The sequence below is a fragment of the Diceros bicornis genome, chromosome 12 (genome assembly GCF_020826845.1).
Source record: "Diceros bicornis minor isolate mBicDic1 chromosome 12, mDicBic1.mat.cur, whole genome shotgun sequence".
NCBI classification, from domain to species: Eukaryota; Metazoa; Chordata; class Mammalia; order Perissodactyla; family Rhinocerotidae; genus Diceros; species Diceros bicornis.
The window spans coordinates 63,641,154-63,902,765 of record NC_080751.1 but is presented as its reverse complement, the minus strand read 5'-3'; the positions used below and the strand labels follow the sequence as shown (position 1 = coordinate 63,902,765).

Here is a 261,612-nt window from a genome sequence, read left to right as displayed (position 1 = left end):
GTATTATTTTGGAATTCATGCAGCTGCAAACAATACCTCTTTTAAAAAATAATTGTGAATTCTTTTCAATTAACCTTTCACAAGATTTTGAGATAGTGAAATGTCTATCATTTTTTCATCACACAAACATAATTACTTAGATTGCTTTCTCCTTTTGTGCAGTTTCTGCTGAGATTAGTCACTTTGTTTTGGTTGGTTGCACAATAAATATTTAGCTGGACATTGCAAATTCATAGAACTACCATTTATTTCAAATTTTTAAGGAATTACATAATTTACATTAAATACAAAATACATTTAACATGAAAACTATGCTGAACATAATTTAATGTTTTTTAATCTTGAAAGCAATATAGAATAGGATTTGGGTGCATAGGCTCTGGAGTCAGATTGTCTATGTTTGAATCTATGGCCCACTTCTTTCTAGCTATGTAATGTGAGCAAATTACTTAACTCTTCTGAGTTACAGATTCCTGTAAGTGGGAATTATAAAGTAGAAACTACCTCATAGGTTGTTTTGTGAATTAAATGAAATACATGATGCAAAGCACTTAAAGAGCGTTAGGCATGAAAGTAGGTGTTCATTAAATTTTTTTTATTATGATCGTTATTATTAACATAAAACTAGCAATGTGCTGGGCTGGCTACTACAGGTTCAGATGAACCAATTGCCAGCATCTCTTCGAACCATGTGTTTCAATAATTTCATGTGAGTAGCTTGGAGTGGGCCATGATGGAAGTATTTACATCACTGAAATCAGCAAACTCTACAAATTAGGGTTTTTCTTTTTTTTTTTCCAGAAAGCCAGTTGTTACACAGTTACCAGCACAGGACTGAATCAAACTCTATCTTACAATACTTCAGATATATTACTATGTAAGTCAATTTTCACTACAGAATTGTAGTTGTAGCAAGCCAGGGAGTTTTTTATATCTGTCTGGCTAAGGTCAAAAATAGGCAATTCGACAGACTCTATGTTGATACCAGGACATATTGTGAAAATTTTATTTAAAAAAAAAACTATGTTAGTTTGTTTTAATCTCATTTAATACTTTTTTTATGAGTGGAGAATCCAAAATTTACCACATACAAGTAACTATTTCAATATTTTAAATTTGCTGATAGTTCTATGATTTCAGAATGGAAATAGGTTCAGTTCAGGGGAAAATAATGGACCAAAAGAATGCTTCTCTCATTGTCTAGGACAGAATGTAGTCACTTCTTACTATCAATCAATAATCATTGACAACCAAATAATAACATAGTTTTCAAAGTACTTTAAGTGGATGCTCTCATCTGGTGATTTGATTTAACTTTCCTTTGATTTGCTGAACATCTGTTACGTGCAAGGAACTATGCCTGATACTGAAGTAAATACTATGACGTATAAGATATAATCCTTGTCTCTAAAGAATGCATTCTAGCGAGAAATATGCATATAAAGGGATAACTAACAATACATGGCCCATTATATAGCCTAGTTAATCAGGCCATTCACAGCTCTGTCCTAGACTATTTTGTAGCCTGATCTCCAGCCACTTCATTCCCCTCTCCTAGGCCTCTCACACTGTGCCTCACAAACTTCTTGAAATTCCCCACTCATGTTTTCTTGTTGTTGTTGTTCAGTTCAGAAGACATATATTGAGTATCTATTATGCACCAGGCACAGTCTTTTTTTCAAGGAATTTACAGTATAGTAGGGAAGACAGACATATAGAGTTTATTACAATATAATAGGATAAGTGCTACAGTAGAGGAATATCCAGGCACTGAAGAGAGGACCAAACCTAATCTGGAAGCTTAGGGAAGATGCCTAGGAAGAAATGGTGCCCAAAAGCTGATTCTAGAAGGATGTGCTCATTCATTCCATTCCTATGAGGCTACAATTTTCTGTAAAACTCCCTTTCCTCTCCATACTAATCAATTTCTCATCCATGTTCCTGTAGCATTTCAGACATCTATTGTAATACTTATAACATTATATAATGGTTAGTTGTATATATACTATCTCCTCCACTAAATTATTAGCTCTTTGAGACTTTGAACAGTTACCTTGTTTACCTTTGTATTGCCAATGTGTGGCATGAGACTTCCATACAATAGACAATGATTTTTTTTAATTGTTGGGTTGAAAACATACCAAGTGAGTAATATATGAAATAAGTACTATTAAGAATAAATACTCTGAGGAATTCAGAGAAGGATGAAGTCAGTTCTAGACAGGGATAGGCTTCATAGAGAGAATTGAACTGGGTCTTGAAAAAACAGGATCCAGGCAGCCTCAGGAGAGTGGTTTCAACTAAAAAATAAAAACTGACCTGAGATCCAGCAGAATAGAGCTCTGCTTTCTCAGAGACAAAGGAAGTGGAGAAATAGCTCTAGCATTAGACTGAGAGGTAGAAGTAAAGATGAAATAATCAGGAAAGTCATTGACCCAAGGGATCTGGCTACAAGAAGAGCAGCCAGTAAAGATGATAATCAACTAGAGTCTAGGAGAAATTGAGCAGTATTTTTAAAAACTAAATCTAAATAGAGACTATAATACGGTAACGTACCTAGCCTTAATTTAATATATGCCCCAGAATTTTTCTGATTGTAATGAATGGGTTTGGCACATTCTTCATAACTGAATTCAGCATGTTCTACACATCAGTGGATCTTATAAGAGGAGAGTTAATGATAGAAAAATGTGACCAAGGCCATGACTCCCTTGAGCAGTTTTTTGAAGGAGTTTTGCAGAAAGAGACCCAAGAATCATAGAAAGTGGGGAGGTTATGTAACACTGGGGCATGGGGAGAGGCAGTTAAGTGCCCATCACAGTGTGATGTCACACAATTCTATTAAAGAATAATCTTTTTCCTAGTTTTTACAAGTTTCTCACAGATAACTATGCCCCATGAGAAAAAAAGTAGGCCGAGCATACATGTTTAGTTTTGTAATGTTATCTGACACATCTTCATTATATATGTAATATATGTTGTTTCACATGGTACTTAATCGTGAATATAAAGGAAGGAGTTTCAAAATGTCACTTGCTTTGCAACTTTGCCTGAGGCCAGTCATGCTAATCATCCACTTACTACAATTTCATATCAGCTTCTAAAAACTAAACCCACAATCTCTGGAGACCATCAGAGGGACTTAGAGGTGACTTTCTTAAAAGTTATCTAGTCTAGATTGTGGACAATAACTTGGAAAAACACAGATACAGAATATGAGCTACTTGGCTACAGTGACAATGCCATCCTTAAGAAAATATTGAAACAAGGCAGGGCCTGTGCTTGGAATATAATGTACAGCTAAGCACTTTTACCCTCAAAACTCCTCTATGGTAGAATAATTAAAAACAAACAAGACAAGTATTTCAATTTCTGCATGCCATTGAATAAAAGATCTCTTCCGTTGGTTTTGATTTATAAACTAATTGCCTCAAATCGTAATTACCCATCCTTGAAGTACTGTTACAAGGTCAAACTGTGAGGAACTTCAATATGAAAACAAAATATGTCAGTTTCAACTCCAAAAGAAATAGTTCATTTATATGCAGGATAGTTTGGTACTGGGGCTGACAAATAAAATTGTGGCATCATTCATCATTAACCCTTTCTGCAGCCCTTGTCCTCTCAAGTACAGAGCTACAACAAGAGCATACAGGTTCGCACGTAGTCAAAACTGCATGAACTACATTGCTCAGAAATGTGCCTTCATTGAATTGGCCAGAGGCTCCGTAGAATTACAAAACTATTTTTGTCTTTTTAAATTAAAAAAGTATTCAAACACTGGCAAGCAAATAACCTCAAATTTCAGGCTTTTTTTGCTTTTGTTTTTTTCTATTACTTTTTAGGAATAAATACTATAAATTTGAATCAATTTAAACTGAATTGATAGTAAGAATTTTAAGGTGGAGAGTAATGTCTAGAAATCTATTGAGAGGCAATATAAAGAGTAAAGAATTTAAGATTATGGACTCTGTACTCTAGAAAATTTCCTCATGCTACAGTCCTTTACTTCACCTGGCTGGTGTGTTCATTTTGTGATAATTTATTGTGTTGTGCATTTATGAAAGGTATATTTTTCTGTATGTATGTCTTATTTCCATTTAAAAAAAGAAAGAAAAAAGCATGGATTCTGGAACTAAACTGCCTGGATTTAAATCCTAGTTCCACTACTTATTCTCTGTGTGATTTTGCATACATTCCTTAACCCTCTGTGCCTCGATTCCTTCAAATGTGAATTCCTTCGAATGAGAATTACAGTAGTAGTATCTGCCTCATGTGGTGGCTATAGGATTTTATGAGTTAATATAAGTAAAACACGTAGAACAGTGCCTTACACACAGCGAGCTCTATATAAGTATTACAGCTGTTAAAGTAACCCATTCTCTTCTTTAACCATTCTAGAATGAGAATCCTTAGACAATCCTTAAAGAAAATCATTGAAGGAGATTTCCCAACTTCTTCCAAACGTTTCATTGATTTGTCAAATTAGTCATTTTTTCCATTTGTTTTATGGAGAGCCCCACAGGAAATAATTCTTTATCATTTTTCTCTCTAGATTTAACACAAAAGAAAAAGAGATTAAAATATATACCATTACGTATTTCCAAATATACTAAATATCTGTACTGATATATAGCTATCACTCTGCTTTTCAAATACATTGTCTGCTTCTTAAAAGTGTGTATTATACATATTTATTCATTAATTCTCATTTAAGAATAATTAACTGAGCCATTTTTTGACTGTATATCCTGATGTTTTTCTGCATCACTTGTCATCATTTATAGTTTTTTTAATGGCTTTACTAAATATAGTCAAAGAAGTCCCTCATTGCTGAGGACTCAAAGGCATTTACTCTGGAAACCAGTTTTACTCAATGAAACAGTCATTAAGTACTGATTATTATATATTCAATATTGTGCCAAATGCCATACAAAGAAGTTATGATACAGATACAAGGCATTAACAATATAAAACATTTACTAACAATATAAAAGATTAAAAAAAACCTTGTATGTAATTTTAAATAAATTATACAAACACTATATACTTGTGGTTCAAAACGATTGACTTATTAAGGATTGGAGTAGGCTTAGAGGCATCATAGAGAATATTTATGATTTGAATATAAGCGGAATAGAACATGTTCCAGATAAGAACAAGAGCACGAACAAAAGCATAGACGAAAGTGTAAGATCTATTTGGGCAATAGTGAGTAGATGAGAGTGTTTGAAAGAGAATGATTTTGTAAGGGGGTAAAAGAAAATAGGCAGGAAAGAGACTGAGGTCAGAGTGTTCAGAACCTTGAATGCCAGGCTAAAAAAACTGTGAACTTTATGCTACAAGAAAGACTATATTTAGAGTTTGCTTCAGGAGTAAGATGTACGTATTTAAAATATATTTTAGGAAAATTCACCTAGTGGCCACATTTAAGATGACTTGGAAACAAGTGGGAGAGAATGCCATCCCTAGCATAAAATAGTTGAGGCCATTGCCAAACAACAAAAAATGTTAAGGACCTGCATTTGCACATCAACCATAGGAATGGAAAGGAGAAAACAAATGGGAATCATATTTTTAAGAAATTATCATTAGAATTTGATTACTGCTGTGCTGCTGTAGGGGTAAGGAATCAGCAATGATTTCAAGGTGTCAAGCCTAGGTGATTAGGAAAATAGAGATACCATTAAGAGAAGAGGGGAGTGGAGAGTTTGTGCTTGTTTGACAGTATATCATGAGGATAAAGTGAGGAGTGTGGATTTAGGTATATTGCACTGAAGAAATTTCTAGACTTTTATTGCACTAGACTTCTAGTTGGAAAAGCAGAAATTGAGCTCAACATGGTGGGAAAAGGCTATAAATGCAGAAGATTTTGTGTTAGTGTGCATATTAAAATGCATCAGCATGTTTGTGAAGGGCAGAAATATCAGAACTGCATACTCCCAGTAAGTTTTTGTTGCTGTTATTATGTTCTAACTATACACAGTAATGAGCAAAACAATATAATTTATACTCTGTGCTACCTATATATACTATCATATGACACCTATAAATTCTGCGTGGGTGTAGAAACCTCTTAATCTCTATGGAAATTAAACCTCATATCTTTTTACTAGCATGGGTGGCTTGGTTTTAAAACATGCTTTCAAATATGACCCCTGCTTTAATGTAGTCTGATTTTAACTGTATGGTAAGTTGGCAGATTTTTGACTGGGGTATGTCATCATCAAAATGCTTTTAAGCAGTAATTCCTTAAAGATATTTTATTTATTGTTTAATGTGGTAAGTTTTAATGTTCCAATTTTGGAATTAATTTCATAAAAATTAGTTTGAGTGAGTGGCAAAGAATCTTTAAATCAATTGCATGTGGATTTCAGTATTACTGCATATAGACAATCACTCTCAAAATATAAAAATATATGACATTGCCCTTAGAAAGTATAAAAGGGAAGACTAAACATTTACAAAGGCCTTGAAAAGCTATGATCAGGTTCAAGGAAGCTACTAAATGAAGAGTTAAAGAAAAAAATGAAGTCTAGCACAACCTTCATTTGTCAGTAGCAAAGAAAAAAGGAAGAAGACAACTACATAAAGAAGAATATAAACACATTTCTTGGCTTGAAAATGATTGCACTGGTTGCCAAAGATGGATCAGTTCCAGTGTCTAACGCCAATCATAAAAACTATTGCCCAAACAAACCTGGAAACTCCCCTCTGTTAAGTCTAATTTCCTCTTCTTTCCATAAATCTAATCACATGGTGTTCACAGAAATTAACTCAAACACTAAGTCACTTCTTGTTTAAATACTTTTATATTTCACCATATCTGGTACAAACCTATATTGAACAATAAATATAATTGCCTCTAGGAGATGTCGAATTTTCTCCATAAAAACAGTAAAAGAACAACTGCTTTTCATGGTTTGGGATCTGTAAACAGAGAATTATGTGTTACATCTACTATACGAATTATGAAACAGAATCATTATTGTTATAGAAATAATCTTCCCAATTATCAGAATTCCTAGTGAATTTTAATTCTTCTAGATAGTAAAATCATAGAAAAATAACCCACAGTGAACAAAAACTAAAGAGAAAGAGAAAATTAATCAACCAAATAATTGCTGAACTCTCCTTATGAATCAGGAACTTGGCGTTTTGAATGATACAAAGTAGAAGTCAAGACAAAGCTTTTGCACTAAGTAGCTTACAATATAGTTGGATATTAAAATCTAAAAGGAGAACTATATGTCATGGTTATATTTAATTGATTATTCCATGTATCTTAAGTCTACCGGAAATCAAAAAGAAGGAAATATCACTCTGGGATAGATAATCAGGGAAGTCTTCATAGTATTTGAACAAGACCTTGAAGAGTAAGTAGGAAACGTTACAGCAATGCACTGTAATCTGACTCTTTGGTGGAAATTTGCTAATCCATTGTAAAATTCCTCTTTGGGGGAGCAAATTAGTGAGTCAGGAGATCTTTCTTTGAGAAGATCTTGCCTTGCTCAGACTCATTTATAGGATTCTATTCTACTCTAACTTCAGACCTATGATCTGATCAGAAATCACTGCCACAGCCCATTACTTGCCCTAGCCCCAGTTCACTCCACAGAAGAAGAGCATCACTGTAACCACCAGAGTACACTTTTCCTCTCTCTGAAGGAAAAAGATTTTTTCATAAGTCTGAGGAGATTCTTCTTTGGTGTATATCCACTCATTTATACTATTTGAATAAAATGCACCACCAAGAAACAATGTGATCCTTCCTATGGGAGGCATGGGAAAGAAATATTCAGAGAAGGAAACAAAAAGCACTCTCACCTGACATTAGTAGGGACATTGTGTCTTAACTGCCTTAATGTTCCTGGATAAGTCTTTCTTAATTAGTTTTAAAGTGACCCTACAAGTTATTTTAACAGTTGCTCGAGAGATACAGACTCCTCAGATGAACACTGGTGGTTTCTAAAGACATAAATAGAGTAGGGTTACTGTGTTCTTTCCTCTAGACCAAAGCGGCAAATCGTTCACACAGCTTTTAGGCTAGAAAGAGTACAAACATAAATAATATCATTAATGGTCTGTTCTCTCAGATTAAAAGATTTATTAGCTCCTAAGGAGAAAGAGCTTCAATTTATTTAGAAGTATTTAGAAACACTTATTTTTAAAAATGCATGTTGAATTCATAAAGACCAAAGAGTAATTTTTAGCTTTTTCAAAACTGACCTTCATCCATTGGATTCAAATTGCTTTCAAAATGGCCATGAACTCAAGTTTCAATTACTTATTTTTCAAGTAGTACAGTGATGTATGAAAATTTTAATGTTTCCAGGTAACAGGATTTTAATAGAATGTGGCCTTGATTTAATCTTTGAGCTGTATCTCTTTGTGAATGACCTTGAAGCTTATAATGACAGTAATAGGTCATTCGCCAAAGCACAAGTGTGAATCTTATATAACTATGCAGCTAGTGCTTGTAATTGATAACTAAATTAGTAAGTCTAGTCAACTGATCACCCAGTGTCTGCAGCTCAATGTAGCTTTGTTGTTCTTATTTAATTTATTGTCTCATTTAATATTCTGTAAGTAGGCAATATTATGGCCCTTTTACCAACAAAGCAATTTTATCCTAGAGTGATATTCATATATTGGGGGGTCAGGAAGGTCTTAGGACATATCACTCATGAATATCAAGAGTCTACAATATATTTACAAAGCAATATAATTAATCTGTTATTTAGTCTTATATTTCATCCACTCCACAATCAACATGCTTGAACTTCTAATACTATACTACAATCTGCACAACCAGAATCAATAAGGTCTACAGTTAATGAATGTTTTTAAAAACATTATACGTGCGCTGAACCTAAAATTGCTCTAAAAAGTAAAATCTATTAAAAAAAAAACATTATATTGGCAACGTTTTATATAAGTCTAATTTCAAAATATTGTTTAACATTACAGTGTTATTAATAGTTAATTTTATTAGAACACCTATAAACTAGCCTGGGAAATCTTAAACAGAATTTGTATTACTTCTAGCAGTGGTACTATGATTAATGTACCTAATCTGATTTTCATGAACAACAATATGAAAGGTCTCTAAAGAAATTATTTTAAATGAACTCAAAACCAAAACCATGAATTTAATTTAGTTTTCATTTGGAAGAAACTGGCTCAATCTCTTAGATGCAAATTAGCACTACTAGCTTACTATCCAGAATTTTGTGGATGCCCAATATCTTGAATTTTTGAACTATAGATCCTTACTTTTAGGTAGAGTTTTATTCTTTCTCAGTTTATAAATGAGGAAATCAAGTCATGAAGAGAACTTAAGTGATTTGCCCAAGACCACATCTAATAAGTAGCAGAGTTGGTTCTTGAATCCTTGTCTCTTAACTCAAAGTCCAGTGATTTCCACAGAAAAAAAACAGGGGGTGGAGTGGGGAATGTCTATTTGTAGACAAGAAAAATTTAGTCTTTCTATTATCTCACTGCCAGAATATTCTTTACTGTAAACCTAACTGCCTAATGCTGTTATCTAAATGCAATTATACTCTGTATTAATTTCCTAGGGCTGCTGTAACAAGATACCACAGAACAGGTGGCTTAAAACAACAAAAATTTATTCTCTGACAGTTCTAGAGGCTAGAAGTCTGGAATCAAGGTGTCACTAGGGTTGGTTACTTCTGGGGGCTCTAAGGAAGAATCTGTTCCATGCCTCTCTTCTGGCGTCTACTGGTTGCTGGAAATCCCTGACATTCTTTGCCTTGTGCATAATTCCAATCTCTGCCTCCATAGTCACCTGGCGTTCTCCCTGTGTGTGTCTTGCTCTATCTCTGTGTCTTTCCTTCTTGTAAGGATTTTGGATTTAGGGGCCATTCTAATCCACTATGACCTCATCTTAACTTGCAAGGAATCTATTTCCAAATAAGGTCACATTCTGAGGTTCTGGATGGACGTGAATTTTGAAGGGATTCTATTTAACTCAGTACATCTTCTTACCTAAATGGTGATAGAGGACAGTAAAGAAATAATTTTTTCTGTCCTGAGTTAACTTACTCTTTTTTGGCTTATAGATTTTTAAAAAATATTTCAACATTTTATGGATCATTAAAAAGGATTTTAAATTTGAAGTTAGTTATTACTATCCTCTCAATGACTGACCAAATCTGTATAATTTCAAAATTATGACATGCTTTTCCTATGGATTCAGAGTTCATGTTAGATATGATGTACTAGTTATAAAAATTTAACTAAAAATTAAGAAATTTGAATTATATTTGCCTTTCTAAAAGAAAGTATTTTATGGTCATTAAAAGCTATTTAAGGGGGGCCAGCCTGATGGCATAGTGGTTAGGTTAGAGCACTCTGTGGCCTAGCCCATGGTTCATGGGTTCAGATCCCAGGGGTGGACCTACACACCTCACATCAAGCCATGCTGTGGTGGCATCCCACATACAAAATAGAGGAAGATTGGCACAGATGTTAGCTCAGGAACAATCTTCCTCAAGCAAAAAGAAAAAGTATTTAATTTTGCTGGTGCTTGATTTCCTCAATAGCAAAATTAAGTTATTAGTAATTGAACTACCTATCTCACACAGCTATTGTAAAGAGCAGATGGAAAATGTATGTAAAAGTGTTTGGAAGAGTATTATGCACTATAAAAATACAAGGTGTTACTATCAATCATAACAGCTCTAGTTGTGCTAAATAAGAGTAGCACAGTGCTTGGCACAGGCTATCCACTCATTAAACATTTGCAGAACTGAAGCTATAGATTTAGCTAGGTTATCATCTCCTTTGGGATCCCTCTCATAGTCTAGGTTCTTTCTCTCACCAATATTCTCTCATACCTTGTGCTTAGAACACAGTTTAGAATTTATCAAACTGTTTTGTAATTGTCTATTTACTTGCCCATCTCCTGGAACAGACTGAAAGCCTTTTATAGGCAAGGACTATGTCTTATTAACCTTTGTAACTTCACCCTCTAGCATTAGATGTTCAATAAATATTTGCTGGATAAGGACAGTAGTAATGGCTTGCTACATTGGGTATATTTTTTATGATGTTTTAAAGCAAAATTATTTATCATTAGTTTTTTTCTCAGATTAACATAGAAACTAAAGAGCAATACTTTATATTTCTCATCAAAATACTCAAGAAAATACAGAAAAAGAGAAAAAAATGTCACCAATATGGTAAACTAAAGCTAAGAGAATTTGATAGATAAATTTGATGGGAATTTCAACCTGCATTATATGAGGCTGGATTAAGAAATATGTTCTTGGAATGTATACCATACATCCTATCTTTTAAACCAGACTAGTGCAAACAGCCTCAAATTTTATTCATCTCCACTGCTGGCCCCATAGGAAACATCTAGACCAGAGTCATGTCTCTTATCACCCCCATATAAGAAAAAAAAAAAAGAAAGAAAAAATAAAAACTTTAACTCTTTAGCTTGGCCAGAGGGCTGAAATATTAAAAAAATAGGTCCAACCTTAGTTCAACAAATCAGATTAGATAAATATTTACTAGGAATTACAAACTGAACTAATAGGTAGGCACACCTACTTCCCTTTAAAGCTAGGCCTGAGAGAAATTAACAGCACCCAAGTGAACAGTGAGAGGATGTAAACGAAATATAAACTTAACTCTGTTGGAAAATACTGGACCAAATAGTGCTCTCTTCAAGTAGGGATAAACAACAAAACAACATGGTATCTATGCATTTAAAATGCAAAGCCAGGAAAGAGGGCATTGCTCTAGAAACTTGCAGGAAAAATACATTTCTAAAAACAATATTCTATAGGAAACAGAAGAAAATTTTAGAAGACAGCTATTTTGCATCTTCCAAAAAGATAAAAGAGGTAATGGACTTTATGGAATTAAAGTAGGGAGATGATAAACTGAGATGAAGACAGAAATGCTACAGCTGAAAAAGAAAACATACAAAATGTATTAGCAGAATTAATATCTGCACTAGACATAAAAGAACAGAGTTAACACTACAGAAAACCAAATCAGCGTTAAGGAAAACAAAGTTTAGACTCTCCATAGAATACAGAGGAAATGGTCAAAGCTAAACATGATGGAAAAAGTTTACACACTAAATTTACTAGCGCATGGAGAAATGGACACAACTCTCTCCATGTCAAGTCCAAATATCCAGGAGAAAAAACCCAATTGGCCTCTCTAGGTTCTGGTGTCTGATCAAACAATAAATAGCAGCCAAGGTGCTATTTCTTTAGATAGGAGGAGAGGCAAGGGAGCTGTTGGTTTGTAGGATAGGAATACTCTTCCAAAAGTATCTACTACGGACCACGAATATGAAAACAAAAAATTAGATAGATAGATGAACAGATGGATGGATGGATGGATGGATGGATGGATGGATGGATGGATAGATAGATAGATAGGTAGGCATAAGTATGTAATGCATATAGGTAAATTGATAATCATCAATTTAATTAAACATTAATATTTTCTAAAACAATTTAACCAACGTGCATATATTTGAATCATACATTACTATTTCATTTTAGCTGGGTTAGATACACACAAGAACTCTTGACAATCATTATTTTAATCCCACAAATACTTTTTTAAGGACAATATCCTCAGCGCTGCCTGAAAAATACTAAAATGAGTAAAACAGTTACTACTTTCTAGGAGTTTGCAAACAAATATGTGATGAGAATAACAAGTCACAATAAACTATTTCAAATTCCTTTTTCCAAACTTAGATGATTCCTAAAGTTCTACCATTCTTCTCCCTTTTCTCAATACCTGTCCCTTGTTAATCATATTTAATCTCATGGCTTCAGTCACTACTTGTATATGAATAACTACCAAGTCTGTATTTCTAGCGCACCAGAGTTCCAGAACTGCAAGTTCTTGATCTCTGCTGGACTTCTCCATCTGGATGTGCCAACAGCATTTCAAACGCAAGAAGTATGTCCAGAAGTCAAGGTCATCATCTTTCCCTCCTTTTCTCTAAAGTTCCACTTCTGTTTCTATTAAAATTAATACCATTATCCCAAAGACCTAGATCTAAATCTTAAGATTGTGTTTGACTTTACCTTCTCTTGCATATACAATCAAGTAACAAATTCTGGTGAATCTACCCCAACAATATCAAATTCATACTCTTTCTATTTCCACTGCTACTCTTCTGGTTCGCGTCCTTATTACTTGCGATGTGATTGTAAAAACTTTTCTTCCAATTCTCTTTACCTCCAGTTATGCCTCTTCTAGTCCCCTAGTGGTTTTTCAAAAAAAAATTTTTTAGCAGTGAAAAGTTATCTTCAAATAAAATCATATATGGAATTCTATTTATGTAAAACGTGTAAAACCAAAGCTGTCCTCATTATAAGTGATCTTTCACTGGTTTAATTTTTTTTTAATTTTATTTATTTATTTTTTCCCCCAAAGCCCCAGTAGATAGTTGTATGTCATAGCTGCACAATCTTCCAGCTGCTGCATGTGGGACTCGGCCCCAGCGTGGCCGGAGAAGCGGGGCATCGGTGCGCGCCAGGGATCTGAACCCGGGCCGCCAGCAGCGGAGCGCGCGCACTCAACTGCTAAGCCACGGGGCCGGCCCCCACTGGTTTAATTTTCATTTTGTTTCCTTCATTAAAATCCAAAATATACCACATAAGTCTAAAATAATGAACTCCATCTCAATCACCAAGTATCAGTGGATCACCTCAGAAATTCTACTATAGAGAATTAACCAACAAAAATATTTCTGTCTTTGTTATATTTCAAGCAATTTGAATAAAAATGATTCCTTGATGGCACTGAGACTGGGGGCAAAATGTAAAAATAAAAAATGCTTTAATAAGCACATAATCTGCAGTTTTAGTGTAAAAAGTTCCATGGGGGTCCGGCTGGATGGCGTAGCAGTTAAGTTCACCTGCTCTGCTTTGGCAGCCCAGGGTTTGCAAGTTCGGATCCCGGGTGCAGACCTACGCACTGATTGTGAAGCCATGCTGTGGCGGCATCCTATATAAAGTAGAGGAAGATGGGCACAGATGTTAGCCCAGGGCCAATCTTCCTCAGCAAAAAGAGGAGGATTAGCAATGGGTGTTAGCTCAGGACTAATCTTCCTCACATACACAAAAAAATTTCATGGGATTATACTATGAACTGTTAATGGATGCCCAACACCCTTTGTCTTCGTGTTTTTAATGTACTCTGGTTTCCTAATCAAGCAAAACAATGTGAGAGGAACATTTTTATTTTTTAACTCTGGTAGTCTAAGTAACAGTAACTCATACTCTTCCTCGATTATAATCTACTACTGCATGTTCTTGTCATGCCAACCAAAAATCTGAAACTGAGAAAGATGGAAACTAGTGGAGCATTTTGTCAGTATCAGAGAGTAGTTACTGAAAAAATAGTATTAGGTTACTGAGTTGCACCTAGTTCCTCCACATTATGGCCACATAACTTCTAGAAGGCATTCTAATTTGGTTTAGGAAGTTAATAATCTAATCTGTAAAATGAGGATAATGATATCTGTTTGAGGACCAAATAATATAAGGACTGTGAAATCATTTAAAAGCTATAAAATACAAGGTATTTTAATATAGTTCTATGCTTACAATTTATGCCTAATGTTCAGAAAAACAAACAAAAAAGAACAATAGAATAAACAACACTGTAAATCAATTAGTTTATGAGAGCTTTTGAATATGTTGAATGTGGATTATTTGTGTGATAGTAATTCACCTTGCATGATAGTAATTCAAGCAAGGTAGAAGACACTCATGCATAAATGTCACAGAATTTCTCTATATCAGTTACAGAATCTAAATTCAATCAAAGGCCATACATTAGACAAAACAGTTCAAGAGTTTTGTTCTTACACCAACAGATTATATTCATTTTGCCTTTTGAAATGAAAAGCAGACAACATAAAGCCTTTACTTCATAATTAATAGATGAATTGCCATTACATAGTATCTTATGTTTAAATAGAGTTTCAGAGTTTGTGAAGTATTCTCATATACACCATCTCAATTAATCTTCACAACAACCCTGTAAACTGTCTGCTATGTGCTAGGAAGTGAAAGATTCTTCTGCTAGGAGATAATATTTCAGCTGAACTTGCAGGATTAATAGAAATCTTCCCAACAAGAGGAAGAAGAGTTTCCTGAAAGAAAGAGTAGACACAAAAGTACAGAGAAGTAAAAGTACAGCTCTGCAGTATGATGGAACACAGAACACTAAAAAGAGGTGGCAGGAGATGGGGCTGGAGGAGTAGGCAAGAGCCAGAAAATAAAGGGTCTTGTATGCTGTGCTAAGGAATATTTATTTTTATTGTTTAAAGTGAGAAACCACTTAATGGTTTTATTCAAGAGAGTGATGTGATTTTGAGTTTCTGCAATAGTCATGACAATGAAAATAAATAAATAAATGAATAAAGAAATCCAGGAATAAGATGATGAAAGGCTGATCTAATACAGTGGCAGTGAGGGATGGATTTGAGAGACTTTCAGAACGTGAAATTCACAAGACTTAAGTAATGATTTGATGGGGATTGAGAGAGGTGAAGGAGCTGAAGGTGATACCCAAGATTCTGATTTAGAGGATAGTGGGCACCTTCAAAGTGCGAGGAAGCACAGGCAGGTGGAGGTGGAGGGGTAATGGAGATAATTTTGTAGATGTTGAGTTTGAAGTACCTGTAGGAAATTCACATGACAATGTTCTGTAGGCAGTTGTAAATAAGGAACTGGGGAGTAAGAGGAATGTCTGGATTTAAGATCGTCAGCGGTCATTCTTTCTCTTCTTGAACACTCCCTCTGTAGGATGGTAAAATGAACTTGAAGGAGAAATGTAGGAAGAACAGCCGAAAAAGGAGGGAGTCTTCTGTTTCTTTTCTCCTTCAGGCAATAGATGAAAATGCAGGAATTCTAGGAAAGGTAGATTTTTATCTGAGCCTGTTTCCCTCCCTCCCTCCCCCAAAATAGATGCTCTATGGTTAAGGCAGGCAAGTAGTCTGCCATGTGGTAGAAGATTCTGAATATAGACTTAGGGTTTGAAGTTTTCTCAGGAGAAAACAGGAGACTATTGAAGAGAAATGAAATGATCACAGTATTCACAGCACTTATCTTGCGTAGGTACATAAGATGGATAAAAAAGTAGTAATTTATAGAGAGAGAATCATAATATTAATTGGAATGGGGTGAAGAAGAAAGAGACATTGAGGCTGACTGAAGGAGGCATCTGGAGACATTACTAAATACATACGTTGCCTCAGATTCCTCCTCATATGTAAATGGGTTATCATAGTACCTATCTCATACATAAATAGGGATGTTGTGAAATGGAAAATTCCATATCAAGTGCTTGGTACACTGCCTGACACAACGAAGGTGCCCAAGAGGAGTCTGATAAGTGAATAATGAATGAGTTCACAAGGAATTCAACCTGCATCCACTATTAAACACCACCTTGTTACTAAACACCACCTAATTATGTGAGCATTTTTTTTCTTTTTAAAAAATCAGTACAATCTGCCCTCCTAGAGACTGTGGTACAGGTACTAAACCTACAGGCTGAAAAAAATCAAAGATCATCAATGGTCACTCTTTCTCTTCTTGAACCTCCTCAGATGGTAAAATGAACTTTAAAGGAAGAATATGATAAGAACACTAAAAAATGAGGGATCCCACTCTTTCTTTCCTCCTTCTGGCTGTAGGTGAAAATATAAACTCAGTTGTGAAAATCTTTTGGCAAAGGATGCGGGTTTTGTGTTGGTTGTCTCAGAGGGGGTATAGAATTCATTGTTTTTATTTTCCCTTAAATTTTATGCTAAGATTCTCTAAGTTTGAGAGTTTCATTAAAAATTCAAGGGAACTATATTAAGGAAAATAGAGGTTGAAGGGAGAAACAAGTCAGTAAAATCTACTTTAGGCAAGAAGGGCTTTAGAAGACCCTTCAGGATCAGATGATCTCCAGAGTAGCACAGAAGTTCCAGAACATGAGTCCATGATTATATTTATAGTAGCTATTCACACAACTAAACCAGAGTAAAGCCTAGCATAAGGGACTCCTTAAAAAGTCATTGAAGAAAAGAAATAGGGGTCATATATAGTCCAATTCTGCTATCATCATTTCTTCTGTGTTGTCACTAACAATAGTGGTGAAAATTTCCAACTTAAGAGCACTGTTATGAATCTATAGGTTAGGCCCAAATGTAGAAGAGAGAAGGGAATAAAGCATTTCCTGTTCTTGAGGCTGCAGACCACCCGCATTTGCTATGAACATTTCTGAGACTCCAAGACTTCCAGGAAATTCAAAATTTTGACAATAATTCACTCAGCAGGGACTTAAGAAACTTTTACTGTAGATTGTTCAAATTGTAAGGGAAATTGGTAACTCAGCTAAAAGTGATCTTTCAAACTGAATTTAGATCCAGTCATGGATTACAGAGATAAATCAGTAGTGGACTAGGAGAAATGATTAACTGAGTCCATTAAAACTCAGACTTTTAATCCCTCCTCTGTTTGGAGAGCCAGGGAGCTCTCCCTGTAAGTGCCCGGGAATCACTCCTTCATGGTCCTGCATTTTTCCACTTATTTTAGAAAAATATGTAGAAGGAGTATAAACATACACAACAAAATACTTTATTCATCAGAAAAACTGCTGCATGGTTTTATTCAAGGTGATAACTTTCTGTTTGACTTTAGGGAAGTTATTTTGTTTGTCTATCTACATGTTTTTTAAAATAGGATAAAAAAATCAGGATAAACATAATTATCTTACATAATGCGTCTCCTCTGTAAGGATTAATACTTAGCTTTTTGAAATAAAAGCACTTTACCCATACAAGAAAATTACTATCATTATTCTTTATGAATTTAAATGAGTATAAATCCGTTTTTCCAATTCCTGTCTCTTTTCATTTTATAATGTTGACTTTCAAACACTTAATTTTTCTTCCAATTTCCTAAATGCCCCCATGCCTTAAGTTCCACCCTTCTTGGCTCATATAATTTATACACAGCATGTCTAATAAATAATATTACCATAAGCTCACAGGACCACAAGCTTAGACCTGTTATAGTACTGGCACTTTGCATTTTACTGTCATTCTCGGTTGTCAACTTGTCCATGCCACAATTAAAGTGGATGGAGATATTAAATGAAATTGTGTACACCTAAAAGCCATTCTTGGTTTTATTTTGTTGGTTTGTTTGAATCTGGGAAGGAGTGAGGTGGAAGTAAGGAAAGAATATAATTTGCCACTGAGGAAAGGAAAATGGCTCCTCAGTTGCTTCTGGGCAACTGAGGACCCTACCAGGTACTGCAGAAAAAACAACCCCCTCCCTATAGCACCCTCCTCCCTTCCCTTCCCCACGTCCAGACTTACCGCCCCCCCCTCCACGCCCCAAAATCTCCAGGTGTGAAAGCTGACACCGCGGTCAGTGCGCAGTATTGGGGACGTGGTTTTAAGTAATGGGACAACTGCCACAGCTGATGGCATTCTTCACTCAACACGGAGCAGGGTTCCGGTCCCTCTACCCCAGGGCGCATAGCAGTGCAGCGCCGCGCGTCTCTGCTCTTCTGTGCTCACCAGTGAGACCTGCAAATGACTGAAGGAGGAAAGAAACCGAGGGCTCCCTATTTTTTAAATTGTCCCTACTACATTCTACTTCATTCTGCTATCCTAAAGAGGGAAACTGCTTTTTATAATTTAAACGATAACATTCCTTCGGTGTCTTTTAGAATTGGCTTCCCTGCTTTGACTTCGTGCTGCACATAAAACTAGACTAAAGGGTAACTCAAAAATAACTTTTTTAACAACAAAATATTAGAGCTTAAAAAGATAAAGCTACATAATAGCTGGAGATTAAAAATTAAGATATTGCATTAGGGACGCCAAATAACGCTTCAGTGCAAATACAACCAAAAAAACAAAACAAAACAAAACAAAAACAAAAACAAAAAACCTGACTGTCCAATTAGACAAAGCTGCTTTACAAAAGCGCACACACTTAAATCAAATCTCCCCTACAACAAAACATGGTTTAAAGTATCAGTGTTCCTTTTTTCCTAAACACAAGCTGAAAGTAAGTTATCTAAAACCGACTATTGACACGAAAGAGACCTCCAGGGCGCGAGAAATATGTACATCTTTTCGAAGCGGAGAAATGGCACCACGACCCCTTCGGTCGATGCAGATTGCAGTGCGGAGACTGTTCTCGAGAGAGAAACCAGAGAGCCCAGCGTAAAATGCTTTAGCAGGGGAAATCGACAAAAGAGGGGAAATTACTTTGAAAGCTTTGGAGGTTGTCTCCATGGCCAACAAAAGCGACTTATGCAGAACTGACTTTTGCCCCCACCCCATCCCGAGAAACAGAAAGAATCCATCTGGCGAGCCCCGCTGCGCAGTGCGCACTGCAGCCCGGAGCGCAGGGCTGACTCCCGCCAGACTCGAAACCTGCTCCCGCTGCCACAGCGCACCCGGGCCGCGCGCCCTGCTCCGTGCGGCTCCGCGCTCCGGGTTTCCGCGGTCACCAGCACCGGGTGAAGAAGCACACCGGGAGGGCACTTCGGTGAGCACTGTCCCGGGAGTCCCGAGAGCGTTCTCCGCCTCTATGCAACCTTTGGGAGGCGTCTGGCCCAGAAAAGCGCATTCCTGGGCTCTGGGCCGGCAGGTTTGACACTGAGCGTAAGGCCGCGGCTTAGGCGTCACCGCCCAAGGCCCTCACCTAGCACGAGCCTTCAGTCGCTGGAGACTCATCGAGCAGAGTTTCTCTTGGTCTTACCTCACATTCTTCCATGCTGGATTCCCCCACTTGCAGCCGGGAGCAGCTCCCTCCTGGGAACGGACATTTGTCAATCTAGAGCGCTTTTGCCACGGGAGATGCTCTTGGTGTCCTCAGAACAGAAAGGTGTTAACTGAAGTTTTCCTGAATGTAATAAGGTGTGTGAAAGCGCTTTGCAAATTGTAAAGCTCTCTGCTTAAGGAGAAAGACAATCTTCACTGTGCCTCCAGAACTTCCCTTCCTTGAAAATAATTCAATTCCCACCTGAATGTAAACCTCGGAAGGGGTTTTGTTCATTGCATTATCCCCAAGGCATAAAACAGTGCCTACTAGTCAGTAGGCAGGTGGTCAATGAATAATGAATGTACAAACATACACACTTGAGGAAACTGATCAGGTAGGGAACATTCGGGAAATTTCCTTTGTTTTCCTGGTAGGGAAACGTCCAACATTCACTGGGCACTACTCCTTGCCAAGTCTTCTAGGCGTTGGCAGGCCAGTGGGGAGTGGGGGAGGTGGCAAACGTATGAGTCCTTCAAGGACGCAAAAGGGGGCTTGGTGCTGCAACTGCCTAGATTCTAAGGTTGGTTCATTCTCTCCTCTCCACCCCCGCCCCCCAAAAGCATATTCAATAAACATTGATTAAGTGTATACAAAATGTGCTTATTAAACGTTTGTTGATGGTTAGCATGATCTGCCCAAGGTCACACAGGGCAAGAAGCTTAGGACTCAGTTCCCTTCAACACATATTTCTCCAACGCCACTCTGAACCAAGACTATCCCGGGCACTGGGGTACCAGGGAGCCTGGCTCTCAGGTCCTAGCATCAGGCCCTCTGATGAAACGGCGGCCCAAGGCAAAATGCCCACCATCAGTGTTCCCTCACAGTGAGCAGGGTAGTACGCTCACAGCTTGCTGGGAACGCTTCCTTCCAAGAAGGGATTTCTGCATTTTTCTCCTTCACTTTACAGCCTGACAAAGGATGGGCCGGGACCCCTCTAGGGCTGACGGCGGCGGGAAAAGCAGGCTCCACGTGTCCCATCTCTGGCCTCAGCCTTCATCACCAGACTAGGTAACCACGGAGCTTGGTGAGCCTAGCTCTCCCTTCCTTGCGCCTGTCCAGGTGCAGTCTGCTCTGGTAGCCAGGCTCCCTTTTCCTATCTACTTTTCTTTTGAGTTTCTGCTAAAATCTGGAGACGTGGAATCCACCCGCGGGAACTCCGAGCCCCTCCAACTGAGCATGCGCCAATGCCAGGCTCCTTTTGGTCACTGGCTCCAGAGCTCTCCAAGCTGGGGCTGCGGAGCTGGAGGCGGAGGGAGGAGGCGACAGGGGAGGGGGGTGCCTGGAGAGGCGGCGGCTCGCGCGCCTGCGCATCCAGCTCCAGGGTCCCTAGGTTTTGTATGGGGTTCCCAATCCGCAGCAGAGACTTACCGAAGCGTGTTGCGGCGGCGGCTGGGCTTGCAAGGCGCGATCCAAGAGGAATTTAAGCAGCCTAGAGCCCCAGAGAAAAAAAGAGCGCGAGAGAACCACACACAGAGACGGCTTAACCGTTTACCCGAATTAAATATATATATAAAGAACTGTTGAGTTTTATCATTTTCGTTAAGTGACCGTGCGCAGCGCTATAACTGTAAGTGGAAAATACAATCTTCGTTGCATTTCTGCATGTAGTACAGCCAATTGTCGGGGAGATGCTTTGGCTATTGTCACATACTTTGCATAGATGCGTCTAAATGCATGGTGACAATTGTTTTGGTTAATGCTGGTGATCTGAATGTGCTGTTAGTCCGCAGGGGACCTCTTGGAATAATGGGGTGGGGGAAGGGGGAGTGTTTATATGCGGCGTGTGTGGGAGATTGTCTTAGGCAAGATTTAAGATACGTGAAACAGAGGTGCTTTTTTAGTTTGTCTATAAATAGGCAGATTTCCTTACAAGATTTAAGTAGCTAACTGACCGATTGTGAAGTTTTCCGGTTGCTGATAAAACTATTGAGCGGTTCCAGTCAAGTACCAACCCGTCATCCGTGGGGTTGGGGCACCATTTTTCTCACTGTGGAAGAGCCGTGAAGGTGTTTGCTAAGTAAAACTGAATGGACGAGGTGGTGTGGAAATCAGGGTTGATTTCAAAGTGGGATGTTAGTGTTCGGAACCACAGAGCGAGGTGCAAAATAAGCACGTTTCTCTCTTAGTATTTAAAAATGAGTAGATAATTTTTCGGTTTTGTTTTTTCGTCACGATGGTGAATGGGCAGAAAAAAGGAAAGATGTTTAACCTCACAGTCAGCCGTCTATTTTGAACGGAGTCTGAGACTCAGAGTCGCTGAATGAAGACTGTCAGACCCGAACTAGTTCCCTGCTTTTGCATCCGGTATTCTCATTCCGGAATGCAGGGTTGAGAAATGTAAACCCAGATGTGTTACATTTGGTAATGTTTCTTTAAAGGAGAAAAGGTCCTTTTGTGTTTTGAGTTAAAATGGGTTGTTCCTTGCCGAGAAATAGAAGAAGGGACTTTGCAAGGTCAAACCCCCTCAGGGGTGCTGGTGAATTGGGGTTGGGGGGAAATGGTGATGATCCATGTGAGTGCTCAGCACTGCATGGATCAGCACCCTGGGAGATGCAAGAGTGGGAATCCATTTTTCTAGAGTTGCCCTCCTGTTCATATTCTGGAGACTAAAATGAAATGGAAATGCTAGTGGGTGTAGAAAATACAAGTGTATACTATCTGTGTGTCACATCTCACTTGAAGACAAGAGGAGCAAGGGAGTTGTATGTCTACATATTAATTTTTTTAATTTAAAGGAATTTCAGGTTGACACAAATTACAAATGAAACCCTTGTGAAAACACGTTTTATCTCCACTACCATTTAAACTGCCTACATGTGTGTGTGTTTGTGGGGGGAGGTCCTGCATCACTGAACACCTCACCCATAAGTGCACTCTCATTCAGCTTGGATATTTAATAACTCCAGAAAATGCTGCACTGAAGCAGGTTGGCAGAATGGCATGAGGCAGACAGACAAGAGAAGAGCATGGCCAGTGTGTGCTGGATTTCCATGGAAAAAGCAGCTCCAATTTCTGGGATGAATTGAAATAAACTTTCCCCAAATAGGGCAGATTATTATAGGACTCTTTGGCCCTTCAGTCAGTCCCACTATTTGGAATCTTTCAAAAGAATTTATAATTTATTTAAATAGATGGAATTTCAAATAGAAAATTCGAGACTAGCCTCTCCTTGGAAACTCAAAGTGTAAATCACACTGCCCTCTCTGTTCCTCCCTTCCTTACTCCAGGGCGGAAAGACCAATCATTTGTCGTAATTGAGCCATACTCCTTGTCATCACTGAGAGTTGGAGTCAGCTCCCTGAATGGTGCAGGTGTTGCCCTGCATTGATACATGGGTGATACATGGGAGGAAGAAGCGGGAAGCTGGTATTAAAGCTCATATCAGAGAAGTTTGCTCTGGGATACCCTGATTCATAGGCTGACAGTTACAGAGGGTCACTTCCGGCAGACACCTTCAAAAGCATCTAATCCAAACCGCTTGTTTTACAAATGAGGAAACTGAGGCCCAGAGCCATGGAGCTAGGGAAAAGTCAATTAACTTCTAGTCTATGGAATAAGCAATTAAAAAGTAATGTCGAGTGGAAATGTTCCCTTCTCTCTGCACATTTAGCACCCTCAGTGACATTGTTGAAATCTTCAAATAAATAATTGCCTGCTCCCCAGCACACCTTTCTAAGTGTCCCAAGGGTTCCTTTTCACATCGTTACACTTCCCCGCCTCTCCTGTTTTGTAAGGTTTCTTTCTTTCTCCTTGCCATTGCCCCTCACCTCTAATATACCCACCTCATTAGATGTTTAGTCTGGCCTTCCTGGCCTCCCCTGCATCTCAGTCAATTTCTTTGGGATCCTTGGAGTTTTTTTGAGAAAACAGGGAAACCAGTTGGAATCGTCAGCTCCTCTTTGAGGACTGCCCAGGCTCATCCCTATCCGCTCTCTGCTCTATTTCCCAGAATCCTTCAGGGAATCCAGCCTTCAGAGACACTGCAGGCTCCATCCTCACTCTTTTCCCTGTGTTGCCTCCTTCAAAACTGCTGCAGCTGGAGGGATTGGGACCCAGCAGAGTGAGGAAGCTGCAGTGTAAACACACAGTGGGCTCTGCCAGCTCTCCTCTGGCTCCTAGAAGGCAGAACCCAAATCCAAGATGCTTAACTGTCTGCAGCCTTCATGGAAATCCTCCAGATGAAGCCACCTGCAGGGGAAGGGGGGAGGAGGGGAGACTGAAGAAGAATGCTCCTCTGGTTCAATCTGAAGCAGGCGCTATAGAGGAGAGCAGTGCAGCTTTTTAAAACCTTGAGAGATTTTAAAGCATGTGCACAGCTCTTCTTGCTGGACAGAGACTGCAAAGCAGGCAATAATACCTGCCTAATTGCCCTTCTTCTCTTTCCTCCTTTTTTTCTCCTTTCCACTCACTTGCTTTCCCTATTTCTCCCTCATTTTCTCCCTTCCCTAAAAATTTCCCAAGTGCTTATACGATAAAGCTCTAGCCCTTTTTAAGATAATCCAGGCCCTCCTGTTCCTTCACCAAAAATGTAATCTCCCAGGCACTCAGAAAGATAACCAAGACCGCCTCAAATGTCCCCTCTGGGAAAATGCCAGGAATTCTTACCTGAAAAAGCTGGGGTACTAGGGGATGCCTGAGGAAGACAGAATCTGGGTCTCTTGCTCGTTTGAAAGATTAGCTAAATATCCTTGGAAGTTGTTGAGGAAGCTGAGGGAGCAAACTGGTGAGTTTCTGAACACATTCACCAATTAACGATTTAATTTAACCCCTCCCCTCGTGGTAAACCTTTACTGAATTGAGGTGAGCTCTGTCTTGGATAGAGTTCATCCCTAACCAATGCTCCTGGGTCAGATGTCACCTGGTCTCGCTATCCCATTCTGAAAACAAGCATGTCCAGAGTCTTCTGAACACCAGGCAGCAGCCTCTGCAAACAACCTAGGCTTGTAGCTGCTAAGTGCCCTGCTTTGATTTGCTGTGCTGTGAATCACATTCTGCAATAGGATGACAGGATTAGAAATGTTGTTTTGGGCAAGCTATAGGTTTTCTATTTGGATTGCGTAGAGGTATGGATTCCAAAGATTGCTGAGGAGCTCCCTGAGGAGTTTCATACAATGACAGCTGTAACATCAATATCAAACTCATGGTTTCCTAATTCACAAGAGCAATATATTTTAATGTTGTTCTAAATGTCTTTTTCTTTGTGTTGAGTGATGTCTATGCTCCTAACATTAGTGATTATTTAGGAAGATAGGAGGGTTCTTCTTATAGGAGGAATCACATTCAGTTGATCTAAGGTTGAAATTGACAATGTACATCTCAGTTAGTTAAGTACATACAAATATATTAATTTTCTTGAATTATCAAATGGAGTATCAAAAGGAATAAATTAATAAATGATTGATATTTCTACTATCCCAGTGGTTAATTCACATAATTAATACAGTATATAAGCTGGAGGAGGTCTATATAAATTACCTAATCCATCTCTCCAATACATTAAAAATATAGTATATTAAAGATATATCTACAATATCTTAAAGATATATCTACAATATGAAATCATGGTCCACAGAGGCAGAGATTCTAATGACTTTTTTCATATTTCCACAATATCTGTACAATGTCTTTTAAAGTAGATACTCTATAATATATGTCAATTAAATATTTGTTCTAATGAGAATCAGTTGTATGTATCTTGTAAATTATATCAAGATTGTCATTCCACTAAAAGCATGTGCACAATTAACATCGCTTTAAATGTCTTTATGTTACTAAAAGGAAAAGCTAGACTAAAGATTATTTTATAATTTATTTTCAGTAAAGATATAAAAATACTATATTAATACCTTTAAGAGTGCTTTTTAATCCACTTGCATGAGCCTCCTCCTTTTTATCTCTTAATAAGTAAAAATATAAATTATTTTTACCTATTTATAAGAATTGATATTAATAAGGCAAAGAGGAAATCTAAGCCTAAACTATGGTAGCTAGGTGGACCGCTTATTTAGATCATGGGTCTCTTGATCTATGTTATTATTTTAACATGTTCACACTGTGAAGAGACCACGACACTGCATTTCTCATTTACAGTTTGTTTCTAAAGATAACTTATGCTCTCTTAAGTGAATCAAAATAGTTTGAGTTGCTCTCAGCCCGATTCATTGAGAACTTCACAAATGGGGATTTAGGGGGTGCTTTAGAGACTATTTAATGAATGAAACAGAAATGGAATAGGAAATTACTGAAGAATCCTCAAAGAGGTTTGACACTTTAATAATAAGGTGCCTGTGAATACATTAAAGAGATGTTCTATACCCTTATCAGCTACCTTAAAGCACGCAAGTCAGGTAATTTGTCATGATTCTTATGCTTTCTCTGGATTTCTCCTCTGCCTTACTTCACTGCATTTCTAACACAGATGACCTGCTGTGTAACCACCAATTGTTTGTTTTTTTAAAAGATAATGCACTGCATTTCTAACAATTTATTGTATTATTTCCAGGTGAGCAATCTATTTCCTTTTGTTCTCAATTACAATTAAGACTTGGAGTAGCCTCGTTCACCAAGTGGCCTTCAAGCTCAATATATCTAATACAATAATTGCTGAACTTTTTATAGAAAGTAGGACTCTCTTAATTAAAAAGATTTCATTTTTATAAAATATTGCCCATAAAAGGCAAAGTGTTAACAAATCAGTTAAATTTACTTGCAATTATTATAGATCGCTAGAATGAATCCTATTTTTCTTTATTCTTGCTCATATAGAGACTTTTCTGAAAATAGAAATCTGTCACTTTAAATGTATTTTTTTCTCCTTTCTTTGGATCTTGTTTATTATCTCTTAGGCTCTGAAAGACTATGAACTTTTGAAGAGCTGAATGTAAATAGATTTTTTGCAAATCATTAACATGTTAAATGTATTTTGGAACCTAGGTGAATTTTTTTCTAATGCAAACAACTAAACCCTAATATTTCTGTTGTTTCATATTTTAGAATGTTTATTGCAGTTGAAGATTTCTTAAAATAGTGGACTCTGGTGCTGCAGAAATCTCTGGTGCACCAGAAGTCTCTGGTGTTTTATATTTTGCATTAGTTTTATTAATTTGTGATTAGTATGTTTACTTTTGATTTCCTGGAAGCTTATCTTAAATTATGAGTGAAATATTATATTGGAGGGCCCTTAAGCATTATCAATAAAGGTGACATGATTATTAATATAATACTTTATTTTGAACGTATCAAATAGTGCTGTACAAGTCTGACTTGCAATTAGCAACTTCTATTTGTTGGAATTCTTTGGCATTTGATGTTAGGAGTTAATGGAAGACTATCAGTTTTGTTTATTCCAGAAATTCAAGTGTTTTGGAAGCTTATACATAAAGTGCTCGGTGTTTACTTTCTTGCTTATATGGAAAGTTCTATGAAAAATAAAAAACGAATTGTGAAATAAGTTTAAATTCCACAAATTTACAATCTACAAAACTACAAAATTGTTAGTTTTTCTTTTAAATATTTATAAAGATATTCTTTCTTCAGAGTGAGATGAAAACTATCCATTTACTTTTTCCTCATTTTTAGTTTGTAAAGGGGAATATTCCTCAGCTCTCACCAAGGTTTCAACTGGCTCCAAAGAAATTATAAGAGGAAATGTAAACAAGAGTTTTCAAGCTAGATACACTTAGATAAAAAACCCAGTTGCACAGTTTGTTTTATCGCCTTGAATAAGTTGTTTAACCTCTCAGCTTCAGTTTTCATTTAAAATATTAATTCACAGGATTCTTGAACAGAAAATAGGAGATTATATATGTAAAGAATATAATGCCTCATTATTAAAACATGCAATAAATGATAGGTATTATTATCATTATCATTCCTTTCATCAGAACTCTATAGTTCTTAAAGCACCTTGGTCTCTGAGTTGTAGTAATCCCATTCATAGTGGAACCTCTGAATAAGGAAAGGAGATGTTGGAGAGCAGTGAACAGTTCACAGTGCTTTACCTACCTTATAAAACAAATACCTATTGAGTAAATGTGGCAAACACTGTGTAGTCGTTGTGGAATCAACAGTAAATAAGATACAATCCCAGCCTTCAAGAAATTTATGCCTAATCGGGAAGACAGATAAATGCAATTCAGTAAGTTAAGTGAAACAAAAAGGTGGTATAGATGCATAGAGGAGAGAATTTCTGGAAGTGCCTACACTGAGGCCTCAAACTTCCTATTTCTCTCATTCTTTCTTTAAATGCATTCCGTTTCCATTCTACCTTTTCTTTATCATCACCACCCTACCATATAATACCAGCGTATGATTGGGCACGACAGACTATGGAACTAACAGCACATTTTTAAGCTTGTTTCCTCATTGAATATATTTTAAGGTCATCTACTATTATTTTTCAAGTAGCTAAATAATGTGGCCCTTGTCACCCACCCAGGCCTCTAGTGGATCACTGAACTTCAATAAAAACATTTCAAGAGCCCTGCCTCTTGGTTTAAATATTGAACCTTGATACTTCTATCCTTTCATATCTTCCAAAAAAGGGATTTCTATCTGATACTCTCCCCTCACCTTCCTTATTATTCCAATTCATTTCATGATTCATCTTTCAATGCGTATCTGTGGGAGGACTCTTACGTGATCTAAGCTTTCATTTTTTCTCCCAGGGCTTTTACGATAAGGCAATATACCTCCCAAGCCCTCTTTCCTACTGAATTGAAAACTCGCTTCCAGCCCCTCTACACACACACACACACATACACGCACACACACTCAGATGAAATCCAAAATGGCCTTACTGTCTTTAGCTCTTCTCAGAGCCTTTTCACTTCCCCTTAGCTTTTTCTCCCTTCTCCAACTATTTCCCGCCCCATTTACTAGGGAATTTCAAGTACATTTATAATCTGTGGTTAAAAAGAAGCATCCTTTTCCCCCATAGAAGTCTACAAAAGTTGCACCTAAATTCTGAGGCTCTTGTGTATAGTAGGAGTCTTGGGTGATTTACGGAACTGGATAGGACTTTAGATTCAAATTAATTTTTTAGCTTATTTTCTCATTTATGAGATGGGGATGAAGTATTTACCCTATAGGGATGTTGAAGACCTAATGTAGTAATCTATACATACATAGACAATCCTCCTCCACCACAGTGATCTATGGTGCTCTTCGTAAATAATGTCAGAGGACATCTGCCCACTTTGAATTGTCTTCTGACCTTTATCCTCTCTTTTTGTACGTTTACCTCCAGGGTGCCTTGAGCACCTGGGAAACATTCCAGTGACACCCTTACTTCACTTCTTTTGTATCAGGTCTAGCACTATCACTTACATATCTTTTGTCCATGAAATAAATGTCCATCAAATAATACCAGATAAATGGCAGAGAGAGAGGCCATAGTGGTGCACACAATATATGTTGCAGAACATGTTTGAGTTAGGATCAGCATATCAGAGCCTTCACTTGCTGAGTATTTGTAAAAGTGTGCACTAATGCACGCTAGCTAAGAGCAGAGGGATGGCTCTCAAAGCAGAGGTGAGGGAGAGATGCACATACATACAGATGCATACATACATACATGATATATACACAATAAGTTCAATGTACTGTCATCGATTGTTTGACATTTTTTAAGCAAAATATTTAAGTGCAAATTGCTCTATAACAAATCAGCACTTATAAGATGGCATTAAAAGAAAGACCTATTGAAGGTTTTCTCATTCTAAATGAAGTGGCCGAGTTGAAGAGAGAGTGGTTTAAATGTGGTGGTAAGGGCATTTTAGACTTTGTTTCTATAAAGAAATATTTCCAAAATATTGATAGTTATATCCCCTCAGAGAGTTTCGTGAAAACTTTTTTTGAGGGAAAAAGTGTTTATTACATGCCACTCTTAGATATTCTGAGTGCACATTTTCATATTAATACTAAGTCTGAGTGGTCCTGTTGTAAAGACTCCAATATCTGTGTAGCTTTGTTTAACCTTATGTTTCCAAACCTGTTTGCTCAGAGAACTTATGTTAAAGTATGCTTATTACTATCTCATTGAGTTCTGAAGAACCCAGTTAGAAAAGCTGTTTTAGACAGAGAAAAGCTGAACTACGGAGTCGAAAGTACATAAAACTAGGGGTCATTAGATATATGTTTTAGGCATCACAGCTGTGCTGTAGTCATCATAAGTATGAGTCCTGGAAATGTTATTTAACTTTTAGTTTCCTCATGTAAAATAAGTATGGTATTACCTACCCTCTCTAGTTAAGAGTTATCATGAGATTGAGAGGACTTTGAACATACTCTGTAGATTATATAGTGCCATGTGATGGTAGGAAATTTATTATCATTCAACTTTAAAATTTTAGTTCATTTTTGATTTAAAAAGATAAGTTAAGAATCAAAGTGCTGATCTTGTGCAAATTATTACATCAAAGTTATATCTATTAAAATGTGTCCCCTGTCCCCTACCCTCCCCCACCTCAGCTCCTAAGGTAGAATGATAAATCTGTGATATCTGTAACCAGGTCTTCACAGTTAAATTGAAAAAATGAGTTTGAAGTAAAATAATTCCAGAGGGAAAACCTAAATTATTTGAGGTTTTAGATACACCTATATCTTCTAGATTTTTCTCAGGATTTCTCATGTTGCAGCTGTACAACTTGAACCCACAGCCATTTCTCAGTGGAGTGAGCGTGTCTCAGTTTCCAGAGAGACTCTTGTGGAAAGAAAGGCAGCTATGATCATGCCCTCGTGTTTGTTCTACCAGAGAAGCTTTGGAAATAAGATTTTCATCCTACTGAGGTTAAGAGAGACCTATGTGGGTAACTGGGCCTTCCATTCCTGGAGTCAGCACGGGCGTGTAGATCTGAACCATGTAAGGGCAGTGAAACTGCTGAGAGAAACAAAAGAGACCCACGTATTCCTGTGTCCAAAGGGAATTTGTCTTGGACAAGCTCTGTGCCTGCTCAGTGTAGGCCAACAGGGACAATGGTTTCTCCTCAGGGACAATGGAAATCATTTCTCATGAGCTCCCAGCCCTCATTATCAAAATCTGATTCTTCCCTAGGCACTCTCCCTAGTCATCCTAACCAAGAGTTATCTCTCAGTCATCTTATCGTATCTGGATTGATAGTCACTTGTGTACATGCCAGCTCTCCTAAAAAACTGGAAGTTCTTTGTAAGAAGATACCATGTTTGATGAAATTCTAGGTTCCCTTTAGAGAGGTGCACCACTGGAGGGCAGCTGAATGGGAGTAGCAGCAAGTCAACTGTACGTTGCCCATAGTCAAATGTGAAGTTTGGAAATCTGCAGTCAGGAGTTGTTAAAGAGTCCACAAATACCCCAGGATAATGAGAAGCATCATTTGGGCATCTGACTCACAGAGTGTCAATGGCCAGGTTATACCAGCACCAGTCTAGTAAGACTTTGCCCCTTTCCTATAGAACCCCCTTTACTTGCCCCCTCACTAAACACAGCAGAGCAAATAATGGAGGAGAGAATCAAGCAGGACGAAAGAAATCACTTTGCCACTGCTAAATTGTGACATCTTAGTTCAAAATTGAGCTGAGAAAGGATTGGGTTGGATATATATTTAAATTAGACAGAACTTTTTAATACCTAGAAACAATCACCTTTCTGGTACCTGAAAGTGACCTGAAAAGATGTAGATCAGCCCAATGTTATCATCCCAGGATACGAAAGGGCAACACAATAGAGCATATTTGAGGCAGGGATGAGAAAACAAAGCCATATAGCCAACCCATTCAATAAACTGATGATAAAAGGAACAATACAAAATGGCATATGATTTGTTCCTAAAACAAGAGGTCTAAGGCAGAATTGCTGGTGTAGGTATTAGAAAGAAGAAATTGGTGTGAACTGGAGTGGCAGAGGAAAGTGGTCTGGATCCAGGTCACCAATGGCACAGGAGAAACTGGAAAAGGATGACATTCTTCCAAAGAGGTGCTCTGTAGAAGACTATTTATGGCTTTCATCTTACGCTCTTAGCAAAAATCAGATTCATCTGAATATTGGAAGTTATCTCTAGGCTAAGTAACAAGAGTGAGGAAATGAAAGCAGAGATCATTTATACTTTGTAATAATATTAGCTAGCAGTGTTGTAAAGAACTTAGAGTGTGTAGGGAACTGTGTTAGATATTTACACACATTGCCTCATTGAGCCTACATTACAGCTCCGCAAGGTAAGTTTCATTTTATGACTAAGAAACTATGTCTCAGGAAGTAATTTGCTCAGGGTCACACAGCTGCTAAGTGATAAAGGTGTATTTAAACCCAGGGCTCTGTCTACCAATCTACACAGGCTTTTTGTTTGTTTGTTTAAACTTTTTATTCTGGAAAGCATATATGTTGGAAGAGAATAGTGTAATGAACTCACCTGTACCCATCACCGAGTTTTAACCATTATTAAGACCACTTTGCTTCACTTCTGTCCCCATCCTTCCTCCTCCAATGGATTAGTTTGAACAAATTAAGACATTATGTATATCACTTCATCTATAAATATTTAAATATGTATCTATAAGGACTCTTTAAAACATGTCCATAATACCGTTACACACCAAAAAAATTACTTAATATCATCAAATATCTAGTCAGTATTCAAATCTCATAAGTATTGTTATTGTTTATTTGAATCAGGATCTAAATAAGGTCTAAACATCCCGGTTGACTAACAGCAGACTGTTTTAGATAAGACATGACTGCTTTTCATCAGAGAAAAGTATGCTCTTGATAAAAGAGACGTGGCTTTAAAGATGAGCCTAATCCCTCTGAACAAGTTATCTAACTTTTGGAAAATGAAATTGATACCCCTAAGATTAATTCCGAGGGTTACTAATATAATCCTTTCCTAAAAAAGTTTACAAGGAAAAAATGGAATAATAGGCCAAGAAGCTTGAGGAAACGTTTTGGAGTGCTTTGGCTACTGATGCTTTGAGAGTACTCCCATTTTATTTCTGGATGGAAATCTGACCACGACTGTGCCAAAGTGGCTAATACCTAATGGCTCTGAATCCCCCCTACTGACATGTTTGTAGTTCTGTATGGTTTCCCATATGAAAAGGAAGGACATTTCAGAAAAATGACAATATTGTAAAATATTTTTAACTTCATGTCCATTAAAAACAATAGAAAAAATTACAATATCACGTCATGTTAGCAGAGGTTAATATAATATGCAGAGATGACAATTAAAGAAAGCAAAGAGGCGGGCTGGCCGATGGCGCAGTGGTTAAGTGCGCATGCTCCGTTTCGCGGCCCGGGGTTCACAGGTTCGGATCATGGGTGCGCACTTACGCACCGCTTGTCAAGCCATGCTGTGGCGGCATCCCATATAAAGTAGAGGAAGATGGGCATGGATGTTAGCCCAGGGCCAGTCTTCCTCAGCAAGAAGATGAGGATTGGCATCGGATGTTAGTTCAGGGCTGATCTTCCTCACCAAAAAGAAAAAAAAAAAAAGAAGCAATTAATCTGATTCAGATTTGAGTTTACTTTTCCTTCATATACTTTTCCTTCATATGAACTTGGACAGGTCACTTCATTCTTCAGGGTCTCAGTTTCTTAGAGTATAAAATAGAAGTTCTGAATAAGATAATTTAAATATTCTAAAGATCAGATATCAGCAGCATGGGAAGATGGAAAGAATATTGGACTATAAATCAGAATTTATATCAATTTGAATTCTGACTCCACCGTTTAATGACTGTGTGGCCTTAGGGAAATTATTTAATCTCTCTGTGCCTCAGTCTTCTCATTTGTTAAATGTAAATTATACCCTGTCTCACAAAATTGCTGTGAAAACTAGAAATAATCTATATTAAACGCCTAGCAGAACCCTCACGTTTGACATTTGATTTTTAGTAATAAAGTAGTATTTGCTGTCCTCAAGGAGGTTTTAATTTAAACTGAGAAACTAAATTAATTCATAATCAAGAAGTATGGAGCTGAGCACGGCTGACTCACCATCTCCTGCTTTGGGTACATCAACAACCATTTGTGAAGTTAAAGGGTACTTTATCTAAAACATGGTTGAATTCAGAACATTGTATTTATAAGGGTTCGTAGCACAGTGATAGTAACATAATGTTCTTGTACTGCCTCTTCCTGCTTATTTAGGAAATGTAAATTTGAGCAGCTTCTTCTATGTTATGTGGGAACCACTTCCTAAAATGCTAACCAGAGGTTGCTGGTAAGGAGTGCTCAGATTTTTGTAATAGGTCTGTGAGGTTACACATCTGTGAATGGAAACTCACTGGGAGATGAAACCATAGAAAGAAGGCTAAAAATCCATACAATATTCCAGCTAGCTTCTCTCAATTGTAGTTATTGGTCCCTGTGGTTGATAAGCAAGAATCACGTCATTTCTCTGAATTTGGATCTAGCTTGGACACCACTGATTGTTATCATAGCAACTGAGTTTGCCTCATTATAACAGTGAGAATATTCCAGTTTCGTGGTTGTCTAGGATTGGATATAAGTGCAGCCTTTTTCTTTTTTAGTTAAGCAAAGGAGACAGAGGTTGCTTTTTGCTTTCAGAAGATTTTCTTAAATCTAGTTTTATAGACTTACTTGACAAATACGTTAAGAATTAGAACTAAAGAGGGCTGCTGTTGGTATTCCAGGTAATTTATTGAACAAGTACTTGGTCCTTCAAGTCCCTACTCAATACAACAGCTCTTAAATGAGCTTCATTGAGAGCTGGGAATTTGCTCTTTTTAAGTGCTTAATAATACCTTTCTCTGAGTAAAAAGAATAATACTTACTCCCTGTAGAAAATTTAGAAAGCAAAACATAGAAAAAAGAATAAAAATCACCTACTATTCTTTGAACCTAGGCTTGCTGTTTAGAGGCAGAGGGCGAGATTCTAGAGAATGGTAGCCCTGAGGAGTCATAACATTTAGTACCTTGCAGAAAATTCATCTAAACTAGTTAGTAATTTTCAGGGCTTACTTATGAGCAGATGGCTGCAATCCTTTCAGGAGCTCTGAAAAACCTCTTCTGATCAAAACCTACCTGCAATTGCCTGAAATTCCATCACTTCTGTCACGTTGTTTTGGAGCAGGAAACAGGGAAGACAGCCAAATCTAGGCCAAGATCCCAGAACACTGGTTTATACAGTTTTCATGACATGCTTTGCCTTTATTATCCTTATTATTGGTACTACCACCACCTTCATCAACCACTTCATCATCATTGCTAGTAGTATTCTTCCTAACCAGTCTGTGAATTCCTAGAAGGCAGATCCAAGGCCTCATTAATCTTTGAATCTCTCATAGGTTTGTACACTAAGGAGTCCTCAGGGAACACTGTTAGATGCTTTAAAACAGAATTCATTCATTTATGTTTTAGCTTGGATAAATTTCTGCTTTTTTTCTTGAAAGCTGGTTTTGTTAGTAGAAACTAAGTTGGGCTCCCAGGAGGCAGTGAACAACAAACTGCATGCATTCAGAATTTGTTCTGTCCCATGCCAGCCCTGAGCCCCACTCTGACACTCCCAGGAGACTCTTAACAAATAGAATTTTCTCTCACTCATACAGCAAACATATCTTGTGCTTCTATCATGTGCCAGGGCTTGGCCTCAGGAATACAAAGATCCTTAAAACAGGTCTCTGCCTTCAGGAAGCTCATGGTCTAAAGCAGGAGCTGAATGAAGTGGGCCAGGTGTTAGATGAGTGTTAAAATGATGGTATTTTGACCAAGCAGAATACCTGCCTAGTATCTTTGCCTTTAAAATACAGCATCAAGTGAACTGACCAATACAAATACATCCATGGTCTTTACGTGGTTAAAGGTCCGTGAATTTGGCAATCCTGGCCTAAATAAAAAGCTCCTGGATCCTAACTTTTGCTTCCATTTCAAGGTTAGTTTTCAAAAGATTTCTGTACCAAACACAGGCAGTATCTATGTGCCAGTGAAAACCCAGGATTCATGAATGCATTTTTACATCAGTTATCATAATAACCATACTTATTAAATTGAACAGTCATATATGAGTACAGCCTAATAAAAGGAAGCAAATTCTGAAATAATGCCAGTTCATTTCTTCTTCAATCAATTAGACCATTAAAAGTGATTGGCAGACATCATGGTAGAAGGACAATCACAGCTGTAGTGTCACACAGAACTGAATTCAAACCCCAACATTACCACTCACTAGCTGCACGGCTGCTGTTTCCTTGCCCAAAAATTGAAACTGCTAAGTCTATCTTGCATAGTCCTTATAAAGATTAAATAAGATTATGCACGAGGCATGCCTGAGACAAAGCCTGGAATAGAGTAAATGTGCAATGCCAGATAGTTATCATCGGTGCTGTTTACAGTGATATGTGAATAACTAAGGCCTCTACGTCCTTCCAGGACTTATTTATGTCTAAACAAAGCTCTTAGACTTAACTCACTGGTGTATTCTCAGAGCCACGTCCAGTTCATAGCCTACCATAGATGCTCAATACATATGCATTTAATGAATCAAAGGACACCAAAAAGTCTCAAATGCTTGTCTAAGAGATGGAATAGGAAAGTGGGAATTTCTGGCCACATGGGGAAAATATTTCAGGGGCAAAAGGGTGTTACATCTGCCTGGGTTTACTCATCTGAGTTCTTTCACTTTTCCCAGATTCTTACACCTTAGGACTTGCAAGTGTTCCAAAACTCTCCACAGTTAATTCAGCAAAGAAGTGGAAAAGAGGAAGAGATGCTTTTGGAGGGTGCAATGTGTGTAAACACTCATGGGTCCTACCCTTTCTCTGTGCTAAGGACTCTGTCAGGTGCTCTGCATTACACACATATTACCTCACTCATTTTCACAATTCAATGAGATAATATTATCTCTACTTTAGATGGAGAAATTGATACTTACAGAGATAGGGTAATTTGCCTAAAGTTCTGGAGTTTGTAAGTGATAGCTGTAAGATCCAAAATGGAGCTGTGCTCTTTCCACTCAAAGTCACCTTGTTGCTTTTATATTCGTTATGTTGCTTTCATATGGGGTACTATCTCTCTGTTTCATCAATTTATTCATTCTTTCAACAAGTATTTATCGAACATCTACTATTTGCCTAGCACTAGGTATGTGGAGTGAACTAAATAGTCACAATCCCTACCCTCGTAGAGATCAGAGTCGAATTAGAGAAACAGATATTAAACAAGTAATCACAAAATAGCATAAAATTACAAGTAAGATTAAGTACCATGGAAGAAAAATACACAATGCTGTAAGAAAACACAACAGTGAGACCTATTTTGAGCTGTTTAAAGAAATAGATTCCAGGGAAATCCACTGAGGTCTAGTTTTCCAACTCCCCTCCTGGGATTGCTACTAAGACGTGTTTACAGTTGCTGGGCCTTGAGAAGGAGATGGTTGCTGCAGTTCTCTCTGAGAAGAGGAGATTGGGCCTTGAGCCCAGGTTTTAGCATCTCCCACTTTATCCATCACTCACAAGGCCCCCACTAACAAGGACAACAGAACTTTTGATGTCAGTACATCTCCAAGAGAACCACACTCTGAGGCATAGTTCACAGTTTCCAGATAAAGAAATCTGCAATCACCTGTGTGTCTGGTGCTCTTTCCAAACCCCTGGTTGCCTTCCCGTGGTATAGATGTGTGGGTCTTTAAACATGCCCAAACTATGTGCTCTGAGGATGTAGGACATTGCTCCTGCCCTCACAGAGCTCACATTCCAGTGGTAGAGACAGATAATTCATTGATAATCTGATAAGAACAACTCTAAGAGAAGCAGAATGCTGTGGGAACACTTCTGGGATATACAGAACCCAAACTTCCCTAAGAAGAGGGTTGGAGGTGGGATAATTTCAAGGATGCCAAGACTAGGAGTTAGCTAGACAATGGGCAAAGGGGAGCAGGTATCCTATTATGGCAGTAGGAACCAAAGTATATGATAATGGCCACAAAATACTTTCAAATGCATGTGTCAGACATAACGTTTTAAAGGGTTATAGAATCTTGATCAAATAAGATAAGTATGGTATCATGAAAAGAAATGTGGATTTTTGTAATCAGGCTCTGTCACAAAATATTCTGAGTTATATGAATCATTTTATCTATGAAATTTACATAATGATACCCATGTGACAGTATTATCATGGTGATTAAATAATAAATATTGCCACATAGGTATCATTTGATGCCTGGACTTTGAGGTGGTAGTAATGGTGGTTTTAATGATAAGATCCATAACTCTACATGTAGTTAAGTATATTGACTTCATTACATGCATCTATCTATCTAATGCTTGCAACAACTCATGCTAAGAATTTTTATTGTCCCCATTATAAAGACGGGGAGATGGAGACTTAGAACCACGCCCACAGTCACATAGCCAATAAGTGGCAACACCAGATAGTTTTACCTTAGACCCCATTTCTTAACTGCTTTCCACGGATTCCCTGCAGCAGTTAATACATAGCTATTATTATCATTATTATGATGACTTTTTAAATTCAAAGCTCTCAAGACCGTAACCAGAATTCTGATATTAAACATCTGTTATGCTTTCTTTTGGAGGGAGGAAGAGCTTACAGATTATCTATAAGATAGTGTATTTATACTTTTGTTGTTACACCTTATATTTACTTGGCAAACTAGTTAGAATTAGATTCAGCTTAAAATGATAGAAAACCCGAATAACAATGGCTTAAATAAGAGAGTTTCTTTCTCGCTCATACAAATAAATCTAGAAGTAGGCAGTCCAGGGCTGATAGGTGGGCTTTACAGAGTTTTCAGGGACCTCGGCTCCTTCTGCCCTTTACCTTTGCCATCCTTAGCATGTGGCTTCCACCTCACGATCCAACATGGTTGCAGCCATCACATCTGCTTTCTACCAGTAAGAAGGAAGAAGGGGAGATGAAGGGTGCACCCCTTCTCTTTTAAGGACGCTTCCATAAGTCAGACCTGGAAATTGGCATACATGCCATTGGCCAAAATTTAGTCAAATTTGGCAAAACTCCTGCTACAAATTAAGGGTTTTATTACTAAGGAAAAAGAAGGAAATGGATCTTGGAGGAAACTGGAAGCTTCTGCCATACTAGTAAAAACAAAATTTTAAAGTTATAATAAATATTTTAGGGACCGGCCCAGTGGCGCAGCGGTTAAGTGCGCGTGCTCCACTTTGGGGGCCCGGGGTTCGCAGGTTCGGATCCCGGGCGCGATCCAATGCATCCCTTGTCCAGCCATGCTGTGGCGGCGTCCCATATAAAGTAGAGGAGGATGGGCACAGATGTTAGCCCAGGGCCAATCTTCGTGGCAAAAAGAGGAGGTTTTTGGCATCAGATGTTAGCTCAGGGCTGATCTTCCTCACACACACACACACACACACACACAAAAAGTTATAATAAGTATTTAATTTAGATTGTCAAATCGTTTTTTAAAGTGACAAAAAATAATAGTGTTTTAAATTCATGTCTAAGGTTCTAACCAATTATGTCCTTTACAAAGAACATTGTCCCAGGGGTCATAAAATCTTGGTATTCTTGCCTGGGTTTTGCTTCCAGCTTTTCATCTTGGTCAAATCACTTTCTCTTGCTGGGCCTTAGTTTCATCATATGTAAAATAAGTGGAGTTAAACTAGGATGACTTGAATATTTTCCCAGCCCTACCTACTATTACTGAATGTCGTAGGTAAATCTCTTGCATTTTCTTACCAGAATTCTGAAGTATTACAAATGTTATAAAAGCAAAAATCTAGCAATGAGGCATTTTTCCCAGAAATAGATACAGATTTGTCTCTGCATATTTATACCTCACCTTGTCTCAGGAAGGATTAAGGATTTCTATCGTTCTTTATTTGTGCAAAAGCAATATAATTAGAAAATGAAATAAACAGAATAAACGTTGGAAAGGAAATTAAACTATCATTTTTTGCTGAGTATTTTTAGAGAAAATCCAAAGATTCAAGTAAAAGCAGAAATTAATAAATGTTTCATAAGGAGGCTGGATACAAGATAAATTGCGAAGACAAACAGCCTTTTCTTTTAGTCTATCAAAAAAACATTCAGAAATGAAAATTGGAAAAATATTCTATGAACAATAGCAACCACGATAATAAAATATTTAGGATTAAAAATTATAAGAAAGACAAAGTGCCTTGTAGATGATAACTATAAATCTTATTGAAGAACAGAAAATATAATAACAAATGAAAAGACAATATGAAAAAATGTTTATGTATTATAAATTACATTATTTGTAATATTATAAATATTGTTATATTACAACAATCATAATGCCACAGCATTTTTTATTTTAGGCATTAAGTCGTTTAATCTGGTATTAAAGTTTATCTGGAAGACTGCATTCTCAGATTAAATAGCCAAGAAAGGTATTAAAAAGAATAACAACAGTAGGCTTGCATTACCAGATGTTAGAACATACTAGCACTGTAATCAAATTAATATGGCATTGGCATAGGAGTAGACAAATAGACCAGTGGAACGAAATAGAGAATCCATAAAGATATCCTACTTTTTATGAGATCTTATGAATTACCAACAAAGATGGCATTTTAATTTAGTGAGACGAGTATAGTTTATTTCATAAAGGGCACTGGCACAACTGATTATTTAGAAATACATAAATTTGGATCTCTATTCACACTACATAAAATGTATTAAAGATTTCAATTTTTTAAAGGCTTAGAAGAAAATCTAGGAGGTACATTTCTAACCTAGATGTAGTGGGAAATAAGCAATCAAGAAACTATAAAAGAATAGGCATATTTGGCTAGATAAAAATTATAAACTCCCATTATGTTAAAAGATGTCATTAACATAGAGACTTTCAGTTCGTTTTAGTAAACTTTAGAAGACAAGTTTCTGTGTCCTCTGGACCATAGTGCCTGGTTCGTAGTTGAGATTCAGATTACAACATACAAAGTAGAATGGGATACAAGCCACTACAAAGACAGACTATGCACTAAGAAAGTTTGGATGTGAAAGAGCAAATTTGTTTTCAATATATTTCTTAATTTGCCTCTTCGGGCCTCAAAAGTTTCTTCTGTACGAGTATGACAGTTAATGCAGCTCAACAGGCATTAATGTATTAATCCAGTTTAACAGACTTAAATTGAGTGCTAATTATGTGCCGTGCCATGCCCTGTACGGTAAAATTTAAAAGCAATAAAGATAGACTGTCTCCTGGATCTTATGGTAGGGGAGGCACTACAAACAGATAGTTAAAAACTGATCAGCCTGCAAAAAAAGGGGAAGATTATGTTCCTGTCTAACAAAGAAACTTAGTCTAAGGAATTCAGGACAGAGACAACGTGAGATTTACACTGAGATCCTAAATAGGGGCGGGAGTTAGTCAGGTGAAGAGAAGCACAGAAAGAGTGCTCCCAACACAGGTATTAAAGTTGGATTTGATAGTGAAACTAGTGAGAAACTGGAGCTTAAAAAGGGACTTGAGAGAATAACGTTAGATGAGGCTGAAGAGTTAGGTCACAAGCAGCCAGGTTTCAGACTGATGAATCTTATAAGGAATGTTAAGTATATTTTAGTGTATCCTAGGAGCACTAAGAGACTATTGAAGGTTTTAAAAGGAAGTGACTTGATCAAACTTGCATTTTCAAAAGGTCTTTCTGGAGAATGAATTAGGGAGGAGCTTGATGGAAACAGACCAGTTTGGAGGTAATTGTAGTTGTCCAGGTGAGAGGTGGTATTGGCTTGGTCTTGATCTTAGTGGTGCAGCACGGATTCAGAGACTTGTACAAATCTGGGAGATATGTGAAAGGTAGATCATACAGGAAGGTGACTGTATTTGTGAGGAGAGAGAGAAAGAGGGAGAGAGAGACTGTGCTCATGGGCGGTTGGGTTGATGGTGGTACAATTCTTCAGATAGAGAACCTATGCCAAGTATCTATTCTTTTTTGTGACTTAACAATAAAGCTCCGAAGTTAAAGAAAATGACACTCCCTTTATATTGTTCTGCGTAAGTACACTTGTCAGAATAAAAAATGTGACTCAACACTGTCACCCAGCCAGCAGGGTCTGTAATACTCCCAGCCTACAGCCTTACTATTTGATTCTCTTGAGGTTCAATTCAAACGTATTGAGGTTTCCTCAGGTCTATAGTTTGTGTCAGGTGTTGCCAATCTTTTCCAGCACTACTTTATACTTCTAAGACTTCTTTGTAATGCCAACAACTTTTTCAAGCTCTCAAGGTTAGTAGTTGTAATTTTACTATTGGTTGACTGAAAGAATACATAGTGACAAATAGCTACCATAAATTCAGCAACGTTTAAAATTCATATTTTATTAATAGCAATAACATTGACATTTATTTAAAAAATAACACAATGATATGTGAAAGCTATACTATTCAGTTTCCAAAGCTTAGTGTTCATATATATTTACAGACCCTTTGCAATAATTTAGTGGATTCTCCTACCTCCATACCTCACCCCACCAATCCCCAGGCCAGATTTTATCTTTCAGAAGATCATAAACTCTTTTGTTGGAAAAAAGAAACAGAGCTAATGTTAACGTGATCTCTTTAAGAATTATACATTCTTTAGAAATCAAAGAACAAATTTTTGCTCCCTAATGTTGGCATTTAGACAGGGCAATGGGATTATATAAGCAGGTATTCTTTCTGCTCTGGTATAAGTTGGGCCCTAGATTTAGAACCTAGAGTCTGTCTCCAGTGAGGGCATGTATTACATTCAAGCAGTTTTATCTGCCTCTGAAACTTATGATACAAAGAAGACTTATTTTAAGGGTAAACATCAGAACCAGACCTACAGAGCCGTTGGAAACCAGCAGAACTCTAGGGATTTGCTGCTGTCTCCCTTTCTTGGTCTTGTGGGATCCAACATGTTCCTCTATCTATACATAGCATCTCAGCTTCTCTCGCCGCAATTTAGCTTTGCATTCACTATTGATGAAGGATTTAGTACCATCTGTCTTCCATTCCCAATTCCTGAAGGAACAAGTCTGATTATTTTTATGTCTATTTGCAGAGACCTTCCCATCATCCAACCTCATCAGCTGGCCTGTGCTGTGCCAACTTTGATTGGATTTTTAGGCCATCTCTGGCCATCGCTGGAGCTTAACAATACTTCCCTGAATATGAAGTATAGATAAGGCCATTTCAGCTAAAAGAAGTAATTGGTCCTATTAATAACTGATATGTTCAGTATGTTGGGCAAAGAACAACCAGGAAGATGCGATGAAGAGAGAAGGGAACTAACTATTTCATGCCAAAAACAATTCAGGCACCTCATATACATGTATTACACAAGACATTATCTTCAGAGCAAAACCCGGCAGGTTTATAATATTGTCTCCATTAACAGAAGAGGACAATGGGGCTTTGAAGGAGTGAGCAACGTGCTTGGTCATCCAGCAGATCCAGGCCTGTTTGACTCCAGAGCTTGAGCTGTTTGAAACTCTTTCTAGCCAAGAGTGTTTAGCTGTGCCTTCATCAGTCAGTTCTGTATGCTTACTACTGAGAATGAAGAAGCTTGGTTAATTAGTCAACGTGGTTAGGTTTAGTTCAGTCAAGACAGCTCTTAAGATGTTAGGTAAATAGGTAGTTGCTAAACATTTGAGAATTGTCTGTGTGCTATATAAATTTATTAAGTCCTTCCTTTAAAAATAAATAAAGTACAGTTTCATTATAAAGGTAATATCTGACAATGATAAAGAATTTGGAAAATATTAAAGTAGAAAGAAATAAAAATCATCACTCTAATATTCAAATTTCATTATTTTAATCTTTTGGCATATTTCTTTCTGGTCTTTTTCTAAATGTCTACTTTTTTACATAGTTTTGATATAGATAAAATTTACCCTTTTACTTTTAATATTCCTTTTAAAAACCAATTCTTTTAATTATATCAAGTCTTTTTCCAGAGCCATCATCTTCTCTGTTTTCTTTTATCTAGTCTTCTTCCTTCCTTTAGAAAGGATTTCAGTTTAGAAAATGTATCAAGTACAGTAAAATAAAACAGAAATAAATGAATTAGAAAAGAGATTTTGAGAAAGGAAAACAAGGACATTTTTCTGATTTGTTTTGTTAAATAGTTGTTAAATAATTTTCCTATGTGGCCTGGCAACGTCCTCTGTACCTTCCTTGAGTCCTTCTGACCCAAAATATGTTTTCAGAGCCTATAAGCTAAAAGAAACTACGTGTAGATAGTTGGCAAAGATTGTGTTCCATTTTGGCAATGAAACGCATATTTATCAAGTGCACTTTGTTACACCATCTCATGAGACTGTTCAGAGTGGCCTTTTAAGAAATTATTCCAGTACTCATGCTTAGGATTCTGGAAAAACAATGACAGCAACTACAAGCAATTACAGACTCATTTTATGTTTTAGTACAATGGCAGGAAACCAGATGACTTAAAGACTTAGTCTCATTCCAACTTTATTGATTTTCTCAGAACCTCAGAAGACCAGAATCTTTCAAGATGTCTTACAAATATTTTGTTAAACTATTGTGTCTAATATCTGCAGTCACAGATGAAAACTGAAATTTTATAAAATCATTTTTAAAAACACTTACTGAATGCCCACGTGGTATAGGCTTTGAGGAGCAAGACAGGGTCCCCATCCTCAAAGTGTTCCAAGAGTCTAGTGGAGTCAGGCAAGTAATTGCAGTGCACAGAGGCTACCTTGAAAGTATTAACTTCAGATGCAACTGTAGCACCAACAAAGCAGTCATAAGACTATGGAAACTAACTGGAATTTCCATTTTACTTTGTGATACCAAATTTGTATATCACAAAAATGAAAACACTTGAGAATTTCCAATGGAGGATCAGAGAAATGAATTTTTTCCTAAACTTAAAATGGACATGCTTTACATTAGTCAGCAAAATTCTTAGAGTTATGGCACAATTTTCTCTTCAGTATTCTGCCACATGTGTCGTTTGAAATGAACATGATTGTTCTCTACGAGAAGAGCTGGAGGAAAACATCGTTATCTAAAATCATAGATGGCACTCAAGCCATTTGATTAGTTAATCTTCAACAAAGTACCTAAGAAAAAGTCAGTTGGAATTAGAGAAATCTGAATTACAAAACGCTTTAAAAGAAAATATATTAACCTTTTTATTGTGAAACATTTCAAACATACAAAAAAGTTCAGAGAATAATATAATGAATATCCATTGACCTACTACCTAGAATTCACAAATATTAATACCTTCTCATATTTTGAAATTATCTTCATATTTCTTCTCAATTCCACTCACTTTCCTTCTTACTCAGAAAGAATCATTCTATCAAAATTGGTATGCATTTTCTTCATGAATACTTATATTTTTACTAAATAAGTGTATCTCTATAGCATCATTTTGACCTTGATATTTAAGTAGATGGCATCGTACTGTATCTATCATTCGCCGACTTGCTCCTCTCAAAAATATTTTTAGATCGCTATTTTTATTCATATAGCATTCATTTTAACTACTAAATAGTATTTCATCATATGACTATGCCTCAAATTAACTATTCATTCCCTATTTGATGCGCATTTAGGTTGTTGTCACTTTTTTTAATGTTTGCAATTATGAACTTGCAGTGTACATCTTTTTCACATGTCCCCTTGTGTATTTGTGTGAGTTTCTCTAGGGTAAATGTGTTGAAATAGAGTTGCTGGGTCGTGTTCTGTCTGCATCTTCTGCTGTGCTAGGTATTGCCAAATTGTTCTCCAAAGAAGTCGTCCTACTTAATATTCTCACCAGCAATATATTATAAAGAGTTCATATTTCCCTACATCTTTGCAACACTTAGTATTAGCATTTTTTTTTTAATGAGGAATACTGGCCCTTAGCTAACATCTGTGGCCCTTAGCTAAATCTTCCTCAGCAAAAAGAGGAAGATTGGCCCTGAGCTAACATCTGTGCCCATCTTCCTCTATTTTGTATGTGGGATGCTGCCACAGCGTGGCTTCATGAGTGGTGCGTTGGTTCGTGCCTGGGATTCCAACCTGCGAACCCTGAGCCGCCAAAGCGGAGCGTGCGAACTTGACCACTATGCCATCGGGCTGGTCCCCTGGTATCAGCATATTTTTAAAAAATATTTTTACCAAAATGATTGTCAAAAATATTCGTTTGTAATTTTCCATTTCCTTACTCTTTATTGACCATTTACATTTTCTTCTCTGTAAATTATCTGTTCATATGCTTTACCTATTTTTCGAAAGAATTGTTTATCTTTTTTTCATTCATTATTTGGAATTCTTTTTATATTCTAATTACAAATCCTGTGTTATATACATTGCAGATATCTTCTTGCCTGTCACTTACTTAACTTTATTCATGGTTGCTTTTGTGTTAAAAATAGTTTTTAATTTTGAACTAGTCATACTTATCAAACTTTTACCATGATTGTGCATATTGTGTTTAGTTTGCATTTTAATCCATCTGAAATATACTTTTTGTGATTGCTGTGAGATTGGCATCTAATTTTATTTTTCCCCTATAGACAACATTAGCCTAACACAATCTTCTTGAATATACTTTCCTTTACCTGGCATTTTATTATGCACCCACTATCACATATAAAGTCTCAATATTATTAGTTCTCTGCTCTATTGCATTGTTTTATTTTTCTTTTCTTGCACCAGTACCATACTGTCTTAAATAGTATGACTTTATAATAAGCTTAGATATATGGTGGAGCAGAACCTTCTCCTTGCTCTTTTTCAAATTGTCTTAAATATTCTTGACCTTTTCCCTTTACTTTGAATTTTAAAATAATTTTATCAAGCTTAATGAAGAACACACTTGGGATTTGTATTAGTGTTGAATTAACGTTTACATGAATAAGCAGGCAATTGATGCTGTAAGATGATTTGATTTCCAATTTACTCAGATTTTATTGCTTTTTCAATAAAGTTCTATAATTTTCTCCATAAAGTCTTGGTACACTTTTATGAGGTTTATTCCTAAGTATTTTATGTGTTTTGTTCCTAATGTAGATAGGGTCTTATTTTATTATCTGTTTGCTGTAGTTTTTTTGGTGTAAAGCCTTTATTAGGTTAAGAACATTCCTTTGAGTCTTAATTTAGTGAGAGGCTTTCCTTTTTAAACATTAATGTGTGTTGATTTTATTGAATGCTTTTCTAATGAGCATACTTTTTTCTTCTTTTCTTTATTAATGAGATCAATACCAGTAATACATTTTCTAATGTGTATCATCTTTGCATTCCAGGGATAACTCCTACTTGATAGCGATATTTTGATACATTGTTGGATTCTATTTGATAAATTTTGGGATGTTTTGCCTCTCTTTTCAAAAGTTAAATTAGCCTATACTTTTATTTAGATGATTCCTTATAAATGGTATATAGCTGGATTGTATTGTAATGACTGACATATTTAGAATTATATTTACCTTCTTATTTTATATTTACTATAAATATAAGGTTTTTAAAATTTTTAAATTTTAAAATTTAAATTTAAATTATTTTTTCCCTCCTTTTCTGTTTCCTCTTAGATTAAGGTTTATTTATTCCCTTTCTTTTCCTCTACTTATCTGGAAGTTATAAATTTTATATCTAATCTTGTAGTGGTTTTGTTACCTTTTTAATATGTGTACTTAACATAAGGTTAATCAATATCTTTAGCTGTCTCATAAACAAGTGAAGGAACTTGAATGCTTTAATTTCAAAATGTGACCTCCTATCACCCATGTCATCTAGAATATGTTTTCTAGTATGTTTGTTACACCTTGTTTTTTAATCCCAAAACATCCATTGTTGTTGTTGTTTTACGGTGAATATATATTTAGATTTACTAACTTGTTTTGTCAGTTTCTTCACTCATCATTGCTTCTTACATCCACTTCTTCATTCTGGTTCCAGTTTCCTTCTTCCTGATGTACATCTTTTAATAGTTCTTTCAGGTAGAGTCTATGACTAGTATTTTCTCTAAACTTTATGTGTCTGAAAATGTCTTTATCTCACTCTTATTTTAAATAAAGTTTAACTGGGTATAAAATTCCAAGTGGATAATTCTTTTCCCTTAGCATTTTGAAGATATTCTCTTGTTTTTTGGCATCCATGTGGCTTATGAGAAGGCTACCTTTAGACTAATTTCTAGGTTGGTCTTACTAATTGAGAGAGAACCTGAGTTTTGATATAACTTTTGAGATAACCAGAGTTTTCTTTCTGGTAGGTTTTAAGATCGATAATTTTCTTCAACTCTAATGTTCTTCACTTTTATCACCATGTGTCCAGATGTGGGTTTAGGTTCTTTTGATTTCTTCAACTCTGGAATTTGTGAAACTTTTATTCTAAATTTTTCAAATCTGAAAAACTCTATAGTTTAGTTTCTCTCCTATGCTCTGTCTTCTCTCCCTTTGGATCTCTTAATAGACGTATATTGGAGCTTCTCATTTTAGCCTTATCATCTCTTAATTTCTCTTCCGTATTTTCCATCTCTCATCTTACTGTGCTCCATTCTAGATAAATTTATTAGAACTATTTTCCTATATTTGCTATTTCTCTCTTCACCTGTGTCTCAGCTATTATTTAAATTCTCTTTAAAAATTTATTAGTTTTATATTTCTAAATTTCCCTCTTAATTGTCTTTTCTGATCTTCAGGTTTCTATTTATTCTTAATCTCTTTAACAAGAAATTACAGAAAGAGGTTTCAAAACATCTCTTTAAGACTATTGTAGTATTTGTATCTGCCAGTGTTCCATAATAGTTTGATGATATTTCGTGGCTTAGGATTCTTACATTGAGTGTGTAGTGCAAATTCAAATTGTACCCAGGTAAGTGTTCTAATTTAGGGTTTCAATTTATTGTTTTTTGACTCCTTTTTCCATGTACTACCCAGGGCTGTAGACCTGCTTCTTTGCAGTTTTCCTGGGGAAGTGGGCCAAATTATTTTAGTCCCTGTTAATCAATCAGATGGGCCAGACTTTCCAGACACCGAACATTGCGAAAGAAGGTTTTTTTCAGCTTTTTGTTCACAAAGGGCCTCAGTATCCATTCCGCAAAAGGATGTGTTGAAACTTTCTCCTTTCAAAGTGTGTTTTAGGGTCTGATATCCTGTGGGCCTCAACGGCTGAATCTAGTTTTTCAGTTTTGTATTATTTATGATACCTAAATATTTTCTTTTCCTTTCTTACTTGCTAGTTAGTTGTACATTAAAATTTTTCTTATTATAGTTCTATTTTAAGCCTCATTTCTACATGTTTGAAGTTGGAGTGGAGGAAGAAAGAAAGTGGGGGCAGTGAGAGGCTTGCAGCATCAGCTCAGTCTGCCATGTTAACCAGACGTCTGTAAATAAGTAATTTGAATTATCTTAGGAATGTCAAGTTGCTTGTGGATCTACCTTAATGGCTATAATAATGGTTTGTAATTAGCATTATATTTCTTATTTGTATAATATTCTTTAAAATACTTTGAATATATTTTTAAAATAGTAAACGTAGTCTCTCTTTTCATCCACACATATCACGTTGACCCTTGCAAGTGTTTCACTTTTATTTGCTTACAAAATGAAGGTAAATTTCAGCCCAGTGGTTTGAATTATCACAAATTCTGAGTTGGTAGAATCTGACTTACTGGGTTTTCTTTATTGTTGTTGCAGTATTTACCTTTATAAATTTTCTTTTTTCATTTCACATTATAGATTTCCCCATGTCAATTAATATTCTTTGAATACATGATTTTGAATAAGTATGTAGTTTTCCAGCTTATGGAGATACTATAATTTAATTTTGCATTAATTATCTCTTACTTTGTAATTTTTTGCTACCATAAAGAACATAACATGAACATCCTTGTGCCCAAATTTTTGAACACATAACGGATAATTTCCTGAAGTTAAATTCCTAGGTTGAAGGGTATTCACAATTAAAAGCTCTTAATACCTTTTACTAAAGATGCTATTTTTCTTTTGCTAGTAATGAATAATTAATATTCTAGGAACTTGAAATATTGAGTATAAAATTAAACTACCTTTAAACTTTTGTTTCTTTTTGCTTCCTTACTCATAGTCAAAGATAAGGTTATATCAATATGGTGACATTTAGGAGGATTTTTGAGAATTCTCATAAATAGTCTTTCTTTTGGGAATGTTTGCTGAGGGATCTTTTCTGCTCAGTCTCAGATACCTGACACAATGCAAGGGATACATCTTAAAGTCTTGGCAAATCTCTAAAGTGCGTGTCTCTCTTACATGTAATGTCCCTCACAAAATACAGTGAAGTGATTAGCCTCCTCACTTTCACTTCACTCCCATCACCGGCAGGAGCAGGTGTGTTTTTTAAGGAGACACTTTCCACAAAGGAATACAGCTTTTTAGTTTTTTCTTTGTTTTTCAATCACTTATGAGAGATCCAACATGCATGAGGAAGAGTGAATATCAACAAAACTGTACTGAGGTGTAGATGCTTGGAAGAATCACTCCTTAACTGAGAGCCTTATGCCTACACACCAGTCCTACACCAAGCGTGTCTCACATTCGTGTCCCAGGAAACTTATAAATTGCTTCGCTTAATGGGCTTACCATGGAATAGTCAAAATTTCAAATGTTAACTCTATTAACAACAAGGGTTTACTGTATCTGGCATCAGGATTTTTTTAAATGAGTATAAGTATCTACAGATTGGTATTATTATAAAACTTTTTTCCGAATGCAAATGGAATGTGCAGATCAATACAATTTGGTAAGATTGGCCATAAAAGTACATACTATTTATTGAGCATGTACTGTGTCAGGCACTGCATTAGGTGTTTTACTTATATTACCTCTAATTTTACGAAATCCTTTTGACTCATGTGGTATTATCACAGTTTTGCAGATGAGGAAGCTGAGTCTTAGAAAGATTAGTAAATAGCCTAAAATAGCAAAACTAATTTACCCAAAATAAACCAGTGATCTTTCTATTGTTCAACCTTGCTTGATAAAAACCTCTAAAAACACTCTAGACTATCAGAGAAAGAAATTGGTTTGTAATCTAAAAATATCCAGACTACCAACAACCTACATTTTAGCTATGGTTTGGGTCAGATAACTTCCCTGTTTTGTAACCCAAACCACACTTTCCTCTAGGTCCTAGGATACTGTGTGGCTCAAACCTAACACAATTTTTAAACAACTCTGTAGCCTCTAATCTGACTTAAGCCTGTTGATTTCAGTTCTTCCCTGAAGCTGGCAATAATTAAGAACTCTATCAACTATTGCATACCCCTCTTGAGCTGATGAACAGGTAGATGGGGGAATCTAAAGTTGACTATTCTTTTAAACGATTTGGCAGAGGCAACCTCTTTGCATTGACGTATGAAATGAGCACATTCAACTAGTAACTATCAACAGCTGTCACTATCAGGAAGGGGAGTTTGTGTTTAAAAAGTATAGAAAATTAAGATGTTCGTTTTATAAATATTTATTATCTGCTCAGTACCAGGGACAGTTCTAAATACAAACAGTGGTAACAAAACAGGCCAGGTTCCTGCCCTCTTAGAGCTGACATTCAGGTGAAAAAAGACAGTCAAATAACCATATAAATTAATAAATACATCAGCTAAGTTCAGATAGTCTTAAGGGCTATAAAGAATATAAAACAAGGTAAGGGGATAGTCACTAGTAGTGTGTTGGGGAGAGGCTAGTTTTAATAGTTTGAACAGAAAGACTCAAAAGGTGGCATTTGAGCAATGACTTGAAGGGTGAGAAGTCAGTCATAAAAGAGCTCGGGAGAAGAGAATTCTAAGGAGAGAGAAAAACTAATGGAAAGGTCCTAACGTGAGAATAAACTCGGTGTATTAGAGAGAAAGCCACAGAGCATGGCAGCTGCGTAGTAAATAAGGGAGAGTTGATAAGAGATGAAGTTGGAGAAGTAGGGTGACCATACACCCCAATTTGCTTAGGATAGTCCTAAATAATGCCTATTGTCCTGGAGTAAATACTAACAACTTCTTTAACTCCCAAAATATGCTGTCTGGACAATAGATTGTATGATCTCCACATTGAGAGTTAAGTAGGGGCCAGATTATTTGAATATAGATAGCAAATGAGTAAAACTTTAGAAACTAGCTAACAAATGAATTCCTTTTTGTTCCATTGGCCCTTCCTATTTCAATCTGAGTTGGAGCCAAAACGTTTTCATTTTGCGTTAGTCTGATACGGGCAGTGGGATAAGTGAGATATGTAGATAAGAGCTGGTTGCCCATGGAGAACATCCTGTGGAGAGGTTTTTAGATTTAGATCTGAAAGTGGTTTCTAGTTTTACATAGCGACTGGAGCAGCCCAAGATACTTGTGCAAAACCAAACAATTAACACTAAGAAGAGGAGGAAAAAGAAGGAAGAGGAGGAGGAGGAGAGCTCCTATTCTATGCCGTGCAATAATCAGTATCCTTTTATATTGCCTCATCTTTAATCTTCACGATTTAGTTTAAGATCAGGAAATGAAAGCTCAGGGAGGTTTAATAGCTTGATTGAGGTCATACAGATAGTGAAAATTCACTCTGGGATTTGAATCTAACTCTGTCCAACCCTTTCCATTAGATTATCCTGCCCACCTCAAGCTTTCCAGCTGTATTCTATTATTGCTTATCCTTGAACATGCCTTGTTCTTTTGCACCTCACTATGTCTGTAATTTCTACCTGACAATCCCTATTCACCCATCGCAAAGATTGTTCTCATGTGAAGCTTTCCTTAATTCCCACAAATGTGTGCCCTTCCATATCAGCCATCCAAATATTTGTTACAAAGTTTTATTCATTCACCCATCTAATCATTCATTTATCTAACTGTTAAATATTGGACATAGAACAGTGATCAGAACAGACAGTACCCATCCTCCTGGAGCTTATGGCTAGCAAGGATTAATTAGCCAAGATATCAATGTCATTAAGAAATGTCTTTATTAAATCTCCTTTATCTCATTCATTTGTCCATTCAGTAAGTGCCTACTGTGCTAACAGAGTCCTGATAAAATATTGAGACATATTTGAAATTGCAAATTCAGTGTGAGCATGAGTCTGGGAGTATGTGGTAAGGGTAGTAAGAGATAAAACTAAAGAGAAAGGCATGGGCAGGATTATGGTGGCCCCTGTGTGTCTTATGAAGGAACTTAGGCTTTCCCTTCAGGCAACAAGGAGGTATCAAAGGCCTGAAGTGGTCAGATATTTATTCTAGTAAAATCAATATGGAAACACTGTCAAGAGTAAATTTGAAAGGCAGAGACTGCAGACAGGAAACTTAAGGAGATAGCTGTTGCAAAAAAAAAAACAAATAGTGTCTGAAGTAAAGTAGAGTTGATGGGATGGAGCGCAGAAGACGAATCCACGATTAGTCATGACAGAATTTCTGGCTGATTGGGAACAAGGAACAGAGAAGCATATGCCAACTCCTAAGTTTCTGGGAACAAGGAATGGAGAAGCATATGACGACTCCTAAGTTTCTGACTTGGGCTTGCAAACTCATAACTCTTCCCTGAATTGCTGAGACAGAGATGAGACCCTGCCCACTATATCCTCCATTGCCTTACACTTAAGATAAATAAACCCATTTCTTCTGTCACCTACTTGGTATTTTTGTTGATGGACTCTGGGTGAGAGCTGCATTTAAAGAGAACATTGGACTTGTAATCGGGAGATGAGGCTCTAGAATTAGACCTTCCATAGATGTTCTCTACACTCTTAGAAAGAGCTTGTGTCTTCTCTAGGCCTCAGTTTCTCGTCTAGAAAAGGAAAGCATCGATCTAAACCAGGATCTATTTATTTACTCCCTTTGGACCTCAGCCTTCTCAACTTTATAATAGGGAAGATTAATTAGATTTTACAAAGATCTTTTCAAGTTCTTATATTTTAACATAAGTTAACATGATAACCTGTAGGAGATGTCTCACCATTTAACATTAATGTGTTATCATAGATTCTTGTACGTTCTAGGAATGTGCTTATCACTCCATGTTATAACTGTAATTAAATTTTCTACATAATATTTGTCTCTCCCATTGGGTCATTGGTTTCTACAGGAAATAAACAGCTTCTTACTTATCTCTATACCCTGATACATAGCATGGTTTCTGCACATGGTCTGCACTTTTTATTGATTTGTAAGGAAAACAAGTGACTTCATTTTTTGCAGTAAATAGTTGTAATTATAATATGTATTCAATAGTGTATGTCTGCTTTTTCCACTTAGCATATTATAAGTAATTTGCCATGTTTCAACATTGTACTCACAATTTTGTATTCCATTGGGTTAATGTGCCATAAATTACTATCTATTTCCCTAATGGGGAATGGTTATAGTTCTAGAGTTTTTACCATTATTAAATAAAGCTGCAATAAATATATCCCTGTGTATAACTTTTTTCTCTTGAATTGTTTCCTTAAGATAGTTTCTCCTAGAATCAAAGTGTTGATATTTAATACGTCTTGATTTCTAGTATTTTCTAGAGGGTTAAACCAACACACAATTTTACTGTACTTGATTATTTGTAGTGTCAATGCAAATAATCCATAATCAATCTATAAATCAAAATTGGGGTGAATTTATTATATGAGCCAGGTCTGAGGACTATAGCCTGGGGGACTTCCTTCCTTAAGGAAGGAAGCACACAAAGAAGTAGGGTGTACAGAGTGGTTATATACCATCTTGGAACAATGAGCATACATCACATATGACAAGAATGTCCCTGTTACAACAGTCATAGCATACTTTTGCTAGCACAGCATGTCTGTAGTCACAAGGTGAACAAAGCAGGTCAGTAATTAATCCTTAGTTTCTAGGAAGAGATGCCTATCCTTAAAGAAACGCTGATATGGGGGGGAAGCGACATCCCTATCTTTAAGGGCATCATTCTTGTCTTTGGGAATTGTAAATGTTTAAAGCAGATATACAATGCATGCTCAACAGGCCACATCAGCCCTTTTTGGAAAAGCAAGGTCAGGCCTTGCCTTAGTTTTAAACCAAATGGCTTCCTGATATACTCCAATATATCTTATTGCTTGTCATTTATTCATCAGTAGGATTGAACCTGACCATTAATATTCTATCTTTCATTCATATTCTGTTCATGTTTGTTGCCTAGTTTTCTATCATACCCTCTTCCCATTTATTTTCAAGTAACTTTAATGGTTAAGAGACATTTACGTTGCATATTTTTCCCATTTTGATAATTGCCTTTTTTTCTGGTGTTTCTAGACTCCCTAAACTTTGCATTTTTATGTAGTTATATCTATCAATCTTATCTTTTATAGTTTTGCCATTTCTTTTATGTTTATAAAGTCTAACTTTATAAACATAAGAACCTTAAGAAATAGTTTAAACATGTTTCTCTGGGTTTGTTTACTATTTGTGTTTACTCTGGTATGAATGATCTAGTCACACTCTGATTGTTCATTTCTTCTGATTCTAATGGTTTCCTTAATAATTGGTATTTGCTTTATATATAAAGCTATGTGTATACATACACATAGCTATTAACATTTTGTCTAACATATTTTCAGTTTCTAATAGTTTTCTTTGACTTAATTTTTATATTAAACTGTTTATTCCAAATGTTAATGATTTTTTAAAAGACGGTATATGGTGTGGTTCTGACTTACATTTTTCACCAAATTGCTATCAAGTGGTCTTGATGGCATCACTTACGAAATTTCATTTCTTTTCCCCCTTGTTCTGAAAAGCTTCCATGATCATACATTAAGTAATTATGTATATCCAGATCTATTTCTAGACTCTCCATTCTGTTATGCTGATCTTTAAGTCTATTTTTGTGCCAGTAAATCCTTCGCTTATTTGAGGAAAGCTCAAATTTCCTCTCTTGAGTCTTTGCTTCTCCAGGCTAAACATTCCCAGTTCCTTCAATTGCTGCTTTTGTATTTAGCATCCAAGCCCTTCCCCTCCCCTGGGGGCCAGAAGAAGGCAATTGTGAGATAACCTACAAAGCCTCAGAGCACCTTTAGGTTGCCTCACTTGGGGAAAGAACTGCATAGATCAGGGCAGCACCTAGACAAGGAAGGATAGTGAACCCTCACCTTGAAATAACAAGTTTTGTCCTGGAAAGTACTTTCTTGTTTCTCATGACCTTTAGTAACACAGAATAGCTAACAGTGGGTAAGAGCTTTCAGGGATTAAATCCCAACTCCACCATTTTCTTCCTGTGTGACCTTGGGCAAGTTTCTTAAATTCTCTGAGCCTTATGTTGCTCGACTGTAAAATAAAGACATAGTGGTATCTACTTCATAACATTGTTGTAGAGATGAAGTGCATAATCCATGAACACATAGTTAGTACTTAATAATATAAGCTATGATTATTACTGCTAAAATATCAGTCATATGGATTTATTTTTGCATTTAACATTTTGAGATTGTTATTAACATACACAATTTAGAGTTGAATGACCAGCTAAGAAAGGTTCAGTAACTTTCCCAAAGGCACCAGCTAATAGAAGTGCTAGAGCTGGGTATCTCATCTCATCTATGTAACTTCAAGGTCCATACTCTTTCCTGTAGATGATACTACTGCACAGATGTAACGTACTTATAACTGGTTCTTTGGGTTCTGTAATGGTTACATAGGTGAAGCTGTAAATTCCTAGGTAAAGGTAAATGTAAGGTCCAAATATGTGATTGTCTTGAGATTTCCTTTTGATTTCAACATAAAAGGGCATTAGATTGATGGGAAGGAGAGACACAGTTTTATCTTAATCTGAAAATTAGCAGATGTGGAACCATACCCCTTCAAACTAACTGTTACTCAACATACTGCTCCAAGTGCCAGTGACACAGGCCCAGAAGCATTTGTCATCTCCACAGGGTGCCAGAGGAAGCCACACTTCCTTTCCTTCAGCACATATTACCTGTGCTCTCAGAAGGCCCGCGGCTTGGAGGCAGGCGAGTGGAGGATGCCATGTTAGCAGCCTGTGCACACAACTGCCAAGTCAAACAGAACAGAAGGTCTAATTTTAGCCCTCTCAGCCTTGGCATTGTCCCTTTTAGCCAAGATATTTTTCATGCTCCACAATAAAGTGCTTTGTTCCAGCCTTGCTGGATACTTCACAAAGACCCAGCAAGGACGGGGTGAGCATAATTCAGAGCTGGAAATGCATCAAAGACAGGAACCTCACTGGAAAGGGTCAGCACTCCTCTGGCAACCTTTGGTAAATATGCCCTTTCCATCCACCTCCCAAAGCTCTCAGAAGGAGCATGTGGTTGCCTCCTCTTCTTCCAGCTTCTTCTTTATGAACCATCTGTCAGATGATCATCAACAGGTGTCTTTGCTCCTTCATGCCCAGGATTTGCAATTTACTCCCTCACTTCATTCCTGACCAATTCTTTCCATTTACCTGAGTCTTGTTTTCTTTCCTGAGATGTCCTGGAAGGTGCACTAGATTAAGAGCTAGAAACAGTTTTGTAATTTAAAAACTGCCTCTGTGGTTTGTTCCTTACAATGACTCCATGAATTAGGTGAGGCCGAAACTTTCATAGAACTTCTGGAGATGAGAAAACTGAAGCTCAAAGAGGAAGCTGACTTTTGCTAAGGTCACATGGGAAACACTGGCAGATTTGGGACTGAGACCAGCTCTGGTGCTTTAGGGAAAACCTGGGTGGCATAAACCTATCAAAGCACAGAAAACCCACACAGGCCATTTGGGAGGACCCTGGAAAACTTTCATGAGGATATCAGCTGGCTTCACGGCCAACAGTTGCACAGTGAGGTCTCAGAATGGTGGACTTTACCTTCAGGTAAATCACCATTTCCTTATTTCTGGAAAGGGGGCGGGGAAGTTTGATCCACAGACACGGCCAGAGATGCTACTGCTTTGAAAGCCTTCTTGGATATTTCGTTTGACCTTCAAGTAGATCCCTCTCTGGACTTCATTGGACAACCCTGGATCTGGCCTTAGGTACCCAGAAGTGATGATCTATGAAATAATCATCTTTTTCTATCTTCGAATTTGAATTTCAGTCATTATAACGAACGTTGGATTGTGCTTTAGCATTTACAAGCTCTTTAAATACATTACATCTCATTTAAACCTGTGATAATATGCCAAGATTGGCATTGTTATCAGCAGTCTCACAGATGGCAGGACTGAGCCTCAGAGAGGTTCCCTTTAGGGTTCAAGGACTCTGATGCAGGGATCTCCCGCAACTCTGCGTCTCCCCATCACTGTTTCTCCAGGGTGCTGAGACAGGCGAGAAGGCGACAGACTCGGGGTTCTCCTGGGCTTCTCTTTCATATTTATCTCTTCACCCAGAGCTCACCAGGATGGGTCCCAGAACTAAAGGTCTTTGGCCTTTGGCTGAAATATTGCTGTGAACTAATTGTTTGAAAAAAGAGTGGCTTTAATTGAAAGCACCACACGAGTTCTTTTGTCAGGATTCTTGAGACTGTTTTGCGAACAAAAGACATGTTGTTTGTTTATTTGTTTGTTGAAATTATTTATGTACATTTTTTGTGATTATAAATGTTATGTATGCTTGTTATAAAAAGTTCAGAAAGATATTTAGGAGTGAAATATTACCATCATACTGCCGGCGGTTATACCCACTCTTAAGATTTTGATGTAAATTCTGTCCAAACGTCTGCACTCAAGCTTGAGTGTGTGTATATATAAAGCAAAAGCAAGATGATATTACACATACTGTTTTTTGAGTTGCTTTTTTTTTACTGAGAAGTTTATTGCTATGTCCTCTTTCCTTTTCTCCTTGTTTTTTTATTGAGATATAATTGACATATAACATTATATTAGTTTCAGGTATACAACATAATGATTCAATGTTTGTGTGTATTGTGAAATGATTACCACAATAAACCTAGTTCACATCCGTCACCATACATAGTTACAAAAACTTTTTTTTCTTGTGATGAGGACTTTTAATATCTACTCTTCTAGCAACTTACAAATATGAAATACTGTATTATTAACTATAGTCGCCATGCTGTACATTGCATCCCCAGGACACATTTATTTTATAACTGGAAGTTTGTATCTTTTGACCTCCTTCACCCATTTCCCCCACCCCCCTTTTCTTTCTTTTCTTGAACCTCAAGTGCAGACTTACGTTAATCGTACTCCTCCATTCATGGTACACTATTCTCACCATTCATGGCACACTACCCTCATTGTCCAGATAAAGCCCCTCTTGTGTTTTATTATGTATTTTTTCTCTTTTGTACTCACTTCCATTCTCTTCTTCCATTCTGTTGCATTTAATACATGTCCTCAGGTAAGTGTTTATCCTTGAAAATATATAGTTGTTTTGTATATTTGTATGTTTTAATTAAAATAATTGGCATTGAGTCAATACCAATCCACGTCAATCAATGCAGATCTATATTACCACTTTTAATAGCCTTATAATTTCCATTGTGTAGTTTCATCAAAAATCTATTTAACCGGTTTCCTATGATGGACATTTAGGTTGTTTTGAAAAAATATTTTTTTTATCGTTTTAAACAATGCTGGGGTAAACATTTTGTATATATGTCTTTGCAGACTTGTGTGATTATTTCCTTGAGATAATTTTGAAGGACCACTTTGTAAAAAATTCTTCACCCAATTTTTCAGTTCCTAAAGTAGTTTTGTCATGGATTCCTTGAAATTATCTCCACTCTCCTCTTTCTCTGTTTCTCTCTCGGTGTTTTCCTCTCTCTTTCTCTCTCTCTCTCTCTCTTTCTCTGTCTCTCTTGACACACTGCTGGTCTCTCCCTAATGGCACTTAGCAGTCATCTTTAATCTCTATTCATGGGTTCTCTCTTATCACTCAGCTGATAAGCTCTAGCTTGTTGTTGACAGGGATCACATCATAATTAATTGATTCAACAACATTTCCTGGGCATCTGTTCAGTGGTAGGCTCTGAACTGGTGCTGAGGCGAACCTGACAATCACTCTGCCCTTGAGAAAGCCCGGGTCTAGTGAGACGGCAGACATGCCTTACGGTGACCACCATGGCCGGTGGTGTGGTGAGAGTGGTGTGTACAAGACAGCAGTGTGTATAATAAGAGTCAGGGTGCGAAAGAGGAAGCCAGACAATGAAGACAATGAAGATGAGATGCCTCATCTATGTCTGGAATATGGGTAGGAGTTCGCTAGAAGACCAAAGTGGAGCTAATGGAAACTGCCCTCAAAGCAAAAGGAACAGCAAGTACACAACCAGAGAGGTGTGAGACCACATAGCAAGTTGGAACACGGGATGGGAGCATGGGGTGATGAGGCTAAAGAGGTCCTGGGGGGAGGCAGTAAGGTCCAGGTGACTCTTGAAAAGCCATGCTAAGGCCTGGATTCATAGTGAGCGTAATGGGAGGCTGCTGAAGGGCTTAAGCAGGACAGTGACGTGATTGGATTGTGTGCTTTAGGAAGGTCATTCTTTTGTAGTGTAGAAGAGGGATTTCAGGAGGGCAAAACCATAGATGGGGAAGCAAGTTAGAAGGCTACTGTAATAATCAAAGTGAGAGATGATAGTGGCCTGAAATAAGGTAGTGACAACAGGGAGAAGTAGATGGAATTTGAGAGAGAGTTAGGAAGTAGAATCTACTAACTACTTAACTTGATGATTGATTAGATACAGGAACGGGAATGTAAAGGAGGGAGAAGAGTCCAGAATAGCCCCCGGGCTCTGAAGGGACCGTGGGCAGATGGTGGGGCCATTTACCCCGAGAGGAGCACAAGAAGATACGTTGGGTTTGATATGGCTGTAGGATTCAAAGGTGGAAATGTCTAGCAGACAGATGGGTATATGATCTAGTATTCAAGAAAGACTTTCCTAGGGATAGATTTGGGAACAATATTTATCTTTGTAATTATATGATAATATTGAGTAAAAGCTTGTTGAATAAGTGAATGAATGAATGAATTTTAGTATCATGCTTCCTTCAAATAGAACGTTTTACTTCTATAAAGCCACCTTTATATGAGAATTTCAAAGTTGTCTCTATTAAGACCCACTCACATGAGTTAAAGTATTTTTTTAGAATTATTGTAGAGATAATGACTTAAGAACATGATGAGTGCAAATGGCTCTCAGAGAGGAAAGACCACAGGCCTAAGAGTCGGGAGACTTGAGTGATTCTGTCACCATCAGTAGACATTTGGACGTGTCACTCTCCCCTCGGGATATCCAAGCCCTCATTCTGAGAGCAAGGAGAGGGCTTGCACCACTGATGCTCTAGGCTGCGCCCAGCCCTGTGACTGGGAATGCACAGGTGACGTCGGCAGCCCTGGTCTGCACTTCTCTCTCACAGCTCCCTGCTGCTCTGAGATAAGGACCACAGTCCTTCCCCACTGGGACTTGGCAGCACAACGGAGAACACAATCTGTTGGACAGAAGGCTGTGATTATTAATGAAAGCATTTCCTCTGTTACCTCACAGAACTAAGTGAGGTTCTGACACTGCCAGAGACGGCTTATTTCCTTTCATAGAAATTGATTCTCAGAACACATAGAATGGTCGCAGACAAGACGCACGGAGAAGTAAAAATAAGATGCAGAAAAGTGGGTGGCTGCTTGAAACACTTCCAGATGAAAGGTTACCAGCTATTAATCAGCTCACACTTCTGTTCAGTGGGGGAGCGAGGAATTGGATGGAAACTTCACTCAACAGTTGATGCTCAGTCAGAGCTGCGGGGTCCTCAGATGACTTTTCTCTGTCAGGTCAGATATGAAACACTTTTTACTTAAGGGAAGGACAGTAAACAGAGCGCAATAAAATTCCACGTCTCACAATTTCTGTACTTCTGTTTACATGCACCAGGCCTGGCGTGGGTATGGAGAGTGGAATGACTTCTAGATACCTAGGCCTGAATCTTGAAATGTCCGCCTCTCCATCTTCTGGAGCAGCCCAGTTTGCTGGGTCCAGTGATGAGGATAATAATAGCTACTGTTTGTTGAACGTGGAAGGCGCTGTTGGAAGGAATTCAATATGTTATCTCATTAATTCTCCTAACAACCCAGTGAGCCAATGTCCTCATTTCCATCTGACAAATGAGGAAACTGAGGCTCCAATGGACTAAGTAATATATCACAAGTCATGCACTTTGTATGCAGCAGGAGCATCTTTTGATCCCAGATCCAACTCCAGTACACTTTTGTTTTCCCACTGAACAAAGTCCAAGTGCAAAGTAAAAGAGATGCCATGTACTGATAGAAAGAGGAGGGAACCCACAAGATGGGGTGAAAGGGAAATTGAGTCTGAATAGAAACTTTTCCAAACTCATAGCCTAGCACCTGGGCACCAAGCGTGGTTTGGTCTAAGTTGCACTTCCCAGGTGCTCAGGATATGTTCCTTGTGCCTGGGAGAGGAGGAAGAAGACTGCAGTTGAGTCTGATCCCCAAGGGCTGATCTGGCCACTTGACCCCTTGCAGATCAGAGTCCCTAAACACCTGGCCACCAAATTACCAGGTGGATTTTAGTTTGGAACTTCCTAGTTAGATCCAAGGGCTAATGTCCATTGGCAGCTCCTGTCCCGGGGTCAGGGCTGTCCCATCCAGCCAAAAAGCCAGAGCCCCTTCAGGCTTCCAGCGTCTGAGCTGTAGCAGGACAGCTCAGGTGGGAACTTGGCTGGAAGCAGCTAGAGCAGGCCTAGGGAAGGAGGCCATTCTTCACACCCTGATCACAGGGACATGGATTGGCTCTTCCCAATCCTGCAAGGCCTAGGACCTTTGGCCCATCTCAGTGCCCAGGGATCACAGGCCTGGGCAAGGCAGCAGCCTCCGAGTCTTCTTGCTGAGGCTCCACAGCCAGGACACTGCTTGTCCCTGTTCTGACTTGCTAAGTGCCCTGGCATAAGTCTCCTTACCTCCCTGGGCCTCATCTAGAAAACAAAGAGCTTGGACCAGATGATGGATTCCTGGGGCCTACTTTTACTTTCACCTTTGTGTATTTATTATGCTTTCTGGAACGGAACTCTTGTCACTTGACTTAATGGTGCCACTGCCACTGCCATCAAAATGTTTTTCCTCGTTTATTACAGTTCAAATAAATAATAATATTATTATTATGTATTATTATGTATATAATATCTCTTACCTTGTCTTCAGTCCCCAAGGATGCAGTCTGTGCTCCCATCCTATTTCATGCATGTGGGCCAGGACCTCAGCTAATCCCACGAGGTTCAGGGTTTGAAGTAATGTCATCAGAGAACTCCAGGAGAAAGGATTTCTCCCTTTTTCTGAAGCTGCTCTGGTCTCCAGAGACAGCATGAAAACCACCCTGTGATCAACACTTTCCCTGCCCCCTGGGAAATGCAGCTGGGGGCTCGTGAGTACTTGTCTTCGAGAGGATGGGGAGAGCAGAGCAGAGCAGAAAGAGCCAGAGCGTCAGATATTTTCCTTTATTAGAAAAGAAAACTCTACATAATGTGCTGGGCAACTCTGAGGCTTGGTTTTCAGGGTTAAGGGTCTCTGGAAACTAGCAACCTAATGTCGTTTGTTTATGGGATCCAAGAGGGGCAATGACGGGGATTGTTTCAACATACTGGCGCAGAGACCGACGTGCCTCCTGACTTATAGGCTCTAAGTGTTTGGCGTGGGGACAGCATGCTGCGGGGTGGGGAGGGTGGGAACAGCCAGCCGGGTCAGGAGACTGGGGTTCTCATCATGGCTGTGCCGTCAGTTACCCATGTGATCTTGGGGAGACTCAAACTCTCCAACCTAAAACCAAAGGGCTGAAAACAGAAGGGCTCAGAAGCAAACTTTTCAAGCTTTGGTCTTCCCTAATTGTGAGGTTTTTGAAGTCTTAAAGCTAGTCCCCAATATAAGGATCTTAAACCGTATCAGGGATGCCAGATAGAGGAAGTTAAGAATCCGAGAGTAGCTGGGTTAGATCTGTGCTGCTTTGGGTATTTTCTCCTTAGATTATCTACTTTGATTTTTATTCATGTTTTTTCATCAATGCTTCCCAAATTGACTGAGGATCGTATTCACGTGAGTTGCTTGTTAAAAGTACAGATTTCCCTCTAAGGGAGGGTATCTTGAAGCTGTATTTTTAACAAGATAACCAAGGGTGATTCTTGTATTCCAGCAAGTTTGGGAAACACTGCTTAAGAGTTTTCACCTGGGGACCAGTCACAGGTAAAGTTATCTGATCTGGTGGAATTAGTCTCTCTGTCCCCTGTGCTCCATAGCTCTCTACTATGAGCCTTCATCTCACCAGGCCCCATATTCCAAGATGTGTGAATGTCTCCTCATTCAGTTCTGAGCCTTTCAACACTGGAACCATATTTTCTCTTTATATCCCACTGTGCCAAGCGCAGGGCCTTTCTCATATCCGATCTTATAAATGTCTGCCAGACTGAGTTGCCCAGAGAGTATTCTGCCTGCTTCAATTAACCAACCATGGGTCATTACTGATACAAAACCATGCTATCAAGGACAAGGAGAGGAGAATAGTGAGAGCTTGTAGAGAAACGTCACGGAGAAGAGAGCATTGGAACTGAGCCTTGCAGAAGGAGTAAGATTAAGACAGGTGGTAAGGAAAAGAAGGAGCAATCTAGGCAGGAATCTAAGCATGAGCAATGCCAGTCACTTCCAGTTATTTCCGTGTTCAGGTGAGGAACCCAGGGCCCAAAGAGAAGATCTGATGTATTCAAGGCCGGCCCAGCTAACCTGACTCTAGAACCAGCTCAACTCCATTCCAGACTCCTTCTAGTCTGGCACCATCATGTATTCCATAAGCCTCCAAAGCCCTGGGACCCTAAAGCCCTTCCTTCTGCTGCTCCAGCTCCTATTTCCAGGGCTTTGTCCCCATTGATATGCTCATCCTGCTGTGCATTTGCACATGTGGCAGTGCCACTCCATCTCAGCCCTCCAGCCTTTACATGCATCTCGTCAAGACTCAGCCAGGCTGGTGGCCAGATTACCTGGGAGAAGCTGGGTGTGCTGCTCTGTGTGCCTCATTGCACACAGCAGGCCTTGGTGTGTCCTGAGAAGCTGTACTCATGTATCAGAGTGGCTAAGGGACAAGCTCGAGGCAACACACACACACACACACACACATGTATTCTCTTTGAATCCTCTTTAAGATCAAAAGGGTTTGTGGAGGAAAGATGCTCACGGGTGCTTCTCAGCTCCCCTGGTGGGCCTTTTCCCTCCTCCAGGAAGTCTCTCAGTTCTCTCCTAAGGGCACTCTTACATACTCTGCCTCTTCTGCTCTGGAATCCTGCTATCAAGACAGGGTAGGAAATGGATGAGAGAGGGGCAAAACTCAAGGCCGGGAGACCAGTTAGAAGGTGGTTACAGAATCTAGGCCAGAGCAGATGATGGCCTGTGTGAGGAAACCAGTGGCTCCAGAGAAATCCTTCATTCCGCACTAAGCTTGGTTACTAGCTGGTTGAGCTAGAGTAAATTACTTAATCTCTCTGAGCTTCAAACTCCTCATCAGTAAAAAGGGGATGATAATTATCTCGTACAGTGTTGTTATTCGGGTAAATGTTGTTGTACAAAAGCCTTTTGTAAACTGCAGTGTATAAAAATATGGTCTTTGCTGGGTATCATTTGCAATTAAGTGATACTGCGCTTTCCTCCCCCATGGGCCGTCCCTGGCAGTGTTCCCTTGCTGTCAGAACCACTCCACCACTCCCATTTTGTGCCTAGCGCTGAGTCTCTCTCTATTGCAACTCAAGCAGTGAGAAATTATTTGTTTTGGGGCTGGGCTCATTTTTATCTTATCACCTGGAACCCTAGCTTAAAAACAATACACTCCAGGGCCGGCCCGGTGGCGCAAGCGGTTAAGTGCGCGCGCTCCGCTGCGGCGGCCCGGGGTTCGCTGGTTCGGATCCCGGGCGCGCACCGACGCACTGCTTGGTGAGCCATGCTGTGGCGGCGTCCCATGTAAAGTGGAGGAAGATAGGCACAGATGTTAGCCCAGGGCCGTCTTCCTCAGCAAAAAAAAAAAAAAAGAGGAGGATTGGCGGATGTTAGCTCAGGGCTGATCTCCTCACAAAAAAAAAAAAAAAAAAAAAAAAAAAAAAAAAAAACAATACACTCCAGTGTCTGTCCCCTCCCGCCTTAGGTAACAAATGCTCAAGTACTGACAGGTTCTCAGGTAAAGAATCCACAGAGCCAACATGTGCTGACTCTTCAGAGACAAGCCAATTTGAAGTCTGTGATTCATATTTTCATATGTACAAAACTTATGTTGCAAAGGAGTGAATGGTGGGGTTGGAAGACCCCTAAAGGTCATCTGGTCCAACTCATTTATTTTTCAAATGGGGAAACTGAGCAACAAGGAAGGAAAAGATCTTGCCCAAGATCACAGAATCAACCAAAAACAGAGCTGGGATAAGTTCCCCTCACATTATGTCATGGAATCTTTTTATTGAAAACATGGTAAGCTTTACAGTCATTTTTACCCTTTCTGTCCTTCTGGTCCCATAGTGAAAGATACTACTTCACCCAAATTACTGTAGCCTCAGAGCAAAAGGAGTATAGGTAGGTAGTGTCAACCCACCAAGGCTTTCATCATTTATCAAACATGACTAAGCACCACCTATGCCAAGTACTGAGAATACTGAGATAAAAGCCATGGGCCTCGCCTTCAAGGTGTCCAAATTTTAATGCTGAAGACAAACAAGGAAATAATCCAGGAGGGCAGCTATCTTCCATAGACTTAAATGAAACATTCCCACCATCTGCTTCCTGTGCTTTGTGTTTATACTTATGATTGCACTGACTCTCCTCACATATCATGAGACTGATTTTCCCAGAAAGAAAAATACCAAATACCGTAACTTGATACAGATCAGTGACAAGGTCCTTGATTACCTACTTCGGAGTGGCTCAGTCCCCCTCATTCATTCATTTCCTCAAGAAACATTTGTCAGCACCTAGCATGAGGTACCAGAGATATAAGGATAAATAAAAGACAGTCCTCTCTCTTAAGAAATTAATAGTCTAGTAGAGAAATAAATAATGATCATGGAAGCTTTTACAAGGGAAGGGAGACGCCTAGGAGAAAGGATGTTGAAGTCAGCCTTGGAAAGTCCATGAAGCTTTCACAAGGCAGGTGGCATGTGAGCTGAGGCCACTTAAAGAAGGAGAAGTCTTCTGAGCAGACAAAGGGGGACGTCATTCTAGGAAAAGAGAACAGCATGTGCAAAGGATGAACGTGTGGAAGCATGAAAGCCGTGGGACCTGTAATAGTTGATTATTACTGGCATATGAAGTGAAAAGACAGATTGGCAGAAAACGAGGATATGAGTAAGCAGGTCCTGTGCCATGCTAGGGAGACAGGGCTAGATCCTGTAGACAATGGAGAACTGTTGAGGGTTTTAGGGAGAGGATCAGATGGCAAGGTTTTTATTTCAGAAATTCATTCAAGCAGCCCTGCAGAAGGGGAGTTGGAGTCAGAAAGCCGAGTGAGGAGGCTGATCATTAATCCAGGCAAGACCTGATGAAGCCAGTGGCTGTACCACTCTGAGCCAGGCCAGAATTTGATTTTCTACATGATTCGTCCATTGCTAGGCATACCTGAATGATGGTGCTGACCATGGCCCATAACCAAGAAGCATGAAGTTATGCATTTGAGTCTTCCAAACTGTGATTCATGGTCCTAACAATGTTCCCCATGTGGGTAAGAGACCACCCTCTCCCTAGTCACTGGAACAGTTGAAGGCATCATAGATGATCCATGGAGAATCCAAGCTTCCTTGCCTAAGAGAGAAGCTGACACATTGTTGACCTTCTAAAGGCATTTGGGGGAGGTGGTTTTTAATAAACCTTAATCCATTTTCCCATCGTTAATACAAACTCATTTCTAAGCTTGTGGTTTTGTTAAATCTAACAGTCTTTTCCAAATAAGGCCCTGGCAAAGTGACTGATCCTTATCTCATCCCTTCTTTCAGTGCCAAGAGGCACTGATTCCGCCTCTCAAACCTTCCTGCTTTTTCTCCTCCTGTTCCTTCTTCTGAAATGCCTTCCATCCACCCATCTGTCTGGGATTGTGCATTGGAGTCTTGCAGATCCAGGTTCGAATTCTAGCTCTGCCAAGCATTAGTTGTATGGTCTTGTACAAGAGAGCTGCCCTCATCCTTTTTGCTGAGTTGTCATAGAGTTAAAGTTTGTGAAGTGATCAATGTAGCACCTACCCCACAGCCAACATGCAATATTCAGTAGCTGTTATTGTTGGGTGAGATTCTAGTTCAATAATGAAAATTTGTAATTCTCTACTAAAAATAAAAAAGTGAAGTTCTGAAAGGTTTGGTAATACATCTTTTGATTATCAGGATAACCATGAATTACAGTTTTCTTACTCAGATTAATTAAACCTGACACCTGAATACCCACTTGATTTCCATATCCAGCTGTGGAATCCCACAGTAACTGATAATTAAGAGACAGTTGCTAATAAGAGACTTGGGACTTGAAATTAGGAGCAAAAATAAGTAGAGAAGCTCTGTGATAACGGGCATAGTTGTTGATCCTTAGGTCCTTTTCTCCGACAAAAGATCTTGGAAGACAAGCGGCTGTCGTAATTGTATCTTCTCACCACGCGTGTGCTGTTGGGATGAGGCCGAGAAGAAAGCTGTCCCTGGAAGTAGCAGGAGTGGTTTGGTTTCATTACAGTGAAAGAATTGCTCAATGCTAGGGCAGGTTACTGACAATGGGTGTGGAATCTGTCTTAGAAGAAGGTAAAAAAATAACAGCAAAGTATGTGATGAGATTAGCCCTTCTGGGCTATTGCAAGTGTAGACCTGCGTAGAGCCTGGGAGAGAATTTGTCTCAAGCACATGGAAAGACTAGGTCCACTTGGGTAAATTCTTCAAAACCTCACTCAGTCTCCTCTAATAGGATTTTAAATATCTTCTGACACTTTCCTTATTCTGGTAGTCCCTTGGATTTTCAAGTCTAACTTGACTTTTTTAATCACTCTGTGGTTCATTTGTTTTGTTTTAATTCTTTTTTTAATATGAAAAAGCAACATTGAAGGGAAATTTTTTAAAAGTCATCATTAATTTTCCTTCACTAGTACACAACTATTTTAATTTTGGAGGTTTTTTTTTTAATCTTTGTTTATCTACTTATTTCTTAATTAGGCATCATGGTAAATCTGAAAGAGTTTTGTTATTATGTACACTTTATTAAGGAAGAAATTAAAGATAAAGCAGTTCATTAATATTGCCCTAAGTAACACACATAGTAAATGTCTGAGTCAGGAGTAAAAATCAGCAATGACTCCAAACCTATGCCCTGTCTGCCTACACTCTACCGTGATGTTGGCCACACAGCCTGGCACATAGTTGATAAAGGTATTATTTTATACACTATTATTTTTACTTACTAGCAGTGATAATAACAGAAAGGAATTATGTCAACTGAAATTCACCAATCAGTCTTTCGAGAAAGCCACTAAGAGTTTGTCAACTCTGAAGGCAATGTTGTAGGAAGTCTCTGAAGATGAGAAGAGAAATAGAGAATTAATGTGACTAATAAAAATGAGCTGTTTCCATGTGAAAAAAGCTGCAACTTTAGAACTAAAACAATTGAGACTCCCTACCATTGCCGATCAGATTTTCCAAGTCACTTTTTGATCTTTTGGCTACAAAGCCTTCTTGTTGTTCTTGTCAATAATCCCACTTAATATCCTTGCAAACTAAATGTAGAATTAGGCCCCTGGGCAGCAAGTGCTAATGAATTGTAATTCATAGAGGAGAATATAAACAGTTTCCATGTACTTTACATGAATGGCATAAAAAGGATGGTTGTCTTTCTATTTGGGAGTCAGTGCATGTGAAAGATGACACATAACGGAAGAGGATGAGCTCTACAGCCTTTTGAACTTGAGAAGAGTCTTTTGCACTTGTGTCTTTTCTAGAATAACAAATAGAACGAAGCAGAAGTGGGGAGACTTTGATATCAGACACACTGGAGGGAGTTCCCACCAAGGGCTGCTCAGAACTCTAGCTTGGCTCCTAATCAAGCTTGAAATAATCACAGCCATGGCGCTAATTGCATTAATTTGCTTTTCTTCAGGCAGAATGGGGAAACAGAATAGCAAACTGGCCCCTGAAGTGATGGAGGACCTGGTGAAGAGCACAGAGTTTAACGAGCATGAGCTTAAGCAGTGGTACAAAGGATTTCTCAAGGACTGTCCAAGCGGGAGGCTGAATCTCGAGGAATTTCAGCAGCTCTACGTGAAAGTAAGTTGTTTTTCAACCTCTTTTTTCCTTCAGGCCAGAAAATATTGTCTTCATGAAATGGAGCTTCGCATGGAATTATAACTCAAGGTAGCCAATTTGTTTTACTCAAAAAGAAAAATGGACAATTTTAAAAATGTGAAGGGATATGTTTTGTTCCAGAGAGCAATTTCTGAACAAGAAGAGTAATTGTTCAATCAAAACATTGAATAGAGTTCAAAGGATGAGGTTATTTGGCTTGTTAAAGGTATCTGCACCTCTCTCAGTTAAAGAGAAAGTACGTGGAGGGCTTTTTCACCAAGAAAGGTCCTCCTATTTGCAGAGGACCCAAAGAACCCAGCCTCCCACAACAGGGCATTTAGAATGGGGTGGGGAGGTCTGGCATACATCCAGGCATCAATGTCTAGAACATGGATTCTTAACTCAGCACTTTGTACTGTTTATAAGCTGATATTTCTCTGGACATTAGATAAAACTGTTCCATGGAAGGTATAATTTCTACTGCAGTGGTATTGTTTTGGTTTGGCTGAGTTTTTCAGTTGTATTGGTTCAAGTTTTGGCATGATCTAAGACATTCCATTTTGTGTATACTTACATAACGTTATGCTTGTGGAAGAAATGCATTGTTTGCTTTTAACTTTTTCTGAGTAAAATACCAAATAGAAAATATTACTTAAATCATGCAGCAAGTGTCAATTTGAGCAATGTGAACCATCTGCATACATGTATGTGTGTGGGGGATGATTGTATGAAATATTAAACATTGTCATTATCTCCTGAAGTTAAGTATTTCACACAACCCGTGCTCCAGCAATTCCGTCCTTGCACAAGTACAAGAAGGGACGTGTATAAGAATGCTCATAGCTGCACTGTTCACAATAGCAAAACTGGGAAACAACCCAAATGTCCATCAAAGGGAGAGTGGAAAATAACCTGTGGTCTATTCACACAGCAGTCAAGACAGTTGAACTGTAGTTACACGAAAACATTAAGTGCAAAAAGTAGTCTCTGGGCCGGCCGAGTGGCGCAGCAGTTAAGTGCGCGCGCTCTGCTTCGGCAGCCCGAGGTTTGCCGGTGCGGATCCCGGGCACGCACCGATGCACCGCTTGTCAAGCCATGCTGTGGCAGTGTCCCATATAAAGTAGAGGAAGACGGGCACGGTTGTTAGCCCAGGGCCAATCTTCTTCAGCAAAAGGAGGAGGATTGGCATCGGATGTTAGCTCAGGACTGGTCTTCCTCAGAAAAAAAAAAAAAAAGTAGTCTCAAAATATTCTAACAAACACAAATAACATAAAAATATATACAAATAAATGCAATTAAGCCATATAAAAAGGAAAGCGAGAGAGTGATGAACACAGGATTCAAATTGATGCTTATATCCAGTGGGGAAGAGGCAAGGGATGGGATGGGGGTACATCCATTTGGTTCAATATAGATTGTGTCAGTCTCATACCTGTGGTTTGGGTGGTGAGTTTGCAGGTGCTCATTGCATTATTAAAAGCTCACTGACCCTGCATGGACCACTGATGTATGTTAGGGACCCAGGATTATCATTAATCCAAGGCTGAGGGCCGCACATATATGCAAAACTATCTCCTTAAACATATGTGGAAAGCTAGACATATAGTAGCATGTATGCGTGTTATAAGCTCACTGTGACATTTCTAAGGAGATCTGAGTAATTTGTTTTTAGCATATAGAGATCTTTTATATAGAATTACTGAGAGATGTATTTATTATTCAATTCATATAAATTGCTGTTGCAGAGAAGTAGGATGGTACGCATTTTCCTGGATTATTATACCACTCTCCGTAGTTTTCAAAGTCACATCTTCTACCATTTTATCACCCAGGAGTTAGCCTGAGCCTCAGAATTGTCTTCACTCTCAGCCCCAAGGAAAATACAGACAAATGAGATTTGTCAAAGCCACTTTCATATCACTAAAGGTCATACAAGCTGTCACTCTGAGAGCTCTGTCTGCCGCATTCCTCAGTATTTGTTTAAAATGAGAGGGGTTTTGCCTTTGAAGAAATAGTTGAAAGGCAGGAAATGAGGTATTTCATTTATATACTGAAAGACTCAGCACTAAAAATGCGCCAGCCTCAAGTTGGGGGGGCCACGTAAACATTAAACACAGCTCAGCGTTCTGTGGTACAACTGATGTATATGTACCAACATCATCTCCCACTTCCACCTCCCTCATTCCACCCCAGAGTGGATTTTTTTTGTTCCAGTAAGAGTATATATGACTTTCTGGATGGAGTTTAGATTCTTGGCAGCCTCTTAATAGCCGTATTCAAACTTAGCCTGTGCTCTTGTATCAAATAGTCAGAAAGCAGGCCAAGTCTTCCTGCCCTTCCAGAGTTGTCCAAGGGCGTAATACAGAGCAGAATCACGGAGGAAATATGCCACATACAAGGAAAAAAAAAAAAAGACAGTCTGATAGACTAGAAAGGAAAAGCACAGAGAAAGATGTGGATTACATAATAAGGCCCAGGAGAAGAGCTGAGAAGAAAAAACTTCCTTTAATGCTGCTTAAAAGTGCAAATATTCAGGGGCCAGCCCCATGGCTTAGCGGTTAAGTGCGCGCACTCCGCTGTTGGCCGCCTGGGTTCAGATCGCCAGCGCGCACCGAGGCACCGCTTCTCCAGCCATGCTGTGGCGGCGTCCCACATAAAGTGGAGGAAGATGGGCACCGATGTTAGCTCAGGGCCAGTCTTCCTCAGCAAAAAGAGAAGGAATGGCAGATGTTAGCTCAGGGCTGATCTTCCTCACACACACACAAAAAAGTGCAAATATTCAGCAAGGAACAGTCCTTATCCTGGTGAACAGGCACTTTTCAGTAGTTCTTCCATCTCCCTGTGGGCACTGAGACATCCTGGAATCCAGCCGAGTGAGCAAAGCTGCCTGTGGCCTCTGCCTTCTTGCCTATGTGGTCAGCCTGGCGTGGCTACTGTCACTGACCTGACCTCTTTCAGGCTCCAGGAGAGTCACCTCCCTGCTGTAGAACCAATTCTGCTAAGGGTGTTAAGGGTGTGGGGAGGGGCAGGGTAACGGGAGGCTCCCCTCTGCAGGGCTAGGAGCTACAACCCTCAACTTTAGAAGACTTTGTATTCAAAATATAAAGGAACTCCTTCATTAGGTCTATGTTTAAAAACGTTTAAAACTGAGGTTCAGAAAAATGAGGCAATTTGCCCGGTTTCACAATATGAGTGAAGGCAGGATGGACATGAAAGATGGGTATGCTGGCTTGCCTTGCAGCACACAGGCCAGCCTCTCGACTAGATTCCATGGCAGCCCCTCCTCCAGCCCCCTCCAGCTCCTCCACCATAACAGCTGCTGGAGTGAGCTTTGAAAAACACAGATCTGGGCATGCTCCTTCCTAGTTTGATACGAGTTTCATTCTTTAGTCATGTAGACCATAGTCACCTCATTTCAATCAACATAAAACCCAGTGGCTAGCACAGAACCTGCCACAGAGCAAGCATCAGTAGGTGTTTGCTGAGTGAATTATATTAAATGCTGGCTACGTATCTGCTTCGCAGGAAGCCCTGTGGTGGAGGCATATAGATCTGACTAAAGGATAGTCCTGCCTGTCCTCCAGGATCTGACAGGCTAATCGGAAAGACGTAGTTAACCACAATACAAGGCAAAATGACATATACGCTTGGTGCCAGGGCAAGAGTGAAATGAAGAGAGGTTAATTTCAAAATGGAATATTAAAATAAGAAGCTAACTAATGCAGTAATGGAAGGAGGACTTATCTCTTAGCCTTTTAGAAGATAAAATGTCTTTAATTAGATAGTTTCTACCTTTTCCCAGGTTAGCACCTGTGACAGGTGGAACTGTGTTGCCCCAAAATTCATATTTGAAGTCTTACCCCCCGGTACATCAGAATGTGACTATATTTGGAGATAGGGTCTTTAAAGAGGAAATTAAGTTAAAATGAGGTCATTAGAATGGGCCCTAATCCATTATGACCGGTGTCCTTATAAGAAGAGGAGATTAGGACATAGGCGTGCACAAAGGGAAGACCAGATGAAAACATAGGCAGAAGACGGCCATCTACAACTAAGGAGAGAGGTCTCAGAAGAAACCAACCCTGCCACCATCTTGGTCTCAGATTTCTGCCCTCCAGAACTGTGAGGAAATACATTTTTATTGTTTAAGCCACCTAATCTGTGGTACTTTGTTATGGCAGCCCTAGCACACTAATACAGAACTCATTCCTTCTCTGTCACGTGCAAACCCAGAGCCCTCTGTGTCTGATATAAGGACACGTTCTGTCAGGAATGTGCTGGCACTCCCGGCACACACAGTGATGTCTGTGTCTCTCGTCACAGATGTTGGAGCAGATGTTTCATCCTCCTGACCACAGCACTGCTGTGAGAGGTTGGGAAGAGAGTTTTTGCATTTTGTCACCAAGAACCAGGTACCTGATTTTTTACCCCATGAGAATTTCCTGTTTCCAACAATCAAAGTGATTGCTAAGTCAAGATCACAAATTAAGATTGAGAGTGTACAATTTTAACTGTATTTTCAGAGAAGCGGCCACAGTTTCAAGAGAAAACCAACCCTGGGTAAAAGCAAGTAACTGCGTGAGGGAGAAGGTGTCCCTATCCCAGGTCCTCTTCCTTGGAAGGCTGATGCCATTTCTATTTTGTTTAGTCACTATGACATCAAGGCCAAAGAAATCAAGTAACAAATCTGGCAAAGTCCTGCGAAGACCTAAATGGATTTTACTATTTGTTTAGAGTTTGACTTTCAGGACCATTTGGGTGGGTTCAGGTTGAGTTGAAAAGGCAATCAGGAAGTTAGTTTAAAAAGATCATGGGATTTGGAATCTGACAGACCTGAAACTCAATCCTAGCTGTGCTACATTTGGCAGATCTCTGCCTGTCTGAATCTTTGTTTCCTTATCTATAAGATGGAAATAATAGGCCCTCTCCTGTCACCTCAATGGTGGAGTCCCAATGGAAAGAAGGGAAGTGAAAATGATCTGCAACCTATAACAAGATGTTTTTGCAATCATAATTCATGATCTACTCACTTACTCTCAGAAAGCCAAGATAGAAAATAGATTTTATTTCATATGCCAAAGACACTGGCAGCATAGAATGGTCTAAAGAAGAGAAAGTGAGGCTCTTTTGAGGTTCAATAGGAAAATAACGCTTAATCAAATAGTGATGTCTACCATGCATTCCAGGGTGGGGCAGCAACCATGGCAGGACCCACCATGAGGCTGTGCCAGCCTTGTGCCTACCGTAGATTCTTAGACACTGAGCTCTGTGTCTTTCCCCAGCTTCCTGCTGCCGTACAGGAGGAAGTGTGGCATTCAAGACCTTCTTTATTCAGTCCCACCAATCACTTGGTGTCCTGTCCCTCACATACTTCCACCTGCCCAATCCCCACTGCTTATCATTTTGCAGATGAAGAAAGAGATAAATTTGCAGAGGTAACTAAAAAGACAAAGGTTGCTCTTCTGGCCTCTAGCCCTGTTCCCCTGAGCCTCTGTTCTTCCATCAAGCAAAAACCATTGCAACCAAATGTTCTTAAGAGTGTTAGGTGTTGGTTAGGCAGCTGGGAGGGGTACCTGAGACAGGTGAGAGGGCCCAAGAGTCCAATTTGATTATCCCTGACTCAACAGTTTGAATTTTAGTAAAATTTATTTGCATTTAACAAAAGAATTCCTGCCAAGTCATTCCACATCCATCCAAGTGGTCATTTCCTGAAGAGCTTCTGTAATTTGGTCATTAGAAAATGCACTTCCAGCTTATCCATTGAAGAGTGGGTTTATTCAATCATTCATCAATCCCAGACTCATTTCCCTTGTGCTTTCTGTAGGACAGATAGTATCCTGGGCATTGCCTCCAGTAAGCTCAGAGCCAGGAAGAGCTGGAATATCATCTTATTTTTGTATAATACTTTTCACTTCACAAAACCATGTTTATTTTACAGCAAAATATATTGGTGGAGTTCCATTCAGTAAGAAAATTTCTAGGCCTAAAGCAGTGAAAATATAAATCTACTCATCAAAATTCTACTGACACAACTACCCAGAGACATGCATTAAAACAAAATAAAAATAATTGATATCATAGAATCAGGAGCACCTAAACATTTGATGATAAAGATATTTCAGTAGAATAAGAAGATTTTCTAGTTAATAAAGTATTATGAAAATATTCCATAATTCTCTGAAAAGTTTTATAATTCTGCTTTGAAATTGTGTTCTTATGCTTAAAAACCTACTAACAGGAGTAAAATGTATGTTTCCTGAAAGTTATGCAAACATATAATAAATATAGGATTTTAGACATATAATCTTTGTCTTGTAGAATATGAAATAAAACATGTGCATCTAGTTTTGCCCTATTTACTGTGTGACTTTGGACAAGTGACTTTGTCTTTCTGATTCTCAGCTTCATCATCTGTGCAAATGAAAAAATCGGTCTACATCAACGGCTCTCAAACTTAAGTGTGTATCAGAATCACTTGGGCTGATGGCTCAATCGGCAGATTGCTGGGGCCCCACCTCAGGCTTGCTGTTTTGCTGGGCCTAGGACAGAGCCCCGATATCTGGCTCCTAGCAAGACCTCACAGATAGCTCAATGGAGAAAATCCATAAATAACATTTTGAGAAACACTGGTCCAGAGCTTAGCCTGGGAGTATCCTTGGATAGGCTTCCAGACTTCTATACACACTGAAATTGTATGTAAAATTTTGTATCTGTGCTCTTTGGGGATAGCTTTCATCAGATTTATAAAGAGTTTTGTAAGTCAATGAAACGTTAAGAATCACTAAAGATACTTCTAATCACCTGCAGGCCTAACATTCTAATTTCCATGACAGCAGAGTTGTTGGGTCTTAACCTACACTAAGACAAATGGAGGAAAATCTCCTGCTAAACTACACTTTCAAATAAACTGCACGGGCAGAAAAAACAAATAAAAGTTTCTAATCCGCACTTTGTTACATTTGTTTTCAGTTTGTAGGAGATGTTTTCCTGATTCATTCAGGGCCCATTAATTAAGCTATATTTTGTCCAGAGCCCCCATGAAAATGAAAATGGGAAGGCTCCAGTGGGATAAGATGCAATTCCTGCTCACCATTCATTCTCCTAAACACTCCTGGGTGCCAGATGCTATGCAGGCCCTGGGTCTACAGAGGAGAACATCATAGTTTCCTGCATAGGTGGCTATGGTTTGGTGCCATCACAAAGCCTATAGTCAAGTGTAAGATTAATATTTTTATATATATATATATATATATATATACACACACATATATTCACACACACACACACACACACACACATACATCTGTGATACAGGGACGATTGTGATCAAGACCAAGAAAGACAAGGAAGGACATGGGGATCCAGGGCTGGCAGGGAAGGCAACATTGAAGCTGATCCTCCAAGGAAGGGTGATTTGGATGTGGAAAGTTGTCAGTCTGTCTGAAAACTCAAAAACCTCACTGACTAGAATTGCAAAAGCTAGAATAAAAAACAACTATTGTGTTTGAGAGCCCCTTTGCATGGTGTTGGCAGGAGGCCCACCAGATTGAGTATATTAGGTTGAAACAAAAGTACAACAAAATAAAATGAAACAAAAAAAAAACAAACAAAAACCTCTTGGCAGTCCTGCTGAGAGATTCTGGAAAACCACCTGCTGAAGAAAAAGCTTGTACGTACCGGGGGCTCCTACCCGTCTCTCGTTCCTCCCTCCCTCTATCGCTCTCTTCTCTCTCCTTGTTTTTGTTCCCTTCCTTTGTTATCACCCTAAAGTGCTTCAATCTGGCCATTAGCTCACTTGATTCTCACCATGGCCTATGAACTAGACTTTGGAGGCAGCGTTCCCCTCACCTCAAGCCATAGGGGTTGGAAAGTCGGGAGGTTTGACCAAGGCTGTAGAGGGGCCAGCAGAGACAAATACCTGGGCCACCTTGCAAGCAGCATTCTCTCCACCTTGCTGTGCTTCCTATGTCCTCTAGGCCACTTTCAGGAGCACACATCTGGGAATTTCTCTGGTCTATTTTGTTGTGAAGCAGAGTGCATCACATGCTCTCTTGTTGTTCCAGCCTAGCCATTCTTGCAGGACCAGCTCAAAAGCTTCTCCCTGGGACAGCCTTCCTTGTTCTCCTCATTCTCGAAGCCAGAAGCATCTCTCCCTCCTCAGTATTCCTATAACTTTGGTCCCCCCACCTCCTTTCAGAGGGACATTACAACACAATTCTGTAGGCTTTTCTTACCTTCTCACTAGTTAGAAACCTTCTCCATTCCCCAGAGCCTACCCTGGTATTTTGCCTGAATACATGTAAATATGGTATGGTTTAATCAGAAGGCTGGATACGTACTGGCTTTACCATACACTAACCATGTGAACTTGGGAAAGTCTTATGCTTAAAGGTTTGTTAAATCAACACACCACTCTGGCCCTCAGTTTCCTCGTTCCATCATCAAATAGGGAGAATACTCTGAGCCCTGCTTACTTCATGTGAGAGTCAACCAAAGTGCTTTGTAAATAGTGAATTGTCTTGGCCAGGTGAGGCTGATAAGTGGCTTGATCTTAGTCACTTGGGCATGGGAAGTCTTTCAGATGCCAAGCAGCCCAGTCTCTTGGGCTATGGCATCGAGAGCTGGCTCCTCTATCAGATATTTTATCAAAAGAAAATGTGACAGAGATGACTATTATGGCTTCTCAACATCTGATTGAAATCAATTTTGAAAATAAAATTCTTGGCTCAGAAAAGATTTTTGGATCAGTTTTCAGGGATTCAGATTCTGCTTGTTCACAAGAGGTAATGAGGAGTAGGCCTTATTAAAAATTTGTTGGGCAGAGCTATATACAGAAGCGTTTTAATTCCTTTGGGAAATAGACATTACATAAGGCACAGAATGTCATCCAGATTGGGCTGTTGAGGAGGTTGCAATTTTTGGTGAGAACCTGAGAATTCATTTCCATTTGGAATGTTTGCCAACACGGTTGAGGCTGCACTTCAGCTTGAATTAATGTGGAAAACAAGAGCTGCAGTCTGAAATCTCGAGGAAGAGATGACAATAAGGTTATAGTTTTGGAAAAACAAGGTCCCATGTGAGGCTCCAAAGGCATTTTCTTACCATGAGATTTTCTCAGGGAATAGCTAGCGACCAGCATGTCTTGCATTAGAGACCATTTATCCCAGAGGGGTGGAAGTGATAACCTTCTCCTGTCTCAAAGGGTGTGAAATTATTTTGGATGGCTTCCACACCTTGGGATTTTGCTTTCCGGTGATAGGGCAGGAGTCGGTTAGAGAGATATCAATGGTCATTGCAGCCATGATATCTAAAGGAATGCTCTTAGGTGATACCTCAGCTTCTCTGTCCTCAGGATAAGGTTGGAAAGAGCACTTTAGAAGTCTCCGTCCACCCCTGCCCCCATTTTACAAAGGAGGAAACAAGCCCTTGGGAGGGGAGGGGGTGGCCCAAGAGTGAGCTCTTTTTAAATTGCTCCAGTTAACACCCAAAAGGATGTGTCTCAACTCCAGACTGATTATGGAGGTTTAAAGCCAGGAGGACCTACTCTCCTGTTGGCTATTCCCTGCAGCTGTTCAAGGGTAATCCATTTCTAATTGGAAATAGAGCCAAAGAGGAAGAAATAGCCCATTTCTATTACAGAATTGGACTTGAAGATGCAAAACCATGTCTGGATCTCTCAATGTAAAGCTATTTTACGTTATTAGATTTTTCTGACCCTTCGAAACAGTGACATGGACTTGGATCTGGTACCATTGACCTACCTGGGTGAGAATTGTGTCTTTCCTCCCTTCCTGTGGCCCAGTGAGCACCTGCCAGAAGAAAGCCCCCTGTCTTATTGATTATTCACTCTTGTGTCTCCACTTGGAATCCTTCTTGAATCGTTGACTGTTTCTCTCTGAAGGTTGTTATAAAGCTTGGGGTCCCATCCTTGCGGCTGCCCTGATGTTGTAAATCGTGTCCTGTGCTGAGCTCTAAGTCAGCTTCTTCCCTCACAGATGAAATGCAGTCCTGCCATAACTGGGGGAGAGTTGGGGGAAGTCAGCCATCCAAAATAGGCTTAAATCCATCTATGAAACGTCCAAAGGCCTCATTAGCTGTCTCTTAGGGGAATCCATTTGTAGATAGGAATCCAGAGAAGCTATTAGTAGTCATCCACCTTCAACAAACACTACCAAGTTGTATCTATACCACGTCTGTAGCCAAGAGCTATGGGGGATGCAGAGTTTGGGTCAGACCCCCTCACTATTTTAAAAGGCTTGCAGCTTTGTAGACCAATCTACGTAGATAGCTAAAAGATAATAGAGAAAATGATATCTGTCCTAAGACTGGTGCAGATATTCTATCCTAGCGAATTTCTGTATAAACATCTTCATTGAAGATTTCAGGATACTTGAAGTATAGGTAGGATTTGCAGCTACAAGTATGACATTCCTAAGAGCAGGGCCAACCTAAGCAAGAGCGCAAGTTCAGGGAGACAGGGGATGGTGTGGGGAATAGCAAGGAGCTGCGTTGGCTGCAATGTTAGATGACCAAGGAGATATTAGGGGAAAAAGGGAGTTTGGAGATGTGAGTGGGGCCCAATCACAGAGGGCATTGAATGCCGGAAAAGCCCTGAAGTTCTGAATGTTGTAGACAAGGTGAACAGATGGTTTCCTGCCAGGGTGTGTTAGATGACCGTGGAAATGCTGGTGGCCTGGTGTCGTATCCTTCTTAAAACAACATAACTGACAGTACCAGGAAGGAGAGGTTATTTTTCCTGTCTCTGTAAACATCCCCAGTGACTCAGTGAGTGAAGCTGCGGGAGCTCGCAGTGTGTCCTCAAGCGAATGACTTACAGCCAAGGTTGACTGAGTGATTCATCAAGTACTTGTCATCTGCACCTTGTGTGTGCAGCACTAGACTCAACCCTGAGGGCATCAGCAGGTAGGACATCCATGGAAGTCCCATGCCATCTGGGGGGATAAAACCTTCCAAGCAGATAAGTGCAGAGACAACCCAGGAGCTAAGTGAGGTTATGGGTCAGTCGGAGCTATGGGAGCTCAGGGGAGGGGAAGGGACTGAGGGGGTCAGGGAGGGCCCAGCAAGATTTCCTGAGCAAAGGGGGAGGGGCCGGTGCAGGAGATGGAGGCTGAGGTCCCAGAAAGGACTTAGACAGACAGAGAGGGTAAGAACTCTCCCTCCACAGAGCTGGTGGTGAGCAAGAGTAGGCAAAGCCCTGTTCTTGGATTGATTGGGACTCTGCTCAGGAGCATTTCAGAATTTTCCTTCATGCAGCCTGTCTGCCCAGGCAGCCTTTCCACTTCGTCCCTTTAGTGGCAGAGACTGACTGCGGCTCCCAAGGCTGGTCCAGTCCTGTCATCCTGGTCCAGTTCCCAGCAGGGCTGCCTGCTCTGAGCCCTCCACTCGCTCAGGGAACAGGCCTTTCCTGGGCCTTTATTTCAGCCACTTTCCACAGAGAGGAGCTGGTGGCAACTTGCTGAGAAAGAGGTGGGCTCATTAAACCTCTCGGGGTTAAAACACTGACACCAGGTGTTCCAGGACGGCCCGCCGGGCCTGGCGGCACAGGCAGTGTTCGTGCAGTCAGACTTCCACACCCCCTCTCTTCTGTAGATGAAATCTCTTCTCTCTGAAGTAAAGAAGCGAACTCAACACATTTTGGCTTGAAATTAAAGACAAATGGGTTGTTTTATCACTGTGGTTCACAATGTTTCGAGAAGTGCAAGATGGATGTTGTCCTGTGTCTTTGTATGTATTTTTTTTTTATTACTAAATGGCACAAAGGTGTGAGGTGAGGTTATTGTGGATATTATCGTTTTGGGCTTGGATCCTTCTATCAGAGACATAGAAAGTGGCTTAGAATTTTGTTAAGTAATAGCTGGAAAGGCAGCTGCTTTTGTGGAAAGAGCAGCCCGGGGCCAGATACCTCAGTCTGAACCCAGGATCTGCCCCTGGAGAGCTGTGAGTTCTTGGGGGGGTCCTCCACTTCCCTTATCTTCAGCTGCCGCAGCCGTTAAATGATTCTTCATATCTCCCTTATAAGTGCTTGGGACTGAAGGTGCTCAATTAATGCTCAAGGTCACTCTCATTAGAGGCGATGGGAACTGGTGACGGGAACTGGTGACAGGAGCGTAGGGCTGAGGAAGCTGGCCTCACCGTGTGCTCCTGCAGCAGAGATCCTTCTGGGTCTGTTCGTCTGGGTGCAGCCCTCAAGTTACCATCTGCTCTGGGAGACTGTCCCTCCCTGGGGGAGGGCTGTCGTGTCTTTCAGTTGTGTGTACCAGCTTTCCCCAGCCTTCTCCTGCACCCCTTCCACACCGGCCTTGCCACCGCTGCTCCTGTGTGGAAAGAGGGGAAAAGGAGGAAGAGAAGAGCCTGTCCCAGAGGGTGGGGAGGTGAGCCAGCAGGGAGGCGGCTTCCCCTCCCTACGCTCCTCTGCAGCAGATGGCCACAGCCTCGAAGGTGTTACACTGTCTCCAGAGAAAGGCTCCGGGAGAAACGACTTGCCCTTGACAAGTCACCCAGATGAGTATTTGGGGCATATGCACAGCCCCCTCCAAGGGCTGACCCAGTGGGAAGGGTTCTGTCTGAGACGAAGCATCCTAATACTAGACATTGAGGTGGGTGGCAGAGAAGGCATCTATTATCCCTGTGAAATTATCAAGTTTCCTGTCTGCTCCAGGGGACTGTCACACCCTGGGGATGGGTGGGGGGTGGGAGCTGGTGGTCTTTACAACAGAAAACGTGATGGAAACCAGGCATCTTAGGTCCTTTCTAGAATAAATCAAAGGATGACTAGATGCATAGATGAATAATGGATAGATGATAATAGCCAGCATTAATTGAATGCTTATTGAGTGTCAGGCACTGTTCCAAGCACAGCCCTCTGCGTATACTAATTCATTTGGTCCTCACAAGTGTATATGAGGCAGGTATTATTATTTCCTCCATTTTACAGATGAGGAAACTGAGGCATGAAGTGGTTAATAACATTCCCAAGGTGGCACAGCATTCAAACCCAGGCAGTTGGGCTCCATTGCCAGTCTCTTTTCTAGGTAGATGGGTCCTTGATGGGACTCTCAGGGGACCCTGACCTCTACTAATAAGGCTGGTTTGTGTGGTTTACCTTCCTATAGTCTTTAATTAAAAACCTTCAAATAAACGACCATTGTGATTCCAGATGACCTCTAGATGGAGTGTAGAGAGGTGGAAGGAGCGAGGGGCCGAGTCCAAGTCCTGGCTCTGCCACTGCTCTGCTGTAGGCAAGTCCTCACTCTCCAAGTCCGAGTTTCCTCACCAGACAATGGAATGACCTGCCTTCCCTGCCTCCCAGGGTACTCGTGAGGGCCAATGAGGCAGAGGGTCCAACAGTGTGAGAGCTCCCTGTTGGCAGTGATGGAGTTGGGTCAGTGGCAAACCATGGTGAGTTAACTATGTGTATGAGGTTGGAGAAGCCCACCCACCACAAGAAATTGCACCTTCCTTCTCAAGCAGACTTAATGACCACAAATGATGAGATCATGCCACCTAATGCCTGGTACTGGCCCGAGGAGACACAGAGGAGTGGTTTGATTAAATGAAATGTCAGACAGTGTTGGATACCTACCCAATGGCCATCTCCTTCTTCTCACCCCTTCATCCCTGGCCATGGCCTACCTCCTACCGTAGAGGCTGTAAATCCAGGTATAGGCTCTCCTGGTCTACCTTGCGTCTAGGATGTGGGCATGTTACCCAATCCTGATAGAAAAGGATCTGAGAAAAGATCTCCTGGAGGCTGGGGAGGGTTCTGGAAAAGGTTTTCTTCATCCATAGAAAGCCTAGCTTTCTGGTGTTTGTGGTGTCTGCATGTAATTCCTAGAACTGCTATAGCTAACTTTCAGTGGTGAAGGGAGCTTTGCTTCCAAAGTGAACACGGAAAAGTGGAAAGACAGAAAGAGCCTGGGCCCTTGGTGATACCCCACATCTGCTGAACTAGTCCTGAAACAGTATCTGCATCATATGTTGTGTGGGATAATTAACTCTTTGTGGTTTAGGCCACCTTTACTTGGTCTTCTGTCCCTTGCGGGAGAAAGCATCCTACTTAATGCAAAGGAGAATGGGGCTGAGAGTCAGGAGACCTAGTCCTGGTCAGGTCTCTGCTGCTAACAAGCTGTGTGATTCTGGGCCAGTTAACAACCTCGATGAGTCATAGGGTCTCAATTTATTGAAGAGCCTGGTAATCCCTGCCCTACCTCCTTCTCAGAACATTTGTGAGACCACATGAAACATTTTTTGAGCTCTACCTCCTATTTGTTCTGGATATATAGAAATGAATAAAATACAGTACAAAGGCAGAGATGAGAGTGAATTCCAGGATCCATGGACAGCAGGAAATCCAGTGTAGTTGAGCAGAGGAGGTAAGGGGACGAGAGGTAGAAAGTTAGCAGTAGGAGAAGTAGCATGGCCTTAGTTTCTTCCTCTGTAAAATGAGGGAGAGAACCATATGGCCTCTTAAGTTCCCCTCCAATGCCAAGATTCTAGAAACCAAGTGGAGCTGTCAGTAGATCGCTGCTAGACGTGTATGTCCCTGTACCACAAAACACTTGACATCATGGTAGTCTTCCTGTCCATCTACCCACAGGGGTGAGGACTGTGTCTTATTCATCTCTGTATCCCCAGCAACAAATAGCAAAAATTAGTTGGTGGATAAAACAAATTACTAAATGAATGAAGGACTCTGTCTTATAGCTTAACTGAAATTCAATTTAAAGAATAAATGCAAAGAATAAAACATGTTACAGTGTATTATCTAGAATAATAGACCCACAGAGATGCATAATGAACCATTTTGATGTAGAGTGTTTAAATAAGCAGATGCAACATAACATAACATAACAGAATAACATTGCATCCCCATTCTCAGAGTCAAGCTCATTTTCTTATGAACATGTGAGGTGCTTGCCAGCAAAGAGAGTGGTCAATGAACTTCCTCAAACACTATTTTCCCAAAGAGGAAATGAAAGGCTAAAATGTAAAACTTGAGATGTCTAACACGAAAAAGCTATCTGATGACTTCAAAATGAGGCTGCTTATATTTGAGTTTGTAACGAGATTATCAGAGAGAAGTGTGAAAACTGAACCATAAAAGACATAGGTGGGGCCGGCCCCATGGCTTAGCAGTTAAGTGCTCGCGCTCCGCTACTGGCAGCCCTGGTTCGGATCCCGGGCGCACACCAACGCACTGCTTGTCCGGCCATGCTGAGGCCACATCCCACATACAGCAACTAGAAGGATGTGCAGCTATGACATACAACTATCTACTGGGGCTTTGGGGGAAAAACAAATAAATAAAATTAAAAAAAATAAAAATAAAAAAATAAAAAATAGAAGACATAGGTGGTCTCTGAAAATGGATAGCTGTGTCTGTTTTCTAAGTAAATCTCACTGCACAGTCAGGGTAGGACTTATTTTTATCCACATTCTTTTAAAAAATGTGACATGTCTACCAGGAGCATGATAAATGATGACATTGTGTTAGAGCTAATATGTTGTGGCTTTACAGCTCGGCCCCAGTCAAATCTCTTGCAGACTCAGAAGCTGGTGGCTGGAGACATCTTTCAAGACGCCACAGCTGGGTTGCCAGGGCAACTCACTAGATGAGGATCTAGCTGGCTTCGGGAGAGATTGCATAAGACAAGACCAACTGAGAAGAGTTAAAGGATGTCCTGGAGTCAAGGGATAAAAGGAGTTGGGGTCGCTGTCCGTTCAGCTTTCGGGAACATTTGGAAATGGGTAGCATTAGACACCTGGATCAGCCACCTAAATAGAAAAATCTTAGTGGCTTGACTGATGAAGAAAGTTCTAGGTAACCGAGAATTCCAGTTGCTAGAGAATTAATGTGATATGTACCAAGCAAGGATGACTGTGTTCCTAAAAATCAGTTTCACCATCTCCTTTTAAGATTTCAAATATATTGAAGATGCCCTATTATTTTGTGTTAGGCACATCTGTTAATATGTGTTTATTGTTCAAATGGGTGAATGACTTCCTTGAAGAAGCAAAACTTTATTGAATTCATAACTGTCGATGCAGGAGACATGAAGATCCTCCATGGTGTGTGTGTGTGTGTGTGTGTGTGTGTGTAAATGTTCCACTGAGTGTGACAGAGACTCACATGGTTTCAACATGACTAAAGATTATTTTTCTCTCCTGGAAAGTCCAAGGAGACTCTGGTTTCTGGCAGCTCTGGTTTCCAAGCCTTCAGAGACTCATCCCCTTCATTCCTGGTTCCCCTTCCTAGGTTGTCACTCTGATTCACATGACTCCAAGTGACTCCCCACAACATCACTTTCCAGCTAGTGGGAAGGAGAAGACAGAGGGATGGGTGAATGTGCCCTTCCCTTTAAGAGCAAGACCCAGAAAGAGCATGTTTCACCTTAGCCCAAATCCAGAGCTTAGTCTCCTGGCAACACTTAGCTGCAAGGGACACTGGGAAAATAGCCTTAGTTTTGGGTGGTCATATGCCTAGTTAAAAAGTCAATTACTGGAAGAAGAGAAAACTAGATAATGGAGGATGGCTAGCAGTCTCCCCCCAGAGAGTACATTTTTGAAGGGCTCCTTTCTGTCATTAGCCTCTCTTATAAAGGTCAGGTGCAAGATGTGCAGCTATTTGAGCTTCTCTGTGGATGAGATCTGAGGCCATTACAAGCAGAAATGGACGCACTCTGTGTGTTCTTCTGCTTTACCAAGATTGGGTGGTGCCAAGATAGCCTGTTCTGCAACCTGGGCTGGGCTTGACAACCTCCCTAGGGCTTCACTCTGACTGACACACTGGGGCCTGATGGAAATGTCATCCAAATTGAGAGAGTTAAACTACGGCCATAAAGGTCCCAATGATTGGTCACTTCATGTGCTGCAGGCAGTGGAGTTTATTTATTTAGTTATTTTTTTAAATAATTTTATTTATTTATTTTTTCCCCCCAAAGCCCCAGTAGATAGTTGTATGTCATAGTTGCACATCCTTCTAGTTGCTGTATGTAGGACACGGTCTCAGCATGGCCAGAGAAGCAGTGCGTGGGTGCGCGCCCAGGATCCGAACCCGGGCCGCCCGCAGCGGAGCATGCACACTTAACCGCTAAGCCACGGGGCCGGCCCTGGAGTTTATTCTTTAAACACAAGAATCTGTTGTCCATAATTTGCACTCATAAGAACCCCCTGTCACCTCTACCGTCTTGCTGTGCCTGCTCCCTGAATTTTCATCCCCACTGTGGTGCCTCTGCAAGGTGTGCTGCTGGACTGGTGGACCATGATTAGTGCCTGTGTTTCTCTCCTTGTGTCATTTTGGCAGCAGAGACATTTATTTGCCCACATGACTTGAATATCACATGAAGAGCAGGCCTGTGGAGGCATTAGGCAAATGCAACATCACATTAGGGACAAACGCCTAAGAACAGGTGAGAGATGCTGAGACATACAACCTGTAATCGCACTCACAGTAAGATTTACTGATGCAGAATGACTGTTTGGTCTTTGTGTTCCATCCATCCATCCATCCATTTATTCATTAAACATTATTGAGCATGTACTCTACAAAAGTCCCAAATTAAGAGCTGGGGATACTGAAATGAACCAACAACCATGGCCTCTGTCCTCCAGGAGCGCAGTCAATGGAGGAGACTGTCAAGTAAACTGGTGATGACGATACAATGCGGTGAAGGTTGTGCTAGATGCCGTGGAAAATGGGTGGTGCTGCAAAGAGGCTCTAGGGGGGCTTCCGAGAAGAAATAATACTTGAGCCACATCTTAACATAGTGAACCCGGTGGCGGAGAAAAGAAGGAGCTGCTGACAGCAGCAAGCATTTGCAATCTTTTATTTATTTATTTATTTATTTATTTATTTATTTATTTATTTTCTGCTGAGATTTCTTTCTTTCTAGTCCAGTCCACAAAATCATTTTGCAAGGCAAGATCCTAGATATTTCTCAGCCACACTAAAAATACATCCATAATCTAATGGAAACAAGCACGTTGGCAAAATGTTCCCCTTCCTGCCCATTAGTCAGCCCTTTATCAGAACTGCCCTGTCGAGGACCGAGAACAAGACGCTAGATCACAACGTGTCTGTGATACGGGACTGGAAGCATCCGGATGACAGGGCCTTGGCGCTCGTCTCCACTATGTGTTTCCAAGGAATCTTCCTCTGAACTCGAACCAGGCGAGGCCACAGCTCGAGGCCTTGAACTCTGCTCACTTTGATCCAGCAGGGCCAGTGTGGGCTCCTTTTCCCGGGGAGCATGAAAATCTTTGTTCCATAAAACAGGCAGTTGTGACATTTTTCTGGTCCTGATGGCAGTTTTCAGAAAGACAAAGGAAAGGGAAGGGAGCTAATATTTACTGAGTTCCTACTATGTGTCCAGTAGATGCTGTGAGAGAAACATAGGAGATAGGATCCCTTGGAAGCAATATTGAATAGTAACAGTAACAAGAATAAGAATAAGAATAATAGCAAACACTTATGAAGCATTTATTATGTGCCAGACACTATTCTATGTATGTTCTGTGTATTAATTCTTTTAATTCACACAACAGCCTTTTGTGCTAGGTACCATTACTATCTCCATTTTACAGGTGAGGCAACTGAGCACAAAGAGAGAAAAGTAACATGTCTAAGATCACACAACCAATGAATGACTGAGCTGAGTATAGGCTTCAACTTTGATACCTCCAGCTCTGACCTTTACTGTGTGACCTTGGACAAATTACATAAACTCTCTGAGCCTCAGTTGCTTCATCTAAGTGATGGAGATAGCAATGCCTCACACACAGCTCTACTGTGAGGATTTTAATTGTGCTGAGACCAAGCTTGTATAGAGATAAAATGAAGGGTGATCGTGTCATATAACTAAATATGCAGTGGTGCGCTCATGTACGGCTGCTTTGGGGCAGGCTTCATCCAGGCAGTAGGGCTTAAACTGGGCCAAAAAGTAGACTTTTTCCAGGCTAGGAAGAGTTTTGGAGGTTATTTTGAAGAGGACAGCATTGGCTCCAAGTGTGAAACGAGCCAACTCTGTCTCCAGCATCCCCACATCCATTTTTGTGTGCCTTGTTCTCTGCTCCATAGTTCCCCCAATCCTGTCTACCTACTCCACTCCTGCCCTCCCCTCCCCCAAATGTTTCTAATCAATTTATTTATTTATACTGACACATAATGACTGATTAGACTTAATGCATACACCCAGCTGAGGAGTTTTACAGTTTACCAAGAATGCCAAAGTAATAATAGTGAGATTTCTGGGCCTATGGAGGGGACCTACTTTATGTGCTAAAATTCACATCGCGTCATAAGAGTGGGGAATGCAAGGCAAGACTGCCAGTCATGAGTGCTGGGGATTTGACAAGCCACGTCCTTCACTCCAGGGGAGCGTGTGTGAGTGTGTTTTGGGGGTGAGAGAGGGCTGGGTATGTTTGAAAGTTTTTGCCTTTTGTGACTTTGGCCCCTTCAGCAAAAGAATCTCTTTGTAGTGTGGTCCTTTGCTAGGGCTGAAGCTCTCAACCCTGAGGAGGGAAGCAGAGGGTGGCCCCAATGGGTGCTTGACACCTGTGTGATCCCTGTGGTTTATATAGGGGACTGACAAGCAAGGAGCTCCCGTTTCAAAGTGCTCCCCGGTATAAAGGACCCCTTTCCCCTGCATGAACATCCCATCAATCTTTCATCAGAGGTTCCTGAGGGGTGGGGGTGAATGTGGGACACTGAGTAAGAGTTCCTGTGATTGGGAAAATCCAAGTAGACATTCAGCCGCACTAAACCTTACTGAATGGGTCGTCCAGATATGCCAAAGAGATGAATCTACAGCCATTGCAAGACCATCTCCAGAAGAGGGCAGGGAAGCTGGAAGGGTCTAAAAGAGTGGTTCCTAACCTCAGGACGTCCACGTGCCTGATGGGGCCCACCTCTCTCTCTTCTGATTCAGGGCAAAGGGGGTGAGATCAACATCTATACTTTGAAAAAGCTCCAAGATGACTCAGAAATGCATCCCAAGTTACCACTGGGCTTTCATATGTTGCTACGTGGGGACAGACGACTCTGGGTGGCAGCAGGGTTTCCTTTCCCAGAAGGTAGATTCGCCTATTCTATAGTTCATTCATTCATTCAACAAATGGTTCACAAAGCCCTTCTCGAAGCCTGAGGGCTCAGTCCTCAGTGATGGGGACACAGAGATGAGTAAGACACCCAATCCTGCCTTGAGTGACCACAGTCCAGTGATGCCATTTCCTCCCTCTTCTCCTTCATACCCCGCCTCCCCTGTTCCTTCCCTTTCCTCCCTAGGCCACCCCCTCCTCCTTTGTCTTAATCCCCAAATCCCCTACTCTCACTGTTTCCATCTTCCCCTCTCTTCTCTTGTTTTCGGGAGCTCAGACTGTGCACTGCAGCATCCTTCCCCCACGATCCATCACGGCCCAGCCGTGGCCAGCAAGGCCAATTAAGTGAAACAAGAAAGAACGTGACTGTGTGGAGGTACCAGCTGCAGGAGTGACCTCTCGAACCTTCAGCAGGGGGTTATTTAGTGAATGTACAGAAAATATTAACTGAGGTAGAAAGTAGGAATTGTAGAAAACAGAGAAATCGGTCGAAAAGTATAGTGAAATTCTTGGAAAACATTTGATAAATTATACATGTGTCTATATTCCTGAGATTGTCACAGACAGATGCAGGTGATGGCCACAGGATGGTAGATAGAAGCAGCCTGGACAGCTGACTGAGCTCTGGGCTGGGCATTAGCAGACAAGGGTTCTTGTTCCAGCGCTGCCCTGAGCCCCATCAAACCTCAGACCAGACACTTCTAGTCTCTTGGCCTGCAGAGGACTGAATAAACTCTAAGGACTCTTCTTCTTGGGACAGTCGCCCCGATGTTTCCTTCGTGGTGAGCACTCTCCACTCGTCGTAATGCCCTGGTTTCTCCCACACAGGTGGCAGGGCCCTCTGCAGGAGGATGCTGTTTTCCCCTAAGCTGGACAGAGCTACTGGTCCAGAGCTCATTTGCTCACCTTCTCACTTTCCACCCAATGGCCCAGAAGCAAAGGATACATCTCTCCCCCACTAGTCATTCACTCATTCATTCCACAGAAACGTAAGGAGCTCCCCATTTAAATGGCTTTTTGTAAGGCGATCAAGAACTAGAAATCAATCAGACAAGATCCTACCCCAAAAGAGCTCCCAGTTCAGGGGGCAAGAGATAAACTGTTAACTCTATAAGGTAAAATGTGCTCAGTTACCTTCCAAAGGGAAGTCAGGAAAGGTTAGGGAAGTGGGGTGGGAGCTGGGAAAGATGATGGAGAGGGGCTGTGAGAAGAGAATTCCTGGGAGAGGTCCTTTGGATCTGGGCTGGGAACTGGGATCCAGTTCCCCAGGGCTGTGGTGGGGAGGGCACTACACTGGGAGGTCCTTCTATTTGGCAAAGCCCCCTGGGGTACAGCTGAGGGCATGAAAAGACTTGGTGGCCCCTGTCACCACCTTTGCTTTTGTGGCAGCAAAGGAGGGGGCGTTGAAACCGAGCTTCCTGTCGTTGGACTTCCCAGTTGGGGGAAATATTGGCTTAACAATGTTCAGCAAATTACACATTCACAATGAATCTCATTGGCAGATCTTCCAGCCCTGAGCCCTGACAGCATAATTACCCCTCACTATGAGTTTTGCCAGTTGTCATTTTCCCAAGAACTTCGCTTAACAGTCGGCAGGGAAGCTGGCCTGATAGGCTCCACACGACACTTCCCCTGGCTTTCTCCTGTCCCCCTTTTCCTCCAAACCCGTGCCAGTTTGTCCCTGCCTCAACTACTCAGTTTGGCCAGCACCATGAGGGGCATTTATCCCTCAGGATCGGGTCCAGAGCGTTTTGCCTTCTTAGCAGACCTCACCAGGAAGAGACTCTCTGGGCGCTCACCTTGCGTTATGCCTCCCCATCGAGGCAATTCAAACGTTTGCATTTGGCAGCATGGAACACGGAGGCAGTCACGACAGGCCACCCATGGGAAAATGCAAACCCGCCTGCTGGTGAAACAGGAGCCAGTGGCTTTGAGGTCAGATGGAGCTGGGTTCCAATTCTGAGTGAGCCTTTGTTTCCTCATCTGTAAAATGAGAGTAATCGCACAGAAGAGGTGGGATTAAATGACAATGCTGAGCATAGTGCCTGCGCTTAGCAGGTTACCAGCACATCTCAGGTTCCCCTTTTTCTTCTCAGGGGTGCGGGGTGGGGGGGTGGTTGTCTAATTTTGTTTATGCCTTGTTTATAGATTACTGAATACATATCAACTTCATCTTCCTTAGTACAGCTCCCACAATGTCCTATCTCTCCTCAAAAACCTCCAAGATCCATGCTATATCATTAAATGAAAAAAGCCAGTTACAAAACACTCTATAGAGAGATGTATAGCACGATCCTACTTTTGCAAAATGCACACACCTGTCTCCCCACACCCCTCCTCCTTCATAGTGTTTACCTTCAAGAAGGTTTGGTGAGAGAGGCCCTTCATTCCTTACTTTATATACTTCCTTATTGCCTGAAAGTTTTCACAACACACAAGTATTACTTTCGTTTTAAACTAATATTAAACAACAACAATAAAAGCCCTTTGTGGGTCCCTTTGCCTACTGGAAAACGTACAAATTCCATTTCCTTGCACTGGCCCTGTCTGTTACTTGGCTACAAGTAACTGAAAATCTGACAAAAAGTGGCTTAAACAGGCAGGAGTTTATTTTTCTCACATAAAAACAAAAGTTTGGAGATAGACATTTGTTCAGTATTGGATCATAACTTCTGAACATCTCTGGGATTGTCTTGGCCTTATCCTCATGGATACAAGCTGATTGCTGCAGCTCCAGGCATCACATCACCATTCAAGTCTGCCAGAGAAAGGGAAAGGGTGCCAGCTGCATCAGTCCCTTTTTATCAGGAGTTCAAAAGATTTACAAGAAGTGCCTCCTACCCAGCCACCTTCAGCAGACTTACTCTTGTGTCTCTTTGGCCTAAACTATATCACGTGACCAAAAAAAAATTTGCAGAAGCAAGAAACAGAATTGTCATGATTAGTTTTAGTCCAATCACCCTCTGTTGCCTAGGGCTGGGAACATTGATGCCTTAAATAAAAGCCAAGTCATTTCAGTAAAGAAAACTTGGGGAAGGGATAGTAGGTAGTTGACTTAGACTATCTGCCGAAGGGTCTGGTAAGGGTCTGGTAACTGTCCTTTCTCCCTGCACTGGTCCATGCACTAGCTAACACGGGCAGCTTCTGGACACCAAATGTTCTTCATAGGTGCACCTCCAGCCCCGGGCTCAAGCTGTCCTCTTGGCCTGTGACATGCTCCCTCGGGAGGTCGTGATGCAGGGAACAAGGCAGTCACATACTGCGAACATCATCACAGGGCGAAGCCCAGCAAGCCACACGCTGTGTCCTGACTCCGGGTGGCCCTGCAGCCAGCTGTCATATTTAATTGATGGACTCCAATTTATTTATCATGAAGTGTTAGGAAACGACATAGCATAGCCTGGCCCCATCAACACTGCTAGCTCCCTGGACCCTCTCTGCAGCATTCTGGCAAGTCCCACAAAGATGGGGAAGAACAGAATGGACCTCTCCAAATGCTCCATCACTGACTGGTGGCACAGTGGCAGGCGGCATGAGCTGATGGAGTGAAGTGAATTTGCCTTCTAAACAGGCCAGCTTGGCCAGGCAAGCTCCGTGTAGAGCCCGGATTGCAGTTACTTGCGTGTATGTCTCAGCTTCCCTGCTTGACTGCAGCTCCTGGAAGTCAGGAGCTAGTTGAGCATCCTTAGAAAAGTTAACTGGTTTATCAGATTGGTTTGAGGAGTCCCTCCTGCTTTGTGTTATCTGGGCCCCAGAATCCATCCTGGCCAGTGGCAGGGCTTAGGACTGTGATATGGTCCCCGGGGAAGAGTAGAGGAAGCAAGACCCCTCAGGAGCAGGTGGTCCTTCAATGCACAGGCCTCAGGGGGTGGATTCATCGCCCATTCTCCTACCTCATTCACTGTGGAGTGGCACGCTTCTCCGAGAAAGATGCACACTGCAAATAACAGAGAGCAGCATCCTTTGACACTCCGCTGCCCCTTGGGGCTTCTCCTTCCAGTGGGGAAGGCTGGTTTTCAGGAACACAGAGAAATAGCCGTCAACCTGACCGTTCTTCAGCTCTACCCTGTTCCTCAGTCTAAGTTTATCATCTCCCATGAACTTAATCTCAATTGTTAGAAGGGCCGTCAGGGGCCATCCTGCCGACCCCCTGTTCATCGCACCAAAGAGGAAACGGGCTCAGCAGAGGGAAAGGACTTTAAGGAGGAGATTTGGAACTCAGTGCTCTGCCCACTGTAGCTTGCAGCCTCCCATCCCTGTGCTCAAACCGACTTCCTGGATTCTAGAATCCCTGCACTTAATTTAGAAAGAGGGAAAATAGCAGAAGTTCTCTGGACTCACGATATGTGGACCCTGTCACAGTGCAGATCTGCCAAGCACTGGGTGGTGACTGGATCACACAGCGGCAAAGCTGTGCTAAGGAGGCAGAGAGCAGAAGCCAAGGGATGTTGTTTCCATGGCAACTGCCGTTCATCCTCAGCTTGCCAGGTTGGGCGTTCTGGAGCTGAATTATTGCCCCATCGTGTAATATTTTTTCAGTTTTGAGATGTCTTTGTCTACACACACACACACACACACACACTCGTGCAGGCGCACACATACCACTGCATCTTTTTCCTCTACCTTTGCCCGGGGAAGAAGAGGTGTGGTTCCCAGTGGCACATTTCAGGCATGGCAGCACCTTCCCAGCCCCAGACAGCACCAGTAACCTGGGGAAGGAATGTGGCTCGTGGTGGGTGAGGGAAGTGTGAGGGGGACCAGCTATTGTCATGGTACCTAGTGACCAGAGGATTTTGGTGGTCATTGTTGCTGTCTGTGTTCAGGGATATAGACACCTGGTGTATCAGTTTCCTACTGTTGCTATAACAAATTACTACTTACTGAGTGGCTTAAAACAACAGAAATTTATAATCTTAGAATTCTGGAGGTCAGGAGTCTAAAATCGGTCTCACTGGGCTCAAATCAGGGTGTCAGCAGGGTTGCATTCCTTCTGGAGAATTTAGGGGAGAATCTATTCCCTTTCCTTTTCCACCTTCCAGGGACTGTCTGCCTTCCTTGGCTTGTGGCCCCTCCTTCATCTTGAAATCTGGCGGTGTAGCATCTTCAAATCTACGTCTGCTTTTGCTTATGTTGTTGCATCTCCTTCTCTGACTCTTTTAAGGACACTTGTGATTACACTGGGTCCATCTGGATAATACAGAAATAATTTCCTTAACTTAATTGCATCTGCAAAGTCCCTTTTGCCATGTAAAGTAACATAATCACAGATGTAGGAATTAGAATGTAGACCACTTTGGAGGGGGACCATTTTGTGGGTCGTTAATACCGCGTTATTGTAAGAGTGATAATATTTCCCACATATTGAGCACCTAATATGTGATAAGCACTCTGCTAAAAGTTTACCTGTATTAGCTCATTTAGTCCTCCCTAAAGCTCTACAGGGATATATAATTATCCTAACTTACTCATGAGGAAAGTGGATGTGAGAAGTTCAGTCAATTGGCCCAGTGAGTTTAGGTGAGAGAGGTGGAGGAAGGAATGGCCCCAGATGTATGAGAGTGCTTTCCATTATGTCACCCCAAAATTCTCCCAGCACTTTAGACCAACGACAGCCTGTAGCCATTCTCTCATGACTGAACGAGTGTATGGGAGAGGTTGGTGGAGAGAACCTGACAGTCGGTGGTGAAGGAAGGGAACCAGCACTGAACACCCGCTGTGTGACCGCACTATGCCGGGTGCACTCCCAGCCTGTTCCACTGACTCCTCACGAGACCCGGGGGCACTGACACACCCCAGTTTTACAGAGGTGACTACTGATGCACAAAGAGAGGAAGCAACTTGCTCAAAGTAACACAGCTAATAAGTCATAGAGCTGGAATTGGATCTAGGCCTCTGGCTCTGAATCAGGTTCAGTGTTCTTTCCTCTTTTTTCTCATCATATCTAATAGTGACCCACATGGTAGTGAGCCAGGCATGGGCAGAGGGGAACCATAGTCCATCTTCTCGGGATGCCAATTTTACTTGGAGATTGAAGAGTGGTTGAGTAAGTTAACTAACTGTTGGTATTATAAAGCTGTTTCTTTTTTTTTCAGCTTTATTGAGGTATAATTGATATACAAAAACCTGCATATATTAAATGTATAGAATGTATACAATTTGATGAGTTTGCGCATATACATACACCCATGATACCATCACCACAATCAAGGAAACAAACGTATCCATCACTTCTGAAGTTTTCCTTTTGTCTCTTTGCTATTTTGTGTGTGCTTGTGTGGTAAGAATACTTAACATGAGATCTACCTACCTTAAATGCTTAACTGAACAATACCATATTGTTAACTATAGGCACTATGCTGTAAGCACATCTCTAGAACTTATTTATCTTGTATAACTGTAAATTTATACTCATTGAACAACAATTCCCCATTGCCCCTCCCCCATTCCCTGGCAACCACCATTTTATTTTCTGCTTCTATAAGTCTGACTATTTTAGATACTTCTTATAAGTAGAATCATTTAGTATTTGTCCTTTTGTGACTGACTTATTTCACTTAGCGTAATGTCTACCAGGTCCATCCATGTGTCACAAGTGGTAGAATTTCCATCATTTTAAAGGCTGAAGAATATTCCATTGCATGTATATACCACATCTTCCTTATCCATTTTTCTGTCAATGGACATTTGGGTTGCATGTTTCAATTTTTGAAAGGAGACATTTTAGGAAGTATAATGCAAATTTCACATAAATGTTAAATATAATGTGAAACTTCAAACTCAGCAACCCCAGAGCCTGCTGAAGCCCTAGGTATTCTCTCCTCTTAAGGGTACATTGGTGGAAAAGTTTGGGCCTTGGACCTCTGTGTGCTCAGTCAGGTAGATTTCCTCATATTTGCCTTTTTTGGAAAGGCCTCTTCTAAGCCAGGAAGTAGAGTGAGCAGGTCACAAACAATGTTAGAATGCCCTGTCCTGACTTGCAGCCAATGCTCCTTTTACTGCATCGGCTGCCCTGCTTGTGCATTTTCCCACCTGAAAAATGAAGACAACTCATTCATTCATTGAATTAGATTTATTGGGCACCTACTATGACCAGGAACTGTACTAGACACCAGGGATTCAAAGATAAGTTAGTGTCAGTCTTGAAAAAGAAATTAAAAATAGATGCAGACCCTGCCTTCAATGAACCCAGGGATGTTACGGGGTTGTTACAATAGCACGGGTTGGTGCCATGTTGGAGTTCTGTTCAGGGAGTTAAGAGGCATGGAGGAAGGGTACTCAACCTAGCTTTGAGTTCAAGCTTCCTGTGTAAGCTGAGTGCTAGAGGATGCATAGGGAAATGCCAAGGGGTAGGAAAGCATTCAAGTGGAAGCATTCCGTGTACTGGGAAAAGCATGGAGTTAAGAAATTGCCTGTCATACATTGGGAGGTTCATTGGGAAGTACAAAAGTTCATCTTGCTGGAGCATAAAATGTTGATCAGGCAGTGAGGGCACCACTGTGTGAATGGGATAAATCCTGGAGAGGTGGACAGGGCCCCTTTTTAAGTAGTTCATTCTGGCAGCGGTGTGGACAATGGATTGGCAAAATGAGAGGAACAGGCTGGAGGCAGCAAGGCCAGTAGGCACCTGCCAGGTGATCCACGTGGCAGGTGGGAGTGGCCCTGCTTCCTTCCTCCAGAAAGATCAGCTGAGCTCCCTGTGGATCATCCTGCATGGAAGGTTTTCAAGATGGAGGACTGTCTCGCTAACTTCGGCCTAGGATCCCTCACCCACAGATCAAGCCTCTAATTAAAACCAAGGGGCCACCGAAGAATGCAGTCGTCTCTGCTTTCCTGGGAAAGTAGGTGGGTAGGTGAGCAATATGCTAGTCATGATATTATATTTTGAGAAAAAGAATTTCACATCCACCATTGTCTTTTATCTAATGACATTACAAATAGATTCCAAGCTTCAGAAATCAGAAAGGGTGTATAGTAACAAATAGCAAACATCACACAATCTTCACTTGCATATGTAAAAAAAGCACAGAGAGTAACCCCTGATAAATTCAGAAAAAAAGTAGAGTGAAAACTCTCAATTTAAACTCTGCGGAAGACTCATTTGAATTTTACATTGTTTCTAAGGAATACAATTATAATCCTCTCACATCTAAGCATAATAAAACCGTAAGAGAATATTTATGTAATCAAACACTAGTGAGTAGACTAAGGCAAGTTAATGTGAAAATTATAATAGACTTGTGTTACATAATAGTGAGTCATGGGCAGTCTGGTCGTTTTTATACAAGAATGAACCCAGTAAAGGATAGCTGTCTTAAAACAGTATCCAGCATCTCACTTAACAGGGAATCTCACTTAACAGGTAGCCCTATAAAAATCAGCAGTTTCTGGGGAGGCTACTGATTTTAGTTTGGATTCTTCTGGATAGCAGGGAAGATAGTGAAGAATCATAACACAAGAGGTTAATCTGAATAGATGAAGTTTGCCTCATGTGCTCATTCATTCTCCTCAATTCTTCTGGGTCCTTTCTTGCCTTCCCCTTCCCCCCAAACATCACAGAGGTCAAACCCAGAAACATAGCAAAGCAGTCAACCTTCTTCCAGCTCATCTCTTAATCTAGCACCAATCTTACCTTTAAACACAGATAGAAAAATCTTTGATGAATCCTAGTAATCCATATTTAAAGCATATTAAAACAGTCATTCACCACAATCAAGTAAGTTTTTTTCCCCAGGAGTTTGATAGTTTAGCATTAGAAAAACTGTGAATACTTTATAATGTAATTATACCAATTTTTTTTTAAATATATAATCATTTGAATGGATGCATTTAAAACAACAGCATCCTCTAAAAGAGAAAAAAAATCTTTAATATCTAATAATGGAGGGAAATTCTTTAATTCGAGGAAGGTTTGATATTTTAAACCTACATTGGAATCACCATTCTTAACAATAAATATCTATTAAAATCAAGAATGAGGAAGGGACACCCTTCATCTTTGACCACTGTTATTTAATTTTGTTACGGAAATTCGTCTTCATTTGGTAAGACAGGAAATCAGCACTAGTATCAGAAATTAAGGGATATATTTATCATTATTGAGGGACCATGTATCCCCCAAAAGTCCACGAGAACCAACAGAAAAAATTAAATTAATTATGATTAATTTTAAATGGCTAGATGTAAGTTAAAAATATGTCATTGCCTTTCCTATACTATCAATAATTAATTAGAAAACATTAGAAAAAGATAATACTTCTAATAGCAATAAAATGAAATTCTTAGAAGCAACCTTTAGAAAAAAAGTCTGGCACTTGTATGAAGAAAACTTTACTGAGGGACATAAAAGAAGACTTAAGTAAATGGAGAGGAATACAATGTTCCGTGATAACAAAATTACATATTTAAAAAATATAAATTATTCTGTGATTAATTTTGGATGTAATTAAATGTCAATTTTAGATTATTCTGAGGTGCACTTGGAAGAATAAATAGCTAAGAGCAGCTGACTTTTAAGTAAATGGGATACTTGTTCTATCCGATATGAAGACGTGTTCTATAACTTCAACAATTAAAACAGTATGGTACTGAGGCCACAACAGAAAAATGGCATGAACAATTAGGTCAGAAACAACCCCCAGCACATATAAGAATGTAGTGTAGATCAGATGCCCTCATGGACTAGTGACTGCTGGCACATCTGGTTGGGTTTTTGTGGAGAGAGAATGGAAAATAAATTCGGATCCTCTCCTTCCACCAGATACTAAATAAATTCCAGATAAACTAAAGAGTTGATTGTTTAAGTTACATAATAAGAAAACTCTAAGGAAAGAGAAGTGGTTGTTAATTGATTGTCTCCATGTGGGTGATTTCTAAGAGTGAAAAGTAATGAGAAATATCTATTAGACCTATAGTTTGACTCTATACAAATTAAAGACAGTATAGGTCCAAAAACACCACAAGCCAAATTAAAGTCCAAGAAACAACTGGAATTCGGCTATAGAAACAACTTGTGGTGAATTACCCCAAGAACTAAAGGAGCTGATGAGACACACTGATTTCTGCAAGGCAATTACTGGGAAAGGAAGAGCTCAAGTCTCCCAGCCTTGTTTCTGGGCTAAGGCTGGGGTTGACTTTAGCTGATAAATGTCAGACCCAGTGCTTTTACGAAGTACAGGCTGTATGTGGACAGATGCGTCCAGTGTGTGGTTATCTACTGGTCTGCAGCCCACTAACTGGGTAAACTTGGGTTAGTCACTTCACCTCTCTGTGCCTTTTGCCTCATGTGGAAAATAACAAATGTGATAGGCAGAAAAATGCCCCCCACCCAGGATATCCACATCCTAATCCCTAGAACCTGTAAGTGTGCTATGTTACATGGCAAAGGAGAATCAAGGTAGTAGATAGAACTAAGGTTATTAATCAGCTGATCTTAGAGTAGGGGGATGATCCTGAATTATCCAGGTGGGCCCAATGTAATCACAAGGCTCCTCAGAAGTAGAAGAGGGAGGCCAAAGTGGAGATCATAGAGATGTGATGTGAAAAGAATTCCACTAGCCATTGCTGGCTTTGAAGACAGAGGATGGGGCCACAAGCCAAGGATGGTGGGCGGCCTCTAGAGGAAAAAAAGACAAGGAATGGGTTCTCCCCTAGAACCTCCAGAAGGGAACATAGCGGTGCTAACACCTTGATGTTAGTCCAGGGAGACCCATGTCAGACTTCTGACCTCCAGAATGTAAGATAATTTATATTGCTTTAAGCCAACAAGTTTGAGGTAATTCATCACAGCAGCAATAGGAAATTAATACAACAAATAATACTCAAACGTATAATTAAGATTATTAAATAAGAACACCTACATGAAAGGCCTACAATAGTGGTTGGTACGCAGGTGCTCAATTAAAAGTACTCTGGTTACCATAATAGTAGCAGCTGCAATGGGACTCCATACTGGTAACCAGGTTTCCTGAAGAGGCTTGACTCCTTGACTGATAAACGTGAAGTGATTTTTTTCTCTCATAACTCCACACAGCAACCGGGCTGTAGTGAACTACCCTGTCCTGTGTAGTAGTGGCTTTGACAGCACCTTGGCAAGAGTCTCTAAGTTTGCAGTCACTTTCAATTATTAGAACAGAGTCATTTCAGGTATTTAAGACTCAGTCGCATTCCTTTTAAAAAAATTTCATCTGCAACTCAAGTCAGAGCTCTCCTTCCCTCACCCAGCATAGGCTGACTGGTCTGTGGCTGCAGCTTCTAGTGACAGAGGCAGGGGATGGAGGAGGGGAGTTTCAATGATCAGCTCTTGGCACACCACTCCGCCTTCCTCTACTACTAACTAGCTCCTCCACTCCTCCAGTGGATTGGGGCAGGGAGAAAGTAGAGAAAAGAAAGCCATCTCCTTACTGAACTAGGCAGGTTACAGTCCTCTCCTTGGCTGATCATCTAATCTAGCTCATTGCCTTGGGGCTGCTTGAGTGCTGGCCATGACTCCAATATGCTCCACCAACAAGAGAGAGGCTTATGACTATGCAGCGCCCCTAAGCATTGGCTGCCCCTTGGGAGTTGCAGGGGGATTTCATACTGCATTTCTGTGAGGACTCAGAGTGTACTCCCTTTGGCTACCCCATAGGCCAACTCTCAGGCTAGTGGGTGCATGCAAGATCCATTGTCCAACCCCCTTAGGAACCAGGAAGTGGAAAGCGTGACTGGAATGGGAGCATCCAGCCTAGACATCCTCCACCATGTCATGTCTCTCCATTTCTCTTCCCTGGTCAGAAGTACAGAGGCCTCTAAGCAGCTGCCTACACAACATCCATCCAGCAACAAAACGCCAGTCTTTCCCTTATACAGGAACCACCATTCTTTTAGTAATTCTCTTGGAGTCACTCCCTTCGGCTGTGAGGAGGGGAAGCAATCATCTGACGCCACGCACCCTGTCCCCTTCCCATATGGGAGGAAAGGGAACAGGCTCTCTCCTCTGACCTGGGAGACCACGGTTGGACGCAGGGCTGGTTCTTGAATTAGCACCTTTTATAAACCCCATCAGCATATGGCTGACGCCCACTGCCAGCAGCTCTCTGAAGTTAGAATGAGGGGTGCTTAGCACCTTTGATTCCCAATTTTCGGCATTGGCCGCAATTGCAGGACACCAGGAAAAATCTATCACGGGCTAGAAGCTTCACTAGGATTCTCAGAAGAGGCACTGGGAAGATTCATTAATTTATTCTCACAATGAAGAATTACAGCACTCCTAAGCCAGCCCCACTTCCAACCAGGTCTGACCATTGCCAGGGCCTGCTGGGGCCCACGTGCCTGCCACCAAGACTCAGGGTGGGGTAAGCACCAAGAAGGTTTTTTAGCAGCAATCCAAGTAATAAAGGACTATTTTGTTCAAGGCCTACTGTTCCTGGCCCATCCCAGCAGCTCCCTCCTCATTTCAACAACACTGCATCCAAATAGCTTCGTGGCCAGAATGCAAACACAGGTCTGTGTAACTCTGAACTTGGCCCCCTTCCACCACCAGTGTGGCTGCCCCAGGGTTGCTCATGGGTGTACCTCGAACACTCAGACATATTGACATGCAGACAGACCTGTGATTGCTTCTAGGGCTATTCAGTTATTCCTTCTTTCAGTGAGGCACCTATCTTGTGCCCTGCTCTGGGCTTTGAGAAATACAAAGATAGACAAGAGATGGCCTTTTCCCCTTGGTGGTGACCCCAACCTAGCAGAGCAAACACAGACACATAGCTAGAAAATAAGAGACAATAGAATAAGCACCCTAAGAGAAGTATAAATACAGGTTAATAAAGCACAAATCCAGGATAGAGGTTCTAGCCTGAGTAAGCACAGGTCCAACAGAGTGTGAGCTATTGAGGGCAGCAGCCACATCCTGTCTCTCTCTATTCATCTGGGTCTGGTACCGTGTCTGACACGTACCAGATACCTAATGTTTGTTAATCTAACCTAGCACGGGAGTCATATGAAGAATTTGAATAAAAACAATAACTCAGGATGTCTGTATAGCGTAGGGGGTGGGGGTGTGACCAGAGATCAGTACTACCTCTTGAAGGCCTTTGAATGCCATGCTCAAAGTCTACACCATTTCCTCTGGGCAAGACGGGCAGGAAAGATGTTAAAGAGAAAATTGAAGTGAAATTTGTGTTTAGAAAAATCGCCATCAGCGCTCTGGCTGGGGATTAAAGGCAGGAGGTGGGGGCAGTGTTTTGTTCCAGGGAGGGAGGAGAAATGTAAGGACTGCAGTCATCTGAGAGCTCGGATGTGGCTTTCAGTTTCTTGGAACCTTTCCTTTTAAATGGTGTTAGAAGAGAAATTCAAAGTCCCACAGCACCTTGCACAAGCTGCCCACCGCTGGAGTTTGAGGGGGGCCTTACCCCCTACATCCAAGGTCCTTGAGTTTAGAAGAGTCAGCCAGGGAAGGCACTTCAGTGAACGTGGAGAGGAGTGTAAATAAAAAATCTATACAATATGTATATACACATACATATATTTAAGTAGCTTTTATGCCAGCTGTCTGCCTGGAAAGGTGTCCTACTGGTGGATGCAGTTCACGGCAGCAGTGGAATTCATTAAAACTCCATGACCGAAAGTGACCAAGACCAAGGCCCAGCAAGGCAGCAGACTCTCAGGCAGGCAAACAGATCTCTAAGGAAATGTACCAGCTGCTTTGCAGGGTGAAGATGGTTTTTGTATAATACTGTACGGCACTCAGACACTTCACAGCAGACCTTCCCTGGCTGGCTGGCCCCTGACCTGGACAGGGAGCTCGGCCTCCTGCCTGCTCTGCAACCCCGCCGGTGTCTTTGAGGAGCCGGCTGCTTTCAGGTGCTGGAGGACACGGCCCCTCTCTCCCCTGCCCCTCCTGCTTTGATCCCTGCCTCCCCCACAGTCACTGAGCCTGGGCTCCTTCTCGTCTGTACTTCAAAACTCTTGGCTTTCACTAGACAAAGAGAGTGTCCGCCTTCAACACAGGGCTCAGAGACAGGCGAAGCTTTGCTGCCCGGCCCATGTCCTGTCTCTGCAGTCCCCTTGGGTATCCGCCCCACCTGGCCCCTGCCTGAGGCTCCAGAGCTCCTCCTCCCCTCAGTCTCCACCCACCCCAGGTGGGTTTTCAGGCTGTGATTAGGTCTCTTAATGCTCAGGGTGTTAGTGAAAGGCTTCGAGACAGGCGGATCTAGGATTCCATCCCAGCGCATGGCTACCAGCCTAGGGCAGGTCAGCGAACCCTCAGCTCCTTCCCTGTTACAAGGGCAACCCCACCCACCGCCAGGGTTGGTGAGGAGATGCGATGAGAAGCTTACCTAAAGCCCGAATTAGCACCCTTTCACTCTACTCTGGAAAGGACTGTAGGGCTGCCCCTACTGAGACCTAGGCTGTGGCAATTTCTCCAGAGAAAGATATATTTATCCCTGGGGCAGGATTTTCCGACCCCTTCTCTGTGTACGCCCCTTGGAGCCCAGCAGGCTTGACTGACCTGGCAGTGGGTTACGACTACCACGGGGAATTCCACCCCAGAGTCTGTCTTGGGTCGCTCAGAGCTCAGTGCCTCCACCCCAAAGCTTCAAGTCTTGCAGCTCTGTGAGAAAGGCCGACGGCTGTTCACACTCCAGAAGCCTGCTCAGTCAGGCGGACATAAATAGGCAAATGGACGCTCCTAGTTCTTGGATGGGAAGATTCAGCTTTGCAGAGATGCCAGCTCCCCCTAAATGACGTAGCAGCTCAAAGCAGTCTCTATCCGAATCTCATTGGGGTTTGCTTTGTTTGGTTGTTTTGCAACTTGACCTAATTATTTTGTAAAGTTCCTCTGGGAGAATATATTTTCAATAATAATCAAAAAAAGAGGAATTAAGGGGATGCTTGCCACATATTAAAATATATTATAAGCTTGCAGTAGTTAAGGCACTATGCTATTGACAGAGGAACAGACTGACTGACAGACTAAGAAAGAGAATGACAAGTTCAAACATAGGCCCCAGTAGATGGTGGAAATGAGGTATTTCAAACTGGAAAGGAAAAAATGGACTCTTTGTTAAATCATATAACAGTTGTCTAGCCATTAGATTCACAAAATAAATGTGAAGATTCAAAGGAAAATGAGAGAGAGAAAATCAGAAGAAAATATAGGGGAATACTTTGAATTTCAGTGTGGGAAAGGCCTTTCAAAGTATGGCACCAAAACCAGAAGCCATTTAGAAAAATACTGATGGATTTTACCTAAAAATTTAAACCTCTGTACAGAAAAAAACACTTATAATCAAGTTTACTTATAATTTCCCCAAAGGAAATACAAAAGATGTTTAACCTCACTGGAAATCGGAGACATGCAGAAATGCCTAGATAATAATGTGGTATCATTTTTCTTCTATTGGAAGAGGAGAGATTAGGGAGAGTGCTCATACCTAACGTTGTCAAGGGTGCAGGACAAATTAGCACTCTGATTAACAATTGGAGTGTCATTTGGTAATATGCATCAAAGTTAAAATTTGTGTACTCTTTCACCAGCAATCTATTTTAGGAGATAACCAGATCGATTTTATGAATAAAAAAAATTTTCACTGAGGCATTGATAACAGTGAAATTTCAAGCAATTGTCTAAGAGGTAATATTTGGTTAAATAAATTACAAAACATATGGGCCATAAGAAAGGGGGTCATACATTTAAAGCCAATGGCACGAAAAGATTTTCATGACATATCACTAAACGAATAAATCTAATTAGAAATTGTGCATATACATGCTTGTGTGTGTGTGTGTGTGTGTGTGTGTGCATGTGTGCACAGAACCATACATAGGTTACACATAAACAATGACTAAAATGAAGGAAAGGCTTTTATGGGTATGATTCTGTGCTGTATCCCCAATGCATGAAACATACTCATTGTCCACAAAAATTTGTTGAATCAATGAATGAACGTCTAGCACAATATTCACAGTTAATAATGGCTCTCTCTGAGTGCTAGGTTTTTGGATGATAATTCCTTAATTGCTATGGTTTAAATTTTTTCTTTATAAATGTGTTTCATCTTTATAGTCAGAAAAAAACATCGCTATTTTCATTCAATGAAAATAAAAGTGCTTTTTAAAAAATATCAGTCATGAATCTCTTCCAGTTATACATTGAACAGATCACTCTTTGGAGAAGAATTATGAGAGAAATGTGGAAATCAGTATATAAAATATATCTCTTGGGGGCCGGCCCCGTAGCTTAGCGGTTAAGTGCGTGCGCTCCGCTGCTGGCGGCCCCGAGTTCGGATCCCGGGCACGCACTGACGTGCCGCTTCTCCGGCCATGCTGAGGCCGTGTCCCACATACAGCAACTAGAAGGATGTGCAACTATGACATACAACTATCTACTGGGGCTTTGGGGGGAAAAATTAAATTAAATTAAAAAAAAATATATATATATATCTTGGTTAATTTAATGTTAAACTGAGAAAAGAACTGTATACGACAGATCTGGTGGGGGCTGCCTTCACCCATTACGTTAGTCAAGAACCATTTATTGAGCACCCACTGCCTTCTGGGCACTAGGCATACACAATGAGTCAGGCATGCCCCTTCTCTCGAGGACCTCCTAGCAGAGTTGGGGGCAGGTGTATAAATAGATCATTACAATGACAAGCAGTAAGTGTCCTGAATACATCAATGCAGGCCTCTGTCATCACACAGAGGGGAAGCTTAGGTGTGGGAGAGGGTGGGCTCTGGGATGGAAAAGAAAGAGCAGTCTGGGAAGATAGCTCAGAGGAGTTGACCCTTGAGCTGAGTAACAAACGCCTAATGGGAAATAACAAAAAGTGAGAGAGAAAAGAGATATTCCTGGCAGAGAGAAACGTGTGGGCAAGGCATGAAAGAGCACTTTGTAAGGATTTCCAGTGGATCTGTACAGGCATAGAGTGCCCGAGGGGTGGGCTGGGAAATGAAGCTGGCGAGAATCACAGGGCTCGGGTCCAGCAGGGCCTGGAGGGGCTGGGCTAAACAGGATGGCTTTAATCCTAGGGTTGTGGGAGCGCGTGGTGAGGAGGGCATCAAAGAGCTTTCAGTAGAGAAGTGAAAGGATTAGATTTGCATATGTACCCGCTCTTTCTAACAGTGGTGTGGAGGTAAGACTCAGGGCCTGTTTCATGGGCCTGCGACCCATGCAGCTGCTCAGAGCTCCATGCTCAGAAGGACCCTGCACTTGGTTTAATGCTCTGTTGCCATCCTGAAATTCTTAATAATTTTTGACAAGGGGCCCACAGTTTCATTTTGCACTGGGCCCCACAAATTATGTGAGGGGTCCAGGCAAGACTAGAGGCGGGCTTTGTATTGCAGTTGACCAGGGGAGAGGGCAGTCTGGGCTTTTGTCTTCTCTCTCCCAACTTTTTTATTTAGAGGTCTTCTCAACACGTTGTCCAGGGAAGGAGCAACAAATAAAACGGCAATGTGTGGCATTGCCCCGGCCAGGGAAGGTGCCCTGCAAGGCGTAAGTGGGCACAATGAGTCCAAGGCAAAGACTTCCTGGGGCCCCCTTCGCCTCCTCCACACTCTCATTTCGCCTCTGCATGGAAACTGGGATCAGCTGAGCAAGAATGAGGTTCTCAGTAGGAGCTCGGAGACGAGGAAGACGGGTGTTTTGGGTATTTGTTTTTGTTTTGCCAGGAGCACAACTACCAAAGAAGAGAAAATGGTTACCTCCCTGCTTTGAATCATTTAGCTCCATCCCACCCCTTCTGTGCTCAGTCTGCTCCGACATCGTCCTGGGTTCTCCCGCAGGAGTTCCTGCCTCAGCTTGTTCTGCCCCGAAGGGAGTGCTGGCTGGCAGCTGGGCCTGAGTGGGTGGGAAGCTCAGCGCCCAGCTCCTTTACACACACACACACACACACACACACGTGCCCGCAGCTCTGGGCACATGAGTGTTTGTTTTTGTCACCATGAGGGTTTCCTTCCACACATCTCAGCGTGCACCAGCTGCTTAGCAACAAGCTGTTGGGCGGAGCTGGAAATGAAATGCCTCTCTGGATGCTGCAACCGCGGGTGCCCCATGGGAGGGGAAGGGTCCACAGGAGGGACTTGAGCTGAAGGGCAGGGGTGTGCGGCCGCCAGAAGGACACTCCAGAGACGTACAGTCAGGGCTCTGGTGCTGTGCCAGGAATCTCAGAGGCCTGCTGGGAATGCTGCTCCAGAAAATAGAACCACAACAGAAAGCGTGGGCAGCAGGGAAGCTGCCAGGATGGCTGATAACAGGTGGCAGGCCAAATGTAAAATTCATAAGTCTCTGCTGATGGGATTTGCCTTGGCAGGATCTGGGTTCAGGTCATCATTATGGCCGCCCTAAAAGCTTCTGCGCCGGTTTTCAGTTCTTGCCTTTGGAACTTAAGGTCAAAAGTCTCCTCCCCTAGGAGTCCTGCCTCTGGTACAGCAGCGAGGCAAAAGGGATCAGCTTCAGGGCTCTGCAGGTGCGTTTCCTAGGTTCACATCTCAGCTCTGCCATTTACTGTGTGATCTTGAGAAAGTTTCTTAACCTCTCTGTGCCTCAGTTTCCTCATCCATGAGCCCTACCTCATAAGACTGTGACAATTAAGTTAAAAACAAGTAAAAGGACTTAAAACAATGTCTAGCACATGGATGTGAATCAAGGCGCAGTCAGTTACACTTCTCTGGGATAAAGGTACTTTGTCGTCAGAGATGGCACAAACTGTAGACTCTAAAACATAGACATCCACCACCCTGAGGGAGGAGGAGGAGATGTAAGCTACCTTTTGTTTTTTAGTGTCTTCTATGTACCCGGCACTGTACAAAATGCTTACACAAGCAATTATTAACCACTCGTGGGACTGGTCTTTTCACACCCGTGGAAACTGAGGCACAGAAACAAAATGCCTTGCTCAAGTCCACACGGCCACTTCAGAAGTGGACCAGGGTTTGCTCAGAGCCCTTGCTCATTCCTGTGAGCCGAGCTGTCTCCCCTACTGCTTCTCAGAGAAGGAAAAAAAGTACTGATTTCTCTCCATAATTTGCTAGAGAAAGCTCCTTCCCCAGAGTAACATTTCAGAAATATTGTGTAAAGCCATCGTGATGGTTGTGGCACTCCCTAGTGCATGGTGGCTGGGAGAGGGGAATATGAGCCAGGCTTTTCGGGAAATGGAAGATGTTACCAAGGTATGAAGCCTTAGACACCTGGATTTGGAATGGAACCGTGGATTCGTGCAATTATGCTATTCACAGATTATGTGTTCTAAGGTCCACACAAGCGGGAGGCCCAGACTGCACGGCCACGCACCTGCCTAGAAGCCTGGTGTGTCAGAGGGAGAGAAGAAAAATTGGTGTCCAGACCTGAGAGGTCACAGCCTTTTCTCAGAGGCCACAGCTTTCCTGGTTAATACACAAGCCCCTGCTTCCCTGGCCAGTGGATACGTACATATTCCTGAAGTTCACTGATGGCAATAGACTATATTTCTAGAATTTGGGTAATTAAAACACATTCTTTTGCATTGTACACATGGCCCAGGGCTGCAAGATTCCATATGGTAGCCATGAGCCACAAGCGCTTGAAATGTGGGAAATGAGACATGCCCTAAGTGTGACAAACACACCAATTTCAAAAGCTGAGTCCAAAAAAATGTAAAATATTTTATTAATAACCTTAATATTGACTACATGTTAAAATGATACATTTGATGGGTTTTGAATATAATGCATTAAATAAAACGTGTTACTAGAATTAATTTCACTTGTTTTTTTCCTTACTTTTGTTTTTTGTTGAGGAAGATTGTCCCTGAGCTAACATTTGTGCCCATCTTCCTCTATTTTGTATGCGGGACACTGCCACAGAATGGCTTGATGGGCAGTGTGTAGGTCAGTGCCCAAGATCCGAACCCACAAACCCCAGGCTACTGAAGCAAAGCACACGAACTCAACCACTATGCCACCGGGCCTGCCCCTTTCTTTACCATTTTTTAGTGCGGTTGTTAGAAAATTTCAAATGATGTATGTGGCTCGCATTTGTGGCTCACAGCATCTTTCTAGTGGACAGGGTTCCTCTTTTTTTTTTTTTTCCCCCACTTCTTTTTATTTTTTATTTATTTATTTTTTTAAATTTTTTGTTTATTGCAGTAACATTGGTTTATAACATTGTAAGAATTTCAGGTGAACATCATTATACTTCTATTTCTGCATAGATTACATCATGTTCACCACCCAAATACTAATTACAACCCATCACCACACACATGTGCCGAATTATCCCTTTCGCCCTCCTCCCTCCCCCCTGCCCCTCTGGCAACCACCAATCCAGTCTCTGTCCCTATGTGTGAGGCTCCTCATAACAGGCCTTGCATTTGGAGAGCGCTTTAGCAGTCACAGAGCATCTGCCTTTCTCCATGGTAGAATCACAGAACATCAGGCCTGAAATGAGGAGCCTTGAGCCGTTTTGTTCCGTCTTCTGATTTACAGACCGAGAAACTGAGGCATTGAGAGGAGAAATGATTCTGGTGCTCCAGGTATCATCCGTAGACCCGCCACCCCCGCCCGGCTCGCATTCCCATGCCCCCACCTAGAGCTGGCTGGCCGGTTCTTCATAAGCACCTCCTGCCCTGCATGGCCTCCCCTTGCCTCCACTGTGGGGAAGGCCTGGAGGCCTCTCCTAGGGGAGGCTCAGCATCTTTATTCATGAGCCTGGCTGAGGGGAGCCCTGGGAGCCATCCGATGGCTGCTCTGTACTTTTTCTGCAGAAAGATAAATATGGAAACGTGAGGAGAGCTTCTTTGTCAGGGTCAGGACTGCTGGCAGCATCATCTAATGCATAAACAACGAGGACTGAGGACGAGCCTCCTGGGGCTGAAACCAGCCGAGTCTCCTCAGCCCCAGCTCAGCCCCCACCGCCAGCCTCCTGTCCCCATTCCCCCTTGGCAGGATCGCCCAAGGCAGGCTCAGCAGACCTACTGGGCATCTCCCCCCGAGGTTTCTGTTTCCCACACTTCCTCCCATGGGCTGCCCCCAACACCTGGCAAACGCCCTCCAGCGGACTTATCTCCTGCTGCCTTCAGAACCCTCTCGAGCCCCACTTACTTCAGCATGCCTCCCCTGCCCCTCCAGGCCTGCCTGGGCGTCCTCCTTTAAATCCCAAGTGCCTGGAGTCTACATTCTTGCTTTTTCAAGTATGGTCTGTGAGCCAGCAGCTTCTGCATCAGGAGGGAGTGTTTTAGATATTCAGAACCTGCCGCGGCTCCATCCCAAACCAGCTGAATCAGAACCTGCATTTTCACAAGACCCGCAGGAGGTTCGCTTGCGCAGAAGCCGAGCTCCAGCTGAGGCCAGGGAGAGCAGGACGCTCTGTCAGGTTAAGACTGCCCCTGTTACAGTGCTGGCACAGCGCTGAGCTGGCGGTGGACACTAAGCACAGAAGGAATGAATGCCCTTTGTTGGGTCCTTACAGTCGACGCAGCACGTTCACAGACCAGCGCGCCGCCCTGGACGATGCTGAGCAGTCAGTCAAGTACCCTTGGCACTGGCCACAGCCCACACCCCTGGACAATCTCTGAGCAGCTCGGCCTACTGGGAGCTTCAGAAGAACGGCTGACCTCACCCGCCCAGTTTCTTTGTTGCCTCTGTCTGATGGAGGTAGATGGTCTACTGTTAGTATGTGGTGAGGGGTAGAGGCAGAATTGAGATCTTGCCCTTTTTAGAGTCTGTGTTCCTCTATTAGCTAGATCAGAGGCGTGTAGCTTGGTAGCTACGAGTATAGACTCTAGAGCCAATCAGGGTCAAATTCTGCCACTAACTAAGTGTGTGATCCTGGACAAATTATCATAATATCCCTGTGCCTCTGTTTACTCATCTATGTAATGGGGCTAGCAGTGGCGCTTACCTCAGAAGGTTGTTAGAGGATTACGTGGTGAAATACTGGCAATGTGCTTAAACCACAGCTAGTAGAAAGTCAGTGCTATAAAAGTTTAATTAAATCAGCATCTTTCGTCAAGCATAATGCTGACAGTTGTGTAGATTTAGAATCGGAGGAATTGATAGAACCAACTCCCATTGGCTCCTCATAGAGCCAACTCCCTCATTCTATACAAGAGGAAACAGGCCCAGGTTGCTAAGTCCCTCTCCCGATGTCAGACGGCCAATAAATGACACAATAGGAACTTGGACTCTGACTCCTGTCTGCCTGGGGTGTTTCTCATTACCACACCGCACAGGACATGATTAGAAAGTAGACCAGCTCTAGGTCTGGCACCAGAGCCCAAGTTGCCCAATGCTCTGAGGCTGATGCTCTTTGTCCTCCTTAGGGTGGGAGGATTCCAGCTATGGCCCCTACTGGCAAACTCTCCGGAGATTTCCCCTCTGTCCTGAGATCTAATCTCTAAATTGGTCCTTCTAGACCACTGAGTCAATGCAATCAGATCACATTAGCTGGTATTACTCCCCAGAAAGAGGAAAAATCAAAGAATCTGAGTTTGGAAGGAGAGACAGCAGAGGAGGGCTCCTCCCCAGGGAACTAAGGCTCGCTCACCTCTCTCTCTGGGGCTCTGCAGGGAGAATAAGAAATGGGGGCGTCTGGTACCCAGGCTGGACTGCCCTTTTGTGTGGGTTTTATGTTCCTAATCTTTGTGCCCATGAGTTCTCACACTTGGTGCTTCTCTTGGTCCTTCCCAAATAAACCGTTGTCCTCAGCAGGTCCTAGACTCTACGAGTGGTAAACAGGACACCCTCCCAGAACCAGGCCCCTGGAGCCCAGCAAGGTCTGCAAATAGAGAGCTGGGAATTTTCTGCGGGGATCTGCTGCTAGGTCTGGTCTGGTCTTTCCATTCTTCTGCTAAGGGACTGGTGGGGGAGGTGGACATACTGCCCCTGCTGCCCTGGAGGGGAGAGGTAGACCCCTAACGCCTCAGAATTTCTCATTTTGCAAAATTCCTTGCCTCAACTGAATTACTGGTTTTGAGCAAATTTGGACTCTGGTTGACCTGGGTTCTGTACAGGCTTGAAAGTAATGAAAGGAAGATATAGATACGCCAAGATGCATCCCACACATCCTGCAAGGCAGGACCAACGCCTCTGTCCCTGGCTGGCTGCGTGCTCTCTTGGCTGCCTTGCACTGCTGATTAACTTTGGGTGTGCCTCCGTGTCTGACTCCCTTGCCAGGCTGAGATCCTGGGCCACAGTTTACACTTTTCTGCATCCCTCTCAGCACCTGGCACATAGTGGGTGCACAGAGTAGGTGATTATTGACTGATTGCTCACCATATTTTTTTCTGTAAAAGAATGAAAGAAAATCGTTTTCCTTATATGTATTTTTTGGTGTTCCTCAGTTTTCATATTCTTGGCACATATAGAATATAGCCTTGCTGAAACACAAAATAATAATGATAATAAGAAAGCATCTTTCATTTGCCGAGCACCTACTATGAGCCAAGCACCGTGTGGAAGTCATTGCACACATGACCTTAATCCTCGCAGCATCGGGACCAGGTCCACCCAGAGAAGAAAAGCCCTCTGCCCCTAGTCACATAGCTCCTCTCTAGTGGAAGAACTGGTACCCAATTCCAGGCATCCTGACTTGATTCCAATGTCCTCCCCATTGAATCCCACAGAGCCCAGCCCAGCAGCCAATTCTTCCTCCGCCCGTTTTTCATATGAATAACCTCAGGCTTTGATAAACATTAAAAACCCTTAGCCTAAGGCCCCACATCTAGTAAACTGCAGAATTGATATTCCATTCCAGACCCCTCTAACCACAAAGCTCACCTCCCCCCATGGCACACCACCCTTCCTTCTCTACGTGATGTATTGCCTTTGTTTCTTGGTCTGCAGTCAGACCTTTCCCTTACTTCTGGAAGCAGAGATGGCACCACATGGGACTGGAATCATTTGGGTAGAAGTTATAGGTATGTCAGTAATGTGGACAGTAATAAATTTCGGGGAATATCTTAGAGTTGGTAGGAAGATTCTTCCTTTCTAGGAAATGGAGGGCATACCATCTCAGGCAGTTGCCCTGAATATGTTCGTTTCTTGCAAACGTGTTCAACTTCTGCAGACAGAACTTCCCTAGCTCAGGCTATTACTGCTGTCACTGTCACCAGCTGTGTGGTACAGCGCTCTCTCTCCAAGTTTGCAGACCTGGTGGCCTATGGCATTCTAGTAGGGTTCTAATCAAGAGGCAGCCAGTCTGAGCATTCTCATCATGGTCACCACAATGTTGTGAAATGAGTTGGGTGTAGGGAGAAATGGGAATCAATCTTGAATAGACCACTTTATTCTAGGAGTCGGGAAGATGAAACAAACAGTTTCAGAGCCAGTTGCAAAATCTGCTGTTCTACCCACTTCAGTCGGACTAATCGAAGAGAATACGGGGCGAGGAGTCTCATTCCAGTTTTCCCCACAGCAACCAGCCTTTCACCAAGCACCTTCAAAGATCCTAACCCCTTCCTTAGTGTCAAAAACGAGTTCCTTTTTAAATTGATAAAACAATCTTCTTTCTAACATTGCACGTGGAGGGCAGCTCACGTTTGGAGCTGCATCTTCCTGTGATTTGTTGCATCTGCTTGAGGGCAGGGACCAGGGCTTAGATTTTACTTGTATTCTTCATTGCTCTCCTCACCCACCCTTCTGCCCACACAGAGCTCAGCGAAGAGCCTGGCACTAGCTAGTCTTCTGTGAGTATCTGTTGAATGAACACTTTGGCAGGAAACAGTTTTTGGACTCACCATTTCTAATTAAGGGGAAATGTCTTGCTCCTCTTCCCATCCACGTGACCAAGTGCATGTACTGCTCTGGAGATGATTCATACCCTCATGAATCATCAGCTAAAGTAGTAATGGGAATGACAAGTTTTAAGGCCAAATGGTGAGCTGACTTAAGACAACCTTCAGAACACATTTCAACCCTTCGACTGGTCATTGGGTGGATTTGCCGGTGTCTCCTGAGGCTTGAAAAGGACCTGCTATGCTGAGTCACTTGTTCATTCGACACATATTTATTGAGCACTTTCTGTGTGCCTGGCCCCCTACCAGTCACCAGTGCTGGGTAAAACCAGGCCATTCTCTGCCTCCGTTTAGCTTACAGTCGCCTAGAGGAGAAAGGCATTCATCAAGCAATCCCATGAGCATTTCTTCACAATTATGCTAAATATTACCAAAGATGGGGCTGAGTGATGTGCATGTGAGTAATGACCCTAAGGGGGTTCTGACCTAAGCTCAGAGAATGCTTTCCTGAGAAAATGAAGACTGAATCAAGGTGTGAAGAATGAACAGGAGTTAATTGGGCGGGAGCAGAAAAGGAGCATTCCAGACAAAGGCAACAGCATGGCAAAGGTCCCATGACTGTGACCAGAGAGCACAGCGAGGTCCCAAGTAGAGAAAGAAGTCCAGGGAGAGAGGAGGGGACCAGAAACTGGACACAGAGGCAAGGACCAAACCCCAGGTTCGGAGGCCTGGGGATAATTTTGTTCCTTCTTCTGAGAAGAGTGAGATGCTACTGGGGGTATGGGAAGTAGATGTGACCAAACAGGCGTGCAAAGTTCCCTGTGGAGTCACGTGGAGAATGGATTGGAGAGGCCTGACGGTGGGTAGGGGAAGCAGTTAGGAGGCAAAGAGTGTGTAACATCAGTGGGGCCGGTGAAGCAGCCCAGGAAATGGATGTCCTGTTCCTGGTGAGTCCTCATGGGCATGAAGAGCCCAAAGCCAAAACCAAATACCAGGTTAGTCCTCACAGGCACCAGCTTGGCTGGCAGCCCAGGGCATATGCACTGAGACCCCACCACTAACCTCCTGCTTACTCAGGTGTGGTCTGTAAGCATCAGGGTGCAGGACACGTCATGGCAGCCTTAAAGGGTAGAGGGAGAGGGGTGGGGGTCCTCCAACACCCCGAGGCCCAGTTCCTTGCAGCCTCAGAGGTTTTCCACATCTGTCATCTCCAGTAAATCTCACAACGATTCTATGTAATATCTGTTAATTATTATTGCCTCATTTTGTGGACGAGGAAACCAAGGCTCCAGTGGGCTAACTGACTTAGCTAACATCACAGAGTCGGGCAGTCCTCGGTTCACATCCCACCTCTACCTCTCATTAGCATTGGATAGGTCCTGCTTTCTTTCTTCCTTTTTTTTTTTTTTTTTAATTTTTTGTTTATTGCAGTTTATAACATTGGTTTATAACATTGTATAAATTTCAGGTGTACATCATTATACTTCTATTCCTGCTTTCTTTCAAGGACATCACACTCTTGCAGGCCTGGGGGAAAAGGACGGAGTGTCAGTACCATGCTGGGCCAGAGCCAAGGTCCAGGAGGCTGATTGAACTCCTTGGGCTTGGTCTTGGTTGGCACATTTCCCTCCCTCCACAGCAGCACCCACCATAGAGCTAGGGGCCATGGCCCCCACCCCCTGCCCGGGCACAGCTCTGTCTGGGCCTCAGAAACTCTGCCAGGCCCTTCCTGCTGCCCGGGGAGGGGAAAGTGAGTGTGGACCTATGTGAGGGGTGGCATGCTTGCCCTTTTTGTCTCTAGTGGGTGCCCCATTCCCTATGGGCCTGCTGTGGCCTGGCCCAGCCCTGCTGATGGGGACGAAGATAGGAAGTGACCGCAGTGTGAGGCAGGAGGAGGGCTGTGTGGGGAGAAAGAAGCAAAGGGATGGGCAGAGAGAGGCAGGGCCCTTCCAGGTCCTTGTGGAGGAGATGGATGACAGCTCAGCACTGAAGGCCGGGCAGGCGTGGCAGGTGCTGGAGGGAGGCAGCATTCCGCAGACAGAGCTGAGTTTGATCCCAGCCCACCCCACCCCCTTAGTGGTGTGACCTTATGTCAGTCACTTAGCCCAGAATAATGACCCTCAAGTCCCAAACTTGTTGAAGAACGAGCTGAGGTGGCATACGAAAAGGACCTGCTTAGCACCCTGCTCCCTGACAGCCACTCATGAAACAGTAACTGCTGTATCAGCAGCAGGGCCTGAAGAGGGGGGTTCCTAGCCAGGGCATCCATAGGAGGCCTCTGGCTAATTCCAGCAGAGGTGAGGGCAGAGGACCTCAGGTAGAGTAGCCATATTTCAGAGGAACAATAAAGAAGACTCAACCACTGGGGAGGGGATTGCGTTTGTGGGTTCATAAGCCAGACAATATAGGCCTCCGACATTTGAGAACAAAGGAAAACAGAATTGACCTGAGTGAGGACGTTTTAAAAAGGACTGTGCCCTGTGAGGGGTAGGACGGCAGACCTCTCCGAGACTGTGAGCAGCGTAGCGGTCCAAGAATATGCTTCTGTTCCTTGATCCCATCATGAGCTCTATTTCAGGCAGACTAATGGGCAAAATCTATTCTGAGGTCTGAGGGCTGCGCAGCATCAGCCAGGAGCTGGGCCTTGCAGAGCCCTGGAGAGACTGTCCTCTTCAGTGGCCTTGCTGCCACCCGCTCCTGACACAGCACATCAGAGGTCACAGTGGGTCAAAGCTGTGCTTGTGTAAACCTCCCGCCCACAAAGGTCCGGCCAGGGAACTTCTAGGGGACCTGCACCCTCCATCAAACTGAGGCAGGCACCAGTGACGCAGGGAGAGGGAGAGATTCTCATGGGAAATGTTGCAGTATTTTCCCTGAACTTAGTACAACTTCTGGAAGGATGAGATATATAGGCAGCAAGATGGTGCAGAGGGCTGGAGTGGGGGATGCAGAGGAAAGACTGGGTGAGAAGAAGCCACTGTTTTGAGGCCATTTCTTAATGCAGCCGCTAAACAGCCTTCTGTGCTCCACAGGGGTGCAGAGGCCAATGACATGACATATCTTCAGCACGAGGTGTCTGGGGCTCATTCACCACCTCTTAAAGGAAACAAACCTTTCAATACTCACAACTGGACAGATTATTGAAAAGATAGAAAGGCAGGGGTTGTGGCCCACTTTCTGTAGGGAAAAACTTCTACCATGGTTTTGGAGGGAGCAGGTCAGTTTGTGCAGTCTCATGTTGTCTGCTTGGGGAGAGACAAAGACCTCAAGTATCTCCTGGGGTTTTCTTCTCCTGCACATGGGTCAGTTCAGAGTAAGGGTGTGGAGTACAGTGGGGTGAAGTCCAGGCTTCTGTCATCCCAGAAAGATTCAGACTCTGAGACCATGCCCCAGCTATGACGAAGAACAATGAATTGTCAGCAGCGTGCATATTAGAGTGGGGAGAGGAGACTGCACACAAAATTTTTCTTTAAGTTTCATACTCATAAGATTGTCTCCATCACCCTTGTTTGTGGCTCTATATGCTTGTGTATCATGGTGTAATTTTACACTTATTTATGTAGCTGTTTGATTAATAGCTACACCCCCCCAACTATCCTTAATGCTCTATGTCTTTTTTCTGTTTTATTACCAGCACCTAACACAGTGCTTGGCACATAGTAGCTGCTCAATAAATGTTTGTTGAGTTAAAGAATGAAAGAGTCAAAAAATACCCCTCAGCAGCATTTAGTAATTTCCATGCAGTACACAGGGCTGCCAGAAGGGGGCAATAAATACACACAGCCAAGCACTTCCAGCGTTAGAGGTGATGGAAGCTAAGAATTACATAACGCAACAAATTCGTTTGCCTCGTCAAAAGTGGATGTAGGTTTATTTGCTCGGCTAATAACTGGTTAAGGGAAACAGCAAGGTGTAGAAGAAATGATCGGACAGATCCGCATTCAAATCCTGCCTTTGCCACAGCCAGCCTGGAACCTCTGGCAAATGCCTTGACCTTTCCAGCTTGTTTCCCCGTCCACGACATGGAGTTTATAGTGGCGGGTTTTGTTTTAAAGATTAAATGAAATAACACACATTAGAAGTATTAGAAGTGAGCCCACTCTGATGCTGTGTGATAATCATGAAAGCATTCCAACAACTGATGAGGCAGATGAAAACCTCTTTCCCTAACTTTCTGCCATCTTCTTTTTTGTGTCTTATTCTCTGCAACGGCCAACAGTTCTTACGGCTCCTCTGCATCACATTGCGCAGATTAACACAGCAAAGAGAGTTAACTTAAGAGTTTCCTGGACCTTTCTGAGTCCGCGTCTCCATGTCCATGAAATGGAGCTGAGGATAACCGCTCGACAGGAATAATTCGAGAGCCAATGACATCACATAGATCATACTAGTAATACAGAAGCCATTAGCCCACATGTGGTTATCTAAATTGATATGTGAGTTAAGTAAAACATGCAATTTTTCAGTCACACCCCTAACATCTCAAGGGTTACTTCCCCCACTGTCTTCAATGCTTTTTTTTTCTATTTTGTTTCTAGCACCTGACACAGGTTTCTAGCACAGGTTGACACAGATGACTAGTGGCTATCATTTTGGACGGTGAGGTTTATAGAATATTTCCATCATCACAAGAAGTTCTATTGGACAGAGCTCGCCAGAATACAGTAGACGTTCCATAAGTGGTAGCTGTTTCCAGCAGCAGCGTTTGATCTCCTGGTTACCCTCCAGTTGGCGCTGCACGCTCCTTTCGTTTGGTCCCTCACAAGATCCTATTCAGCTCCTGCCATCTGCAGGACCTGGGCTCCGTGTTATGGATACAGTGGGGAGCAAAGAGACTTTGCACTCTGGGAATTTACGGTTCAGTGATAGATATTAAATAAATAACCCCCTAAATAAATATGAATGACAGATGGAGCTGACCCTCTGTCCTAAGACCTGCTTCTCTGTTACCAAGTAAAAGTTAAAGACTCAAACCATCCCCTTGGGTTGTCTTGAGGATTCTAGGAGATGCTGAATGTGTAATCGGTAATAACTAAGCGTACAGTTATTAGAAAGGACAGCCTCAAAAAGGAATTGGCTCACTCATTTATCCATTGAGTAATGACTGAGCATCCACTACGTGGCGATTAGGTGGGGAACAAAATAGCATAGCTGCCAAGGCTCTCTGCCCTCATGGAGTTTGTGTTTCTCGTGGAAGAAGAAAGACTATAGTTAAAATGTGTTGTATGGGGGCTGGCCCGGTGGCATAGTGGTTAAGTTCTCTCACTCTGCTTCTGTGGCCCAGGGGTCGCAGGTTCAGATCCTGGGTGCGGACCTATGCACAGCTTATCAAGCCATGCTGTGGCAGGCATCCCACATAAAATAGAGGAAGATGAGCACAGATGTTAGCTCAGGGCCAATCTTCCTCATCAAAAAAAAAAATGTGTTGTATGGTATGCATGTCAGTGAAGGGGGTTAGAGAATTCTGGGAATGGGAGAGTTGACATTTCAATGAGTAATTTTAACATTTTTCATTGCCATTCAGTTGTAGTGAAAACCCTTCTCTTCCCTCATGGGAGCATGAACGCGCTTAGTTAATGCAGCGTTCCCATTTCACAGATGAAAGTGAGCTGCTGAAAGAAGTGACACAATGACAAATACAAAGATGTGTAAAACAGACCCTCAGTCACCAGGAATTTATGGAGCTTCTTCTTGGGAGGCCCTAAGACAAAAGTTAGGGGGCCAAGGGGGTGCAGAGATGAGTAAACTGTCACTGCCCTCACAGAACTCAGGCCAGGAGGGACAGAGACAAGAAAAGACTTACTATAGTCTAAGGCAGTGGGTTGGGAAAGAGTCATCTAGAAATAAGTGAAGTACAAACCAAGCAGAGAGAGCGATTCAGTCCAGTCATGAAGGTTTCATGGAGGTGGAACATTTGAGCTGGCATAAAGAAAAGGTGGGATTTCTTGATTGGCCAAGATGAGATGGGGTGAGAAAGGGAAAGCATATGAAAGAGAAAGGGAAGGCACGTGTTTGGTGACACCTAGGAACACAGTCGGGGCACAAGGCATAAAGCAGAGGAGCGAGAGACATGAGGACAATTATGAAGGGCCACAAACAGCGGGGTTGGAAGTTGAGGGTTCAACCTATGCAAACGGGAGCCTCTGGAGCGCGGAGCCTGAGAGCAGAGAGAAGCAGGAGGCACATGTTGGGTCAGCATGGAAGCCTTCGAATGGCAAGCAAAGGAGTTTGAATTTGATTCCACCAGTGTTTCTGTAAAGGAAAATGACACAATCTGAGCCTTATTGCAGGAAGATCGTGTGGCTCTGGGTGTTGGACTTGGAGGAGACCAGAGGCAGGAGTGAATTAGGAGACTGTGGCCGGAGACTGATATGTGGTAATGGGGCTTGGGCTTAGGCAGAAGGGAGAGAAGGGAGTAAAATTTATGAAATGGAAAGTCCACGGGGGTTGTGGGATGTGGAGAGAAGCAGAAGATGTCTTCACCCGCTAGGTCTTTGCTGAAGGGGAAATCATTGAATGAGATGAAGGAGAAGTTCCATGGGAACTCTGAGCACCCTCTCTGCTGCAATGCCAGAGTGGGCTTCATGAGCCTTCCCGTGACCCAGCTCTGAGGCCAGATGGCCCACACTGCCAGACTGTGCCCACCTGACTGGGCTCTGCTGAGAATCTGTGGAGGGGTCCGGGAAGGCCTCCCTCTCCACCCAGGAAGAGGAGGCAGTGGATGCAGCCCTGCTTCACAACAGCTCGCCACAATCTGATGGCTGGTACAACTGGCAGCCCTCATTTCTAGACATCCTGGAGAAGGAAAGTCAACAGGATAGAAAGATGTGTGACCCAGAAAACTTATCTTAGAAACTTCCAGAAATCAGTCCAGGGAATGCCATGGGATAAATGCTCCTTCTCCTTCTTGTCAGTGAGCAGGAAGAGAGCAGGCAACTGCACCAGCTCTCTACCACTCGTACCTCCCCTGGAAAATCTGCTGTTCCCGGGACCTGTCTAGAAAGCCTGGGTCTCTTTCCTCTCTTGGAAAGGGGCAGGAGGGCTGTGCATTCCTTGTTTTCTACTGTCCTGGCCCAAGTGTGGGCCTGAGCATGGCAGAAACTGGAGGCCTCCCAGGATTGGCCTTTTCTCAACTCCTTTTCTCCTCATTTCCAAGGTTCTCGTCCTCGAGGGACTCTCCCACTGCAGGCTTTGCAGATTTCTTGAAGCAAAGGCTCCCTCATTTGGTTAACAGACTGTACAGGGAACACAGAACTGAGTGAAGCAAGGAATTTATGGTCCAGCAGAGGAAAGCCGCATGCACAAAGATAATTCAGATACAAAGAGAGAGTGGTTGACGTCAGGACGTGTTTGCAGAGACAGGGCCCTGGAGGAGGTGGCACCCAAGCTGCACTTCAGCTGATGGGGAAGAGGAAGAATGAGCCATAAGGGAGGGTCCGACAGACAAAGGAAGCCAGGTGAGCAAAGACAGAGGCAGGAAAGCACAGGGCACCCTGGATCCATGGGTAATTCCATCTGGCTTCCACAAACAGGTGATCCTGCCCCAAGTTAGAAACAGGGCAGGCCCTTGAAATTAGGCTGTAAATTGGTTTTCAGCACCACGGTGACATTTTCCTATGGACATCATGCTAGTCTTGGTAGTTGGGTCCTGGTCCCACCCCGGACCAGCAGCCTCTAGAGCCCATTTCCTCAGAGCATAACTGGGGCACAGATAGTACCTGTGGTATGACAGGGACAGATCTCTGTGTAGCCTTGAGGTCAGAGTCTCGTCAATGGGGCCAGAAGTAACCAGGGATGGAGGGCCAACCTCCTGCTACTAAGCTTCTGCCAACTTCCTGCTACTGAGCTTTGAGCCCCCAGATGTCAGAGTAAAAGGGCTGTGGATCTGCACAGGGGCAAGGACTGGACCTGAGACAGGAGGCCCGAGGGAGGCCTGAGGACACCACCTCCAATGAGCTGTCCTAACCAGCCGTCACCCTCCACCCAGGAGCCTGGGGCATGGGCCAGGTCACCTCCACCCTCAAAGATCCTTGTCCAAACTGGAACTGATGGTGCAGTTCTCACCATGAAAATTAATCTGAGGCCTCTGCTGGCCAGAACCTGGAGCAGACCCTGCTCCACCCCAAACTCTGCTCTTCAAAGGGGAGCCTTCTCTCGGGCCCCCTCAGGAGGGAAGGCTGCCCTGTGGATGCCAAACCCCACAGAATACCTCCAAGAGCCGCAGCACGCAGTTTCGGGCATCCTGAGAAGGACTCCTGGCTGCGGGGGCCTGGATTCCAGTCAGCAGGCATCGACTGACCATCTGCAGCTGTTTCCCACATGGTTTGTTTTCTTTTAATGGAAATACAAGATATACTTGATTTAAAATTTTTGACCAAAAGTGAAAAAACTAAGTGTGTGTGTATGTACTTAGGCATAAAAGAGAAACTGGAAATTTATTGAAGACTAGCTATATTAGTTCATCTAATATAGCTTCTAAAATTTTTCACAACATAATTTTTCTTCTTTCAAATAAACTGCTATGAACTGAATGTTTGTGTCCCCCCAAAATTCTTACGTTGAGACCTAAGGCTCCAGGTGATGGTATTAGGAGGTGGGGTCTTTGAGAGGCACTTAGGCCCTCTCGAATGGGGTTAGTGCCCTCATAAAAAAGAACTCCACAAGGTTCCCTTGCCCCTTCCACCTTGTGAGAACAAAGTGAGAGGTTGGCAGTCTGCTACTTGCAAGAGGGCCTTCACCAGAACCCGACCATACTGATAGCCTGATCTTGGACTTCCAGCCTCCAGAATTGTGAGAAATAAATTTCCATTGTTGATAAGCCACCCGGTCTATGGTATTTTGTTATAGCAGTTTAAACGGACTAAGACACAAGTGAAAGATGGGTATATATATATAATGTTTCAACCTCAAAGTTCTTTTTTATCTATTATATTAATAGATTTGTAGATAATTAGTGCCACCAAAAATTATTTCCACATCAACATTTAATACAGTTGTTGAAGCAAAATACACTGAATTTAATAAATAAAACACGTCAAGCAACAATATGCGAAAAATACATGCACTTCTCAGGCACTGCTGTTCTCCAAGAGACGTGAATATGCGTTCAAGATCCTGATTTCTTCCTAAAGAGATTGGAGGGAGTGTGGCCTCATTTTTCTGGGATGATCATCCAGCGTTGAATTATTTCATCAAAAGAAAGTGTATTTCTCTGATTAGAAAAACTCAAAGCACTCAGAGCATGATGGGATCAGTTTTCTAAAGGAAACAATCCCTCCAGATATGAAGGGCTCTTGAGCACACACTCAGTTCTTCTGAAGTAAACATGTTGGCTATAGAAGTCACTAAACAGAACTTCTGCAAGGCATATGTAACTTTTATAGCTCAAAATTTACAATCGATTTTTTTCCTCAAGAATTTTCAGATCTAAATTAATTTTTAATATATGGACCTAAGGTGCCCAGCTATTTTTAGGTAAAACTATCAGCTATCCCTTAGCTTAAAAGTATGCTGTGAGAAATGAGATAGTGAAATCCATTACAGTGCCAGAAACACACACGGGTGGAGAAAAGTGCCCAGTGGTCTCAGGTCACTGCATATAGAAAGGCTGGTGGAGAAACAGCGCTAAGGAGGCTTGGGAATCTGCCAAGGGGCTCGCTCTACTCTGCTCTGCTCTTAGGCCATTTCACAGGTACCAGCTCTGCCAAGACGCCTGACCACAGGCAGATAAACACATCAGTAAACCACAGGAAAGGATGAAGAATACTAGTGCACAAGGCACATGTGATATTATGATGTAATAAGAAATATATATTCGATCGTAGCCCTTGGTTCTTGACACAAGAGCTTCTAAGACCCTGGGAATCTCTGGAGTGACAACAGTGTCTTTTGTATGCTAATTAGGTGACTGATGTCTGGGAGCCCCTAGATAGCTTCAGGATGGGCACCGGTCATCAGGAACACCAAGGCCTGATTAGAAAGTTGGAACTTTCAGCCCCACCCCCTGACCTCTGAGCAGGAGAGAAGGACTGGAGATTGGATTCAGTGACCAGTGGCCAGTGATTTAATCAGTCATGCCTACGCAACGAAACCTCCATAAAAATCCTTAAACTACAGGGTGTGGGGGGCTTCCAGGTTGGTGAATACATAGGGTGCTGGAAGGGTGGCGTACCCAGGGAGGGCATGGAAGCTCCGTGCACCCTTGCCCCTGGACCTTGCCCTATACATTTATTCCCCTGGGCTGTTCCTGAGTTGTATCTTTTATAATAAACCAGTAAGAGTAAATAAAGTGTCTTCCTAAATTCTGTGAGTCGTTCTAGCAAATTTTCGAAGAAGGGGGTTGTGGGAACCCCCTGCTTTACATCTGGTTTATCAGAAGTACAGGTGGCAACCTGAGACTTGCAAGTGGCATCTGACGTGGGGGCAGTTTTGCAGGACTGAGCCCTTAACCTGTGGGGTCTGCGCTAACTCCAGGCAGTTAGTGTCAGAATTGAATTAAATTGCAGGACCCCAGTTGGTGTCCAGAGAGTTGAAGAACTGGTTGTGGTAAGGGGCCCACATATTTGCTGTCAGAAGCGTTGTGAATAAAAAACAGTTCAGAGCACATAAGGATCAAAATTATTTATAAATTTTCAAGTTCAAAATTGCTTAGTTCAAAACTCAGCACACAATATTTCCTAAATTCTCACACATTCTTCACTTTCTGATTCATCTGGTAAGTAAGAAGTTGGTCATAGACAATGTGCCTTCCCTCCCTTGTCTGACCAAAACTTGAAGCAATCACGGCCACTGCCAGTCCAGCTGCAGCCTGTCCTCACGTGCCCAAGCCCCTACGTGGCACTGGGGGGTGGAGGGGAAACATGCTGAGCAGGTGAAAGAGGAGGGAAGACTTTTCCCCCCATAACTCCCCTCCTTGAAACCCACCGCTCAGTCCTGAACCTTAGCAATACTTGACCCATTCCTCTGTTCTGGCTCTTATCAGACAACACGACTGTTGTAATTTCCTGTTGCGAGGTTCTGGAGCTCGGGGACCGTGAGATGTTGATCTCTGTGTTCCCTGCACCTAAGACGTGGCCTGACAAGAGAAAGGTCTCCATGGATTTTGATGAATGATGACAAATGGAGGATAGCAGAAGTACTGATGTGTTTGAGGAATGAGGGAACAAAGGAGAAAGTTGTCCTTCGCAACCACAGGAAGATAAGTTGTTTGATTAAAAAAGAAGTGGTTCTCAAATTTTTATTTTCTGAGATTGATAAAACAATTGTCGTTGCTTTAAGCCGCTAGGTTTGGTTTGTTACACAGCCGTAGTAACCTGACAGATCTTGGCGTCTGGAAGTGGGTGCTCCCGAAATACAAGCCTAAGCAGCAGCTTCTCCCCCTGGGATGCTGGTCTCTTCTCTGGGCCTCGTGTACTGGATCCTCACATGGAGATGCGTGTTTTGTTTCTGGAGGGAAATTTTCTACTTCCAATGTGCTTCTAGGTGGAGCAGATGTGGGCAGCCTGGCCTTCTCTCCCTGCAGGGCTCAGCAGGTCCCAGGGCAGGATGCACAGTGAGAAGGATGAACTGAGTTCTCCCAAAGGGAGACGCGCCAAGTGGGCACGAGCAGGCCATCTGTACGGAGTTGGCCAGCAGGTCCCACTAGCAAGTGGCAAAACTCACGAAGGAACAGGGATCCCAGTGACATCCTCAGTAATCTGCTTGGGACTTTGTATTTGCTGGATTTACTCATCCAGAAACACAAACACACTTCTCTGCCTTGAAACAGCGCATGGTTTATTTTGCTTTTGTTTTGGGCTTTGAGGTTCGCTTGTTTTCTACTCTCCACCCGGAGGATGTCCTTCAGCTTTGCCGGGGCAGACAGGTCGCGTATCAGAACTACCTGTGTTTGTGACGGGCCTAGACTCGTGCCCGGGGGGACGAGGCCACCTCCTCACTGCCCGCAGCCTCACCTCCTCGCGGGTCTGCACTTCCGTCTCCTCCTGTGTCCATTCTCTGTCTCCCTCGGCCTCCTTGCCAACCGTTGGCCCTGAGAAGAAACCTCTTTTTATCTCTCAAAAATAAGCCCAGTCATGTTCTATTCTTAATGGGGTTTAAATGCCTGTTCCACAAAAGAAAAGTCCCTGTAAAAAGAAGTCGGCCACTGGAACCTCACCGGGGGGGATGAGTGTGGGCTGGGGACGGGGAGCCGGTGGCAGGCGAAACCAGGTCCGGGCAATCTCGTTCTGGTCCCACAGGGCAGTGAACCTAGATTTTGACACCGAGAGGAATGGGGAAGTTCATGTAGCGCCACCCTGTGTGGGGAGAGAAGTCTGCTACCCACCTCAGTCCTTGTCCTTGTGGGAGAGTGACCAGAGAAGCCACAAATGAGGAGGCTAGCTGCCCGCATCTAAGCCCCACCAACATGAAAGCCGCATGCCACCAGCCTCACCCACAGGAAACAGCGAGGTGCCTGGGAATGAGGACACACCGAGAGACCGCCTCCTGTGCCTGCCCTTGGCCTTGAGCATTGGGCCAAATGGCTGTCCAGGCAGGCGAGCCTGTCACACCCCTTTCTAGGGCGGCATGGGACAGCATCCATGGTGCTGTCAGCAGGGGCGGTGCTGTGGCCTTTCAGGCTTTCCTGGCTAAGACCCCAGCCTAGACCAGGGCCTGGGACGCTTCCCTCCCGACACCTGAACTTGTGTGTTCTGCTTTATAGTTCTTCCCTTACGGAGACGCCTCCAAGTTTGCCCAGCATGCTTTCCGGACCTTTGACAAGAACGGGGACGGCACCATCGACTTCCGAGAGTTCATCTGTGCCCTGTCCATCACCTCCAGGGGCAGCTTCGAGCAGAAGCTGAACTGGGCCTTCAACATGTACGACCTGGATGGTGATGGCAAGATCACCCGAGTGGAGATGTTGGAGATCATCGAGGTGAGGCGGCCGGCTCTCTTGGGGGCGGTGGGCTCTCTCGGGGTGCAGGCAGGACCTGGACTGTGGGGCACAGAAGGCAGATCCCCAGCAAGAAGCTTCCTTGCACATAGGCCTATGGCGGCTTCTTTTCTTCTCTGCCACGAGCCCTACTAGTTGCGTGCCAAGCCTTGAATTCTCCCCACCCTGGTCCCCTGCTCTGGCACAGTGCTGGGAAACGTCACAGATCCAAGCTGCTGGGCCCTGACTGCCAGCTGACAGTCGGCATTTTAACCAACCACTCACGCACTGTGAGATCTTCCACAAACATAAGCCTACCGGACCCAAAGGATATCATCAGGACTCAGTTTCTCCGGCCCTTGGCTTAGCTCTGCTCTGCTGGATGTTTCCCTCTTCCTCAAACCAGCTTTCCCCCGGCGGGCAGAAGATGCTGCCTGTGGCTCCTTTAATTGGCATTTTAAAAAATTTTATTGAGTTATAATTTACAGACCATAAATTCACCCATTTTAACTGTACAATTATATGATTTTTAGTAAACTTGCCAAAGTATGCAAGCATCACCATAACCCAATTTTAGAACATTTTCATTCCCCCAATAAGATCTGTCATGCCCACCGGCCTGTTCCCACGCCCAGAATCAGGAAACCACCACTCTACTCTGTCTCTGTGGATTTGCCTTTCTGGAAATTTCATATAAATGGAATCATACAATATAAATATATGGCCTTTTGTGTCTGGCTTCTTTTTTTTTATGTTGTTATTTTTTTTTATGTCTTTTCTATGTTGTAGGAATCATCAGCATTTAATTTGTTTTATTGAAAAATAGTATTCATTTGTATAGCTATGTCATATTTTGTTTTTGTTTGCCAGTTGATGAGCATCTGTGTGTTTCCACTTTTTGGCGATTAATAATGCTGCTGTGAACATTCACCTGCAAGCCTTTGTGTAGATGGGCATTTATTTTTTTAAGGCACTTTCCTTAAGAAAGAAAATTGTTTCTACCTAGGAAATTCCCATATTGAGAATTAATTGTGTACAATTAATTGAACTAGATCATTGGAATCTTCCTACTCTATTCTTTAACTTATGAACTGAGTCCCTGATCCACAGCTTTCCCTGAACTAACTTCTTTCAGTGCTAGATTTTACTGGTCCACCTTGCTTGATTTTCTTAACAGGTTGTAAGTTCCTTATCAATTGAGACCACATTTCATCGTTCCTAAATCTCCAAAGGTTAGTGCTGTTGACTATCACCTCAAACCCGGAGTGTTTAAAACTGAACTCATCGTTTTCCTCCCTGAACTTGTTCCTAATCTGTTATTCTTGATCTCACCATGAGCTACTCTTTCTACCCACTTCCTCCAGCCAGAAATCTGGGAATCACACAAAATTCTTCTGTAACCAATTGGTCAAGAGACTCAAACATATTTGATTATATCACTCGCTTATTTAAAGCCATTTAAGGAGTCCTTTGAAGTAAATTTAAATTCTTTATCATGTCACAGGAGAACTTTATGATCTGTTTCTTGTTTTCCCAAGGCTATCTACAAAATGGTGGGCACTGTGATCATGATGAAAATGAATGAGGATGGGCTCACACCCGAGCAGCGGGTAGACAAGATTTTCAGCAAGATGGATAAGAACAAAGATGACCAGATTACACTGGATGAATTCAAAGAAGCTGCAAAGAGCGACCCTTCCATTGTGTTACTTCTGCAGTGCGACATTCAGAAATGAGCTGAGGTCAACAATATGGACTGCACAAAAGTCTCAATGTTCCATTCAGTCTGCAGCTATTCACACACACACACACACACACACACACACACACACACACACAAATATTGCTTGGACTACCTATAAATGGACTTGCTTCTTGTGTTTGAAACACTTGTGTGCATGAGAATGTCATTTGCTAACGAATTTTAAAAGCATCTATTATAAAAACAAACAACCAACCTGCCACAATGTGATATGTGTAATATCATTTCATAAAAAAACCCTCCTCCTCCAAAGCCTGGGCAAAGAGTTCTCTGATTTCTTGTTCATGTTTTGCTAATGCTTGTGTCTCCTTGATTCCCTAATGTTAGTAGCCCTGAGACCCCACGGTAATGTAACTTAAGTATAAGCTGTGTCATCATTCTCCTGTAAAATATTACTGGACAGACACACAGAGGGGTCCTTGGCTCCTCTGTGTGGTCCACACACAAGAGCTTGTATTATCAGTGAACATAAATGTGCTACATTTGCATGCCTTTTAGGTTTGCCTTCTTACCTCATTTGCAACCTATCAATCTGGAAAGAGCTGTGTTGGAATTAATGCAGTATAAAACTTAAAAATCCTGCTACTCATTAATTAAGTATATCTATCTATATATATGCATATACACAAAGATATTATTTATTGAAAGTAAAAAAAAGATGGAAGTGTATTGATTTCTGCTTGAATTTTCAAAGGCTTCCCAACAGGTGGCAATAGATGTCCCAAATAAATTTATAACATTTGCCTTTTCCCTCAATTCTTATTTCATACTTTAAAATTTGAAACAGATGTTCATAATAATCAAGGGTCAGCTAGCAACAACTCACCAAGTCTACCCTTAAACTTAGCACAACTTTGGAATTTGAAGAATTATTGACAACAAAAGGAAAAAAAGCAACTTTCCAACTCATCATCCTGGCCCTCAAAAGAGGGACAATTAATATAGCATGTAAAGTTTAAATAAAACGTAAAACTTGTTCATTCTCAAAAAAACGCTCATTTATGAAAATAAATTTTATCTCAGTGTGACTGTGGTGCTAACAATGCATTGTGTTCTACACAACGATGTGGAGGACACACTTAGCAGGCCGAGAGGCGTCCTCCAAAAGAAGACAGTAGGAAAGAAGACTTTTGTCATTCTGAATCAAAAATATACTAGTTGTTATTTTTTAATGATGGAACAAAACCCTGACCCGTTTAACCTTAAGTAATGAAGGCAGAAGAGATTCCATCAAGAACTCTGAAGGAGGTTTGCATTTTCAGAACATGTGAGAAGTTCAGTTTCTTTCTACAGTGCTGTCCCATAGAATGTTCTGTGATGATGGAAATGTCTGTACATGTGGCTGTTGAGCAATTCAAGGATGGCTAGTGTGACTCAGGAACTGAATTTTTCATTTTATCTTAATTAATTTAAATTTAATTTGCCTCTTGTAGCTAGTAGTTATAGTATCAGACAGAGCAGTGCTGCATTACTCATTCAAGCACTTTTTATGGAGTGCCTTTTTTCCTAAATACTCTTCCTCTGTCTGTCTTAGGATCATTAAATGAGACCAGAGATCAGAGCCTGATGATTCCATTCATCCATTCAACAAGAGACTGTGAGCAAGCCAACCTCACCACAAACACTCAGGACACCAGTGGTACCTGAAACACTGATAGAACCAAACTTCTGCCTCCAGAGAGAACAGTCCCAAGTGCTAACAGAATGTCCTGGTGCCCTTAACCCCTGTGCATGGTGAGTCCAAAGAGGAGGCAAGGAGAGATACGAGAGGTTCAGTGCCTCCCCATACTATCTCCCCACAACCAAGTGAGGGTGGGGTGCAGTGAGGAGCTGGGGAGGCTCCTGAGAATGGCACTTAGTTAAGTCAGGCTCTGGGAAATGCACTCATAGCAAATCACTGATCACCTGCTGTGCACCCAACACCATTCTTGTCGGGGGAGACAGACAATAACCAAACACACATACAAATATCCAATTGTGACAACTACAAAGAAAAGCACAGCCAGCTAAGATGGATGGAGAGCGATGGGATGCCACAGTGCTATTTGCTATAGAATGCTTAGGTGACACCTGAAGTAAAATCTGAATGAAGGAGGTGAGCCACGTGGGTATTTGGGGGCACTTATGGGAAACAAACCCGCCAGCACACTCATTGGTTCTTTTTATAACTTAGTGTAGAAATTGGGCCAGCAAGTGAACATCTTGTTATTTTCTTGTTTTAGTCCTCGCTGCTCTGGTGGTGCAGACTGGTGCAGTGCTCCTGGAAAGCACTCCAGCGGTACTTGGTTAGAATGAGTGTACATATGCCCTCTGACCCAGCATTCCTCTGCCTGGGTATAGTGCCCCAGGAAGCTCTCACAGAGGGCGATAAGGGGTTGTGTCCCAAGATGGTCCGTGACAGCTCTGTTTGTGGATTGGGAATTGGAGGCCATCTAGTGGTTAATTTCTAGAGGAACAGGTAAGTAAAATAAGGTGGATGCAAACTATGGCAGACTACGCATCAGCTGGAAGCAACGGCCTGATGTACACACAAGCAACATGGACATATTTTTTAAATGCTGAATGGGGGAAAAAGAAACAATAAAATATATTGCACATTATAATATATATAAATGAATGAAAAGTACATTCTCACAAAAGAACACCAAAGTCACATAAAATAAAAGGAAATATCACATTATAATGGTTTCTAGGGAGTGGCTGGTAATGGGAGTGATTCAGCTCCACAACAACTCGTCCCCAAAATGTAGTGGCTTAAAAATAGGAACAATCATTTTATTAGTTCTCATGGCTTCTGTGGGTCAGGAATTTGGCAAGGGTTCACCTGGATGATTGTAGCTTGGGAACTTGCATGCAGTTATAGTTCAGCTTGAGCTGAAACAGGTACCTGGAGCAGCTGGGAGCTGATTGGGCATCTCTCTTCTTCTAGTCCCAGGGCTTCTCCACATGGGCTAGTTTGTGCTTCCTCACAGCATGGCGGTCTCAAAGCAGTCATACTACTTACATGGTTGTTCAGATCTCCAGCACAAGTATTCCAGCAAAGAAGTTGCAAGTTTCATAGTCTTTTCTGACCTAGCCTCAGAAGTCATGAAGTATCACTTCTACTGCATTCTACTGGTTACAAAAAAGTCACAAACCTATCCATAGTCACGAACGGAATTAGACTCGGTGCCTAGATAGGGTATGGCAAAGTTCTAGAAGAACATGTGATGTGAGAGATATTGTTGCCACCATCTTTAGAAAACAATCTGTCACAGTCTGCTCTGTAGCCACAATTCATATCCCTTCCACATACAAAATGCATTCACCTCCTCCTAAGAAACAAGAAAAGTCTCATACCATTATGACTTCAGGGGCAGGCTTGAGACCCCAAATCCCCTAAATGCTCTTCAGACGTGGTTCCTCAAGTACAGCATATTGTGTATCATTCTTTTTGATACCCAAAGGCCTGTGAACCCAAGGGATAATTATTGCCCCTTTCCCCCTTACACAACATACAATGGTGGGATAGGTACAGCAGAACTGCAAGAGACATGCTTTCAAAAAAGGGGGAAATGGAAAGCTCACAGTAGTCTCTGGTACACAGCAGTTCTGAAATCCAGCCAGGTACATGTTGTAAATTCCTTGATTAGGGCTCAGTCCTAATCTCTGGGGGTTGTTCTCCATTCTTGTTTCCACCCTCTGAGCTAGCATTCCTTTTTCATAAAAAGACTATCTGTGTTTATAGTTTTCTCTGAGTAGTTTTCTCTGTCTACTGCCTGCCCATAAAAGTTTAGGAGTACAAAAGCTTCTTTTCATTTTGTACTGTCTCTTTCAGTCTAAGCTGATACAATTCTTTAAAAAACCTTATGGGTTTCTTAGGCATCAATTTATAAAATCCACTCCATTAGAAGGGGCTTATTGTGAGATTGCTGGGGAACAACACCCCTAATATTCTTAGTAGCCTGTTGTTTAATGGAGAGGTCCTGAAAGACATGCTGTAGAAAAAGGCCTTTTTTGTGTTTGAAAAGGTCTAAAAGCACTGTCTTAGATCTTTCCAAGATCTAAGATCTTTCTAACAAAGGATCTTACACCACACTGTACTTTCTGAGGTCCTAACAAAGGATCTTCACTTACACTGAAGCCACTTCATAATTTAAAAATCAGTTGCCATCTGGAAGAGAGTGTGGGAATAACAAACAGTCCCGGGGGGCCAGCCCCACGGCCTAGTGGTTAAGTTTGGCACACTCCGCTTCATTGCCCCATGTTCGGTTCCCAGGCATGGACCTACACTACTTGTTTGTCAGTGGCCATGCTGTGGCAGTGACCCAAATACAAGATAGAGGAAGATTGGCACAGATGTTAGCTCAGGGCGAATCTTCCTCAGCAAAAAACAAAACAAAAAACAAAAAACAAAAAAAACAGTCCTGGCTCCTTTATATGTAAAGGAGCTTGGTCTGCTTGCTCTTTAGTTCATCTCTTGCCGCTCATACTTCGTCATGGTCAGCAAGAAGCCAGGAGGTGCTTTTCATATTCTACCTAGAGATTGCTTTAGCAAGATCACCAGTGTATTAGGTACATTTCCTATTTTCCATGTTACCATGGCATCAATGTTGCCAGACTTGCCACCACTACATAACAAGGGTCCCCTTTTCTCCTGTTTCCAATTGCATTTTCCTTACTTTCTTTTAGCCCTCACCAGAAGCATCCTTGAGACCCTTAAAGCTTCTGTTAACACTCTCCTCAAGGCCCTTTGGATTCATGTGTTTGTGAATTTAACTCTCATCAAGATCCTTCCAGCCAGTGCCACATGGTTTAGATTTATTTTATTTTGGTACTTCTACTTTCAGATACCAAAATTTGTTTTTTACTAATGCTATGTGACAAATCACCCCAAAACTCAGTGGCTTAAAACAATTATTATATTATCTCTCATGGTTGTCGTGGGCCAGGAATTCAGGAACGACAGTTGGGCAGTTCTGGCTTGGGAACTCTCCTGCAGTTGAAGCGAAATGGAGAATATAGGGGGGTTAGAGCAGCTGAGGGATGGCTGGGCTTCTCTGTGTGGTGTCCCTACACAGGCTAGTTTAGTTTAGGCTTCCTCACTATGTGGCAGCCTCAGGGAAGTCAGATTGCTTCCATGGCGGCACAGCGATTCAGCGTGAATATTCCAGAGACCAAAGTGGGACTTCCATTTCTTTTCATTGCCTTTCCTGACTTAGCCTTGGAAGTTACAGTGTCACTTCTACTGCAGTCTATCAATTATAAGTGAGATACAAATCTGCCTAGATTAAGAAGAGAATTAGACTCTGCAAGGCAAGGTTCTGGAAGAATACGGGAGGTATCTATTGTGGTCATCTTTAGAAAATACAATCTGCCACAGAGAATGAAGAATGGAGGTAAAAGCAAGTAAGTACTGCATGGACCAGTGATGAAGGTAAGCCATGAACTGAAGGGTGTGCTTAATGCAACCCTCTGCAATTGAGTTCCATTTAAACACACATACACGTTGGCAACGGGCATCCTCACAGACCTCAATATCCCAACCAGTCACGGTGGTTCCTTTGGAAAGCACCAACTATAGGCTTCCTCTAATAATTCGACTGGGCCTGGGTTCTACTGGTTCTAGCTTATACTCAGCTGCTATTTTAATTACCATGTTAATTATGTTTAACTCCTGTTGTCATTCTGAAAGTAAAAAGGCCCCCAAATATCTTTTTTCCTAGCCTGAACTCCTTCTGCATTTAAAAGTCCTAAGTTTCCATATTTCCTCTCTTTCTTATTTCCTGAATAACTAAACTATTTTTAAAAGAGAATCATATTGCTCGAAGGCTTCATTTTTCCTGTAATTCTCTCATTCAGGATCAGTCTCCAGATGAATAATATAAAGTGCTTTCTGAAGAGGCCAGATGCTTATTTCCTCCACACAGTTGGAAACCATGTCAAGAAGTAAAACACGCTTCAACAGACATCTTCCGAGAGCCTTACAGCAAAGGATGTGTAGGGGTAGAGGTAGAGAAACTGAGAGTCAATTAGCGCTTCTAAAATGACACTCTGTTCTCTTAGGTCCTTTCTTGTAAGCAATTAGGTTTCCCAAGTATTTTGGGCATGCAATTTGGGTTTTTCCCAGCATTTTGCAGGTGAAACATGGATCTCTAGGCTTATGTGTTATTGTTTTCCAAGTTCTTAAATTTACCAATGTAAAGTTATCTATCAAACACCCGACTGATGGTCAACTCAAATGTTGCATGCTCAAATCAGCTTTTCTACTTCTCCCAACCAGCCATCCATCACTCTCCTCCACCTCTGCATCTTCCCTGTCTCTGTGAATGGCACCATCATTCACCCAGTTTTTTAAGCCCCAGGACAATTATCCTTGATTCTTCTCTCACAACTGCAGTGTTCTCATCATCAAGGCCCACTGTCTCTAGATTTCAAATCTGAATGTTTCTCTCTCCACCACTTTAGTCCAAGTCACCATGACCTCTTACCTGGACCACTATAAAAGCCCCCCGATTTCTTGCTCTTTCCATGTTTGCTCTTCTCTAATCCTAATCCATTCACACAGCAGTCAGAGGGATTCTTTGAAAATTCTTACCAGACAAGGTCTGAAAACCTGCTTAGGACCTCAAATGATCTCGCTTCTGTCTACCTCCGAACCTCACGCCCTAGTCATCCCCTTAGCTCACTAAGCTCTATCAACACCAGCCTTATGATTTCTGGACATGAAGCTCATTCTCACCTTAAGGCCTCTCCATGCATTTTGTCTGCCTGGAACTGTCACCCTGTTATCTTCCCACAGCTCATTCTCTCACTTGTTTTAGGCCTCTGCTTAAGTATTACCTCCTGCAAAGTATTCCCTTAACACTCCGTCTGAAATACCACTCCCCTCCACTCTCAACCCCTCTCTCTGCTTTATTATTATTTATAGTGATTACCTTTATCTGAAATCATATATGGTATTATGTTTCCCTAACTAGAGTTTAAGTTCCATGAGGGCAGATTTAGTATTACTTATAGTAGTATTTCCAGTGCTTAAAATAGTCCCTAGCACACGGCAGAACTTAATCCTTTTTGAATTAATTCATCTCTACATTCTTAAACTGGAGAAAAATTAGGCAGCAAAAACCCTCTTAAGCTTGCTATGATTAGTGAGTATTGCCAGGCCACTTTAGTTTCTATGGGTTCCATCCAGATGCCTTAGCCAAAATTCAACAGGCTAGGTATCAACATTATAATTAAGAGAGAAAATTTCATGCAGTGACTCAAAGAAACAGCTCATTTACATCCACATTATTACTCTGCCACTCCTTAATGAACAAAACCTGTTCCTATTAGATAATATTTTGATATATCTTCAAGTCCACTAGCATTTAATTCAAGTCACAAAATATTTAAACTTTTAGAATTGTAAGTTTCAAACAAATTGTCCTGAAAATCTAAGTTGGTCAAAGTATAGGCATCTATGTAGATGTACAAAAAGTCAAAAATCCAACCAGAAAATTATTGACTCAGGACAAAATAATTTGTACTAATTTGTACCACATCTAGTTTGTACCCAGGAAAACTCTTTAATCAGACACTCTGGATCACGTGGTTTTCACCACAGTGGGCAACAATCCTGATCCAGTTCAGGAGTCCCACCAAATAGTTTCTCACAAGAATTGAAGCATTTTGGTCTCCATTTATCAATAGCCCAGACATTCTGAAGACACGCAGAAAAGCACTAGGGGATGGGAAGAAGAAAGAAGGGAAAACTTGGAAAACATTTAAGAAGGTGGCATTGCCTGAATCTTTAGTGTTGATTATCAGTTTGAGTAACTATATTATTTATACCTTGGTTTACTAAAACTTGTCACATTTGTCATTTTGAGAACAATTTTAGTCATGTTCACCTCAAAGATTGAGAAGGCAGATTTAAGAGTCCAGGGAAGCATCTCTTCCTTGTTTCCTGGGACTTCATAACTCAGCCCAGTCACAGCTGTACTGATGATAAACTAGGAGTTGAAGACTTACCTGTGTGATGTACTGAAGTCACTATTCAGGAAGAGGCTCGATTTAGTCAGTTCATATCACCTTCCCCAATTCACAAAAGCATGACCTTAATGCATATAAAGTTTTATTTTTAGAAGTTACACATATTTTAAAAGAACAATATCTTTTCATTCTAATTAATATTACTATTAATTAGAATATTAATTGAAGATATTTTCGCTTATGATCGTTAAAACCCAAACTTTGTGAGGCCAAAGCAATGAATAATCTTCAACTCAATAAGAGACGCCTGGATACCTGAGGATTATATTTCCCATTCTGTATTAAAAACCACAACATTCAAAAACTATCACAAAAATTCAGAAACTGAAATTATTTAGCTAATATAAGTTTATACATTTGGTATATTCCACTCATTTTTTATTTGAAAAAGCACATATATGTTAAAATAGTTTTGATACAAATGAGTTATAAATGTAACAAAAAAAATCAGACTTTGTATGGTTTAGTGGGGAATGTTTATTAAATTCAGCACACATTTCCTCTTTCTGTAAATTCTTAGTGTAGAAAAGCACAAGTTTTTGGATTTCTCATCTGCCAATTAATCTCAACTTAAGACTAAATTAGACTCCCTTCCCCCAGCAAAAACAAAACCCAGTTTTTCTCAGTACCAACAGAAGTGCTGCTGCTTTTAAATACTGCCTTTTTCTTAAAATACTTCCTGTTCAATTTCATACAAATTTATTGCTAGCAATATAGGGAATACTTCATGTTAGATACCCATGTCTTTTTAAAAAGTTTAGCCCTAATCCTAGTATCAAACATAGGGAATACAGGCAGGAGTCCTATTCATGTTTTCTTACAATAAAAAAGTTCATAAGTACCACTTCTTATGATAGACTATATTTTATCATTCTAAGAAGCACACTTTTTATCAACTCTAAAATTAGGGTGTGTCTTATAACTGATGTTAGCTCACGATCAAGAGCCTGGCCTTGGCTCCGAGCTACTTGCCTGCTCCAGGGGGAGCCGCCCTCTGCCCTTCTTCTCCGGCTGATCTGCACAGTCCCTCTGCCCTGTGTCCTCTCTCAGCTGATTCAGAGTTTGAGAGCCCCTGGAACGAAAACTGAGGGATTTTAAACCAGGCAAGCACGCTGCAGGTCAGGGTGTCGAACTGCGTCGTAATCCAGTTCCGACACGGGTGAGACGCTTAGTTCGGTGGACGATGGTTAAAGGACTGAGAGAAAGGCATTGTGCCAGAGTTGGCAGTGCTTTAGTGCTCCATAAGGGTGTCTTATAAATAGACAGCATCTTAACTTTGATGAAATACATCAATTAAAAATACAGCCCAAATCTATAGTTATATCTCTAGGGTTAAAAATGACCTGTGCAGGGAATTTGATCAAAGTTTTTATAGTCCTGTGTAGGTCCCTCATAATTAATAAGCAAAAAACAGACAATAAATCCACTGTAAACTGGTCCCTGTCCACAGACCACCTGTACGCCTCATCCTCTGCAATGAGAATGTAATATTCTGGAAAAGCAAAACTAAATATAATCAGGTGCTCAAACTTTTATTTTAATTCTTACAAAATACTGTAGAAATGAATCCAAACTAAACAGGTATGTACATGTACATATGTACAAAATTTTACTTCTGAAAAAGAATCTATAAAAGTAGATGGTTTAAAAAAAAAAAAAAACTTAAAAAAATTTAAAACCAGTACTATGAAATTGATTTTCTCAAAGTAAAGTAATAGTAATTTTAAATTGCTGGTTGTAGTTGGTTTTCTAGGCTTATTTACATATCTTATTATGGTCAGATATATAAAGGAGTTTCTTTTATTTTAGAATATCTTGAGTTTCTTTTTATTTCATCAAATAGTCCTGAATTTTTTTCCTTTACAAATCTTTCAACATGAGGACACTCGGCATGTTAAGTTACAAATCAACTTCAGTCTTCTTCTTCCTGCTGAGACACAGGTCGGAAAGGCAATGTACTCTGTCCTCTTTCAGGATCAGACATTCGAAGAATTCTAATCAGTTTACTTGATGGAAGTGAGCTAGAGGAAGCAAAATTAATTACTCAAATTTCCAAGAAAATTTTTTGACATTAAAAAAAATTCTAATACTACCTCATGAATATATAAAACTAGATGGCTGTTATCTGTGAATAGGGGGATAAGACTAATACCTGGAGTTATAGGAGAAATATAATTTGCAATATGGAAATAATTTGTTTTCATTTTTTAAAATTAACTTCCTGCTAAATGCCATGGATTTTCAGTTTGGAAGAAAAAGAAAATTTATATATCAACAATTTCTAACTCTTGTTCTTCTTGTCTAGCTAGGAAGGAGTTACCTGAATATTCCCAATCATGAATTTAAATCCTCATATGATCAAGTGACCACTTTAGAGACGGAATATCAACTCTAAGCGACACAGTGCCTGACACCTTATAGGTACCCAATAAATGCTGATTGACAGCAGCATTTATTTAGAAAGACTGGTACTTGTAAGTCACCAGGAAAAGAGCCAAGACTAGGGAAATCATGAATTTTTTCTTTAGTCTAAATAGAATTACTAAAATTACTTTATATTAGTTGGTCATGATAACCACATAGGAGCAGATTCAAAATAGAAATAGTAACAAGTCAATAATCATATTCAAATCAACTTGCTTCTGTTATGGAATGGAGATAAACAAAATTTTAAATATTTAAAAAGGAAAAATTATCTTAAATCTCCGAGGAGCTAAATTTTCTTTTTATTGGTCATTTATTCATTTACATTTAAAAAATTAAGATTATAAAAGATTTCTGTCCCTTTTTTATACACTTGATATATATATTCACAGAAGAACTTTAAAAAGTTACCTCATGCTTTGAGGGGTAAGCAAGATAAATTGTCTGAAACGCTGGGAATCCGCCATCTTGAGTATCATGTCCATTGCAATTCTCCGGTTAACCATGTCCTGAAGAACAAAGGCAGAAGTCACGATTGCTGTTGTGCCAACCGTGTTCCTGCAGCAGTAGCATTCTGCTGGATATTACAAAACCTTGGATGTTTATCCAGGGGTCACCCTTTACCTTATCTATGATGCCAAGCAATTCACACAGGGAAAGATAATACTCAAAACCGTTAGGGGAAAATCATAGAATACACATATCTTCTGGGTAATTTCTACAGTCAAAGCATTTGTAAGTATAGCTCCCTCCCTCAAATATACTCAGCAATTAAAATAATCAGAAAATATTGAAAAGACACAACTAAATGTTACAGAACGTATCTAATTTGTACAGTAATAATCACTCAGAACAGTATCAAAAGTGACTAGTTGCAAACTTAAGTCTCTCAAATTTTCCCTCAGTGATTTAGGTGTTTTAAAAACTCTGCCCACATCGCCTTCTACAATTTGTACAATGTGAGCCAATTTGAATGTATAGACCAATTTCTTGATCCAATCTTTAAAAGAGGTGAAATAGCATATCAGTATATACAAAAATAATGCTTAGTTATAACAGGTTTTGAAACTAAATGAATTAAACTGTGTGCTTATATTTTCTGAGTTAATTAAGAGAAAAAGAAGAAAAATCAAAGTCCCCCCCCCACTTCCTGAAAATCTCTGCAAGTTGAAAACACAGACAAATGAATGCATGTATTTTGTGTGTGTGTGTGAGGAGATCAGCCCTGTGCTAACATCTGCCAATCCTCCTCTTTTTTTTTTTTTTTTTTTGGCTGAGGAAGACTGGCCCTGGGCTAACATCCGTGTCCATCTTCCTCCACTTTATATGGGACGCTGCCACAGCATGGCTTGCCAAGCAGTGAGGTGGTGCAGGCCCAGGATACAAACCGGCGAACCCCGGGCCGCCGCAGCGGAGCATGCGCACTTAACTGCTTCCGCCACCAGGCCGGCCCCAGAATGCATGTATTTTTAAAAGTCTATTTGAAACTCCATGTGGTGGTACAGCATGGTGCTTCAGAACACAGGACTGCAGGCAGATAGGGCACCCACATCCTGGCTATATCGCTCAATGGCCTGTATTATGTATAATCTTCCATCAGGTATATCTGTAAAAATCTAACTTAAAGTTAACAAAAATAACCAGAGCTTGCACAAATGGAATAGCGTCCTTTCAAAATACTGCCCTGGGGAGGCCTATCATTTAATAACAAAGCCGCCAATGCACCAAAAAATATTTCTTTCCTTTGGATTGGTTCTCGGAACTTGGGTACATTTTTCTGAATAATTTCAATGGGGCAAAATGTCACTCTGATTAAAAACCTCTAAGTTTCTGAAAGAGAAAAAAGTTGTTCAGAATTAAGTATGACAAATAAGATGGGTGACAAGACTGCATAATAACATTTTGGATAAAAATACTGCATGGAAAGAATAATCATTTTCTATGGTTTGTGAATTAGCTTTAAGCCAATTCTCAGAGGAATTGCTAACTAATCTTCGGCAGTGGTATCATAGGATACCTGAAGGATTATACAGCACTCACAAGTATGAATTCTGATTCATGAATAACCATTTTCTAAATGCTTATTATGGACTAGGTATTAGCTGGTAGAAATATGATTAAGATATAGTTGATAACTTCAAAAAGTTACAATTTGGTGGGAGATTCAGACACGAAAATAGGAGACTTCAATGGAATGAAAGCTATATATATATATAATAGTGAAATGTATATAAAATATATATTTTATATTATAAAATATAAAAATAACATAATAGTATGAGTTGTAAGGTGGTGCTGAGGGGGCTCTGAGAAGTTCCTGATCCTGTCTGGCAGGGTGGTGGCATGAAGGCTACATAAAGGTGACATCTGAACCAAGTTTGGAAAGATGAGCAGGAGTGTGACATACAATGAAGGAGGGCACAACAGGCAGAGGCAGAGTGTTTGGAAAATCACAAATAGCTTAGTACAGCTGAAAAAGGAGGCAGATACTATATTATGAAGGGCTTCAGTTACCCTACAGAATTAAACATTTATCCCAGGTTGAATAATTAACCACCGAAGAATTTTAAACAAGTGAGTGACCACAATCAGATTTATTTTAGAAATGTAAACCTGGCAAAACGGTAAAGGAGGGACTTGAAGTGAAGGAGGGAGATTAAAGTCTGAGAGTCTGGACAGGAGGCGATTACCATAGGCAAGAGGTGAGGAGCTAGAGATGAGTGGAAACAGGAAGAAGACGGCAGAGACTGGAGAGATATTTTAAAAGAGGAACACACAGAGGCCAGACTTAATGTGTGAGTAAAAAGGAAGGAAGAATCACAGATAAATCAAAGCCTTTGCAGTTAGGTGACTGGGTTGGTAATGGCAATTTGCCACTAATCAAGGAGGGAATTCAGGAAAAGGAAGACGCTTTGAGCGGAAGATAAATTCAGTCTCAGACATGCTGAGTCTGAGACACGGTCATTTACTAGAAAATGTATAACAGGTAGCTGGGCATACAGGTCTAGAGTGCAAGAGAGATGTTGGGATGAGATACATAGATTTGTTGGTATCCAAATGTAGGTAGTTTTGGGAACTGTGTGTGTATGTGGCAGGGGTAGGCAGGGTATGGTATCCATGAAAACGAACAACAGTAAAACAAACATACAAACACAGACGACCTCAAACATTTAAGGGCAACAGAATTAGGGGAGGCAGCTTGGCAGACTGAGAACCAAGAATAGAACAGAGCAGAACAGGAAAAGAGGAGCTGGGAACTGGCAAGAAGACATGATTGAAGAGATGGAGAATAGGTCTGTGGGGCCAAATATCTCAGAGTTAAAGTAAGACTAAAAGTTCATTTACGATCTTTGCTACACAAGCCTTGCTGGAGTATTAGGGTTTAAACCGACTACAGTGGATTTAGGAAAGAATGAGGCATGAAGAACTAAAGAGAATGATTGATAACTAGTTTGGGAAGACTTAACGATGTGCCTGCACCATCGAAAGTGCATTACATGCAAGACCTCACTGGAGCTTCACTATAAGCCTATGAGGTAGGAAAGACTAATAAGCTTATTTCACACATGAAGAAACTGAGGCCCAAAAAGGATAAATACTTTGCCAAAAAACATCTGGGTAACTGACAGCAGAGGCAGATCTCAATCCTAGGTTTTTTAACTTTGAAGTCAAATGTTCTTACTCCCTTGTTATATATACTGCTCTTTGGAAAAGTGTGGCTGTGAAGGAAGGGAGAGAACAAACAGTGGCTGGAGTTAGCCAAAGCAAGGGTGGTGAACTAGTTATAATTTTGTGTTAAAACGGAAGATGGAAATAAACTAGGGAAGAGGCTGAAGGAGTCTATCTGGTGGAGAGCAGCAGCATCCATGATGGGAGAGACAGTGATGAAATCAGGACAGGGTCTCTATAGGTTTAGTATAGAAGGAAACATTAGAATTCTTTAGCTCTTCTCTACCACTTATCATGCACTAAAGGTTCAGGGCAGGATTTTATCTATCATGGGTAAAACTAGAGAAAGAATTGCTTCTTTTAAAAAGACACATTTCTAACAACAACAACAACAAAAAATTAGAGAATTTAAAATTTAACACTACCATGTAGACATCAAACTCATCCAGGCATCTGAAAGGAGATTCAGCAATGGACCACAGAGAAAGAATGAAGCAAACTGTGGAAAAAGAGCGTTCACCTCCAGATAAGGCTCTCATGTCATTAAAGGCAGCTTTGTTTCCCTCTCCAGGCTGAACCTTGAATGAGTTAACAAAAAACAAAGTATAGAAAAAGTCAGATTAAACTGTTTACCAAAAAGGTTGGCTAGCATTAAAAAGAATGGGTTCATAGCAAAAAAAAAAAAAAAAAGATAAGAATGAAATCATTTAGCGACGTGGAAACGACATCTATTCCATTTAAAATTACAGCACAACAGTGAGCTATATAATGGTGGTTTTTGTTTTATTGCAAGAAAATCAAATTGAAAGCATTTTCTCATCGTAACTGGATCTAACATAACAGAATTCCAATTAATCATAAAAATGCCAATGTTAGGCTAATGTTAGTGATCAAAATAAATAATTTAAACTAGTCTTCTTGAAGCTGTTAGTTTCCTTTATTTCCCCTCTAGCTTTACTGAGATAAAATTGACATATAACACTGTGTAAATTTAAGGTGTACAATGTAATGATTTGATATAGGTATATATTGTGAAATGATTACCACAATAAGGTTAGTTAACACATCCATCAACTCACATACTTTGTTTTTTTTTTGTAGTGAGAATTTTTGAGATCTACCCACTGAGCAACTTTCAAGTATACAACACAGTATTGTTAACTATAGTCACCATGCTGTACTGGCATAAAAACAGACACATAGACTAATGGAGCAAAATTGAGAGCTCAGAAATAAACCCACACATATATGGTTCAATAATATTTGACAAAAGAGCTAAGAATATACAATGAGGAAAGGATAGTCTCTTCAATAAATGTTGCTGGGAAAACTGGATATCCACATGCAAAAAAAAAGAAACTGGACCCCTATCTTGTACCACTCACAAAAAACAACTTGAAATGTATTAAAGACTTAACCAGAAGACTTGAAACCGTAAAACTCCTAGAAGAAAACACAGGGAAGAACTTATTCATCTTCTATAGCTTGTACCCTTTGACCACTTTCACTCACTTCTCCCACCACGCTCCACACCTGGCAACTACCATTCTACTGTTTCCATGAATTTGGCTTTTTTAGATTCCACATGTAACTGAGATCATATGGCATCTGTCTTTCTCTGTCTGACTTATTTCACTTAGCATAATGCCCTCAAGATCCACCTATGTTTTTGCAAATGGCAAGATTTCCTTCCTTTTTATGGCTGAATAATATTCCATTGTATATATATACACAACATTTTCTTTATCTATTCATCCATCAACAGACACTTATGCTGTTTCCACGTGTTTGTTATTGTAAATAAGGAACGTAGGGGTACAGATTATCTCCTCAAGAGTGATTTCATTTCCTTCAGCTATATAGCCAGAAATGGAATTGCTGGATCATATGGTAGTCCTATTTTTAATTTCTTAAGGAACTTCCATACTGTTTTCCAGTTTACATTCCCACCAGAAGTGTACAAGGGTTCTCTTTTCTCCACATCCTCACCAGCTTTTGTTATCTCTTCTCTTTTTGATAACAGCCATTCTAACAGGCGTGATGTGTTGTCTCATCGTGGTCTTGATTTGCATTTCCCTGATGATTAGCGATGTTGAGCACTTTTTCATATATCTGTTGGCCATTTGTATGTCTTCTTTGGAAAAATGTCTATTCAGGTCCTTTGCCAATTTTTAAACTGGATTGTTTGTTTTTCTGCTATTCAGTTGTATGTGTTCCTTATATACTTTGGATATTAACCCCTTATCAGATACACAGATTTGCAAATATTTCCTCCTATTCTGTAGGTTGTCTTTTCATTTTGTTGATCATTTCTTTTGCTGTGCAGAAGCTTTTTAGTTTGATATAGTTCCATTTATTTTTGCATTAGTTGCTTGTGCTTTAGGTGTCAAATCCAAAAAGTCATTGCCATCACCAATATCAAGGAGCTTCTTCCCTATGTTTTCTTCTAGAAGTTTCATGACTTCAAGTATTCTACTTAATCTATATCAAGTTGATTTTTGTGAGTGGTATAAGATAAGGGTCCAGTTTTATTCTTTTGCATGTGGATATTCAGTTTTCCCAACACCATTTATTGAAGAGACTATCCTATTCTTTCCCCATTGTATATTCTTGGCTCCTTTGTCAAAAAATAGTTTATTATATATATGTGGGTTTCTAGGTTCTCGATTCTGTTCTATTGGCCTATGTGTTTTTTTTTTTTTTTATTTTTTGCTGAGGAAGATTCACCTTGAGCTAACATTTGTTGCCCATCTTCCTCTTTTTGCTTGAGGAAGATTCACCCTGAGCTAACATCTGTGCCAGTCTTCCTCTATTTTGTATGGGGGCTCCGCCACAGCATGGCCGCTGACGAGTGGAACTGCAGCCGGGCTGCCGAAGTGGAGCGCGCTGAACTTACTGGGCCATGGGGCCAGCCCTTATGTGTTTATTTTTATGCCAGTAGTACACTGTTTTGATTACTACAGCTTTGTAACATAGTTTGAAATCAAGAAGTGTGATGCTGTCAGCCTTGTTCTTTTTTCTCAAGATTGTTTTGGCTATTTGGGGGTCTTTTGTGGTTCCACATGCATTTTAGAACGGTTTTTTCTATTTCTGTGAACCATTGGAACCTAGATAGGAATTGTACTGAACCTATATATAGCTTTGGAAAGTATGGACGTTTTAACAATATAATTCTTCTGATACATGAACACAGGATATTTTTCCATTTATTTGCGTCTTCTTCAATTTCTTTCATCAATGTCTTATAGTTTTCAGTGTGCAGATCTTTCACCTCCTTGGTTAAATTTATTCCTAGGCATTTTATTGTTTTTGATGCCATTGTGAATGGGATTATTTTCTTTATTTCTTTTTTCAAACATTTCTAAGTGCCAAGATAATCTTTTGTTACTTGAATCACAGTGACATCTAGTGGTTAAGCTGCTTTAAAACTAATTACTGAATGTCAAAAGGACAACAGGATCAATATAAAGAGTCTCACACTGGCCAAAGAATTGAAGCAGCAATGAACTCAAATACATAAAATCTCTTTAAAAAATTCCTCTTTACTGAATAAGGGTTCATGGGAACTACAAAAAAGCAATTAACGACATTAATAACAAACTCTTGAACAATTTCCTGAGAAGATAGTACAAAGTAACATTAAAAGGAATTCTATTTCATTTTGACAGAATTCCAGATATACATATATGCCCATAAGGTGAAAAAACAGAGCACAAACCAGTTTTATATCATAAAGTTTTATCATGTGTTTTAGCAGACACATGGCTTCACATTTTCTAATACACTATTGGAAAAATTATGAAGCTCTCAAGTGAGTTCATTTATTTTTTAATCTTCTAAGGGTTATAAAAATTTCTGAATTTAAACATACACTGAAATTTTATATTTATCATCTGTAAGTCTGAATCCTCTATGAAAATCCAAATAAAAAAGCAACATTAACCTAAGTAAAAAGCCAAACCAAACCAACCACCAAACAAACAAAAATCCTGCATAAAAGGAAGAACTGAGTAACAGGATGCAATCTTTTGCTACAACATTACATTTTGTATCAATCTAATAACGAAGCCCTAAATTGTAGAATTCTAAATTTTACCCTTGATCTATTACTAACTTATCATGAGACTTTACTCTCAGTTTCCTTATTTGTAACATGAAGACTACGTAGCTTAAAGGTTCTTAAAGCAATAATATTTTTTTGAATAACAGAGATGATATCGTCAAAAAGTTTTCTTGGCTTGTCCTGTACAGTTAGCTCTGGGGATAAATTATCCCAACACTCCTAATATCTTCTTTTTTTTTTTAATTTTTATTAGAGTATAATTTATATATAGTAAAGAACACAAAGCTTAAGTGTTCAACTTAATTTTTATAAGCACACACACATATACACACACCTGGGTAGCCATTCTCAGATCAAGACATGGAACATTCCTAGGATTTCAGCAGATTCCCTGTGTTCTCTCCCAGTCACTACCAACCCCCAAAAGTAACCACTATTCTGACTTTAATCACCATAGATGAATTTTATTGGTTTTTGAAGAGTTTTGAAGAGTAGAATTGCTTTAAAAGACACTGCTAGACAGCTTTCCAAATTAGTTCTATCAAATTATACTCCCACTAACAAGGTATGAGAGTTCTAAGACCACACCTCACCAACACAAGATATTATCAGTCTTGCTCATTTTAGTCATGCTAATAGCAGTGATAGTAACTTATTATGGTATAAATTTATATTTCTCTGATGACTAATGATATTGAGCACTTTTTCATGTACTTATTCACCATTCAGATACTTTAATTTATGAAGCTCCTGTTTAAGCCTTCTGATCATTTTTAAATGCACCGTCATTCTTTTTCTTAATCATTAACATTCTTAAGAAATTTTAGATATGAGTCCTTTGTTGTATATATGTATTGTAAATTACTATTTATTCTAAGTATTAAAATGGAAGTACAAAATTTAAAGTAACTCAAAGTAGTAAGCAATTACTTGAAAGTTCTGCCCCAGTTATTAAGAGTGGGTAGTTGCTCTTGACTTCCTGACTACACGATTTTAATGCTATATGCCACACTCCCTCTTTTAATGCATGTGACTGTGGAAGAATCCACAAACATAGACTCCAGAAAATTGAATATGGTGGCTTTGTCTACCCAAAAGAGGCGAGATCTAGGGACACCTTCAGAAATTACTAAGTACAAAGACAAGTACACAGAGTAGAACATTCTTTGAGAAATTCTTTCTTGGCTCCCTATAATGTGACCAAATATATGGACTTAATATAAAATGCTTTTTGAATTTAAAAAAGAAACCCGTGGAAGGGAAAGAGAAGGTGAACATTTGTTACCGAAAATAAAATTCCTAATTATTATCATAAGAAAATACTGTGGTTGTCTGGCGGGTGGGGGGCAGGGGGGAGCTACAATAGCTGCTATAGCCAGTAAGATCAATTTAATTTTCAACACTTTGGCAAAGACTATCCTTAAATTAAAAATAAGTTCTTTTTTTTTCCAAAGGCAACAGGTTAAAAACTTATCAATGTATCATTAAAAGAAATGCAGCAGCTAATTCTCCTTATGATTAATATGCAAAGAGTTAAGATACTTACTGATATGCTAAGAGTTTCATTCTTGTGGTCAAAATTCATTTTTCCACAATAGGCCCGCTGAGATAGTAAGTTGTCAAAGTACAATTTGCATCGTAAAGTCAAACATCTTGAAATAAAGAAATTGGGCACGTTAAAAGGATAGAAAGACACAGAACTGTATATTGAGCATGATCTTTAAACCAGCACATAAGACCAGAAAGAAATATGCAAAAATGTTAACATTGTTTGCCCATTTAATAGGTGGGATTTTAGGACTTTTCCCCGTGTTTTTACATTTCATCCATGTCTCCACATTTTTACCACTTGATTTCCTTTTATAATAAAAAAGTATCTATGAAATTAATAAAGATGTCATCCCACATTTAACATACCCCATTGTGTTACAGCCAGTTCATATGAATCATTCCAGTAATTTATATAAGGCATCACTCTAATACAGAAGACGTAAATCTTATCTTTGAGAGGATTAAACTCTAGTAGCGTTAAGATAATGGATAAATGACCTATCATTTGTCTGTCTCCTCTCAACTTTATAGCAGCAAAAAGTGTAAGGGCAATCTCTTAATCATTTTATACCTATAATCCCTCACACACTGCCTAGCACAATGCAAACTCCACCATGCCATCTCTACTTATCAGATGGCACTCTACTGTAAGGAAGACCTTTCCTTCTTCCTCAGTTATTTATTTACTTATCCACTTTCTTATTTATCAGGATGGAGTCACAGATTCTTATTTTATTCATTGGTTACTATCTATTAATATCCTTATTTATTGTGGTCCTCAAATTGTCCCAAATTTCACCAATGGGAGCCCCTTCAAGCTGCCTCCTATGTCCTTTTATCATGACTCTAAATTTTTTTTTGAGCACTTCCTTACTTTCTGGCATAGTAAGAGGCTCATCTGTTACTTTCCCTGTCCAGCTTTGGGATCAGCCATTCCTCCAAGGACATTGATTTCTTTTGGTGGGGAATGGTATTTAGAAAATAAGATCTGGGTGATAGATGACTGTCTATTTTTCTTAACATCTTTGCTCCTTAATGAGCCTAAGGTTCATTTCTTAAGCATAATTATCATTTTATTCTTTTCTCTCCTAATTCCCTTCCTGAACTGCGTTAAATTTCCACACTAGAAAATATCAATAGCCTGAGTTTTCTTTTGCACCACAGCAACCACTGCTAGCTCGTTTTCAGAATTTTCTCTTAACTTTCCTTTCTTTCAATAGTGATATGTATTCTTCAATTGCTTTCATTCATGGAATACCTAAGTGAGACTGTCCTCATAAACTGACAAGGCTCTCCAGTGTAAAGAGACAAATAATTTTAAAAATGTGATCATTCTTATTCTACTCCTAAGATTGGGTAAACAATATAAAACATGTCAGTGCTGAAGAAACACAGCAAGGTAATAAACTACAAGACCAACACTTTTACAGAAAATATTTTAAAAACAAATTTTCTAGATAACAATATAAAAACAAATTCTACTGTTTCTGGAAAAGATGTAGTAATAGGCATTGGATTTATTCTTCTGCCTGAAACAACTAAAAAACTGGACAAAATATATGAACCATGACGGACATCTGACAGTGCAGGCAGTTCCAGTCAAAAGGATCTCTGAAAGACAGCAAACAAATTGAGCCCTATGGATGCCCCAAATTACTGGTTATGGAATAAAGGGGCATGGAAACCCAAGCAGAGCCCAGAGGTCACCCTGCTTGAGGAGACAGAGCTAGGAGTCTGGGGAGGCCAAGGCGCCTCTAGTTCACAAAGCAGAGTCTAGAGAAGAGAGCGCAGCACAGAAAGAACTCTAGAGAACCTACAGAGGGTGCCTCGGGAGTCTCAAGCTGAGTCCTCTACTCGTCAGGGCACGTGTGAAGAAACTACCTGAGGTCAGGGAAACAAACATCAGACAGAAAGCAGAAGCTTCCCCAAAGGTCACCCAGGAAGTGTTCACATGCCCACTGGCAAGAGGGGACAACCTGAGAACTTACAGGGTACCAGTGGAGTACTCACAGGAGCAATGCTTCACAGGTAGGAGAAAACTGGCCCTCTACTGAAGGCTGCTCTGGTGCCACTCAACAGAACTTAAAAAATACCCTCAAAAGGATAAAAATAAATCCTCTATAATTAAAGTCCTAAAAACATGCTTATATGGGGACAGCCCAGTGGTTTAGTGGTTAAGTTTGTGCACTCCGCTTCAGCGGCCCAGGATTCGCAGGCCCAGGATCCGCACTATTCATCAAAGCCATGCTGTGGTGGCGTCTCACACACAAAATAGAGGAAGATGAGCACAGATGTTAGCTCAGGACTAATCCTCCTCAGCAAAAAGAGCAAGACTGGCAACAGAAGTTAGCTCAGGGCCAATCTTCCTCACCAAAAAAATTATATAAAAAAAAAATAAAAACATGCTTATAAAACTGAAACACACATTTCAAAAACTAACCTATAGTTTAGTTAAGGAATATGGTCAAATGTGCAAAACCTGTTTTTCCTTATGGCTTTATCTGAATTTCCCCATATGTACTAGAACTAGATATATTCTTTTATTTCTACTGTCTTAACTCGAGTTTGGGGTATAAAGACAAGTAAAAAGCATGTTACTGAGGGAATGCCACTGGTGAAAATAGAGGTTAAGTAGACAGACTTGGGCTGCCTCAGATCCAAGTATATCAAGGGCTGTCCCCATCAACTATCCTCTCACTTATTTCTGTTGCTTGTGATTTTAATTGGGGCAAATCTAACCCTATGAGTCTGCATATTTCTGGGTATGTTAATACTACTCACTTTCCCTGACCCCGTATTCATTCATTCAACCCATATACATCAAGTTTCTACAATATTTCAGGCACAGGAGTAGGTACTGGAGATACAGCAGTAAATAAAACAGACTCTGCATCCATGGAGTGGCACCATTCTATCAGATCATGGTAAGTCGACTGAGATACTGCCCCCACAGATCCCATCAAAAACTCACATCCCTTAAGAACACACAATGCCCAAGAATGAAACAGGCTGTTTCGGAACCAATGGCTCCTAGTCAAAGGACCTATTTAAGCAGAGACTGAAGAGCCATCCAGGAGGCTTCTAGTAAGAGATATCTAATGGAGGAGAAAAGGTGGATAAGCTCACTATAAAGGTCCCTTCAAATCCAGAATTCTCTGATTAAATTATAGGATCCTAAGCACTGGCAGTTTCTTCTTTAATTGAATCATGTAAAGTTCTTTCAGTTTAATTTTATTATTTATAAGGGATAATGTGAAAACAAAGAAAAAACAAAATGTATAATATGTAGTAATATTTTTAAATGCACTTACCTTCTAAATTGTTGGTATGTTTTGTATCTATGGGTCATTATTTCTTCCAGTAATTTAATAAACCTCTTTAAAGTCCTTACTTTACTATCCAGATCAAGATAAGTTTCTCTTGCTTCTTGGTACTGCCTATTTTATGAACAAAATATTAAGTAAATAAATGCTATTCAAAGAAATATAAAGAAAAGTAAAATCTCAAATACATTTAATGAGGAAGCACAGGGGTTGCTGAGGGGGCCCAGCAGTAGCAGATTTCCTAAGTCTCCAGACAAAAATGCGTGACCAGAATGAGTGTGCGCTGCCCTAACTGGGAAGAGCTGTGAGCAGAGCTGGGCAGGAACAGAGTCCAAGCCCTCGAGAAGGCAGAGAAAGCACATGAGGAGAGCGCCCAGGTGGGGCCCAGAGGTGGCAGATCCTAGAGAACAACGCACCTTTGAAAAGTGAAGGGATCACACCGGGAGGCAAGAAATGTTTCCCTTAGTGAAAGACGCCAATGCGGGAACAGAGGAACACAGGGTGAGCATTAGGATCCCCACAAGCCCAGCCAAGGTCAAAGAGGCAGAGAAGGCAGAGCTACTCAGAAGTACTATCACGGAGGCGACAGCTCACTGCTGTAGCAAGGGAGAGAAAGTTCCCGACAAGGTATGAAAGGCAACCCTGGCCAAGGCTCCCACAGTGACCGGCCCCATCATCCTTCAAATGCCATCCAGGAAAATGCAACTAATTAAAAAATGAAAACAGGAAAGGCACAAGCATAGCATCCATAAAAAGATATTTATGGAAAAAAAGAAGTGGGAAAGAGCAGCAAAATTCCTTCTATGGACAAAGAAAACTTACTAGAATAATGTTGTCATAAAGAAGATGAAAACTGTAATTGAACATCACGAATTAAAACAAGACAAAACAAGAGACAAGTGCTACCAGGAAGGACTACCTCAAAGCAGAAATAAAAGAACTGAAAGAACAGATGAATCAAGGAACTCGGAGAACAGAGAGGCAAACGACAGAAGGTGATAACCAGACAAGAGGAGGAGGTGAAGCAAGAACTTGCGGAACCCACGGTGCGGGAGGTGGGGGTTAGACACACACACACACAAAGAATAAAGGCAGGAAGACAAAACGAGACGATGATGCACAGGGGCAAACAGACCACACAGAAAACACTGATAAACACGGAGATCAGAAACGAGAAAAGTAAACAAAATGAGGAAAAAACAGATAAAATAGTTAGATGAAATAACTAGAGAAAACAGAGGATGTCCAACATATGCACAACTGAAGACCTCAAAAAAGGAAACTACACAACAGAACAGAAAATATTTAAAAGTAAAATATAAGAAAACTTTTAAGAAATAAGACAAATCTACAGATAAAAAGCAGTGTATACCAGGGAAAGGATCACAGAACCTGACATTGTTGACAAGTTACAGAACTCAATAGATGAGTGTCATCATAAACAGACACTCAGGAGAAAAAAGGATTTTATATCACGCTAAGCTATCCTTCAAATTCAAAGCTAGAGACAAATGGTTTTCAACATGCGAAAACAGAACAAATATTATTCACACAGCCATTCTTAAGGAAACAATAAGAGGACAAACAACTTTCCTACATAGCTATTTGGAAAAAAGATAAAATACATTCCTCACACCAAAAATATTCACAGAAAGGTGAAAAAGTACATAAAAAAATCACAGAAAAAGAAATATAAATAAATGGTCCTTAAGACATGAAAAGATGTTCAATCATACACAATAAACGTGAAATGCAAATTAAAATTACACTGAGGTATATTCTTTCTTTTAGGAAATCTATCCATCAGGAAAAAGAATCTAAGATTATCCCACACTGTTTAGGCTATGGGGAGACAAGCACTCTAATCCATTGCTGATGGGAGTGCAAAAAAAGTACAATCCCTAAAGAAGAGAATCTGCCAAAATGGAGTTTATCTTATTAAAAAAACCATGAATATATATAAAATGACATACGTACAAAATTTATTGTGTACCACCATTTATGATAGCAAAAGGTTAGATTAAAACTCAACTATCCGTCAGTAGGAGATGGTTAAATACTAAGAAATTATAAAAATCAATGAGAGGGCCGGCCCCGTGGCTTAGCAGTTAAGTGCACGTGCTCTGCTACTGGCGGACCGGGTTCGGATCCCGGGCGCGCACCAACGCACTGCTTCTCCGGCCATGCTGAGGCGGCGTCCCACATACAGCAACTAGAAGGATGTGCAGCTATGACATACAACTATCTACTGGGGCTTTGGGGGAAAAAAAAGGAGGAGGATTGGGAATAGATGTTAGCTCAGAGCCGGTCTTCCTCAGCAAAAAGAGGAGGATTAGCATGGATGTTAGCTCAGGGCTGATCTTCCTCACAAAAAAAAAATAAAAAAATCAATGAGAAAATATCTATGTACTGATGTGGAAAGATCTCCAAAATATATCACTAAATCAAAGAAAGCAATCTGTAAAACAGTTTATATAGTGTGTTACCTTCTGTATCTGCAAGAATGAAAAAGAACACACACTCATGTTACCTTGCATTTGCACAAAGAAACACCAAAAGCATATTTAATAAATTAATTTAATAAAAGTGATGGAGATGATGAGATTAGAGAGGAAGTAAAAACTTACTGAATGTCCCTTTACATTGTATTTTTAAAACAATGCAGTATTATCTGTTTTAAAGAAAAACTTCTCTCACTATTTTTATTTTTTTCCCATTGTTTTCCAATGTTTTTGAAAAGAGAATTGAGATCACTCCTGTTCCCAGCCATTTTTAATATGAAAAGTTCTACATAAAGTGTAATTCTCTACTATAATTTAATCATTATCCTACAGTTGTGCACTATTTCTAACTTTTCAGTATTATAAAAAAATGCTGCAATAAACACATCTGAGCATAAACTGTTTTTCTCATTTTGGATTATGTTATAACAACAAAATTATTTGGCCAAACTGAAATTTTTGAAGGTGTTTGACATAAACTGCCTTAATTTTTTTCAGAGAGACTTTAATAATAGTAATATCTAACATACTCTGTATCTTACATATTCTGCTTATCATGGAACATCTCATTTAATCTTCATAACAACCCTATAAGGTAAGTACTATAATTATACCCATTTTATAGATGAGAAAACTAAGGTTCAGAGAGATTAGATAATTTCCCAAAGTCACATAAGTAGGTAGCAGAATTGCAATACAAATCGAGGTAGTCCTGTCTCAGAACCAGTGCTCTAACTATACTAGAGCTTCCATTTTTACCAATAATATAAAAATATCCATTTCACTGAAATCTCACTGACATGAAGTATAAGTGTTCTTTTCATCCTGATGTATATGCAAATAGCTTCTAATCATTTTGATTTGCATTTCTTTGATGACTTGTGAAGCTGAACATTTTCATGTCTGTATGAATCTTATAGGTATAAAAATGGCATTTACGTTAAAATGTCATTCCATAATGTTTTGTAATAATTCAGAAGAAAAAAGTTAGTTTATTATTAATAACATTAATTTAGCTATAACTATTCGCCATAGCAGCACTTCATCCAAATTTAAGATTTATATATAAACAGTTATTTTTTATGTCTTGATAATATATATAGACAAAATAATTGAGAAAAGCTACCGACCACTTACCTCATTATTTCCTCTCGATCTCCGTGACTATCATGTTCTGCCTGTATCTTTTGTCTTAACCTATTAATTTCTTTGTCTAGAATTGATGCAGATTTTTTTACTTCTATCCGCTCTGGGCAGATTTGTCTTGCTTGTGACATTTTCTCCTAAGAAAGATGTTTAATATCTTTAAAACTCTTCTTTGATATAACAATTCATTGTACTACTCATGCAAAAATATGCAAAGCAAAATTCTGAACTTATGTTTAAGAAATGTATTTCAATTACATTTAGTATCACTATTATTTCTCTAAGCTTTATATTGAGAATACAGGCCAGGGGCATTATAAATCTTCCAGAGAAAAGTGCATTACTGTGCACAACTTTAATAATCTGTAAGATCTCCATAACTTCCCAGTGAAACAAATTTTAAGTAACAGTTATGAAAAGCTTGGCATCCAGGGCACTGAGGTCAGACAGTTTTCTGTCTGTGTTCTAGGAGGGACTCTGAACACCAAATAGTATTGAAAACATCAACAAACAACCCTTGTGTTTATAAAATATTAAAAATCTCATTCCATGTGATAAGTCTTAAGCAAGTAAGGCAATGCATTACAGAGTTAACATCATTTTCCTATGAAAAGCTGTAATCCATCTCTTCTAGTCAGACCAAGGTTGCCTTCAACTTATTCTCCTCTAAAAGCAGGGCTGCTGCTCACAGTTGTCAACAAGGGAGCATAGTTAAGGAGCAGCTGAATTCCAGCCCAGCCCACACCCAAGCTACTCAGAGGAAGGGGTGCCTTTTTCTGACATAAAGCTGCTATCTACATGCCAAGCTGGGCATTTAAGGAGCTATATTAGAGGGAGTGCCATTTTCCAAATCACTCAGAGACACGATATGGGACTACTGCCATCCTGCCTAAAGTCTTCTTCCTGTCGGTCTGTGCAAGTCCCAAGCCTATTCCTCTGCTGATTCACCAAAACTGCTGTTACTCTATAAGAGACAGATACTCATCAGACCACTTGTCTATGGCTGGAAACATGACATTAAGGAAACACACTTCAATAATCATGACTAAGATTGCAACAAAACATAAAAGAAAAAATGATGGATAACCTCTAGTTCTTTTTCCTTCATATCCAGTTCTCGTCTCTTTTTATTTAAAGTATCCAAGTGTTCTTTTTGTTTCTCTTCATAATGCCGCTTCCCTCGTTTTTGGTTATCCACTTCAGAATCAGCCAGGTTTAATTCATCCTGTTTGAATAAAGCCAAAATAATCTATAAAGAAAAGATTGTTTTAAAAAAATTACATGCATAGGTATAAAATTAATTGACAACTCAATAAAGCTGATAGGAGTATGCTGCTTAAAGACGCAAGTGTTAGAGTTCATACCTATATATGCCAGAACAGGAGTGGGGACGTTTCCAAAATTAAGAAGTCACATTATTCTATTCAAATTCTTACAGGAAGTCTCCATATTTTATAGTGCTTTTGATTTTATTTTGGTAAATAAAGTAGTTTTGTGGGAAGTTACATTAGAAAACAACACAAGTGTGGGATATTTACAGAGGTCACCTGACAGGGGAAACCTAGTTTTAAAAAACCTGAGTCAGGGTGGAGGAGGAAAGGATGCAAAGAAATTTAACAATGATTTATTTAGTCATCATTGCTGGAGGTATAATCTCACAATTTTCAGCACAAAATGTAATTGTAAAGAAGCAATCCCAAGATCACTTTAAAAATAAATAGTAGTAGACTATGATAAGCTAAAGATACACATTGTAATGAACAGCAATCACTGGGGAAAAAAAAAAAGTTCTGGCTAAAAAAACTAGTAGAGGAGATTAAAAAAAGGAATACTAAAAATTACTTGGCTAAACCCAAAAGAAGGAAATAAAGAGAGGAAATAGGAACAAGAACAATTAAAACACAAATAGCAGCCAACCATTACTTTTAAGACGAAATACTGAATGCTTTCTTTTTAAGATCAAGTACAAGGCAAGGATGTCTAGTCCCACTGCTTCTCTGTAACATTGTATTGGAGGTTCTGGCTAGTTCAATTAAAATAAAAAAAGAAAAGAAAAAACATAAAGATTGAAAAGGAAGAGTAAAACTGTATTTAAAAAAGAGATGACTGTGTTTAAAGAAATTCCAGAGGAAAAGCTTTTAAACTAATGAGGTTAGAAAGGTCACTGGATACAATGCCAATACAAAAATCAGTATTTCTACATACTAGGAATAACTTAAAAATGAATTAATATCTATAACATTTACTCTAGCATTAAAAACATGAAACATATATCCAGAATACATAAAGAACACCTAAAACTCACCATAAAGACACATAATACAAATGAAAACAGGGCAAAGATTTGAACAGACATTTCTCCAAAAAGGATAGACAAATGACCAGTAAGAATGTGAAAATTTGCCCAACAGTATTAGACATAAGAAAAATACAAATCAAAACCACAATAAGATACCACATCACATCCAAGAGGATGGTTAAAATAGGACAGGCATACAATAACAAGTGTTGGCAAGGATATGGAGAATTTAGACACTCAAACATTGTTGGTGAGAATGTAAAATGGTGTAGTCACTTTGGAAAATAGTTTCCAAGTTCCTCAAAACACAGTATAAGCATGTAGTCCAGAAATTCCATTCCTAAGTATCTATCCAAGAGAAATGAAAACATGTTATCTATCCAAAAACTTGTACATGAATGTTCACAGAAGCAGTATCCAAATGACCATCAACTGAGGAATGGATAAATAAAATGCAGGGCACCAACACAATGGCATATTACTAGCGAACATGAAAGAATGAACCACTGATATATGCTGAAACATGGATAAACCTTGAAAATATTATGCTAAAGGAAAGAAGTCAGTCACAAAAGACCACATATTGTATGATTCCAATTACATGAAATGTCCAGAATAGGCAAATCTACAGAGACAGAAGTAGTGGTTGCCAGGAGACAAGTGGTTGTACAGGATACAAATTCTAAACTATTTTGTGAGATTTACATAGAAATATTTCTCTTTTCTGAGCAACTGTGAACAGCATTGCAGTTTTCATTTCAGCATCCATGTGTTCATTGCTAGTGTATAAAAATACAATTGATTTTTTATGTTTACCTTCTATTCTGTGACCTTGCTGAACTCATTTATTAGTTCTAAGAGTGTTCTAGTAGACTTCTTGGAATTTTCTACGTAGACGATCAAGTCATGTGCAATAGAGACAAATTTCTTACTTTAAAATCTGTATATGTTATTTCATTTTCTTGCCATATTGCATAGACTAGAACTTCCAACACTACATTGAGAAAAAGTGGTGAGAAAGAAAATTCTTGCTGTCTTCCTATGTTAATAGGAAGGTTGTTACGAAGGCTGTAGGTTGTTTGTTGATGTTCTTTAACGTGTTGAATAAGTTCCTCTTTATTTCTATTTTTCTGAGCCTTTTTTTTTAATCATGAATGGGTGTTGAATATTGTCAAACACTTTTTGTGCACTGATTGATACAATTATGTGATTTTTCTTCTTCAGCCTGTTAATATAGGGGAATCAGTCTTGCATCCCCAGAATAAACCCTATGTGGTCACTATGTATAATCCTTTTTATGTATTGTTCTTCTAATGTACTATTTAGTGCTATAAAGTACTCTCTCAGCACTGATTTAGTTGAGTTCCACAAATTTTGATAAGGTGTGTTTTCATTTTCATTTGGTTCAAAATATTTTAAAATTTCTCAACACTTTCTCTTTGGACCATGGGTTATTTAGAAGGATGTTAGTTTCATGTGTTTGGAGATTATCCTGCTACCTTTCTGTTAAGGATTTCTAGTTTCATTGTATGGTGATTAGAAAACACACTTTATAATTTCACTTCTTTTAAATTTGTTGGATTCTTTAATGATCCAGAAGATGGTCTATCTTGGTATATGCTCCCCAGGCCATTGAAAATAAGGTGTATTCTGCTGTAGTTGAGCATTGCTCTACAAGTATCAATTAGATCTTGTAAATTGATGGTCTGTTGAGTTTTCTAAATCCTTATTGATTTCTATATGGTCATCCTATCAATTGTTAAGAGAGTTTTACCATATTTTGTTGCTTGTGTGTTGCAGTTCTGCTGCTTGGTGCACACATTTAGGATTGTTAAGTATTCTTGGTGGATTGATCTTTTTAACCGGATTGATCTTTTTAACATTATATAATGTTCTTCTCTGTTTCTGGTAATTTTCTTTACTTTGAAGTCTACTTTAATTTTAATATAGGTGCCCGTGCTTTCACCTGATTATTATTTGCAAGATATATAATTTTCCATCCTTTTATTTTCAATCTGCCTATATGGTTACATTTGAATTGGCCTTCTTGTAGATAGCATACACTGTGGTCATATTTTTAATCTATTTTGCCTATATCTGTCTTTCAATTATTTAGACCATTCACATTTAATGTAATTATTCATACTTTAGGGCTTAAGTCTGTCATTCCATTTTTTGTTTTGTTTTTTGTTTATCCGTCGTCTTTTTCCTACCTCATATGGGTTACTTGAACATTTTCTTAGGATTCCATTTTGGTTTATCTATAATATTTTTGAGTGTATCTCTTTGTATAGCTCTTTTACTGGTTGCTCTAGGTATTAAATTTATATTATATATACTCAACCTCATAGTCTACTGGTCCTTATTTTACCAATTTGAGAAGTATGCAAATACTTCTTTTCCATCCCTTTACCTTTCCTAATTTTTAATACAACTGTCTTAAATATTTAAATATTTTAATACAACTGTCTCTACATATGTTAAAATCACCTCAGACATTATGATAATTTTTGCCTGCTTTCTAAACATAATTTAAAAAACTCAAGAGAAGGAATATCTATTGCATTTACCTATATATTTGTTTATCTTGTTTTTCTTCCTTCCTGATGTTCCAAAGTTCCTTGTTTTATTGCTTCCTCTTTGCTTAGAGAACTTCTTTTAGTCATTCTTTTAGAACAAGTCTGCTGGCAACAAATTCTCTAAGTTTTCCTTCATCTAAAAGTTTTGATTTTCCCTTTACTGCTGAAAGATATTTATCCTGAACATAGGATTATGGGTTGACTGGTCTTTCTTTCAACACTTGAAAAATGTGCTACTTCCATGTGGCCTCTATGGTTCCTGATGAGAAATCTGCCATCATTCAAATAGTTTTTTTCCATATAGGTAAAGTATCTCTCTTGCTGCTTTTAAAACTTTTTCTTTGTCCTTAGCTTTCAGAAGTTTGACTACGATGTGTCTTATGGCGGATTACATTGGGTTTATCCTGTTTGGGGTTCACACACTTTGTTTAATCTGAAGTTCAGGCTTTTCGCCAAATTTGGGAAGTGTGCAGCCATTATTTCTTAGACTACTTTTTTAGCCTTGCACTCTTTTCCCTCTCTTTCCGAGACTCCGATGACACAAATGTCAGATTTTTTGTTATAGTCTCACAGGTCTTTAAGGTGTTACTCATTTTTTTAGTCTATTTTTTTGGTTTGTTTCAATCTATTTTCCCTCTGTTGTTCAGATTTTTAAGGGACAATAAGGAAATATTATGGACAACTTCAAGTTCAATACACGTGACAAATTTAGGTGAAACAATAAAAGCCCTAAGTAGAAAACTTGAATAGCTCAGTATCAACTAAAGGAATTAAATTCATAAAGAAACTATAGGCCACAAAGAAAACTACAGGCCAAGATATAGCTTTGCTGGTGAGTTCTATTAAATATTTAAAGAAGAAATAATTCAAAATCTGCAAAAACTCTTTCAGAAAAGGGAAGAGGAAACACTTCCAAACTCATTACATGAGGCCAATATAGCCATAATAAAAGAATCAGATAAAGATATCACAAGAGAATCAAAACTAATGAATAAACATAGCATCAAAAATCCGTAATAAAATTTGGGCAAATAGAATCTAATCATTTATAAAAAGGAAAATAATTATGACTATAAGGGGTTTGCCAAGGTTACTTTAACATTTGACAAAAAGAAATCAATATTATTCTCTATATTAATAAAAAAAAAAACCCAGATGATTACGGTTTTCAACAGCAATGCCACTCCTAAGTATTTAACCAAAATAAATGAAAACTTATGCTCATACCAAAACCTATACTTGAAAGTTTATAGTAGCTTTATACATAATCACCAAAATGAGAATCATCCAATAGGTGAATGGATAAGCAAGCTGTGGTACATCCATAAATGTAATTATTACTCAGCAATAAAAAGGAATAAGCTATTGATACAGATAATAATATGGACAAATCTCAAATATACCATGCTAAATGAAAGAAGCTAGACTCAAAGGTTATATACAATATGATTCCATTTATATAATATTATGTAAAAGGCAAAACCATAGAGATGGAGAATTGATCAGTGATTGCCAAAGCTGAAGTATGGGGGAGATCTGGTTGAAAGGGGCAGCACAAGGGAATTTTGGGGTGGATGACAGAACTGTTCTATATCTTGATTATGGAGTTAGGTACGCAACTCTATGCATTTGTCAAAACATATAAGTGTACACCAAAACGAGTGAATTTTACTGTGTGTAAACTGAAAGACACATTTCTAAAAGTGCTATATTCAAAATAATACAGATAAAAGATCAAAAGCTCTAGAAAAATGTGTTACTAAACTATTCTAATTACTCAAAATACAGCTTCAGTCATGATAAAGATGCCTACGCTGAAGACACATGTGAAAGGTTACATAAAATTAATTTATGAAACGTGAATGGAAACAAAGTAGTATTTCTAAATGTTAAATATATCACTTTGTGTATGTACTTCTGAGTTCATGTATAACTAAACTAATAAACTGAGTGTCATAAGTACATATATGATTATTTTATATCATAATTTCATATATGAATGGCAGACAAAATATATTTTCCCTTGTTATTGTGAAAATGAGAATTTGCCTTATATTAGGGTGTATACAGTATACAAATTTCTTTAAAGGAAGTATAGCTTGGTGAAAAGATTTTAGAAGATGATATATGCACATAGCCATTAATTATGGCACCCTTCTCAAACAATGATCTATAGATTGACTACATTACAGTCAATTTGGATGTTTTAAAGAATATATAGATTTCCAGACTCCACCTTTGGAGATTTTATTTTAGTAGATCTGGAATTCCTGAATCTCGATTTTTAAAATGGCTCTTGATTCAGGGCCGGCCCGGTGGTGTAGTGGTTAAGTTTGCACGCTCCGCTTCTCGCGGCCTGGGGTTCGCAGGTTCAGATCTGGGGTGCGGACCTACACATCCACTCATCTACTCATCTAGCCATGCTGTGGCAGGCGTCCCACATAAAGTAGAGGAAGATGGGCACAGATGTTAGCCCAGGGGCAATCTTCCTCAGAAAAAAATAGGAGGATTGGCAACAGGTGTTAGCTCAGGGCTAATGTTCCTCACACACAAAAAAGACACATTGCTAAAATGGCTCTTTATTTAAGAAGCACCAAAAGAAGGTTTAGACTGTCAGATAGTCTGGTCATGTAGTTTGATAGACAAAGACTTGTACACTGTTCAGAGCAGCTCTATTTGTAATTGTCCCAACCTGAAAACCTATATGTCTATCAACAGGTAAAAGGATAAAAAAACTGTGGTATATCAAACACAATGGAATACTATGTGGTGTAAACAGGGAATGAATTACTGATTTAAGTAAAAATATGAATATCATAATCCAAGAGAATAACTTATTCTACTTACTCACTTTTTCTTTCAAATATAAAGAGTGCACATACTTTATGTGCTTAGACAGTGTTATGTTCTGAAAAAGGTCAAACCAAAAAAAGAGCAAGAGGATATAATGTGTGATTCCATTATATACAATTCTAGAAAATGTGCAGATTACAGTACAGAAAACAGACTGGTGGTTGCCTGGGGACAAGGGGCAGGGGTGGAGAGGGATAGATTACAAAGAGCAGGAGGAAACTTGAGCATGAAGGATACGTTCCTTTTTCTAATTGTGTGGTTCCACAGCTATACACGTTAAAACTTATCAAATTGTAAACTTATATGTGTATTTACTGTACATCAATTATATCTCAATAAAACTTTTAAAAAAGCCTCCTGATTTAAGAACCACCAAATTAAATTTCAGCCAGTTTGTCTGTTTGTTTTTTTTTTTTTTTTTTGGGAGGAAGATCAGCCCTGAGCTAACATCCATGCTAATCCTCCTCTTTTTGCTGAGGAAGACCGGCTAACATCTATTGCCAATCCTCCTCCTTTTTTTTTTTTTTCCCCAAAGCCCCAGTAGATAGCTGCATGCCATAGCTGCACATCCTTTTAGTTGCTGCATGTGGGACGTGGCCTCAGCATGGCCGGAGAAGTGGTGCGTCGGTGCGCGCCCGGGATCCGAACCCGGGCCGCCAGTAGTGGAGCACGCGCACTCAACCGCCAAGCCACAGGGCCGGCCCTGTCTGTCTGTTTTTGAGCCTAGCAATGGTCATATATGATTATCATGTTCAGCCTCATGAGTTACAGTTATAAACAAAGAAACAAACACAAACCACAACAGCAATAACAGCATCATGAAGGACAGAATATTTGGGGATATCCCAAAGAGGAAAAGAATTTATGAAGTATCTAAAAATTGAAAATATTTACCTCACATAACAGAAGATTGAGGTTATTTCCTAATCTAAGAACACAATTTATTGCATCTTGTTCATACTGCTAAAAATAACTATCACCCATGGTAGATGTCTGATAATATACAGCTTTTATAAAATAGTTCTATTAAAAATAAAAACATTGTTACATGGAGGATGGAGATCAGCTGTTCCTTTACTTCAAACAGAATGAAAGAAAATGGGTACAATTTATGTAGTAGGAGATATTGCAATTAGAAATTGGAATAGCTTACGAAATAGAATTGTTAAACACTACGTTTTGTAATCATTTTTGGTAGAAACTTTCTAAATAAATAGGCCCACATTTGCTTTAGGGAGCCCAAGGGGTAAATTATATCAGGACACATTTGTGCTCGTTAATCTTTCCTCCCAGGAACTTAGGAAAGGAAAAGACTTAACTTGTAAAATAGTATGAAAAGAACTACAGATGCTAACATCCCTTTCTCCACATTTATCATGGCCATTTGATTTGTCCTTGCGTATTTAATAAATTTATGTCCTGGGTACCATCGAATTTAAAACTAAAAGGGAAGTAAGAGAGTATTTCATTTCATTTCATTTTATTGATGGTGAAACAGAGACCTAGAGACATTAAAAGCCAGTTAATGACATTCATCTTGGTGTTGGGGTGAGGACTAGGATGGATTAGGTATAAAATTAAACTTTGATGTAGCCCTAAACCTACAGACTTTCTAACCTTTAACAAATTACAGCTTTTGAAAAATAGGCTTAGATGCTAGAAGGGATCACTACAAACAGAGTCAGTGAAAACTTGTATTCTCTTGGATGCCTAAATAACCAATTTTAATCACTCAGCAACACCGGATAAATTGCTACAGTACGTATTACTGTCACTTGTTTCACATAAACCTACATTAATTATAAGGTTTTAAAAACTATAAAACATTACATCTTGGAATTTTCAAAAGTACAGTCACCCTCAATCCAAATAAACTCTCCATCTATATCAGAAACTGAGAAGCCCTCCTACTCCAACAAGGCAGACCATCTACCTTTGTAGGTTCAATGTGGGTCACACTCCCTGCCCAACACATTTAATTTGCAACTAAAGCTAAGTTTGCAGTGTAAATCAAAGTAAACTGTTCAAAATGAGAAAAATATTCCCAATGCCAAGACTTCAATGACTATATATTTAAACAGTACCCTACTCCTCACCACCCTTGACACAAAAGGAACAAAGGTCCTAACAGCAAACAGAGTCTATCTAGAAGCTGCTAATATATCACGATGGCAGTTTCTCAGGAATTAAATTATTTTGCTAGCCATATCCTCTTGTCCCTGACGTTACTGATGGCTAGTGTGATGTGATACTTTGAAGGAAAAGCTTCTGGGCTACTGGTTGACTGCATGCAGGTTTATTGAAGGACTCATCTCCTAGCTTTCAGTTATTTGCAGCCAAGGCAAAGAGCTAAGATCAAGAACTCCTACTGCCTTCTGCCCATATTTTCTGCTCATGAACTTATTTATGGACTCCCAATTCCAGGAGTTCCTTTAGCCTAGAGGTCCCTAAAAGAACAGAATACAGCTTACTCTTCGTTGTTTCTTGTTTTTAGTTTTAAGTTGTCTGAGATAAATATTTTATTTTATTTCTTATTCTATTTTCTTTTAAAAACTAACTTTGTCTTCTTTTTCACCTTGGACTTTCTGTCTTTTTAATTCTTATTTCCTGTAGCAACTACTTTCTTATTTGTCTTTCTCAATATTATCTTTCCTAACAACTTTAATATTTAAATTTTATACTCCTATTAGTCAGTTAATTTACCAGTCTGTTTTCCCATTTATTTATTCTTATCTCAAACAGAAAACACTAAACCACCTTGGGTTCCAATGGCAGAGAGGAATCCCAGCTCTATGGACAGCAACTACAGAGAAATCCACCACAAACAGGGGAAAGTTATTTCTATGCAGCTCCTCCTCTAACTTCCTTTAAAATTCTCCCAACTCTTTAAATTATAATTTCTAAAATTTTCAATGGAGACAATTACAGTAAAATTTATATGTATGTAAATTCTTTTAAACTTTTAAAATATCTAAATGCATTTTGATTCAAAGGGGGTAATTTTCCTGCAAAAAAGGGGGTATATTAGAGTGATATCATCAACATAGCCCCCTCCTCTTAAAACATTTTATTCATTCTTCTCAGTGTCTTATAAATAAAATTTGAAGTCTGAGAATAATTGAGCTATTCATAAAAATGATAATGACAATAAGCTATTGATAACTAAGCTAATAAACAACATGGTGAAATTTACACAATTTAATTGCTGAATAATTCTATTTCCCTAAATTTGGTTTCAAAAAGCATGAGTTAAAAGAAAAATGTCAACTGAATTCAGGCTGAAATACAACTGAGACATGCCAATTAACAGGAATTGGGTAGCACTTTATTTCAAGTTGGCTTTTATATCAACTAATCCTTGAGTTATTGAAGGAAGGTGGGACTAAAGAATAGGCAAGCACAGAAACACTATAGACAGGAAAGATATCCCTGCCTCTGGCTCTAAAAAAAGAAAAAAAAATCATAAAATAAGGAGGGAACAAAAGCTGGAATCTTTTGGGGGAAACAGAAGTTTGGCAATTTATTCTCCTAAAGGGATGAGCAAAAGCGTTGAATTCTAATTGATCTAATAATGAAAATTTGGTTTACATCCCATTTTTATGTGGTTATATTTACATTTAACCATAAATTCTGTTAGGGCAATCTCCAGTGAGTACATTGTAGATATAGAACTAAAACATAAAATACATACTTAACAGAATAACAATAATATATACCTTAAGTGGATCTGCTAGCTCTGATAGCTGATTAATTTTCAGTTTAATTGCATCATACTTGTTTTCTGCTTCTACTTTCAGCCTTTTAAGATATTCCATATTTTCTTTATGTTGTTCCATATTTTTCTCAACCATTTTCATTTTGATTTTATTTTCTTGAGCTTCCTCCTCCTGGTTGCATTTACAGAGCATATAGAGTTAATTAAAATATGTAAGTTATCAAATAAAAAAATACTACAAACAATTCTGAGAGAGGAGAAGTTACAGGCTATAGGCAAATCAGATCAAAAACAAATACAAAGAGCACCAGCACATTTTCATACCCTTCATAGTAAATTAGGAAGTAGAAGAAAACAGGTTTAAAAATAAGAAGGGATGGGGGCCGGCCCCACGGCATAGTGGTTAAGTTCAGTACACTCTGCTTTGGTGGCCTGCGTTCAGTTCCCAGGTAGCGGACCTACATCACTCATCAGTCAGTGGCCATGCTGTGGCGGCAACCCACATACAAAATAGAGGAAGACTGGCACAGATGTTAGCTCAAGGCGAATCTTCCTCAAGCAAAAAAAGGAAGATTGGCAACAGATGTTAGCTCAGGGTGAATCTTCCTCAGCAAAAAATAAAAAAAAAAAAGAAGGGATGACATGTAGGAGACAAGTTAAACTATATTGTGCCTGAGGTCATAATCAAAAAGAGTAACTTTTTGGGGCCGGCCCCGTGGCTTAGTGGTTGAGTGAGCGCGCTCCACTGCTGGCGACCCGGGTTCGGATCCCGGGCTCGCACCGACGCGCTGCTTCTCTGGCCATGCTGAGGCCGCATCCCACATACAGCAACTAGAAGGATGTGCAGCTATGACACACAACTATCTACTGGGGCTTTGGGGGGAAAAAATAAATAAATAAAATCTTTAAAAAAAAAAAAAAAGAGTAACTTTTATTCTATCTACTCACTTTTTCTTTCAAAATATAGTGTACATAAATGTGTACAAAAATGTACATATCTTGTGCCAATGTGTTAGATGCTGAGTCAACAAAAATAAAGAAGACATAGTCCATATCTTTAAGAAACTTAGTCTTTCAATAAAAGGAATTAAAGCAGAAAAATCAAAAGTGAAAAAAAGATTACTAATAAAAAATGAAGACAAATTCTCATTAGAGCAAAGCTGCACTGGCACAGTGACTTTACATGTCTTGTTTATTTTTGAATCCCCTAGCACTTAATAGAGTGCCTGGTATAGAGTAGATACTTAATAAATATTTATTCATTTTAACAAGACTCTGCGATCTATGTAATCCATGGCTTACTGTAACTCAGAGAAGCTAAGCTGAATGTCATAAACAGCCTGGGAAAAAATAAAAATAGAGTAAAAAATTTGTGGTGAATGAAAATGAAAACCATTAACTTGGAAAAAAGAAAACAATGCAAAGGGACCAACTACGACTGACTAAAAGATATCCATTAATATTGATACTGATTAACTCTGAAAAATACCATGCTAGGCAGTTTGGTTTGAAAGGCCACTGTTTAAAAGCAACTAAGCTGTGATAAAGTTTTATTTCTTGTAGGAAAAGACAAAATCAATTATTACACATGCAAGCTATATATAAAACGCCAAGTAGTTGCTACCTTATTTGTGAATGGAGACAGCAATCAGAAAAAGTAGCCTCAATTAAAAGGATTCAGGGGCCGGCATGGTGGCACAAGCGGTTAAGTGCGCGCGCTCCGCTGCGGCAGCCCGGGGTTCGCCAGTTCGGATCCCGGGCACGCACCGACGAATGGCTTGGCAAGCCATGCTGTGGCAGCGTCCCATATAAACTGGAGGAAGATGGGCAGGGATGTTAGCCCAGGGCCAGTCTTCCTCAGCAAAAAGACGAGGATTGGAAGATGTTAGCTCAGGGCCAATCTTCCTCACAAAAAAATAAATAAATAAATAAAAATAAAAGGATTTAAAAAAAAAAAGTTGAGAGTAGATTCTATTAACCTAAATGACAGTTTTGTCCTTTAACATTACATTTAAATTGAGGAAAAGACTCTTACCAAAGTTGCAATATCCACAGACTGGTGTTCTTCTATATTCTCAAGTTCCCGAATTTCAGAAAAACTTTTTCTTATTTTCACCTGAAAAAAAGTATTTAGATTTTAGTAACAAAAAAATAAATAAAAGATGAAAATAAAAACCCTGGAAAGGATATATTAATCCATGAAGTTCTACGCTGCTTTATGTTACAGAAGGATTCTGTAGTTAATGAAAGAGACAGATTAGTATTAAATGAACCAAAGGAAGTTATGTATAAAGTCTGCCATAATCACCCTTACTGCTAATCCATTCCTACGCAAAAAAATTGTAAGTACTCCATCTTAGTATTTAAAATGACAACAAAGTTGAATCCACAGAGTAAATATTTTTCTGAAACAGCCAGACTCAAGTTATGGAACGATTACTCTAATCCAGTCATTCTCAAAGTACAACCCAAGTACCCTCTGGGTGCCTCTGAAACTCTTTCAGGGGGTCATAAGGTCAAAATCATCCTCATAAAAACACTAAGACATTATTCACTATTTTTACTATCATTTTCTCACAAGTGTACAAGAGGTTTCTAACTCTTTGATGTGTATGTAAAACTGCAACAGATTGATTGTAGAAGTTGATATGACAATGCAGCTGCATTTTATTAAGCCAGATATTAGAGATTTAAAAAAATAGAAAAATGTCAATCTTCTCACTAAATATCTTTGGTTTCAGAAAATATATTTTTCATAAAAACGTTATGCTAACACACGAGTTTATTATTATTTGTAAATGAACTGATAAATATTCTTAAATTTTGTTTTAATTTTTAACAATGCAAATATTGATAGATAAAACCCACATAAAGGAAAGCTCTTTTAAGACTGGAAGGGGCTTGAGGCCAAAAAGTTTGAGAACTACTCCTCTAACTAAATGAATGGTAGGATCTTAAAAATAACTTGGAAGTGATAAGTTGAGAAAAATGAAATGATATATATGTTTTTACCTTTAACTCTTTATAATGCGCTTGGCACCTTCTAAGACATCCTTCATTGCATTCAATATCCTTTTCAAGGGCAGACAAATGCTGCTGAAGATTTGATATCTGAGCCTTCTTATTTTCAACCTCTTTCTCCAAGTCACTTGATAGAGAGGGGATGATAATAAACACTTTAAATCTACGTCTGAATATTATGAATACTTTAAATCTTTACAAAGAAAAGTTATTTGTAACAACTTATTTGTAAAACCCTATCCAGTTAAACCAGTTCTTTCTTCCTACCAAGCTATTGATAACACGAGAATACAGAAATTGCAAAAAAATCTTCTAAACTGGAGTCAAATTTTACTTATTTCATTAATAAGTATTTATGATATGATTTCTGGGTGGCAGGCATTATGCCCAGTGATAGCAGAGGTAGAAACAGGATAAAGACATGAAAGAATCAAACAAAAAGGAAAAAAAATCAGGAAATAAACTATAACATTACACTGTGAACAGGACACTATACTCTATGTCTGCAGTACTATGGGAACATAAGAGTGAGTTTGGGAGAGGTGACAACTGAATTGTGTTTTCTAAAGTTTTCACCAGCTGGACTAATTGGCAGGAAGATGGAAAAAAATATACAAAGGCATAGAGTGATGAAAACAGACAAAACTGATAGTCAGCTCAACATTACTGCAGGTCAACAAATGAATGTGTGGGGAGTGAAAGGGATGGGAGGAGGCCAATGAAGAGGGATGGAGGATAAAGTAGGCAGATGCCAAAGCCACAAAGGGTCCCCGCGACAGCACAGTCAACTGTCTTCAGAAGCAACCGTCCCCTGCCTCACTGAACCAAGCACCTGTCCCCCAAAGCCATGTGCCTGTAAGACAACAACCTGTGAGTTAAGAAAAACTTCTCTCTGATTGAGTGTATGCCATATTTCACTAAGATGCATATTCTTCCACATTTTAACATCTCTGAGCTCTGAAATCATCTTCCAGTTCATGGTTCAATTAGCAGCATTTTTTCTTTTTTACTGGCATATAAAATAATAGAGCATCTTAAACTTAATGAAATAAATTTTAACTGTGCTACGTTACTAGAATTCTCAAAATTTAAAAAAGAAAAATCAATAAATGATAGGTGAATGAATGATAAATGAATGATAAAAATGAGGAAAGGAGGAGAATAATTGTGGTATTTCTGGTAAAAATGGGGCCAGATGCAAAAACTTAAGATGGCTCCTCAGGATTTAATAAGAAAAGTGTATTTTATCATACATAAATCTATACTTTTAATAACAGTTAATTGTGCTAAAAAAAAATTATCAAGTAAACAAACTTGGAAACCTAGAGCCTAAATCAAAAATAAAAACCAACAAAAGGAGCACGGACAATATTGTTAGTATATAATTTGTGAATATTTAGAATAAAATTAGGCAATCAACATAATTTACAAGAATAAAACTGCTAAATTATACAACTTCCTTTTTGCCGGGTAGGACAAATTCTGTTACACATTTTCATAGTGTTCCTCCTTAGTTTTTGATTAATTTTTACATGGAGAAAGAACATTTACTACCTAAAGAGAAAGAAATTAAAACTGAGCACATGTGCATTGTTTGTGTGGGATGAAGACACATTCCCCGGGCAGCCTGTCTAAGCAGTGCACCCCTCACTCCCCACCCCACACCCCTCACTCGCTAGACCTTCCTCTGCTCTATTTGTCTCCACAGCACTTGACTGAGTTAGTACTCGTTTATAGTCTACCTCCCCCTTCTTATTAGAAGCTCCAGGAGAGGAATTTTGTGTACTTTGTTTCCTGCTGTATCTTGTGCCTAGATCAGCGCCTGGTACTCGTTCAGTATTTCTTTGAAGGAACAAATGGAAGAATAAAATTTGAAAAACACACTTCGTAAAATTATATAAAAAATGTTACAGTGGGGCCGGCCCGGTGGCGCAAGCGGTTAAGTGCGCGCGCTCCGCTGCGGCGGCCCGGGGTTCGCTGGTTCGGATCCCGGGCGCGCACTGACGCACTGCTTGGTAGGCCATGCTGTGGCGGCGTCCCATATAAAGTGGAGGAAGATGGGCACCGATGTTAGCCCAGGGCCGTCTTCCTCAGCAAAAAAAAAAAAAAAAAAAGGAGGAGGATTGGCGGATGTTAGCTCAGGGCTGATCTCCTCACAAAAAAAAAAAAAAAAAAAAAATGTTACAGAATTTTGACAATTCAAAAATCCAGAAGTAACTTCTTTTATGATCTTGTATAAAGCAAGTAACTGCACTGGTAATTATTCTGAGAGCTTATTGACACATTTCTCTTGCACCCTATTTGTACTTTCATAATAGGAAAGCACACTGCGATAACAAAACCAACTCAGGACCTGTACATAAGACTTGAAATCCTTTGCCTATTGAGAAGCCACTCTGTTCATTATGAAATCGTGAAAAACTAATTATAATCTCCTCACTGAAAGTCCAGAGCCATTGTTCATCAACAGGAATCCATCAGCGCTGCGTTAATGAGGGTACGGAAAAGCATTCCTCATGCGGTCATAGTATGAGGGGAAACTGGGGAATCTTTCTGGAATCATTTGGCAATCACTTTTAAATAATCAATTTACATAATAAAATAATTTAAAAATCAAATAATCTATTTTAGTAAATATTAAAGTTCATTTAATATTATAAATGTTAAAAATATTAATTGTTTAATGTTACCAAATATTTAAAACTAGACCATAAATTATATATTAATAAAACAATGATAGTCATTTGGCCACAGCTGTTAAATAATTTTAAAATTCATGCATACTTTGGCTCAGCATTTTCACCATTAAGAATTTAAGCTATGCACATACTTTCAAAAGTATGCCAAGACATACAGGTGTGTTCTCACTGCAGCACTGTAATAACAGGAGAAAACAGCAAACCACCCCTACATCCATCAACAGGGAACTGGTTAAGTAGATCTGTGGTACAGCCATATCAAGAGGTAGTTCTAAATGTGCTGGTAGGGAAAGATCTCCAAGATATAATATGGAGAGAAAAAAGCAGGATATAAAAACCACATGCATATTTACACAAAGCAAAATATGGATGAACCCTGAAAACATACTAAGTGGAAGAAGCCAGACATGCAAGGTTGCATATTATATGATTCCATTTATATGAAATATCCAGACTAGACTAATCCATAAAGACAAACCCGAAAGTAGACTAATGATTGCCAGGGGGTGGGGGCAAGAGGAATGGAGAATAACTACTCACAGATATGGTTTTCCTTCTGGTGTGTTAAAAATGTTTTAGAATTAGATAATGGTAATGGTTGCAGACCTTGTGAATATAATAAAAATCTCTAAATCATACACTTTAAAATAGAGTGAATTTTAGGGTATGTGAATTGTATCTCAATTTTAAAAAACCTACGTATATGGTATAAATATGTAAACTGTTCTGGAAATATATATAAGAAACTGTTAAACTATTATCTTACTGTTGAAAAAGAAATGAGGACAAAGGGTTTCACTTTATGCCTTTCTGTTTGAATTTTCTCACCATATGCATATATTACTTTTAATTATATTTAAAACGTCAACAGAGACTATGGAGAAATGGGATTATGAGCTACTTTTGTTTTCCAATTAATATTTTTCTGTAATTAAAAAACACTATTGAATTTTTTAAACTTCCAAATATCAGACAACTATCATACTGGTTCAGGTCAAAACAGAAGACACCAAGTAAATTAAATATCATCAGAACTTAGTATATTTTCAATCAGTAAAGTTCATCAATGTGGGAAACAATTTTTTAAAAAACCACTGTTCACAGGGTTCTTAAAAGAAAAGCTTTGTCCATTACACATTAATACAAATAATTTTAGCTAAAAATGAAGCCAGATATCAACTGTAAATCTTAAGTTTTGAACCCTTATTACTAAAATGTAGAATCAGGGATCCTAATTTGCTGCTGAGATATACTTAAACAATATTTTCCAAGAGTGCCATCCTTTTTTTTTTTTTTTTAAGACTTGGGACACACATGCATGAGGCATTTTTTGTGGGAAGAAGTGAATTACATAGAGTAACACCACCATGATACTGTTTACACATCTGCACTCACGTTTGCCTGAATACCATACAATTTAGTCTTATCCAGCTAGAATTAGGAAGGCCTGATTTAAATGTCATGGCCCAATGGATAACACTTTTTCACCTTACAGGTCACTTTCATACAGGTGCATTCAAACATTTATGGACTTCCATCTATCCTCTCAGAAAGATTCAGTGTCAATTTAAAATGTTGTGCTGAGTGTAACAACACCAAGTTGCTGGTCATTTAACTTTTTTTCTGTTGCGAAGTAAGAGGTTTTACTAAGCTTTCCAACAATTATTAGGATTATTTTTCTTTACGCTGCTCTCATAATCACACAAAAATGACTAATATTACTTGACAACAAGAGATCTATTCCAACAAAACTCTTGTTTCCCCTACATACATGTCATGTAGAATACTTTCACTTTTACTCAATTTTCTTAGATATTTCTCTTACTTAAGTTGTAAGTTCTTCTACTTAAGCTCTTCTAGGTTACTAATTCAGTGCCAACCCATCAATTCAACTGAATTAGTTCAGCTGCAAAATCATGTTTTTTGTACCAAAAATTCTTTTTGTATGCTTTTGAATCTCACTAAGTACACATTACTTTTTCGTTCAACTTCTCAATTTGTCTCCTCGAGCAGCTCTATTTTCCTAGGTATGTGTTCTAATTGTGCCGACTGGTCTTTCTAAAACAGTGCAACTCAAAATACCAGCCAGAGACATAATACAGAACTTGAGCTAGAATGTAGACCAGCACACTTGTACTCTCACGGAGAAAAATCAGCAGAACTAAACAACAGGCATAGTGATGTAGCTGATTTATATTCAGAGTTAAGCTCCTTATCCCCCTGCAGACAGGTTACAGACAACATGCAGATCAGCCAGTCAAGGGAACACACTTTGTGTCCTCAGCCCAGAATACCGTTGTCAAAGTGATGAGGGAAAATAACTGGCAACCTAGAATTCTACATCCAGTTAAATATACTTTTAAGAAAAAACAGATTACTCACACTTCTTTGCTAAAATAAATACTAATAGAGTAATATGAAAGGAGATGAACCCCAAAGGAAGCAGTGGGAAAAATATGGTAGAGCTAGACTGGATACCAACCTTATTTCAGAATCTACGTCTCTGCTTAGAAACTTAGGTCTTGTATTTTCAGATGAATAATAACGTTTTGTAAAGACTTGATCCCCATCAGCAGTAAAAGCTTCCCTGCAGTTCTTGGGTGGCTTTTGGGACTGCATTACTGCACGAGCTACAGAATTATTCTAAAAAAAGGGGGGAAATAGATTGTTAAGTTATGTCAAAGCATTTCTGATGCATATAATTTCAAACGTTACCTATCATTATTTTAAGATTCAAGTATTTCTAAACATTCAAGTAAAATAATTGCATAAAGTTAAACAAAAGAATTTTAAAAACAACTTTCAAGATTCAAAGAATTAAAACTATAAAGAGTCTTTAAAACAACGTAGTAAACAATGCTTTAAGACAAACTGATATATTTTATTTTTAAATTCTAATATTGCTATCCACTTAAAATTAAAAATTATTTTAAGTACCTTTTCACCTGAAAACATTTACTTTAGACCAGTTCATACAAATCTTATTTTTTCTAACTAACTTTTACACCCCAGAAAAGATGTGAGTGAACAGCAAATTGCAGTAAAAGCTTAGTCTACTGAATTACTGAATTATCTAGGCAAAAGCTAGAAATATTTAAGCACCTGGAGGAAGTAAAAGGGGATTAGGCTAAATGGAGGCCTAGTTAACTTCTCTGGAAAGATATTTACAATATGACTTCATTATTTTCTTTCAAGTATTCTTCCAAATTATGAGAGAACCAAGCTCACAAATAATTACAATATGAACTTGCAATATATATATATGCACACATTTGGATTATTGATACCATTACCTCTCCGTTTCCATTAACGAGAAAAACAGACTCTATTATGATTATCTTGATTACAGATTTCTGTTTTGAATTTCCTTGTCCCTTTTCAGCACACTTATGTCAATAGACGAAACACAATATGATGATCTAATCCAACAAGTACATAAAAATACACACACAGATGAAAAGTAAATATCGATTTATTTTATAGGATTCAACGTTTTAAGAATAAGAATTAATAAAGTATCAAGTAAAGTACTTGTTTAAAAAGTAGAATAACAATAATACATGTATCTGTAAGGGTAAACAAAAAACGGCTTTGGCAGCCAATCAAGAAAGAATGAACAAAAAAATTTTATAGCATCATGCACAAAAAGAATAATATATATTTGCGAAATTATTTTAAAAGATTACCCAAAAGTTATAAAAGTTTCCTGGCGCAGAAAACACACAACCAGCTCTATATTATTCTACAGATTTTCCTATGAGGTAAAAAAGTACAATGGTAAAACATATCAATAACTCTATGATATAGAAGGGAGATAGGAATTTATATAACCAACTTCAGTTTTGAAAATTAAAAAATAACATACAATACAGCAAGTATCTGGTCTTACTTTGATTAGTAGCACGGTCTCTATGCCTCTCATGTCAATTAGGCTGTTCGCAACAACTGCATTATCTATTTCTAAAGCTTTCAGAACCGTTGGAAACTCTGGATGATAAGCAGCTCTAGGAAACAAAAATATATAAAGATTAACTTATCAAACTTTAATTATATAGATATATTTTTTAAGGGGTGGGTAGATTATAGATAATAATACAATGGAAAATATCTGATAACATTTGAGAACATCTGTAATAGGTTTAACTTATTTTATTTACTTAGCAAATATTTATATAATACTATGTGCTAAGTACCGTTTTAAGAAAATTATAAATATTAGCTCATTTAATCCTCATAACAACCATGAGATAGATAATATTATTCTCTCCTTTTTTAATTTCAGATGGCCAAGGTTCGGCGAGTTTAATAAGTTCCCCAATGTCATAATGCTGGCTAAGTGGTCGGGCTAGGATTTAAACCAGGCAGCTCAGCTCTGGAACCCAGATTCTTAATCATTATGCCCTGTTGCCTGTTATAATTAATAATTACAATTTCCTTAAATCTTATACTGCTATCACACATAAACATAAAAGTCAATTAATTAAAACACATTTTAATAGCTAAACAATTTTCCCACTGAGACAAGAAAAACTGAAGTTCATTAACAACAAAAAGGAAACATGAGAGAAAAGATATTCTTATTAACTGTAATTTGGATTCTCTAAAAAGACATTTAATCTTTCAACAAAACAACTTAAATATCTGATCTATTGACAGCAGTGAAGAATAGACACGCCAAGAACAGCAGGTGCAGGAGCAAGGAATGGCTAAGGGGGAAACAGTCACGGCATTATGAGTGCTGTCCTAGTCCTAGAGTTCCAAAACAAAGCCTGTATCTTTGTATATACGTTTAACACCTATTCATTCATTAATTCAACATGTATTTACCAATCATCTACTATGTGCCGGGTGCTGTTCAGAGGCTGAGACAGGAGTAAACAGAACAGATTACGTCTTCTCCCCGTGGAGCTTACATTCTATTGAAGGAAGACAGAGAATAAAGAAAAAGAAAAAGTGGCATATAGTGCTTTTTCACACAAAAAAGGTCAGGAAGCCTCACTGAGGTGACAGGCAGATACCTGAGGAAATGGGAGGCATATCAGCATCCTGAAGAACAGCATTCTGGGCCAAGGGAACGGGACTTGCAAAGGCCCTGATGGGGGTGTGGAGGAGCCAGGAGGCCAGGGTGCTGAGGTAGACAGAGCAGGGAGGCGAGTGCTTCTGGAGACAAGCATGGGAGAGATGGCGAGCGGACAGATCGTGGGGGCCCTAGAGGTTACAGTAAGGCCTATAATAAGGGAAACAGGATGGGAACCATATAGGGCACTCTGAGCAGAGAAACAACATGATCTGACTTTACTCTGTGATACTGAGAGTGGGGGTGGCAGAGAACCAGAAGCAGAAAGATCCGCCTATTGCAATACTCAAGTGAGACATGAGAATGGCTTGAACCAGGGTAGTCACTGCAGAAGTGTTTAGATCTCGGATATATTTTTTACAAGTATAGCCAACAGGATGTAGGGTGGCAGAGAGGAGTCAAGAATGACTGAGGCTTTGGCTTGAGCAACTGAAAAATGAAGATGGGGAAGATGATAGGAAGAGGCATTTTAGGATGGAAATAAGGAGTTTGGCTTTTAGACACGTTAAGTTTGAAATATCTATTGGACATTAAAGTGGGAAATATACATTGAGTATATTATATTCTGGAGTTCAGAGGAAAGAGCCCCACTAGAAACATTACTTGGTAATCATCAGTGTATGGACTGTGTTTACAGCCATGAAACTAGAGGAGTTCACTAGGGAGCAAGTGCACGACAAACAGAGGTCTGCAGCACTGACGCAGTTAGAGGTTCCCAGGGCAGGAGGCAGAACCAAAAGATACTAAAAAAGAATACCTGGAGATTTAGGAAAACCAGAGAGTGAGGTCTTAGGAACCAAGTAAAAAAGTGTTTCGGGAAGAATGAATGATCAGCTGAGTCAAAAACTGCTGGTAGGTCAAGTTCGTGCATATTAAGGATGGACCACAGACTCAAGCAAAGCAAGGCTCACTGGTGCCCTGCTGTTCTGAACTGTGGTGAAGTTATAAAAGCTTGACTGGAGCAGGGTCAAGACAGAAGGGGAAGCGAGAAATGAGACACAGACCACCTTTTGAGGAGTCTTTCCTGTAAAGGGAAGTAGACAGATGGGATAGTAACCTCAGGATAGAGCTCAAGTGGAAGTAAACACAGGATAGGAAAGAATGGGGGGTGGGTGCTCTAGAAGTCAAGCAGTGTGACTGAATCAAAGTAGATTGTGAGAGGACAAAGGAGAGGGAGCAAGATCATAAGAGGGAGGGGATGTGGTAGGAGATCCTGGTGAAATGCAGACCCTGGCCAGTCTGCGGAAAGCACAGGTTTCTGTGCTAGGAAGGAGCAACTATTTTAAAGGGGAAGGCACATGCCACTGCTGGACAAGACTGCTCCTCCCAGCTTGCTGGACAGTGCCCAGTCACAACCACCCCCTCCTCTTGCTTTCCTTCCTGGGATTTACTTCATATCGGTTTATACCACAATTAGTTGCACGCTGAGAAACGCTACCAAATCAGTCCAGGAGAACTAGAAGTAGGAAGGAATAGTAGCAGTGAAGTGTAAGTGACAAGAGACAAGGAAAGAAGGATACGACATACGTTCGCCAAACAACGTCAAGTAGAAAGCTTAAAGAGGACAGGAGAGAAGAGCAAGAATTACACACAAAATTCCAGGCAAGTATAATGAGCCCCACTGGTAAGAGGAGTCACAGGACAAAATGATTTGATGATTCTAAATAAGCTTAGAAAGAATCATTTAATAAAAACGTGATTTCTAAAGCCAAGTAAAAGAAAAAATACAACAATCAAATCAAAATATAGAAAAAAACATGTTTAAAATTTAGGGCGTTTTTAATGTCTCTAAATATAAGAAGAATATGTAATGTAAGAAGTGACAACAAACCAACAACAGAGCTGCGGGGAGCACCAAGATAAAAGGAGTAAGAGACGAAGACAAGCCACAAGGTAGGCTGAGAACATCTGAAAAGCAGGAGAACCCAGAAAATAGTGTCACGGTGACCAAAGGAGAACAGGGGTTTCAAGGAAGGTATATTTAATGGTAATGCCTGAGAGAAGGAAAATAAATACACAAAAATATATACATATACACTGGATTTGGCAACAAGGAAATAACTGGAGAATATAATGAATATTTCAGGCGCTAGATAGCAGTGGGTCAGGGAGTGAATGCAGTCACCCCTAGGAGTAGGTATTCTTATGAGGGGAAAGGCAAATCAGTGACCTGGGCTGTTACAAGAGGAGAAAAGTTAATGGAGTTGCAAAGTTCAAGGCTCAGGAGAGAGTTCAAAAATTAAAAGAAATGGTTCCTGAATCAGGCAAGAAAGTATGCAATTCGTAGAATAAGTAGAACAGCCTTAGGCAGAAAGAAGATCTCTTCTGTTGAGACAGGGGCAAGAAGTACAGATGCAGACATGGTTATTGGCGTGTACTAGCAAGCCAAGTGGGGCGGTAGCCTCTACTTCCTGGGAAAAGAGGAAAGAAGGCCATTTTTATAGGAAAGGAAATGAGATTTCCCCAATACCTCCCTGGGAGCTAGGCACTTCCCTAGGCACCTTGGTTGAGGTTATCTAACTAAGCCTAATGTATGTGATTCATTCTACATTCTTATAGTGTTTTACTGTTCTTTTCTACATTAAAATAACACACCCCATTTTTAAATTTATCATTTGAAACACAACTTATACTGATGAAGTTCTTCACAAAAAGTTTGTGAACGTAACCAAGACTTGTCAATATCAACACCCAAAAGGATTAGCATCCAACTTCCTCCACTACTCTACCCACTTGCACCTACTCTTAAAGCTAAACATGGACTTTGTTATCCCCTGGACCTGCTGCCATTAAACTCTAACTTCCCACTCTCACCACAACCTACCATCCTTCCAGGCTTATCATGCCTGTTAAACCTGCTCTCTAAGTTCATCAAGGCTGAGCTACAGATTTTCTCCCAGGCCTCCTTTTCTTCCCCATCTATCCTAAAACCCATGGCCAATCACTGAAATACTTTCCCAACAGCACTTTCTCACCTACTCTAAATAAAACGCACACACTCCGAAAAATTCTAATGTAATATTAATTCAACAATACATATTCTCCACTTAAATCTATTAAAAAACCAAACATTATTGGTAAACAATCCTGCAGCCACCACAGACATTTGAATCTTGAGTGGACTTTGGGTCAGCTTCCTCTCTCATTTTCCCAAACCTCCTACCCCACTCCCGAGGCCCTCATTCATAGCACATGAATTCACCTACTTCCAAGAAAAGTGACACCATACTGCACAAACTTAGCTCACCTTTGCACCGCTTCACAGGATACTCTAAGTCACACTTGGTATATTGCTAAGAGATTAGAAATACAAAGACTGGGAAACACAACATGCCAGCAGGGCAGTGCCAGGACTTCCTATTCATGGGAGTCTTTGCAGCAGTTCACAGAACAGTCCATACAGCTGTCCAGGACTACCGTTCTTGGTCTCCAAAGGACAGCTCAGGTGCAGGAGGACACTCCTCACAGAAGCCAATATCTCTCATAACGACCTCACAGCAATACTTTCCAAGGTCCCATATGGAAATGCCCAATTACAAGAGTCACCATACTGGCATCCCACCAGGTGTACAGAGTTCTTCCAGTGTAGGTGCAGCTAACCTGTCAGGGGTCATTTTTACCATAAGCAATGTTGTCTGGTAGCACAACTTAAATTTTACTTTTATCAGGTTTTAGAACAGGGATCAAAGCTAGAAATTAGCATAAGGTCAAGTTCTCATGCGGACAGAGAAAACACTTTACCCCTAACTTCCAAATCCTTATTTCTAGCCTAAAAGCTCAAAATCAACAATTCCACAACAGGACTTATCTACTTTTGACAAAGCCACTTTTTTCTTATACTTCTCCTAAGTCATTTGATGGCACATCTGTTAGGAAGTCACTCCAACCAGAAACCTAGCAGTCATCCTCAATTCTTCCTTCTCTTACATTCAACTAACATGTTTTAATGACTTGGTCCGAAATATCTCTTTTAATCTGTTCCTTAACATCTTCAATGCAGATGCTATTTTTTGCAGAATAATTTATGACGTCATGCCCCCGTGCATTTTGCACGTAGAATTCTATTGCCTAGGAGGTAATTAACCCTTGTCTGTCACTTGACAAACTCATCAGTTAGAAGACTGATCGTTTATCCTCTCTTCCCTGATTTCTTCCCTAACCTACCTACTAACATTTAATTACACCCTCATCTGAACTACATCTTCATCTCGTGATCCAATCTTATGAAAGCTGACAAGGAATAAATTAGAAAATATGTATATACTCAAAAGTAAAGTGACTAGCTAGCCAGCAACTAGCAAAGAGGCCAGTTTGGGTATTGCGCCCTTGAGAAGGTTTGTTAGGGTCATCAAAGGAAACAATTGCAGTTCTTTAAGGAATCTGTGGAGCACCTTGAGAGCTGGACTGTGGGTAATGAGTACCAAAGTTCTTCCTTAGTACCTCTCTCTTAATTTGGCAAGGTCTGCATCATTTCCCTCATGAGCGTAATTTCTATGACACACTACATCTGTTTCCCTGTACTGTCTCCCACAACAGATCTCCTGTAAAGACCTCAAGGGCAGGGAGTATCTCTTATTTACTTATGTATCTCCAATGCCTAGACTGAAATTAAAGAAGTGGCTTGATGAAATTTTACACATCAGTAGTGTAGGTATTTTATTTTAACATAAAAATGTTCTAATTCTTTCTAACCCCGCAGATGATTAAGCAAAACCAGAAACAGTATTTAATTACGGATGCCTTACTTGTGTCTTACATCATACATCTCATTCCGAAACTCAGACACTATTATCTGTGGTCGTGAGGTCCCTGGTAAATAAAACTTTTTCATCAGCGCCTGAAGTACTCTTTCATCAGCATGATTATGGCAACAGTAGGCTTGCAGAAGTCCTTTTAGGCAAGATTCAATAGCCAAAGCAAGCTCAGGGTCCCGAAGATGAATGCAAGCTCCTAAAAGTGAGAGAAAATTATTAAAAGGCCTATAAATATTTATTTTGAAATATTAACATAGCTATCTTTTTATAATAACTCATTAATGACTTCAAAATATTTTCATATAAAGCAGCTTAAATGAAATTACAGATCTTACTTTAACTGAATGAGAAATCCCACATATCCATTAAACACACTGGGGAGAAAACCTACCAAACTCTGGGAAAACACTGTCCCACTCAACTCTAAATTAATAGTGGTTTTTGTATATGAGTTTAAACTATTATAGTCTCTGAATGGTGTTCTGAAAATCACGCCACCAGATTAATAGATTCCTTATAATTTTCTGTAAAACTGATTAATATTGGGATTTTAGATTTAGAGAGGGAAAAAAATGCCTCACACATTGGAATGGATCCTGGTATAGAGGTACCTAATATCTGAAGGAAGAGACATTTCTACAATACTTAATACAGTGTGTTGTCTGTACTTATACAGTACAGGCATATCTCATTTTACTGCGTTTCGCTTTATTGTGCTTCGCAGATATTGTCTTTTTCACAAGACCTTCCACCAGCAAAAAGACTACAACTCGCTGAAGGCCTAAAGTATGGTTAGCGTTTTTTAGCAATAAGGTATTTTTTTTAGTATTTACGTTTTTTATTTTATTTATTTATTTTTTTTGTGAGGAAGACTAGCCCTGAGCTAACATCCGCTGCCAACCCTCCTCTTTCTGCTGAGGAAGACTGGCCCTGGGCTAACATCCATGCCCATCTTCCTCTAATTTATATGGGACGCCGCCAGAGCAAGGCTTGACAAGTGGTGCGTTGGTGCGCACCTGGGATCTGAACCTGCAAAGCCCAGGCCACCCAAGCAGAGCGCGTGAACTTAACTGCTGCGCCACCAGGACAGCCCCTAAAGTATTTTTTAATTAAGATACGTATGTTGTTTTTTAAGACATAATGCTATTGCATACTTAGTAGACTACAGTATAGTGTAAATATAACTTTTATACGCACTGGGAAACCAAAAATTTCTTGTGAATCACTTTATTGCAGTGGTCTAGAATGGAACTCTCGATATCTCCAAGGTGTGCCTGTAACACAGTACTTTACTAAGAAAATATATTTATATTTACAGCATCATTTTCACCTAATGATGTAAAAAATTAGAGAAAACTTCTCAGAAGAAGTCAATTGATTATTTTTAACCTCATGTATATATGGGGATAATTAAATAACCCCAGCTTTTACAGTTGGAAGAGGACTTAGAAACAATGTTCGTCAAATGAAAACTAAGAAAAGACAAGTCATTTTATAAAGGTTACACGAAACACTCAGGTGGTGAGTGTGCTTTTGACTATATCTTGATATAACGGGATTTTCCAACTAATCAATTACATTCAAATTAGTTCATTCATCCATTCAGGAAAAAAACCAAAATCAGATTATCCAATTCTAATTACTTTTCTTTTTCCTAAGTTCTCTTTCTTTTCACTATTTTATGATCCAAAGATACAAAAGGAAAGTTGCAAAGTTTAAAGTGATTTTTATCATTATTTTTTAAAATATATACAATTAAAATCCACATATAACAAAATAGCTCTTTGAAAATAGTTTTAATTAAAACTAGATTCAATAGACCCCATTCCTGAAAAAAAAATACTATTTCTAATGTTTACTACATCCTGAGTAAATGACGACAAATACCTAAAGGGCCCACAGGTTTACAGGTAAAATGCCCACGTCTATAAGCATCATCTATTGCTTCAAGAAGAGCTGGAACGTTAGGACCAAATCTTTTCAGTCGATCAGTTTTACTATCTTTCAATTCCTTCAGTTGCCTCTGATTATAGTTCAGTGTCTGCTTCACATCTAACTCTTCTCTCCTAAAAAATAAAAGTGGAAAAAAAGAACAAATATGTGATACAGTTACACAGAAATATTCAGCCTTTTCCCCTAACACCTGCATACCAGTGAATGACCCAGCTACCCTAAAAACTAAAAGCAGATTTCTTTATTTGAAAATAATTGTGTTACTAGAGAAAAAGAGTCAGAAGCACTCAAAACTCAGCATGAAAAAATGATGCAATAGCGATGAGGACTAGGAATCCCAGAAATTGTCCAACTCTACAAGTGTAACAAAAATCTTGAAGGCCGACCCTGTGGCTTAGCAGCTGAGTGCGTGCGCTCCGCCACTGGCGGCCCGGGTTCGGATCACGGGCGGGCACCGACGCACCACTTCTCCAGCCATGCTGAGGCCGCGTCCCACACACAGCAACTAGAAGGATGTGCAACTATGACGTACAACTATCTACTGGGGCTTTGGGGGAAAAAAAAAAGAGGAGGATTGGCAATAGATGTTAGCTCAGAGCCGGTCTTCCTCAGCAAAGAGGAGGATTAGCATGGATGTTAGCTCAGGGCTGATCTTCCTCACAAAAAAAAAAAAAAGAAAGAAAAGTCTTGGAAAAGTGATTTTAAAAGATCCCTTATTAATGCAGATGAAACAAAAAATACCACCTTTTCTCTCTTCATATAAAGAGCAAAACTATACGATTTTCAATTGAAAAAAATCATTTTAAGGATGATGAAACTTACTTAATTCTGGTATGTTCTTCTTTGTCCTTTTCTATGGCTTGCTGAAACTGTTCCATGTCTTGACTGACAGAACATTCTTGATCCTGTAAGGCCTTTACTCTTTCTTTTAACCAAGATATTTTTTTTTGCCTTTCCAATCGCTCAGGTTCCAAAGATTGATCAGTACTAACAGTAAATAATCCAAAGTGGAAAATGTTAAATGAAAAACACAACATTTAAAAAACATAAAGCAATGTGATAAAATTCCTTTAGCAATAACACAATCATCCCTGATGCCCATGGATACCTAAGTCCCTTTGTTGGCCCTCCACGTCCGTCGATGTGGAACCTGCAGATACGGAGGGCCAACAGCACTCCATTTCACCCAGATTACTTTATTACAAAATGAGGTGATCATAACAAGTGCAAAGTAACTGTCTTACCTTTTTTTCAGTTCTTCAATTCTTTTGCAAAGCTGCTCATCATCTTTCCTTAATGCTCTATGCTCGTTTAGGGAGCGGTTATATAAAACCTAACAAAAAATTAGACACATTTTAGTAAAATGAGAAAACAAATATCCCATTCAAGTCTACTTTTGCCAAATCTTCAAAACAAGAGCTAAATATATGCAGAAATATATATTTAAAATAAAGTACATAAACGGCCATATGAAACCATTACAGTTTTGAAAGTCTGAAAGCAACACAGATTTCAACTCAATTACAAAACTGTACTTTTAAAAATAAATGAACAGTATTTATATTTGATATGCAGTTTTGAATATTCAGGTTAGAAGATTTCTCTTACCTCAGCTTCATTATAGGCCCTTTTCCTAGCAGTAACATCTGCTTTCAATGCCAGACATTCTGGTGCTCGCGCATTTGTCTCTTGACTAATCTTTTCTAGTTTATCCTGAATATCCTTATATTTTTTTTCTGCTTCATTAAGTCTGACCTTTAAGAAAATAACAACATTGATGGAGTATATTTTATTTTTCTTCAATAAAGAGAGAAATTAAAAAATAACTATATATAGTTCACATCCCAATAATAAACTTAATTTCGCTCTGACTAAATAAACTCAAGACATTATGCAAGCAATTATATAAAATACTAAAATATAAATTAATTTTAATTCTACATTTAGTTATCCAACAAATGTGTTATCTTCTAGGGATACAAAGATGCAGTAATAACTGTCTTCAAGTAACATAGTTAAAGGGAGATAAACACAATTTAGCTGAGAAACAGACACACAAACTGATAATACAACTTGTATACAATAATGTTTAAGTAGGGTATGTTTATTTATAATCGTGGAAACACAGAGAAAGAACTCATAGGTCTTCCAGAAAAAGTCAGGAATGTCTTCAAAGTAGAAGTAGCATTTGGGCTGAGATGTGAAAGATTAATCAAAATGTACCAAGAGAAAACTCGGTGAAAGGTATCAGGGCAGATGGGAAAGCATGTGGAAAGGCATTAATACCTATTTTAGTAATTAAAGTACTTCTGGAGCTTAAGCTGAGAGGGTGGTGGTAGGAGATGAGATGAAGGCGGTAGAAGGGCTTTGAATTCCATAACGATCAGCTCACGACTTAACCCTCTAGACAACAGGGAGACAAGATATGATCAAATCTATACGTTAAATCACTTTGGAAGCACACGGAAGACAGGGTGGAGGAAAAAATTAAAGGTAAAGATTTCAGTAAGAAGTTAATATTGTGGAACAAAAATAATCAGGGACCAAAATGGGGCACTGACAATAGGAATGGATTAGAAAGGACAAATATAAGAACTATTTAGATCAGGGATCAGCAAACGTTTTCTAGAAACAGCTAGAGTATATATTTCATGCTTTGTTGGCTACACAGTCTCTGTCGCAACTATTCAACTAGGCATGCTAAGTGTGAAGTGTCTAGAACGTGTAGGTAAAGATGTTAAGATAGATATTTGAATCAAGTGCTCAGGATAAAAGTTTGAAGAGGAAATAAAGATTAGGGGATTGTTGGGCCAGCCCCGTGGCTTGGCGGTTGAGTGCGCGCGCTCTGCTGCTGGCGGCCTGGGTTCGGAACCCGGTCACCCACCAACGCACCGCTTCTCTGGCCGTGCTGGGGCCTCGTCCCACATGCAGCAACTAGAAGGATGTGCAGCTATGACATACAACTATCTACTGGGGCTTTGGGGGAAGAAAAATAAATAAAAAAATTATTAAAAAAAAAAAGAATCACTTCACTGATGAATATTTAAAAAAGAAAAAAGATTAGGGAATTGTCAATATGTAGGATATTTAGGAAGCACTACATACAACGGTAATGAGGTTTTATCATTAAAACATGGATTGTATAATCTGTATGTTTTTTATAAAAATTGAAGTTGGTCCACGTGTTATATAACTAGACATAATTCATATATTTTCAGTTTTAAATTAAGTTAACGTAAGTCTAAAGTCTGCAGCATGAGAGGATCCCTTTGTCTCTCCCCTTCAATCCAGAGTGAGTAAAATATCCATAACCCAGAAAAGGCTACAGTGCCCAACACGCCAGGACCCCAGAGAGAGCCACACATTGATACATACGAAGGTGGGTGGATTGGAGCACGTAGAGGAGGCAAAATGGTGGAACAGCAGAGGTGGCACCCAGGACCCAGGACCCCTGGCTACAGCACCTATGCCAGCCAACCCCAGCCCCAGAAGACCTGGTAGGCAGCAGCAGGTGGCGCGGATGTGACTCCGGCCATAGGGAACCAAGCAGCAGTGGAGGCAGAGCCCCGAGATCCCGGCCCAGCTGCAGCCCAGAGTGTGCAGCAGCGGTGGCGCACACAGGACTCCCACATCCCAACTGTAGCGGCACCTGTGGCCACAAAGTAACAGGAAACAGTAGAGGCGAACCGAACTCTCTCCCCACCCTCCCCTTCTCCCTACCACAGTGACAGAGCTTTTGACCCAGGTGATCCCAGACACAGTGGAGGCGTCAGCCATCCCGCTATGCCCAGTGGGGAAGCCAACAACTACAGCAACACCGGAAGCAACAAGACATCAGTGACCCCCAGAGGTGCAAGTGGTGACAATGAGAGTACCACTAATTTGACAAGATATATGCACTCTCATGTTCACTGAAGCATTGTTTACAATAGCAAAGACTTGGAAACAACCAAAGTGCCCATGGAGGGATGAATACAGATGTAGTATACACAATGGAATAATAGTCATAAAAAAGATGAAATCTTGCCATTTGTGACAACATGGATGGACCTTGAGAGTATTATGCTAAGCAAAATAAGTCAGACAGAGAAAGGCAAATATTGTATGATTTCATTCATATGTGGAAGATAAAAAAACAACAAACACACAGATACAGAGAACAGATTGGTGGTTACCAGAGGGGAAGGTAGTGGAGGGAAGATAAAAGGGGTAAAGAGGGACATCTGTACGGTGACAGATGGAAAGTAGACTCTTGGTGGTAAGCACGATATAATATATACAGAAGTCGAAATATAATGATGTATACCTGAAATTTATATAATGTTATAAATCAATGTTATCTCAATAAAAAAATAAATAGAATAAAATAACAAAAATAAAGTCTGCTTTAGACACTATTTTTTCAGAAACCTTCCATTCAATAGTCATTCTACAATCAATAATCAAGCATATACTATATGAAAGGTTTTATGTAAGACATGGTGAGAAGGATATAAATGTAAAATAAGATAGTCCTTACCCTCCAGAAATTTACCAGTTACTATAGAGAGTGTCCAAAAACTTAAGTGGAGCAAACACCTACAGAGCTAAGCATCACCCAGCCTCAAGATCCTCCTTTTCCCATCTGAAGAAAAAGGTAAGCATCTATTACTCAGACTGGATTCCATTTTTAGGTTGGGGAATATTTAAAAAGGAAACTAACGTAAGGTCTTCCCCTATAACAAGCTAAAAAATGAGGTTGAGAAGAATTTGGCATAAATTTCAGAATATCCTCTCAGACACGAAAATTTTGGGTGAGAGAGGTGGGTGGGGTTGAACTTCCAGGTACTACCTGAAGGGGGAGTAAGACACTCAGCCCAGTGACCACTAAGTAAATATACTATCTTCACCATTTCTGTTATTTTTACATACTCATCTATTACCTCTGACAGATTAAAGTTACAACCCTTAAAAAGAAAAAGACATATCTGCTTATCTTGGGGGCATATAGGAAAAAGCAAGGTACGGAATATGACGTCCTAGACTACAATCAAGCTTGGGAGCCAAAAATTCCTAAGGTAAGTAGAACTAAGTACTAAGAGGTAAGTCAGCCACACGGAGTACACAGGGCTCCTATAAAGAAAGGCCAGGCGTTCTACTTCTGCCACGACAGCGTGAGGAATTCCACAGTGGTGGCTGCACACCCTTGAGAACATATGAAAAAATCACTGAACTGTACATTTTAAACAAGTGGATTATATGGTATATGAATTATATCTCAATAAAGCTCTTAAAAAAAGAATGAAAAGGCAAGTACAAAGAGTGGATCTGCCATGTGGTAAAAAGGTCCACATGGAAATCTGCAAAAGGAAGTTACTACCTTCATTTACCACTCAACCAACCTCTGGCTCTAGGCTCACGTGGAATAACCTTGTGACTTTCTTGAATTTTAGATAAACAGCATAGTTTCTACCTGGGCTCTTAGATCTCAGGTTGAAATTAACCTTAACAGACCTAACAACTTATCCCACCTGCGTTCCACATATATGAAATCCTCTCATGGTTCTGGGCCCTAAAACTCTCAGCTCCCTGAATGTTCCACTAGCAATCTCTGGGCATTGTCTTCAGTTCTGAATTCTTATAGTTCATGATACTTAGCTTTAATGCTATTCTAATTGACTATTATCCTAGTACCCCTTCATTCCTCAGGCCATTTTATGTTTCTACTCCTTAATGAACCCAAGAGTAAAAGTTTTATGCTCTAGCATCTCTAGTCAGTAACAAAGTACCATTGTCCACATGCATGAATTCAGAGTTCTATATCTCTAGCCTCAGACAGGCTATCACATCGAAACACAATACTCTTTTTATTTTATTTTATTTTATTTATTTTTTGTGAGGAAGATTAGCCCTGAGCTAACATCCATGCCCATCTTCCTCTACTTTATATGGGACGCCGCCATAGCATGGCTTGACAACCGGTATGCTGGTCCATGCCCGGGATCCGAATCTGCAAACCCCTGGCCGCCGAAGCGGAGCGCGCAAACTTAACTGCTACGCCACCAGGCTGGCCCCCCATGATACTCTTTTTAAAAGAAAGCTGCCATGATAGTTCTTGAACAGAAGTTTACGTTGGCTTCACTTGAGTAATAAATTCAAATATAGATAAATATATAGGCTGAAACTGCTACTTTTGTAGGTCTTAATCTAATATCAACAGTCTCATATGATTCAACCTACTAAATCCATATAAAAAAAGTATAATTACCTGCTGTTCTTCCATTTTCCTGTCAAGTCTAGCAGCACGATCTTCTCCAATTCTGATATTATCTCTGATGGCATTCAACTGTTTTTCAATTTCATTGACCTAAAAAGAAATTATATAGCAAATCATGTATAAGACTAACTGTAACCAAATATATTCTCTATATTACAAATATATGTGAATAAGTAATTAAGTGAAAATTACCACTGCCCAAGCCATTTCATGTTTCAAGTATTCTAAATTAGTCTTCATTGTACTTAGACCAGCAATACTTTGAAAACGTTCTTCTTTCTCCAAACACTGGCGCTTTAGCTCAGTAAGTCGCTTAAAAAAAGAAAAAAGGATATATTTCTTATTAACACTGAAAAGACAAGACTTCTCGCAAATGTAGTTCTTTTGACTACATTGCCTAAACAAGTACTAAAAAATATTTTCTAGGAAATGACTTCTTTAATTAAGGTGAAATAAAAATATTCTTGGTACTTTGGTATACTTTTACTAGGTGCAATAATTTTGTTATTTTCTGCACTATACAAATGGCCAAATACTCTTCATATAAAGAAGAGCAAAGGAATAAAAGGTTCAAGACCACACAAGTATAGACAAATCCCAAAACTCAATTTCCCATTTTCTCTCGATTCCACAACTGATAGACAGACTGGTCTGTTCTGAGCAAAGTATACCCAGTAAACATTTCAAAGTTAATGGAAGGCTCAGAAGGAATTTATTTCCAAAAATAAAATATTATTTTTCTTATCTAAGTTCTCTCAATAATAAATAAAATCATCAAACAAATATTAAATATAATGACATTAGAACAGCTTCTGAAGTGGCTCCTAGACCTTTTATTCTGTACACCTGGGCAGACAGCCTCTCCTCTTCATTCATGCTTACCATATTCAATTAAGGCCTTACCCTGTAGATCTTACTCTGTTTCCCTATCCCAGTCACTTTCCCATTCTCCACAATTATTTCAATCCATTATCACTCTCTTCAAACCTCATACACCCTGCCACCCTTATCCCTCATTCATTCTCCCTGTCTCCTACTTCAGAGAATTCAGAAACCATCAGAGAGAAACTCCCTCCAACTTTCACAACCTTCTCTACAAATCTAAAGTCGTCATCTCTTCCTCCTGCTACAAAAGAAGAGGTGGCTTCATTACACTTAAGTCCAGTCCCCATCTCCTACCTATATTTTGGATCCTACCACCCCATCCTGTGTTCTCTGGAGGTCTAAATTAGTTGATTTGTCATTCTATCTTTTCATCTTTTCTTCCACTTTACCCTTTTCACTGACTCCTTTCCATTATCATGTTTAAATCTTTACTCACTTATCTTTCCCACTTACAAACAAAACTACCACCATCCATCCCCGGGTACTACCTCCTCCTCTGAAAATCTTCTTTCTTTTCCATCCAAGTTTCATGAAAATTCTCTCTCTTCCATTTTCTCACATTTTCAGCCCCACAAATCTGGCTTTTGTTTTCGCCACTACTGAAATTTGCCTTGCCATTGACATCCATGAAGAGTATGCCACTAAATACAGGGAATATCTGTCAATTCTTGTGGTATTTGCTCACTCGGTACATCTCACAGTCCTGACTACTTCCTTCTCAATTCTCTCTTCCCGTGGCTTCTATGGCTTCTGTGAGCATTATCTCATACCTCAGGCCTGGGCTTACTTTCCTCTCCTCCTCAGCAACCTAAGTCATTCCTGTGACTTAGATACTAACCTTGTACGATGACTCCTAAATTTTTACTGAGGCCAGACTTGACTTCTGTATGCCTAACTCATACACCCAACTTCTCACTTTACATTTCAACTTGGATGCTTTATAAGCACTTCAAAATTAATGTGTTCAAAACAGAATGCATCACCTTTCTTAGAAGAAAAAAAAAGGAAGAAAAGAAAAACTGGCTCCTCTTCCCAAGTTTCCCATCTTAATAAACTTACTCTACTGCTCAAGTCAGCAGATACAATTTGGAGGCCATTCAGTCACCCACGATGTTTCTTCTGTCTCAATTTTACCTTCCATGTCCCATATAAGATCTGCCCAAAGCATTTCAAAGCTTTTCTCTCCATTACTACTGCCAATACCCTAACTTATGTCATCATCATCTCTTTGGACAACGCTAATACCTTCTTTATTGATCTCTCTACATTTGTTCTTTCTTTATAGCAATTCACTCTCTTCTACAGCAGAGCAATCTATTGAAAACATACATTTAATCAAGTCATCCACTTTCACGTGTCCTACTGCCCTGAAGTTTTACAAGGTCCTCCACAAACTGGCCTCTCATCTCTCACTCTTGTGTTCTTCACTCTAGCTAATCTGAAATTCTTTCAGCTTTTTAAAAGCACCACATGCTCTCTTGGCTGAGATTCCAACCATGCTTATTTCTTGGAAAACCCTTCCTCTCACCATCCCTTGCCTGGTGTTATTCATCCTTCAGTTCTCACCTTAGATATCACTTCCTTAACAACTATATCCTTCCCACCACCCCTGCCTTGTTCCACCCCCCACTGCTAGTAACCTAGTTTTTAAACTACTTATAGTGGGAATTAGTAATACCTTACGGTGGAACCAATTAGTCACGTATCAAGGGATAAGTATGTTAGATACTGTCCTGTCCTCCAGTTTATAGTCTAAGAGAGGAAGTAATATGTGTACATAGCCATTATTACAAAACAAAAAAGTAAAGGCTAATAAATACCCTGAATATAAAAACCACACTTCATATATTTCACAGAGTGCTATAAAAATGTTCTTAGTTTTAAATATATATATATAGATATATACATATATATAATTTTATAATACCATTTACCTTATAAGTACTATAGGAATTTGACTGATTTCAAAGATATTTACATTAAGTGTTTACAAACCTCTTCTCCTTGATTTATCTGCTCCTTTGTTCTTTCTTTTGTTTCCATAATGTATGAATAATCTTCCTTCATCTGTTCAAGTTGGGTTGCTTTCATGAAGAACTATATCAACAACAAGAAAAACAGAATTAGGAGTTTGTAAACTTCCATGGAACTGTGAAAAAAAGAATTTGGTCTCCAAAAAACTTTTAGATCAATTACGTAAAGAGACATTAAAAACATCCTTAAGCAAGTACATATAAACACAAAGAACACGGCTTATTTTAAACCTAAAATTTACTTAACTCTAAAAAACTTTTGGATCAATTATGTAAAGAGACATTAAAAACATCCTTTAGCAAGTATATGTAAACACAAAAAACATGGCTTATTTTAGACCTAAAATTTACTTAACTTGCTATGCTAACATCTAGATGTTCATTTGCAAAAACTCTTAAAACCTCATGAAAGAAAACACTTTTGGTGTGATAGTAATACAATTTGAAGGCTTATTTTCACTGTTCTTCCATTCTTTAAGCAAAAATGAAAACAGAAAAAAAATTTCTATCTTTGATCTTAGCAGATCTTAAATTCTTAGAATTAGAAATTCAAAAACCCATTCAAAAGTTACACTGTAAGTTTTAGTAGTAGTCAAATATTTTGTTAGTTTTTTAAATTCTAAATAATTTAAGGATTAAAAGTTATTACGTATGTATGGCCACTTGTTTCCTGGTATTTCCTTAAAGACTAATTTTATAAAATAATAATCCATTTTCTCTCAGAATTAAAAGCCAAAAAGTTGAAGCAGGATTTATAAGAAAATTATAGTCCCATTTTACTTAACACTGCCCTAAATTAGACCTACAATATTACTTTAAATAGTGGCTTAAAAAATATTCAATATTGATTATGTGAGCGAGAGTAATGTTCGGCATATATGTTTAATCAATCGATGTATTCTTTTTTGTTAGGTTTATATTTACTTTGGTGCTTCTTACTTTGTATTTGTCTCCCTCATTTTTAGACTGTAAGAACTGCTTGCTCATCTCTTGGGTTAAAACAGAAACCGGATTATCCACCTGAAACAAACAAAAAATGATTATTCTTGAATATTTTACTTCAATGTCCCTTAAAAATAAATGAACTGAAATATACATTACAATCGATGTATGGTGCCATCAAGAAGCCTAAGTACTAGCAAAGGTTAGAGCATTAGGGTAAATATACAAAGAGAAAGGGTTAGAAATTTTTAATGCAGAGAAAATATTTCAAAATTTCATGGTACTATAATGAATACCACAGTCAAAATTAAATATTCTGCCATTACATGAGGGCACAAGCACAAGAACTCTGAAGAAGTGTTTTTATTAGAATGTTTTTTATAGATTATCACTCCTTGGCTGCTGGTTAACCATTAGACAAGAGAGTCGGAAAAGCCCTACCATGGGAGCAGCTGACTTGGGTTCTTACTTAGGCTCTGTCTCTAACCTCCTATGTAACCTTAGGCAATTTAGTTACTTTCTCCAACTGAATACAAAAAGCCCAAAGCGGTTATTTCTAATCACAGTTATGATGACAAGTATCATTTATTTTCCTTACAGCAGTTCTTCAGATTTCCCATTTGTCATTATTTCTTCATGAGGATATTGTAAAACAAATGGAAATACTGGAGTCATTTCTATCTTTTGGAGTGAGAATCATTTTAAATAAGCCAGTGCTTGAATTAAACTACCTTTGGTTAACAAGTTAAAAGTACAGTTAATGTAACAGTAAAGGACAGCAACAGTTAAAAGTACAGTTGAAAGGTTTGTTTTTTTTTTTTTTTTGGTGAGGAAGACTCGCTCTGAGCTAACATCTGTTGCCAATCTTCCTCTTTTTTTGCTTGAGGAAGATTAGCCCTGAGCTAACATCTGTGCCTATCTTCTTCTGTTTTGTATGTGGGATGCCACCACAGCATGGCTCGATGAGTGGTATAGATCCATGCCTGGGATCTGAACCTGTGAACCCACGCTCCCCAAGCAGAGCACACCAGACGCCATGGGGCTGGCCCCAAAAAAGTTTCTTTAAAAAGGACAACTTGTTTCAAAAAGATTCAGGATTGTTACTCCATTATATTTTTGCTGTTAATAACAAAGTAATTTATATGTTAAAAAATAATCCTGTTCCTAAGTTATAGAATATGTAGGATTAGTATAAATGAAAAAAATTTTAAACACCTTCATTTTACCATCTATAAAATACTGATTGTACTTTGTTAGTATGCCAATGCTTAAAACATTCCTTAAAAGGAAAAATTTTGGGTCTTTTCTTCTAAGATAAAAAACATTCATGTAGTTATAAAGAAACCTCTACATATCACATTTTTCTTTTTATATAGGTAAACCACACACTGACTGCCACATATTTTTTACAAGGCCTGCCCTATATCTTAATTTCATACTGCATCTGACTTCTTAAAAGTTGAGACCTAATGCACCAGCTTTAATACAGGCATTTTAACACCAACTTTGGATTAATAGCTTCACCAACGTTTATATTCTTTTCTCTACGTCCTTTTGAATGTTTCTGAAATGGGGTTCCTAGTTCCTACCTTACTCTAGCGATTAGTTAACAATCTTGCAGCTTTACCTGCCAAAACCCTGGGGCAAGCACAAAGAGGTTCAACTTTAGAGAAGGGATAAGAAGGGGAGGCATAGGGACAAACATAATCAGGTACTTAAAGACATTAAATACTCTCCTCCCTCCTGGTTATTCTAGACCAGCACTGTCCAATGACAGTTGTAAAATTATATGCAAGCCACACATACAGTTTTAAATCTTATGGTAGCTACATTAAAAATGTAAAAAGAAACAGGTAAAATTAATTTTAATAATATGTTTTAGTCTAATTTATCTAAAATATTATCATTTTCACATATAATAAATATAAGAAATTGAGTTATTCCTTTGCATTATATCTTCAAAATCTGATGTGTGTTTCACACTATTGTACATCTCAACTCAGATTACCCATATTTCAAGTGCTCCATATCCACTTGCGGCTAGTTGCTACGGTACAATTAAGTGCAGCTCTAGATCTGTATTTTGATCAATGAACCTGAAACTTTAGTTAACTGAATCATGCAGGAAAAGGACTTAAAGGAGCTAGGATAACAATCTTCAAATATGTCAAAAGATTATAAACATGTTTTACATTCTCCAAGGAAATGGGAGCTTAGAGAAACAGGTTTTATTCACCTTTCCACATAATAAAAACCTTCTAATAAATACACGTGTCCACAGAAGGAATCAGAGGCCTCAAGCAGAGATGATTTCTCCACCTCTATCCACTCAAGCATCCACTGAAGAAATACCTCGTGGAGATTCCACACAGGGTAAGGACGGAGGGTGGTAACTATACTAGATGCCCTTCAAGATTCTCCCAACACCTATGATTCTGTAAACTCTAACTTTTGGTTTTTCAGATTTTGCTTAACAAATTTCCCTGTGTTCTAGTCTCAAACTTATTTGTTGTATCTGCTTTTCTCCAGATTTTAATAATTCTTTTTCTAAACCTCTGTCGCCTTATATGCAAGCCACTAGCCACATGTGGCTTTTTACACTTCAGTTAAGTAAAATTAAATAAAGTAAAACATGCAATTTCTCAGTCACATGCGCCACACAAGGCTGGTGGCTACTCAAGCAGACAGCATACTACAGAATATCTCTAGCATCACAGAGAGTTTTTCTGGAGAGCTCTGTTCTAAACCAAACTGGGAAAGAGATCTAGACTCATAATTCTTTTCCCCTGGTGACTAGTCTTAGCATCCTCAATCCTGGAATAAGGCAGGGTGGTACAATGGACAGACCATTAGAATGAAACAGGGAGTCCTGGGTCCCAACCCAGGCTCTACCAGTAACCACACCTAGACAACCATAAGTACAAATTTACTTTTTCTTGCTCCCAGTTTCTCACCTGTAAAATAAAGGGTCTGGATTAGATGATCTCTAAAGACAATTCCAGTGCTAATGTTACAGGATTATACGTGCCCTATACCCAATATTCGGTCAAAATATCTTAGCAGAAAGAACGCAAGCCTTGTCTCCCACAGGTGTGATCACTAACTCCAAAATACATGAAGAAATGCTTTATCTTTCTAGAATAAATTTCCTTTCTACAAGAATTTAGCAACTGAGTTTAGGGAACTATGATGCTATTCTGATTAGGACAGCAGAAAGCAAAGAAACTTTACAGCCTTATTAACATAAATTTTAGCACATATCGGTATAAACTAGATGTTCTTAACTGAGCTATCAAATTGAAGGTATTATATACTGAAAACTCCTGGTGAATTAGTAAATTGTAAGAAATTCTCCTTATGATAATTATACATGTTCTTCCTGTGGTCAATTTACTTATCTGAGGCCATTTTAATTCTTTCTCCACCACAAGTGAAATCACAAAAAAAGTAATCAGTTGCATGAATTAATGTGAAACACAAATTTAGCAATTACCTGTATGTTAAAATGATCAAGAATTGCAATCAGCTCTTCTTTCCTAGTGGAAACCACAGTGCCTAGTTATGATAAACGTAAAATGATCAGATTGTTTCTAGGGCAATAATACAGAAAAAACATGAGCAATTATTTACAAATACAAATATTGATTACTTTTCATTATGTCATCAAGAAAGGTACCATTGAATATACACATGTCTGAATGAACTGGGGTGACACACTAATCATGACACAAGGACAGAGGAGGAAGAAGCACCAGATGCAGGGATAGTGCTACTCTTCTCACAGCTAAACGTTTTCTTTTCCTCCTCATCTAGCTCTTTAGTAACCCCTACCACTCACCTCCTCTTCCTTTATGTCCTTTCCCTTTTGCTAACCATCTCCTTCCACATGCAACAGAAACCAAAAGAGGTGAAAGAAGGTCTGCAGGTGAGAACAAAATGGCATAGCCCAAATCCTGCTAATCATGGTTTTGCTGTAAATGTCTTGTGCTAAAACAACTATGTGTAATATACACATGTACATACACATGTGTATGAATATATACATGCAACCAACCAATCATCTAACAAGAAAGAGGTGTCAAGAGACTGGGAAGAAGTGCCCTTTTAATGAATAATAGCACAATCACTTAACTCTTTTTTAATTGGATATTTACTAATATTTTATATGAAATGAAAAGAAATTCATGACAAACCTGCTTCACTTTTTAGTTTATAAGATCGACTTCCATCCATGCTGATGTGTTGTTGCACAATTATAGAGTTACCATACACATTTGCTTTATAGGCATCATCTCCTCTGTTCCTTAATGTTATTGAGATATCTGCTGAGCTAAAGCAACAAAGTTAAGTCACATGAAGGTACGGTGCAATTACAATATTAGGTTATTATAATTTTAAAAACCCCCAAGTAATTTCGCTAATTCATTTGAAAAGTAGCTTTATACCAGTAGTTGATGGTGGACCGGCTACTATAGAATAATGTTAAAGATATGAAGCTTAACAAAAAAAATAAAGTTGACAATAAGAGATGTTCTATAAAAAGTAATCGACTATTCTATCCATAATAGAAATACAACATTTGCACAAAAATGATGTAAGTTTTGGTCGTTTCAAATCATGTAGATAGGTTCTACATTCTCCTATAAGCAATGTGAAACCAACATTATACTGCCTACTCTAAATTACATAATAAAGCATCATGCTGACAGTAGGCCTTTAAGACTGATGAAGTAAGAATGATGGTGAAGTAATAACATTTTGTAAGAGGATTAGAATCAAAGGAAACAAGCTTAATTTTCAAATTACTTAGCAATAAAAAAATCAGAGTATTTGACATCAAGAAATGTGAACTAAAGCTCAAAATTTCTTAAAGTTTACTGGTATTACAAAAGAATTATTTTTAAAGTTTTAAAGAAGTTTAAAGCATTTATAGCCGAGCATATTTTAACATATTATAGAGAGGGAAAAAAAAAATCAATCAATATTTATTTTTCTACTCTAAGTGTGTTAAAATAAGATTGGGAGAAAAACAAACAAAAATGTTAATGAGTACATTAATGAATACATATTTATAATTTCCTTAAACATAAAAGCAGACAACACTTTTTCTGGTTCATATCTGCCAAAATGCCAAAGTTCTCGAAAGCAAAATTGCTTTACTTGGTAATTAAATGAAATCTTTAATAGAACAAACTTGTTGGGGCTGGCCCCATGGCTTAGCAGTTAAGTGCACGCGCTCCACTGCTGGCAGCCCGGGTTCAGATCCCGGGCGCGCACCGACGCACTGCTTCTCTGGCCATGCTGAGGCCGCGTCCCACACAGCAACTAGAAGGATGTGCAACTATGACATACAACTATGTACTGGGGCTTTGGGGAGAAAAAAGGGGGAAAAAAAGGAACAAACTTGTTTTTGTGAATTTGTAATCATACTACAAAATAGTTCCCATTGCAGGAAATGTAGGAAAAAATTACTCAAAATGAACTTCACTGTAAACTGATATTACAGGAGACACACTGAATGGTTTGCTCAGCTTTTGCTCCCCACTATCTTCTTTGCAAGTACCCTGACAGAAAGAGAGGGCTCAGCAGCCACGTCGGTCCCCATCCTGTCCTCCAGGGATTGAGCTAAATATAGAAATCTGACACTAACTGAGACAAATGCTCTTCTTTAAAAATTCAAATTAAGAAAAACTGGTAAAATCCAAATAAGGTCTGTAGTTTAATTAATAATATCATAGCAATGTTAATTGCATAGCTTTGATAAAATACCTTAGTTATTTAAGATGTCAACATTAATGGAAATTGAGTGAAGGGTGTGAAGGAAACTGTACTATCTTTGCAACACTTGTAAATCTAAAATTACTTCAAAATGAAAAGTTTTTAAAATAAACCCAAATTAAGACACAACCAGGTGGAAAAACAGTGATTCCTTGGAGCTCCAAAGTTATGAGGCCTCTGGGGCTAGGGAAACCAACTTGGGGCATTATACTCTGATAAGCAAGAAGAAAGTCTGCAGAGACTACAGAGAGAAGCAGGAGCATAGAACAGAGAAGCTCTCGGGAACCCTCTGAGACAGACTGACAGAGACACACATCCACAGATACTGGCAGTGAATCAGAGACAAAGAGAACACAAGAGCACTTCCTTACACACACAGCCCCACAGACTAAGACAGTAAGACAAACGCCTGCATACACAAAGACCTAGAGTAAAAAACACCTGGCTATGGTGGCGCAAGCGGTTAAGTGTGCGCGCTCCGCTGTGGCGGGCTGGGGTTCACCAGTTCAGATCCTGGGCATGCACCGACGCACTGCCTGGCAAGCCATGCTGTGGCGGCGTCCCATATAAAGTGGAGCAAGATGGGCACGGATATTAGCCCAGGGCAAGTCTTCCTCAGCAAAAAAAAGAGGAGGATTGGCAGATATTAGCACAGGGCTGATCTCCTCACACACACACACAAAAAACACCTGGCTAAATAATAAGCAAGAGCATGCATAACCCAGAGACAATGAGAGAGAAACACATTCACACACCCGCACACTGGTCAATAGGAGAGAGGGAGGGAGGAGCGCACAACACATAAGTACAGCCCATTATGTAAGGAGGGGCGAGAGGTGGTGTAGAGGAAGAGTTGCAGCACGGACTGAAGGAAGGAAGAGGGAGAAAGAGGCCTACACACAAAGACACACAGAGAAAGTCAGAGACGCAAAAAAGAGAGACCCAGAAACAGAAAATACTTGGTTCTGAGGTCTCTCAGTTCTGGTCGCTCATGAGACCCAAGTGTACCTCCTCCTCGCGGCTTCTGAGATATATATCCCAGCATCTTTAAGATAAATCTCCTTTTCTAAAGCCACCCTGAGGGGCTGGCCCCATGGCACAGCGGTTGAGTGCGCGCACTCCACTGCTGGTGGCCTGGGCTCGGATCCCAGGCATGCACTGATGCGCTGCTTATCAAGCCATGCTGTGGCGAGGTCCCATATAAAGTGGAGGAAGACAGGCACAGATGTTAGCCCAGGGCCAGTCTTCCTCAGCAAAAAGAGGAGGATTAGCATGGATGTTAGCTCTAGCTCAGGGCTGGTCTTCCTCACAAAAAAATAAAAAATAAAAAATAATAAAGCTACCCTGAGTGGGTTGGGGGTGTTTGTGTGTGTGTGTGTGTGTGTGTGTGTGTGTGTTTTAGTCAGAAATATCTAATTAAGACAGATATGCATCTGAAAAGTTATAATTAGTGGGATTTTTAAAAGCTCCCCGAGCTGATTGTAATTAACAGTCAAGGCTGAAAACCGTAAACTAAAGTATGATGGGGAAGGGCAGCTGGCTTACAATACGGAGCAAAAAATAATTTACTTTATTAACTAGTGTGATTACCTAGTATTAAGTGAATGTACGTCATGAAAACATTTTAAAAATAAAATGACTACAAATATTTGCTCTCTGAATTATCAAATCTCTCCCTTCATTAGCAAACATCCACTTTATTATTTTCATTCCTAGCTACTCCTTGCATTTGAAAGCTATCTTTAGTATTGTGAGAACTTTGCAGGCACCAACAGGAGGTATCCTGTTGCTATATGAATTTAATAAATATCAGAAAGGCAAGTTATTCGAAAAATTAAGCCTTAAGAAAAAAGCCTCATAATAACTACTCAAAAAACCTGTACAAGGAGACAGGGAAAAGTGAGCTGGGCACTACTGCTGTGTCCCCACCATATTGATGCGGCTGATGCTGAATTTGGGTCAAGAGCCATAGAGTCCAACATCTGTAAACACAGAAGACCCTTAAGTGAAAAGAGAGACCATCAGTGAGAGCTCTTTCAGAATGACAGCATAAACAAGCAGTGCCACAGGAACAATTTGGCTTCTTTCTCAACTCTGGAAGAACCTATCTGCACAGAGATAACTGGCAGCAGCACACACTGATAGAAACGAGAAACAAGGGAAGAGCCACGTAAAAATATGATGCACCTACTCCTTCTCTGAGTAGCCAGTTCACCTGCAGTAAGTTCTATAACCCGGACTAAATAAATCAGGAATGGACAGCAGCAGTATGAGTTTTCTTTCCTCCATTACCCACTCCCAATGCCCAGCTGATGTTAAAAACAGGACGGGCGCAAAGACCCCGACGCCACCAGGGCTAGTATTAGGAAGGCTGAGAGAGGGAACTGTGAACTGAACATGTGCAAGAAGAACCTGAATGGCTAGGGGCATGAGAACTTGCGTCACTGAGAGGTTTTCACAGGAGATCCATTAGGAGAATTCATTCACTGCCCCCGTATCAAGTAAAGTGTCTCAAGGCACAGTTCTCGGTTCCCCCTAACCATGTTAGGCAAGCATCTCTAAGGAGAGTGGAAACCCCACAAAGGCAGCCCAAAGCCCAGGTGTCACAAATGGGGAGTGTAATGTCTGACACAGGGGAAGGAGAGAGTCCTTAAGACTACCTCAAACCTGGGCCCAACTGACAGACATTCTTCAGGCAAAGTGGGATAGCCACACACACTGTAGATGCAGAAGGGACTCAGAACAGAACTGAAAACCTTAATGAACTGATTCTGTAAAAAAGTGATGACAGAAACAGACACTCTAAAGTAAGGAGAATTTTACAGATAGCAAATGTTTTAAATGAGGAAGGAGAGTACAAGAGGAATGGGTTTGGAAAAGCTGTTTTTAGCTACTTTTTCATTCAAGGTCAGTAAAAAGGAGACTGGGCTCAGGTTAAAGCTTTTCACTGTTATTAACTGTGTAAAATATATTAATGTTCCTATCTACAGGCAACTCTGTCCTTGAAAGTTGATGATTTGTGTACACTAGCCTTTTTCTTTCTTGTTTTCTTTTCTTTAATGGTATTTCGAGGACAAGTGTCAGAAAGGAGTTTCTGCTTTGGCCTAGGTACTTCCCAAATGGAAAAAATAAAAAATATTTAACTGAGACATAAAACATTTATTGGTAAAGAAAAAATAATTTCTTCCCAAAGCTTCTATTTGAAAGATCAATGTGTTATCTGGCTAGGTAGACTAGGTGATTGTTTGGACAACTAAGAAATGTATAGTTAAGTATAATGAATTGAAACAGAGTTGGGACCATTAACTTAAAAAGGTTAAATTAACTAATTTTTGACTTCAGACATAATTTTGTTTGGAGACTGTGGGGGAGAAGACCTTGCTAGGCTGAGGCCCAAATAAGATAAGTAGAGACAGAAAATATGCTGGAGAACTGTTATCAAATAGTTCTTTTTCAAGGCCGTATAGCATGGGAAATGATTTTCTGTGTATCTTTTCCTTCCTTCTCCTGAGTCAACTTGGAACCCTAGCCTAATTAGGATTAAGATTCCTAAGGTTTCTGAAAGACACACAAGGAACCTACATACCTGACTCACATCTCATCCCAGGTCTATTTTTTAGTAATAAAATGGGAGAAGTTAGGGACCGGCCTGGTGGTGTAGTGGTTAAGTTCATGTGCTCCGCTTCGGCAGCCTGGGGTTCATGGGTTCAGATCCCAGGTGCAGACCTAGGCACTGCTCATCAAGCCATGCTGTGGCAGGCGTCCCCCATACAAAAAATAGAGGAAGATGGGCACAGACGTTGGCTCTGGGCCAATCTTCCTCACCAAAAAGAGGAGGATTGGCAACAGACGTTAGCTCAGGGGTAATCTTCCTCACAAAACAAAAAGAAAAAGATTTTAAAAAATGAGAGAAGTTAAATGGATATAACACTGAGTAGAAGGAAAGTCTATTATATGATAAAAAAAAAGATATCACAGTTAATTATCCAAGCTCTGGGCATTGGGCATATGAGAGAGGAATGCACAGTGGGAGTAGCCTCACTCTGGGAGCTAGTCTGACAGAATTTGGGACATCCAGTTGTTAAGAGAAACAAGGGTCCCTTCACAGTTATCCGAGGCAGTATTAAAAAGAATAAGGAGGGGCCGGCCCGGTGGCGCAAGCAGTTAAGTGCGCGCGCTCCGCTGCGGCGGCCCGGGGTTCGCTGGTTCGGATCCCGGGCGCGCACCGAAGTACTGCTTGGTAAGCCATGCTGTGGCGGCGTCCCATATAAAGTGGAGGAAGATGGGCACCGATGTTAGCCCAGGGCCGTCTTCCTCAGCAAAAAAAGAGGAGGATTGGCGGATGTTAGCTCAGGGCTGACCTCCTCACAAAAAAAAAAAAAAAAAAAAAAAAAAAAAGAATAAGGAAATCAGCCTGAAGAGAGCTCCTAATAGTCAAAAGACCATGAGTCTACGATGATGCAAACTGGGCAATTAATATATCTTAGGTGAAGACAAGCTATGACAAAAAGAAATGTAAACATAAAGCCAAAGAGCATAGCTATATGACCATTCACCGAAGGTCAAGATGGACCACAAATAGACTTGTGATTGTGGTCCTCAAATCAAACTCAGTGACGAACCACCTAGGTAAAGGATATAAAATCACAGACAGAGAGTGGAAAACTTTTTTTGAAGTCTTAAAGGGCTGGAGGCAGAAATTTGGTGCAGGGACATCTTGGCTGGCCCCTGACTCTGCTTTCACCTGTGTCATATCAACATGGACTTGCAGAAGTTGGGTTTGGGTTACGGGCCAGGAAAGTCCAGTGTTTGTAAATATTCCTTTAAACAGAAGTACACAGATGTATCACTGCTTGTTCTTTCAGAAAGGTAATAGAAATAAGAGTGTAAGTGGACAGGCATACGGCAATAATTGACACAAGCTCTCTGTCTGGAAAGGATAACAGGCAACAGTGGTCCATGCTGGTGACAGGGGGCAAGAGAAAGGAATGAAAAGATACAATACTCTGCTCCAGTGCTGGGAAGTCAGTTCATTTCCTATAATGTCTCGCGAATTGGGAATCTAAGTAGCTGCTTCTTACTAAAGAACTGAAAAACACACGTAGAAAGCAAACACTTACTTCTGTCCATCTTTCACAAAACCTTTTAAAGAAGATCCTCTATTAGTAGCGACTGCTTTTCCACCAAGGCCAACTATGAGAGCTGTAAGTACTGCACTCTTCCCACCTAAAGAAACAGGTGTTAAAGAAATCACAATCATTAGAGAGAGAAAAGAAAAGGCTAACTCCTGTAATTTGATGTAAAAAGATTTTTGAATGAAAATGTGAATTAGTCTAACCCTGAAACAAAGTGTCATATTTCAATCATAATTTTCTTCCAGTGCCAAAGCAGCAAACTTAAAAATAAAGCTGCTATTAGAAAAAAATTAATATATTTCAGGAATCAAGTTTTGCCACTAATAAGGAAACGGAAAAAATGGTTGGTATCTTTCCAACCTAAAACTCTCATTGCATCATCTTAGCCCATCAGCTTATTAAATAAACTTATCTAATTACACATATATACTTAATTAATCTAATTTTTATTACATACTAATTTAATTACAATTTACTTTTTCCATAAATTCTCAGAAGTCAGAAACTGTTTTTAACCCTTTTTTTGTCTTTAACCCTGTTTTAACCCTTGAGTGCAAGCCCCATAGGGACGGAAGTGTTGTCTGTTTTATTCAATGCTGTGTCTCCAATATTAGCCCATAATAGGCACTCACATATTTGCTGAATAAATAAATGAACTTAAATATGAAAAAATTAGCAGTCATATAGATAGATGTTTTTACGTAACATTTTGACAATTATTATTCCTAATTTGAATATTCATTTGCTAGCTCTTTGAAAACTGTACTTCTTTTTACCCTAACAGACATAAATATCACAAGCTGAAATTCCTAAGTCTTTAACAATTACCCAGAATATGGTAACTATTTTCTGAACTCCACAATCAACCAATTCAATCAACTCTTATCAGCCCATCATCTTCCACGATATACCCCAAATTAACCAAAAAACACCACTGGTTAACGCAATTTAGTTCTTGAAATGCCTTTCAAGTCCTATCCTCTCTCCTCTTCCTTAATTTCCAAATTCCCTGCCTCTACTACTTGTATTATACCTTCTTAAGTTTTAATAATCAAATCACCATTTCAAAAGTTAAAAAAGAAAAAAGCAAAGACCCAACTGCAAAAGTCACCATTCTTTACTTCTTGTCCCGTGTGACCTCCCTGTAGCCCTGATCCCTTTGTCCACTCTCTCCTCCTGAAAACACTTTCCATTTGACTGAATATAGAGCAGGGAAAACAAAGAACAACAACTAAACAGATTGTGGAGCTCCACACACCGAGTTTCCCGTTCCAGCGCAGTCACGAGTTGTAGACTATGGCAAGCCTCCTCTCCCAGTGTACTGGCTCAGTCAAGTTGTCAGCACCTCTCTCCCGGCTCCTCCATCACAAAAGCTGCCTAATGGGTCTTTCTAACACCTGTCTTCCCCCTTTTAATCCATTCTCACTATGCTGCCAGTCCGTTTCACAAATCTCGACCATGTCATCCATTTACTCAAAAACTTTAATGGGTTCCCCTCTGACTTCTGAATAAAACCCCAAAATCTTTATCATGGCATTCAAGATCCTGAACAACATCACCCACAACATGACTCTCCAGCGTCAGCTTCTGCCCCTCCCTACCATGTACGATAAGATAAAGCCATGTAAAGTTGTTCACCACCCTCCATACACATCTACTTCTCCCCTCAAACCTCTGCTGATGAACAATCTTTGCCTGGAACATCTCAGATGCTGCTTCTCCAAGGAGACCTAAAGAATCTAAAATTTTCATTCAAGTATCACACAAATACTACTTCTTCTAAAGGCTTTCATTGGCCACAACAGTGAGAATTAGCTTCTTTCACGTTTGGATTCCCCTGACACTTTATTTTTGCTCTATTACAACATTTAATGGATGTAAGACACAGGGCTCCTCAATCACAACGCGGACAGCTTGTCCGCTCTTCTGTGGTATGAATTACACGGTAAATGGATTCAAAAGAATAAGCAAGAAATGTTTGTCCCCACTGCATAAATAATGAACCCAGAGTTAACTCATTATTTTCTTAAAGTGTAGACTGGCAGCAAATACTAAAAATATTCATGACCACAAGTTATAGATCTAAAACTTAGATTTATCAGCACTAATAGTCACCTGTTTTAAAAAGTTAATGCATTCTAATCTCAAAGTACTGCTCAAAGTCAAATAAGGAGGGCAAAAGCACTTACTTCCATTGTTGCCAACAACAAAGTTGACATTAGAACCAAATTTAAAGGGTCCAAGCATCGAATGACACATGAAATTTCTTAGCTGAATACTCTCAATTATTCCAACTTCTGCTGCAGTCTATTAATAAAAAACAATGAGAGAAAACAATCAATCTGTCTAATTCACTCACTATAATCAAGCGTTTGCTGGCAGGAGAAAAGCCAGCAGTGTTACCAATGAAAAAAGTTACAGCAAGTAAGTAACATTAACTTCAATCAATGAGTCAGATAAAATTAAATGGGAACCTTATATGGGTAACCACTGGTTCTGAAGTCCTCAAAGGATCTAATAAGTGTATCACTTACTATGGACAATACTAACATTTTGAGACAGACAATTTTTTCTTGGAGGGGGGCTGTCTTGTGCATTGTGAGATGTAAAACTAGCCTCTACCCATTAGATGCCAGTAGCACACAACCACCCCCCAGTTGTGACAACCAAAAATATACCCAGACATTGCTAAATGTCCCCTGGGAGCACGATCCCCCCTGGTACAGTGAAACTTCCTGTAAAATACAGAACCTTATTTAGAGCATCCCTGAAGGATGGTGATCCAGCCATGGTTTGAACATCGAATCTGCTATAGATAATTTAAAGAGTAGAGGACACATTCTTAAAAGATAAAACCTGCTTTTCTTGTGACTTGCTATGTCTGTGACTTGTTATGATAACTGTGTGACTTTGGCAATGTATGAAGAACATATGGTTTCTAAATCTGTAAAATAGAAACAGTGTGTTGTAAATACACATCAGGATTAAACTAGAGAAGGTTTATAAATGTTTTAATCAAGAGTCTGGCACGCAGTGGTCATACTTTGTAGTTAGAAATACTAAAATCAATCAACCATATTTTACTAAACCTCCCAATGTTTTTGAAGAACACTTAATGTCTCCAATTTTTTTAATAGCTTCCTTAAAAACTCCCTGGATCTCTTCTTCTGGACACCATCTTATTAAAAAGAAGAAAATATTTATAACCTTGTATGATTAGCATACCAGAAATCATGGTTGAAGACTTTTAAAAATAAACTTTTATTTTGATCTAATAGTAGATTCAGATGCAGTTGTAAGAAATAATACAGAGAGATCCTGCAAATCCTCTACCCAGTTTCTGCCCATGGTAACACCCTGAAAACTGTAGTACAACATCACAACCAGGATACTGACATTGATACAGTCAAGATACAGGACATTTCCACCACCACAAGTATCCCTCATGTTGCCCCTTTACAGCCACATTCACATCCTCCCAATCCATCCCCTCCTTAATCCCTGGCCCACTAATCTGTTCTCCTTTTCTACAACACTGTCATTTCAAGAATGTTATATAAATGGAATCATACAGAACGTAACCTTTTGAGATTGGCTTTTTTTCACTCAGCATAACTGGCTATTGTTGGCTGTATCAGTAGTTCACTGTATTTTATTGCTAAGTAGCATTTAATGGTATGGATGTACCACAGTATGTCTAACCATTCACTCACTGAATGACATCTGAGTCGTTTCATTTTTGGGCTATTACAAATAAAGTTGCTATAAACATTAGTGTATAGATTTTTGCATGAAGATAAATCTTCATTTCTCTGGGACAAATGCTCGGTTATATCGTAGGTAGTTGCATATTAAATTTTTTAAAGAAACTGCGAAACTATTCCCCACAGCCAGCTGTATCATTTTACATTCTCACTAGCAATGTATGAATAATCCAGTTTCTCTGCATCCTTGCCAGCATTTGGTATTGTCATTGCTTGTTTTAGCCATTCTGATGGGTGTGTAATAATATCTCATTGCGGTCTTAATTTGCATTTCCCTGATGATGGATGATGCTGAACATCACATCATGTGCTTATTTGCCATCTGTCTAAGCTCCTCTTCAGTGAGTTGTCTCCTCATGTCTTCTGCCCATTCTCAAGTTGGATTATTTGCTTTTAAGTGTTGAATCTTGAGAGTTCTTTACATATTCAAGATACTGGTACTTTGTTGGATAGTTTGTAAATATTTTCTCCTAGTCTGTAGTTAAGACTTTTCATCCTCTTAACAAGGTCTTTTGCAGAAGAAAAGTTTTTAATTTTGAGGAGGTCCAATTTATCAATTTTTCATTTTATCTTTTGTGTGTTTGGTGTCAAGTCTAAGAATTCTTTGCATAATACTAGATCCCAAAGATTTCTCTCATGTTTGTTTCTAAAAGCTTTATAGTCTTACGTTTTACAGTTAAATCTGTTACCCAATTTTGAGCTAAGTTTTATATGAGACTTAGGCGGAGGTTCATTCTCCTGCCTAGAGATGTCTAATTCCTCCAGTACCATTTGTTAAAAAGGCTCCCCCGCCCCTCATTAAATTGTCTTTGCACCACTGCCAAAAATAAGTTCACCACGATTTGTGTGGGTCTGTTTCTGGATCCTCTGTTCTGTTCCATTGATCTATGTGTCTATCCCTACACCAATACCAGAGGGTCTTAATTACAGCAGGTATATCATAAGCCTCGAAATTGGGTAGACCGATTCCTCCCACTTTATTCTTCTTTTTCAAACTGATTTTAGCTATTCTAGTTCCTTTGCCTTTTTATATAAATTTTAGAATAAATTTACCTATATCTACAAAAAACCTTGCTGAGATTTTGATAGAAACTGCATTAAACTTACATATCATTTTGAGGAAGAATTGACATCTCTTCTATGTTGAGTCTTCTAATCTATGAACAAGTAGAGTATCTCTCTCCCTTTATTTAGGTCTTCTTTGCCTCTTTCATCAGGCTTACAGTTTTTAGCATATTAGTCCTATACATATTTTGTTATATTTAGACCTAAGTATTTCATTTTTTTTGAGCGATTGTAAATGGTACTGTATTTTGAATTTCAATGCCTCTGTGTTCAATGCTAATGTAACAACTGACTTTTTAAAAAAAAATGTTTATCTTGTATCCTGTGACCTTGCTGAATGCATTTATTAGTTCCAAGAGGTTTTTTTCTGTAGATTCTTTGAGATTTTTTATGTAGACAATTAGGTCATCTGTAAACAGGGACAGCTTTATTTTTTTCCTTTCCAACCTGTATATCTTTTGTTTCCTTTTCTTGCTTTATTACACTGGCTAGATCTCCTAGCACTATGTTAAATAAGAGTGATAAGAGCAGACATCCTTGCCTTGTTCCTGATCTTAGGGAAAAGACATTTCAGTTTCACCATTAAGTATAACACTAGCTGAAGGTTTTTTGTCAGTGCTCCTTATCATGTTGAGGAAGTTCCCCTCTAGTCCTACTTTTCTGAGAATTTTAATCATAAATGAGTGCTAAATTCTGTCAAACGTTTTTCTGCACCAAATGACATGATCATGTGATTTTTCTTCTTTAGCCTGTTAATATGGTGAATTACACTGATTGACTTTCAGATAATAAATCAGTCTTGCATGCCTAGAATAAACCCTACTTGATCACAGTATATAATTCTTTTTATATATTGTTGAATTCTATTTGCTAATTTTGTGTTAGGGATTTCTGCATCCACATCCATGAGGTCTGTAGTTTGCTTTTTTTTTTTTTTCTTTCCTTTTTTTTTTTTTTTGGTGAGGAACACTAGCCCTGAGCTAACATCTGTTGCCAAACCTTCTCTTTTTGGTGAGGAAGACTGGCCTTGAGCTAACATCTGTGCCCATCTTCCTCTATTTTATATGTGGGACACCTGCCACAGCATGGCTTGATGAGCAGTGCCTAGGTCCGTGCCCAGGATCCGAACCTGCGAACCCCAGGCCACCAAGCGGAGCTTAACTACTATGTCACCAGGCCAGACCCTGTAGTTTGCTTTTTTAGTACTTTCTTTGTCTGGTTTTGGTATCAAGATAATTAATTGGAAAGCGTTCCCTCCTCTTCTATTTTCTGGAAACGACTATGTAGAATTCATGTTGACTCTTTAAATGTTTCTACAATTCTCCAGTCAAATCAACTGGGCTTGAAGATTCCTTTTTTAGGAGTTTGTAAACAATTAATTAATTTCCTTAATAGTTGTACAGTGATTCAAATGGTCTATTTCATACTTGGTGAATTGTGGTAATCTGTGCTTTTTAAGGAATTGGTCCACTCCATCTAAGTTGTCAAATTTAGGTGTGTAGAGTTGTTAACAGTATTCTCTTATTATCCTTTCGATGTTTGCAGGGTCAACGGTCATATCCACTGTTTCATTCCTGATATTGGTAATTTGTGTATTCTCTTTTTTCCCTTTGTCAGTCTTACGAGAGGCTTGTCAATTTTATTCACCTTTCCAAAGAAAGAGCTCTTCATTTCATTGTTTTCTCTACTAATTTTTTCTAATAATTAACATAAACTTCAAAATTAGTCAGGTTATTTTACCTTAGCTTTTTAAAAATCATATTGCTTTTCCTGATATTGACTTATCAAGAATATGACATATAAACCAGATACAAGAAACATGCCAATTAAAAACCATAATTTGGTAATTTTGCACTTACCAAAGTAGAGGTACAATTAGTGAAAGAAGCTGTACATTCATCTTCGTCACCATCTTTATCAAAATCCTCCAACTCTTCTTGTCTTGGTCTTTTGGCATTTTCAGGAGAGAAGAAATTTTCTTCCTTTCTTTTGGCCATCAGGTCTGAACAAATGTAGCAACAATGAAGTAAATCAAGTATAGTACTCACATGATTGTTTCATACACTGAACTTAAAATAAATCAGACAAAGCTTAAGCTTTAAGTATTATGTCCATTCATCTCCCTAGAGCCTCCAAATGGAACTGCCACCTATGCCCTACTGCCACCTTGATTTTGGCCCAGGGAGATGTGCCAGACTTCTAACCCACAGAAGTATAAGATAAGAAATGTGTGTTGTTTTTTTTTTTAAAAAATCATCTGCATATGCTACACTAGTTGATTTTACTTCAGAATTATTCCTGGGCCAAGACTTTATTGATATGGGTCCACCTAAGTGTTTTGACTCCTAAACTCACAAAAGGTAAAAGATTTTATTTGTGAAACTGTGGTTTCTAGTTTCCTAGACCTATTAATAGAGATGGAATAACACCTTCTGAAATTATTCCAGAGCAATCACCTAATTTTCACAAGTCATAAAGTATTAGTGAATTAGATAAAACTTTTAATTTTATTTTCCCAAAGAAGCATATTTTGAAGCAGTGCTGCCTAGCAGCAGTAGTTTTCCTTAATTGTTTCCTAAAGAAACAGTCCATGCTGATTGTCTACTTTTTACCAAAATACTAAAAAACTTATACCAAGAAAATTAATACATTCAAAATTACACAAGATTTTCTAAACGTATGAATACTGCACCTCAAGTCAAAGCTGATAGTCTGTGACTGAAATTAAACGTTATGACTACTGCGATTGTTGCTTGCATTTTTCTCCTTAAAACACATTTAAGACCTAAAATGATAGGTACCTAATAACTGTTTGCTGAATAAATGGAGAGAAAAATCCACGACACAGGCAGTCAGAAATTCCTAAGACACAAGAAAAGACTATGAGGAATAGTTCTAGTCTCAACCCATATAAGTCCCCCAATGACTACACCATAGCAACCCTGTCTATACCAGGTACCTGGTCAGTAGTAGATTAAACGAGATTTTCTCTCTCATGAATTTGGACTGAAAGATTCTAGTCAGTCCTCACTAGAAGAGATGATAGCTCTATGAGATGATATGTACACAGAGCAAGAAAGCCAAGCTTAAGTGGATGTATATATGCTGGGAGGGTGGGGGTCTAGAGGAGAGGTGTTACAAAGAGAGCATGAAGTCGATGTGAGGGAACAGGAGATGTAGGAACACAAGAGAGAAAAGGAGGTGAGGAGAGAGAGACATTCACACAGTGTTTAATTTTTTAATCCACTGCTTTCCAAACCTACACTGACAGACCCAATTCTGCAGAAATATCAAATATCTATACATATTCTGGAGGAAATGTTTTGGGGAACTATCTTTGTCAGGTTTTGTTATTACGACAATGCATGCTTCATTAAATAAACTGAATAGTTTTCTCATCTTTTTAATGATCCGAAATTGCTTCTATGGTATGAAATTTAAATGTTTTTTAGAGGTGAGAAAGAACTAAGCTTCAGGTTATTAGATGGTGGAGTCTGTTTTAATTTTATGAAACCATTTCAATTTCTTTCTTGTATACTGGTTGTTTACTCCTCTTGATATCTTCCTAAATCAATTTTTCTGTAATTTTATTTTATGAAACATTGATCATTTAAAGTCTCAAATTTACTACACAAAATTACTTTACGTTTTGTAAAATCCTCATCCGTAGTCATGACTCCTTTCATTCAAATTCTATTTAATTAAATTTTAAACATTTTCTCTAGAAACTAGTTCTTTGCTTTATCGTCTAATTTTTCTTTAATGGGGATATTTTAATGTTTATTCATATATTTTTATACAACAAAATATAAGAGATACGCAGCGGGGCTAGAATTCAGGCTCTAATTCTTTTTTCCAAAGTACAAGTTAAAAAAAGCAATGAAAGACTTCCACTTCCAAGAAGATGGAATAGATGTACTTTTCCCTATTCCTCCTGCTTAGTAAAACTAAGAGCCTTGGAAATTATATATAAAACAAACATTAAGATGACTCTGAAAGAGCAGGAGGCAGATTGGCTAGGGACCTCAGGACTCAAGAAATGATACCATGGTTGAGTTCCCTGAGTTCCTGTTTTGCCTCAAACATCCCAGACTTGGAGAAGCCAGCAACTGGGGAAACACCGACAGGTGCCGGGGGCAGAAAACCTTAATGAAAACTTGCTCTCTCTAGCCAAAGGACCAGGAAAAGGACACCCCAACAAGACAGAAAACTTTTAGACAATAATTGCTATACTCCAACCAAATACCACTGAAAAAACTGTGGCCCCTCTTCCCCTCCCCATGCCAAGTGGACAGCCTGGACTTCTACCCTGGAGAGGCTATAAGGAGGCATCTCAACATCCCAGCTGGCTAGTGTCAGAGAAGGCTATGTTGGCCAAGTAGGGAACCATGATAATGGCGTCAATGGAGACCACCTAGAGAGCCTAGACCTGTACTCCCACCAGGCAGTAATAGGGTGCTACTGACTCCCACTGTCTCCTGGATGGTGTCAGGGGAGGCCTTTTACCACTGCCCAGAGAGGTAGGGAGGCCATCCCACTACAGGGTCCATGCAGACCATGAAGAGAGCCAAAATTCCCACCCCAGCCCAGTAGTCACTGCGGCTAAGAAACGAGTTCTGTAAAGTTCTAGGTTTGAGTCTCTGTGTCCATGGCCCAGTAGCACAGGGCAGCAGTTCTCAAAGGTTGTGGTCTCTTAAAAAGTACTAAGGACCTCAAAGAGCTTTTGTTTATATCTATCAACATTTACCATATTATAAATTAAAACTGAGAAACTTTAAAACAAAAAACAAACAAGTACACATTCTACCAGTTGTCAGAGCAATGATATCATCATGTCTCATAACATCTGGAAAACTCCACTGTACACTCTTAAGTGAATGAGAGTGAAAGAAGCAAATAATATCTTACTATTATTATGAAAACAATTTTAACCTTGTAGACCCTTTGAAAGAATCTCATGGATCCCTGGACCACACTTTGTAAACTGTTGCTATAAGGATACTAAAAGCAAGTCCTTGACACAATGCTGTAAGTTATAAGGCATAGCTAGCAAGCAATCAAGTTAGAGCAGCAGAGAAGGGCTTGTAGACTTGATACTCAAAGTGTGGTCCAAGGACCAACAAGTAGCATCTACATCTCCTGGGCAGGGGTTAGATATCCACAGTCTCAGGTACCACCCCAATCCAAATGAACCAGAATCTTCATTTTAACAAGATCTCAGGTTATTCATAAGCACATTCAAGTCTGAAATACTGTTGTAAACAAAAAAATTTGGACTTTATTATTCTATCCTAAAGGCAATGAAGAACCTAATCTGTCATGATAAATCAAACGCCATTTAAAAGGTATATTAGTTAACATCCAAAGAAGGACATTTAACCTAAAAAATACCTTTTGAGACAATATTAGCATGGCAGTCACATTTACAAAATATTCAACATCTTTTTTTTCCAAATAATGTAACGTTTATTTTTAATCTCTTACAGAAGTCAAAACTTAAAAATCAAACATATTTCTCAAACTATTTAATAACAAGAATCAATGTATATTAGTTTCAGCTTGTTGCTAATTTAAATTCCCTACAATGCCATCAGACCATTATTTTCCCAGCAACATTTTCTTCTCTCTCACCCATCCTCTATCTCCTTCTCAATCATTGAGCAATAATTTATTTATTATAGAAGAGCAAAGAAGAAGCGTTACTTTTTGGTTTTCCCAACATTAAATGCCCTTTTAGACACTGTTCTTATTAAGCCTAATACATGATCTTACAGTCAGCAGGCACTCCGACATGAGCTGACTCATTTTAGTACTTCACCATTTTCAAGTAAAATTGAGGAGAGGGAGATGAATGAAGGTAAATGTGATAAGCTTCCTACAATGAATGTGAGATTCTATATTACACAGAAGATAGTGTGCTACATGACAACGATGTTTTTTATTTGCTGTGCTTGGCCTAGGATTTGCAGTTTGCTATTAGGTTGCCACGGTAACTTGCATCTAACAGACAGTGAAGGATCCTACCTTTTAAAATAGGAATCATTTGATAATGTAATGATAATGGATTTTTTAAAACACATATGAATGTCCTGAGAGTTAGATACAGGTTAAAAATAATAAAATTGTTTCCAATAAACTAAAACGACAACTAAATAGATGCAAAGAAAAATACTTTTAAATATCCTGGAATACACAAAAAAGGAAAAAAATCTCCTCTAGGTTTTTCAATATATCCATAAAGCTCTTCTTATTTTTAATGTTTGCTTATTTACAATAAAAAAATCAGAAATAAGGAACATATCATTCCTCCCTCACAGGAAGCAAACTCCATCAGAACAGGAACAGAAACAAATATGCAGATTATCAATAAAAAATAAGTTCAAGAGGGGCTGCCCCGAGGCGTAGTGGTTAAGTTCGTGCACTCCGCTTCAGCGGCCTGAGGTTTTCGGGTTTGGATGCAAGGCGCAGACCTACACACGGCTTATCAAGCCATGCTGTGGCAGACGTCCCACATGGAAAGTAGAGGAAGATGGGCACAGATGTTAGCCCAGAGCCAATCTGCCTCAGCAAAAAGAGGAGGATTGGCTACGGATGTTAGCTCAGGGCTAATCTTTCTCACCAAAAAAAATAATAATAAGTTCAAGAGGAAAAATCAATAACCAAAGGTTCATTACAGCATGCATGTGCACAAGAAATCTGAGAGAGATCAAATACATTTTAACAGGATTATAAATTTCTAAATTTTAAATTTTATTGTGAGCATCTAATAATTCATACTTCCCATTAATATCAAAGTAGGGACTAACAGCAGTTGAGAACAAACATAACAGAATTGGAATTATCAATAGAAAATAGTGGTAAAGAAAAAAAAAAAGGCAAATTGCTGCTACTTCTGAATCTGCTGTGGACTGTGTTTACCTCATGCCCATTTCCATTTCTCCCACCATCACGGACATATTCATTCTACATTAAACAACTTCATTTTTAATGTACTGAATTAACTAAGTGCACTGCTTGGAATATATCATGAAATCAAATGAGATGCATTTGATAATAAATAATATAAATATTTAAGCAAGAAAATTCGTTAAGTCCATCCATCAAACAATTCCAGATCAGCAAAACTGGGAAGCACTAAGCACAGCATTTCAGATAATAAAATTTGAATGCACAGATTTGTGTTTTGAAAACATTCCTGTGGCCTCAATATAGAGGACAGACAAAACAGAGAGAGTGAGAATAGGGGCAAAGGAGACCAGTCTCTAAACGAAGAGGGGCACTGAACCAAAGCAGAGGCAACACCACGGATGAAAGGAAGAGAGCAAACCAAAAGACTGAAGAGACTGGGTGAAGTGGGTGAGCGGAATTCACATCTGTTGAATACTTACTATATGCTTAGTTTTTGAGATAAACACTTTATTTCCTTTAATCCTCAACGTTCCTTATGAGATAAGCAGTGCCCTTATTTTACAAAAGGGGATATTGAGGCTCAAGTGAAAGACATTTGCCCAGGCTTATGTAGCTGTAACTAAGCAGAACCCAGATCCAATCCAGGTTTCTTAACACCCAAAGCCAAACCTCTTTAACGTCCAGGTTCCTCTCAGCATGAACAACTGAGTTTAAAACACAATTTAATTGTTTATAGGCAGTGAAACTGGTTATTAATCCACTCATCTTGTCTATCCTTTATTAATGTATAAAACTACAAAAAGGATTCTATTGTGATGTGTCCCTCTAACACTACTAAAGCCAACTGAAACCTTGAGCTTGCTTTATAAAATTTCATTTTGTGTTTAATTTTCAGAAACAATCTTCACACAATGCTAAATACCATAAGCAGACAGAGCAGTTTTAGCAAGGAAGGAGGATAAAACATTTATTTTGTTTGAAAACACTGAGTTTGAAGCGCTCCTAGGATACTGAGATGGAGAGGCCAGTAGGCAGTAAGACAGACTCTGCAGCAGAGGTGGACTTGGGAGTGAAGCTAAGAAAGCTACAGAAATTATTCTGAATTTGGTCACCAGGGAAAGTATGTTGAGTGAGAAAAGATTTCTCTCAGTAACTAGTGAATCAAAAAAGTTAATATTAATAAAAGTGACTACACTTGACCCTCATCTGAGTCATATGGACTTATGAGTGTGTGTGTATACAGAACTGTGACATTTAATTATGCCCTAAATATAATGCATACTATTACAGTAAAATTTTGAGTTACTTGTTTATGAATTCCTGAATGTAACTCGAGCACAGATTTAATTTTCCTAACTTAGGTCTGAAAGTGATAGTCAAGATTCAGGCAGATTTTATGTAAAATTCTACATCTAGATACTCAGTAAAATACACCTTTGGGGAATAAAACCTGTTTTTCACTGTAAGAACTTTAACATGCCATTTGTACTTAGTTTTTCCCAGCCTCAACAGCAAATGCTTTATACTAATTACAGATGGATATAGATAAAGAACTATAACACTCTCTCTCTCTCTCTTACCCCCCTCCCCCAACATATTTAAGAATCCTGTAAGTTAGGTACTATGTTGTTAATGTCTCCAATTACAGAAAAAGAACCGAAACTTAGAGGTGGCACCAATTTACCCAGAGTCACACAACACTGGTTCTGTCTTATACAAAAATGTTTTTAAGCAGTAGTCTAGTGATCTCCAAACTTTTTTGTACTTACCAATTCAGGAAAAGAAATTTTGTGTAGACATTCCAACATAAAATTATTGCCCCGTATATTTCACACAGTAATAGAATGAGATCAAATAAATCTAAGTTCTAATATGCTCCCTCCCCACCCACACACCCACGGAACTATCTGCAGGCCATTGCATATGCTATTGAATATTTTAAAAGACTCACACAGCAGCTGTCTAAAGGTCAGGGAATTGGAACCTTTTTTTCTTTTGAATATACAGTTCAGAAGAGCTTGTTTTTAAAACACTCTTTTAATCTCCTTCTCATGAAATATGCACAGAGTAATAAGCGCTCACATAAGTTCTGTCTGCAGGGTTCAAACACCAAAGAGTTCCTCTTTCTAGGAATTATCTCAAATCCTAAAGGTCCTACAGCCCTTTCTCTACCCTTGTGTCCTGTGTTCCGTAATTCCCAATCGGAATTCTTCTCCAGTTCATTTCCACAAGAGGGAAAAGAAATGCCATCATAAAACCTCCAAACAACACATTTTAATTTTTCTAGATAACACGGTTTGCGTTTTCATGAAACTGGGATTTAACAACAAATCCGATTTAAGTGATACATGCATACATCTCTTAAACCTACGTAAGTTGCTGCTTGTGAGATTTCATCCGATTCGTGAGAAGAGCCCAATTCCCGAACCCAACCTCACCCCCTTACCCCTGTCTCCCTCAAGCTACTCTCCAAAGCCAAAGGCCACTGGGCCGGGCGCCGGGTCCCACAGCCCAAGCCGGGATTTGCGAGCCTCCCCGCGGGGCCGCCCGAGGGAGGCGCCCAGCGCCGACGGGCAAGTTTCCCCGGCTGAGGGGACCTGTGCAGCCCGCGGGGAGGGCGCCCAGATCCCCGCCGGCCGGCCCGCCCGGGCCCGCAGGGAACACCCCGGTCCCCGCCGCAGCTCCGGCGACCCGCCGCCACCAGGCGCGCTGGGGTCTGCAGCTAAAAGGGCAGCGACGGGGGGTGGATCGGGAGCAAGGGAGAGCGACAGCGCGCGCCCTCACCCTACCTCGAACAAGTCGAAGTGTCCCCAAGGAACCCGATCGGCGGGGGTGTCGCGGCGCAGCCGGACGCTAAGGCCACCCCGGAGGCGTCTCGGCCTCGGCTGGCCGCCGTTGGCCCGCCGTGAACCGCGCACCACCCGCAGGAGAACGCAGGAGCCGGGCCTCCCCTGCGCCCACCGCGGGACGCTCCGCGCCTGCGCCCCGCCCCCCCCGCCCGCCGAGACTCCGCCCGCGCGTGCGCGGTTAGGAGTTTTCGCGCCACTGGAGTCTAACGGGAGGGGCCGGAAGTGCCCCTGGGCTGACTGGGGAAACTGGTCCGCACGCCGGGCTCGGCGACGGCCGGACGCGGTGGGCGACAGGAAGGCGGGTGATTTGCCTAAGTGAAAGGGAAGATAACTCGGAGAGCCCCGGCAACAGTTCCACGCATGCGTACAGCGGGCTGGCTAGGAGCCGGGACAGCCGGGTCTGCGGCCCCGGCGGGGTACAGGAGACAGTCACTTCCCGGAAGAGGCGGGGCCGTGTGGAAGAATGCGCCAAATTCGAAATGCTCCAGGACCTTTCCAGGTCAGGGCGTTAAGCCCCAAACGTCAGTCTTTGCTTGGGAAGGGAAAGAGGAAGGTTTCTTTTACTTTTTTTTTTTGAGAAGAGAAAATTCAGAAACTTGGAGGCAGCAATAGTTAGGGTTCAGGGCGAACTGGTAAATGACGGAGGGGCGTCTTCCAAAACCAAGGAGAAAGGGCTGTCCCGGTAAGTCCCGCGGAACGGTGGGGACACGGCACCGCCCGAGGCCTTCCCCTGACTCCTTTGAACTCTGCGGGCGGGGCGAGCTCTGGGTTCGCGTGCCCGCCTCCTCCCGGCACCGTCGGCAGCCCCCCTTAGAGTGCGGGAGGACCGCGCCCGGGGCCGCGGGGCCGCCAGCCGGCCCTGCTCCCCGAGCCGGACGCCTCCCCCGCCCCTGCGGCTGACCCCCGCGCGGGCATCTCTGCCCGCCTCTGCCAAGGCCGCTGGGTCCGGAGTGGCCTTCCTCCGGGGACACCGTGGGGCCAGCCCCGCGCCTTGTTCGGGGCCGTCCCGGGCGAGCCCTCCCTGATCCCCGTAGGCACACTTGGGTATTCCTCTTGTTCGGTGTCAACGTGGGGCTTTGGAAATACTTCCATTATAGCAGTTACTTTAAGGGATTGTGGTTGTTGATTTACAGTCCTTCTTTCTCTTGCTCGAGCCTGTACTGTAAACTCCCTCAATAAATATCGGAACTAATGAAGTTTAACTTTCTTGGCTTAGCTTTCAGCGCTCTTCTCAACCCGACATTAACCTATTTCTTCAGCCTTTACTCAGCTATTCACGTGATATGCTCATCTAGCCAAGTAATCGACTTTCTATACTCCAAAATCTTCCTTTCTAGATGGAAAAAGTGGCATTTACCGTCCACCCCCAAATAAATTGATGTCAAACTTCTGGTCTCCATAATGAAATTCCTTCCATCAAAGTCACTCTTTTAAAGATGATCAAATATATGTTTCTGTTGTGGCCCTCGACATGATACAGTGAGAAGTATGACGTAGTCAAAATAAACTAAAACAACTTCTGGCCTAAATCGTCCTTGTTGGTAAACAATGGGAAATGCAGTTGGTAGGTTTCTGCTTAGATGTCACTTCCTTTAGGAAGCCTTCCTTGATGCCCTAGACTAGGTAAGGTACCTCTTTTTCTATATACTGGTAGTTCATTCACCTTACCTCTGGGCATGTACTTGTCACATTGTAATAATTCCCTTTTTATCTCTAATCTCACCAAGATCCTTAAATGCAGGGCTTGGTGTTTCATTATTGTATCTTCAGCACCTAGAAGAGTTCCTGGTAAATAAGTATTTAATAAATATTTATTGAAAATATGTAAGTTATGCCTGGGTTATATTATGCTTCAAAGTTTAAGCTAAATTCATATGAAAATAAAACTAAAGAAATAATAAAAACAGCATTTATTAGTGAAATTATGTGGTAAATCCCATACAATACAATCCTGTACTGAAATAAACTTTACACCATTTACCAATCTTTATGTGAAAATATAGTCATCTACCTGGGAATTGGGAAATTGAAAGTGTTTCCCACTTCACTGTTAAAAAAAAAATTCTAATGTTTTTGCTTAAAACTGGAAAAACCATTGGTTTAATAAAATGTGTGTTCTTGGATAAATCAAACCACTGACCTCTTTTTATGTTCTTTAAATTTGATTCATTAGTGGAATTAGCAGGGTTCTGTGCTTTTCTCACCTCATTCAGTTTTATAATTAACCAATAAAAGCTTATTAGCTTTTAAGGAAGTTTTAGGAGCATAAATTGATTTATGGACACCATATGGTTACATCAAAGGATTTGTTTTTGTTGTAACCTGCAATAGATTCTTAAGCCCTTTCTTTAAACTAGAAATTCATGTTCTTTCTACCAAGCAATAATATCTGAAATAGAATGATTTTTTTTAATACCAAGCTACCAAAATTGGTGATGAGATTCAAAGGACGTCAGAATCTTGTAATTCATCTGGTTTCATACTTCTCATTTTGTAGATAGGTTAAATGTCTGCCAAGGTCATAAAGCTAGTCAGTGGTGCATCCAAGACCAAAATCCTAGGTTTTCTATCCCAAGTTCAGTGCTCTTTCACTAAAACAAATAAATTGAAGCCACTAATAGGTTATAAAGTTATTTGCTATGGGTTGTTCTGACTTTGTTGATTCAGGTAAGTATTCTTGTGTCACACTGATTTTTAAGAATTGTGAATATGTTAGGAGTCTCTTTTTTTATATCTAATATTGGATAATCAGATTGGCATCAATAAAATTATTACATTATAAAAGATATGAGTAGAGACTCATGAAATCCCACACCACAAAAAATTTCAAATTTCACCCTATTGAAATAAAAAGCAAGACAAAATACATAGTTTTGAATGAGTTTGATATGTATAGTATTTTTAAATTTTACTTGATGCTGAGCTATTTTCAAGTAACCTCATCAGGTTGATCATGACCTTTGGCTAGAACCATCTGTTCTATCTTTGAGTGCAGTTGTACTTGAATATCTTAAAAGCTGTTGCATTCTGTCCCTTTTTGGAACTTAATGTGCTTTTACATTCTTACCGTTGCTATGTAATGTCACTTCAGAGCGGTGCAAAGAAAGTGACAAGAAATGGAAAACAATAGATCGTGGAAATAGACAGTTTGGATTACCTGCATTCTTAAAACATGTTATGGTGTTATTTTTCATAAAATACACAGTTCACAAAAATGTACCATTTCAGAACTATTAAGGTATTCTTTTAATATTCTGCTTTTATGAGTGATTTCCAAAAGGAACATGCATTTTTAAACTTAAAGAACTTTAGGTTGTAGATCTACTGAAGATAATCCTAAAATAATATTTTCAAATAACACATTACATTTAGAATACTTATGTAATTTTAAATTAATATTTTTTGCATTTTATAACTGGTTATAAGATAGCACCATAAATGAAGAAACAAATTAACTTGTGACAAATGGAGGTTTTGTCACCTTTAAGGAAATTTACTATCCATTACCAGAGAAATGATTTTAATGTTTTAGGTTTTTAAACAAGATCTCTCTGGCTTTTATGGGGAGAATGATTGTGTGGAGGTGGAGAGTAGTACAAAGTGGAAGGAGGGCGGCCAGTTGGGAGACCATTTCGGTTGTGGCAATACTAGGCAATACTAGGGGAGTACCCTTAGAAATGGGGATTTAGGATATATTTTGGAGACAGAGGACTTGCTGATCAAGCTGCTGTTGGAGAGCAATGTAAAGAGAAGAGTCAAGAATGACTGCTAGGTTTTTTCCCAAGCAGCTGGGTATTTGGGAAAGACTAGGGGTAGAACAGTTTTGAGGAGACGTGGTGGAATCAAGAGTTAGATGCATATTATGCATCCGTGTGAAGATAAAGTAGGGGCTTAGATGTTCTAGTCAAGAGCTCAGAGGAGTTGTTAAATGATGTGGGATAATTTAGAGAGGGAAAGTGAAGAAAAGTTCCTTCATTATTGAGTCTTCAAAGGGAACTCAGCAATAATGTCCTTTCCAGTGTAATCTGCCTTTCTGACTGACGAAAAGTATTCTTGTAAGTCTTTCTGCTCACTTTCCGATTTTCACGCCTGCCTCTAATCCTTTCAATGTTGTTGTTTGGCATAGTTCTAATTCATTATTTTTCAGTTAAAAGTAGTGAAGGCTATATAAAGTCTTGGCAGTGATTCAAGAAGGTCTAATAGATATTCATTAATGCTGAGTTACTAAGAGAAAAAAAGATTCACTGGGGCATGTCATAGAGAAAGGCTACCTCCTAGAAAAATATCCCCTTGATTCCTATCATTTAGAGAAAAAAGTGGAAACAAAGCATATTTCATGATAGCAGCAATTCTTTCATGCTTATGAAGGAAACATAGCAGGGCATGACTACTTGGCAGGAGTGTGCTTGGGGAGCACACTAGAGACTCACCTTTTTCAAGTCCACTTCAGTAGATATGTGGTTATGATATATGTAGGTTAAGGTACCAAAGTGGTTTAAAAGGCTTTGAGATAGATTTAAAATATGGTAACCAGGATTGGCAATGAAAGAGACTTTTTTTTAGAAAATGTCACATGACTAAGGAAAAGTAGAGAAGAAAACACTCTAGCTCAGGTATAGTAACTCAGATTTTACTTCCTGGGAACTAACAGATGATTCTGGTACAGACTTTTTTTCTTTTTGCCTATGTTGTTCATACCATTGTGATTAAGAAGCCCTTGTTACAGCTGTGTAGTCTTTGCTGATATTATAGTCAAGAAATAGCCAAAATAGATGGGCTAGGGAGACATTGCTGGTATCTGTTCAGCTACCAGTGCTTGTTGTTCTGTAACATAACCACAGATGCTCATTCTTTAAACCAGGCTTATTTCTGACAGATGAAACTAAAATAATATGAATAAGTTTTAAGTGTAACGATCATGTTATATTAAAGATATTGTTTATGGGCTCAGCTAAAAGCCCTCTTCATCTTGCTTAAGGGATCCAATCTGTGGGAATTTTAATATATTAATAGAATCAGTTCTGGGCTTATTTTTTTCCAGGTACGGGTGCCACAGTGAATAATATATTCCATTAACATCCATACAAAATGATTTATTACAAAATGACAAAATGAGTGCTTGAAATATTTAGAGGACTACAGTTTGTAAGATCAAGAGTCTACCTCATCACGTTTCTCTAATTTTTTTTCCCTACAACCCTCAGAAGGAATACAGTTTATCACAGTCCTATACATTAAGGTGTGTTTATGTTTGCCATCATAAACAACACTGCACTATCTGACAGTCTTCATTCATTACTATTCCTTTATATTTGTGTAGTCAATATATGTAATGAAGCATTAGAGACATGATAGGAAGGATTGAACTTTAGAGCTGGAAGAACCAGAGAAAAGATGCACCTTGCCTAAGACCACATGACTCGTTCCTAGGCATTCTGAAGGAAACCAGAAAATATAAATCTCTCATCCCTTAAAAAGCCATACTGAAGTCATGTTTGATATTCAGGTACTTTGCAGAACATTGCTTTTGACCCATGAACTATGTCCATATTTGGTCAGTTAATATTTAGGCAAAAAGTAAACCATCTAAAGATTTCTAGTTGATTTTCCCAACCCTTTATAGATACACCACATTTTTTTAACTTTTTTTTTAATTTGAAAAGTAATACATGTATATGGTTACTTTAAAAAATAGTAACACAAAGGAATATACTTTGAAGAGTAATTCTCATTCCTCAACTTCAGTCATCTGTGATATATGACCTATTTTGTACCTATTTTCATTTTAAAACTTGCAGACTTTTTTTTATCAATACACATAGATCTATCCCATTTTTATTTGCTGCATCATCTATTCCATTGTTTGAACATAGCATAATTTACTTAAAGATATGTCCTTTATTGATGGACATTTGGTTCTTCCCAGTGTCTTACCATTATAAACAATGCTACGATGAATATCCTTGTTGGTAAATCTGCACAGACCTAAGAGCATATCTTAAAATAAATTCCTGAGAGAGATGTTGCTAAATCAGAAGATACTTGCATTCAAATTTTGACACCTAGAGTCAGGGTCACATTTAAATGAAATAAGATCAGTTATGATAATTTTCCTTCAGAGAGGAATTGCATAATTTCCTTCCATTGCAACCCATTTCGGAATCCAGCATGAGTCACAAATAAAAGGAAAGCAAAACTATCAACAAGAACTTCCCCCTCAAACTTTCTATTTCTGAATTTTAAGTGTTCTGATGGTTAATACTTTAAAAGTCTTGTTTCCTTTCGTAATAATGCCTTAGAAAAGATATGCATCCCTACTCTTTTTCCAGAATTAACTACAGCTTTTCACATTAACAAAGAGATGCAACCTGAAGTCTGAATCTATGCCGCAATGCCCCATTCAACCAGTGAGACTTCTTGATGTGAAATAGACAGTATTAGCACTGAGCCACCATTAAGTTTAATGGTGCTTTCTTCTTTATATTTAAATCTATTTTTCTTTGTAAAGTGACATATCAGCAAATATTTGTGCATTTCTTCATAAAAATGAATGCACAAAATGATACTTACAGTGGTACTGGCCACAGTATAAAATTATGATTCAGAAAAGCATGAAGAAAATGACAGCAACACTTCCAGCATTTATTTTCTTTGTAGCTATGTACAATTTGAGAAAATCACTTTTAGTGTAGACTCTGTTAAAGCAACAGACAATACAGTACTTTTTATTTACAATGGTTTTGCATTATGGTGATAGCCTTTTGACTTAATATTTTTTGTGTCCTATCTTGTAATTTTGCAATGAATGAAAGGTCATTATTTAGATGATGATAATCTGAATTATATTTGTATAGTCAAACTGAATCTTCGTTGCAAACACTACATAATATTTTTATCAAACAATAGCAAAGGAAAAGAAAAACAGATATAGATGTTTAATAAGGAAAAACTGGCCTACAGAAAGTACCAAAGCAGGTTACAATAGCAGAGTTTAAGCCAATTTTCTTTTTAAAATGTCAAGTACATAGAAAAGAGTTTAACATTAGCTTTCTTTGGATAGTAGGACTATACGTGCTTTTTAAAATTTTTCTTTGAAAAGATCTTTTATTTTTCCACAACCCACATGTGTGACCTTGCAATTTAAAAAGCCAGTGCTCTTTTAAATATTTCTCCTGCTCTCCACCTTCTATCTCCATCAAAGTGTGCCTTCATTAACGGCTTGTTTTTTTCTTTAGTTTGCTTATTTGCATGCTTCCTTGCTTTTGTTTTTTTAGTTTTTCCTGATTATGATAGAGGACTAGTCCTATTCTCTCTTTAGTATGTAAATCAAGGAGTGAATTCTCAAGAAGACAAACAAGATTTACAGCATCCCTGGATTTTCTATCCATCTCTGCATTTGTTAGCTCTTCTTATTAGCTGGAACAAAGCCAATTACCACCATATTTTTTTTGGTAATTTTTTCCTTTTCCAAATGTCATGCAATATTAATGCAACCGTGTGAAAAGTTTTATTCTCGGCCACTGCTAAAGAGGACATAGAAAAGAAGAGGAAAGAATGAGGAGGGACAAGGGGACCATTGACATTTGGGTTACATTAACTTTAAAAATAACTATTTTTCAGTACTATAGAGAAACCCATATTTGGTGACATGAGTGGATTTTAAGGACAAATTTAGCATGCTACTATCTGCAAATAACTTTATCCGTTAGTTGCATCAGTTATTTTTGTAGCCAGTAAGTCAATTACCACCATTTTTAATGTTTCAGGTGTTCTTGATTCATTTCGAAAAGCTAACTAATGAAAGAAATAAGGAGAATCCTCTATTTATGAATTATCCTAAACTAGCACATAATATATTGTTTGAATTCCTGTTCTGAGCTTTTGTATCTTTTAACAATTTTTTGGAAAGTGTGTTTCAAATAAGAGCAGATATCACCAGAATGGGAGTGAATGACTTGTGGCCAATTCTGGAGCCTGTTAAGCAGCACATGCACTTGCACAGTCTTGGTGGGAAAACCATTGCAGTCGATCTGAGTCTCTGGGTATGTGAAGCACAGACAGTCAAAAAAATGATTGGAGCAGTTTTGAAGCCCCACCTCAGGTATAGTAAAAGTTCTCAGAATATAAATGTATGATTGCATAAGCAGTTGATGTCTTGGTTTTGTTTCCACTTTATTTCTTTTGTTGTTATTGTTTTACATTTTGAGATTTTAAAATATACTAACATGTCTAGATCTTCCATCTCTATTGATGACTCACAAATTTGTACCTCTTACCCTTTGGGCTCTAGATTCACATACCTAGCTGCCTACTAACATATCCACTAGGATGCTTCAGTGACTTAAAGCCAGAAATTTGGGAGCCATTCGCTCCCTGTTTTACCCCTCCCCACGTCCAATCTATGAGGAAGTCTTGACAGTTCTACTTCCAAAATATACTTTATGTTCACAAATTTCTCTTGATGTCCAGAGGCCCTCTCTCAATGCGTGCCAACATCATCTCTCATCTGTCCTGCTGAAATGATACCTTCACTAGTTTCCCTCTCTCCACTCTTGGCCTCCTCCTCCAAACGATTTTCCACATAGCAATTAGAATAATCATAAGTCTCCCTTGCTTAAAAACATTCAGTGGATTCTCAGTCTACTTAAAAGCTTAACTTAATAAATAACATGTTATTGCATATAACATTTTTGATACTAGCCTAATGTTCTTGCCATTATGTCCTACTGCTATGTTGACTTTTGCCAACAATAGGTGATGATTAATATATTACTAATTTTTATATTTCAGGAACTTATTTTTTCGTATCTCATATTTAATGCTAATGGATGTAAAACTGGTGTTCGTTATGGAAGGGGAACCCCCAAAGCTGAAAGCTGATGTCATAAGCAAGAGGAATCAGATGCGGTATGGGCCTTCTGGAAAAACATGGTCTCAGAAAACAGGGAGATCACATTTTAAGTCAGTCTTAAGAGAGGTGAGCATTCAGATCTGATTCAATAGTTCTGATTAAAGAGAGAATATATTTTACTCTGATAAAGTTTGTTGTTTAATATCTTTAATACTTACTAACCTTACTGTACATAGAAGGCCAGTGTGGATAGAGAAGACAGTTTATGTTTTGGAGTGAAACTGACCCGAGTTCAAGTGCTGGCTGTGGCATCTAGAAACTCTGAGATGTGGGGCAAGATTTTTAACCTGTATCTGCCTCATTTCCTACTTTGAAATGAGGATAGTAATACTTTACAGGGATGTGGTGAAAATTAGAGAAAATATATCTAAAGCAACTACTACATAGTAGGGATTTGATCATATTACCTTTTATGACATCTTTAGCACTTAAAGAATTCCCAAAATAGAGACCTCATTAATTCACACTTTACTCATGCAGGATTAATGATAGTTCATATATCAAATACAGATTTGGCTTCCCTTAGAGCTTTGTAATTTTAAAAAGTACTTATTGTTATATTTTAATATATTTATATATTACCTATAAAATGTTATGTATTTTCATAAAAGTTAAGAGGAGAAATCATCTATAATGAAATAAAATATGTAATTAAAGCAATAGGAAGCTACTATTATTTTGTCTCTTTTCAAATGTATATATTTTTTAAATATTGCCATAATAATGCACAAATAACTTTTATCTTGGACTTTGCACTTAACGTATCATACCCGTATTTCCCTGTTGCCACATTCTATTCAAAATCATCATTTATAATGGTCGTACAACATTTATGAAGCTATGAAATCATTCCCCGTGATTGTATATATTGTTTACTTTTCAATTCTTCTCTATTATACATGAAATTTTGATGAACATTTTTTGTGTATGTAGCTTTTTCTTGTGATTCGGCATTTTGAGGTTAAATTACCCAAAGTGGCATTAGTAGACCAAAGTTTAGGAATGATTTTATAGCTCTTGCCAGTTACTTTCTACTGGTACAGATATGAGATAAGCAATTTCAGTGCACCCACAAGAATATTGGATATTAAGAGATTTATCTTTTGTAATATTTAGTATGCAAAAACAAAGATATTTCTTTGTTTATATAATACATATAAGTACATGTTTACTATCGCTTGGTCTTTTAATGGTGAGGTTAGTTTTAGTCCTGTGGGTAATGGCCACCATGGTTTTTCCCTATTATTTCTTAAAGTTTTAATTTTTTTCTTTTGTCCAAGTGCTTCATATATTAAAGGTATAAATCTTTTATCATATTTTCTTTGAATTCATATCCCTGTTTTTATTTTTAATTTTGGTTAAAAATTTCATTTCTTTTGGGGCTGGCCCGGTGGCATAGTGGATAAGTTCGCATGCTCCGCTCCTGCAACCTGGAGTTTGCAGATTTGGATCTCCGGCAGAGACCTATGCACTGCTTATCAAGCCATGCTGTGGCAGGCATCCCACATATAAAGTAGAGGAAGATGGGCACAGATGTTAGCCCGGGGCCAATCTTCCTCAGCAAAAAGAGGAAGATTGGCAAGGTGTTAGCTCAGGGCTAACCTTTCTCACACACAAAAAAATTTCATTTCTTTTCAAAGGCATTCCATAAATCAATAATCATTTTTATCTTGAAATTTTGTCTATTTTCTATTTTTATGTGATGTTTAAAAAAATAATTTTCGGTTAGTGACTCTTCCAACTGAATGACTGTTAGTAGCTGAAGAAAATATCTGTACTGGATTCTAATTATTTCCTGTATAATCGGTTCCTGGAAATATCCATGGTCCACATACTTAGGGCACTAAATACCCAGTGTAAAGTAAAAAGATATCCATCTCTTCTTGAGAAAATTGCTCCATTCCTATTTCTTTATTGCAGTAATTGTGACGTTCTTAGGCATTTTGCGTCGGTTCAGTCTTGCCCACCTGTTATTCGTTTTCATTTTTCTGTACCCTCAGTTACTAGGCCCTGCTTCCTCCTAATCCACTGCCATCTTTTAAGTATAAGCATGAAAAACACAAATTAGTCCTCCTCCAACACCACCTCCACCCCACATGACAGAGACTTAGGATAGGGAAAATTACAACCAGCCTCATCACAAATTGGGTGTGAGTTTTTGAAAAAGAGTTGGAATGATGTGGCACAAGAATCTGAAATAGCTTTCTAACTCTTTTTGTTTGTTATGAAAGGATACTTCTTATCTAGGCGTATGTTTGAAGCAACTATGGTGTTACAATAAAGCAATACCTGTAACAAAACTATCTCCCTAAAATCACTCAGCCAGAGTCCTGAAAAGTACCCTTTTTTTGACATAGTACTTTGTCTTTCTGAACCTTGTCCACCTTGGGCAACATCTGGCAGAGGTTTTTATTACATAGTATAACATTAATCAGCAATTAATCAGTTAAAGCAAAAGAGTGATATTTACTCTATCAGTCTCCAGAATCTACAAGTAAATAGCTTTTTTCCTCACCATACCCACTATTCCCCAGTGATAGAATGAGAGTGTGATATATGACAAGAAGGAATGCACTAGGCTGTAAGGCTAAACTGTAAGCTACTCAGCTGGGGTCAATTCATAATCCAAAGAAAACTCACAGCAGATTATTTATACATCAGCAAATTGATATAAACATCCTGCACAGACATTGACTAGGTGCACGCCAACGACTGACGGCTACATGGTTTCCCACAATATGAGAATTTCATTGTACAGGGGAGGTGATATGACAAAAAGAAGAGGACTTCAAGGCCCCAAGCCAAAATTGTATGATGGCATCTTCTTTGGAAGAGCTCATCGGGTTGACCATCGTGTGAGAAGAATTTTTATAGTTTTACAGATGTAAATCTTAATGTAATTAATTATTAATTATTTAAAGATATTTCCAGAATCTTGAGATAATAACATTGACCAAACAATGAAAATTGAATATTCATTCCTTTTTGAAAGTAATTTTTTAAATTGAATATGGATTACTTTTTAATTGACATTAAAATTTTTAACTTTTCATTACAGAAAATTTTAAATCAATGCAAAAGTAACCCATCACCAACCTTAAGCAATTATCAACTCTTGGCCGATCTTTTTTTTTTTTTTTTTTTAATATTTATTTTATTTAGAGTGTGTGTGTGTGTGTGTGTGTGTGAGTGAGGAAGATCAGCCCTGAGCCAACATCCATGCCACTCCTCTTTTTGCTGAGGAAAACTGGTCCTGAGCTAACATCCGTGCCCATCTTCCTCCACTTTATGTGGGACGCCTCCACAGCATGGCCTGACAAGCGGTGTAGTCGGCGCGTGCCGGGGATCCGAACACTGGGCTGCCAGCAGCGGAGCACGCACACTTACCCCCTACACCATGGGGCCGGCCCCATCTCTTGGCCAATCTTGTTTCATCTGTCCTCCCACCCACTCCCGTACTCCCACATTATTCTGAAGCAAATCCCAGACATAATATTGTTTCACTCTCTATATTTCAGAACGTTTCTCTAAAAGATAAGGAGTCTTAAAAAATAAATAAAAACATAACCACAATACAATTTTTATCACACCTAAAAATTTAGCAATCATTCCTTAATGCCATGAAGTATTCAGTGTTCAAATTTCCAATTGTTTCTTAAATATCATAATTTATAAAACACCTAAATAGCTACTATTAATATTTTTTATATAGACGTAAGTTAAACACTAAACAAATAGCAATAAAAATGTTCTTAGATTTCTTGCACCTACTTGCTCTTTTTAGTGCCTTGATATGCTGGAATGCTTAGGGATTCCCTGGGTCCAGGCTGCTGGGGAAGCTGAGGCCATGTGTGCTTACCTCAATGCCAATGGCCATGTCCACGGCTGCCTCACCAATGATGGGGATGCTTTCCTTTATGGGGCCCAGACTGTTTACAGGAATTTCACTATGAATACCAAGGTACGTTTTCTTTCTCTTTTTCAGCACTTGTTTTACAAACTACCTTTTTTAAAGGGATTATTAAATGATTAAATGAAATAATACATGTAAAATGTTTACTATAATGCCTAGCCTATAGCAATTGCTGAATAAAACATTTACTGTTATTAAAAATATCATTGCCACATAGTTCATTCTCTTTGAAATGTGGATTTCTCTCCTAAGGCTTGACTTGTTTCACATGATTTAATTCTAAATCAGTTTCAATAATATATTAAAAATTGCGTAGGAAATGTATTGCTTTCACCCAAAATTTCTACTTTTAATAATTTTACCCTCCAAAACACCTCCAAACGTGCAAGGAGAGATATACAAGGATGTTAATTGCAGCATTGTTAGTAATTACAAAAGTTTGGCAAACAACTCAAATTCCCATTGATAGGGAATGGTTAAATACAGCCATGGTTCTCAGCTCTGTGGGTACTACCAGGGGACATTTTGGTTGTAACTCTTCAAGGTTGGGCAAGGGAGACAATAGACATCTGGTGGATTAGAGCCAGGAAAGTTAAATCTTTTGCAAGACAATTCTGTTATCTCTCCAAAAATGCTAATAATGTCCCCATAGCGAAACACTGCCTCAGAGTCCATATAATATAATAGTAAGCAGACATTAGAAAGGTATGTATTATTGACATTAAAGATATTCAGATATATTAATGGGCAAAAAATGTTGCAAAATAATAACTTTGATATAATGCTATTTTTCCTTAAAAATATAGTTAATCATAAGTATTTGTATATATGTGTCAAAGAAAATATTTTTTGGAAGAATATGCACCTCGCCGTTATTAATAGTTAACTTTAGATGATGCGATTACAGGGAATGTTTACTTTCTATAAGAAACATCTTACAGTGTTTAATTTTGTAAGATGAAAATCTACCTTTGTAGCCACCAAAAAACAGTAAAGAGGGAAAAATTGACTACTACAGTTTATTTTTTAAGCCATTTTTGAAACTATAACTTTATTTCTAGATATTGAAGTGTTATATTCTGTGAAGATTCAGCTGATCAGGATAATTTTCCTTTTTAACTTTTAGGAATAATTAAACATTTAGAGACAACCTTAACAAATTATTTTTTGTAATGTTGTTTAACATGTAAATGTTTACTCTTTGAAGATTAAACTAAATCTGTACTTTCTTCTAGGACCCACATGTTGACTGTTATACAATGTCATCTATCAAGAGTAAACTAGGTTTAGATAGAGATGCTCTGGTTGGACTAGCAATACTACTTGGCTGTGATTATCTTCCAAAGGTACACTGAAATTGTCGTATTTATTTACTATTCATAGTCTATCTTTTTTGATACCTTACATGCTGCATAAACATGAATATAAAATGGTTATATGATTAAGAATCTAATTTAGATTATAATTTTAGGCATAATAAACTATCCAATTACTAAAATAATCAGCATTTCAAGTGGCGTTAAAAAGCTGACTCATTGTGACACTGAATGTTATAAGCGAGAATAGAAGAATAACTGGTACCACAGTTTGAATCTCAGTAAACCATTTCTCTAGATTAAGGGATTCACATTCAAGTTTGACTACCCTTTTAAAGAAATACAGGAATTACTCTTTTCTTGTGTCATGCCAATGTTAGTTTCTGTCACTGTTTTGTCTGTTTTTTTGGTTTTTAATCTCCATTGTATCTTTCTAGTTGTGCACATGCTGAATGTTATTATTACTGTTGCTAGGCAACATGATTATTGGAGTAAGCCATTCATCCTTCCATGCCTCTTAGCATTGTATTGAATTTTGTTCATAAAAACATCTTTTTTATATCTTAAGATGCGCAATATAGTACTCTGTAAAAAATAGGTATAATAGGTGAGTGATGAATTAAGAATTATGAGGATAACCTGATTCTTAAATATGATATTTAAAACTGTAAAATGACTTGTATTGTAGTTCTTACTGTGTAGTCCCATCTTTATGCCCCTACTGATCATCTTTGTGTCCTTAATAAATTCTTCGTCATACTACATACTCTATCCTCAAGAGAGGTCTAAAAAAGAGTGACATACAATGTTTTTCACTGGAGCTTGAGAAAGGAAGAAATAGCAGAATAGTAAAATTATTAACCCTAGTTTCTAATTTATGTATCAGTGACCAAATAGAGAAATCAACAATTTTTTTTTAACTAGTAAGAAAAGGAAGCAGGAGAAAAGAAACTTTTAAATAACAGAAAAAATAATTATTTGACAGTAGTCCCCCCTTATCTGTGGTTTCACTCTCCTTGGTTTCAGTTACCCCTGGTCAACTACAGTTCAAAAATATTAAAAGGAAAATTCCAGAAATAAACAATTCATAATTTTTAAATTGTGTCTCATTCTGAATAGTATGATAAAAGCTCAGCCGTCCTGCTCCATCCCACCCAGGACATGAATCATCCTTCTTTTGTCCAGCGTATCCATGCTGTGTACGCTACCTGCCCCATTAGTCACTTAGTAGCTGTCTTGCATATTAGATCGACTGTAGCAGTATCGCAGTGCTTGGGTTCAAGTAACTCTTATTTTACCTGATAATGGCCCCAAGGTGCAAGAGTAGTGATGCTGGCAATTCAGATATGCCCAAGAGAAGCCATCAAGTGCTTGCTTTAAGTGAAAAGGTGGAAGTTCTTAACTTAATAAGGAAAGAAAAGAAAATCATATGCTGAGGTTGCTAAGATCTATGGTAACTTTTATTACAGTATATTGTAATTGTTCTATTTTATTATTAGTTATTGTTGTTAATCTCTTACTGTGCCTAATTTATAAATTAAACTTTATCATAGGTATATATGAATGAGACAAAAAACATAGTATATATAGAGTTCAGTACTATCCATGGTTTCAAGCATCCACTGGAGGTCTTGGGATGTATCTCCTGTGGATAAGGGGAGACTACGCTATTACTGTATTGTAATTCTCATTCTGAAATAGAAGATTCCTATATCCCATATGTAATTATATCATAATTAAAATCTAGAAATAGCCTAATGTTGAATGTAAGAAAAAATTTGCAAACTTGAACTCACAGAAACCGACTTTAGCTACAGTGGTGTTGCATTATGCATTACCCTTAGCTATGTTGAACTTTTGTATCCTCTGTAACCAAAACTGCTATCTATTTATATTGTTCTACTTAAAGATTTTTAAGACTATGTACTAACATGGTTTGCCTTCAAAAAATTTAAGATGGGGCCAGCCCCGTGGCTTAGCGGTTAAGTGCGCGCGCTCCGCTACTGGTGGCCCGGGTTCCGATCCCGGGCGCACACCGACTCACCGCTTCTCCAGCCGTGCTGAGGCCACGTCCCACATACAGCAACTAGAAAGATGTGCAACTATGACATACAACTATCTACTGGGGCTTTGGGGAGAAAAAAGGAGGAGGATTGGCAATAGATGTTAGCTCAGAGCTGGTCTTCCTCAGCAAAAAGAGGAGGATTAGCATGGATGTTAGCTCAGGGCTGATCTTCCTCACCAAAACAAACAAACAAAAAAAAATTTAAGATGTAGCTCAATGCTACTACAAGAAGGGTGATATACAAAATATCTAACAATTGGTATGCCAAAGACATAGGCTATAGAGATGGAACAGGCTTCTGGATGCCCTCTGTGTGCCACGTGCTCTGGATCCTGGGTATAGGTGGCTTGGGAAGGGGACTCAGGTTAGAGGGGAGACCCCTTTGCCAACAGACACTCAGGATGCTTGGGCAGTGGCTATTTGCTAACCAGTTTGGAAGCATTTTAACACTGGTGTGTCTGTCCTGGTGCATATTGACTGAATAGCAGCCTTGCTTGTAAAGGACATATTCATAAACTTTTATAGGAACTGGAAGACTCAATTTAAACCAGAAATTGTCATGTGAACACACATTTATTTGTATATTTTTGTGTGTTGGAAACTTAACAATTGTTTTAATTTTCTTAAGTTATTAATTTCAATAGTTAACTTGAAACTCCTTTCTTCTCATTTGACATCTGGGTCTTTACATATTAAATGGTCATATAACTAAATAAACATGCTTTTTCTTGATTAAAAATATAACATAAATTTAGGTCAAATTAAAATATTATCAAAATAATGAACGTAGAAACTGAAACCCCTCTAAAAATCTTTTCCCCTCTCCCCTAAAATAAATACCATCAGTAGTTTGGTATACAACCCTCTGACTTTTTTGTTTGCACAGATTAACAATATAATTGTTATTTAACTTACAAATCTAGATCATACCATACACTATTCTGCAATTTTCATTTTACATACAGCAGTGTATCTTGCACATCTTTTCTCATAATTACACAGAGTTACTTCGTTCTCTCAGTTGCGCAATCTTCCATTGAATGGTCCTGCTGTACTTTATTTATCCATTCCCTAGTGAGTAACATTTGAATTTCTTTTCCCACTTTCTGAAAGGGAGTCCCTGGAGTTGGAAAAGAGCAAGCTTTAAAACTAATACAGATTTTGAAAGGGCAAAGTTTACTTCAAAGGTAACTAAAAATTACTTTTTCTTGTGACACTGGACTTTTATTCTTGTTGAACTTAATAGCTAATATCACAAAAAGTATTGTGCTTTCCCAAAAAGGGTTTTGTGTTTTTAAGCTGATCTATATTTTCATTTAAAATCACTTATTTTTATTTATTCTAAAGTTTTGCAAAGAAAGGATGAGCATATATGTCCTAAGCCATTCTGTATGTTTTTCAATATTTTTAGGTCACTACAAACACAAGTAGTAAGATGTCAAAGGCATTTATTTATAACCATGAGCATTTGCCACAGACTATTTTAGACTATTTTACTACCAAGTGGAGATAAACATAAGATTAAAATAATTTTATATTTAAAATTATTTTTGATATAAAATACTTTTATATTGTATTTATTTTCTATAAATGAAATGCCTGACATGTTGCAAATATTTAATAAGTAACATTTGATCAAAATTTTTGCTTTACTGCCCTTTGTTCTATAGCCACACATTTACTAATACATTAATTCTAATTAATTTAGACCAGGCAATTTGATGATTCAAAACTATTAAGATGCAGAATATATTGACGTTTATAAACTATGCTATTTGGTTTTGAAAGCATGTGAATTATATTTACTTAATTGAAATCAATGGTTTATGAAAATTAATATTAATGATGATAAAGTGTAGAGTGAATAAGAAAGAAAGGAACTGGGACACTGGGAGACTTAAAACAGTCTTGGCCTCCAGTAGGTTTGAGATGGTGAAAGCACGAAAGGAAACGTTAACTTGTAGAAATCAAGAAGGAATGACCATGAAAAAAATTTCAAATCACTGCGCTCTTTCTTACAATGCTTCTCTTTCAGCTGTAAAGCTGTTGATAGATCTAAGACTTCAGTAAATCCATTATTGATATCAGTGATTGCTGTGCCAAAGCAGGGAAAAAAGGTCTACTTTGGCATGGGAGTGAGTTAAGGAATCATTTGGGAATTGTGAAGAATAATGTAAGGAAGGAAAAGCAAGCGAATGTCCGTGCTTGGCTAACTACAAATCATTCTTACTGAAACAGTTTCAGCAAATTTGTACTTTTGGCAACATTTTATTAAATGTTTGTCATAACACTTGAAAATAATGAAATTACATTTCTTGTTATAATTTTCTGTCATTCTAATTTTGATCAATTTAGACTGACTTTTCCCCTAGTAGTTTTTAATTTTTGAAGTTCTACTTATTATTTTACCGGCAGCAATTAGTGCTAATTTTTAGCAAGCTTGTACTTGGTCTTTGTAGTAAATGAGTTAGAAATTCCAAAAGCTAAATAATAACTCTTAGTACCAGATACTACACAATGAGCTGAAGAGATAACCTAGCTTTTCAGTAAAACTTTAACTTCTGTAAGTAGAGGAACACAATTCAGAATACTTACGTCTTATGATAAATATTTAACTATTCTCTTGGTGGTTTTATGTTGACCTAGAACTTTAACCAAAAATAAAACTAACTTTTATTTAGTAGAAATCTTAGCAGTAATATACATTTTTCTTAAAATCTTTCATTAAACAGGTAATGTTTTCACTGTTTGCGCAGAGATTTAAAAAATGATAATTTCAAATGATCTATATTTTTTTAGCAAGTTTTTACTCAGAAGCTTAAGGTTTTATTTAGTGTTATACTTTACCCTTCACCCTAATTTCCAATAGAGATAAATTGTCTTGTACTGGATTCTGTTTGTTTCATACCCTTGCATACAGAAAAGAGATAAAAAATAGATACATACAAATCATTCTCCCCACATATTGCTGCCTCACTTAAGATTTAAAAAAAAAGAAAGGCTGAATGAGTATTTGAATACACACACAAACACATCCACACACTTTCCCCTCTTTGTCTCTCTCTCTTTTTTTTGCTCCCCACTGTTGCTGTTCTGCCGTCCTTGTGGCCACATTTAGAAATTGTGGTACATAGACTGAGGGTTTTCCCAGGCTCGGCCAGCAACTTTTTCTACCACCAAAGGAACAATAAGTAGGGAGGTGGAAGGGAACAGTATAGCCAGACATTTGAGAACATGGCATTTTGGTAACCTTGCTATTTTATTTTTTTTTAAACCATTTTCTTTTAAAGGTTTAATCAGTGGAATGAAAAATCTTGTTACTCTAATCCACAACCACTAGTCATTAAAAAACTGGCTCATTGCTCTGTGTGTTCCCATCCTGGTAAGTAGACATAGGGAAAGATATCTCTAGAATATTAGTGTCTGATACCAATGTTTTCATCCCTGTTCTTGTAGTACTTTGTACACAATTATCTTCCTCGCTGGATTGGGAATCTCAGTCAGGAATTGTGTCACATACACATAGTAGGGACTCAGTAAATGTTTATTGAATGAAATAATGTGATGTAAATGATAAATATAGGATAAATGCAGTTTCAAACTGTGATACCAAATTACTTAGATCTTAAAATTATGTTTACAATATAGAAATTCATTTTAAGAAAAAAATATTGTACTGATAAGTCTTGGGGGAGAAGGGAGCTGAAACCATTTGTTTTTATATCAGTTATTTATATTTATATACTTAAATGCTTCTTAATTGTCCTATAGAGTGTTTTTATCATATGTGAAGATAGTGACTTAAAACTAATCTCTAATAGATGTTCATTGTTATTGAAAAGAGCTTGGATCCTCTTCATTAGTCTTGGTAAAAAAATGATGTCACTGACATGTACTGAGTCAGAAAGGCCTTTTGCTCTCAGGAGAGATTAAGAGATCATGTTAGCTCATCTTTTAAAAGAAATTCTTCTGTATCTATTTGTCTTGATATGTTTTTATTAACATTGTTAAATTATAGATGAAATCGTGGAAGGAATAAATGTTTTTATAGATAGGATGCCTTCCATAGTTTTTTGATACCTTATAAAATAAGACAATTTTAGGTAATTTATCAATCAATTATGTATGTTCTTCCATTTTCTCAAAACAATGTTGAAAGTGGTCATGCTTTCTTTTTAAAGGGAACTAGGGCCCCACACTCATGCCACAGTCATAATTTGTTCATGTTCCAAGCATAGTTTAAAAATAGCTGTACAGGTAACTGAGAGCTAGCCACTAGCAGAGGTAGTTAACTGATATATTTTAGTATTCTCATTAAAGAAAACATTTCATGAATTATTCTATTAAGTAAATAATCTTTTTTTAATACTAATAGTATCCTACTTTCCTTGCATGTAGCTACCACAAAAACTACAAAGTTTTCCATTGTTGATTATTATAAATGTATAATTTCAAGTTACAAATTAACACTTTCAGATAGAAGAGTAATTTACAAAAAAATGTAGTGTCATGTGATAGTAATAGCTCGAGATCTACTTTATCCTAAGAATTACAATAGTGTTCATTACTCTATTCGACCTAAATGTAGTGAAACTTTTCTATTTGCTAGGCACTGTGCTAGGCAGTATTTGTTTTTGAAAGTTTGGATAAGGGCAAAAACATAAAAATGTATGTAGAAGGTAATTCTAAAAAGCAGTGAAAATCATACTTTTTTGTGTCTCCATAAAGGTTCACCTAAGGATCATGAACATAATGGATGCAAATTGTGTAAAACTGATCGATACTGTGAACCACATGATTCTGAATACTGTTGTCCTTGTGAGTGGCACCATACAGAACCTGATAGGCAACTGAATGCAGTGGAGAACAGTATTAAGAAGTAAGGTTTTTTTTTTTAACTCATTTTTTTCTGGCATGACCTATTTGTACACCTGTGGTTGAAGTATTTCCACATAACCGTCCCCCGAGTCTGGATTAGTAATGTTTCACAAAATCCTTTTCTGTATTCTGTGCAAAAATTAGGCTATCTCAGAAGAGAGTAATTTAATAGTTATTCAAAGAGAAGCTTAATGACAGGGGTACTATACAGGGATATTTTTCATTAAATGGAAAGAGATTGGACGAGATGATTTCAGAGTCTGTCTAAAATTGCCAGATTGTGTTAATAACATGTATGTAATTTATTTTCAGAAAAGCTTGCAGTTGTGAAGGATTCCCATTCCATGAGGTAATAAGTAATATTTCAACTATGTGTTTATTTCAGAAGCTTCTTTAAAAGTTTGAAGTCTCAGTTGCTATTTTCTTTTCTCTTGCTAGGTTATTCAAGAATTCCTTTTGAACAAGGATAAATTGGTGAAGGCAATCAGGTACCAAAGACCTGATTTATTATTGTTTCAGGTATCTGAAAATAAGTTCTTACTTTATGGTATGAAGTTGGATACTAGGACAAGAAGAAAAGATAATCACTTTGATTGGTCTGAGAGGAGGTTTAAAATAGATGACTATTGACTGCCCATATATTTTTCAGCATTTATTTCTAATCTTCATTCCTCTGCCACACAGTAACCGTATTGCAGACCATAAGACAAACCATAATTGTGCTATACTTCAGAAGTACAGCTGTACTTAAATACCATGTACAGATACGTTGTATTCAGGGATATGTTGGGGGAAAGGGGCTAATAACAAGAGAATGTCAATATATTGTTGTGGTAAGCAGTATAGTTTACAAGGGCATTGGGATTTGTAATCAGTGACCTAAATTTAAATTTGGACCATCTGTCACTTATGATGTGACCCTGCATATGTGTTATCCTCAAAATAGAAATAATATTACTTATCTCATGCAGTCACTATGAGAATCGTTATATTATTTACATTAACCCCTAATATAGTGGCTAGGGAAATGGAGTGGCTCAATAAATTATAACTGCTTGTTACTTACCCCTATCAACAACAGTAACAACAATGGCAACCAACATTTATCGAACGTTTAAAATTTGCTATTATATTTAACACATTACATGAAATCTCACTTAATGTTCATAATTTGTGAGCTGGGTTATATTTTACAGATGGAAAACCTGAGGCTAAGAGAGGTTGAGTAATTGACCCAACATCTAGGAAATATCATAATGGCATTCAAATCAAGAACCCTCACATTTAAACATTATGGGGTATTGCCTCCTTAGGAGACTCATTGTCCTTTCTGAGAATATTCTCATTGATACTACTTTAACTAATGTTAATTCTGAAGGAAAAAATAGTATCACTTGAAAGTACTGTTTGTCTCCAAGAAATAATAAAATCTTATTTTATTTTTATTAAATTTACAGAGATTTACTCTTGAAAAAATGGATTGGCCCAATGACTATGCATGTGAGAAATTGTTGGTGCTTTTGACCCACTATGACATGATAGAAAGAAAGCTTGGCAGAAGGAACTCTGATCAATTACAGCCAGTTCGGTAATATAAAGAACTGTATGAAGAAGTCTCTTGTTTCCATTTGAATATCTTATGATCTAAAATATTCTTAATATCTTTCATAATAGGATGTATAGCTCTTTGTTTTATAAAGGTGGAGGAAGGATCTACTGGAATATTAAAAGCTTATTCAGGGCTTACAGTCAAGATAACATAGTAAGTTTGTGCTTTGACCCACTTTTCTGCTTCAAACATGTAGTAATAATGGGTGATTAAAAGAAATAAATATAAAAAGATATAGCCAGGCTTAGTCAGATAACTATTTCAATGGACCAGAAAGGGAACAAAAATGTAAAGTGAATGGAGGGACTGAAACTGAGAATTGATGAATCTCAGTGAAGGGTGTATAAGTATTCATTGTACTACACCTGCAGTTTTTCTAAAAGTTTGAAAATTTTCAAAATTAAAAGTTTGGGAGGAAGTATCAAGGAGAAAAGATTTAAACTACAAAGGAATGGCAATCTAGTAGTGCACATCTTTCATGACAGTAATAGATGCCAGAAGATAATGGAGTAGTATTTTAAAGCTTTGAGTGAAAATAATTGGCAGCCTAGACATCATTAAAACATTGTTCACGATTGGTGAGGCATTTTGCAGACATACGAAAACTAAGAGTTTACCACTCACAGACCCTCATTAAAAGCACTATTAAAGGATGTCCTTCAGCAAGAAGAAAAATGAACTGAGAGGGAAGAATGTGGATAACAAGAAACAATGATCAACATAGAAATTGATACAACATATTTAGCTCATTTAATAAACTGACTGGAAAAACATGCATATCTGCATAATGCTTGATGATTAATATATGATGATAATATTAAAACTCCCAAAATATGCATGTAAACATTTGAGAGTAACCAGTAAAACATTAGAAATACAATCTCTATCTTCTAAACCAATACTTAAATAGGAAAGTAAAACTATCAGACAAAAAGAATACAGGAAGGAGGAAAGGGAAGTAGCAAAGAAAAAGCTTGATAACAGAAAACACAAAGTAAGATGTGTGAATGGGTCCAACTATATCAGTAACCACAATAAGTGGATTAAACCCATCTGTTAAAGGACATTATATTGGATGAGTAAACGAAATTCAGCAATATTCTGCTTATAAGGCATATACAGAATAAAACTCTACAAAGTTTGAAAATAAAGAGATTTAAAGGCAAATATTTACCAAAGTGATGTAGCAAAATTAACGGAAACAAAATAGACGTTAAAACAAAAATTATTGTGGAAAAGAGGAACACTGAAAAGACAAGCAACGATCTACTGATAGGATCTAACAGTTATAAACTCTGCACCTAACAATAAAATTATCTTTTGAATAAACTAATCAAAGGAGTAACTATGCATTAATTCCTTATAATATTTTAGAGCATTATAAAAATAGAATAAAAATCAATGGAAATTGAATTATTCAATCTACAAATTGAAAGTTTCCAAATAACTCATGCAATTGGACCTCATTAGATGAATTTATTTTTCAGAATTGTTAAAAACCGAATCAAAAATGGAGTTCATTGCTTTGAAATAGAATGGGAAAAGCCTGGTATGTACACTTTAAGCAAAATTTATAACGTTCGACCATATATGTTTAGCGAATGTCATATAGATATGTAAAACATATGTATGTATATAAGAAATAAACCTATCACATGCACCGAGGATTATTTCTGTAGTTTACCTGTTATTTAAATAGATTTTCACTAATAGTAAATATGAAAAACTTAATTTTATTTTCATCCTTAAATTGATATTTCTTTTGTAATTAATGTTAAGAAAATGATATGGAAATAGTTTTGATTTATATTTCTCAAGAAAATGCTGCTACAAATGGTCTGGTCATTGAATTGCACTGTATAGCTGGGTCTAAGAAATCAAGGTCGCTGAATAGCACCTGGGGTTCTCTTCCTCCCCTTTCTTTACTCTGTTTAGTTTTCATGGGAATTTATAGTTGTCAAATTACTCTTATTTTGCTACAAACAGAAATACAGTGAACTCGGAATTAGTTCCCAAAACTGAAGACAAGGAAAGCACAGATCATTTAAAATGGAAAATAATCCCAAATTCATTTCCAGTTGGCTTCGAAATTAGATTGTGTAATTATATTTGAACGAGTGAGAGAGTAGATCTGTTCAATCAAAATTTAAACTGTAGGCAACTTTGAAGAATGAAACTATAAAATATTAGATAACCCATTCTAAGCAATAATAGGAAAATAGAAGGCTGAAGAATTTTGAAAACTGTTTAGGAACAATTCCACCAACTGTAGAATATTTTCGGGAAAGAAAATGGCACTAACCCAGTCTGGCAGTGCATCTCCTCTATCTGGAACTGAGGATTAGGTACCCACTTTCACTTATCCTTTTGGGAGCTATCTCTTGAGGGAGAAAATGTACCCCAAGCTAGTTTGACTAAAAACACTTTAAGTTCATCTGTTTCCGTTGTTTCTACTTTAAACTCATCAACTAATATTTTTATTATAATTTGACTTCTCAAAGTCAATTTTGCCCTCATATAGGATAAATACAAGAATCTAGTCTACTATTTATATATCTTATTGTCAATTTACATGTAAGCATTCTCATTTTCATTTATCAGGTGCTTGTGAGTCCAGTAAGCCTGGGTGTATAATCAAGAGATTGATAACCTCTGAAACAACAGTCTGGAAAATGTAATATTTTTGATGACCCTTTCAATTCTGTTCTTTTCAGAAGCCACCACTAAGCAAAGTTAATGCTGAAGTTTTAGGAAACTCTCTGTTCCCGTTCTTTATCTGGAATTTTAACACTTATTCTACTAAATTAAAGTCAACTTTATTTAAGCTACTCCTACCATCTCTGAAGCAAGAGAATTTAAAGTTCTAATTTAAAGGGAATCTCCTTCCAGCTTTTGCCAGGCAGAATAAAATCAATTCTATACTAGTATCAACAGATGATTAGTATAGAGATGTTGTAAAGCAAGATTTGCAATGAATTATTCATTTGTGGATGACTTAGTTTACCTGGTAAACTTAGTTACCTGGAAAAATTGAATTTTTAAAATCTGCAATTAAGGCTATTTTACTATATTTTTAATCTTTTAGAGCATTATGCTATAGAAGATAAATGTGGAGAACTGGTTCTACGAACAATAGAAGAAGAATCATTGTTTGAGGCAGCTTATCCCGAGATTGTTGCTATTTACCAAAAACAAAAGTTAGAAATTAAAGGGAAGAAACAACAAAGTAAGTATTGCATTTGATAGCTATTTATGCCACAGACAAATGTTATAGAAGAGCCACCTGTTCTATTTGAATCTATCTTGTCTAAATTTTGCTGAAAGTTCTATAAAATCAAGAATAAGGATTCTACTCGTGCTTTTTGTCTTGACATACTTTCTTTTAAAGCTGAAAATCCAAGAGTAAACCATTCTGCTCTGTGTTTGCTAACTTAAGCAAGTATTAATAATAGTAATTATACTAACCACTTATTGAGCAACTGGTATGTGTAAATTTTGGATTAAAATACACTTTCTTTATTTCCCAGAACTCAGTGAGGAAAACAATTCAATTATAACACTGTTTCCAAAAGAAAATATTTTAAATATTTTGCTTTATAACACAGTTTCCAGGAATGCACTGAGATAAAAAAGGCAAAAATTGATTATATAGAAGATTTCCAGTCCGAACTCTTTAGTTGTTTACTCAAATTAAGGAAAATAAAATAGATTTTAATTGTATTTTTTTTTTCTCTTTTCAGGCATGAAAATTAAGCCTAAAGAAAACAATTTGCCAGAATCAGATGATATGATGAGTTTTCAGTCACAAATGACTTTAAAACCCACATGTGAAATCACTTCTAAGCAGAATTTCAAGTTACATTTGGAAGTTTCCCCTGATTCCAAATTACCCCAGGAATCTATTTCTGCGTCATTGAATAGCTTGCTTTTACCTGAAGATGCTCTTTGTTTGAATACACAAGAGCTGTTAGTGTCTGCTCCAAGACCTTTGGCTATGCAGCAAATTAAAACTGTCAGTAAGTCTTTAATTTCAGAATCTAGTCAACCCAATACCTCATCTCATAATGTATCGGCGATTGCTGATCTACACTTGAGCACCATTGACTGGGAGAGTACTTCTTTTAGTAATTCTCCAGCTACTCCAAGGAATACTTTCTCTCGTGGTTTAAAATCAGAACTTGAAACAGCCATCCCTGATAGCTTTAGAAATATCCCAAAACAATTGCCATGTGAATCAGAATGGTACACCACAAACATCAATAAAGTGTTGGACTGGGATCTTCGAAAGTCTAATCCTGAAGAGCATCTGCTTTCTGGCATTACTGATTTACATCTTCAGGATTTGCCTTTAAAGGAACGAATACGTGTAAAATCATCATATCCTCAGGAGAATGTACAACCAGATATTGACCTAAAATCTTTATCCCTCCTTACCATAAAAGAACATTGTATTGCTAACAGTAGTTCTGATTGTCCATCACATCTTTCAAAGGATATTCTAGGAATTCATTTGCAAAATGAATCTAGAAACTCTAAAGTTCTAAAAGGAGACCAGCTGTTTCAAGAAAACTATAAAGTGAGTACTTCTATACCTTATTCTGTCAATAATCCAATAGTAAAGACCTCCAATGTTAGAGTTAGACCACCAAATACTGCCTTAGATCATAGTAGAAAAGTTGATGTGCAAACTACTCAGAAAATTGTGATGAAGAAAAGCATTTGCCTTGACAGACATTCCTCTGATGAAGAAAGTGTCCCAGTGTTTGGGAAAGCTAAGTATGCAACTCAGAAAATGAAGCGGAATTCTCAGAAGCATAACCCAGTGCAATTCAAGAAAAATGATGTCAACAAGTTGACTAACTCTAAGATACATATTAAAGAAACTGAACAGTGTGTCCAGGCTTATAAAACAGCTAGAAATGAAGAAAACTGTTTCCCAATTGCAGCAAAAGATTCTCTGAATTTTCTACAGTGTCATAAGGAAAAAGAAGATTCTGGTGCTTCTTTGGATAGTCCTCTTCCTTTACGTCAGAGATTAAAACTGAGGTTCCAAAACACTTGAAATGAAATTTAAAATATTTAAATATAAGTTAGTATTCTAGCACCATCAGCATTGACAGAGGCAGAAGGAATGTATCTAGTTAATGTTTGGTAGAAAAATGTAATGTGATTCTATATGTCATGAGACTTTTGCCATTTTAATCAAAATTGTAATAAAAAATGATACCTAAAACTTTGGTTTTAAAAGATGGTCTTTGTGATGACAATTTCAGATAATGTATATTTTTAAAACATACTTTTCCCCTTTTTTATATTTTTATTGATTATTTTTTAGTTATAGCTTTTAAATGTTAGGACAGTACCAGACAGAGTAAATGCTTCATTCATTTGCTCATTTTTACTCATTTCTTACACAGGCCTCTGAAATGTTTATTTATATTCCAGCTTGTTCCCAAGAGGATACTTCTTTATAGTTGACTTCATTCTCACAGTGTTTTCTATTGTGCCTTTCCTGAGAGTTGTGTTTTCTCTCAATGTGAAGATATTTCTAGTGTGCTCTTCCAGTTTTGGTAACCTTATTCTCTTTTGTGAGGAGCAAAAATGGAAAAGGAGAAGATGATCAATATATGGAGCAAAACTTATGGTTGTAAATGGCTGAATAAACTGAGGAAAGTTACTCCTTACATATCCCCAGAAATTCACAGGTATGCCAAATGGAAAAAGGTTTGGAAAATAGAATGTACAACCAGAAGAGGATTAGAAATTTTCTTAGGATCACACAGCTAATGAATATTGGTGTGGGAACCAGATTTCTTCCCTCTCAATTCATTGTTTTTTTTTCTGTTTTCTTTCTCTTCTATAGCACTTTTTTCTTTGCTTTACTCTTGTTTTAAAAATGAATCTACAATATTGACTTCAATACCTCCAAATATTAAGTTGTGCATTAATTTATTTAGCACTCAAAAATCCTAGAGGCAACTAGCTTGTAAAGAAAAAAGTAAAACTCTCTATTTGCAGATGACAAGATCTTGTATATACAAAATTCTAAGGAATCCAGTTAAAACTGATAAATGAGTTCAGCACGTTGCAGGATACATGATCAATATACAAATGTCAATTGTATTTCTATACACCTGTAGTGAATAATACTTAATGACATTAAGAAAACAATTCTGTTTACAACAGCATCAGAAAAAATAAAATACTTTGGAATAAATTTAACAAAAAATGCAAAACTTATACTCTGAAACTACAAAATATTATTGAGAAAAAGAAAGAAAACCTAAATGAATGGAAAGACATCCCATGTTCATGGATCAGAAGACTTGATATTAAGATGGCAATATTCTCCAAAATGATCTACAGATTCAATGCAGTCCCTGTCAATGCCAGCTGATTTCTTTGTAGAAACTGACAAGCTGATTCTCAAATTCATATGGAAATTTAAGAGACACAAATAGGCAAAACAATCTTGAAAAAAAGAAACGGGTGGGGCTGGGCTGGTGGTGAAGTGGTTAAGTGCATGTGTTCTGCTTCGGTGGCCCGGGCGTTGTAGGTTCAGATCCCAGGTGCACGCTGACGCACTGCTTGTCAAGCCATACTGTGGCAGCGTCCCATGTAAAGTAGAGGAAGATGGGCATGGATGTTAGCCCAGGGCCAGTCTTCCTCAGCAAAAAGAGGAGGATTGGTAGATGTTAGCACAGGGCTGATCTTCCTCAAAAAAAATAAATAAATAAATAAAATGGGAGGACTCACTTTCTGATTTTGATTTCAAAACTTACTACAAAGCTACAGTAATGAAGAGTGTGTTGTAATAGCATAAAGATAGACATATAGACTGATGGAATAGAATTGAGAGTCCAGAAATATGCCCTCACATTTATATTCAATTGATTTTCAACCAGCGTGCCAAGACAATTCAATGGGGAAACAATAGCCTTTCAGCAAATGCTACTAATACAACTGGATATCCACATGCAAAACAATGAAGTTTGAACCCTACCTCATACAATATACAAAAAATAACTCAAAATGGATCAAAGACCTAAATGTCAGCTAAACTATAAAACTCTTAGAAGAAAACATAGACATAAATCTTTGTGACTTTGTATTAGGCAAGGGTTTCTTAGATATGATGCCAAAAGCACAGGCAATAAGAAAAAAAAATAGATCAATTAGACTTCATCAAAACTAAAACTTTTGTGTTTCAGAGAACACCACCAAGAAAATGAAGAGATAACCCATAAAATGGCAGAAAATATTTGCAAATCATAATTGTGTTAAAGGACTTATATCTAGAGGGTCTTGTATAAAGAACTCTTACAACTCAATAATAAAAAAAAATAAGAATGCATAAAGTATCTGGATAGACATTTCTCCAAAGAAGATAAATAGCCAATAAGCACATGAAAAAATTCTCAACATCATTAGTCATCAGAAAAATGCAAATCAAAACCACAATGAAATACCACCTTATACCCAATAGGATGGCTAGAATCAAAAAAGCAAACAATAACAAGTGTTGGTGAGAATGTGGAGAAATTAGAACCCTTATAACCTGCTGGTAGGAATGTAAAATGGGGCAGCCACTTTGAAAAAACTCTGGTGGTTCCTCAAAAGGTTAAACATAGTTAATATATGATCCAGCAAATCCACTTCCAGGTATATACCCAAGAGAAATGAAGACATACATTCACACAAAAACTTGTACACAAGTGTCCATGGCAGCGTTATTCATAATAGCCCAGAGATGGAAACAACCCAAATATCCATACTGATGAATGGGTAAACAAAATGTGGTATATCAATACAATGGGACATTGGCAATAAAAAGAAATGAAGTACTGATATGTGTTACACCATGATGAACCTTGAAAACTAGGTGCTAAATGCTAAGTGAAAGAGGCCAGTCACAAAAGACCACATATTGTATGATTCAATTTATATGAAACGTCCCAAATAGGCAAATCGATAATCTGTAGAAACAGAAAGTAGACTCATGGTTACCAAGGGCTGTGGAGAGGAGGGGAGGTTGAGGAGGGAGAAGATGAATGACTGCAAATGGGATGGGTTTTTTGGGAAGTAGGTGGATGATGAAAACGTTCTAAAATTAATTGTGGTGATAGTTGCAAAACTCTGACTATACTAAAACCATTGAATTGTGCAATTTAAATAGATAAATTCTATGGTATGTGAATTATATCACAATAAAGCTATTATTTTAAAAATAAAACAAATATAGAGAGTTTTACCTGTTCAGACTTTTTTTTAATATATATGTAATCTAACCTCACTCCCACATATGCACTGGCATCATTTTATAGTTTAGAAAACAAATCCAGAGAAGTGAAGACATTTTCTCAAGACTGGAAATAAAATTTTGGTTTATTAATCTAGTGTTTATTACATTATGCCATGTTGTAAAATTAGACTGAAATTTGAAATACTTTTAAATTTTTGTGTTTTCTGAAGTTGTAACTTTGTTCTTTGAAAATGCTGCTAAAGATACATAAGATGCTTAGAATCAAGCTTAACTTTGTTTTAGGAGAATGTCGTGTTTGTTGAGCACTTATATATAAAAACCTGGGCAAGGGGAATCCTAAATCAAGACAGTCAGTCCTCTGCTCTCAAGGAACCCACCTAACCTTACGGAACTATGTTTTGTATATTAATATTTTGTCCCTTTTCATTGCAGAATAGTATGACATGGTATTAATATACCACAATTTTTTTACCCATGAATTAGTTGATGGAAAATAGAGTTGTTTTCACATTTGGGTTGTTGTGAATAGTGTAGCCATGAATATTCAGATACAAGCCTTTAAGGAGACACACATTTTTACTTCTCTTGGATAAATATCTAGGAATGAGATTGCTGGTTCATATGACCAGCATGTGTTTAATTTTTTGAGATACTGTCACACTCTTCCAAAAGGGCAGAACCATTTTGTGTTCCCGCCAGCAATATATGGGAGTTTCAATTATGCTACTTGATCACTGAAGCTTAATATTGTCAATCTTCTTCCTTTTAACCATTCTAATAGGTATATAGTGGTATCTCCTTGTGGCTTTATTTGCATTTTCCTGAAAACTGGTGTCATTGAGTATCTTATGTGCATATTGGCCATTCATATATCTTCTTTGGTGGAATTCTAAATTTTTTTTTGCCAATTTTTAAATTGGGTTGATTGTCTTCTTGTTATTAAAATGTAAGTGTTCTTTATTTTTTCTGGATAAAAGTCCTTTGTCAGATAGGTCTTTTGCAAATATTTTGTCCGAGTCTGGCTTATCTTTTCATTTTAACTGTGTCTTTCAAAGAATAAAACATTTTTAATTTTGATGTCTATTTTATTAATTTTTGTTTTCAGTGGCCTGTTTAAAATATCTTTGTCTAACCCAGTCTCCCAACTATTTTTTCTTTGTTTTTTTCTGTAAGTTGAATGGTTTTTACTTCTTATATTTGGGTCTATGATTTATTTCAAGTTAACTTTACGTACAATGTGAGGTAAGGATTGAGGAACATTTTTTTCCCCATATAGAGATACAGTTGTGCAAGAGCAATTTGTTGAAAAAACATCTTTTCCCTCATTGAATTGCCTTGGCTCCTTTGTTGAAAATCAGTTGACCATGTAAGGGGGGGTCTATTGCTGAACTCTATTTTTTCATCCATTTCTATGTCTATCATTATTCCAATACCACACTGTCTTGGTTGCTTTAGCTTTATAGTAAATCTTGAAATGAAGTAATTTATCTTTGTTCATTGTCTATATTTTCTGGTCAAGATCACTAATTGGCCTCCGTGTTACTAAAGCTAATAAACAATTTACGGTCTTAAATTTGCATTTTTTCAGAATTTGACACTGTTGAACTTCCCACTTTCTTGAAAGTTTCTGTTCTCTTTTCCATGTCAGCACTGCATCTTGGTTTATTTTCTACTTCCTTAGCTATAATTTTAAATTCCTCATAGGCTTAAAAATTCATGCTCCTTAAATACTTGTGTTCCTTCAATTCTCTCTCTTCTCTTTATTCACACTTTCTAGATATTTTCTACTCTCGTGACTTGAACTGCTCACATGCTAATGACTCAGATATGGATCTTTACACAAAGCTTCTCTGCTGATCTCTAGATCTGCTTATTTAACCAATTCCTGACATCACTGGAGATAAAAGTCTGGTAATAGAGATGGTGGAAGCTTTGAGGTACCTGACATATCTAACCCTGGATATAGTTCCAAGGTTTGCTGTAACTGGTTCCTGGTTCCAAGTGAAGTCATTTGAATAGTGCACATCCATTCATTCCAGAGACATTTATTCAGGGTCAAATGCCTTGGGCTGTCAGGAAATACAAAGTGGTGTAAAACCCAATTCTTATTTTCAAAGAATTGACAATCTAGAGCAAGGTAGGGAAATGTGACATACATACAAGAATAAATTATATTGGCTAGCACAGAATCAGTTGTTAAATGAATGGAATAGGCAATTGGTACTACATAAGTCTTGGAGAGGAGGGAAGATTCTTTTAGCAAACGAAATTTGACTGGGCTTTGAGTATGGGGAGAAATTTGATTGGCAGCATTGGAGCAGCATTACAAGCAGAGGACATTTCAGTGGTTGAGGGAATAGCTTCAAGTAACCTTGACATAGACTAAAGAATGAGAATTGGCATGTTTAGGGAATGGTGAACAAGACATTGCAATTGTGGAGTCTTATTTGGAACTGCGGTCTCCAGGGAACAAATCTCTATGCAGGCAAAGAAATGGCCAGGGATTAGGGAGAAGTAAAGAGGAATCTGGACCAGAAAGCAAGTTAGGGTATCTTAGGACAAAGAGAAAAAGGAATAGGGCAAAGTGTAGCAAAGAACCTGATCAGGATGCTAAAGGATTCTCACCATACAAGCCACATATAAAGGTTTATATGTGAGTTTATTGATTCACACACTTAAGTACTAAAGATGCACCTAACCTGGTCATAGAGGAGGAAGCCACATGAATTTAAAATTGCTGGGCAACGGGGAATACTAACATTTCTTGAGTATCTACTATGTGCAAACGAGGTTCTTTACAAGCTTTTTATCCTCAAAAAATCTGTATTGCAATATTTTGAATATTCAGAAGGAAAAATAATCCTTGTTAAAACATTCCTCCAGGGATCTGCTTATCTTGATTTGTTCACTCTGAGCACCGCAATCTTGGCTATGATAGTCAGTTTAAGACCATCCAGTCCGGGTAAATACTTACAATATCCAGAGGTGTTCTTTACTTGGGATTTTATGAGATGAAAACAACAAAATTAGTTGGGAGTGAGTGATCTGGATTTATTTTGCTGTATAGTTAATATAGGCATAAATGTATGGACTCTGATGTCAACTTTCAGTTCCTCCTCCTGAAGGATTTCTCTTCTTTCATTGCCCAGATTGTACCAATCTTTTTAAAGCATTCCGTGTTGTTTTTGTTTCTGGCTGATCTGGTCTTTGATGTCGCTTGTATATAGACTTTTATCATAAGTTGCTGCTTGTTTATTTTCTCATCACTTCATTGACTATCTTGCTAAGGAGGCCTTGCTTCCCTCCAAAATACTCTGCCAAAGACCTGCCTCTAGCTACCAGGGTCCTGGAATTGGTTTCTCCCTGTTGGCTCCATACCAAGGCCCTGTTCTGGCTTTACTACTACAGGCTTTGTGTGATCAGTCTTTTAAGTACTTGGGGGTTTTTCTTCCGGATTTCATAGTGAGGAGGGTCTTACTTTTTTCTTTTGAGCAATATGGATCATGTTGTCAGACATGCCTATCTTCAAATTCTTTTCTGTTACAGATTTGCTGTGACCTTGGGATTTTCTTTTCTATGTGACCACTTCCTAACTCTTTGAGACTCACTTATTCAAATACTTATGTAACATCTATTATGTGACAAGCATTGTGTTGGGTCCTGGAGACACAGTGGTGAATGGTATTCTATAAGGTTGTTTTAATATCGGTAAAGTGGCTGCCACCATGGACACATTATAGGCACTCAGAAAATGGTATTTATGTGAGTTACCATCATTTGGAAGGGGAACAAACTTTCAGATTTGGACGTAAGCTGAATTCAGCTAAACACTACCCTTTGAGTAAAAATGTGGACGCTGTAATACTCTACTAGGGGGCGAGGGTGGGAGAGGTGTTTTCAGAAAAAGGAAGCTCTTTCTCTAAGTAAGCATGATCAGAAAAGGGATCCTAAACGATACAGCATTTGAGCTAAGGTTATAATACTGGAAAAAGAATAATGTGCTTGTTCAAATATAATTGGTAACTAATACATGATTCATCCAGTCACCTAACATATTTATTGAGCACCTATTTTGTGCAAAGCTCCTATGCTTTTGTGTGTATAACAGCCACCTGGAGGTCCACAGACTCTAAAATAATTTTCCCAAACCACCCAGCTGGAAAAGGCTTAAGCTGGGACTAAAACTCAGGTCGCCTAATTCCTTAGTGAAGGAAACTCCCTATGTTTCCATACTTCATTCAGTTCTTCACTCAAACGTCAGTGCAGAGAGCCTTTCCTGACCTCATCTAAAATAACTTCCATTACTCACTCTTCCCTCACCCTCTTATATTTCTCTTTACACTTAGCGGTACCTGACATCAATATTTCTGAGTTTTTTCATTGTTTCTCTCCCCAACTAGAATGCAAACTTGACAAGGGCAGAGACTTAGTCCTTTTTGTTCACAGAATACTGGAACAGTCCTCAGCATGATAACTTCTAGATGTATGAATGATCCCCTCACTATAAAGCCTGTGCCAGCAGTGGCTACACATTCCTTGCAAAATGTGGTCTCAGAACTCCTGCTTGGCTCACAAGGCTGGGGCAGTCTGGCATTCACAGCCATGAACCTTGGCTCTAGCCACCTAAGACCACTTGTTATTCGCTGAACAGATGTTTATGCCTTTGCTCATGAGCTTCTCTCTGCCTGAAATGCCTGCTCCCCACCCTATTAGCTAGACAAACTCCTCTTCATCTGTCAAGGATCAACTCAATGCCATAACTTCTCTCTAATTCCAAGATCTATTTGTGCTCCCAAAGAAATTGTGTGTACCTCCATGATAGTATTTATCACATTTCATTCATTCATTCAACAAATATTAGTTGAGTGCTTACTATGTGACAGGCACAATATTCTTTTTTTAAAAATGTATCTATCTTCCTCTCAGAGAAGACTGAGAACTCTTTGAGCACAGGGATCAAATCTTACTTATATTTATATCCCCTAGAACTTGCAGAGTTTGATTCTCTGCTTCACCAACTCTTCTTTACCCATCAAGACTCGGTGTAAACATGGTCTTCTCTAAAAAAGGTTTATAGAGCTTCTTATGGATCCCTACTATTCCCTATAGACTTCTAAAATATTACCTATGAATAGTTTTGTGTTGATTGATGTGCGTTTTGTCTCTGGCACCAGGCTGTGAGCTTCTTGTGTTTCTGAATCTGTAGCAACTAGCAGGGGGCTGGGACAGAGAGCTTTCAGTGAATGGGTGCTGACTGGTGGTGAATTAGTAGGGTGTTCTTCCATTCTCCGTGGAGAAGGATCAGATCCAGTTGTTTCCCTGCATCAGCTTGGTTTCCAGTCCCCTTTAGTCATTTTAAGATGCCAGATCCGATGCCTTGCTTTCTGACGGTGAAGGGGCTAAATCAACTGCTGGGTGTTCCTGTTGTGCTGGTAGCACTTAGGGTAAAACCACTTAAATAATATCACTGAAGGCAGCCTCCTTTCATCTGCAGATTAACGTGGCAACGTTTATCACCTTCTTAGCCGGGAAAAGCTTTTATCGGGCTCAGCTAACAGCTTGCATTAGCCTCTTACAAGGACTTGCCACGTTGCCTTTAAACTGACATGCTGCGGAGTCAGCCCCGGTAACAGTCAAAAAAAGTGGAGCTTTTTCTGACGATTGGCGGAATTCAATAAATTGCCTGTTTGGTAATGGAGGGAAGCGTCATCAGCAAATTTGGCTGACCCTTCTGTGGGTGGAATGACTTTGAATATTTTGCTAATGTGTGGAAGCATTCCTTTTGTGAGCACCACAGCAGAACTTCTTCAATAAGGATTAAGTGTCTGAGCTTCCTCAGCAGTATTCTGTGCTAAGACCTGAAAAGGAAAATGTTGACCTCCCAAAATGGCAAAAACTGCCTGTATTCTCTGACCAAAGACCTAATGAAAGAATTCTGTAGTGTTTCCATCATCGTTACTTAAATCTCTTCATCAGCCACTCAACAGATATCTGCTTTCCGCTGTGAGTGAAGTCTGCAAGTGCTGTGCTTTGAATCTGAGAATAAGAATGAGTGATTTATTCACCATCCGTATGAAGGTAGACTACAAACATTTTGCCTTTTGTTTTAAAGTAATACTGGTTGCAGTAGCTGCTCCAATGTAATTATTATTGCTAAAATCATTTACAGTTTTATTAAACTGAGAATGCTGACTCTGGATGCCAGATACCAGAAGGCTTATTTTACAGGGTTGTCCAAACACAGACGTCTCTCTTCCAGGCTTGTGAAGGCCCCGCGACTTCACAGCTGGGATAGATCTATGGGAGGTGTCAAAGGACTGGGTACAACCAGATCTACATCCTGTGAAACAGACCAAAGGACACTTTCTATAACCTGGGAAGCAGCGGTCTGAGTAATTGTCCTAGATCTGATAGAGACCAGCTACTTGGGGCAAACCTTCAGATTGCTGCTCCTTCTCATAAGTGGAGCAGTAAACTCTCATTTACATATTGAGGATAAACAGCCTTTTGAGAGACAAATATTAGTGTATAAATTTACCATTACTTATCTTGATATATGCCAAATCCACTGATGAACCACAAATGATGTGTTTAAAATGTGTTCCATTACAACCTGTATAATTTTTTGAGAAGCTAATTGTCTCTAGTTTGTATACGAAGACAAGATAGACAAAGCATATTGGGCACTAAAGAGTATGAGTAGGTTCAAAAAGTTTCAAAAGTCTGTTATGCAAAATATTAATGAATCTTGGGAGAAGATAAATGACATATATCCACCCACATTACTAATTCTTCAAATTCCTCATATATGCCCCACAAACACTATGAAAGGCAGGCACTTTTATCCCCTATTTATATATGAGGCTAAGAGAAGCTAAGGAACTTACTCAAGGTCAACATCTAGTAAACAGCAGGACCAAGATTTGAACCGAGAGTTCTAACTCCAAAGCTTCTTTAGCAAGAATTAAGGCTTCAATATACTCCACATTTATCTAAGTCTGTGACACTTTTAAAGAAACCACCCAACAGAGAAATGGAATGACCTCTACCGATCTGATTTATAGAAAACTGGCCACTAAATCAGAGCAGTTCAGAGTCCCAGAAACACAGTATTGTGAACACTCAAGAAAGGATCGCAAAAGTTACTTTAATTTTCAGAATTAAAAAATAACTATCAAAGTCAACCCGGGAGGATGGGGGATTTTGGCATGTGAGGAAGGAGTGGGATGCGAGGGACAGGCAGGGTACCAAATCTCCCAGAAGTTTTATCCCCTTCCTTCAAAGCTCTATCCACCAGGGCCAGATGTCCTCAAGACGAGGTTGTCTGCAAGTTCTCAGTGGAGCATTAGTTAAGAGTGGCTCCATTGTATGTTCATTCCTGACTTGAATCACCTTTGCACAGTGCCCACAATGGACCAGCCTCAGTTGAGTATGTCTTTTACTAATCTTGAAAGCAACCCAGGGAAGTAAAGCAACATGCCTGTGGTCACTCCGTTAGTACAGACATCTCCCAGTTGTATTGCTAATTCCAAAGGGCAGGTACCATCATCTCTTGCAGGAACTACTAAAATTGCCTTGTAATTGATCTCCCTGCTTCAAAGCATTCATGCCCTTTGTAGTGCACACCTCAGCCGGATAAATCTATTGAAATCACAAATCACATTCTAACATCCTCCGATGTAAAAGTTTCCCATCACACTGGGTATAAATTCCAAAGTTCTTGACAGAGCCAATAAGGTCCACCGTGGCTGACCCCTGCCTGTCTCCTGCCTCTTCCCCCTAGCTTGCCTGGCTCCAGTGGCACTGGCTTTGTTTCATTTCCTTAAACCCACTGAGCTCCTTCCACAGTCTGCCTCTTGAACTTGCTGTTCCTTCTGCCTGGACTTCTTGCAGATCTCTGGATAGTAAGCGCCTTATCACCATTCAGCTACTTTTGTGATCATGCTAGCTAAGTAGTCACCTCCCACTATTACCCCCACTGCTTCATTCTTGCCTCTTACTCTGAGTTATTTTCTTCACAAATCATTAGATTTTTTTGTATGTTTGTCTCCTTTGTTACTCTCCTACTAGAGTAACAACACAAGAGAAGAAACTTTGTCTTGTTCCTTGTAACATTCCTGAGCTTAAGCAGTGCCTAACATGTAGCACATATTTAATATAATACACTCTTGCTGAATGAATGAATGAATGGATGAAGTTTACATTTGAACCCAAATATGCGTGAAGCCAAAGCCCCAGCTTTGATCACCAACATGCAGCAATTTTTTATTGAATTCTTTTTTTTCTTTTTTTTTTTTGTGAGGAAGATCAGCCCTGAGCTAACATCCGTGCTAATCCTCCTCTTTTTGCTGAGGAAGACCAGCCCTGAGCTAACATCTATTGCCAATCCTCCTCCTTTTTTTCCCTTTTTTTCCCCAAAGCCCCAGTAGATAGTTGTATGTAATAGTTGCACATCCTTCTAGTTGCTGTACGTGGGACGCGGCCTCAGCATGGCCGGACAAGCGGTGCGTCGGTGCACACCCGGGATCCGACCCCGGGCCGCCAGCAGCAGAGCGCGCGCAGCTAACCGCTAAGCCATGGGGCCGGCCCTTACTGAATTCTTAAGGTGGATTCAGTTCTGAGCTAGGCATGGGGCAGAGAACACAGGAATAATATCTGGTTACTCTCTTCAAAATGTTTTTATCTTAATTGTGATACCAGACTCATTTGTTCTTGAGACAATAAATAATGCAACTAAGTGCTGGGTGAAGGGAGTGGCATCAGAGAGCATCAGAACACAGAAGAGAGTAGTCAGAGAGGACCCAGGTGGTCCTCAGAGTCTTCCTAGAGGTGGGTGACTTGATAGGAGGCTTGAATGGCTGATGCAATTTAGAGGGGGCAGGGGGAAGACTATCAGATTCTTGGAAAGACTTAGAGGTAAGTGAGTTTATTCAGGAGTCTCATAACTGACAGGTGTTTTAGGGCATTCCAGGCTGGAGACATTTGTTAGATTCTTTTGTCTTGAAAAAAACCCACTCACTCATTACATACAAGTATAATTTCAGGAGAAACCAAGGCCAGCAAGAGAACAGGAAAGGAGGAAAGGGAGTGAGGTTTCGTGTTTCCGACTTATGGTAGTGGTGATGGGGTGCGGGAGTTTGTGCCAGATGATTACCCTTGAAGGTCTACTCTGTAGGATTCACTTAGAATTCCATACTTTCTCTAGAAATAAATCTCCAACAGCAGACTCATAAGAGGAGGCCACCTCTTTGGGGCAAGTGGTAGGGCAAAGCTGCTCTGCGGCATCATATATGCCCAGGTATGGAGCTGCACAGAGCCCTGGCCACTCTCAGAGACCATCCAAGAGGTTCTCAAAAGGCCGTAGCTGTCCTTCATGAGGCCTGCCCCTCAGAGGGGACTCCTCCACCTTCAATCATGGCTCCCAATGAAGTATAGTTAAGGACATCCCTGAGAACTAAGTCATCAGCTAGTGAAGATGACTTATTATGCTCAGAATTAACATCCATCTATCCATCCAGTTACCCATTTATTCATTCAATAAGCACGTACCCTATGCCAAGTACTGTGCAAATTGCAGGGTCGTAGTAAGAGTTAGACAGTTTCCTTGAGGAGCTCATGGTCTATCCACAAGGAAAACCATATGCTATTAGTGTCTTAACTCTCTCCTCATGCTTCCAGGTCTGAGTTGAATGAAAACATTTATCGCATATCTAGGCTTAGCCACAAAATCACACCCAACCAAACCAAACCCTCCATGAGGGCAAGGACCATGCTTAACTTTTTTTTCTCTCAGGCTCTTCCCAGAAAGGCGATAATGGAAGATTTGGTCCCAACAGGGTCACAGACAAGGGATTTGCATTTTAAAGTTTGACATATATTTATGGGCCTTTTGATCTCCTTTCTCCACTCTACCCACTCCCCCACTCCAAGCCTTGCCTGCCTCCTCCTCCCCTGCC

General features: G+C 39.1%; 3 protein-coding genes across 3 annotated transcripts; 2 read left to right on the top strand and 1 right to left on the bottom strand.

Moving 5' to 3' along the window:
• The first annotated feature begins 21,225 nt into the window (after positions 1-21,225).
• On the top strand, positions 21,226-129,498 carry VSNL1 (visinin like 1). The gene is made up of 4 exons (XM_058551755.1): positions 21,226-21,420; positions 69,776-69,942; positions 127,468-127,683; positions 129,219-129,498. The coding sequence occupies exons 2-4, from the start codon at positions 69,781-69,783 to the stop codon at positions 129,414-129,416; spliced, it is 576 nt and encodes a 191-aa protein (XP_058407738.1). The 5' UTR covers positions 21,226-21,420; positions 69,776-69,780; the 3' UTR covers positions 129,417-129,498.
• An 8,025-nt stretch (positions 129,499-137,523) lies between these two features.
• SMC6 (structural maintenance of chromosomes 6) lies at positions 137,524-220,765 on the bottom strand. The gene is made up of 27 exons (XM_058551754.1): positions 220,642-220,765; positions 212,803-212,945; positions 208,304-208,421; positions 206,100-206,205; positions 199,395-199,531; positions 198,695-198,756; positions 195,199-195,279; positions 194,222-194,323; positions 191,534-191,653; positions 191,333-191,431; positions 186,694-186,840; positions 186,330-186,418; positions 185,908-186,072; positions 185,020-185,198; positions 183,124-183,328; positions 177,191-177,305; positions 175,784-175,944; positions 170,594-170,729; positions 169,617-169,697; positions 167,583-167,753; positions 157,223-157,360; positions 156,127-156,272; positions 152,477-152,602; positions 149,161-149,266; positions 143,977-144,129; positions 140,294-140,391; positions 137,524-139,479 (listed from the first exon to the last, which is right to left on the bottom strand). The coding sequence occupies exons 2-27, from the start codon at positions 212,938-212,940 to the stop codon at positions 139,371-139,373; spliced, it is 3,288 nt and encodes a 1,095-aa protein (XP_058407737.1). The 5' UTR covers positions 212,941-212,945; positions 220,642-220,765; the 3' UTR covers positions 137,524-139,370.
• A 186-nt stretch (positions 220,766-220,951) lies between these two features.
• On the top strand, positions 220,952-253,238 carry GEN1 (GEN1 Holliday junction 5' flap endonuclease). Its single transcript, XM_058551753.1, has 14 exons — positions 220,952-221,383; positions 228,611-228,802; positions 229,492-229,678; positions 233,397-233,573; positions 234,761-234,871; positions 238,020-238,093; positions 240,197-240,288; positions 241,635-241,785; positions 242,097-242,133; positions 242,223-242,303; positions 243,242-243,372; positions 244,881-244,942; positions 246,479-246,619; positions 247,134-253,238. Exons 2-14 carry the CDS (start codon positions 228,642-228,644, stop codon positions 248,453-248,455), a joined length of 2,727 nt encoding a protein of 908 aa, XP_058407736.1. The 5' UTR covers positions 220,952-221,383; positions 228,611-228,641; the 3' UTR covers positions 248,456-253,238.
• The last annotated feature ends 8,374 nt before the right edge of the window (positions 253,239-261,612 follow it).

Coding starts and splice junctions, on each gene's coding strand:
- VSNL1 (XM_058551755.1), top strand. CDS start 69,781: ATGGGGAAACAGAATAGCAAACTGGCCCCTGAAGTGATGGAGGACCTG. Junction 69,943..127,467: donor TTCAGCAGCTCTACGTGAAA/GTAAGTTGTTTT, acceptor TCTGCTTTATAG/TTCTTCCCTTACGGAGACGC. Junction 127,684..129,218: donor AGATGTTGGAGATCATCGAG/GTGAGGCGGCCG, acceptor TGTTTTCCCAAG/GCTATCTACAAAATGGTGGG.
- SMC6 (XM_058551754.1), bottom strand. CDS start 212,940: ATGGCCAAAAGAAAGGAAGAAAATTTCTTCTCTCCTGAAAATGCCAAA. Junction 198,757..199,394: donor TAAACTAAAAAGTGAAGCAG/GTTTGTCATGAA, acceptor TATCATAACTAG/GCACTGTGGTTTCCACTAGG. Junction 170,730..175,783: donor GACGTAGATTCTGAAATAAG/GTTGGTATCCAG, acceptor CTCTCTATCAAG/TGACTTGGAGAAAGAGGTTG.
- GEN1 (XM_058551753.1), top strand. CDS start 228,642: ATGGGAGTGAATGACTTGTGGCCAATTCTGGAGCCTGTTAAGCAGCAC. Junction 244,943..246,478: donor AATAGAATGGGAAAAGCCTG/GTATGTACACTT, acceptor TTAATCTTTTAG/AGCATTATGCTATAGAAGAT. Junction 246,620..247,133: donor TAAAGGGAAGAAACAACAAA/GTAAGTATTGCA, acceptor TTCTCTTTTCAG/GCATGAAAATTAAGCCTAAA.